General features: G+C 41.3%; 9 protein-coding genes across 16 annotated transcripts; 5 read left to right on the forward strand and 4 right to left on the reverse strand.

The window, feature by feature from the left end:
* Positions 1 to 1,061: 1,061 nt before the first annotated feature.
* Positions 1,062 to 38,231, forward strand: LOC117965690 (SUN domain-containing protein 2-like). 5 transcript variants are annotated; one of them, XM_059016146.1, is made up of 19 exons: positions 1,062 to 1,542; positions 2,336 to 2,429; positions 14,969 to 15,160; positions 15,599 to 15,717; positions 17,430 to 17,705; positions 18,544 to 18,609; positions 18,852 to 18,945; positions 20,567 to 20,628; positions 21,134 to 21,270; positions 21,765 to 22,004; positions 22,605 to 22,682; positions 23,012 to 23,055; positions 23,507 to 23,669; positions 24,610 to 24,843; positions 25,381 to 25,465; positions 27,623 to 27,738; positions 28,860 to 29,027; positions 29,436 to 29,528; positions 34,282 to 38,231. In XM_059016146.1, the coding sequence occupies exons 3-19, from the start codon at positions 15,036 to 15,038 to the stop codon at positions 34,393 to 34,395; spliced, it is 2,214 nt and encodes a 737-aa protein (XP_058872129.1). In that variant the 5' UTR covers positions 1,062 to 1,542; positions 2,336 to 2,429; positions 14,969 to 15,035; the 3' UTR covers positions 34,396 to 38,231. The 5 variants fall into 5 exon arrangements, with proteins under 5 accessions (XP_058872129.1, XP_058872128.1, XP_058872127.1 ...); XM_059016145.1 differs by lacking the exon at positions 2,336 to 2,429; XM_059016144.1 differs by lacking the exons at positions 1,062 to 1,542; positions 2,336 to 2,429 and adding an exon at positions 2,638 to 3,068.
* Positions 38,232 to 45,917: 7,686 nt separating this feature from the next.
* Positions 45,918 to 53,570, forward strand: LOC117433175 (tripartite motif-containing protein 16-like). Its single transcript, XM_059016102.1, has 5 exons — positions 45,918 to 45,955; positions 46,212 to 46,327; positions 46,643 to 46,783; positions 50,809 to 50,874; positions 51,304 to 53,570. The coding sequence occupies exons 1-5, from the start codon at positions 45,918 to 45,920 to the stop codon at positions 51,831 to 51,833; spliced, it is 891 nt and encodes a 296-aa protein (XP_058872085.1). The 3' UTR covers positions 51,834 to 53,570.
* Positions 53,571 to 56,380: 2,810 nt separating this feature from the next.
* LOC117433129 (uncharacterized) lies at positions 56,381 to 92,057 on the forward strand. Its single transcript, XM_059016103.1, has 14 exons — positions 56,381 to 57,020; positions 64,387 to 64,482; positions 64,731 to 64,964; positions 65,118 to 65,277; positions 73,203 to 73,268; positions 73,771 to 74,297; positions 79,562 to 79,786; positions 79,999 to 80,236; positions 82,200 to 83,017; positions 85,927 to 86,022; positions 86,217 to 86,450; positions 86,593 to 86,752; positions 89,103 to 89,168; positions 90,831 to 92,057. Exons 1-14 carry the CDS (start codon positions 56,439 to 56,441, stop codon positions 91,358 to 91,360), a joined length of 4,032 nt encoding a protein of 1,343 aa, XP_058872086.1. The 5' UTR covers positions 56,381 to 56,438; the 3' UTR covers positions 91,361 to 92,057.
* Positions 92,058 to 93,531: 1,474 nt separating this feature from the next.
* Positions 93,532 to 99,010, reverse strand: LOC117433137 (probable G-protein coupled receptor 146). Of its 2 annotated transcripts, XM_059016182.1 has the most exons (3): positions 98,781 to 99,010; positions 95,041 to 95,106; positions 93,532 to 94,947 (listed from the first exon to the last, which is right to left on the reverse strand). In XM_059016182.1, exon 3 carries the CDS (start codon positions 94,881 to 94,883, stop codon positions 93,957 to 93,959), a length of 927 nt encoding a protein of 308 aa, XP_058872165.1. In that variant the 5' UTR covers positions 94,884 to 94,947; positions 95,041 to 95,106; positions 98,781 to 99,010; the 3' UTR covers positions 93,532 to 93,956. The 2 variants fall into 2 exon arrangements, with proteins under 2 accessions (XP_058872165.1, XP_058872166.1); XM_059016183.1 differs by lacking the exon at positions 95,041 to 95,106.
* An 86-nt stretch (positions 99,011 to 99,096) lies between these two features.
* On the forward strand, positions 99,097 to 101,910 carry LOC117965670 (uncharacterized). The gene is made up of 2 exons (XM_034910647.2): positions 99,097 to 99,599; positions 100,448 to 101,910. The coding sequence occupies exons 1-2, from the start codon at positions 99,511 to 99,513 to the stop codon at positions 101,184 to 101,186; spliced, it is 828 nt and encodes a 275-aa protein (XP_034766538.2). The 5' UTR covers positions 99,097 to 99,510; the 3' UTR covers positions 101,187 to 101,910.
* An 85-nt stretch (positions 101,911 to 101,995) lies between these two features.
* On the reverse strand, positions 101,996 to 126,613 carry LOC117433124 (cytokine receptor common subunit beta-like). Its single transcript, XM_059016179.1, has 14 exons — positions 126,297 to 126,613; positions 117,366 to 117,542; positions 116,399 to 116,531; positions 115,887 to 116,062; positions 114,605 to 114,756; positions 113,844 to 114,006; positions 111,982 to 112,117; positions 111,376 to 111,527; positions 109,088 to 109,230; positions 107,984 to 108,167; positions 107,213 to 107,300; positions 106,592 to 106,661; positions 105,633 to 105,724; positions 101,996 to 103,560 (listed from the first exon to the last, which is right to left on the reverse strand). The coding sequence occupies exons 2-14, from the start codon at positions 117,439 to 117,441 to the stop codon at positions 102,624 to 102,626; spliced, it is 2,502 nt and encodes an 833-aa protein (XP_058872162.1). The 5' UTR covers positions 117,442 to 117,542; positions 126,297 to 126,613; the 3' UTR covers positions 101,996 to 102,623.
* A 3,795-nt stretch (positions 126,614 to 130,408) lies between these two features.
* On the reverse strand, positions 130,409 to 172,693 carry LOC117965688 (neutrophil cytosol factor 4-like). Of its 2 annotated transcripts, XM_059016180.1 has the most exons (10): positions 172,548 to 172,693; positions 170,416 to 170,500; positions 168,627 to 168,780; positions 167,059 to 167,129; positions 163,080 to 163,207; positions 161,152 to 161,200; positions 153,283 to 153,381; positions 135,371 to 135,528; positions 132,876 to 132,941; positions 130,409 to 131,001 (listed from the first exon to the last, which is right to left on the reverse strand). In XM_059016180.1, exons 1-10 carry the CDS (start codon positions 172,577 to 172,579, stop codon positions 130,797 to 130,799), a joined length of 1,047 nt encoding a protein of 348 aa, XP_058872163.1. In that variant the 5' UTR covers positions 172,580 to 172,693; the 3' UTR covers positions 130,409 to 130,796. The 2 variants fall into 2 exon arrangements, with proteins under 2 accessions (XP_058872163.1, XP_058872164.1); XM_059016181.1 differs by lacking the exon at positions 153,283 to 153,381.
* On the forward strand, positions 153,277 to 205,539 carry LOC131696464 (parvalbumin alpha-like). 2 transcript variants are annotated; one of them, XM_059016185.1, is made up of 5 exons: positions 153,277 to 153,388; positions 202,021 to 202,089; positions 203,159 to 203,291; positions 203,791 to 203,900; positions 205,258 to 205,539. In XM_059016185.1, exons 2-5 carry the CDS (start codon positions 202,029 to 202,031, stop codon positions 205,284 to 205,286), a joined length of 333 nt encoding a protein of 110 aa, XP_058872168.1. In that variant the 5' UTR covers positions 153,277 to 153,388; positions 202,021 to 202,028; the 3' UTR covers positions 205,287 to 205,539. The 2 variants fall into 2 exon arrangements, with proteins under 2 accessions (XP_058872168.1, XP_058872167.1); XM_059016184.1 differs by lacking the exon at positions 153,277 to 153,388 and adding an exon at positions 195,827 to 195,957.
* Positions 205,540 to 211,022: 5,483 nt separating this feature from the next.
* On the reverse strand, positions 211,023 to 239,353 carry LOC117432594 (brain-specific angiogenesis inhibitor 1-associated protein 2-like protein 2). The gene is made up of 14 exons (XM_034910659.2): positions 239,225 to 239,353; positions 235,925 to 236,000; positions 233,139 to 233,225; positions 230,121 to 230,182; positions 226,203 to 226,274; positions 224,872 to 224,988; positions 224,619 to 224,765; positions 223,897 to 224,058; positions 222,956 to 223,067; positions 219,842 to 220,055; positions 217,851 to 217,916; positions 216,042 to 216,234; positions 212,104 to 212,144; positions 211,023 to 211,286 (listed from the first exon to the last, which is right to left on the reverse strand). Exons 1-14 carry the CDS (start codon positions 239,273 to 239,275, stop codon positions 211,211 to 211,213), a joined length of 1,476 nt encoding a protein of 491 aa, XP_034766550.2. The 5' UTR covers positions 239,276 to 239,353; the 3' UTR covers positions 211,023 to 211,210.
* Positions 239,354 to 254,480: the final 15,127 nt, after the last annotated feature.

Consider the following 254,480-nt stretch of genomic DNA (forward strand, 5'->3'; position numbering starts at 1 on the left):
ACCACTTCCTCCCAATGATGAGCAGTACACATGTGTTGATCCGGATGAACAACACGACAGTGGTGGCGTATGTAAACCACCAGGGTGGCCTACAGTTCCCGGGGTTGCATCGCATGGCCTTCAGGCTATTGACATGGACTCAGAGGAACTTGCTGTCCCTATGGGCGACACACTTTCCCTGAGCGGTGAGCTGGGCAGCGGACCTCCTCTCCAGGAGCAGTCTGCATCCGTCAGAGTGGTGACTCCACCCTCGGATAGTGGAGTGCATTTGGGAACTGTTCGGGAAGGCGCAGGTCGATCTCTTTGCCTCGGCAGAGATGACACATCTCCCCCCATGGTACTCCCTCCTCCGCTTAGGCGGTCCACACGGGGTAGACGCCCTAGCGCACGAATGGCCCAAAGTGTTTTTGTACGCTTTCTCGCCTATACCGCTGCTCACGGCCTTTCTCGAAAAGGTACGGTTAGAGGAATCATCAGTTCTCCTAGTGGCCCCCAAGTGGCCCAGGAGAATCAGGTTTTCGACCCTGTGCCAGCTGTTACACGGCCAGCCCTGGGAGTTTACAAACAAGAGGAGGCCATTCGGCCCATCTTGCTCGTTTGGTTGTTAGTAGCTTATTGATCCCAAAATCTCACCAAGCAGCTTCTTGAAGGATCCCAGGGTGTCGGCGTCAACAACATTACTGGGGAGTTGTTTTCAGACTCCCACAATTAGCTTAATTAGTCCAAGTTCTTACCTTTCAAATAAGCCGTTGCAATTTGTATGCTAAGAAAAGGGGACGCTATATAAAAAGTTTGCGCACTGCTGCTCTATGTAACACGTTTAAACAAACAAATTAAAATGAGACTATGAAAAAGGTGAAGGAATGGGAGTTTGTCAACAAAAATAAAGATGTAATGGTTTGTAAAATTGATGTTTAAAAATAAACGGGCTATTCAGAATAACATCAATATGCTGTATAAGTGAGTACTGTATTGCCAATAGGGCGCAATTCACATCTCGTACCACCAGGCGTCGCTGTAGGTTGGAAAGGAAGTATAACTGCAGTGTAGGAAAATGAAAAGAAAATGACAGTTGTGCCTTGAAAAATCACAAGTTTACTGCGCTGTGTTTACTTTTCTTTCTACACAGCTAAAGAACTGCTTTGGTCCGGAACGTCGTGAAATAAATGCTTGTTTAATCATTTTGTGTCATTTAGTGAACATTAGCCAGTAATTCAGATAGCAAAGACCAAAATACACCATTTATGGTCGTTTATAACCACTTACGCAATTGTAAATATGTGTTCATGACACAAATACTGGCACGTTTACATAAAAATTGTGCAACGCAGCAGTGGTAGTCAAGACAAAGGAGTTGGATTCACGTTAGAGAAAAGCAATAGTAACAAGCTAACAACAAAGGAAACGGCTACAGAACAGAATCAAAGAAACATGAAATACCAAAATCCACAATCAGAACAATAATCAAGAAGCACCACAGAACAAATTCAACTGAAACGCTTGAAAGAAGTGGACGACCCAAGAAAATTACGGGTACAGCAGGTAGGAGAGTCGTCCGAGCAGCTGTGTGTGTGTGTGTGTGTGTGTGTGTGTGTGTGTGTGTTTAGTCAAATACACCAAAAACAGTGTTTGGTTTCCAAGATATAGGCCTTTATATAAGCTTTATATATATGCTCTTTGAGCTAATATATTATTATTATTATTATTATTATTATTATTATTATTATTATTATTATTATTATTATTCTATTAAGAACCAGTCTGTGTGTGGCAGTACAAAAGGGCAGACCGATGAGTTATGGAATTAATTTTAAAATGTGATATATAACATTTATCTGAGCTGGCTCAGTCATAATTGGATTGTTAAGTGCTCGTGTGTGTACAGTATTTATATTTCATAAGTCAAGTCCCCGCTATTAGCAGCCACTACATTTATAATCATGTCATTTATAAGCATTCGATACGTTTAAACCACAACAGGATCTATATAATCAGAACGCGTCAATATGGCGGTTTCATCTGGTTTGTATTTAGTTTTAATGGTATAATACGTTTCTAAGTATTTGTTGGCCCCCTCTGATCAAATTGAGAGTATATTTCCTACCACCGCAAAGAGTGCGCGAGTATACACTCTCAACATCTAGAAACATACATTATCGTTATTGTTATAAGCATTTATAATAATACTAATAATAAAGCGACACTGACTATCTTTCTGTCTCCAAGGAGGTGGAATAGCCTGATGTCATCCGTTTCATCACAATCGGATTTGCAGTAGTTTGACTGGCTGTATCACAGACCTTCATTTGAACCATATCTGTCTCTCTGTCTGCAGAAGAAATTCAATTTATTTATTCCGGGACCTTTTAAAATGTAGAAAACATTTGACGGTTATGATGATATCCACCCCGTTCATTCACCTGGGAGATGTGAGTATACTAATGATAAGATGGAAATATAGTAATAGATACGGCTAATTTCACTTATTGCACATGCATATGGCCTTTATGTTTTGTTAATTTTTATACAGATGAACCCCATTTGTAATTTGAAATACAGCACTATGCTATGACGTCACCAGTATTATGACAGACGCGGTGACGCCCCAGTTGAAAGGGCTTGTTGTGGTTTTGCTCTGACAGCAATGTGCTCCGGTTTACTTGACTGCAATACCACCTAGTGCCCACGCGAGGGAGACTGGACGCGGACTGGCTCCATACAGAGCCAGGCATGCTTCGGGTTAGATTCATTTCGGAGACGGAGAGAGAATAGGAGAGACTTGCAGCGCTGTTGCAGCACCGTCGACCCGGATATCGTACAGAACGTGTTACTGCACAGGGAGAGCCCCGCAATACAAGGAACGCCAAAGCAGCGGGCAAAGGTATTGCAATTGAGCCGGTCTGATTGTTACACAGAGACAGATTTATATAAAGCGAGGCTCGCACACCGGCTCAAGCAAAGCTTTATACTTCAAAGCATCACTTTATTTATCAAGAGAAGAAATATATCTTCGGAGACACGCAAGGAGGGAGAGCCGTACAGGAAGAAGAGAAGAGAGAGCATTCACGGTAAAACTACCGGCGCGGCCAAGTTATTCTGTAGTTGCAATTGTTATGAAATATGTAAAACTAGTTGCAAAATATGTTTAGGCACGTGCTCTAGTACTGTCTGTAGCTAAAGAGCCAGTAAACATAGCTTCTGGGTATAATATAGTCATCATATTGACGGGTTGTGCCGGGACTTGTCATTCGGGACCCTCTCTAAAACGAACGAAAAAAGCATTAATATTTGTTTGGTATGGTAGTACAGTATTGCATTGTGTGTGTGTGTGTGTGTGTGTGTGTGTGTGTGTGTGTGTGTGTGAGTGAGAGATAAATATATATATATATATATATATATATATATATGTCAATGCTTGCTTTTTTCAGTGACTACTCCCATTTGCACTTCTGTTAAAAGTAAATACTGTACCCGGGAGTATTGTGAACAGAGTTGGAAAAGACTAGGATCTTTTGTCTGGTGGTGGGCGTGGCAGAAAGAAAGAAATGTATTTCTTCTTTTTTATGCCATCATCTTTTGTGCAATTGTGTTTTGTAACAGGGCGTGTTGAAATAAATGCGGTATTTTGGAAGCTGATGTGAGCGTATTGAGCATTGCAGTTCATTCGGTGATTCGTATGCTTGCGATATACTTCAGCAGAAGCCGCGCTTTATTAAATGTGCGTGTGTTTTATGTAATGCTGTCGGTAGCATTGCGTGCCACTGCTGTAGCTGGCACACCCGCTTGGCACATCTTTGGGTTCAGGAAGTTGCCATCCCCTCTCTCTCTCTCTCTCGCTCTGCCTCTAGTTTTTCTTGCAGACTGTGGTCGGTATAGAGTTGCGGTTTTGCAAGACCGTTATTTTGTAGCAATACTTCTTGAGGGCTGGGGCCTTTTCGACAAAGTGTGGCTGCACCAGTGGCAGAATGCATTGTACTAGAAACTGCACATTCCTGCAACTGCATTTTTGCCTGTCGGCTTTGTACTGCTGCTTGTGTCAAGAAGACCCTCTGTAGTGACTCCACAGAGCACACACCTGGCACTGGAGCCCCACAGAGCACACACCTGGCACTGGAGCCCCACTGCTGCAGGTAGCATCTGGAAGTCGCTTTAGTTTATATTAAGCTGCGGGAACAGGAAGTCACTTTATAGCTTGGAACTTATTTAGATTCACTGTCCACGTGGCTGTGCCTTTACCAGGGGAGACCCTCGGGGACCCCTGCACTCCCCTGACTGTGTGACTCCCCTATGCACACCACACGTCCGTGCCTTTACCAGGGGAGACCCTCGGGGACCCCTGCTCTCCCCTGACTGTATGACTCCTCCTGCACACCACACGACCGTGCCTTTACCAGGGGAGACCCTTGGGGACCCCTGCTCTCCCCTGACTGTATGACTCCTCCTCCTGCACACCACGCGGCCGTGCCAGCAGCTTGGAAATAGGATCACACCAGTTTCCACCACACTTGGTTTTGGGTTGAAAATGTTTCTGACAGATAACTGTCCAGAATATTTCCGGATGGTAAAATGAATAGAAGGCGTTTTCATTCTGTTTGTGTTCATGCTAAGTGAGCAGTCACACTTTCATTTTCGTTAGTACTGCTAATACAAGTGCAGGAACCTGGTTTGGACATTCCTTGCACATTGCATATTAATTAATTATGAATTAGTCATTTAGCAGAAGCTTTTATCCAAAGTGACTTCCAGAGACTAGGGGGTGGACATCAACAACTCCTGCTGCAGAGTCACTTCCAATAGGACGTTTTTGTTTTACCCCTCATCTGAAGGACGGAGCACAAGGAGGGTAACACACAGTGAGTCATGGCTGAGTCAGAATTTGAACTGGAGACCTCTTGGTATCCTTAGAGCTCCAGGTTTTAATGTTCAGTCAGTACTGGAGGACTGGGCTGGCTCTAAGGAGATAATATCTGGAACGTAATATCTGGATAAGACTGTCTGAATAGATCGTCTGCTCCTCAGAACCAGGCATTTTAATTACCAGGACCATTAAAAGACAATTCAGTGCAGTGCTACCCTTATACAAGTTTGCCATAGTAAAAGCATAGCAAAGTGTAATGAAGCGCAGTGAAAGCATGATAAAACATTTATTTATTTATTGCATTTATATAGCGCTTTTTATACAAAAATCTCACAAAGCACTGTACAGTACATAGCAGAAAAAAGAACCAACCACAATACATTTGTATAGCATGACACACATACAACTGCCACAATCAGACCATTTAAATAACAGATTTAAACAACAGTATACACATAATAATAATAGAAAACCAGCAATTATAAAGTTACATTAAAACCCACTAAGATAAGAAAGCCATTTTATAAAAGTGCGTTTTTAGCCCTGACTTGAAAACTGTAACGCTCCCAGCTTCCCTGACAAACGAAGGCAGAGCATTCCATAATTTAGAAACTCTACAAAAAAAAGCCCTACCTCCCTAGGAATAACCAGCAACCTTGCATCCTGTGATCTCCTGTGCGGTTTGGAAGATACGGGGTCAGTAACTCCTGCAAATAACTGGGTGCTAATCCATTCAGGGCCTTGTAAGTTAGCAGCAAAATCTAAAATCAATTCTATACTGCACAAGGAGCCAATGTAAAGAGACCAAAACAGGGGTAATATGTTCACTTTTCCTGGTTTTAGTCAGGATTCTAACGGCAGTATTGTGAACAAGCTGCAAGCGAGACACCACACGTTTTGGGATACCAGCAAAAAAGTGCAATACAATAATCAATTCTAGATGAAACAAAGGCATGCATTAGTCTCTCGGCATCAGATACGGAAGTAATTGGTCTAAGTGTGGCTATATTTCTCAAATGGTAAAAAGATACTTTAGTAACTTCCCTAATATGAGTCTCAAATGATCGATCAGGATCAAAGATGTAAGCGACGTAATGAATAGCAAAGCATATTAAGAAACCTGGCAAACCAGGGTGCACTCTGGGAAACCCACAGTATAACCGCGGGGAAAGCAAACGTGGTAAACTTTTATAAGAGCAGTCCTGAATTATCAGTTTTCTTGAAAAGCAGATTTACACGGCGGACTCGTCTCAAGACACATTGAATTGAGTGAGGTGGTGTTTGCAGTAAAATCCTTGCTCCCTGCTTCCTTGTCTTTTCACATCGCTGCACACTGTTGTTTTGGCAATAATAATTTGTTTATAAATACCAGTAGGGGCTTTCCGTGTCAAATCAACCAAAATCGAGGAAAATCCCTGCCTCAAGATTTCGATTTTGCTTATATTTTAGTGCAAGATGCGTCAGGTATGAAACCACGGCAGTGTCTCATTTTGGAGTGATTTTGAGGATCTAAATATTATATGTAGAATGTCATTAGCCCGATGAATGCTTCTGTACAGATAGTCAGGTAGTCAAGTGAATTATTTCACCACAAGTCCTTCAGGCGCTCATCTGTAACCCATGAATGCTTGATTCAGAACTTTGCTAGAATCCATTTTTAAAGATGGCAACAAAGAAGAAGTAAGAGTTGAACAGTACCTCTGTAGCCCCGTGACAAACTATTTACATATAAACATTTTATGGTTTTAGTTTTATGGATTTATTTATTTATTTATACACATTTTATGGTTTCAGCCCTTCAAAGATGGGGCCATATTCAGTACTTTAACCCTGAAGCCTTTTTGTGGGGTCATTAAATCAGACAGTAAAGTAGGCAGACAGTAGCAGAGCTGCATACAGAAACTTTAGAAGGAACATGCACTTAAAAATCACTCAGGAATTTGACAATTGGACAATTTTTCAATTTTAAGGCCTCCAGCTGCACAGAAATACTGGTGGTACTTCATTTCCATGAATTCTACAGACCTCCCTGGCTATCTGTACAGAAGCATTCATAGGGCGACAGACTGTCTATATTATTTATAGATCCTCAAAATCACTCCAAAATCTTCATATGAGCTTAAATATCTGGCCTGGTTTCATACCTGACCTGTATCTTCCACTACACAAAATATAAATCAAAATGTTGAGGTAGGAAGCTCTGGTTGAGTTGACACAGAATGACCCAGTAGTCATTCCATAACAATCTTATGTTTAAACAGAAAGGAAGTAAGTTAATAAAGGAATACAGTAACTCATCTTATATTTTCGCACCTGTTTCATTTCCTTTTGTCTGTTTTGCTTGATTCTATATTGTCTGTTCTGCTTTAATATTTAAGACTCATCAGGGCTGAGTGGAGCGGGGAAGCATATTATTGTTGCACCTGCTTCACTGCACAATGCCTGAGCACTGTGCAACGTTAATATGCTTCCCCACCTCACTTCCTCATTGTAAAACATTTTCCTATGGGCAACAACTCTCAGTAGAGCTCCCTTCCTTTATCAGATTGAAGTGCTTGCTGAGGGTTCAATTTGAATCCCAGTGTGTTGGCTGTTGAATAAGTTGTTGGTTCCCAGCACTGGCAGCAACCGGGCCAGAGTGCAGTGTCTTCTGGAAGAAGAAGTCTGTGTCAATCTTATTAAAAAAAAAAAAAAAACAGGAAAGGGACGTCGCCCCCTGCCTTGACTGAAGGCTTCTGGGAAATTAAACAGCTTTTCATAGTGCCGTCTGTGTGGGACTTGTGAGTCTCTCTCTCTCTGTCTCTCTCTCTCTCTCTCTCTCTCTCTCTCTCTCTCTCTCTCCCCCTCCCCACCTCTCTTCTCATTTCTTTCTCTTCCTTCCCTCTATCTTCCCCTCTCTTATCTTTCTCTTCCCCTCCCTCTCTACCCCCGTTATCTCTCTCTGTTAGTCTATATAACCCTGATCATCTTCACATGTCACGGTGCCTGATTCCAATTCTAATCCAAAAGAGCGTTTGAAAAGGATCAGATAAACTCCAGTGATGCGCAGCCAGACTGAGACACTGCATGTCTCTGCAAAGACCTGCCCAACAAACCACAATGCAAACCAGCTTCCTCTTCGACAGGCATGTAGCACGAAAACACAAATAAAAAGTGTGACACAAATTGCTGGTGCAGACAGGAAATGGCTCTTAACCCTTGAGAGACTCATATACAAGCACAGTGAAACAGCATCTTCCCTAATCCGGTCAAAAAACATCTGCAATAATAATAACAGTTTGCTGGTTTGCTTATAATGCTTTCTGTTTATCTTTGACTGCAATTGAGATATTAAATATACTTGAGTATAAAGATGATTTGTAATCTTGTCATTGCATTAAATGGGATTTTAGTGTTTTATGTGTGATGTAATTGTCTGCATGCATCAGATTGTTGTAACAACATTTATTTGATTTTTGTGGTGCATGTTAATTGGCCGAGCGCTGCCTGGGTGGGGGAGGGGTTAGGTCGGCCAGGGTGTCCTCGGCTCACCGCGCACCAGCGACCCCTGTGGACTGGCCGGGCGCCTGCCGGCCTGCCTGTAAATTGCCCAGAGATGCGTGATCCTCTGGCGGCTGCATGGCGAGCCTGCAGGGTGAAAAGAAACGGACGGCTGACGGAGCACGTTTCGGAGGGCCCATGTGTCCGTCTTCGTCTCTCCTGAGTCAGCGCGGGGGTGGCAGTGGTGGGCCAGGTTGAAATAAAAATTAATTGGGCACTTCCAAATTTATAAAAAAAAAAAAGAAAAAGACAAACAGCTCTGATGGTAAACTGGGCGTGAACCGGTGACGCCGCGCACCGCAGGCCTTAACCGCTGTGCAAAAGAGCCTCTGCATTTACAGTTATAGAGGTTTTACCCTTTGCCACACCGACATCACACAATACTGCCTGTTACACCAGGGATGGGAATAAGACTCCTATTGCACAGCAGTTTCACCTGTTCCAGGTTTTGCTACAAGCTTGATTAGCCCCAGTGTGCATAGGCAACAAACTCAAGAGTGTCTTATTAAACTCTTAGTAAAACCAGTAATGGATCAAACTGCTATGCAATAGGAGCATTTTCCCATCCCTGTACCCTTTAGCACTAGAAACTTTCTTTTTCACTAACTCCTACCCATCAATTAGGCCTACAAAATAACCAAATTAATTTAATTTCCATAAAATACTAAGATAAATAAGCTGATTCCAAGGTATTGGGTTTGATATTCATCTAATTGGTTCCATCATCGCTGTGTTGGGGTATTTGCAGTGACGTCACTTATTAGATAAATATTGTACCTAATAGTCTGGAATCCTATAGCTAGTGCCATAGGCTCTCACCTTCCTTCTAGTAGAAGTTATAATGTAAGCTATTGCTATGAATTACTCCAACCCTTTGCTGTTAAAAGTAGGCCACTACCCACACAGATTAGCTTTCGTACGCACAGGGTCGAAACGGCATCAACAGTTTAATTGCATATGAAAGACTGAGCACAGAGGGTGTTATTTAGGAGAGTAGTGTAATTACTGCTCTTCGCTAATCCGATCCGTGCCCCTCGCTGTTAAACACACCGCCGGAGAGCAGGTCAGGATTCAAGTGCTTCAGAAGGGACTCTTCAGAGAGGTGTTTGAAGCGCTCGGGATGAAGAGGGAGGAAAGCCGTCAATTGGTGTTGATTCTCCAGCTCTCCAGAGCTGTTTTTTTTTAAACCCTATAGATTTTTTTAATGTTTCAGAAGCAGTGAGGGGAATGTTTTTGCAGTGGTGGGTGCGTTTCGGATGTGAGAAAGCAGAAGCAGGGCTGTAGTAACACTAAGAATAGAAGATGAGTTCTCACCTCCCTCTCAACCAGAAAGATCACAAGTCGCTGTCATGCGTTCACACAACCACACACACACACACACACACACACATGCTAGATCCTGAGGGTCAATTGCAACAAACTGAAAGCAGCATATTAACTGGGGATGATCCCATGGTTAGTATGGAGGTCTGTACTAAACTAGAACACAACTTAAATACCAATTACAATGAACTTGGCAGCTCAAGATAGTCCCCAGCTGCGTATTAAAAATGTTTTCAGTTGCAACGAACCCAAAGTAACTGCTGCTGCCTTCTTGAGGATACTAAAGCACAGGACTAAGTTAGTCTAACAATTTCTATGAACCAAAGATTTATAGTACCGTACTAACTGGAACAAATGTGAAAAATCCCCAAATGTATTGACAGCTTTTATGTAACTGAACTATTCATAACCAAAAATCTGTATAGTTTACCTATATTTTACATATGAAACACATATTTACATACTGTGTGTGTTCATTATGTATAATTATTGTATTACTTGTATTGTAACACTTGAAATGTATTTGCTTACGATTGTAAGTCGCCCTGGATAAGGGCGTCTGCTAAGAAATAAAAAATAATAATAATAATAATAATAATAATAATAATAATAATAATAATAATAATAATAATATACGGGCAGCAGTGTGGAGTAGTGGTTAGGGCTCTGGACTCTTGACTGGAGGGTTGTGGGTTCAATCCCCAGTGGGGGACACTGCTGCTGTACCCTTGAGCAAGGTACTTTACCTAGATTGCTCCAGTAAAAACCCAACTGTATAAATGGGTAATTGTATGTAAAAAAAAAATAATGTAATTGTATGTAAAAATAATGTGATATCTTGTAACAATTGTAAGTCGCCCTGGATAAGGGCGTCTGCTAAGAAATAAATAAATAATAATAATAATATAGGTCAGCAGTTCTTGTGGTATTGCTATGGACTACTGGATTACATATTGAATATTTTGGATTACAAACATCTGTATCACAGTTTACTGGTTCCAAAAACTGTACCACTGACTAATGGAAAGTTTAAGAAAAAAAATGAATTCCTCCCCATTCATTGATAACATTTTAGGCTATGTATTGTAGCAAGGCGGGGGGCGGGGGTTGGGGGTTGGGGGCTGGGGGGGGTGAGTGGTTTAAAATCGTCCCTGCCAAACACACGTGCAAATGTGTGTGTGATTTAATTTAATTTAATTGTTTTGTTGTTTTGGCAGTTGGCCTCATTATTGTAAATTAGAGCCAGCTGCCTATACCTGTTTCTCTGGGGCATATAGGCCCCAGAGGTAGCTCATTCAGGGCTGTGCTGTGTGAAGAAGCACAATTGATAGTGTGCGCAATCGTATTCAAAGGTACTGTGTGAAGCCTTTTGTTTTTGGTGTTTTGTGAAACTGTGTGCTGTGTTTTGTCAGCCGATAAACAGCTTACCTGTCCTGTTATTCAGGGAGGTTCCTGACATGTGTAGGTAGTGCTCCAAGAGAGCTTGTTTTGTTTTCGTTTTGTTTATTTTTGGTATTATTAGAAGTGCACGTCAGCACTAAACTTCAAGTCTGTGTCGGGTCTGTCATTTAAAGGGGCAAACGAACCGGACTGAATGCAGCTCTGCTACAAGGTCTTCTTGATAAAGTTCTCCCCTTGTAAATATTTTGGTTTTGTGTACATGTAGTACATTTTTAAATTGGGGCCAATATGACATTCAATGTTTAGAATAGACACAACACCTAAGTGTGTCGGTGCCTGGGATGGGATCTCATTCTGAAAAAAAACCATGTGCATGATGAACTTAGGGGCCCCCATCATTATACCAAGCAGCATTACACATCCGGCTACTGCTGCTCATAAGCAGTCATTTGAAAAGTAAATTTGCTACATGGGGGTTGGGAGTTGTGTCAGTTTTCAACATCACCGGAGCCAACGCTTTTTGTCACTTTTAAGCAGTTGTAATTTTGTAAGATAATACAATTCTTTGTATTTGTGCGCTTTCTGCTTTTGTTTTAATACGTTTAACTTCTCCTCGAAGAAACATTTATCTCTTACTTCCTGTCCCAGTAATAACTTTTTAAATAGTGTTCTTTCTCTGACAGATCTAACATTTTCTTCTCAAAATGAGGAAGAGCTTGCTGGTGTACAGCTCAACCCATTCATGGTAGCTGCACACTGTCCCTGCTCTCCCTGCATCTCCTGTCTCTGCACCGCCTCTCTCCCACATTAAACAATGAGGACTAATAAAAGTTTTGTTTATCCTCCAACACAGCTTCGTTAACGAAAAATAACACTCTTAAAATAGAATTAGCTTGCTGGATCAAATCCCTCAGATTTTGAGCCCCCTCTTCAGGTCCTGTTTGGTAGCACACCAACAAAGCTTCATCCTCAGTACAGTACTAAACCTGGGGATCAGCTAGTCCCCAAATTTGTTCTGCAACTTTTTTTCATTGCAATTGGTACTAAGTTAGTACGCAGCTGGGGATGATCCTGAGATAGTACCGTACTAGCTTGTACGCAGCTCCGTACCAACTGCAGGTTCGTTGCAATTGACCCAGAGGGTTCCCAAAGCATTCACTCCAGTCTTGAATCAACATTTTTATTTTTGTGGTTAATTTAGACCAGGGGTGGAAAATCATGGTCGTGGAGGGCTACTCCACTCCTGGTCTTTGTTACAGCCCTATTCTAAGTTGTTTAGCTGAACCAAGTAAACCTCCATCCAGACCCTGAAGTAGTTCATTATCTAATTTTTCCTGTTAAACCTGGAGTGGAGTGGCCTCCAGGTCCGTGATTGGTTGGACACCCCTGGCTTAGAGGATTGATACTACAGTCATTTTGTAAAGTCAGTAGATATTTTCTTCCTTTAAAACAAATAGGAGTTAATTAGAGACTGGAGAAAATGTTTTGAAAATACACCCTACTCTTTAGTTGCATGATGGAAATAAGCAGTTTGATCCATTCCTGGTTGCACTATGAGTTTAATAATAAGACACACCTGAGCTTCTTACCTGTACACACTGTGGCTAAACAAGCTTGTAGTAAAACCTGGAATTATTGAAACAAACGTTCCTAAATATTGAAATGCTTACCTGAAAAACAGTAATTTGTAGAATATTTTGTTCCACCTTTTAAAGACATTCTACTTGCACTGTTAGTGAGTTATTAAACAGGGCAGCAGTGTGGAGTAGTGGTTAGGGCTTTGGACTCTGGACCGGAGGGTTGTGGGTTCAATCCCCAGTGGGGGACACTGCTGTTGTACCCTTGAGCAAGGTACTTTACCTAGATTGCTCCAGTAAAAACCCAACTGTATATATGGGTAATTGTATGTAAAATAATGTGATATCTGTATAATGTGAAATAATGAATAATGTGATATCTTGTAACAATTGTAAGTCGCCCTGGATAAGGGCGTCTGCTAAGAAATAAATAATAATAATAATAATAAATAAATGTAAAAGTAACAACAGACACATGAAATCTCCCCTTCTAGTACCAGACAGAGAGACCTTTAGCAGAAATATTTCCGATCTTCAGTGCAGCTGCTGTCTTTTTGTGTTGAAGACATGTTAAAGACATCGTGCAGCTCTATGCAGTGTGTGTTCAATCATTTACCGGAAGGAGGCAAACCAAACCAGCTGCCAGGTTCCTAAATTCAGTGTAGCAGGTAGTGCGTCGATAAGACAAACGTTTGCTGTATTTATTTTTAAGTGATACAAATATGTATATTTACACTATTCTTTTAGAAATAGGAATTTTCACAGGGAACTACATATTACACAGCAATGGATAAGTTCCAGGGAAATCTGTGATTAACTGTGAAAAAAAAAATACAGCCTTAGCTATTGTATACCAATAAACCCCATTGGTCCAGCAGTAGTGTTTCTGGTACAAGGTTGCAGTGCACTGATTGGATTCAGTGTAGACACAGATACAATACAGGTTATTGTGCTGGCTGGGACAATGCACTGAGTGTTTTACTTCATTGTTTGAAAGAGTTATTGTGTGAAGCAGTTGAGGCGTGGGGCTTTGGTCGTGACAGGACGTTACGAAGGTTAGGATTAATTGGAGTAGGATTTGTCTGAACTCATTTCCTAATCAGCTGTTCCACGGGACAGTCTGACTCCTTTTTAATTCTGCTATTGCCTGATCCCCACACAAAGTAAAGGCGGACATACTATATCACACTTTAGTTTTACGGACACCTAATTTTCCCATTGTTTAGCACGGGATATGTCCTCTTTATTAAATTAAAAAAAAAAACTAAAACAGTTTGTTCGAGAAGTCCTGCCATTACTTTGAGAAAAACTATGTATTATAAAATAGATACATAGATAGGAAACTTGGTACAATTGTACACACAGTGACTGAAGGGGATATGTCTGTCTGTGTATTCATAAAACTCATACATTCATTTAGAGAAGTCCAGTTGAAGTAGAACATCCTAAACACTGTGGCTGACGTTAGCCCAAGTCACTACCTTTTGTGCAGAGAGTAGAACAAGCAGGCACTAATGAAGCTGAGTAAAAGTTCAGAACAGAAAGTAGCAAGAACTTATTTACACAGAGTTATAAACACACAGAGTAGCCTGCTGAGTGAAGTATCTAACACACAAAGCAAGTCCGATTCTGTCCCCTTAGGCGAGGCATATGGTGTGCTCAGAAAGGAAGGAGAGTTCTTATTGAACTTGACGGGCCATATTTTCAAAGGGTTTACTCCAGTCCTTAATGAACTCCTGTTCATTTTAAAAAACCAGAAGCAAGCAGCTAAGTAATAGAATCTGAGTTGTCTTCAGCACTCCCTAAGAGTTTGTTTCTCATTTTGTAAAGTTTCCATAATGTTTTCATTTAAGGATGGTGGAGACGCTTTGAAATCTTGTCTGTCTGCCTTATATTTTCCCATGTGCATTCAGGGGAAGTCATAGTGATTCACTTCATGTTACTGATCCAATTCCAATGCCACTGACATACTTGTAACAAAATACATTTTTTGTGCCCTGTTCTCATGCATACTCAATAAAGGAGTTCCGTTTTTCAGATCGACAAAAACAATTCAGGACTGAAAGGAGTAACCTTATTGTAATTTTACAAAACCAGGTGATACATTTCCAGTCCTCTTCAGCACTCTTTTGTATGTCATTAGTTTTGGGGATCCAGTGACGTGGTGCGTGGCTCAGGGAAGTCCAGTGCATAGTAGAAGGGGTAGATAGAAGAGATCTAGAAGTGCCTCTCGAGGTGCTACCGAGAGTCTGTTTGTTTGTATTTGCAGGTTCCAGTGTGATAGAGGCATACAGACCTCCTGAGGAGAGTGTGTGTTAGAGGGGGAGAGCGCGAGGATGTCCCGGCGTAGCCAGCGCCTGGTCAAGGGGAGGTACTACCAGGGCGAGGATGATTCCATCAGCAACAGCTCCACCGGATCAGCTTCAGGGAACCCTGTGTCCTACAGAGAGAGCCCAGTCAGGTACCGCAGCGACCAGCTGTGCTGTACACAGAGCAACAACATGACATAACTCTGTCCTACCCTCTAGAACTACAGCAGTTACCCAACATGCCTTTAAAAAGATCTGATCCTGTGGCATTGCCTGCTGTGTGCTGTGCTGTACATAGAGCAACAACACGACATAACACTGTACTACCCTCTAGAACTACAGCAGCTACCCTACCCAACATGCCTTTAAAAAGATCTGATCAGGTGGCACTGCCTGCTGTGTGCTGTACTGTACACAGGGCAATGCTGGCGGGACCACACTGTATAACTAATATAAAACCCTGTATAGAACTACAGCAGCGTGGTGTCTATATAAGGTTGACAGAGCCTTGCTGTGCTGTCCTGTGACAGTAACTGTCTCTTATTAAAAGCACCTGATGTTTTGTCACTTTCCTGTCTCTTTCTGCACAGGATATTTAAGAAGAAGAGCACCACTAAACGTCAGACACCCCAGTACTCCGCCTACACCTCCAACGAATCACTGGCCAGCTACACCAGTGATGCCCTGGAGGAGCCCATCAAAAACTGGGGTGGGTGTGTCTATAATCCAAGCAGTTTTGTTGGTTTCTCCTAGTCGGCTGTTCAGAGCATTCCCAGTTTACCACTGCACTTTTGCGCTGTAACATTGCAGTTTTCACATGCTTTTACTTTGCATTGACCATAGTATACCCTGGTTTGCCATGTTTTTTAAATATGCTTTACCATAGCTCTCTGGGCTTTACAGTGCTTACCTATGCTTAACCATGCTTTCACACTTTGCTATTATTTTACTATAGGGAACTTTGATAAAGGTTTAAATGTTTGAATCCCTGAATACTGCACATGATGTGGACTTGTAGTAATAGTCTTTACCCAAAACATTAAGATGTTTTACATTAAAACAAGCTGTAATATACAAGGCTCTCCTTGTATATTACCTTAGAGTTACAAGTCCGTGCTGTTTGTGTGTCACCTTATAACAAGTGCAGGTGGAATGACATTATAGGTAAATGGGAGCCACGATTGGTTTACTTAATTAATTTGTCATTTAGCAGACGCTTTTATCCAGCGCGACTTAGAGACTCGGGTGAATTATGCATCACAACTGCTGCTGCAGAGTCACTTACAGTAAACCTCGGTTTTTACGCCTCGCCCGAAGGACGGAGCACAAGGAGGTTAAGTGACTTGCTCAGGGTCACACACAGCGAGTCAGTGGCTGAGCCGGGATTTGAACCTCTTGGTATCAAGCCCCTTTCTTTAACCCCTGGGCTCACAAGCCTCCTTTATAGTATAAAGAGGCATCTTATAAAGTGTGAGCACTGCAGCAGAACAGTCAGTTTGAACTGCTTCTTGGCAGCGTTAATAAGAGACTCCCAGCGCAACTTGTACAGTAAGCAACATATTTTCAATTTTCAAGTTTTGTCAGTGTTTGGAAAACTACAAAGCGGTGTGTAATTCAATACGGTAATGTAACATTATTCAGCAGGTTTCATTCGACTTCATGAAGCAAGATGAGTTCATTCTATAGGGGATGCAAAACTACTGCGATTTGTTTTTGCTTCTAAACCCCCATCGCTGGTTTTATTTAACACTGAGCAGCTGTTTCACATGCACACGCAGTGCTCTGCTCTTCTCCAGCTTGTTTCACATGCACACTCTGCTCCTCACCAGCTTGTTTCACATGCACACTCTGCTCTTCTCCAGCTTGTTTCACATGCACACTCTGCTCCTCACCAGCTTGTTTCACATGCACACTCTGCTCTTCTCCAGCTTGTTTCACATGCACACTCTGCTCCTCACCAGCTTGTTTCACATGCACACTCTGCTCTTCTCCAGCTTGTTTCACATGCACACTCTGCTCCTCTCCAGCTTGTTTCACATGCACACTCTGCTCCTCACCAGCTTGTTTCACATGCACACTCTGCTCCTCTCCAGCTTGTTTCACGTGCACACTCTGCTCCTCATCAGCTTGTTTCACATGCACACTCTGCTCTTCTCCAGCTTGTTTCACATGCACACTCTGCTCCTCACCAGCTTGTTTCACATGCACACTCTGCTCTTCTCTAGCTTGTTTCACATGCACACTCTGCTCTTCTCCAGCTTGTTTCACATGCACACTCTGCTCCTCACCAGCTTGTTTCACATGCACACTCTGCTCTTCTCCAGCTTGTTTCACATGCACACTCTGCTCTTCTCCAGCTTGTTTCACATGCACACGTAGTGCTCTGCTCCTGATCAGCTTGTGTCTCTCCCTCCCTGATAGTTAGCAACGTGAGCATGCGGAACGGCAGTCCAGGTTCCAGGGGGAGCAGCAAAGACAAACTGCTCTCCTCTTCAGGGTCCACGAGTCCAGCCTCGGACCTGCTGCCTCCCTCCAGCCTCCTCTACAACAGCAACGCCTACAGTGACAGAGTGCCAGCGAGCAGGAAAGCACTGAGCGACACCAGCAGCAACCGCAGCTCCACCTACGAGAGCCACGCACCCCACATCGACCCCTTCGGAAACTCCTCAGGGTACTCGTCAGAGGAAGACTACATCGGTGAGGAAGGGGGGGGAACGCCCTGACGTCAGATTAAACGTTATAAAGTGATACAGCCATCTAAACTGTCTTTAGAATATGTGCTAGACACTGATATAAATGTGATACAGCCATCTGAAATGTCGTTATAATATATAGCACTAGACCCTGATATTGATGTGATACAGCCATCTGAAATGTCTTTATAATATGTAGCACTAGACCCTGATATTGAAGAGATACTGCACTCTGAAATGTCTTTATAATATATAGCAGACCCTGATATTGATGCAATGCAGCCATCTGAAATGTCTTTATAATGTATAGCACTAGACCCTGATATTGATGTGATACAGCCATCTGAAATGTCTTTATAATATATAGCACTAGACCCTGATATTGATGTGATACAGCCATCTGAAATGTCTTTATAATATATAGCACTAGACCCTGATATTGAAGAGATACAGCACTCTGAAATGTCTTTATAATATATAGCAGACCCTGATATTGAAGAGATACAGCACTCTGAAATGTCTTTATAATATACAGCAGACACTGATATTGATGCAATGCAGCCATCTGAAATTTCTTTGTATCAGATGATTTGTATCAGATGGGAATTGTCACATTAAAATTAGCTACACTGTTTAATTATTTTTATATAGCTATACATTATAAAAACTATATCGTAAGGTGCCATGTAAGATACAAGCAGAGTAGTCACTCGGACCTCTTGAGTAGGTATCCGCTTGTATCGTACGGCACCCTGTATTGTATTGTATTGTATTGTATTGTATTGTATTGTGTTATCAGATAGTGTTGTTGCCCTGAGATTTTATCTGTGTGTGTTTTTTAGGTCGACAGCAGTCTGATGCAGGTACAGCCCAGGGATTTGCTTTGAGGGATGTCCTACTCTTACCAGGTACCTGATTTAATAATGTGCTTATAGGATGAGACGGTGAGCTATATCAAGCAAGGTCAAACTAACTCTACAGTACGTAGAGCGACAGCCCCATCTAGTGGTAGTATGTGGAAATTACAATACATATTGAGGATTCATGTGACCAGGGTTGAATCACCAGCAGATATTACTGTATTTTGAATGTTTGATTAAATTAAGTCATGAACTTTGACCCTTGTCTCTCTCTCTCTCTTCCCCACCAGGCAAGGCGATGGGCATGCTGTTCTGGTGGCTGGGGACGGCCTGGTACTGTCTGACCAGTGGGGCCTCGCTGCTAGACGTGTTTGTACTGACCAGGTCAGGATGAAAACCTTTTTCTTTCTTTCTTTCTTTCTTTCTTTCTTTCTTTCTTTTTCTGTTTTTTTATATTTACCTTTTTTCACTTTCTTTGCTGGCTGAGTTTGAAATATTTCATATCCACCTCCTGCTGCAAGTACATAAACCTTTATAATAGTCCACATGCAGATCTTGTTGTTGTTGACATACGTATAATCATGTAAAGTAGATACTGCCATTTCTGGGAACTATCAATCAGATGTTTCTCATGAGCACTAGGGGGTGCTGTTCTCACTGTGTAGTAGATGTTTGTCATGAGCACTAGGGAGTGCTGTTCTCACTGTGTAGTAGATGTTTCTCATGAGCACTAGGGGTGCTGTTCTTACTGTGTGTAGTAAATGTTTCTCATGAGCACTAGGGGGTGCTGTTCTCACTGTGTTTAGTAGATGTTTGTCATGAGCACTAGGGGTGCTGTTCTCACTGTGTGTAGTAGATGTTTGTAATGAGCACTAGGGGTGCTGTTCTCACTGTGTGTAGTAGATGTTTGTCATGAGCACTAGGGGGTGCTGTTCTCACTGTGTTTAGTAGATGTTTGTCATGAGCACTAGGGGGTGCTGTTCTCACTATGTGTAGTAGATGTTTGTCATGAGCACTAGGGGTGCTGTTCTCACTGTGTGTAGTAAATGTTTCTCATGAGCACTAGGGGGTGCTGTTCTTACTGTGTGTAGTAGATGTTTGTCATGAGCACTAGGGGGTGCTGTTCTCACTGTGTGTAGTAGATGTTTCTCATGAGCACTAGGGGGTGCTGTTCTCACTGTGTGTAGTAGATGTTTGTCATGAGCACTAGGGGGTGCTGTTCTCACTGTGTGTAGTAGATGTTTGTAATGAGCACTAGGGGTGCTGTTCTCACTGTGTGTAGTAGATGTTTGTCATGAGCACTAGGGGTGCTGTTCTCACTGTGTGTAGTAGATGTTTGTCATGAGCACTAGGGGTGCTGTTCTCACTGTGTTTAGTAGATGTTTGTAATGAGCACTATGTGGTGCTGTTCTCACTGTGTGTAGTAGATGTTTGTCATGAGCACTATGTGGTGCTGTTCTCACTGTGTTTAGTAGATGTTTGTCATGAGCACTAGGTGGTGCTGTTCTCATTGTGTGTAGTAAATGTTTCTCATGAGCACTAGGGGGTGCTGTTCTCACTGTGTTTAGTAGATGTTTGTAATGAGCACTATGTGGTGCTGTTCTCACTGTGTGTAGTAGATGTTTGTCATGAGCACTATGTGGTGCTGTTCTCACTGTGTTTAGTAGATGTTTGTAATGAGCACTAGGGGTGCTGTTCTCACTGTGTGTAGTAGATGTTTGTAATGAGCACTATGTGGTGCTGTTCTCACTGTGTGTAGTAGATGTTTGTCATGAGCACTAGGGGTGCTGTTCTCACTGTGTAGTAAATGTTTGTCATGAGCACTAGGGGTGCTGTTCTCACTGTGTAGTAAATGTTTGTCATGAGCACTAGGGGGTGCTGTTCTCACTGTGTGTAGTAGATGTTTGTCATGAGCGCTAGGGGGTGCTGTTTTCACTGTGTTTAGTAGATGTTTGTCATGAGCACTAGGTGGCGCTGTTCTCACTGTGTGTGTGTGTGTTCACAGGCAGAGTCACTTCCTGAAGAAGGCTGTGGTGTTTCTCTTGGCTCTGCTCCTGCTTGGCGTTGGTAAGTTAAGCCCCCTGACAGTGATACCCAGCGCTGAGTAAGATCATTATAAAGGAGCCCCATGGTATTGACCCCGTCTATTGATTTCAGGTAGCACGAGTGTTCTAGTTTTAACACTGGGGTGAAAACATCAGGGTTCTTATGTGTATTCAATGAACGATAGTGTTAAAGTATTTCATTAAAAGCAACAGTTAATTCAGACAGCCAAATGAATGAATACAATAAAGCTAAGAACCTAAATATATTCAACAAATATATAATAGTCCTTCAAAGGGGGGCAGTGATAATATTGTTAGTGCTAATAAGAGGTAGGAGAATGGATTTTAAAGTAGTGGTTAGCATTGTAATATTGCTAGTGCTAATATGAGGTAAGAGAATGGATTTTAAGGTAGTGGTTAGCATTGTAATATTGTTTGTGCTAATATGAGGTAGGAGAATAGAAAGTCAGTCCTTACAGAGTGCTTTAAGCTGGCTCTTCTCTTCCTGTGCTGTCTCTGTGCTCTAGGGCTCTGGTACTTGTACCCTCTGGTCTGGAACCAGTCTGACACAGTGGTACCAGACCCGGTTTGGAAGATAGTTGACGAGTCCAAAGCGGCGCTGTCTCAGGATAGCAAAGCACCGGCATCAAAGCAGGTAAAACAGGTACCACTTCCAACAGTGACATTGCACTGGGACACTTCTCATCCCATTACTGATGAGGTGACCTTTCACCTCTACCGGCCTCATAACAGCTGTGTGAAGAAGGCATTATATGCGTATTGTATTTTTTTAAAAGCATTTCTCTCAAAGCAATAAATGAACAAAAAATGACCTTCTGGTACACACAATCTTTACAAATATCACAGTGTGCGTTTTTCTGGAGATTGAACTGGTCATTTCTAAGCCCCCTGTCTTTGTGTGTCTCTGTGCCTGTGACCCTTGTATCCCCCTGTCTCTGTGTGTGTGTGTCTGTATCTCTCTGTGTCTGTATCCGTGTCTCTGTGATAGAGACGCTAGCTGATTGCATTTTGACAGCACGTGTCTCTCTGTCTCTCTGTCTCTGTGTCTCTGTGTGTCTGTGTTTATCTGTGTGTGTCTCTGTGAAGTCACTAGCAGATTGCATTTTCACTGTGTGTCTCTGTGTCTTTCTGATCCAGGACTCGGCACTATTGACCCGGCTGGCTGCGGTGGAGAGGCAGCTGCTCACCCTGAGTTCTCTCCGAGAGTCAGCGCTGGAGAAGGTGGAGAGCATGGAGAGGGAGCTGGAGAGAGAGAAGGAGGAGCATGGCAAGCAGAGGGAGAGAGCCCTGACCAGCGAGGGCGTGACTAAACTCATCCACACCGCCATCGGAGAGAGACAGGGCAGAGTCCAAGAGGAGGAGAGGGAGAGGGTCAAGGTAAGAGAGAGGAGGAGGAGGAGGAGGAGGATGGAGAGAGTCAAGGTGAGAGAGAGAAGGAGAGAGAGGTGGTCAAGGTGACAGAGAGGAGGAGGAGGGAGAGGGTCAAGGTGAGAGAGAGGAGGAGGAGGAGGAGAGAGAGAGTCGAGGAGAGGGAGAGTTAAGATGAGAGAGGACGAGGAGGAGAGGGAGAAAGTCAAGGTGAGAGAGAGGAGGAGAGGGTCAATGTGAGAGCGAGGATGAGGAGAGGGAGAGAGGTGGGAGGGGGTGAAGGTGAGAGGGAGAGGAGGAGATCAAGGTGTGAGAGGGGGACAGGGACATGAACAGGGAGAAAGGACAGAGGGGGTGAAAGTGAGAGGGGTGAGAGGGAGAGACAGAGACAGAGGAGAGGGTGAAGATGAGAAGAGAATGAGAAGGAAGGGGCTAAAGGTGAGAAAGGAAAGGGGGAAAAGAGGGGAGATAGCAGGATAGAAGTAAGAGGGCCATAAGTGAAGGGGGAGTGGGAGAGAGCGAGAAGGAGAGAGCAGGGGAAAGCTTCAGAAAAGACAGGAGGAGAGGCAGGGAGTGCAATGTAACAAAACCCTCTGTTTGTTTCCACAGGAGGAGATTAAGCTTTTACTGCAGGACAGGGAGGAGAAGTGGAGGGAAGAGCTGGAGCAGCTCCATCACAAATCAGAGGTATTCAGAAACAGGAGCGCAGCACTGGGGAAACCCATCGCCTTGAGGGGTGGAGAAGTGACAGGAAGCAGGTCACAATGTCCTGAAAACACATTTCCTTTTCTCCACTAGATCTTTTTGTATACTGCTATTAAAGAAGGACCGGCAAGTTTAACATCACAGGGCAATTCTCTGCTGATAGTTAGAGGGACTATAGACTGCTTTTGGATATGTGACTCTAAGGGTTTTAGAAACAATACTATGCTGTAATTTCCAATAGAACAGGACACAGCAGCTCTTTAAAGCTCAGCCCAGGTTGCTGAAATTCTTTTTAATCTTTTTCTCCTCAGAGAGTTCAAACCGAGCTGTCTCAGATGAAATCTGGATTCCAAGGGTATGTATGTATGTATGTATGTATGTATGTATGTATGTATGTATGTATGTATATGTACATCTGTGGGTGTGTATATATGTATGTTTGTGAATATGCATAAGTGTATGTATGTAGGTATGTGTGTACACACGGGTGTATGTATATGAATGATATAGGATGTGTAGGTATAACAGATTTCCTGGAAGGCAAGGCAAACAAAACAAGAACTAGTATCATGTTTTAAACAAAGACACGTGTGCTGTAACATGTGTTTCTTTCAAAACTGCACATTTGAGACTTGCATACTGGGTGGAGGTGCAGGGCAGGTAAGATTCATGGAATTATTGTGTTCGCTTCAATCACTCAATTACTGCCGTGGTTTCTGAGATTGTAGCAAGACAGTTTGATTGCTGAAAGTACTTGGCTGCTGTACAAACTCTTTGATAACCCGCTCCCTGCTCCCCTTGCCCAGCCGCCTGTCTGAAGATCACACCAGGCTGCTCTCTGAGCTGTCCCGTCTGGAGCAGCAGCTCCACGCTCTGCGCAGCGAAGTGACCGGACTGACCAGCGCCCAGAGCACCATGCAGAGGGAGCTGGAGACACTGCCCGCCACGCTGCACACCATGAAGACTCAGGTACTGAACTGAACTGGGCAGGGTTCCATCAGCACCATGAAAGCTGGAGGCTTGTTGGTCAAGTGGTTAGAGAAAGGGGTCTTGTTACCAGGAGGTTCCTGCTTCAATCCCAGCTCAGCGACTGACTCACTGCATGTGACCCTGAGCAAGTCCTTGTGCTCCGTCCTTCGGATGAGACGTAAAACAAACAAGGTCCTATTGTAAGTGGCAATTGTGATGCATAGTTCATCCCCTAGTCTCTGTGTAAGTCACTTTGGGTAAAAGAGTCTACTAAATGACTAATTTAATAAAATAATTTTAAAAAGCAGGCTCGTCTCGATCCCAGCATCAAACTGGGGCTCCAGCCTCTTCCATCTGCAGTCCACAGTCCAATCTGCACCCAGACACGTTACACACAACGTCACCTGGATGCGCCACGTCTCCATCAGCACCATGAAACCAGGCTGTAAAACTCAGTCTCATCGCCTTCCAATATCAAGCAGGTTCCATCTCCAACCCAGTCTGGAACCAGATATTCTACAAAAAGTAAAAGGTTCACTTGTGTGCATCTCATCTTTGTATAATTGCTCTTTATAAATCACCATCCTCTAATATTTCCTTGACAATACGATCTTCTCACAGCCCTCATGCTCTGCCTGTTTTTTTCTTCTGTAGTCTGATGTTAAAAGCCTGACTTGGCTTGCATGTTTCACATTGGACGCTTATTAGGTAACTTCCACCATCAGCGTGGAGAGGTCGAATTCTGCCAGCCCGCAATCCTAACTGGGGCTGACAGACTGACAGACAGACAGACAGGATTTGAAATGGATTTGATCTGCTGCTGATGGAAAATGAGTCTGGTTTCAAACCACTTTCAAGTCAGTCCCAGTTAGAAATGGAAACACTGACATTTTCATGATCCAACTCTCTCTCTCTCTCTCTCTCTCTCTCTCTCTCTCAGGTGCAGTCGGAGGTTGGGCAGTGGCTGAAGCAGTACCTCTCCGAGACAGAGGGGGGCGCTGCTGCGTCGCTGGTGGAGCGGGAGGAGCTGCAGGGGGCGCTGCAGGAGCTGGAGAGCAGGATCCTGGAGAGACTGTCTGAGGAGAGAGCGCGCAGAGAGTCGGACACCATCGGAATGGCGCACTCCATCGGAGACACCTTGCACCTGGCTGGTGTGGGCGGAGTCACAGAGCAGGTGAGACTGACTGACACACCCAAACCAGGGAGAGTCACCAGGGACCTCATAATCACTTCATACTCTCACCTCATACTGTAAACTACTACAAAGACACGCTGGTTAATCTAACCTTTAATACAAGGTCTCGTTGTCGATCAGCCCATTCATTTTGAAAATACAGAAGCCAACGTTTGTTAATACAGTACACATAAGAGGGAGGGGAGCATTAAACAAATCCTGAGCAGAAATCATCTTGTTCAGGAGAAAAGGTATACAGCCCATCCAAATCCTAAAGCTCTCTAGTGCACTCTGCTGGAAGAAGGAAGTATTGCTTTTACACTTCAAGCTGCACCGCATGATAGCTGAGGTATACTGTGCTGTACCTCGAGGTACCACAAATTTGCCGTGGCACAGGGGAAGTTTTCCACGGAACACACGGTTTATCTATGGTAAAAGAACCCATAACTCTCTGCTGTGAATACAGTCGATTAGAACACAAAGGAGCTTGTTAGCTGTTTGTAACGCCTGTCCTGGTCTCTTTGTGTGTGTCTGCAGGCTGTGCACAGGATAGTGCAGCGCGCTATTAATCTGTACAGAGCTGATGGGATCGGACTGGTAGACTATGCCTTGGAGTCAGCAGGTAAGAGCTGCCCATCATAATACTGAGACAGCTCTGTTACAGAGAGCTGAAAGAGTAAGTAGAGGGGTCCTTAACAGTGTAGCATCACACGTCCCCACGTGTTGCTACAACTGTTTAAATAGCTTCCCTGTAATTTTTCTTTTCATTGTTAACATCCTAACTTTTTATACTTAGAACTTTAAAGTCTGCTTCAAAGCTCTTTTCAAAATGTCTGCTGTAGTGCACTGATAGTGTAAGGATTGATGCCCACATTGTCAAACAGGTAACACAGCAAAACGATCCATGATGTGGTACGGAAAAGAAAATCCAGAGCACTTTTTTGTTGTTTTTCCTGCAGTGATTTAGTGCAGGGGTTCTCAAACCTTTGGAAACCTGTGTGACGACCCCCCCCCCACCCCAACCCCCACACCTCAGTGCGATATTATTCCTGCCGTCAAGGGCACCGGAATAAAATAAAATAAAAATATTTTTAGCTAATATAAAGTGCACCTTTATTTCAACCCATCATCTCAACTGTAAAATAAATAACCAGATTACAAAATGAAACCGTGGCATAATACTAGAAACACAGAGGCGGAAGCGTTTAAATCAACAGCAAGCCTATCATTCGTGTCACTTGTGTGTTTCTGCTTCAGGATGGTCGTTCTGTGTGAATTAACATTTAATTTTGTCATCAGAAATGGAGCGAAGCATCGAAAACTTGCATATAGTATCGGTACCGTCTACTTGTAACTCCTCTGATTTGCAAATAACGCCTGTTTCTTTAAGTTCCCCTTTCAAAGTCTCTTCTTTAGGGGTACATTTAAGAAACATGTGTTACTGTCTGAAAAATGTGCGTTTTACCTTCCGCAGACAACAGGATGCAGTTCTGAGAGCTGGAAGTACTTGCAAACAAATGGAGTTCACCAATGATTGTGGCAATAATCATAGCATTGTCCAAGGATTGTGGCAAATTGAGAAACAGTGTGAAACATGAAAAAAACCCTTAACATTTGTACCGGCGCTAGCACTTTATACACAACTATATACACGTACAAACAAGCATCTGGACACTCAGTAAACACGGCGAGAGGTCTGGCTTCATATCCTTTACGGTTAAGGATTAAGTGTATATGCTCTGTCAATATTTTTTGTGATCACGCGACCCCCCTAAAATAGCCTTGCGACCCCCCCCCCCCCTTTTGGGTCGCGACCCCCAGTTTGAAAACGCTGACTTAGAGGACAGATCTCAAACCCCAGTGCACTAGAGCGGCCATTTTGAAACACCTTAAAGTCATAAATGTAAAAAATTGTCAGGGTGTTAACAATGAAAAGAAAAATGACAGGTACATTATTTAAATATGCAGCAACATGTGAGGACGAATAAAGCTATATTTTTTAGGAACCCTGCTGCTTACTCTAACTGTGGAGAAAACAATGTTAATGCAACTGTTTCTGAAGTTTCACAGTCACAAACTCCCCATTGATACAGATTGCTGGATTTCCTCCAAATAACAGGGATGAAAATACCACTCTTACTGCATAGCAGTTTCACCAACACAAGGGTTTAATACAAGCATGATTAGCAGCACTGTGTAGGTAACAAGCTTACTCTTAAAACCAGGAATGGAGCTGCTATGGGAGTTATTATGGGAGTTATTTCCATCCCATGTTAGCACTGCACTGGATTACATTGACAGTTTGATCGACATGTCAAAGTGGTTTAAATGATATTGTTACTAGAGCTGATGAGAGGAAAGAAAATTAGGAGGCCATTCAGCCCATCTTGCTAGTTTGGTTGTTAGTAGCTTATTGATCCCAGAATCTCATCAAGCAGCTACTTGAAGGATCCCAGGGTGTCGGCTTCAACAACATTACAGATCTTTGGAAAAATAACACTCCTTCAAACTTGCCACCACAAGCTTGAACATACCTGATGTACAGTGGTAGAAATAGCACTGTACTGTCCTCTCCTTGCATTGTTAAAAACCAAAGGTAGAAGTATAAGAATCTAAGACACGTAGACGGATGTTTGAAGAACACTGATGAAGGCAGTAGAGCCCAAATGCTTGTCTGCATGACTCAGTTTCTTCTAGTTTTCCTTCCTGTTCTGACTGAGTGTGTTGAGGTTCTGGATGCCTGTTAATCCCCTCCTATGTTGTTTTGTGTGGGGTGCAGGTGCCAGTGTGATCAGCACGCGCTGCTCAGAAACCTATGAGACGAAGACCGCTCTGCTCAGTCTGTTTGGCATCCCTCTGTGGTATCACTCCCAGTCTCCGCGCGTGGTTATACAGGTAAGAAACAGGAGAGAGCAAAAACACACACAGACCTCTGCAGTACACTCAAATAACAGAAGATTAACAACACAGCTCGCACTGCCACTAACGACACAGCTCGCACTGCCATTAGCGACACAGCTCGCACTGCCATTAGCGACACAGCTCGCACTGCCATTAACGACACAGCTCGCACTGCCACTAGCGACACAGCTCGAACTGCCACTAGCGACACAGCTCGCACTGCCACTAGCGACACAGCTCGCACTGCCACTAACGACACAGCTCGCACTGCCACTAGCGACACAGCTCGCACTGCCACTAGCGACACAGCTCGCACTGCCACTAACGACACAGCTCGCACTGCCACTAGCGACACAGCTCGCACTGCCACTAACGACACAGCTCGCACTGCCACTAACGACACAGCTCGCACTGCCACTAGCGACACAGCTCGCACTGCCATTAACGACACAGCTCGCACTGCCACTAGCGACACAGCTCGCACTGCCATTAACGACACAGCTCGCACTGCCATTAGCGACACAGCTCGCACTGCCATTAGCGACACAGCTCGCACTGCCACTAGCGACACAGCTCGCACTGCCACTAGCGACACAGCTCGCACTGCCACTAGCGACACAGCTCGCACTGCCATTAGCGACACAGCTCGCACTGCCATTAGCGACACAGCTCGCACTGCCATTAACGACACAGCTCGCACTGCCATTAACGACACGATGATAGTGATGAAAAAAATAACTGATCATTTTGTATTTACAGGAATGATGGGGTTGTACGTTACTAGAGCTTCAATGTAGTTTTCTGCAGGGATGGAAATAAGACTCCAGTTTGATCCATTCCTGGTTTTACTAGGAGTTTAATAAGACTGACCACCTGAGCTTGTTACCTATACCATGGGGCTAATCCGGCTCTTACTAAAACCTGGAATGGATCATCCAGCTATGCACTAGGAGACTTGCTGTATTTTACCTCTGTATTGCTACTATGCATTTCAACTAAACTCGCTGACATGCTTTTATGGATTGTGGTTCTCATAAAAACAACATCATTTGGGAATGAAAAAGGGTGACTCAATCTCCCGATCCCCCAATCGCTCTCTCTTTCTCTCCCCTCAGCCAGATGTGCTCCCCGGTAACTGTTGGGCGTTTCGGGGGTCTCATGGTTTCGTGGTGATTGAACTGGCCTCTCGCATTCGCCCCACTGCTGTGACTCTAGAACACATCCCCAAATCCATCTCTCCCATGGGCAAGATCGACAGCGCACCCCGGGACTTTGCAGTCTACGTACGTACTCACCTGATCCCCACAGAACAGACCCCACCTCAAGTGTCATGGTTATGGTATATGGGGTTAAGCCTGAGGAAAGCAGTGTGGCTCTAGTGGAGCTGAGGACTGGGAGGGAGGGAAGCATTGTGGCTGTAGTGGTTAGAGCTGAGGAGGGACTGGGAGGAAGGGAAGCAGTGTGACTCTAGTGGTTAGAGCTAAGGGGGGAGGGAGGGAGGGAAGCAGTGTGGCTCTAGTGGAGCTGAGGAGGGACTGGGAGGGAGGGAGGGAAGCAGTGTGGCTCTAGTGGAGCTGAGGAGGGACTGGGAGGGAGGGAGGGAAGCAGTGTGGCTCTAGTGGAGCTGAGGGGGGACTGGGAGGGAAGGAAACAGTGTTAGTAAATGTGTAATGAATGTGTGTTCTTCTAAGGGTTTGGACATTGACTCTCAAGAAGAGGGCACTCTTTTGGGACGTTTTACTTACGATCAGGATGGAGACCCTCTTCAGACCTACCAGCTAAAGGTGAGGACTGGGTCTGTACAGAGAACACAATACACAGTAATTCCTGTTTTGTCTATATGTTACTCAACTTACTACATTTAACTAAGGCTGAGCCAATGCATCGATTTATCGATGCATCGTATCGTTTAACAACTATCGAGTCAAGCCTGCGCATCGTTTTTGTGTAAAGGGTTTAAGCAAATTTGGAATCAGCCATTATTTTTTGCATTAAGTGCAGAGCTTCTCTGCTCCCCTCAGGTCTGACTCACTGAATCTGAATGCGATTGAGCTCACCTTCTCCCCCCTGCCCCGCCCCTGTGAGTGTTTACTGATGGGATTGGATCTGAGCAGGAGTTAAGAGCGTTGTGCTATAATTACAAATACTGTCTCGAACGAGCTGCAATGCCTTCCGATGTTTGACAATTGTTTTCTGAAGTAAGATGGCAAGACAGAAAAGTATAGAAAGTAATGTTTGGGATACTCCGGTAACACAACTCATTTGCATGACCATTTAATGAGATGCAGAGGTCACGCGAGCCTTTAAAAATGTGCATTTGTAAAAAGCAAACCATCTCAAAATCTGCGTTTTCAACCATAGCATCTGCGTTTTTACATGGTGCATCAGCAAAGTTAGATTATTGTCCAGTGCAACTATTTCAGATTAACGAAGTTAACATCCTCCGTTCACAACGTAAAATCAGTGTTGTAGAACATGTACCAATGTCTCTGCGAGGAGCTGTCAAGATCAGAACTATTTAAAAGTTCTTTAAATTTTTCAATTAGCACCCATGTCAAGAAATTACTTGTGCTCTTTCCAAATCAAAGTCTTAATACCGGTAATTCTCAGGAGCTTCCATTGAGATGATCCTCACGTAAACGAGAGCGTTTGCTGGTCTGCACTCTTTTCTGACAGCTAAAACCCCGTTCTGGTGGTTCACAAGATACAGGTATCTTAATGCGTTTGCTGCAAATTTTGCGAAAGCAGGAAAGATGTTGGAATAGTTCTCAATAAAAACCCTGCAGACCTCAACCATGGTCTTAAAACCATGATTTCTGAGCATGTGTTTTACTTGTCCAAATTCATGGCTGAGAGTCAACAGGCAAGATGCTCTGATACAGATTAGTGAGTCGCTACCAGGGACGTACGCAGTACTATATGAGATACTGAGACCTCCGTGTTTTTTTTGTTTGTTTGTTTAAAGAGGATGCAGAGAGTAGTGGAACCGTTTTAGAAACGCACTGCTGTTATTTGCGTTTTATTAAAATGTCTTGCTTATTTTTTCTTTTGATTGATTTAAACTACTTTTTTTTTGGATGTTGCTTTGACACCCAACTTGTACAAATCAACACGAAAAGGTAAAAAAAAAAAATATATATATATATATATATATATATATATATATATTTATATATACACACATATATATATACAGAGCTCCCTCGCTATAACGCGGGTCTCGGGGGACACACAATATGAGTGTTATAACCGGGGGAGGGGGTGGGGGGTGCTGCGGGACACACAACAACACACATCTGACTAAAATACAAACTGAAATAACTCTCCCTCTATAATGCACATATAGTGAAGCAACAATGTAACTTTCCGTGAATTAACCATGCATAAAGCACCGCATAATCAATGCTATATTTAAAAAAAAAAAAAATAACATTCCCACTCGTGGATCATTTTAATTTAGCAGTTTTTAAACTATAAATAGCCTGGCTAAACGGCGGTCAGGAGTTCCGTTCGAAGCGACAGACGAGCAAACCTAATGCGAGAAGGAGAGGGGAAGAGGGAATGGGCTCGCCCCAGGTTCGTCTCCCAGAGAAAGCCGCAGCTCCTCTCGCAGCAAAAAAGTAAATACGTTAGGAAAGATAACCATGTTCACAGTTTGAACAACACCGGTACTGTACTTACTGTTGAAATATTGCATGAATCACTAGTATAGGGAATTGGAGGACCTGCTGTAGGAGCGTTATATCCGAGGCGCTCTATAACTGAGAGCCTTATAGCGAGGGAGCTATATATATATACTGTATGTATGTATGTGTGTATATATATATATATATATATATATGTATACATATATATGTCATAGAATAAAGCAAAGAAGCTGTGAAAAGAGATGAATTATTGTTTATTCTACAAAGATATTCTAAAATGGCCTGGACACATTTGTTGGTACCCCTTAGAAAAGATAATAAATAATTGGATTATAGTGATATTTCAAACTAATTAGTTTCTTTAATTAGTATCACACATGTCTCCAATCTTGTAATCAGTCATTCAGCCTATTTAAATGGAGAAAAGTAGTCACTGTGCTGTTTGGTATCATTGTGTGCACCACACTGAACATGGACCAGAGAAAGCAAAGGAGAGAGTTGTCTGAGGAGATCAGAAAGAAAATAATAGACAAGCATGGTAAAGGTAAAGGCTACAAGACCATCTCCAAGCAGCTTGATGTTCCTGTGACAACAGTTGTAAATATTATTAAGAAGTTTAAGGTCCATTGAACTGTAGCCAACCTCACTGGGCGCGGCCGCAAGAGGAAAATCGACCCCAGAGTGAACAGAAGGATAGTGCGAATGGTAGAAAAATAACCAAGGATAACTGCCAAAGAGATACAAGCTGAACTCCAAGGTGAAGGTACGTCAGTTTCTGATCGCACCATCCGTTGCTTTTTGAGCGAAAGTGGGCTCCATGGAAGAAGACCCAGGAGGACTCCACTTTTGACAGAAAAACATAAAAAAACCAGACTGGAATTTGCTAAAATGCATATTGACAAGCCACAATCCTTCTGGGAGAATGTCCTTTGGACAGATGAGTCAAAACTGGAGCTTTTTGGCAAGTCACATCAGCTCTATGTTCACAGACGAAAAAATGAAGCTTTCAAAGAAAAGAACACCATACCTACAGTGAAACATGGAGGAGGCTCGGTTATGTTTTGGGGCTGCTTTGCTGCGCCTGGCACAGGGTGCCTTGAATCTGTGCAGGGCACAATGAAATCTCAAGACTATCAAGGCATTCTGGAGCGAAACGTACTGCCCAGTGTCAGAAAGCTCTGTCTCAGTCGCAGGTCATGGGTCCTCCAACAGGATAATGACCCAAAACACACAGCTAAAAGCACCCACCCAAGAATGGATAAGAACAAAACATTGGACTATTCTGAAGTGGCCTTCTATGAGTCCTGATCTGAATCCTATCGAACATCTATGGAAAGAGCTGAAACTTGCAGTCTGGAGAAGGCACCCATCAAACCTGAGACAGCTGGAGCAGTTTGCTCAGGAAGAGTGGGCCAAACTACCTGTTAACAGATGCAGAAGTCTCATTGAGAGCTACAGAAAACGTTTGATTGCAGTGATTGCCTCTAAAGGTTGTGCAACAAAATATTAGGTTAGCGGTCCCATCATTTTTGTCCATGCCATTTTCATTTGTTTTCTTATTTACAATATTATGTTGAATAAAAAATCAAAAGAAAATTCTATTAAATATGGAATAAACAATGGTGAATGCCAATTACTTTTGTCAGTTTCAAGTTATTTCAGAGAAAATTGTGCATTCTTCGCTTTTTGTGAAGGGGTACCAACAAATTTGAGCACGTCTGTGTATATATATATATATATATATATATATATATATATAATTACTACTGTATATGCATAAAATGATGTAATTAACTTAATATGCGTAATAGTTTTTAAAGTGTTACTTGCAATGTTTCACAGTAAACCACAGCTCCTTACAGTATTACTGCGTTTTCTTTTTTTTTTTTTAACTCTTTCATAACGTCGGTGAATCAATGCATTGGCTTTTTTTGGAGAACTATATATTGATAGTGAAAAATTAGGCATCGCCCCAGCCTTACATTTAACAGATAGCCCTGCTCATTGTGCAACGTCTCTCAATGCAGCAGCGCTGAAACACTTTGAAGTGGTTGATTTAATGTGTTTTGACCAAATAAGACACTGCTGAAGTGAGACTGGGGCATACAAACTCAGAAATTCCTGTAACCTAACATAGTACCAGACATCATGTTTTATAATGAAAATGCATGTTTGTTGTAACATGTTAGTTACAATTTGTTATACTGCGCATTTGCCATGCTTTTTACTATGCTTTACCAAACATCTCTGTGCTGTACAATGCTTCCATATGCTTTACCATACCTGTCTGTGCTTTACAATGCTTCCCTATGCTTTACCAGACCTCTCTGTGCTTCACAATGCTTCCCTATGCTTTACCATACCTCTCTGTGCTTTACAATGCGTCCCTGTGCTTTACCACACCTTTCTGTGCTTTACAATGCTTCCTTATGCTTTACCACACCTCTCTGTGCTTTACAATGCTTCCTTATGCTTTACCAGACCTCTCTGTGCTTTACAATGCTTCCCTGTGCTTTACCATACCTCTCTGTGCTTTACAATGCTTCCCTATGCTTTACCACACCTCTCTGTGCTTTACAATGCTTCCCTATGCTTTACCATACCTCTCTGTGCTTTACAATGCTTCCCTATGCTTTACCAGACCTCTCTGTGCTTTACAATGCTGCCCTATGCTTTACCACACCTCTCTGTGCTTTACAATGCTTCCCTGTGCTTTACCATACCTCTCTGTGCTTTACAATGCTTCCCTGTGCTTTACCAGACCTTTCTGTGCTTTAGAATGCTTTAGCCTTTGCTTTAGCTGTCACTGTGCTTTGTTACACCTTGCCGTGGGACACTGCTCTAAGGCTGTCTGCACAGATTATTGACGACTGTCTCTCTCCCCTTGCAGGCTAATCAGATGGGTTCATTCGGACTGGTAGAGTTTCGAGTGCTGAGTAATTGGGGACACCCTGAATACACCTGCGTTTATCGGTTCAGGGTGCACGGGGAGCCAGTGAAGTAGCCCCCCAACCCGCAGACAACTGTTACAACACCAGACAGCGGGAATGAACAAACAAAACAAAAAACAAAAAAAAACACATGCATATTTCTAGGCTTTGCAAATGCTGCCAGACCAAAAGCAACAAAAAGAGAGAGACTTCTGAGAAATAAAATGAAACAACATCCCGTACTTGCACTTTTTTTTTTTTTTTTTTTGCAACTAAACAGCGATTGTGAAATGCTTTTCTTTTTTTTAATAATAATACTATTTTCAGATACTTTGAACTGGCTTGAGGATGTTCAAAGCAGCTACTATAGAAAGCCTCAGAATTAATTCTACATGCATTCCTTTTAATGAATAACAGTTGTTTGAAGGTCTGCTCTAGGGGAGTCAGAATCTGCAGGCTGCTTCGTATAGTTGAGGGAACAGGTTTTCATTTAAAGTCAGATTTTTCCGATGCATTTTGGCTTTTCTGCTCATTAATGTGTCATACTGCGTGCGCCACCTACTGTACCCTAAGGGTATTGCACTATACCGGCCTTCCGCCACCTCGTAGGACTTGGGAGGCTTTGCGCTGCCCCCTCTGGTCGCTCATGACACTCAGGATCAGGAATGGGTTGAATGCCATGGCTGCCCCAGTAGCTGTTATTTCAACACACATCTCTTGTGTCAAGCTCTAGTATTTCAGCGATATATATCCTGGCTATGGGGTGTTATTCATGTTAGTACGACTACCTTATAGTGTTTGAATGAGTTGGAGCTCAATCCCATGGATCTTACCTGCCCTTTGCCTCCATTCTCTATGTGGGTGTGCATGGGCGCTTTTCAAAGGGACACACATTACAGCAAAACATCTATCAATGCAATGATCTGCAAGCCTTTCAGGTAATCCTTTCCACTCGAATTCCCCTGGGATCAAAGCACAGCACTGGCTGGAAAGCATGTCTGTCATTGGAAGAAGCAGCTGATTGGTTAATAACAGCAAAAAAGGCATCGAAGGGGCGGGGACAGTTTCACTTTCCACTGGTGAGCTGAGAATTGTATGTAAATATCATTTAAATTAAATCTTGCTGAAGTCCACAATGATTTTTGGAATTATTGTATTAGCTAGACCATGTGATTGGTCCAACAAATCTATTTAATTGTCAAACTAGCATGCTGCACTGAAGACTAATATGTGTGTATATATGTTTAAAAAGTTACATGCATCTTTGTATTGTTAATGTTTTGCAAACATGCAGGGAATGTAGGACTAGATTTCCCTGCCTTTGTATTCTGAATGAATCTGCAGTATTTACTATAATGAATGTTTGGGTAGATAGGTCAAAAGCACAGCTCTATGAAGTGAACAGTATTAATGTGTCTGCCTTCCTTTCTTGTTTGAGGGAGAATACAAATAGTTTGGGTGTAGGGCTAGAGCTCATAAGGACATCTTTGTCCCCCATTGCTCCCCTTATAAATGTTTACCAGGGTATTTGTGCAGTTTTCCCATGCTTTACCCATGGCTATACTATGGCTGGTATGTCATTTCTATTAATAAGCTTTACCAGACCTCTCTGTACTTTACAATGCTTCCCTATGCTTTACCAGACCTCTCTGTGCTTTGCAATGCTTCCCTATGCTTTATCATACTTATCTGTGCTTTGCAATGCTTCCCTATGCTTTACCATACTTCTCTGTGCTTTGCAATGCTTCCCTATGCTTTACCATACTTCTCTGTGCTTTGCAATGCATCCCTGTGCTTTAGATTTCACTGTACTGTATTACACTTTGCTGTGCTTGTACTGTGGGACACTTTTATAAGGCTCTCTCTCTCATGCTCGCAAGGGATCTTCTCTGTCCTTCTAATTAGGTAGCAGGCTACAGAAACTGCAGCTATTTCTGCTGTGTATCTCTCACCCTTTCATCTAAAAAACCTCCTTTTTACATCCAGCTCCCTGAGAGGGTGACTGGTCCATGTTTGGTACTGGGAGAACGTTTAATTTCCTCCACTGTAACACTGCTTAGAGTCCGTCTCTCTGGGCTTGCTGTTTCGTTTGTGTCTGTCTGGTTTGCACTCCCTGATTCTCTGGTTTTTATTTGGTTACGATCTGCCAGTGTTTTATATTTCTTGCTCCCATTTTGCCATTTCTTACCCTCGAGCAAAGAACTAGGTAGAAAAAAGGCTGGTTTTGAGTATTTTTTTTTTCCATGGTAAATGTGTTATTTGTTAAAACAGTTATTTTATTGTATTACATGTTCCCATGTGTTGCTACAACTGTTTACGGAAGGTGTGTGTATTGTCTTAATAATTAGAACTACATTTCCCATCATCCTGCTGCTCACTGGTAAATCCATCTGAGTTACATATGTGAGCAGGAGAGTGATGGGAAATGTAGTTCTAAGTGGTCCATGTGGGTACATATGAAGCCATCTTGAGGCAGGTAATGCAATTTAAACGTTTAAAAAAGTGGTCAAAATGTAAAAAAATTAAAACAATACACACACCTTCCGTAAACAGTTGTAGCAACACATGGGAACATGTAACACAATAAAATAAAAAGGCCCTTATGTGCCCTTTAAGATCAGATTATTTGTCACAAACTGCCGGAGCAGGATTGTGATAGAGACGGCTTGTTTTGAGTCTCTTGTTTTCCATGGTAAATGTGTTATTTATTAACACAGTTCAGATCAGATTATTGACAGTGTCACAAGCTGTCGGAGCTGGATTGTGATAGAGACGGCTTGTTTTGAGTCTCTTGTTTTCCATGGTAAATGTGTTATTTATTAACACAGTTCAGATCAGATTATTGACAGTGTCACAAGCTGCCGGAGCTGGATTGTGATAGAGATGGCTTGTTTTGAGTCTCTTGTTTTCCATGGTAAATGTGTTATTTATTAACACAGTTGAGATCAGATTATTGACAGTGTCACAAGCTGCCGGAGCTGGATTGTGATAGAGATGGCTTGTTTTGAGTCTCTTGTTTTCCATGGTAAATGTGTTATTTATTAACACAGTTGAGATCAGATTATTGACAGTGTCACAAGCTGCCGGAGCAGGATTGTGATAGAGGCGGCTTGTTTTGAGTCTCTTGTTTTCCATGGTAAATGTGTTATTTATTAACACAGTTCAGATCAGATTATTGACAGTGTCACAAGCTGCCGGAGCAGGATTGTGATAGAGACGGCTTGTTTTGAGTCTCTTGTTTTCCATGGTAAATGTGTTATTTACTAACAGTTAAGATCAGATTATTGACAGTGTCACAAGCTGTCGGAGCTGGATTGTGATAGAGATGGCTTGTTTTGAGTCTCTTGTTTTCCATGGTAAATGTGTTATTTATTAACACAGTTCAGATCAGATTATTGACAGTGTCACAAGCTGTCGGAGCTGGATTGTGATAGAGACGGCTTGCTTTGAGTCTCTTGTTTTCTCTTGGGCTTCACCTGAGTCAAAGAGAGTGGAAATAAAGAAGTGTGGAAAACAAAACGAGCAACAGCAAAACAAGAAGGGACTTGAGAGAATGATGTTCTGCTGATGAGAGGGAAGACACTGTTTAAAAGCCTTGACACCTGTGCAATATTTCTGTAAAAAATAATAAACATTAGTACACTTGCTAAGGTTTGAAAATTAGGCTCCTTTGTTGTATAACATTGTATTCCTTTTTTTTTTTTATTTGCACTGCTGTACATTACTGGTTAATGTTGTTTCAGACATATAATTATTATTTTATTGTTTTGCTTTTTGTAACTGTTTGTTTTCTAATTAATGTTCATTGAGAAACCTGACCTCAGAGCTGCTGCCCTTTTCACTGTTTCTATCAAAAGTCTGCTTTGCAAATAAGCCATCAGAGCTTCATTAAAAAAAGATTCAACATTAACCCTGTGTCTGAGTGTCTGTTCTGTATACAATAGTTTAATCACTCATAAAATCAGCACTATAATAAATAAATACAGTATGTCAGTAGCGTACATACCCTCTCTGATAATACTGAGCTTGTGCTAAACAATGTCAGCTTCTCTGAATATATGGAGGGAGCACCCTTTATCTTCGGGGTGAGGGAGGGAGGGAGCAGTTCAGTCTCCATCCTCCTGCTCAAAGTTATGCTGGACCTGGAGATGTGCCGTGTGATTTCTGCACTGGGAGAAAGTTCAAAGCTGTGAAATCCTGTTTGACGTGCCTGGCCTCTTACTGTGAAACACACGTCAAGCCACACTATGAGGGGGCTGCTTTCAAGAGGCACAAGCTGATCGATGCAATTGGAAATCTGGAGCAGAAGCTTTGTGCTGAACACCAAAGGGTTCTGGAGGTCTTAAGTAGAGCTGTGCGTTATGCACCGTCAAGGAACTCCGGAGCCATGATACAGTGTCAGTTGAGACAGAAAGGACTGAAACAGGTAAGGGTGTGAACCATTTCTTTGATATTTAACAAGTTTACAATGTTTTACAGTTTCACACTGGATTAATTAATTTATTGGTTTTATTTTAACCCAAGTATAATACAATGCAATACAACTAAACCATTACATGAAAAACAGTCTAATACAAAATGTGGTTACGGTGCACTTAACTCACACTCAATAATAGAATATTCTGCCAAATTGTCATTAAGCTTTAATGGGTCATTTTAAGAAAAATAAATTGAGAAAAATGCAGAGATTATGAATTTATTTATGAAATATAGGTACAAATATTATTGCGTATTACCGCATATTACCTTTCAGATCAGGTGGTGTACGTCGGCTGTAGCCGCTAGAGGTTGTAAAACGAGATGTTGAAATAATAGTAGCAGTTAGTTTAATAGTGACAGAGTTAGGTTTAAGGGTAGATTTAGGGGGTACGTTTAGCGGTATAAGTCGCATATGATGTGGCACGGACGCAGCGTAAAGGAATGTCCACTAGAAAGCGTTCTGAGGGCATCAGATGATTCTAAGGCATTTGCCAAGCACTCCCACCTTTCACTTCCACAGCTCGGCAACTCTACAAAATCATCCCACCCTGACCCCAACCCTAACCTTAAGCAACCCCAGCCCTAAAACCTAACCCTAACCCAATACCTAACCATTAAAAATCATCTGATGCCCTCAGGACTCTTTCTAGTGGATATTCCTTTGTGCTGCGACGCGGACTGAAGTTGCGCATGGACAAATAAATGGTGTTAGTCATTGACATGATGTTTAGTTCAATTAGTTCTGTTGAAGGGGGGAAAAGAAGCTTTTAAAAATATGATTTGCTAAAGATATCCTGTTTAAGGATAGTTGTTTTGTTTTTGTTAAAGTTGGTTTTTGTTTTGGTAGTTAAAAAAATAAGCGAGAGCCATTTGTATGTATTATAATGGCATATCCTAAGTGTTTTAGAATTTCTTTATTTTTATTCTTCGCATTTTGTTTCTTTATATGATATAATAAAGGTCAAGGATGAGAAATTTGGTAGAATTGTGTATTTGAGTGTGTGAGTTAAGTTTACCCTATCCCCAAATTTAATAACATTGAAATAAAAAGAGAGAAAAATTAGGTTTTTATTGTAAAATTAGAAAAAAAACGCTAGTCTGTAAAAATTAAAAACAATTAAAAAAAACAGTCATGCATATGAACGAAGCTGAGCGAATTGTCCCCGGAGGTATAGTTAGTATCCCGCTGCAGTCGGGCCATATTTGTCCATATTGTCCATATTTGTTTATGAATCAGTCACCTAAAAAAGCTTTGGTTTTAAATAGTTTCAAAAACAAAAAGCAAAACAACGACACTCAAGTATTTCTATTTAAATACATGAATGTGTTTGTGATGTCATTTCCTGTTAATGATGTAATGATCTACTGTTGCTTTCTATTTAAACCTTCAGGCATCGTGGTATTCAGTCTATTCATCCATGGATTTTCCTTTATTCTTCTGTATTGTACATTATCTAATTTTATTAAACTCCAAACTTTTGTAGGTAATTCGTGTTCTGTTAATTTTTTTGTGACGTGTTGAACTATTGGCTCATTTGTATTTATTATGTTTGAAATGTGATTCTGTATTATTTTATATAATGCTGTATTTGTCGTACAAAAAATGAATGTGCTTTACAAAATAATCTAATGGATTTGCTAGTTCATAAAAAATTATTTTACGCTACCAGTATTGGTCAGAGTTAAATAACCAAATGCACATGCTCTAATGATCCGCAAATTATGTCCTTTTCAACGAATCTCAATTATCTTTCCTAAGAGATATGTCCATACAATGTGATACACTTGGCATTATCCCAGGGAAGGCATTTTTTTAATATAGAAAAGCGAGTCTTAATGACGTACTACTATATAAGGCTGCGGCTGGCTTGTTTTTATTATTGGATACTGGATAATGGATATGTCACGGAGTTAATCAAAACCCTTGAGCCTAGCATGGTGTGGAGAATAGATCAAATACTGGTGTTCAAGTAGGCTCCTTGTCTAATCTGTTGTTGCAAATGCTCACTGACTGTGAAAACAGCACAGAGGAGTGGGAAGTGGCAGACATGGAGGCAAGTCCATATTATATTAGAGACATTAAAAAGTCCCATGGTGTGCCCAGATTAGTGTGTTGATGTGAGCAGACTGAGATGAACAAGTACAGGACTTTCCATAACTGTCCTGCAGGGGATTCCACAAGATTTGTTTTGAGAGTGATAAATTCCAGGAATAAACAAGCTTCTCCAAGACACCCAGATTGTCGTTGTGACAAGTGCCAGCTAATACTAGGTCCATTTAAAAAGAGAGCTTGCACAGTTTGTTCCCCTGGAAGATGTGTTTATACTGAGGTTAGTTCAGGAGATCCAGTGTCTAATTTCAAAGGAAAGGAAATAATAAGAGCAACCTGCCTCAAGTGTAAACAGCCAGTAGACTGGGGAGCCATGGGAAGCATGGTATGCCTGCAGTGTAGGGAGCTGACTGAGGGAGGTGCAGTGCATTACAGATACCAACCAGAGAAAGATCACCTTGATGCAAGATACTGGATGCCTGGGACCAACCTTGCTGTTTGAGGGAGAAGAGGAGAACAGAAAAATATGAGGTCTCTCGAAAGGAGACTGTTATCCTAAATACACCTCATAATGTTTAGTGGATTCAGTGGATTAATTTCACTTGAGCTCAGTGCATGAAAATTAACCACTAGGAGGACTGTTCCCCTACTGACTTTTACCTTCATAAGACTCGGCTGTGAGATACCTTCGGGCAATACGTTCATCATAGAGGAATAACACCTTCAATGACACACTATAGACAACTTTGGTGATGTCGTTATAATAGAAATACGTAATTTGCATTTTTCCAAACGTGTGTATTTTTTTTCAAGGAGACATTTGAAAATGATCAATGGGGAAAGACGCTCTTTATTAATAAAACAGCCTTACTTAAAAATGGTATTGCCTAAAGAAAACCCTAGATTAATTATTGATCAATCCTGTGTAAAACATGCTTATTCCAAACTTTTGTTGCTTTTTCAAACATATATGATTCTATAATATATATGTGGGGAAAAATGTATACTAGAAAAGACAGGAGCAATTTCTGTCTCCTCAGGCTTTCCCCAGACCCAGCTCGTATGCAGAATGGCAACATTTCGAGTAAAGAAAAGGGCTTGTAACCAGGAGGCCTCCGGTTCAAATCCTACCTCAGCCACTGACTCATTGTGTGACCCTGAGCAAGTCACTTCACCTCCTTGTGCTCCGTCTTTCGGGTGAGATGTAGTTGTAAGTGACTCTGCAGCTGATATAGTTCACACACCCTAGTCTCTGTAAGTCGCCTTGGATAAAGGCGTCTGCTAAATAAACAAATAAACTTTCGAGTTTTTTTCTCGCACGGCCCTATAGCAGGGCTCTTCTGTAGTACGAATCAAGAAGGGAAGACAGGACGCTGATGTATTTTAATGCTTGCAGTTCTGAGCGCTTCCACGGGCGGCGCTTAGGCGCTTTCATTCAGATCCTGTTTGTGACACAAGCTATGACAGAGATATTCTTTCTGCGTGAACTGAAGTCCTATTTCCACTTTGAAGAATATACTCTTTTGGGGGGGGGGGGGGGGTGTCTAGAAAACTAATATTTTATAGCTAATCATATTTAAAAGGTACAGTATCACCAGAAAAAAATAAAAATAAACTGTTAAGAAATAATAAGAAAGGAAGAAACGTTTTCAAAAGCAAAAGAAGATAGATAGCGATGGATACTGGAGCCTCAGCGTGTAAGTATTTATTATTATTATTATTATTATTATTATTATTATTATTATTATTATTATTATATTTTCTGTGTAGGGTTACTGCTGTAACTACATTGTGTTTGTTTGTCTAAATATAGGAAATGGGTAGGACATGGATGGTTTACTTTTGATTTCTGAACAGCCATTTAGGCAAAGGTGTTTATATTATTTCTATTTTATCGTTTTATTGAAACTGAGTAATTCATAGATTTGTCTCGCCCTTTGTTTTCAAATTGCAAGTTTAATTTATTTCAAGGGATCTGAGCATCGCGTTGTTATTACCAGCTAAAACAGGTTCTGAAAGGAATTTTCAACAGTCAGTGCAGTTCTATTTAAATTGCTAACCATTTCTTTTTTCTCTCTCTTACAGGTTTGAAAAAGCAGTTCCCCACCTCTTCGCGTAAGTACATCATTTTTTTTCCGTTAAATGTTTCTCTTTTGTTTATACCAGGGATGTACATTAGTTAAAATCACAATTTACAGCCCTGATAGGTATGCGGTCGTTTTAAAACAAGTGTCACATTTTAATGTCCACGTAGCCTCAAGCAAGCCTGTATTGTTTATTGGATGGGACTTGCAGCATCACATCCACATATCTGAAGCTTGTCCTTTCATATTCAATTCCACACACTTTTAATCTGTTTTGAGATACAGAACCATCTTCACATTCCAATATTTTGGAAACTCCTTAAGCCAGATCTTAACAGTACACTGTCTGTGTTCAGATTGGTGGCGAGACAAACTTAGTGCTTTTCTGATGGTGCTAGTCTCAATATGGGCTTTTGAAAAGAGAGATTGGACAGCATATTATATCATTGCATTGCTTTCCCCATAGGCTTCAATTAGCAATGTTAAGTATGCAAAGATCTGCTTCAATGATTGAGAAAGTATATGACCTTCTGCAGTTGGTGTGAAAAACATACCATTTCTGTCCAAAAAGTAAGAGTTGAAACTATAAAGACACATTTATAGTGCGTTGTCTGGATTTTTTAAATCAAATGATGGGAATCTTGCAATTGGACAGGGACAATATACTGCTGTGCATCATCTCATGGAGCACCTTACTTCCACTTCCAAAAACACAGCTAAAGGAAGAGCAAAGCATGTTGTACAGGAAATGGAGACACTTGTAGGGTTTTGTCATTTTTTAAATGATCTCTTCTCAGAGGTGTCAAAGCTTAGCCTTACACTCCAAAATAATAGGCACATTCTTCCCCAAGCTGTTGCAGCAATTGAGAATTGTCTTGACAAGAGTATGAGGGAAAAGCCATTAAAAACTAGAGACATTTTTGCAGCAAGTGGATTCCCAACCAGAGCCAGATCCACAGCAGCAGGGACAGAGACCCCAGCAATAGATTAACCAGCATTACATTTCAGAATATTAAACGTAAGGGCATCCAGACCCATGGCATTTTTAACAATGACCTAAAGACACATACAGAAAAAAACTGTTGAAATCAGTTGAGGGGTTTTGAGTACAGGTTTGTCAAATTGATTGAGCTTTCCACTGAGGAGAGGGTTTCAGGGGACCCCAAATTATTCAGTGTTTTTCAGTTTTCTGCCATGATGCTGGCCTGATGATCTTATGGACTTTGGTGGTGAACAGTTAGAAGTCTTGCTGAATTGGTATAGTGACCTTTTAGCAAGGAATGGATGCAATGTTTATGCAGTTCACCCAGAATGGAGAATGCTTAAAACACTAGTCAAAGATCAGTTTATGGATAAATCCTACATTGGTTTATGGGAGGTCATGCTAACAAAAGAACCATTTTGCAGATTTTAAAAATCTTCTACATTTAGTAGAAATCATGATTGTGCTGCCAGTATCAGCTGCCCAATGTAAACGTGGATTTTCTGCACAAAACATTTATTAAAGAATTAAATACAAGCTACGCAACTCACTTGGGTCCTTGAAAAGTGTGATCCAGAGCCTTGTGTTAAGTGCTGGCTTTCATTAGGTAAAAGGAAATGAAGACCACATTGTACACCCTGGCCAAGTGATGTAGACATTATTACTGTTGGCGACACTGACTCAGATTGTGAATAATGAGAATGATTTGTTAGTTGCATAGAGTTCACAAGCTTAAGTTAAAGCCAAATTCCAGTTAGTTCAGAGGGCTGAGTTAAGGAATACATTGCCAAAAGGTAGAACTGCAGGACATTTGAAGTTCACTTTTAAAGACCCAAAGATGTAAAATGACAGCATCAGGAAGCAGAAGAGTTACAGCAGCAGCATTCAGGACAGGTGCAGTGTCAGAACAGCAGATCACATGGAGGACAGGTGCAGCGTCATAACAGCAGATCACATGGAGGACAGGGGCAGCATCAGAACAGCAGATCACATGGAGGACAGGGGCCGTGTCAGAACAGCAGATCACATGGAGGACAGGGGCCGTGTTAAAACAGCAGGTCACATGGAGGACAGGTGCAGCATCAGAACAACAGGTCACATGGAGGACAGGGGCCGTGTTAAAACAGCAGATCACATGGAGGGGGTAGAGAGCATCGAGGTTGGGAATACAAGACGAGCAGCAAAACTGAAAGAACTGAAGGGGACAGATAGCCGATGCAGGGAGACCAGCAAGTAGAAGTTACAGTAGTCTTATCTGGAAAATACAAGAGCTTGGTCCAGGAGTTGAGTGGAATTAGTGAGAAAAGGATGGATTTGGTAGATATTGCTAAGAAGTATGTGACAGGGAGGAGATGTGATGAGAGAAGGAGGGATCAAGAATAACACCTAGGTTTTTAGCATAAGGGGATGGAGAGAGTGATCGAGTCATGATGATTGTGACAGGAGAGCATCAGACAGGAGACTGGAGTCAGGAAGCTGCAGTGAAAGCTCTGTTGTGCACGTTTATTTACAAAAACACTAACAAAACAGGAGCAAAATAAAGAGTTAAACAAAACACCAAAACCAATATTCACCTGTAACATTCACTAAAGGTTCCCCTGACAATCCTTCTCCCCAAGCTGCTCCACCAAACAAAGGATTTCTCCCACCATTATATACATGTGGCCATTCCAAAATTAGCACGTAATGATCTAATTAGGGAATGGCCATATTCCAGTTGTGGGTCCTGGCAGGTATTGAATTAACCCCATTGTGCAATGCACACATGGCCGCAATCGGCCAGCTCCCCCCCTGAATAATACACCCTCCCCACACCCCCCCTTTAAACTCCAGCCATTTCCCAACAAGATCCACTGTCCGTATTTGTTTTTGGGGCTTCTTGTGGGTGGTTTGGAGGGCAGGCCGGTCCAGATTCTGGCGTCTCCTCCAGGAGACCAAGGACCGGTGAGAGACCCAAGCACAGCCCCAGGTAGAGGTGCAAGCCCCAGAGACTGTGTAGAGATGTCTGGGCCACCAGGGGGAGCGGAGCAGGAGACCAGGCAACCGACTGTATTTTGCGGTGCAGCAACCTGGGACCTATGCTGAAGTCCAGATAAGAAGGCCAGGTGTCTGGGAGCCTGGGTCACCGGAACAAACCCACAAGCGCCAGAGTGCTGCACAGGGGTGGAGGAGGTCTCCTCGCTTCCTCCTTCTGCTGTGGTGGTCCTGGGCCTTCTACTAGGGGCATCTGTTTAACTCCCTTGGTCACTCCATTTCTACCCCCTAAGCCCAATGGGTCACTTTTTCCCCTCTCAGGGCTAGCAGCACCACTGGACGCAATGCAGGGTACTCGGGCAGGGGCAGTGCAGGCCGCAACATGGGGCACTCTGGCAGGACCAGCGCTGGCAACTGCGACGCTGGACCCTCCATACGTGCGGCTGGCTTTTGCCATGCTCCACTCAGCAGCAGGTGTAACGGCTGCTGGGGATCGGTCGGCGGTTGCCCTTTTGAGTCTGGAACTGGCAGCAGCTCCTCCCCTCTCGCACTGGAGACGTCAGAGGCTCCCCTTCCAGCTCTTGGGATGACAGCAGCCCCTCTCTCTTTGGCTCTGGGATGGTGGCAATTCCTGACCCTTCCGGCTCTGGAGAAGTTTGGACAGATCTGGGTTAAGGGATGAGGAAGCTTCTGACTGCAAGTAATACCACCTTGATGACAGTGCCTGATTTCTGTGTCTTGCTGTCTGACAGGTAGGAGGATGCAGTCCACAGAGTGGGATTCGTACACTGAGGACCTCACAGCCGCTCCCAGCAACGCGACAACAGGTTCCTCCAGGAAGAAAAGGAAACTCGAAGAAGCCGAGGCCATGGACACATCATCAGACCAGCAAGGTGAGAGAGCTCTCAAACACAGTGTTGTAGTGCTCCATGCAGTTTAGAAAATAATATACAATGCTCCCTCTTTATCTTGCTAACTGACTAACAGTAAAATATACCCTTCCCGTGAATTAACCAAATTAATGAAGTATCCAATTCTGAACTATCAAAGGAGTACTGTATATACATATTTTAAAAGATTAACTAAAAGCCAATGTTGAAAATTGTAACAGCAATTTACAACATTAGATGGCGGCGCCCATAAATGGCTGATTGAGAATTTGAAACACTGGGTATTCTGAAGGAGGTGGTTCAATGAAATTGTGGAGTTGTGGGGTACATTTATTTTATTATTTCCTGAGCTATAAGATCATTTAGTTTTTTGTCACTGGGGTTTTCTGAGGATGCAATGTTCTGTTTCTAACTGTTACAGTGCTCAAAACTTAGCTAGCAATTGCTGTGGGTGTCCTTATCAATAGCCGCAATGCCCCTCAAAATGTAAATCTATTCACGGCATAACAAATGACCTACTTAACATGAAATTGTTCCAATTCTTTGGAAATTGATACATGAAATATCAACTGGATGTACCTATTGAAAAAATTTCTCATCAGTTAATATAACGTTTTAACTACATTAATAAAATACGCTTACAGTACGCTGCTAAAGAATAATAATCGCAGTTAGCTGAATAATGTATAAAGAGCTATTTAAAAAAACATGTCTGTATATGCTGGTTACTGTTAGGGGAGATTCACATCCCAGTGCTTTGGTATCTCTGGGTTTGAAACGGCACTCCGTAAGTTTAACATTGTGAAGGAAATATAATGAGTTCTGGCTGTAAATCTCCCTCTCAATCTGTGAGGGTACTAAGAAGCTAAAGGGAAAGGCTTTGGACAGGTTGTCCTGACAGTTCATTCCCTGGGTCGGGAAGTCAGTCAGCCTGGACAAAGGCAAGACTCTAGTGCAGGAACGTATTGACCTGGAAGGTAAACAAGGTAGCAGCTGCAGGCAATAGTCAGCTGCAATCGGTTACCAAGGGGTCATGCATAATCACATAAAAGGGGCCGGAGAATTGTAAATCTTTTCCTCTGCTTGGTTTTTATTGAGAGACTGGAAGGACCGTGAGAGACACCGAGACTTATGTGTTAAAAGAAATATTCGTGTTTTGTTTGTAATTTGTTAGTAACTGTCTGTGTTTTTGAACCACCAGACGGCTAACATGAATCCGGAGCTGTCGCCTTGGGCCAGCACCAAACCGGATCACTATTGCACTAAAACTGTCACAAACTATAATAAATTGTTATCACCCACCACAAGCACTACTGCACGCACCAGGACAGGTGATCGTGGCAAGTATTATTGTGGGGCAGTGTGGCAGGATGGCTGATGTGGTGATGTGTGTGACATCAGGTTCCAGGAAAGCAGTACACTAAAGGCAGAATGCGGGGCAAAACACTGTGTGGCTGCGCAGTTTTTTATTAAACAAAATAAAGACTTTTCAAAACACAAAATAAAAGGGCACAAGGGCCAAACAAAACAAAGCTACAATACAGGAAATAAACACAACGAATACCTTAACAAAACAAAGGTAGCAGTCATTTTCTCACAATGCTGTCTATCTCCTTCAGACTCTCAAAACTCTGTCTCTGTTCCTTCTCCTAACTCCAAACAACCTAATGAGCCTGGAGCTGGGCTTATATAGCAGATGGTTAGGAGTTAATTGCACAATTAACAATCAATAAACTCCTGACCACCTGCACCTGAACAATCATCCCTGGATGGGAATTAACCCCATCCTAGCCAAACACTAATACTAAACTGCGTTTTAACTAACACACAGACAGTTCTCAAACAGCAGAATATACAGAATACAAACGATAACAATAAATCATAATACAAACATATAGAGCGAGCGGGCACCCTGTCGCAGGCAGATAACGTGTCTTTATTGTTTAGGGCTGCAATCCCTGTTTACTGTACTCCAGGTTTTACATATTGCTGTGTATTACCGGACATTATTATTTGGTCACCAGACCTGGATTATAAATAAAACAACTATTTTTCATACCGGATTACAAATCTCTGTCTGTTTATTCCTGCACTGCATTACCTCTGCACCTGTACATAATCAGCAACCACTTTGCCACAAACATTTATTATTATTATTAGTAGTAGTCGCAGTAGTAATAGTAGTAGAACCCTGTGGGGCAGAGCAAAACTTTGCTGATAAAAATGTATTATGATTTAAAAGTAATGGTTTACTGTTATTAATGTTCAATGAGGCAGTGTGGTCCAGTGGTTAAAGAAAGGGCTTGTAACCAGGAGGTCCCCGGTTCAAATCCCACCTCAGCCACTGACTCATTGTGTGACCCTGAGCAAGTCATTTAACCTCCTTGTGCTCCGTCTTTCGGGTGAGACGTAATTGTAAGTGACTCTGCAGCTGATGCATCGTTCACACACCCTAGTTGATCTCCAAATTGATTCATTTATTGCTAATTTGGAGATGGCCATGTGTATAAAAACTTTTAGCTCTGGCTGAATGAGGTGGGTGTTCAAAGAGGAGAAAGGAGAGAGCAGAGTAGAATTTCTACTCATTCTGGAAGGACCAGCACGATACTTGTTTTGGTATTTTTGTGTTCGTAATTTGTTTTTACGTTTATTTTACTCTGGGAGCAGTGTTTTTGGTATATCCTTTGTGTTTATTTTGCTCTGGGAGCAGTGTTTTTGGGATGTCCTTTGTGTTTATTTTGCTCTGGGAGCGGTGTTTTTGGTATGTCCTTTGTGTTTATTTTACTCTGGGAGCGGTGTTTTTGGTATATCCTGTGTTTATTTTACTCTGGGAGCTGTGTTTTTGGTATATCCTTTGTGTTTATTTTACTCTGGGAGCGGTGTTTTTGGTATATCCTTTGTGTTTATTTTGCTCTGGGAGCGGTGTTTTTGGTATATCCTTTGTGTTTATTTTGTTCTGGGAGCGGTGTTTTTGGTATATCCTTTGTGTTTATTTTGCTCTGGGAGCAGTGATCTGATTCAAGCATTCAAAATCCTAAAAGGTATTGACAATGTCGACCCAGGGGACTTTTTCGACCTGAAAAAAGAAATAAGAACCAGGAGTCACAAATGGAGATTAGACAAAGGGGCATTCAGAACACAAAATAGGAGGCACTTTTTTACACAGAGAATTGTGAGAGTCTGGAACCAACTCCCCAGCAATGTTGAAATGGACACCCTGAGATCCTTCAAGAGCTGCTTGATGAGATTCTGGGATCAATAAGCTACAAACAACCTAAAGAGCAAGATGGGCCGAATGGCCTCCTCTTGTTTGTAAACTTTCTTATGTTCTTATTATTCGTGTGTGTGTGTGTAAAACTATAATAACGTCCTGCTTCAACTGAGTTATGGAGTTTTACGATTATTTCAGTTTCCTCAGGCCCTGTGACTGACTGACATACAGTATAATCTGACCAATGAAAACGCAGAAAGGGTGGAAACGGTTGTATTATTGGCTGATCATCCCAAAACACCAAAAATAACATCTGATAACTGAAAAAGCATGAAGCAAGGACAAGGGAGCAGAGAAGAGGGAGCATAAAGCAGGGAACATGGAGCAGGGTGCATAGAGGAGGGAGCTGGGAGGAGGAAGCATAAAGGAGGGAACAAGGACTGATGAAGCGGGGAGGATGGAGTAATTTGAGAATGGCGCAGACAATGAATGTTGTAGGTTTGATGCATGAAGGTGTCCTAATATGGACACCGTACTGTTGGGCAAAGATATATATATATATATATATATATATAATGGAGAGGAACAAACACAAGACTCCAGTGCAGTGGCAGACGTGTTCACATTGACTTTGGCTGCTGCACCGATACAGAAGGAATACATATTCATTGCAATCATGAACATCTTGAAGTACGGATTTTTACATCCTGAAATGCCATGAATAAGCCTTTTTTCTTTTCAGATTGTGGTTTGGAGTCTTGTGTTTGTGTATTAATTCAAATGTTTCAATTCTGTTTTTCTCTTTTTTTACACCCAGTGAATGAAGTTGCAGTTTACAGTCTGCAGGCTCCAGAGCCAAGGAACAGAGCTGAGTTTTTAAAATGTAAGTCTGTTTTCACTCAGACTTTTGGTTGAAAGATGTTGAGAGGAGCTAACACTATTCAGAGATATCCATATATTTAGGGAGAGAAAGGTCTGAGTGGGGAAAATGGCAACAAATGCCCCACCCAGTCATTCTGCATGTATTCATCTGTTCCAATACTTGTTGGAGAGAAGTGTGTCATATTTTACAATGAATAGCATCATTACTTTGTGCATTGATTACCAGCTGCAAAATGAATACACACAAACTCTCCCCCAAAATAATACAAATAATCATATTACTCCCTTCTGTACCTTTGTACCTCAATGCCGCTTCTGTTTTCAAGTTGTAGACTTATGTCAGAAACAGCTATTATAAAAATAACCTGCTGTAATATTTATTATCTATTGTTGCTGATTCTCCTCTAACAGTCCTCTTCTCTTCACTCAGATTCCTGTCAGCTCATACTTGACCCCAACACAGCATATAGAAAGCTCTGTCTGTCTGAAGGGAACAGAAAGGTGGCATGGAGGGGAGAGACTCAGCCATATCCTGATCACGCAGAGAGATTTGACTACTGGAAACAAGTGCTTTGCAGAGAGGGTTTGTCTGGGACTCACTGTTACTGGGAGATTGAATGGCGTGGGGGAGGGGTTTCTATAGGTGTCACATATAAAGGAATAGGCAGGAAAGGATGGGATGGTTCTTGTGTCCTTGGATTCAATGACAAGTCATGGAGTTTGTTCTGCTCTGGTTCCAGTTACTCTGCCCAGCACAATAACAATGAAATTGAAATAACTGCCCCCAACTCCCCCAGAATAGGAGTATATGTGGACTTTAATGCTGGCACTCTGTCATTTTATGGAGTCTCTGACACAATGACCCTTCTGCACAGATTCCAAACCACATTCACTGAGCCTCTCTATCCTGGGTTTGGGCTTGGTTATGATTCCGTTGTAGCAATCTGCCAGCTGAACTAGACTGTTTTGTGTTTTAAGAAAACCTTTGTATTGAACTCCCTGGTCTGTTCTCTCCACTCCTTGGGTGACGGGACTGCTCAGTCTGACACAACTTTCTATGTAAGTTAGGGGGTGGTAGCAGTGAACTGAGCTAAACAAAAATAATTGGACTCTATTAAATTGGGGAGAAAACAAAAAAAACTAATTGGTGACTACTAAATTAAAAAAATAACTGACAGGATAGCGTTTTTATAATTGTAAACACACAAATGTACAGGTGTTTCAGCATAAAATGTTCAGTATATCCTGAGTATGTATTGAATACAAACACATAAGTAGCACCAAGTGGCAGACTGAGTTGGCATCTCTGCACAGTGCTAGAATTCCCACAGCATGTACATAAGTATCTCTTAAGGTGATTGTAGCTAACTAAATAATTCTACAATGTGTACCTATATTGCACTTCCATTGGCTACATAGCTCTCAAATTTGCAGTTTTGAAAAACATGGTATTTGGTACTACTTTAGGTTAAAGAAATTCTCAGTTTCTATGCCTTATTCTCCGGGTGCATGTTTACTATAGCAGGTGTTTCTTTCAACACTGCACATTTGAGACCTATATAATGAATGGAATTACACAGCAGATGAGATTCATGGAATTATTTTGACAGCTACATCCGTGTTCAGCGGGACAGTTTGGGACAGTTCAAGCTTTTCAACTCACAATGCATTCTGGTCCGTTTTACCTGTCTCAGGTACCATTCTTTCCTTTAAGAGAAGCAGGACTACGCTTACCAGAATGCATTGGGTTGTGAGTTGACTGTTAATTGTCCCCCTGAACACTAAGCCATATGGCCACTTTACCTATTAAATAGCAGTTCAAAATACTTGCCATGTCAAAGGCATGTCAGTGTAGTTTCTAGCAGATTCCTGTATACAGTAGAATCCTATTAGCTGAATAGCGTTTGAACTTGTTGCTGAAATTTATGGTAACACTATGGTAACACTATGAAGGTGTCATTTTAAATAGTTTATTAACATGTTATAGATGCTTAAATATGCACTGTACTGTTTTTATAATGCATTATAGAACAAGTAATACATGGCAGTAACAGCATTTACTAATGTGTTATAAATACTTAAAGATAAGATGATATAAGAAATATACAGTAAATGAAAATATAAAACATATATTAGCTGTAAACAAATCGGTACAAATCACATTAAACACAAAAATATTTGCAGTTCATTGTATGGGTCATTTGTTTTGTATTTTAAATTAATTTTACTAAAAATGTTTGAAGGTTTTCATTATCTGTACAAATAAATGCACACAAGATGCTTTTTAAATTGTGCTGGAGGAATACAGGACCATTCCTCAATGATTACCAGCCTCTAATTCCTTCAGGATGTGTTGTATTGGGGATGGGAATCTGCAGTCAAGTCATAATGGCCCAGATATTTGTTTTCCTGACTGCAGCTTGTGCAAAACACTGCTGCCAGGGTTTTAACAAGAAGGAGAAGACATGATCACATTACACCGGTATTGACAGCCCTACGTTGGCTCCCTGTAAAGTTTAGGGTTGATTTTTAAGGTCATGCTTATTACTTACAAAGCATTAAACGGTTTGGCTCCTTCATATTTAAATGATATTTTAATCCCATATATACCTAGACGAGCACTTTTCAACCTTTTTGATTCCGCGGACTGGCTTTTAAATTAGTCAGCTCTTTGCTTCCCGGCCCCTATTAAGTTTTTTTTTTTTTTTAAAAAAAAACACTTAAGATAGCTTTGAAATACATTTTTATTTCCTAATCAAAAATAAAATAAAATAAAGAAATGTGAAGCTTAACTCACCCTTAAATTTGGAAGAATTAGTTGGAAGGACTGGATGGCTTTTCCACAAAATTCTTGTATTTAATGCTCAGGTGGCGCAACAACAGGAAGGTTTCATGGCTTCATTACTTAAAACTTCTCCACACACAACACACTGTGGCAGCGGCACGTCTCCATTGTCATCAACTGTAAACCTGAACTTCAAGTAATCGTCATCTTGTGAAAGATGCCTTCTTTTGTTTTTTTCGAGATTCTTGTCCATCATCCTCTTCTGAATCACTATAGTCACGTTTCGCTGAAACTGGATCCTTGGTTACCGCTTTGAGGAACTTGTCCATCAAACACTTAGACATATTTTAATTTAAAATTAAATTCAACAGTAAAAATAATAATCATTTAGTAATCTGAAAGCAAAAAAAGAAACGCAATAAAATGTGTTTTATTTTTTTTTATAATCAAGACAGGTATTTCCACAGCTCACCGTTTTTGCTTTGCATGATAAAATGGGTAGTTCAGCTTCTTGCACAGCGTCTATTGGCATCTCACTGCGTCTGCGCCCACAAGGTGTCATGCAAGCGTGTGAGGGTGCCGGGGAGGGAGGAGGATGTGCTGATTGTGCTCCTTTGCTAAGCGGCTGCCACAGTGTGTTTTGTGTGGGCAAAGTATTTGAAACCGTCAAAATTTTTGCGTACATTGTTAGGTACAAATAGGCCGGTTGTGTCTGGATAAGACTAATACAAATATGCTGATAACATGTGTTTTATGTTTTACATAAATATATATTTTTTCAATTTAACCTTCCAAAAATAACTCATTATTCTTCCAACGTAATTATTTTTGGCTCTGCGGTCCGGTACTGGTTGAAAAGCGCTGACCGAGATGACCTCTGCGATCCCAGGACGCAGGATTGCTTACTGCCCCTAAGATATCAAAAACGAACACAGGCGCTAGAGCATTTGGCTTTAGGGCCCCCGAATCATGCAATTGGCTGCTGTTTCCGTAAGGGAGGCACAAAGTGTTGCAGTTTTTAAAGCATGACTGAAGACACACTTTTATAATCTGTCGTTCACATCTTAATATTAAGTAATGTTTGTACCCTGTATTGTATTGCATTTTAATTGATTTTTGTATTAAATGTTTTAATGTTTGCTATTGCTTGTAAATTATCTATAATTAAGAACATAAGAACATAAGAACATAAAGTTTACAAACGAGAGGAGGCCATTCAGCCCATCTTGCTCGTTTGGTTGTTAGTAATTTATTGATCCCAGAATCTCATCATGCAGCTTCTTGAAGGATCCCAGGGTGTCAGCTTCAACAACATTACTGGGGAGTTGGTTCCAGACCCTCACAATTCTCTGTATAAAAAAGTGCCTCCTATTTTCTGTTCTGAATGCCCCTTTATCTAATCTCCATTTATGACCCTTGGTCCTTTTTTCTTTTTTCAAGTCAAAAGTCCCCCGGGTTGACATTGTCTATACCTTTTAGGATTTTGAATGTTTGAATCAGATCGCCGCGTAGTCTTCTTTGTTCAAGACTGAATAGATTCAATTATTTTAGCCTGTCTGCATACGACATGCCTTTTAAACCTGGGATAATACTGGTTGCTCTTCTTTGCACTCTTTCTAGAGCAGCAATATCCTTTTTGTAACGAGGTGACCAGAACTGAACACAATATTCTAGGTGAGGTCTTACTAATGCATTGTAGAGTTTTAACATTACTTCCCTTGATTTAAATTCAACACTTCTCACAATATATCCGAGCATCTTGTTAGCCTTTTTTATAGCTTCCCCACATTGTCTAGATGAAGACATTTCTGAGTCAACATAAACTCCTAGGTCTTTTTCATAGTTCCCTTCTTCAATTTCACTATCTCCCATATGATATTTATAATGCACATTTTTATTGCCCGCATGCAATACTTTACACTTTTCTCTATTAAATTTCATTTGCCATGTGTCTGCCCAATTCTGAATGCTGTCTAGATCATTTTGAATGACCTTTGCTGCTTCAACAGTGTTTGTCACTCGTCCTATTTTTGTGTCGTCTGCAAATTTAACGAGTTTGCTTACTATACCAGAATCTAAATCATTAATGTAGATTAGTTTAGGTTTGAAGCTGCCAAAGTAACGCACTGACTTCTGCTTGTACTACATCCCTCCCCACAACTCCTCCACTGTCCCAGCAAGCACTGCAGCACATTACATCATTCTATTAAAGCTACAGCAGCTCAGTTTATAAATCAGTAATACAACTATAACACAAACTCTTACATTACATTTTGAATTTAGCTTTTCGATTGTATGTCATTTACACTGTTTACTGCAAATGTTTAATAAGCTTATATTTACTTGCATGTAATGTGGTAATTCATTATATCTATCTATCTATCTATCTATCTATCTATCTATCTATCAAGATAGCTCCACATTTCCCTCATCAGCTTTTATAACTCAAAGCTATAGAGTAGCTATATGATACTAATATTTTGGGGTATTTAGAAACAGTTTCATATAATATGCTGTCCTGAATCAATCTTTCATCTTAAATGAGGGGTGTGATGGAAAAAAGAGAGAGATATGTGTGAAAGGGTTACTGTGACAATCCCATTCGCAACTCTCTCCTCCTCCCCCCCCCCCCCTGTTTCAGCAGCAGTTTCTGCTCAGCCTGCTTGTCTAAACCTGGCCTCAGTCCAAAACCCCACCTCTTAGAACTATACACAACTCCAAGAATTCAGAAGCACTGTTAGGTTTTGTTTGTTGTGAAATCAGCTCTCACTGCAGCAAGAATGGCTTCAAACTTGTGGTCGGAGGATCATTTTAGTTGTCCGGTGTGTCTGGAGATATTGAAGGGCCCAGTCACTATTCCATGTGGTCACAGTTACTGTATGGGGTGTATTAAGAACTGCTGGGATCAGACTGATCATACAGGTGTCTACAGCTGCCCCCAGTGCAGAAAGACCTTTACCCCAAGGCCTGTTCTGGGCAGAAACATCATTCTGGCTGAAGTTGTGGAAAAATTAAAGAAGACAGGGCTTAATCCTCCTCCTACTCAAAGTTATGCAGGACCTGGAGATGTGCCGTGTGATTTCTGCACTGGGAGAAAGTTCAAAGCTGTGAAATCCTGTTTCACGTGCCTGGCCTCTTACTGTGAAACCCACGTCAAGCCACACAGTGAGGTTACTCCATTAAAGAGGCACAAACTGGTCACTGCAATTGGAAATCTGGAGCAGAAGCTTTGTGCCGAACACCAGCGATTATGTGAGGTCTTTTGTAGAACTGATCAGACGTGTATTTGCTGGTTGTGTGCAGACAAGGAACACAAGAGCCACGATACAGTCTTAACTGAGATAGAAAGGACTCGGAAACAGGTAAGGGTTTATACAATTTCTTTGTAGCTATCCTAGAAGCTAAGCTTAAGAAAGATTTCTGTTGTTTATCTAAAGAGTTCAAACCAGACACACCCTTTTCTGTTCAGTTTCAAAGATTATGATTATGAGTTTGTTTCTATTATTTCTAATGATTTGGGATGTTTAGGAAGTAAGCTTTACAGTCACACCTCATTATAACAACATCTACATCTGGTATTCAATTACATTCTTTGGCGGGCCAGGTAAGGCAATATCCAAACCTTGCGGGGCCACAGGGCACCATGATGTGTGTAATGGTGGTGGGGGGGGGGGGGGTTGTTTAAATGGTCATGCAAATTTGACTATCCAGTCACACTTAACATACAGGAACAGAACGCTGCAACACTACTCTTGCACCAATCAACTGATACATCTCACAAATAACCACTTAAATGATCGCCATATAATAATAAAAATACAAAGCAAATATATTTTCCTGACAATATTCAAACGACATCTTGGAAACAAATAATTATACAAATCCCACTGTTATTATTATTATTATTATTATTATTATTATTATTTATTTCTTAGCAGACACCCTTATCCAGGGCGACATACAATCGTAAGCAAATACATTTCAAGTATCACAGTACAAGTAATAATACAATTAAGAGCAAGATAAATACAATGACTTTGGTTCAAGCAAGTACAGCAGATAACAGTGTCAGTGATAGTTACATCAGGATATGATTAAATACAAAATACTACAGATTAAACACTTGGCAGATTACAGTACTCTGAAGTACAGGATTAAATGCAGTAAAATAGGGGGCAGATAAGAGCAAGTAAAGCGCATTTAAGGAAGGGTGATAAGTGTCCCAGGGGAAAAACAGAGGAGTTCTACAGGTGCTGTCTGAAGAGGTGAGTCTTGAGGAGGTGTCGGAAGGTGGTCAGGGACTGGGCAGTCCTGACATCTGTAGGAAGGTCATTCCACCACTGCGGAGCGTGGGTGGAGAAGGAGCGGGCTCTGGAGGCAGGGGAGCGTAGAGGAGGTAGAACCAGTCTTCTAGTAATGTACTGTAATGCTATTACAACAGCATGCTATTCATTTTCATTTTATTACAACTAGACATTTCGACACTCGCTCGCACTGTCTTTGTTTTCAGAAAATTACGGCGCAGCAAGCATTCAGGTTAATTAATCAAAGCACATCAATTATTGATCGCTTTATTTATGTTGCATAAGCACCTTATTAAGCACCTGATTAAAAGTGCAGCACTGTGTCTAAATATGTGTCAACATGTTTGAACTCCAATGTGTGTGTAAATGGAAATGAAAAGTTTCTAAATTAAATACATGGCATGACAGTAAACAGATGGAAAATAAACTTAAGTGCATATCCAACGTGCCATCTTTGCAGGCATGCTGTAGGCACATTTCTTTCTGTTGTAAAAGCCAAAATTAAGCCAAAATAAAATACCTTTGACAGCCTTGGTTTCTTCAGCTAATTTCCAGTGCTTGAAAACTTACTGGTGGCCGCATTGCTAATCTTTCCTAAAAATACTAAGTTTATCATATGAAAAATAAGGACAAAATATAGACAGCATAAGTTTTTCATTTATTTCTATTTTAAAAACATTCAGCAACTCTCAACTTCCCAGGCCCTTCTAATTTTCCTTCAGGGGGCTCAGGTTACCTGCCAAGTAGCAGAGGTCCAGAAAATATTAAAGTACAAAATCAAGGCGTCAGGGCAAGAGTGCAAGAGTGTCAATCACATCTCTACCGAGATGCGCTGACTCTGATGCACTGCCAGTAATGTTAATCTAGTCAGCCCATTTTCTCCCACAGTTGAGCATGTTCTTAATTCGCCGGAGAGTGCTGAAGGATCTCTTTGCCGTAGCAGATGATACGCAGCGTAGCAATAATTCTCATTAGCCGGGCGATATTCGGATAGATTGGTGCACTGCAATGCCACAGTGTTTCAATTGCATTCTGTGGCATTTCTTGTGCTGGAACATTTGCCCATTTGAAGCACCGCCTGTTTACTTCAGCAGCAACCACAGCGGGCTGTGCCACATCTGACTGATACAATGACATAAAATGATTGTCTCAGGAGAAGTGCCAAAGTCACTGTGCCTTAAAAACAAACACACATAACACATGTATAGTGCAGGGGTGCAAGTCCTGATTAGCACATGGCAAACAAGTGGAGATGCACTCGTTCAGCAGCCATAGATACTAAAATATACATTATTTGTATTTTTAACCAATGAATGTTCAGGTTTTAGAGCAAGAGCAGATACACAATACATACAAACAGGACAAATTCCAGTGTTACGAAGAGCGAGTCCACCTCGCCTTGTTTTTAAAATGATTGTCGCCATCTTTCACACCATAGTAATATTAAATAATATTTTGTGTTCCTAAATACTGTGAAAAAATTATTTAACAAAGCCCATTTGCAAATTTGTAACAATACCGTTTAAAATAGCTTCTGTTTAGTGTACTGTAAAAAAAAAACACACAGTATTTTTATGGTAAATGTACCTTAATATTACATTTGTATTTTAAATTAGGGTAAAAGTTATTCAATATTAGTGTAAAATACTTAAATTATGTACCTTTTAATAATATGGAAATATACACTAGAATTAATCTATAAATACAGTTTTATTAAGTCAATATTAAGGTAAATGTATTTTTTGTGTACATGTAAATGCGACTGTACAATCATGAATTTGTAGTTGAGCAGTGGTGACTCGGATTCTGGAAGAGGGGAGGTGAAGGGTGGCAGCCAAATGGACTTGGGGGACGGAGGTTTTAACCCTAACCCTAACCCAGCACACACACACAGGGAGACTGACACACACACACACACACACACACACACACACACACACACACACACACACACACACACACACACACACACACACACACACACACACACACACACACACACAAAATATCATGAAAGAAACAGGTGAAAATTATTCAGGGAAAAAAAAACACTGGCCTGGGTGTTTACTTGACTAAAAATATGGCTGCTCTGTTACTTACTGTAATGTGTACAACACAATCTAATAGTAATGCAATAAAGTAAACTTTTAAAAGTTTCACCTTACAGATAACAGATAACCAGAACTTCTCTAAGTGTACTGCAATCTCAAGTAGAACATTATCCATCCATGCCTTTCTTTGAAACCAGGGGTCTCCAGTCCTGGTCCTGGAGGGCCAGTGTCCCTCCTGGTTTTTGTTCTAACCGTACACTAAATTACTTAATTAGACCAATTAAGTGCTTATTAGAATCTTAATGTGTCCAATTAATACATTTAGTGTACAGTTAGAACAGAAACAAGGACCGGCCCTCCAGGACCAGGATTGGAGACCCCCGTTTTTAACACAATCATTCCACATTTAAGAATGGACAAGCCATAGCTCTTTAAGCTAAATATATTTCTATTAACACTTGTTTCAAATATTATAAAGTGAATTAGCCATTAGCATTTATTAATAAAGCCTTTAAGGTTTGTCCTTTTTTTTTTTTTTTTAAATTAAACCTTTCAAAACTTAAGCCCCTTTCACACTAGCCTGCTCTACCCAGGCCGGAACCTGGTCTGGATATATTTTAACATTGTAGCATATTAACTATCTCTACTTACTTTACTATAAAATACCTGTCTATTCCTTTCATGCCACTAGTTGAAAGCGAGCTACACCTGTGCTTTCCCAGAGATGTTCCAGTTTTGTGGCTGTCGTTCACAAAAACATGTTCATTATTTTCATTCGCAATGATTCCAGAAGAATTCCATACTTCTGATTTACCTCTCTAACTATTATCCACTACATGATATAAACCCTGCGCTGTCTTTTGTTTTCACCTCGTTCACAAACATTTTTAATATCACCAAGCAGACGTGATAAAAGGATCTTGCGACTTATCAAAACAAGCGAGAACACAGCTTAGTCAGCTGACTCCTCCCTAATTGCCTATTTTTTAGTGCAGGACATACCGGTACAGTTACCTTCTAATAGGTTATTTGGGAAAGGGTTACAGACGAGTACGCTAAAATGAAAACATTTTTGGTGATTCAAATTCAGACCCGAAATTTACATTTTTTTGACCCGAACCGAAAACCGCGAAAAAGTTTGCATTCCGACCCAAACCCGACCTGCTTTTGTGGGTCACCCACAGGCATCCGCAGGTGCCCGACCCGATGCAGCATTCTACCACAGGTACTGCTCACTATGTGCAATGTGCAATGTGCAGGTAGCTGCTGGTAATTCATTTTCTATTATTTTGTCTGTTTGATGTGCTAGCGTAGTGTTCTATGTATTCTACTTGATCTAAAAGCAGACCCTATCCAGCTTGTTTCTATTCCCCAAGGTAGTTTCAGCTGTAGGGACCCGAGCGACCCCCTCCTCTAAACCAGCTTGTAAGTCACTCTTGAGTCAAATAGAATAGTATGTTTTTTTGGGGTTTTTTTTTTGTTTTGTTTTTTAGAAAAGGTGCTTTTGTGTACATTTTACAGGTTAAGCAGAGGTGATATTTTCAATTGACACTAAGGTTGCAAAGTTTTTCCATTATTTTAATATGTGTATTATTGAAACCTTATGGGACATATCACCTTTATGGGAGACACTAAAATTGAAGAAGGAATCTAGGAGGAGTGGCAAACACTGTTGCAGCAGCAAAGGCATTGGCGACTCGTGGCTTGAAAAACTGGTGGGACACAGGCCCCCCCCAGGTTCGGTTTCTGTTGATGTCTCTGGCATTGGTGGTTTAGCTTTTTTGTTGGAGAAAAACTCCAAACGTAGCTGTCTTTTTGCCATTTTAACAAGGCTCAAATTCACTCTGTTTTTAGCACATATTTTCGCTGACTGAAAAAGTGAAAGTCTCACACGAGAACAAATATAACGGTGAAGGGTCTTAGACACTCTTTGGTTATGTTATTAAGTTTTGAAAGTTTGAAATAAACTCTGCACTTACGTATTTTTAAATAATAAACCCTGGCAACAGTGGCGTAGCCAGGATTTTTTTTCGAGAGAGGGTGGAAATGGTAATTTTTTAAAGGTGAGTAGTCACAGTGATGCAATTGGCAACCTGATTTCTTATTAGTGCATTGACATTTTATTTTCGAAAAATAAGGAACAATCTTTTTTTATTTTTAACAGAAGATCCAATAACCAAATACACTGTTGTGCAAAAAAAAGATTAAGTTTAGAACACTTAAAAACAAAAAAGGAAATACAAAGCAAAGGACTTGAACTTTTAATATAATATATACTTTAATTCGTACTTATGGTTGTTCATTTTTGTTAACTGACATTTGGTGTTCAAAGCAAAGCAAACCATTTTATTCAATTTCACAAATCCTGACTGTGGCAGGCTGGCTGAGCGGTGACGTCACGGCAGAAGCAGGGGCGGGAAAAACACTGACACCAAGCACTGCAGTTCAAAAGAAAGAATCGGCTGGCCGCCGTTTATTTAAATACAAAAATAAATCAAATATTTTAACAAAAAGAAACTGTGCTCACAGAGCAAAATAAATAGTTAAACAAATCACGAACACAAAATAAATGAAACAACACAGGTCAGGCTGAGCAGATTGCCTTCACTGTTCCTATGTCTATTTTTATTCAGTTTCGCTCTCTCTCTCCTCCTCGCTCTCTACGCTCCTCTCGTACACCCACCACGAGCTGGAGAGCTGCAGGCTTTTTATACCGTGGCCGAGGGGTTTAACTAGCTAGCAATTATTCTATTACCCCTCGGCCACAATCTGCACATGTTTTTCAATTACTGTGGATGGGGTTTCCCATTCATGCTTCTAACCAAAATAAACATTCGGCTACGCCGTCATATTTATAAAACAAAACATACGGCGCTTCGCCGACAAATCTAAATAATAAATACATAAACAAACACAAAATACAAAATAACATGGGCAGAGGGGGAAACCCTGTTCTAAAATAAACACACACATTTACACAGCAGGGCGCTCTACCGCCCTGCTACACTGACTAATTTAATTACCGTTTGACTGACGCAGGTCTGCCGGTGGTACCTAATCTTCTGGAGGTTCGGGGGGAAGGGGGGGAGGGACTTGTGCACACAGTTGTATTAACTACATTGTATAACTACAGCGCCTTTAAAAAAAAATGTACGAACGGCTGATCCAAAAAAAAACTTGGGCTGATTGACAGCAAATGCAACCACTCATTTTTTATGGTATCACACTGCACTGACATTCGCTAGCCTATCAGACTTTATTAAGCTGATGGATGCGTTGTAGCCTAAACAAATAATCAGAATGAAAACGAATAGGTAACCGAACTCAGGAACTGAAACAATTTTGCCGTTTCTCTCTCACCAGCGTCCAGAACTGTTTTCCTTCTGATTTATTTCGTTAGTTATTCAATTAATAATAGGTTGTACATTTACCATTCCATCTCTAAGACCTGGATGGACTTGGTTACCGTCCCTTGATGAAGCTGGTTGCACAATCCGTGAAAAATGATAATCTTATTAGTAGGCTGGCCGCTGGAGAGGTCAGCTGGCAGTAAGATATGTCATTAGGCAAATGCATTCTACATAAATACATAGGCTACTCATTGCATAGTAGATGTCCTCTACCCCATCTATGTGTGTAGTAGTTAGGCTACATAGCATATACAGTCATAGCCTATATGTTACATGCATCTGTGTATGGTGCAGCTTGCTTATGTATTCTCATTGGTTGACAGCAATGCGCTAAATAAAAAGTTTGCTCCGTAAGCGAAAAGAAAAATCAGCGCCTCCCGTGCCGCGTCCGCCCCGCATACACTATAATGGGAAGTGAAAAATATAACAATAATGCAATTTCTTTATTTCTTACATATGTTTCAGTGTGGATTACATTTATTAGAGAAAAGTGCACGCAGGCAATAAAGATGTCCATTATAAATACCATATGGGAGACACTGAAATTGAAGAAGGAATCTATGAAAAAGATCTAGGAGTTTATGTTGACTCAGAAATGTCTTCATCTAGACAATTTGGGGAAGCTCTAAAAAAGGCCAACAAGATGCTCCGATATATTGTGAGAAGTGTTGAATTTAAATCAAGGGAAGTAATGTTAAAACTTTACAATGCATTAGTAAGACCTCACCTAGAATATTGTGTTCAGTTGTGGTCACCTCGTTACAAAAAGGATATTGCTGCTACTAACAACCAAACGAGCAAGACGGGCAGAATGGCCTCCTCTCATTTGTAACCTTTCTTATGTTCTTATGTTCTTGCTGGGAGAAGTGTGAATAACACAGCCTGCTCTGAAATGTTGGGTGGGATAGGATGTCACTCAATGCCCCATCAGAAATGTCACCTTGTCACTGTGTTTCTACACAGAAGCAGCTAAGAGAGACACAGACAGAAATACAACAGATAATCCAGGAGAGACTGAAAGAAGTGGAGGAGCTGAAACAGGCTGTTCAGTCACTGAAAGTGGGTATTGACAAGAGGGTTCTATTATTATTATTATTATTATTATTATTATTATTATTATTATTATTATTATTATTATTTGTAGAATAAATGGAACTAGCTTAATTTACAGATATCCCCAAATATATAACACTGTTTCAGATCATACTGAAGACGCAAACTACTTTTCTATATTTGTCTTTAGTGTAATCCAACATCCATAAGAGAAGATTTCTAAACTGATAAATGAACTATGTTCTTTCATTCAGAGATCTGCATGCATAGAAATAAAGGAAAGTGAGAAGATCTTTACTGAGCTGATCCGATCCATTGAGAAGATCCACACTGAGGTTATTGAGCTGATTGGAGCTAACGAGAAGGCTGCAGTGAATCAGGCTGAAGGACTCATGAAGAAACTGGAGCAGGAGATTGCTGAGCTAAGGAGGAGAAATGCTGAGCTGAGACAGCTTTCAGAGACAGAGGATCACATCCATTTTCTACAGGTAACATCACTGCTTGTTAGAAAATCTCAAGTCCATAATGGGACGGTTTCAGACAGACCTCTCCAATTGAATGAATCCTTGCTTTTCCCCAGGAATGTTTTGGACCCCATTCTGTTTCACTGAAAACTCCTTTTCTCCACTTTCCTGTTGTAGAATTTCCAGCTTTTCTGTGCCCCTCCTGAAGCTGGAGACTTACCCAGCGTTACTGTCAATACAGACATCTCTTTTGGGGCTGTGAGAAAAGCTGTATCACATCTTAAAGACCATATTGAGGACTTCTGCAAGGGGGAATTATTCAAAATAACCAAAACAGGTTGGTGTGAAATAGATTCCTTTGGTAGAGATTTCTCAAATAGACCATGGCTTGAGGAGGGACAGGACTTGCAAGAAATTAATAAAGACCTCTTGCAGATTGTTGGATATACGAATATTGTAAATGATTTATTTGAAATGATTTCCCCATATGTCCAGGTATACATTACATGTGTAACAACACAATAGCATTCAAACAGAGACATGGATTCAAACATTAAACAACACATTAATTCCATGTAGAATGCTAACTTATAGTCCTGCACTTTCTTATCAAAGATTTATAGGAATTGGAGGTCATGGTCATGTTTGTATTCCAAATCCTCTACAGCAGTGGTTCCCAACCTGTGGTCCATGGACAACTTGTGGTCCGTGAGTAAACGCCAGGTGGTCCGCAACAACTGCCAAAATTAGGTAAAGCAGTGACACACGGCTGGCTCAGTGATTACGTCAGACCCAGGAAAGGAAACACACACAGGACGGTGAAATGATGAAGGCACTTGCTTGCGCCGGTTTCTTGCAAATAAAAAGGTTGTACAAAACAGAAAACACAGACTGAAGAAACAAAACGGCGCTGTGGCAGAGCAGGGCTCTGCCTTTGGAAATACTGGCAGGGATGGAGTTAAATTCTCCTCCCTGCCCAGGTTGATTGCGTCAGGTGGGAGCAATCAAACAATTAATTATTCAATTATCATCCAGCCACCTGGCATAAAAGGAGGCCTCAGCCTCCCATTTGGGGGAGAGTTCTAGAAGGAAAGGAAGCAACTGTGTTTTTCTGCGTGTGCTGGTTTTTTTTCGTTTTTGCAAACCAGTGAAGGCAATGCCCAGCCTGGAAGCCGTATCTTTGTAAGTTTTGTTTTGTGCTTATTGTCTATTATTTCTGTTTAAAACCTTTTTGTTTGGCCCTCGTGCAGGTTTATTTTGTATTTTTGAGTATTAAAAGCTTTATTTTTTTGAACTTTCACACTGTCTCTGAGTCTCAACCTCTGTCATCCTGTCACAGTGGTTGTCAGAGTGGGATAACGCCACCTGGAGGCTCAGGGCAGTATTTTTTTTGTGTTTTTTGAGTTTTGTGAGTTTAAAAAAAAAAAAAAAAAAAAGGGCAGAAGAAGCAGGCAGTGGCTGCAGCGTCAGCAGCATCAAAAGCTGCTGCCACCCCAGCTGGAGGACGTAGCCAGCCTTTTCCCCTGGTGCTCCTGGTGTGGGAAGGAGGATCACCACTGGAGATCCTGTCCAAAGGTGCCACCAGTGGACTGGTGTGGGCGCTGCGAGGTCTACGGCCACAACTGGGCAGGATGCTCCTACGCCCTGGCCCAGGAGGAGGCAGATGACGACTGGGAGTTGTTTTTAAAAAGGCTCGCGGCAGAGTTGTGACCCGGCTGTGGAGCATATGGGCACACAGTGGCCATCTGCCCCACCCAAACAGAGGGGAGGAGAAGGAGGCAGAGAGGAAGGAAGACATGGGAGGAAGAGGAGTGGTGCACCCAGTGCATGCAGTATGGGCATGAGGAGCACCACTGCCCGGAGGTGTTACAGGACACAGACCTGGCGTGGGAGGAGCCCGAACGTCCTGCGCCTGAGTGGGAGGATCCCGAACGTCCTGCACCTGAGTGGGAGGAGCCCGAACGTCCTGCGCCTGAGTGGGAGGAGCCCGAATGTCCAGAGCCCAAGAGGGGGAAGTCGGTGCATCCAGAGCCCAAGAGGAGGGAGTAGGTGCGTCCAGAGCCCAAGAGGGGGGAGTCGGTGCGTCCAGAGCCCAAGAGGGGGAAGGCCGAATGTCCACAGTCCAGGTATTCACCACCAGAGGGAGAGTTCCTGCTGGTTCCGCCTCCACCGCCGTGGGAGGACTGTGTGTCGCTCCCACCTCCACCAGCAGAGGGAGAGTGCCTGCTGGTTTTGCCTCCATCGCCGCCACCAGCAGAGGGAGCATGCCTGCTGGTTCCCCTGCTGCTGCCATCCCGAGAGCCAGAGGGGGTGGAGCTGCCGTCCCGAGAGCCAGAAGAGGTGGAGCTGCCGTTCCGAGAGCCGGAAGAGGTGGAGCTGTCGTCCCAAAAGCAAGAAGAAGTGGAGCTGCCGTCCCGAAAGACAGAGGAGGTGGAGCTGCCGTCCCGAGAGCCAGAGGGGGTGGAGCTGCCATCACGAGAGCCAGAGGGGGTGGAGCTGCCGTCTCGAGAGTCTCAACCTCTGTATTCCTGTCACAGGCGCGTTGGCCAAAGTAAATAGACAAACAAAGTGGACGAACAGACAAACAAGTACCGCGCTGGTGCTTCCAGTGCGCAATAGCAATTGTTATTTCTTTCTGAATACCTCGTCTCCACACCCGTTCTCCACTCACGAACACACAACCCAGAGTGAATGAAATGTGCATCTGTATATACTGTTGTGCCGGGATTCAATTACTAATTAATTATTCACTTGAATCCCAGCACGTGAATTAATTATTGTGACAGGCTATCTGCAGTGATGACGTCAGACCAGAAAAGAATCACACACAGAGGCAGTAGTGAGTAGTGAAACTGAGCTGCAATGGCTGCGCTCAGCACGTTTATTAAACAAAATAAAACGTTTAAACAGAAAACAGGACACGGCACTTGAGGCCAAAATAAATAGACAAACAAAACGGATTAACACTTAAACAAATGGTGGATGAACAGACAAACAAACACGGTGAGTCAAACAAACTTATATTTACTTTTTCCTTAGTTTTACTTTTTAGTTTCTCCTTCCCCACACTCGTTCTCCACTCACCGAACACACAACCCAGAGTGAGTGAAACGTGCACCTATAAGAACATAAGAACATAAGAAAGTTTACAAACGAGAGGAAGCCATTCAGCCCATCTTGCTCGTTTGGTTGTTAGTAGCTTATTGATCCCAGAATCTCATCATGCAGCTTCTTGAAGGATCCCAGGGTGTCAGCTTCAACAACATTACTGGGGAGTTGGTTCCAGACCCTCACAATTCTCTGTGTAAAAAAGTGCTTCCTATTTTCTGTTCTGAATGCCCCTTTATCTAATCTCCATTTGTGACCCCTGGTCCTTGTTTCTTTTTTCAAGTCAAAGAAGTCCCCTGGGTTGACATTGTCTATACCTTTTAGGATTTTGAATGTTTGAATCAGATCGCCGCGTAGTCTTCTTTGTTCAAGACTGAATAGATTCAATTCTTTTAGCCTGTCTGCATACGACATGCCTTTTAAACCCGGGATAATTCTAGTTGCTCTTCTTTGCACTCTTTTTAGAGCAGCAATATCCTTTTTGTAACGAGGTGACCAGAACTGAACACAATATTCTAGGTGAGGTCTTACTAATGCATTGTAAAGTTTTAACGTTACTTCCCTTGATTTAAATTCAACACTCCTCACAATATATCTGAGCATCTTGTTGGCCTTTTTATAGCTTCCCCACATTGACTAGAGGAAGACATTTCTGAGTCAACATAAACTCTTAGGTCTTTTTCATAGTTCCCTTCTTCAATTTCAGTATCTCCCATATGATATTTATAATGCACATTTTTATTGCCCGCATGCAATACTTTACACTTTTCTCTATTAAATTTCATTTGCCATGTGTCTGTCCAGTTCTGAATGCTGTCTAGATAATTTTGAATGACCTTTGCTGCTGCAACAGTGTTTGCCACTCCTCCTATTTTTGTTTCGTCTGCAAATTTAACGAGTTTGCTTACTATACCAGAATCTAAATCATTAATGTAGATTAGGAATAGCAGAAGACCTAATACTGATCCCTGTGGTACACCACTGGTTACCTCACTCCATTTCGAGGTTTCTCCTCTAATCAGTACTTTCTGTTTTCTACCTGTTAACCACTCCCTAATCCATGTGCATGCATTTCCTTGAATCCCTACTGCGTTCAGTTTGAGAATTAATCTTTTATGCGGGACTTTGTCAAAAGCTTTCTGGAAATCTAAATAAACCATGTTGTATGCGTTGCAATTATCTATTTTCAATGTTGCATCCTCAAAAAAGTCAAGTAGGTTAGTTAGACACGATCTCCCTGTCCTAAAACCATGCTGGCTGTCTCCCAGGATATTGTTACCATATAGGTAATTTTCCATTTTGGATCTTATTATAGTTTCCATAAGTTTACATATAATAGAATTCAGGCTTATTGGTCTGTAGTTACCTGGTTCGGTTTTGTCTCCCTTTTTGTATTACGTTTGCAATTTTCCAGTCTGTCGGTACAACCCCTGTGTCAAGAGACTGTTGCATGATCTTGGTTAGCGGCTTGTAAATAACTTCTTTCATTTCTTTGAGTACTATTGGGAGGATCTCATCCGGCCCAGGGGATTTGTTTATTTTAAGAGCTCCTAGTCCCTTTAACACTTCTGCCTCTGTTATGCTAAAGTTATTTAAAACTGGATAGGAACAGGTCGACATGTCGGGCATGTTGTCCGTGTCCTCCTTTGTAAAAACTTGTGAAAAGTAATCATTTAATATAATTGCTATTTTTTTTTCTTCATCTATGATTTTGCCCTTTGTGTCTCTTAGACATTTAACCTCCTCTTTGAATGTTCTCTTGCTAGTATAATATTGGAAATTTTGGAATTGGTTTTAGCCCCCTTAGCAATATTGATTTCTATCTCTCTCTTGGCCTTTCTAACTTCCTTTTTGACTTGTGTTTGCAGTTCCAAGAATTCTTTCTGTGTACTTTGTTTTTGGTCCCTTTTAAACGCTCTGTAAAGTGCCTTTTTTCGCTGAATATTTTTTTTAATTGATCTATTAAACCATTTTGTCCATTTTGTTTTAGATTTACATTTGTCTACTTTTGGGATGTAATTGTTTCGTGCCTCTAGTAATATATATACTGTTGTGCCGGGATTCAATTTCTAATTAATTTTTCACTTGAATCCCAGCACGTGAATTAATTATGTGCAACCTCGTGCTCACATATTAAAATTTTTAAATGCATGTGAAGTGAAGTGCAATCCCCGTGCCTAAATACAATTATACATTTTAAATACTCGTGCTGCACACGCCCATTTATATCCCGTGCAGCCATCTCTATACACCAACATTAACACAGCACACGCAACATACAACACAGAAATGCACACAGGGGCAGTTCTTGCATGTCTTCTAGGGTGGTCGTGAACAGCCGTGATTGGTTAAAACCTCATCATAGGAGGAAAAATAAATTTAACTATTGCCCTAACATCCTTACACCACCGGTCAATAGTCTCTGTCTGTCACGTGATTGGTTCACATCACTGTCAGTCCCGTCCCTTTTCAAAGGAATGCCTGTCTCCCCTACACTCTTCACAAGAGAAAATGGCTGAACACAGATTCTGTGAATTAACAGAAAATAAATTGCAAAACATACTACAAAAGAAAGATGCTCCAAACACTAAAATGGTGATTAAAACATCACTGTCACTGTTTTCTGACTTTCTGAAATTCAGACAAATTCAACTCGACGAAAACAAATATGACGGGCGGGGTATAAACTGGATTATGCAGCAGTCAGCAAACCAGGCGGAGACGGAGGAAAACCTTGCTAACTATATGGTATGAACTTCAAAAACATTGTGTATGTTATTTATGTATTTACTTCTGCTGTATCAGCTATATTTAATCAAAATATATAAAGTTGTATTTATTATCCAACCTTGCCTCACTTATTTTCTTGACTGATATATATTAAATATGTACTTCAGACTCAACCTTAGTGGAAAATTAAATGCCCCTCAGGAAGACACCTCCAGTGGCTTTGGGCATTATAGCCCCCTGTCAGTAACAATAGTCTTCTCATGGGTCAATAATTTTGTATTATGGCCCTCCTCTCCAGTCCTTTGTAGTTTAATAACTTTGGCAGGGTTTGTCAGAATTGCCCACAGATTTGCATGTTTCCATTGACTTGCAATACTGTGAAAGTGTGGGGGGTTTCATGAAGCCACCTTGTGCAGTTTCCGAGATCTGGATACCTGTTTTTTAGTAAAAGTTCCCACATTTTTCCCTACACTAACATGGGTTTTTTGCATTTTGTTGCTCTCATGTACAGGCTACAAGGCACTGAATTTCTGCACCAATCCAAGTAAGGTACTGTGCCTTTCGAAGGTTTAGTGAAATTGTCTGTTTGTATTTCTCTGCGTAAACAAGAACAAGATCCATGATTTTTTTGGGTTTGATTTTTATTTATTTTTTTAATTGAGTGTTTTAATGGGAACATCCCTACGTGTGTGCCTGCAGCACAGAACTTAAGGCAAGGGAGTCAAGCGAGGAAGATGACATGGTCAGTTTTACTTTTCTTCGGTTCTGTTAAAATTGAAACCTCTCTTTTTCCTGACTTTTACAAATTGTCATAAAATATATTTTAAAAAATGTAACTTATTGCCATTATATTTTAGTGTTTGGGGCAAATATCAAAATATTTTTGACACGTTTTATGATTTGAAGTCAAAAATCGTATTCGCCAGAAATCAGACATATTAAAAGGCTTAATGTGAAATTAAAAACATAAATCATTGCTAAATGTGCTTAAATTTAATTCAAACCTTTAGAAACTTTGAAAATAGCAAGCCTAGTTACTCTCCAATGCTATTCTAAAAGATTATTATTATTATTATTATTATTATTATTATTATTATTATTAATAGTAGTAGTAGGCGTAGTAGTCGTATTAGTATTATTAGTATTATTATTAACATACACTGTATAATAATCATGTTACGCCTCTGTGGCAAAGTGGTAATTAGCAGAGCAGGTGAAGTGCAGGTGCAGTAATCCAACAAGAAAAGACAGACAACAAAGTACGGGTGAAAAGGTTTCTGTTTTATTTGTAATCCAAATGGTCTGATGACCCAACAGTAAATAATAGGAGGACTGGCAATACACAGCGATGTGTATTGCACAGGGAATAATTATGGGTTGCAGTCCCGTAAACAATAAAAACAATAGTCCAGTACAAACACACACAAGATACAAACACCGTCACCAGTCTAAAGTGCGTGCTGTAGTGCTCGCTGTGAAGTACAATTTATCTGTGATATAATGTGCAGGGTAGTCTGGGTTTAGTGCTGGCCGTGGGCGACAACTCCAGATCGTGTTAGCCGTCTAGTCTTAATAAACAAACAAACAGTATGCTTAGACAGACAGACAAAACAAACAAAACACTCACGGTCATAATCACAGTATCAGTCCTTTCGGTTCTTAGCATAACCATCACAAGGAACAGATCACCTCACTGCGTCCCATTTATATACCGTCAACCATGACCCCTTGGTTAACAAGCGCACCCACTTCTCCAATCTGCGGATGCCACACCATTAAACTTCTGGGTCAATGATTTAGTGTACCATAGCTCAGTCTCCTTTCTAGATGGCCGACTTCCACCTAACCCTGGGAATGAACTGTCGGGCCATCCAGTCCCTTTACTCAGCGTCCTCGCAGGTCGGGAAGGAGATCTAACACTCAAGAATCATTCGATCTCTGTCACAGCCTCCCATTTAATGCTTTTCATAGTGCTAAAAATGGTGTGTGGAGAATATTTTTGTATTAGTATGTGCGCTTTACTAAGCTTTTAGGTGTATTTGCAGTATACACCTAAAAGCAGGGAGGAAGGAGTGATTTGAGTGATTTGAAGCAGGGAGGAGGGAGTGATTTGAGGATTGAGCAAACAATGACTGTTGTATGTGTAATGCACAAGGATGTCCTAATATAGACACCATACTGTTGGGCAAAGATATCTGATGGAGAGGAACGAACACAAGACTTCAGTGCAGTGGCAGACGTGTTCACATTGACTTTGGCTGCTGCATCGATATGGAATGAATACATATTCATTATAATCGTGAACATTTTCAAGTACTGATTTTTACACAGTGGAATGCCATGAAAAATATATTTTTCTTTTCAGATTGCTGTTTGGAGTCTTGTGTGTGTTGTGTATTAATTTCTCTCTTTTTTTGTACCAAGTGAATGAAATTACAGTTTACAGTCTGCAGGCTCCACAGCCAAGGAACAGAGCTGGGTTTCTAAAATGTAAGTCTGTTTTCACTGAAACATTTGATTGAAAGATGTGTCACTCCATTTTGAAAAGAGCTAACACTATTCAGAGATACACATATATTTAGGGAGAAAAAGGTCTGAGTGGGGAAAATGGCAACAAATGCCCCACTCCCAGTCATTCTGCATGTATTCATCTGTCCCACTACTTGTTGAAGGGGAGTGTATAATATTTTACAATGAATAGCATCATTACTTTGTGCATTGATTGTCAGCTGCAAAATGAATACACACAAACTCTCCCAAAATAATAGAAATAATCATATTACTCACTTTTGTACCTTTGAACCTCAATGCCTCTTCTGTTTTTATGTTGTAGCCATATGTCATAAACAGCCATTATAAAAATAACCTGCTGTAATATTTATTTATCTGTCTCTCTTTTTGTTGGTTCTGCATTCAAACCTAGTGGAGATTTTCTCAGTGATTTGACTTTCCTAACCATCTCTACTCTAACCGTCCTCTTCTCTTCAATCAGATTCCTGTCAGCTCACACTGGACTCCAACACAGCATATAGAGAGCTCTGTCTGTCTGAAGGGAACAGAAAGGTCACACGTAAGAGAGAGACCCAGCCATATCCTGAGCACCCAGAGAGATTTGGCAGACTGGCCCAAGTGCTTTGTAGAGAGTGTTTGTATGGGACTCGCTGTTACTGGGAGATTGAGTGGAGTGGGGAAGGGGCTGATATAGGAGTCACATATAAAGGAATCAGCAGGAAAGGAGGGGATCGTTGCTGTGCCCTTGGATGCAATGACAAATCCTGGAGTTTGTTCTGCTCTAGTTCCAGTTACTATGCACAGCACAATAATAAGAGAACTGCAATAACTGCCCCCCGCTCCCCCAAAATAGGAGTGTATCTGGACTTTAATGCCGGCACTCTGTCATTTTATGGAGTGTCTGACACAATGACCCTCCTGCACAGATTCCAAACCACATTCATTGCACCTCTCTATCCTGGGTTTTGGCTTCATTACTGTGATTCCCCTGTAACAATCTGCCAGCTGAACTAGACTTTTTTGTGTTTTAAGAAAACCTTTGTCATTGGACTCCCTGTCTGTCTTCTCTGAAGGGAATGTTCAATCTGACACAGCTTTGTTATGAAAGTTAGGGGTTAAAATGGCACCACCTGCAGAGTGAAATGAGGCAAATTATTTGTTTTTACACTTGGGGCTGAGGCAGCCTCATTTTTACTGTTTAATCTCTGTCAGGTTAGTGTTTCTGTAATTGTAAACACACACAACTTGACAGCTGTTTCAGCATAAAATGTTCAGTATGTCCTGAGTATTTATTGATTACAAACACATAAATAGCACAAAGAGGCAGACTTAGTTGGCATCTCTGCACAGTGATAGAATCCCCATAGTAAGTAGAACCGCCATGGTAGTCATTTTGATGGTTTTCACTTTTAAAATTTAAATTACTCTGTGTGTATTAAAGATCCGCGGTAGTCTGTTCCTGGCTTTTCCTAAATACATGTATTAAATAGACTGACGGCGTTTGAAAGTCAGAATCGCAAAAATAAAAAAGTTATGAGCACTTCTACCTAGAACTGCCAAAAGTAGTCATTTTGACGGCTTGTTACAATACATGCGTTTATTAATAATATAACCTGCAACACGCTATTTTTTTATATGTATACAAGCCAGTTTGTTATCTGTACCTCCGCTGAGTTTACAGCAGTATGCATTTGAATAGACTATTGCTCTTGACATCTAGATATGTGTTATCCAAATATCTATTGTAATCCTATCAATTACTTGCAGAACTGTCGTCTGGCTGTCTACGTGAGCATATATAGTCTGCTGTATTATAATGTTACTAATACAAGAAATCTTGATATTTTTGCGTTTTGATTTGGGAGCAACTACAGATATATTTGCCTTGGCATCAGAAATTTGGAACGACTTCATTGAAAACAACATTGCCTGTTTCAAGCTAAACATAAAACACTACATGGACAAGCAGCTGTTTCCGACAAGAGCACTGTGTCGCTGGCCAAAGAAACCTGTCAAATTTGGGATCAAGTTCTGGCAGCGGACCCTACCCCTACCTGTGCAAAGATGAAAGTCGCCCCGCTGGTCAGAGACAATGTGTTGTCAAGTTGAAGAAAAATAAACAGCCTGGTTGCAACAGTAAACAAAGAAGAAGAGCGTTTCCACCATCTGCGCAAACGTAGTACTCAGTGAAAGCAATCACCAGTGTCGAGTTGCTGTATTTGACAATGTACTGGACATGACTGCCATCAATTCCTTAGTTTTGTACAATGAATGCACCGGGGAAAACATCAGTAGGAGAGATCTCTTATGATGCTAGCCACTGCGATTTGGCAGAAAGTTTTTGATCAGAAAACTGCAAAGCGGCAGGTAAACGCAGCTCAACCTGGATATAGTGCGCAGCCATCAAGTGACACACACAACAGACAACAATGCCAGGTAACTAAATGCAGTAAAAATAAAACTTCTGATATCTGTGCCCAGTGTGAAAGAGCAGTATGTGGTAAATGCACACGACAAGTTGATAAGCGTTACATCTGTGCGAATATGGGGCCTACTTTGAAGTATGTTTCCCTGAATGCGCATTCCTGTTACACAATGGGAACTCAGTTATTTTCTTTTTTATGTTATTTTTTATAAATAATTATTTATATTTTACAATTGTGTATGTAGGCCTACATATAACCAGTTTACAGCTGGTTACACAATATTTTGTTTTGAAATGTTTATTTTATTATAGTTTTTCATTTTTTTGAAGTCGTGCTTTACAGTAGGGTAATGTGAAAAAAAAGCCTTTTATGTTATTTTTGTAAATAATGACTTCGTTTTCACAATTTTGTATGTATATATAGCAGTTTACATCTGTTTACACAATATCTTCTTTTGAAAATTTTGAGTTGTATCTGATAGTTTGTGTTTCATTTTCATATCGAAGCTGTTTAAAATGTACCCGGCAAAATGACTACTGCTGGCGGTTCTAGGTAGTAGCATAAACCTGGCGGTTCTAGTGTTTGTAGCTAACTAAATAATTCCACAATGTGTACCTATATTGCACTTCCATGGGCTACATAGGTCTCAAATGTGCAGTTTTGAAAAACATGACATCTGGTGCTACTTTAGGCTAAAGAAAGTTGTCAGTTTCTATGCCTTATTCTCAGGGTGCTATATGTTTACTATAGCAGTTTTTTCTTTCAACACTGCACATTTGACACCTATATAATGAATGGAAGTGCACAGCAAGTGAGATTCATGGGATTATTTTGTCAGTTCCAATCCCTATCAATGTAAGGTCGTGTAAATAGCAGTTCACAATACTAGCCATGTCAAAGGCATGTCAGTATAGTTTCTAGCAGATTTCTGTATACAGTAGAATCCTATTAGCTGAATAGCGTTTGAATTTGTTGCTGAAGTTTATGGTACCACTTTATATGAAGATGTCATTTTTAATTTTTTTATTAACGTTATATATGCTTAAAAGATGAGTTATAATGTTTTTATAATACATTATAGAACAAGTAATACAGGGTAGTAACAACTTTTACTAATGTGTTATAAATACTTAATAAATGATATAACACTAGGTCCTCATATAAGTACCAGCAGAAATGGTTTCGTATGCACCAAAATGATGGGTCATCATCCAAGTCACTGTCTATAGATCAAACAATTCTGTCAGAGGCCACAACAATAGTTTATGAATCTTTAAGTAGTTTGGATTGCTGGTTATTATAATTTTTAACAAATTATTTTGCCACCCTTGGGATTCAAAAGCAAAAACCCAAACACTTTGTTACTTTTAGTGGTCTAGTGTTTTGATGGCACAACAGTATTAATAAAAGGATATAACTGAGGGTGAAAAATATATTGAGTAAAATGGCTAAGGAAATGTACTTTTTAAACTATCATTGGTTGTTTCAAGTGGCCATTAAAAGAACATTCTTGATCTTATTAACTGGAGTGGTTTCATATGTCACTCTCCATTTTTTAATAAAAACTTGAAGCAGGCCAATGATAGCGCTAGCAGGGAGGGACTGTAGTTAAATTGGAACCGTCCCAGAGATCGATGACAAAGAGACGGGAAAAATGCCTTGCAAGCATGAGCACCCTCGCTGCCTTTATGAAAAAGCTTTTCTGTTAAAAATGTACTGACGGTACACCTTTGTGTCTTAATGAACATTATGGAAGTCTGCATTTCTCTTTATTGGTACCGGCGTACCAGTTATTTGAACCTCTGATTTAATAATGTTTCTACGATACATTTAGGAACAAGTAATACATGGTAGTAACAGCATTTACAAATGTGTTAGAAATGTTTCATAGGTTATAAGAAATATGCACTAAATGAAATATATATTAGCTGTAAACAAATCAGAACAAATCACATTAAACACAATTGATTTACACTTCATTTTATGGGTCATTTATTTGTTATTTTAAATTAATCTGCTTACTGAAAAAGTTGTTTTATTATTTGTACAAAACACTTGCCATAGCACTGTCAATGTGGTATAGGGCATCCATGGGCAGCCAGCGTGGCACTGATTCGACACGGCAGGTAGCGATTCTGCAAGGTGCTTTTTAAATTGTGCTGGAACGATACGGGACCATTCCTCAATGATTACCAGCCTCTAATTCCTTCAGGTTGTGTTGTATTGGGGGTGGAAATCTGCAGTCAAGTCAGAATGACCCATACATAGAGAGAGACACATCACTTTAGAGATTGTTCCTTTTGAAAAATCCTAAGCAACTGGTGCCTTCTTGAAAACAGAAGCACCTGCCAGAATCTCATCAAGCAGCTTCTTGAAGGATCCCAGGGTGTCAGCTTCAACAACATTACAACAACAACAAGCTTCAACAAGCTTCAACAACAGCATTCTTATTATGTGAGGGTAATGTCCAGCCAGTGATTTCAAGTACAAAAACAGTCCGTATTTATAGCAAACACAAAATAATAAACCCGCCCCTCTACCAGCGATAGTATCGGGGAGGGGTATACGGCGGGTTTCAGTCCCAAACAGAAAACAACATGGTGTATGAAATTGTGTTCTTCACCCAGGGAATTGTGGTGTGGTGTGATGATGTGCAGTGAGGATAGTGCAGCTCCCATCTCCTAATCCTCTGCAACAAAAACACAAACAAAACACAGCTCTGTGGCATGTTAGTCACATCAGTATAAGGGGCCAAACTCAAGTAGCTGTGCCCCCTTTGTATTACCAAACGGTCACAGTTTATCCAATCGCTGCCTGCCCCGCAGCTGACCACAATGGAGTTATTTAGCAAACTCGCCTCTACGCACTTTCTCCAAAATGGCCGAACTTCCAGTTACCGTCACCTTCGAGTTGCCCCACCTACGGGAAAGCATGCCACCAACCTTACACAGCGCCCTTTCTGGTCGGGAGGGAGATTTGCAGCTCAAATTCCTTCTCTCTCTGTTACATATCTCACCCCTCAAATAATGCCGAAGGAACACTCGACTAACCCTAAATCCCCAATTGTCCCCACTCCCTTGAAAAAAATTAGCATTTTGGTGCTCCTTACCCACATGATTCTTTACTTGGTAGTGGAAGGGTTGCTGCGCCAGATACCACCGAGTTATCTGGGCGTTCGTGTTCCTCATCATATGTAACCACGTTAAAGGGGCATGGCCCATGACAAGAGAAATGGAATGTACCAATAAGTAACAGCGAAGCGCGTGTGTAGCCCATTTAATGGCCAAACACTCTTTCTCAATGACAGAGTAATTTATTTCCCTGGGAGCCATTTTCTTGCTCATATAAATAATAGGGTGTTCTAATAGGGTGTCTCCAACAGCTTCTCAGGACAGGACCGCCCCCAGACTAATATGGGAGGCAACAGTTTGGCGAATAAACTCTTTACTGAAATCTGGTGAAATGATAGCTGGGGCCTGTCCACTAATTAATTTTGGAGCAGTCTTGGTTAGATCCACCAGGGGAATACTCTGGGACAAAGCAGTGATAAAAGCCCGCTAACGCCAGTAGTGATCTCACCTGAGACTTGGTTTTCAGGATCATGTTTGCCAAATGCACACTTGCCCAGATTGGCCATCAGCCTCGCCTCCCTTAGAGACTGTAGGACAGCCGAAAGCCTAACAATATGCTCTCTCCAGGTCAAGCTAAAAATCACTACATCATATCAATACACGCAGTGGCATACTTCTGATGGGGTGCAAGGACCTGGTCCATCAGTCTCTGAAAGGCAGCCAGGGCTCCATGCAGTCCAAACGGCATTTGCCAGTATCCCTCGTCCTTCTGAAGCTAGGCCAGATCCTCCCCACCGGACCTCCGTCAACACTGGTGGAAGTCATGCTCACTCGCTCCCCAGCATGGTTGCCCACCTCCTTCAGGACCAGGTTCTCGCAGACCCAGCACTACCTTTCCTGCTCGGCACCGACACCAGTGATGTCGGACTTGGGTCAGTGCATGTCAGAGTTGGATGCACTGTCACATTCCTCGGTCCAGTTAAACCGCTTCCCCTTCTTGGTGATGGAGTGCAGTGGGTGGGCGATGTCAGCGAACCCCTGTACGAACCGCTGATAGTAGGAGGCCAGCCTGAGTAAGCCCCTCACTTGGAGGACTGACATCAGTATTAGCCACCCCTGCACTGCCTCCAGCGTGGCAACCTCTTAGGCCCCCACCACGTGACCGAGGAAATGGGTCTCCTGGCCCATTAGGTGGTACTTTCCCTGGTGCAGCTTCAGGCCAATGGCCCGGATCTTGTCCAGCACCTTCCTGAGGTTGGCAATGGCCTACTCGTAGGTCGCTGTATGGATGAGCAAGTCGTCCAGGTAGACCACGCAGGCCAAGCGGGCCATAAGACGCTCAAAAGTGGCGGGGGCATTGCACAGCCCGAATGGCATCACGTGAACTGCCAGAGGCCGTGCCCTGTGGTGAAAGTTGTCTTCGGCCAGGCCTCGGGGGCTAGCTCAACCTGTCAGTAGCCACTGTGCAGGTCAAGGGAGCTGAACCAGCGGGAGCCCGTGATTTTGTTTGCGGCCTCATCAATGTGGGGAAGCGGGTAGGCATCCTTCTTCGTGACCACATTCTCTGGTAGTCGACACAAAACCGAAGGCTGCCATTCTTCTTTGGCGAGAGCACTATGGGAGCTGCCCTGGGGCTGTCAGATGGCTCTATCACTCCATCGGTTGCCATCTCCCAGATAATGCCCTCCACGGCCTCCCTTTTGGCAGCGGAAGCCGGCGAGCATGTTCGCGGCTAGGCGGCACATCCCTTGTGGTGATGTGGTGCTGGACCAAACTAGTCAGCGTGCAGTCTTCAGGACAAAACATACTCCTCCAGGAATCCCTTCAGTTGGTGGTGCTACTTACCTTCGAGCCCCTACATGCAGTGCGAAGGGGGCTGTTGGACTGGCTGGCAAGCAGCCCGGCAATTGGGTTGATGAGCAGACAGTGAGCTGGTGAGCTGGGTGGCAGTCGAGCAGGTGGGCGAGCTGGCGAGCCGGTTTGGCTGTCGAGCAGGCATGCGAGCTGGTTTGCTGTTAAGCACGTGGCGAGCTGGTGAGCCAGGTTGTCTGTGGAGAAGGCAGGTAAGCTGGGGAGCCGGTTGGCTGATGAACAGGCGTATGAGCTGGTGGTTGTCGAGGCGATGCCCCTGGCTTGGCAAGCTTCTCCCCCTCCAGGTTGCAGCAGTAGCGGGTTGACCCCCCACTTCTATCCTCAGCTGTTGCTATGCTAGATCTAGCGTGGCCCCCATGGCCGCATGCACTCCTCCCCAATGTCTGCGAGCCAAACTTCAAGCTCCTTGAGGTCCTGCATGGGCATGAGTTGGCTGGAGACTATCCTGAGGCAGTCCTCGGTCGGCACCCACGAGGATTCGCTGGCTTCCGTATAGCATGGAAATAGTACAGGCAGAATGAGTGTGGAGTAGTAGGGCAGCAGTGTGGAGTAGTAGGGCAGCAGTGTGGAGTAGTGGTTAGGGCTCTGGACTCTTGACCAGAGGGTTGTGGGTTCAATCCCCAGTGGGGGACACTGCTGTTGTACCCTTGAGCAAGGTACTTTACCTACATTGCTCCAGTAAAAACCCAACTGTATAAATGGGTAATTGTATGTAAAAATAATGTGATATCTGTATAATGTGAAATAATGTATAATGTGATATCTTGTAACAATTGTAAGTCGCCCTGGATAAGGGCGTCTGCTAAGAAATAAATAATAATAATAATAATAATAATAATGAGTGTGATGGTGGTGCCGGTGTCAACCAGGGCTCTGTATTGTACCCCACCGACCATGCAGGGCACGTGCATGTGGCTACCCTGGCTGAGCAGTCCCACCATCGCAGTGTCTTGGTTCGTTGCGGGAGTAAGCTGTATATCGCAGGCCGGACCCCGCACCCCTAGGCTAACCTGGCCCTGTACCCCGCAGTTCCAGCACACGGGGACGTCGAACAGGGTCCCTGGCTTCAGGTCTGTTGGCCAGCCCTGGCAAACAGCCACACTGTCCACTGCTGTAGCTTCCCTGGTGTTATTGCCCCAATAAACACATCCCTCCCTTTCTTGTCCTTAGCTTTGTTGGACAGCTCTGGGTATTCCTTGTCTATTAACATGGTTACATCATTGCCCAGTTCCTCCAAGGACTCAGCTGATTGCCTCCATCTCTCCTTCAGCCTCATGATGTGTGTGAAGCTGGACGCGGTCTGTCCAAATTGTTGTTCCACCGCTGCTAGTGCGGTGTAGCTGAAGCATAGTGGGGAAATCCCCCCCCAACACACAAATTCAATTCAAGCCCTGTATATTTTATATGTTATTCCTGCAATATCAAATTCCCCATTTCCCATGTCCGCTTTTATAACTCAAAGCTATGCAGGAGTGAAAGCCTGTCACAGTCAATATGATACTAATATTTTGGGAGATTTAGAAACAGTTTCATAGAATAAGCTGTGGGGTGTGATGGGAAAAAGAGGGATAGGTGTGGAAGGGTTACTGTGACAGTCCCACTCACAACTGTCTCCTCTCCTCCCCTCCCCTCTCACACTGATTCAGCAGTTTCTGCTCAGCCTGCTTTTCTAAACCTGGCCTCAGTCCAAAACCCCGCCTCTTCAGCTAAACACAATTCCAGGAAGTCAGAAACACAGTTAAGTTCCGTTACTCTCTGTCTCACTGCAGCAAAAATGTCAGAAGGAAATATTCTGCTAGCCAAGGAACAGCTTAGCTGTCCAGTGTGCCAGGAGATATTGAAGGACCCGGTCGCTATTCCATGTGGACACAGTTACTGTATGGGGTGTATTAAGAACTGCTGGGATCAGACTGATCATACAGGTGTCTACAGCTGCCCCCAGTGCAGAAAGGCCTTTACCCCAAGGCCTGATCTGTGCAGAAACACCATGCTGGCTGAAGTTGTAGAGAAATTAAAGAAGACATGGCTCAGTCTTCTTGCTCAAAGTTATGCTGGACCTGGAGATGTGCCGTGTGATTTCTGCACTGGGAGAAAGTTCAAAGCTGTGAAATCCTGTTTGACGTGCCTGGCCTCTTACTGTGAAACACACGTCAAGCCACACTATGAGGTTGCTGCATTCAAGACGCACCAGCTGATCAATGCAATTGGAAATCTGGAGCAGAAGCTTTGTGCTGAACACCATCGAGTTTTGGAGGTCTTCTGTAGAATCGATCAGACATGTATTTGCTGGTTGTGTGCAGACGGCGAGCACAAGAGCCATGATACAGTCTCAGCTGAGACAGAAAGGACTAGGAAACAGGTAAGGGTTTGAACCATTTCTTTGTAGCTAGCCTAGAAGATAAGGATTGACCAGGATATTTAATGTGTCTGTTTAAAATGTTAGATAGTTTCATATTAGATCAATTAGATTAGATTGATTGTACTACTGTATTGACACCTATGCTAGTATCTCTGCCTAAACTATTATATATTAGAGTTATACTTATTTGTAGTTTGTGGTGTATTGGATTTTTTTCATTTGGTTCAATTACTTTTCAATTTGACTATTTTGAATATATTGTATTGTCATATATGGTAGATAACATATCATAGTTGAACTGGGTACCTCATTTCAACAAATAAACCAAAACAAAAACATTTGGCCCAAATAAATATTAAATATAATATACATTAAAGGGAAAGCATCATCAGTTGTCTAGTCGTCTGTCATAAGCATATGTAATGTAATACCTGCTTGATCAGCAACAATTCTCAGTTAGTAGTAAGAGCCAGTGCCATCTAGTGGATAGGTGCTGTAAAGCAAGTTTTCTGTTGAATTGCTGTCAGCTGTGCCCTAGATGGCGCTGGCTTTTGCCACTATGCAGGCTTGTTGTCTGATCTAGCCTGTCTGCAGATGTCTATGACTGGCAACAAGACTGAAGATCAGCTTCTGAACTCAGGTTAAGGCCTCATAACACAGACTCATTAGAATAAGAATTGAGTATTGCAATAAGACTGCTCCGAATCACTGAAAACATCATAAGGAGGTAAAGAGACAGTGAAAAACAATAATGTAGTTTGCTACATTCTATTATTATTGATTTTTAGCAGGCACTAGGGCATGTGTTTACATAATGTGTGTATCGTTAATCGGTCACACATTATTTTAAGGGACACTTATTAACTATTAACAATGTGCTAATAAACATGTTAATAAACATTTTTTTCTGTTTTTTGTTAATTAATATGCCTATTGATTATTACTAGCTAATAGACATGTTAATAAAAACATTATTTATTTTTCTGTTAATTGTTAGTTAGTATATAGTAGGCTATTTATTAATGTTGTATTAATGATATCTGCTAACAGTAAATACCCTACATAACTACTATGTTAATAGTCAACTCTTTACTGTATTATTAAGTCATGCACATAAGAACATAAGAACATGGGATGGTCGAGTCAGAGGGGGGGAAGGAGAGGAAAATCTGAGCATCATAAGCATAGAAATGGTATGAGAAACCATAGAATGCGATGAGGGGCCCAGGAAGCAGATGTAGAGAGAGAACAGGAGAGGACCCAAGACTCTTGGGGGACTCCTGTTTAGAGAGGGTGAGGTGTGGAGGTTGCTCCATGCCAGGTTATCTGGTAAGTGCGGTTGGAGAGGTAGGAGGAGAACCAGGCCAGAGCAGTGCCAGAGATTCCCAGGTCAGCGAGAAAGGATAGTATAATAGAGTGATCCACAGTGTCAAAGGCAGCAGAGAGGTTGAGGAGAATTAGGAAAGAGGAGAGAGAGGCAGCTCGGGCAGTGTTTGGTGAGTTAGTGACAGACAAGAGGGAGGTTTCAGTGGAGTGAGCAGAGCGGAAGCTATATTGGAGAGGGTCGAGCAGAGGTTGCGGCGAGAGGTGACAGTGGGGGTAGGAGGAGCAGGGAGAGATGGGAGCGACAGAGAAAAAGAGATTAAATAGTGATCAGAGAGGTCCAGGGGGGTGACAGAGAGGGTGGAGGGGTGACAGGCCCTGGAGAAGGTGAGGTCCAGTTGATGGCCAGTTTGTGGGTAGGAGGGGATGGAGAGAGAGAGAAGTTGAAGGACTGAAGGAGAGGGAGGAATCCGGCAGAGTGGCTGGGGTTGGAGAGATGGATATTGAAATCACCTAATAGGACAGTTGGGGTAGAAAGAGAGGGAAGGGAGGATAGTAGATAGTCGAGTTTACCGAGAAAGTGAATGAGAGGTCCAGGGGGACGGTACAGTACAATTAGCAGGAGTTGACAGGCAGAGGCTAGTTGGACAGCTATACTATGTACTAACTAACAATTAATAGAAAAACAAACAATAATGTTTTTTATTAACATGCTTATTAGCTAGTTGTTAATAGTTAATAGGCATATTAACTAACAATTAACAGAAAAATAAATAATGTGTATTAGCATGTTTATTAGCTCGTTGTTAATAGTTAATAGGTGTCCCTTAAAATAAAGCGTGGCCCGTTAACCCTTTGCGGTCCTATGTCGGATCTGGTCCGGCATAGCAATTTTCCCTTTCCGGTCCAACATCATCAAAAAGACACAAAAAACAGGTCTCTAGTCGTTTTTTCTCCGGAAAAAGCTGAGAAAACCATTCAATAGCCAAGTGAGACCGATAGGAGCAGAGAGAAGCCGAATAAAATAAAATAAATAAAAGGGCGTATCTCATGAATACTGATAGACCCAACACCACATAGATAACATGGACATAAACAAACAAGATAGTTGCTTCCGCATCCAGCGCTCAAAGAACATCACAGACATTTGCAGAGCTTTTTTTAGATGTTATAGTAATAAAATAATGACTTGGATCGCATTATTGAGGAGATTGGTGATAAAACGAGTGATCAAGAGATGATTTATCGGTATGTACCATTATTAAGAGGCATTTGAATAATATAGCGAACAAGGGGTGGGGTGGGGCGGGGCTGGAGATGCAGTACTGAGTGTCCTGTTGATATGCAGTGCCTTTTAAACCTGTTATACTGTGAAAAAAAATACTTTTAAACAGTGCTTCTAAAAATTGGACCTGACACGCCTGGCACGCGCTGAAAGAATGTACCGCTAAGGGTTAATCTAATTCCATATTAAGGGGAGAGGTGTGAATAAAACAGCCTGCTCTGAAATATCCTGTTTTGAGTGTGATAGTATATCACTCAATGCCCCATCAGAAATGTCACTGCGTCACTGTGTTTCTACACAGAAGCAGCTGGGAGAGACACAGAGAGAAATAGAACAGAGCATCCAGGAGAGACTGAAAGAAGTCGAGGAGTTGAAACAGGCTGTGGAGTCACTGAAAGTGGGTATAACACAGTTTTAGATTAGACTGAAGACACAAACTACAGTAACTTTATATTATGTTATTCTTTAGTGTAATCCAACATCTATAAGAAAATATTTCTAAACTGATAAATCTACAGAAGTTTAAAGAACAGCAATACTTTATTTATTTAAGTTGCAAATATGTCTCCCCTACTGTGTTCTTTCACTCAGAGATCTGCATGCATAGAAATAAAGGAAAGTGAGAAGATCTTTACTGAGCTGATCCGATCCATTGAGATGATCCACACTGAGGTTATTGAGCTGATTGGAGCTAACGAGAAGGCTGCAGTGAATCAGGCTGAAGGACTCATGAAGGAACTGGAGCAGGGGATTGATGAGCTAAGGAGGAGAAACGCTGAGCTGAAACAGCTTTCAGAGACAGAGGATCACATCAATTTTCTACAGGTAGCATCACTGCTTGTTAGAAAATCTCAAGTAGATATCTGGGACGGTTTCAGAGAAACCTCACCAATTGAATGAATCCTTGGTTTTCCCCAGGAATGTTTTGTACCCCATTCTGTTTCATTGAAAAACTCTTCTGTTGTAGAATTTCCAGTCCCTCTGTGCCCATCCTGAAGCTGAAGACTTACCCAGCGTTATTGTCAATACAGACATCTCTTTTGGGGCTGTAAGGAAAGCTGTATCTGAACTTAAAGACCATATTGAGGACTTCTGCAAGGGGGGATTAGTCAACATAACCACAACAGGTTGGTGTGAAATAGATTCCTTTGATAGAGATTTCTTAAATAGATCATGGCTTGTAGAGGGACAGGACCTGTAAGACATTAATAAAGACTTCTTGCAGATTGCTGGCTATATGAATATTGCAGATATTTTATTTCAAATGATTTCCCCAAATTGAAACACCCCATCTCATTTACAGTGACATCGCAAGTGATGATAGCAGGAAGGAAGAGAGTTTCTAAAGGCATTACATGAGAAAACAACACAATAGCATTCAAACAGAGACAGAGGGATTCAAACATTAAACAACACATTCATGCCATATAGAATGCTAACTTCTAGTCCTACACTTTCTAATCAACGATGTAGAGGAATTGGAGGTCATGGTCATGTTAGATTCTCCTGATTAGAGGAGAAACCTCAAAATGGAGTGAGGTAACCAGTGGTGTACCACAGGGATCAGTATTAGGTCCTCTGCTATTCCTAATCTACATTAATGATCTAGATTTTGGTATAGCAAGCAAACGTGTTAAATTTGCAGACAACACAAAAATAGGAGGAGTGGCAAACACTGTTGCTGCAGCAAAGGTCATTCAAAATGATCTAGACAGCATTCAGAACTGGGCAGACACATGGCAAATGGCATTTAATAGAGTAAAGTGTAAAGTACTGCATGCAGGCAACAAAAATGTTCATTATAAATATCATATGGGAGATACTGAAATTGAAGAAGGAATCTATGAAAAAGACCTAGGAGTTTATGTTGACTCAGAAATGTCTTCATCTAGACAATGTGGGGAAGCTATAAAATAGCCAACAAGATGCTCGGATACATTGTGAGAAGTGTTGAATTTAAATCAAGGGAAGTAATGTTAAAACTCTACAATGCATTAGTAAGACCTCACCTATAATATTGTGTTCAGTTCTGGTCACCTCGTTACAAAAAAGGATATTGCTGCTCTAGACAGAGTGCAAAGATGAGCAACCAGAATTATCCCAGGTTTAAAAGGCATGTCGTATGCAGACAGGCTAAAAGAATTGAATCTATTCAGTCTTGAACAAAGAAGACTACGCGGTGATCTGATTTAAGCATTCAAAATCCTAAAAGGTATATACAATATCGACCCATTGGACTTTTTTGACCTAAAAAAGAAACAAGGACCAGTGGTCACAAATGGTGATTAGATAAAGGGGAACCAACTCCCCAATAATGTTGTTGAAGCTGACACCCTGAGATCCTTTAAGAAGCTGCTTGATGAGATTCTGGGATCAATAAGCTACTAACAACCAAATGAGCAAGATGGGCTGAATGGCCTCCTCTCGTTTGTAAACTTCCTTATGTTCTTATGTTCTTATGTTTGTATTCCAAATCCTCTACAGTAAAGTCATTGGTTTAAAACAGTTTTCTATGCTCCCGAGTGGCGCATCCGGTAAAGGCGCTCCATGTGGAGTGCAGGATGCGCTCTATAGCCTGGACGTCGCCGGTTCGAGTCTAGGCTATTCCACAGCCGACCGTGGACGGGAGCTCCCAGGGGGCGGTGCACAATTGGCCAAGAGTCGCCCGGGTGGTGGGGAGGGTTTAGGTCGGCCAAGGTGGCAACGGCTCACTGCGCACCAGCGACCCCTGTAGTCTGGCCGGTAGCCTGCGGGCTTGCCTGTAAGCTGCCTGAGAGCTGCATTGTCCTCCGACACTGTAGCTCTTCGGTGGCTGCATGGTGAGTCCGCAGTGTGAAAAAAAACCGGTCGGCTGACGGCACACGTTTCGGAGGACAGCGTGTGTTCGTCTTCACCCTACCGAGTCAGCGCAGGCATGGTAGCAGTGAGATGAGCTTCAAAATAATAATTGTCCATTCCAAATTGGGAGAAAATAATACAAATAATTGGCAACGATTAAATTTATATATCTATATCTATATCTATATATATCTATATTTATATATATATATATATATATAGATAGATAGATAGATAGATAGATAGATAGATAGATAGATAGATAGATAGATAGATAAACAGTTTTCTGTATTTTATTTAGTGAATGAAACAGCAGTTTATATCCTGGGGGCTAGGAGCAGTGACAGACGTTCAGAAGTTTAGGCTTTTCTTCCAGTAAAACATTTTATCTACAGAGACATTCTCTCTTTTTTGACCTAATGCCTCAACAAAAGAGTGTCTGGAGATGTAGTATAAATTAGACTGAAAAATTTCTGTTGACAAAACATAGCTGGGTATTAAACTGAGATGCACTTTGACTTTATAATTATGACCAAAAAACTACATAAAATAACTAATTATGAAGATTCAGTATTGCAGTCATTGGTAGTTATTAATCCACATGTTTCAATTCTATTTTTCTCTCTTTTTTCTACCCAGTGAATGAAGTTACAATTTACAGTATGCAGGCTCCAGGACCAAGGAACAGAGCTGAGTTTTTAAAATGTAAGTCTGTTTTCACTTAAACATTTGATTGACATATGTGTCACTACATTGTTATTATTTATTAGTAATTGTGAAGCCATTAATCTACACTCCTCTCCAACAAGTATTGGTTCAGATGAATACATGCAGAATGACTGGGGGAGGGGCATTTGTTGCCTGTTTTTCCACTCAAACCTTTCTCTCCCTAAATATCTTGGTATCCCTGAATAGATAATCATCCCATCTTTTAATACATGTACAATGCATGTGAAACCAGTTGTGGGGTAAAATGAACAGCTATCCCTCCCAGTCATCCTGTGCTGGTAGTAAATGTATATTGCAGTATCACTGCACTTGTGGGATGGATTGCTCATTAAAATAATAATAATAATAATAATAATAATAATAATAAACCTTTATTTATATTGCGCAATTCATGTACAATACAATTCAAAGCACTTTACATACAGAAGAAAAAAATACAAAAATACAATAATAAACAGTAAGAAAAGAGTACAGTTATTAAAAACAGAAGTAACAATAAAACATAAAAATGTTATGGAAAAGCTATATTAAAAAGGTATGTTTTTAATTGAGATTTGAAGATTGCAATTGAAGGTGAATCTCTGATAAAAGGGGGTAAGGAGTTCCAGAGTGTGGGGGCATTAAAACAGAAAGCAGCCTCTCCCATCCTTTTACCATTCACCCCCATACATAAAGGGCCAGCATTTGCAGATCTCAGAGTGCGTTCAGGCTGATAAGGAATATATATATATATATATATATATATATATATATATGTGTGTGTGTGTGTATATATATATGTATATGTGTGTGTACACACACACACATATATATATATATATATATATATATATATATTGTAACGGCCCGGCACTCACTCGGGTTCGTTGCCCCTTTAAAATTACGACCCAGCACACAGGAAATGGAGTTTTTAAGCGCTGACGCGCTAATTTTTAATAAACACACAAAATAAAACAAACACAAAATAAACACCTAACTCCCACTGGAGCGCTAACTAAACAGGTTTTTCCCTCACTACCTTGCAGGACGGCTAAGCCGTTTACCTGCTAGCAAAAACCAAACGAACTTAACACAGCACTTACTCAGGACTGCTCGGAAACAGAGCACGTCTTCTGTCTCCTTCTACTCAGCAGCCCCGTACAGCCAAGCTGCACGTCCTAAATACCCCGCGCCTGGCATTAATTTACAATAGTACCCAGGTGCGGGTGATAATTAAACAATAAACAAATTAACAAAATAATAAAACAATTAAACAAAATGTGCATTCCGCACATGATTCTCGCGCAGGGAGGTTTTAACCCCCTCCCTGCTGTTTCTCAAAACCCGCTACTTTACAATATATATATATATATATATGTATATATATGTATGTTAAAAATAAATGGCACACGCTGCACCTTTTGCCTGCAGTACCTACCTGTGTGTTTTTCTTCCCACATTCTGGCCTGACGTCACCACTACGTCCATCCTGTCACACTCCCTTATGTACCTTAATGCCTCTTATAAAGAAGCTGCTGCAATATGTATTTATCTGTCTCTCTCTGTGTTGGTTCTGTACCATTCAAAACTAGTGGAGATTTTCTCAGTGATTTGAATTTTCTAACCCTCTCCTCTACCCATCCTCTTCTCTTCAATCAGATTCCTGTCAGCTCACACTGGACCCCAACACAGCGAATAGAACGCTCTGTCTGTCTGAAGGGAACAGAAAGGTCACACGCAGGAGAGAGACCCGGCCATATCCTAACCACCCAGAGAGATTTGACAGCCGGGCCCATGTGCTTTGCAGAGAGGGTTTGTCTGGAACTCGCTGTTACTGGGAGATTGAGTGGAGTGGGGTGGCTTTAATAGGTGTTACATATAAAGGAATCAGCAGGAAAGGAGAGGATGCTTCCTGTGGTCTTGGATTCAATGACAAGTCCTGGAGTTTGTACTGCACTGATTTCAGTTACTCTGCCCTACACAATTACAATGGTATTGAAATATCTGCCCCCTACTCCCCCAGAATAGGAGTGTATCTGGACTTCAATGCTGGCACTCTGTCATTTTATGGCGTCTCTGACACAATGACCCTCCTTTACAGATTCCAAACCACATTCACTGAGCCGCTCTATCCTGGGCTCGGGCTTTATTGTTCTGATTCCCCTGTAACAATCTGCCAGCTGAACTAGACTGTTTTTTGTTTTAAGAAAACATCTGTATAGAACTCCCTGTCTGTCCTCTCCACTCCTCAGGTGAAAGGAATGTTCAATCTCACATAACTTTGTATGAACGTTAGGGGGTAAAATGGCACCACCTGCAGAGCGAAACAAGGTGAATTATTTGTTTTTACACTTGGGGCTGAAGCAGCCTAATTTGTACTGTTTAATTTATGTCAGGTTAGTGTTTTTGCAATTGTAAACACTCACAACTGAACAGGTGTTTCAGCATTAAAAAGTTCAATATGTCGTTTTTATTGATTGCAAATACTTAAATAGCACAAGTGTCTGGTTGTGTCTAGGTTCTGTTCACCACTAGATGTCACTGTTTCCTTTGTTTTCTTCGGAGGTGAATAAACTTGAACTGTTATTATATCATGTTTTAAATATATATATTGATAACTTGACTGTACTACAAATGTGTTATTCTTCAATTCTGTTTTCTAGTTATGTTTTGTTACATGAAATACAAATAATAAAATTAATAAATAACTAAAATCATTCAGGAGAGTTTTGTACACTATGTTTGGTCCTGTGACAGTATTATCCAAAAGGTTTAATAAATAATACTGTACTTTCTCTTTATTAGCTTGTTTTTCTCTACTTCTCTGTCTCAGATGAAATCTGGATTCCAAGGATGTGTGTGTGAGAGTGCATATATGTGTGTTTGTGTGTTTGCATGTACAGCTATGGCCAAAAGTTTTGCATTACCTACAAAGAAACTGCAAAATGATATCTCAAAAGTCTACCGGAAGTCATAATAATAGTACAATTTCATATTAGATTTGGAAATGTCACATTTTTCAATTTTGGTCAGTTTTATGTTAAGTATTTGGAACAACTACAAAGCGGTATGTAATTCAATATGTTAGTGTAACATTATTCAGCAGGTTTCATTTGACTTTATGAAGCAAATTAGTTAATTCTATCAGGTAATGCAAAACTTTGGCCATAGCATGGCAGGGACAATTTATGGAACTGTTTTGTTAGCTATAATTACTTAGGGAGTCTAGAAATCTATATGTGGAGAATGGCAGTAGGAGTAGGACACAGTTAAAGGAGTGCTAACCATCTTATCAGCACTCCCAGAATTATCACTGCTTCCCTTTTTCTTATGTTGAAGATCTCGTGGTTCTTTGTTTTTGATATAATCAGATTTTTCAAGTACAACGCTGTCAAAAAAAAAACATCTTTACTTTTATTTTTTTTTGGTATCTAATCAATTCCTGTGCGGTACATCACATGACCTGACTGCAGCTAAACCATTAGAAGAAACTGAGGTACAGTACAGGAAGAAACGTCTATAGTGGTTTATTAGAAATATCTGCCAAACTGAAGTATGAAACACAAGCAAAGAAGCAACAGATCTTCAAACAAAGACAAGGGACACCAGTCGCACTTTTACTGGGATCATGAATCTTACCAGCTGTGCACTTCCATTCTTTAGATAGGCCTCGCATGTGCAGTTTTGAGACAACCGCATGTTATAGTGGCCTCTTTTTAATGTGTGTATCTGGTACTACACTAAGTTAAATAAATCTCTGTTTAACCAGCTGATTCATCTGTTGACTAACATGCTTTCAACCAGTAACATGCTTTGGCCTCTAAGACACTGCTGAGGAGTTTCTTTCAAAACTGCACTTTTCAGACCTGTACAGAGAAATGACTTGCAGATGAGGGAAGATTAATGAAATTATTGTGTTAGCAACAACCACTTTAAGAAGATAAAACATGGCTTTTAACACTAGAACCGCCACGGTTATACTTATACCTAAAACCTCCTCCGGCAGTCATTATGACGGTTACATTTTAAACAACAGGGGCAAACAAAAGGGCAGCAGTGTGGAGTAGTTGTTAGGGCTCTGGACTCTGGACCGGAGGGTTGTGGGTTCAATCCCCAGTGGGGGACACTGCTGTTGTACCCTTGAGCAAGGTACTTTACCTAGATTGCTCCAGTAAAAACCCAACTGTATAAATGGGTAATTGTATGTAAAATAATGTGATAGCTGTATAATGTGAAATAATGTATAATGTGATATCTTGTAACAATTGTAAGTCGCCCTGGATAAGGGCGTCTGCTAAGAAATAAATAATAATAATAATAACATCAGTATTTAAATGAAAGATACACTATTGGATACAACTCAAAAGTTTTATTCAAGCACATCATATCAAACATCTGCACAGCCAGAACACTGTATTTATATGAGCAATTAAACATATAAGGATTTATTTTCTAACTTACCACATATAAAGCACTACTTCAAAAAATGAAATAAACATTTCAAAAGAAACTAGTGTGTAAACAGGTAGGTGTACATACAACGTTGGATTCAGTGCAGCACTGAATCCAAGTTGAGCTGCAGCAGCCTGTTGCTTTACAGTTTTCTGATCGAGATGTTTCTGCCGAAGCACTCTGGAAAGCTTCAAGATGAAATCTCATTATTTTAACTCACCTAGATATTTTGTCTGTCTGTCTGTCTATAAGACCACTCTTGAAAGGTCCAACAAGCAGCTGATTTTGTTATTGTTGTTGCCCCTATTGCTAGCCAACCTGTACCCCTCTATATCAGTTCCCCAAAACCCGTTTGAAGTAGCACCCCGCCTCTGACAGTACCCTCCTGCACCTCACCCGAAAACTCTTCCTGAGAGTGAGGTAGAGGAGAGTGATGGCCCAGCTGTAAGAGTAAGACAGGATTTCAGAGGCCTTCTTAATGTGAGTCAAAGTCCCAGGGTCCATGGCCCACTCCCAGGGGCCTAGCGATTGGACCAGATCCAGGAAGAGAGAACCATGATTGGGGAGCCAGAGGAGAAAGGTCAGGGGCACTGTGACCAAGAGAAGGCACCAGAGGGAGGGCTGGGGGTTTAGGAAAGGCTGGGGATCCTTTCTCAAATGATATATGAGGACTAGAGAATAGAGAACTGCAGCCCCAGGTATCAGGAAGCCTACAAAAAACAAGATGGCATCGCCCAATTCACGGGGGTGCAGCTTGGCGCATTTTTGGGTGCTGTCAGCTACCTTGGCGCAGGCGTAGGAGAGAAGAGAAGATAGGCTGGCCAGAGCTGAGCCCCCCCAGATGAATTCACAAACACAACGCGTCTTGTAAGCGCTGGAAAGATGAGTGTAGGAAAATGTGAGCTCAATAAAGTAGTCCAGGCCTAGTAACGTGGAGGAATAAATGAACGCCAGAGATGACACATTGAAAAGGACAAAGAAGCCAAGGCAGGGCTCACCCTGCAGCGCCCAATCACAACTCAGCAGTCGTCCAATGGCTACGGAGTTTAACACCAAACTAGCAAGCGCCATGTTGGAAAAGTAGATGTCAGGCATTTTCATGGACGCCTGTTGCCGGAAGTTGACGGCAAGGACCAGCAGGTTAAAGGTCAACCCCAAGGGGATGAAGATGAGGGCGTACACCGTGGAGGTCACAGAAAGGGCAAGTGTCAAAGGGAAGCTAGCGTTGGTGGGTGGTTGGTTTTCCAGACAGGCCCACATAACAGGAAGTGTTCATGGGGTCTTGATTCAAACTGGGCCACTCTTCAGCAAGGCAGCATAGGAGCTGAGAGAAAGAGAGACACATTAGGTTTAAAATACAATTCCCTCCTCATTGGTGGGCATTTTCTTGAAATAATAATCTATACTTTTTGATTACCTGAATGTCAATGACTCTTTTGAGGGTCATTACAAGAGACAAGCTGAGTGGTTCTGGCTATGCAAACTGTGTGAAATGACAAGAGAGACACCATTAACACAACGTAGTAACTTATAATAAATCACAGAAATATGGATTATTTTTTATTCATAATAGTTTTTAAGCAAAAATTACTTTTTTAAATCCAGGATCGAACATAACAGTCCCACTGGTGTATGGGTGCTGTGTTTGTTGGTATAATGTTACGTAAGTCATGGAAAAGACACAGGTTTTTATGAGATGATTTTACAGAACTATGCAATCACCCTGGAGTACCGAGTATTTTTGCTGAAGAGGGAGAAGGAGTTCTGAAGTCAATTCACCCAGACATTAAAACAAGTCACCTCGGGGGAACAGAAAAGCTGCAGTGCCTCGTTCACAGAAACAGGAAGAAACAGTGCGTCAGGATTTCATAATGTGTTTGTGACTCGGAGCTAGAAAACAAGGACGCCAAACTAAACCAGCTTCCTCTGCTGTGAGTTCTGGGTCTGTGTGAGGAAGGGTGCTTACATTATATGTTTCAAAGAGCAAAGTTCTGAAATGAAAACAAAATCTTATTATACTGAAATGAGTAAGCTTAATAAATATTGACTTGTGGCAATGTCTGGAAGGCTTATGTACACCAGTATGTAGAGGAGAGTATTGTCTGGCGTTGGATTTGAGTACTATATTTGAGCAATATATTTCTCGAAAATCCCACCTCTAATATAAATACAGTCACCATTTAAAATAAAGTACATCCTCGCTATAACAAACCTGTTGGGGTCCAAGCCTTTTGTTCGTTATATAGAGGGGTTCATTATAGAGAAAGGACAATCAAAATGAACTATAAACTGTTGGAGTAAGTTAGTAAGATTATATTGTGAATACAGGTAGAGTTACATGTACTTAAGAACATAAGGGCAGCAGTGTGGAGTAGTGGTTAGGGCTCTGGACTCTTGACCAGAGGGTCGTGGGTTCAATCCCAGGTGAGGGACACTGCTAATGTACCCTTGAGCAAGGTACTTTACCTAGATTGCTCCAGTAAAAAACCTGTGTGAATGGATAATTGTATGTAAAAATAATGTGTAAAAAAATAAAGTAATTGTATGTATAAAAGATGTGATATCTTGTAACAATTGTAAGTTGTAAGATTCTAAGAAATAAATAATAATAATAACATAAACAAGTAGATGATTCCTTTAAATGTGCTTCTTCCAGGAGTAAGGTAACTGATCATTCCTTCATTTCTGTTGATAACTAGGTGCTACGGCTATATATATATATACATTTTTGTAACGTTAATTTTTAGCAGTTTTCCTCATTATGAAAATAGTCATATTTATACTATAAATCACCTCCAGGTTTATAATAGGTCCTATTTATTACACTTTAAGGACTGTTTATAAAAATGATCTTAGGTTCAATAGTGCTTTTAAAAAATCAAAATAATGAATATTCAATTAATAAAAACCCTCTCAAAAACAATGCCATGAACTTAGTTTAATAAATCAAAATGGGATTTAGAAAAACAGTCCTTAAAATAGTTCCTTAAACCGTTCATAAAGTTTTATGAACAGGGCTCTCCATCTTCAAATTACTTTTTTATCCACTTAAAGGTTTATTTAAAATAAATTGAATCTAATAGAAATTGTATACACAGTCCTTAAAAGCAGTCCTAAAACAGTAAACTTGAAATGCAGAAATATTAAGCTTAGCCCCAACTTTGTATGTTGAGCTACAGATCACTTATTTAGCCTGGTGGCAGAAAGGTCATTATTTTTCTATATCTGTTGTAACACTTGCATTACAATGGTGTTGCTTATTTTCTGATGAGTTGTACAGTATATCAGCTCTCAAGGCAATATTATATAAATGTGTGTTGACAGCCAATCAATAGACGAGACTGCTATTTGAGCTCGGAAGGACAACTCAATATAGCTGACTGATACCCAGATGTAGGCCTGGGGGCACATATGGAAAGTGACTTTGATGTTACGTTAGATAAACTCTCCAGTTCACAGTGGGTGCAGAGGGGTGAGTTCCCAGAGGAGCAGTCTGCCCTCAGCTCTGTCTCGCTCTGTCTAGAAACCCCTCTCTCTCTCACCAACCCTTTGTCCTCCCAGAGGAGCGTACACACCTCCCTCAGCTCTGTCTCGCTGTCTAGAAACCCCTCTCTCTCTCTCTCTAACCCCTTGTCCTCCCAGAGGAGCGTACACACCTCCCTCAGCTCTGTCTCGCTCTGTCTAGAAACCCCTCTCTCTCTCTCTAACCCCTTGTCCTCCCAGAGGAGCGTACACACCTCCCTCAGTTCTGTCTCGCTCTGTCTAGAAACCCCTCTCTCTCTCTCTCTAACCCCTTGTCCTCCTCTCGCTTCTCTCTCACTTTCTTGTGTTGTTCATTCCTGAGCCTGTTAGCCTTTACTGCACCCTTTCCATCAGGGTTCCATTGTTGTGCTGACCACAACCAAACCAGTGTTGTTAAAAAGCATTCTGTTACAGTTGCAAGTTACCTGAACCACATTGTAACCTGTTACACTAACTTAATTACTTTAAAAAAATGTAAGCAGTTACTTCTCAGGCACAGTTTACATTTTACAGAAAAAAAAAAATTCCAGTTTGGGGGAAATTCCAGGCTGCAGCTCGAAATATTCTTTGAGTATCCAGCTATCAAACCCACTCGTTCCCTCCTCTGACATTTCTAACAAGATGAAAAGGGTGTTCGTGTGACATGTAAGGTTTGCCTTGCACTGTTGAAGTTTCCACAATATGCATTTCCCATAGTCATTTTATAATTCTTAACAAAAGTAACTGCGTTATTTTTCACATAAAACGTAATCCATTAACACATTTCATTACTTGTCTGAAAAAGGAACCATTACAGTTAAAGGTTACTGGAAAATGTAATCAGATTAGTTGCAAGTTACTGAACGATGTAATCAGATTACATCAACGCATTACATGTAATATGCTATTCCCCAACAGTGGCCGCAACGAAAGTATTTTAGGTAGGGTCCATCACAGTCTTAGCATAACTTTACTTTTAGCTCTCTAACCATTTTTTTTAATCAAGTTTCCTTTGGTCTTGCTGTCCATGCACAGTAACTGCAGACTAGATGTGCTGGCGATTGATTTGAATTCTTCTACTAGAATGGAAGAGTTGCTGCTGAACCCAGGTCAAAGCTCCTCAACACAGACAATCCCTAGGACATGTGTATTACCTCATAGCAGCTTTTAAAAACCAAAGAGCAAAAACTATGAGAGCTGTGCAATTATTACATGCTAGCAGCACAAAAGTAATTACAACAAGAACCATTCAGAAAGATTGCAAATACCAGACAATGTTTGGGGATATACATTTAAATGAAAATGTACAGTAATTATCATAGGCTTTTAAAAAGTGACAAGTTAAAAAAACTCCCCTCATAAAAGCTTCCCATAGTAAAAGCATATTAAAGTGTGATAAAGCATAGTGATAGCATGGTAAAGCATAGGGAAGCATTGTAAAGCACAGAGAGGTCTGGTAAAGCATAGGGAAGCATTGTAAAGCACAGAGAGGTGTGGTAAAGCATAGGGAAGCATTGTAAAGCACAGAGAGGCATGGTAAAGCATATTTAAAAAAACACAGTGTAAAAAAGCACATTGAAAGCATGGTTAAGCATAGGTAAGCATTGCAAAGAATAGAGAATTATGGTCAAGTGTCCATTTGCAGTGCTCACTTACCTGTGATTTACTGCAGCAGACAGTCAAATAATCCTCTTCTTACTGGATACTGGACCTAAAACTGCCTTGCCACACAGGCTCACTGGCTGGATTTACCACTATCTTCTGCACAGTACTGGCCTATCATAAAGTATTACAGTACTTCTCTCTCCCTCTGTCTTATAGTGTCACGTGCTTGCTGCCAGACACACGACGTGGTTGACGTGTTTGCTGATCCCTCCCCCACGCACCCACCCCCATCCTCTCTCTCTCTCTCTCTCTCTCTCTCTCTCTCTCTCTCTCTCTCTCTCCTTCCTCGGTTACTTCCCTCCTGCAGGGAGAAAGGGAAACGGGTTTGTGCTCAAGGACCTTCGCTTCACTTTTTCAATGTCATTCGGGCACCCTGCAGCTAAGCTAGCATCTCATGTTATAAAATGGCACATTCTCTGCCTCAGTGTCGTCGTTTTTTTATACATCTATGTCTATATCTATATCTATGTCTATGTCTATGTCTGTATCTATTCTGTACATGTGTCCATATCTGTGTCTATGTCTAGATCTGTGTCTATGTTTATATCTAGATCTACCATACCTCTCTGGGCTTTACAATATGTACTTATGCTTTACCATGCTTCCACTATGCTTTTATACATTGTCCTGCTTTTACTATGGGAGTCTGAGAAAGAAGGGGCCATAAACTGTAATACTTATGTGGCTCTTATTGTTTTAGATACACAAACAGAAAGGCATAATGGCCCAAAACAGTGGAATGGAAATTGACATGGAAACAGATGACCTGAAACAAAAGCCTGGGCATACAGAACAGCTGGAGGAGAGCAGGTACATCACTTAATCTTTCTGAAAAGTTGGCATGTCAACATCACAGGTGCCTCACCTTATGATAAGATGGGACTTCATTCTTTCTTGTTTGATGTAGAAATAAAAAAGTGATTTGTTTTGTTTAAGAATAAAAAAACTGAATTGTATTTTAAATGATGTATTTATTTCATTATTTTTCTATTCACTAAGATCGTCTCAAAAGCCTCTCCTCTCGTTTAATTGGTAGTCGCTTATTCAGAATATTTTGACTTCTCCCAAGGCATCCCGATAAAGAGTAGCTGTCTGTAGTTAGGATACTGTGGTCCCATTCTACCAGCTTCACCCCATTGTAGCTGCCCTATACTTGTGCTACCATTGCCCCTCAGTGTAATACAGAGCCATTGCAGTGCCGCTGTCTGTCTGTCTGCCATTGAAGATCATTGAGGGTATAGTCAGCACACTGTGGTCCCATTCTACCAGCTTCACCCCATTGTAGCTGCCCTATACATGTGCTACAATTGTCCCTCAGTGTAATACAGAACCTCTGCCATTATAGTCCCACTGTCTGTCTGTCTGTCTGCGTTGCCATTCAAGATCATTTGGGAGGGGTACAGTTATCATACTGTGACTGCATTCTACCAATAGCAGCCTCACCCCATTATAGCTGCTCTTGAGCTCAATGGAGGGTTTGTTGCTTTCGGCTGGTGAAAGAGGCAATTTGCTTGTCAGCAGAAACAGAGGCAGCCCGCTGTCTTTCATTTGAATTAGGGAATTTCAAACTGGGTAGAAAAACAAGAACTTAAAAAAAAAACATTTAACAAAAAGTATTTACATCTCCTTTGCATTTTGTTTCATTCGCTGATGAACAGGAGCGCCGATGTCTTCACAAAGCTGTTCTCTGAGCGAGAGGGAAAGCTACAGGGCTATCTCCAGGAACTGGAAAGCATTGCAGACAGTATGGTTGATACACACAAGAGCACTACCTTGACCAAGACCATTGGCAGATCTGCTGGTGCTCTGAGTAAGACTCTTGCCATGTCCGGGCTCGCCCTCTCTCCTTACACTGGGGGTGCCTCCACAGCACTTACAGCAGCCGCGGCAGTGGTCAGGAAAGCAGGTGGTCCCAGGGGGCCTATAGTTAGCATCGCAGAAACAACCCGCCGCGCCTTGGACGAGAAGAAAGTGAGAAAAATCTTCCAGAAGTATGCAGAAGAGCTAGCCTATGTTAAAGCATGTTTGGAGGCCAGAGAAACTGAGCAGAAAGGTTTGTCAGACCAGACAGGTGCGCTGGAAGACATGAAATCAAAACCTACCAGTTTCATTAGTGGCAACAACGTTATTAAGGTATTGAACAATCCAGCTCTGAAAAAAACAGCAAAGAGTTTACTAACTGGCCAAATGGGAAAGTCAGGCATGAATGTAGAAAGCTTAGCCACTGGAGCGCGGGCTGTCTTTGATATCTCCTCTCTCTATAACGGAAGCAGACAGGAGGTTGCTAAGAAGATACGGGAGAGAGTGAGTGAGCTGAGGAGTGAGCTGGATTCATACAGAGAGCTGCATGATACATTGGGCAAGGGTCAACGGAATAGGCAAACACACACACATTGATACTAAATAGATGCTTCATATCATTATTATTTACCTAATATGGGTGACTCACCTGGTAAAGGCACAACTATGTGATGTGTAGGGTGAGTCATACATACCCTACTGGGCATACCCACGTTGAGCTGCCTTTGTCCTCCAACATCTGCTGTCCAGCTCCTGGATGTAAAGACTGGCTTGGGGATCGGAGGACGCCCACTGACCTTCAGTTCACCTGAGCTGATGAGGGGAACTGCTGCAGTAAGGGAGTGTAATTGGCTAACACAGTAAATCAATTGGCAGTGCTTCACCTGTAGGCTTTAACACAAATATATTTCCCCTACCTCCAAGTTTTTTGTTTTTTTTTTAAACGGATTTGTTTATCAAACTTTATTATAAGAACATTATTAGAACAATAATTATAATGGGCTCTGAAAGGATTTTTAAGGAATGTTTTGTTTGGGACTGTTTTGTGAAATCCTCTTTTGAATAATTAAATCAAATTTGCAGTTCATGTAACGAAGAAGAAGAGAATGCTTATAAACTTTCTAACAAACCAATCCTTAAAATAACAGTCCTTAAAATAACAGATCTTAAAACATTCCTTCAAACAGCCCCTAACATAGTGTAGGTCCCAATATCCTCATATTTACACACATAACTGAAAAAGGGGCAGAGTGAGACTGTGAATAACATTCAACAACATCTCATTATGACAATGAGATGGCATTGGACACAGCAGGACATGTTACCAGGAGGCTGTTCAGAGGAGACAATGGAAACCCACAGTTTCAACTGAAATAGAAATGAGAAAAAAATAGAACTACACTTGCTTGTATTTTTAAATGTTTATTAAAACTGTAAAGTATAAATATTCAATGTGATATTAACTGTTAAAAAAAGTTTCACAAAAAAATGTAATAAAATACTGTAAGTACATTATTCTTCATACAGTGAAATGTGCCCACACACAAGGAAAACAGTCTTTGGACAGAAATTATTGCAGGCTAAAGTGTTTTGTGCTTTTGCATAAAATAAAACTCAGTATTGAGTAGAAAAAAATAAAACTAGTAACATTGTTAAAGTCTAATCAAAACATGTTTTAAATTTTTTGTTTTAGTATTTCTGCAAGTTATGAGGAGGCAAGCAGGTCACCTGATCAGTCAAGCAGACACATTTTGGCTAGTGCCTTCACCAGTGTAACCATGTGTTAGATTCTCAAAGCGAATTACTCCAAATCGTCATTAGAACAGTAACATTACAATTTAAAACCATTTCAAAAAACAACTTAAGCCTATTTATAAAGTCCCTACACAATTTGGGGTTTGGTATCTTTATTCTGTAAATTGTTCCTTTCTAAACAAAAATTAAAGCTTTTGAGCTTGGAGTAGAAAGATGTAACATGTGTATATGACGTGGGGTGGGGTGATCCCGCGCTATGAGAGTAGGAAGAGAAAGCACTCAACACCGAACGGTTTTGTCCAGCACAACATAGGGATTAGTCACAGGCTTGCTTTGCTTGGGGTGTCCTTTCTCAGGACTGGTGCAGGAGGCAGGATTGGGAGCGTAGATCCCAGAAGGAGGAGATGAACCCCAGTCTCGTCCCTGGGGGTCTGGGATGAAACAATAGTCCCCAACCTGCTTCATAAGAAGAGGCATGGTGGGGAGGTCTGGTTGCGAGAGGCAATCCTTTTCCCCTGCATACCCGCCTGGTTGGATTGAATGACTCTGGATGATGCTGTTTGGAAGTGAGATTGAAGGCTGGTTAGCCTCACAGCTCCCCATCACCTCAGGAACCCTCTCACCCACATCCAGCCCTGAAAGATCTACAGCCTTCCCTGGCAAGTCCAAATCAGGAAGGGGTCCGAGAATATACCCATCCTGGAAAGCCAAATCCCCAATGCACTGAACTTCCGGCTTAAGAGAAAATCCGTTCGGAGGTCCTTGAAACAAATCCATGTCAGGGATGTAGCCAGAAGAATCGGCCTTCCCCTTTTCTGGGTTCAACTCTTCCGATTCTGCTCTCCTTGTTCCTGTCAGTAAAGAAGCGTCAATGTACCCGTTTATCTTGTGAGGAATGCCAGAAAGGCTTCCTGCAATGAGGGACAGGCTCTGGTGAGGTGACTGAGGTTGGGTGGAGACGTATCCCAAGTTAGTTCCTCTGTTTACTTCAGAATCCCGTCTGGATGCTAGGATCACGTCTGGGAGAGAACTGGAGCGTGGACACATGATGTAGGGCCCACTGAAATGAAAAGGCGAGCTCTCTTTTGCGAGAGTATGAGAGTGTTGGTCGTTGAGTGGCCAGTAGGCCAGTGCCTTAACCAGGCCCTTCACTGTAAAGTCCCTCCCTGCAAACTGTTGGTACAGCCCGTCTTCAGTCATCATCTTTTCCTCAGTCCTGTGGGAGACAGACCAGTGCCGGATTATACATCACATATCAGAACTCAACCAATCAGAGTATCTGCCAAACTCCCAGTGCCTCTTATCCCGTGTTCAGATGTCATCCCATACATAAAACACCACAAAATCAAAACAAAACAAAAAAAAAACCACATATACTCGGTACCGTTTGTAAAATGGATCATCCTATTACTGCACTCTTTCTTTAAATTTCAATGAACTTCTCTTAAGATTATATTACCAAAATCTCTCCAAACTTTTAAAAATACACGTTTCTCTGGCAGCACATTTCTTTTTACATGACACCACCACCACACAGCACCTGTAGGCTACATGGGACAAAAGTTATGTTTTACAAAAATACAGATTTTTTTTAATTTTAAAGATATTCCCGAGTACAATCTTCATTGTGTGATGTATTATAAGCAAGTCTGTCGTGTCTCCTACTGAGATGTCTCTTAAGAGATGTCATTTCACACAGTTTGAACAGCCAGAAACTGCAGTGACATGACGCCTACACACAATAGAGACACCCTACACATGATGCATTAACTTATATCACAGATCTCTGCTCACTGCCTCAAACTGGAATCAGGTGCCGTAACAGGCGTCAATTTTAGTGGCTTAGAAACGTTTCAATAGGGTTCCGGGACTTGTGACCTGTGGTTGTATGTGACTTTCTACCGCATTTCAGGTTTTTTTTTTGTGAAAATGTAGCTATTGGAGTAATGCAGACAGAAATCGAGAATTATACACCATCACAACCTTATCAACCAATCAGATCACTCCGCTGCCACAGGATATGTCACCATACACAGATTTGGATTTCTGTAGCGTGTGAAATTAAACTAGTTTATGCTGGGAAAAAACATTCCATTGTACAAAATAGGTAACTACTTCAGTACACTGATAAAGACACTAGCCAAAACATGTTTGTTTGTCAATTTTAACCTTTATTTTTAAAGTCATGAATTGATCAGTTTTCACCCATACAAAACCCACAGTAGTTTATGTATAAGATATTTCATCCACAGCACTCAAAATACTAAAATAACTTTATCAATTCAACTATAGCCAAAGTGTTGACTATTTGATTGTTTTAAGTTTTTTTACTATATGTTTATGATACTATTTCCTTTCTATTGCTTCCGGTTTTTCTGTTTTAATCGTTTTTACAGTTATTTTGCCATTTTGTGTATGGTAGAAAAATATATATAAGTAAAACCAGATATGGATACTGGAATGCAGGAAAGCTGTCTGAATGAGTTTGATAAACACTGTGCTGTTACGTTTAAAAAGTGATTGATCACCCTCTAGTGGAGGAACCACAGAATTGCATATTTGTGGCTTTGTTTTCAGTATATATTTTATTATTTCACTTCAATGTCTGTGGGTTAGCATAAAACAGGTACATACAATCAGATTCTACTTTATCATACTGTTAATGAAGACACCGACCTCATTACATTTTAATATACAGAGCTGGGGTGAAGTTGCTTGGGGATATAGCCACTCAAGGTAGATATATCCACTCAAGGATATATACAGCATTGTGGTCATGACGCAATAAATAAAACAAAAGCCCACAACACATAACATCACTGCATGATACAATGCAAAACAAGCTAGTGTCTGTGTGATATGCACACATGGGATTCATCAGCGCCCCCTATTGCCACAATGTGTTCCCTGCAGCTTGATCTGTGTCAGCACTCTACATTGGCTAGATAAGCCACAGAATGTATGTTTTTATTTTTATTATTATTATTTAGATTTGTGAACATTGGAATTAGGTGTGGTGTTCTATGTACGGGATGACATCTGTACACAGCACATGATGTGCTGGAGTTTTGGCAAATAATTCACTGTGATTGGTTGATTTCTGATCTCACAATACTGTATGTAAACATGAGTCATCTAATAAATAGCACATTTGTTTCATACTGGTGTATTTCTTGAAACAGAACAGTACATACAAAGTGATTCTAAACAATGCAAACGCTTAGTTAACTGTGGTATTTCAAACCCTAACCAAGTTGCTCCATCAGTGTATATCATGCATGTCCGTACCATGAGGCTAGCGGACACTCCAAGATCTGCACCTTGCTGATACAGGGGTTCTCCATACTGTCCTGAGAGAACAGGGGACGACCATGTGCTGCCTGTGGAGAGACAGAGAGGAACACATAGAAACAGAGCATTTTCATATCAGATACACACTTTAAAATAGCGTCGTTTTAAAAGCTTTCCTTTCCTTTACAGGCTGTGTGGTCCAGTGGTTGAGGAAAAGGGCTTGTAACCAGGAGGTCCCCGGTTCAAATCCCACCTCAGCCACTGACTCATTGTGTGACCCTGAGCAAGTCACTTAACCTCCTTGTGCTCCGTCTTTTGGGTGAGACGGAATTGTAAGTGACTCTGCAGCTGATGCATAGTTCACACACTAGTCTCTGTAAGTCGCCTTGGATAAAGGCGTCTGCTAAATAAACACATAATAAATGCAAGGTGGTCTCTCATTCCTATGGCTAAAACACTGTGGCAATGAAAAGGTTAATTTCTACTGGACACCAACTGTAATTGAACTTGAGATAATCCTGGAATACAGCTCTGCACCAAGTAGAAATATGTCAAGGTCTCCTTATTAATAGAATCATAGAATAAAGCAGTGTACCAAATAGAAATAATCTATGTCAAAGAATGTGTTCTGAATCATTGATATGGCCAGAGTTTAAACAATGTGGCATTCAAAGGGCTTGTTTTTACTGGACACCACCGGTAATAGAAGCTCTTAACCAAATACTAAGAAACAAAGGTGTACTGTCTACATACAGAAGAAACTGAAAACCTCACATGAGCTCAAGATGGCAGCCATATAAGATCCTATGTCAAAGCATGTGGTCTGAATTATTGGTATGACAAGAGGTTAAACAATGTGGCAGTGAAAGGTCCAGTAATAGAACTTCAGTTATCAAATGTAATAATACAGTGCATCTTTCCACTGGAAATTGAGAGACAATCAGAGGAAGGCTTACCCCCTGTCTGTCTGCCAGGACTTTGCTGTTTAGAGGGCTGGGAATCGTGTCGTCCCATTTATTCTTCAACCTGAAACACAATGAGACACCATCGCTCAGGATATTGAAGAGTGTTACCAGAGGCTTTCAAATCTATGCCTTACCTCTGATTAGCAACATCATTGCACCCTTTAACAAACGTATTACCCAAAGTGTAACCATTAACCTGTCCCCCTGCAACACTCTCCCCACAAGTTTTTCCCCCCCACGTTTATTCTATAATTAACTGATGTATTTCTCACAGTGTTGCAGGGGGACAGGTTTGTGCTTATACTTTGGTGTACCAGCTGTACTTAGAGAGAAGATATGTTTCAGAGCTCTATTGAGGTCACAGGGGTGCTGTTAACTGCTAAGCTTAAGTGAACAGTATGTGACGACTGAAGCAGACAGTGATCTACAACATGAATCTAAAGAAGATGAATACAGTGCATAGTTAAAACAGCTGTGGCATTTCAAGCCTGTACCAAATTGCTTGTTCACAAAGACTGATTATCAGGAGCACCACAAACAGCTGATATATTCTGCTGCAGCTAGTAGCAGGAGGGTGTCTGTCTGAATTACAGCACTCTTTATTTTACTGACCGTTTGCCTATCTTGCATCCATACACCAACAAAACAGGAACAGCAATGGAACACAGCAGCACGATCAGATAGGCTGGAACCATGGAATCTGCAGTGCAAGAACAGGGTAGAGTTTTATACAGTGGCCGGTGGGAAGGGAATACCAGCAGATATTTTTCCTGATTGGTTCCAGATCCCAGTAAACAGTATGCTATCCCTGAGATCTTGGATAAATCCCAATCCGGGTCAACATAACTCTGGCGAGGCTGGGCTAAATCCCGCTATTCCCTGGCTAGAACTCCAAAAACAAAACTCAGTAGAGAGGGAATGGGAATGGGAACAGAAAGGAGAACAGAAAAGGGAAAGCAGGGTCAGAAACGTCCAGGTACCAGGAGTTTGAACAATCAGTACCCCTGCTAAATCCGCTCTGAATGGTTCACACTTGAATCAGTCTGACTGTTAGGTCTGTTATTCATGCAGCTATAAGGGAAGGAACAATGTGTTTAGCAGGGATGGCTGAAACTCCTGGTCACTGAAGGATTTAAATAATATTACTGATTGATGGTAGTTCTGAAACCCTGGGTGCAGCAGCAGGGCTAGTGTGAGTTTCTAACCCTGCTCAAACTCATGGCTCCTGATCATTTCAATATTAATAATACTAGACTTCATTGAGGGGAGCTCTGAACCCCAGGACTAGGTGCAGCAGCAGGGCTAGTGTGAGTTTCTGTCAGTGTAAATGTAAACAGGAATGCAGATGAGAAGGTCATCAGTCAGAAAGGGGATGCCTCTGACCTGCCTGTGTCTCCCAGCTGACCTCCTGGCTCCAGTCGCTCCACGGCCCCTTGTAGCACTGCGGACAGTTTTTGGGGATGGTGGTCATCCTCACCTCCGCGGTGTATCTGGTGGAGGGGCGGAGCTTGACCGCTGAGAGGGACAGACTGGACGCCCCCTGCAAGGCCTCTACAACCAGCGCTGTCTGGAACACAGTATAACCATTAGACTGGATTCCAGTATGATTCCCCCAACCCTGATCGAACCACTCAAGAATTTACCAAATCCTTCTGTCTGATCTATTTACTGTGCTTAAAAACAAAATGATTCTGGAGTTCAAGTGAGACTTTGATGTCTCTCAAGTACTTTTATAAAAAGACGTTGTGTCAGGGCTGAAGCATTACCATACCTCTCTGTGCTTTGCAATGCTTCCCTATGCTTTACCGTACCTCTCTGTGCTTTACAATGCTTCCCTATGCTTTACCATACCTCTCTGTGCTTTGCAATGCTTCCCTATGCTTTACCATACCTCTCTGTGCTTTACAATGCTTCCCCATGCTTTACCATACCTCTCTGTGCTTTGCAATGCTTCCCTATGCTTTACCGTACCTCTCTGTGCTTTACAATGCTTCCATATGCTTTACCATACCTCTCTGTGCTTTACAATGCTTCCCTATGCTTTACCATACCTCTCTGTGCTTTGCAATGCTTCCCTATGGTTTACCATACCTCTCTGTGCTTTACAATGCTTCCCTATGCTTTACCATACCTCTCTGTGCTTTACAATGCTTCCCTGTGCTTTAGTTAACACTGTGCTACACTTTGCTGTGCTTTTACTATGGTACCATTTTCTCTATTCCAGTATATATGATCCAAATTGATAGCCTTTGTACCCTTTCATTCATAACCTCCCGCAGAATTCCAAGGTCGGACTACAAGAAATCAGACCAAGCGCACAAACATCCTGCTTTCCGCAAACTGAGAGCTTGTTTTAAAACCATTCAAATGTGTGACGCACAGCAACTTGCTTCCTTGAAGTTAAGGCACAGATTTACATTTGCATGCAAGTTACGCCCACTTTAAACCCTAACACACAACAGCTGGACCCCGAGGCCAGTTCATTACCTCCCAGGGATCCTCGGCTGGCTTATAGCGGATTTCAGTTTTCGTCTGGATGGACGGATAACGCAGAGCCACAGCTTTCCAGCTCAGAACATGATCTTTATTCACCAGCTCAACAGAGACGTTGGTCGGAGGCCAGACCTTAACTGAAAGAGGGAGAGAGACAATACTAGCCATACTCCTTTACACATTGGTACATGCATTAGAATTAGGGCTGTAACAATGCATTGTGTATTGATGAATCAAGACACTTTCCTTGCACAAAATATCATATCCTAATATAGGTCTGTATCACGTGTATCATGATACAAGACCAAAAGCACAGCTTAGCTCATTGTAGTTCACCAGGTGGATGAATTATTATTATTATTATTATTATTATTTATTTCTTAGCAGACATCCATATCCATTATACAGATATCACATTATTTTTACATACAATTACCCATTTATACAATTGTTTTTTTTTACTGGAGCAATCTAGGTAAAGTACCTTCCTCAAGGATACAGCAGAAGTGTCCCCCACCAGGGACTGAACCCACGACCCTCCGGTCAAGAGTCCAGAGCCCTAACCACTACTCCACACTGCTGCCCTAATAAGTGTGTTTCCTGAATACATACTCTTCTTAAGAGTAAGTAGCGGGTTTCTGAAAAAAATAGCATCATACATCCCCACGTGTTGCTACAACTGTTTAAATAACGTATCTGTAATTTTACTGTTCATTGTTAACATCCTGACAACTTTTTACACTTATAACTTTTAAGCTCTTTTCAAAATGGCTGCTCTAGTGCACTGGGGTTTGAGATCTGACCTCTAAATACCCCAAAAAAACATAATAACAAGTGCTCTGGCTTTTCTGTTCCGTACCACATCATGGATCGTTATTATTGTCTTACCTGACAATGTGGGCAATAATCCTTACGCTACCAGTGCACTAGAGTGGACATTTTGAAGTTATAAGTGTAAAAAGTTGTCAGGATGTTAAAATAAAAATGACTGGTGCATTATTTAAACGTGGGGACGTGTAACGTCATAGTTTTTGGAACCCCACTACTTACTCTTTAAAGTGGAATGAATAACTGTGTTTCCTGAATACATACTTTCCGTAACTCATATCAGTTTTGTCTCTTAACAACCTTGTTAAGCATAATGAAAGCAGCCCATCAGGACCATCACATGTATCGTGATACACATCGGATCGGGCCCTCATATCGTGATGCATATCGTATCGTGACATGAGTGTGTTGTTACACCCCTAACTAGGGTAGCTAATGACCTTTTCAATTAGTTTGTCAGCTACGTATGACCAGAAGTGCAGCATTGTAGTATGGCACTGCGCTGTTTAGGCAATATGTACTGTATCTCTGACGACATATTGGTTATGGATGAGTTATGAATGAACCATCACGGTAACTGCAATGAATATACAGCGAGGCGTGGTGATGCAGGGAGGAGCATGGAGGTGTTAATTACATGATACCCAGCCCTGATTTCTTTTTAATGCCAAACAAAGAGAACTACCATACAAACAATCTGTGAGAACTTGCTGTACTTAGTAATGGTTTATTTGCTTGATAAAGATGGTTGTATGTCAATGCCTTGTTGAAAATGATCCTGATAATCCTGATTAACTTAAACTATGTGTTAACTCCCACTAATTGCAACTTTCTCCCTAGTTCCTAGTTCTTCCTCTCCTTCACACTCTTTTTCCAATGTTTTCTTGGTTCACTTGATTGCTTTTGTTTTCCTTCTCTCCCACAACGGGGGGGTGGATTAAAGTCGTGTATCTGCTATTTCACTGAGACGCGACGGGCAGTTTAAGTATACCAAACCGATGAGGACCATTGAGTACAGTGCAATACTGTGGTCCAGTGGTTAAAGAAAAGGGCTTGTAACCAGGAGGTCCCCGGTTCAAATCCCACCAGCCACTGACTCATTGTGTGACCCTGAGCAAGTCACTTAACCTCCTTGTGCTCTGTCTTTCGGGTGAGACGTAGTTGTAAGTGACTCTGCAGCTGATGCATAGTTCACACACCCTAGTCTCTGTAAGTCGCCTTGGATAAAGGCGTCTGCTAAATAAACAAATAATAATAACAAATAATACTGCCTTCTACTGATGCCCTGTTTATAACAGGTTAAGTACAGTCAACTGGAGAACACGTTTTACATAATCCATCAATCTGTAAAGTGGTGATAAAGACTGTGACCCCACTGATTCCCAGTGAGTAATGTATTAGTGCTGATCTGTCCTGTGCATTCAGACGCCTGATTAGAAGTGCTGGAAGCTCACTGTTATGGCTGGCTATGATCTCCTTGTGCTCTTCTGCTGGTTTCACGCTGATCTGGACCTCAGAGAAATTCGTCGTGGGGAATTTGCACTGAAAGAAGACAACTGGCTCTTCTGGATCGGATCTCACCACTTCTGGACTGCACACCTTCTCTCTGTAAAACACAGTAAATAATGGTGCTCAGAGCCTAGACTTGGAGGGAAGCAGTGTGGCTCTAGAGGTTAGAGATGAGGAGGGGCTGGGAGGGAAACAGTGTGGCTAGTCTACTGGTTAATGACTGGGAGAGAGGGAAGCAGTATGGCTAGTCTAGTGGTTAATGACTGGGAGGGAGGGGAACAGTGTGGCTAGTCTAGTGGTTAATGACTGGGAGAGAGGGAAACAGTGTGGCTAATCTAGGGTTAATGACTGGGAGAGAGGGAAGCAGTGTGGTTAGTCTAGTGGTTAATGACTGGGAGGGAGGGAAACAGTGTGGCTAGTCTAGTGGTTAATGACTGGGAGAGAGGGAAGCAGTATGGCTAGTCTAGTGGTTAATGACTGGGAGTGAATGAAGCAGTGTGGCTAGTCTAGGGGTTAATAACAGGTCTATTCAGATGCTGTTCAATACTCACTCTCCCGAGGGGCCATCGCGGTAGGTAAGGTTGGATTTCAGAGATTCTGCCAGCTCTCTCCTGACCTCCCAGGTGCAGATGACCTCTTGCAGTCCATCGTAATCACACTGTAGGTTTTGAGGGTCTGCATTCTCCGCTGGACAATAAAACAGACAGATTGTTTAGCCTTTTAACCGGTTCATGCCCCATGTTAAATGAAACCCAACCCTACAGTCACTGAAGGTTTGCAAGATTCTGCACAGTATTTAAATGTTTAGACATGTACAGCAGGACTATATGACACACACTGCAATGCATATACAGTACACTAGACTGTGTCTTTTAAAGATGAATCAAAGCAATACAGAGTACTAGGGTGATGCTATTCCTGTGTACAATCTTCATTCACGTGATTTAAAATAAGGTCATATGTGGTGTGTAGAGTGTCTCTTATTGTATAAAACATCATTCTGCACAATTCTCTTATACAATAAGAGACACCCTACACACCATGGACTAACTTATAGTAACAATAAAAGAAACATATACAAATCTATGCCAAACATTATTTCTTGAATCAGACATCAAGAAAGCCTTTTTAAAAATTTTAAAAATTGTATTTGAGTAACTGCAAATACTGAGAACAACTGCAAACATTTCAAAAAAGATGGGACTAACAAAACTAAAGTAAGGTTGAAGCTACTTTAAAATTATTACTGGTTCTCCTTTTTATGTGTTTAAATGCATTCTGAAAGATTTCAAATGCAACTCAACAGACTGCTTCACCCTGGTACCTTTGCTTTAGGTCACCTGGTCTGACAGAAAGCATTGTCTGAAATATCAGCACATTCTGCAAGTTGAAAATACAAAGAACCCCAATATCTTCAACCGAAGAAAACAGGAACCAGCGATCATATTGCGTCAGCTAATAATAGGTGAGAAAACTGATTTTTAAACTTTGGTAAGAAACTACTTTGAGACATCATTGGTAAGACTTGCTTCAAAATGAAATACATGACGTGATTATTTATATTGATATGTGTGCTTCACACATGCAGTGTTAATAGAACACTGTTAAACTGCAATTCTTACCTTGGCCCACCAGGGGGTATAATGTGCATTTACATGTATTAATAAACAGTATTTTTTAAACTTACAAGACAAACTAAAAGGGTTTGCCTTGTGTTTTATTCTATCAAAAGGAAGAAAAAAACAGCAGAGGTGGAACCAGAGTAAGGGCAGCTATGTAAAAGGTCAGATAAATGAATTTACATATCATTACACGCAGCTGAAACACTTACTATATTCACACAATTATTGTTTTGAGATTCAGCTTTTAATACAGAGCTTCCCTAAATCCCTTGTTTGAAGGATAGGGTGTTCATGCTTGTGACAGAGGGGCCGTCTGCCGTGTGGGTGCGTGCAATCACTGCTGAGTGACAGGCAGGAGAGCGAGACAGAGGTTGAAGTTGATACGCCCCCCGCAGGCAAACAGGATTGATTTACTTATCAACAGACTGAACAGCTGACGTGACACTACCAGCAATGGTTGCACACAGACTACATACAACACAGTGTACAAAAACTTTGGTAAGATCTACAATCTCTGAACTAATCTTCTCTGTTCAGTAATAAACAAAAGTTGCTGAAGAGCCTGATCATGGCAGATAAACGTTTAGGGGGGATATGTGACGCGCGGATACGCGATGGATTACTGGATTAGGTGCGTTTATTGTTGGGTTTTTTTAATAGTGTTAATTTAAAAAATGTGTTTACCTTAGAGAACCTGGTAAAGCACAAATTCTAGATGTTTTTTTTTAAATAAAGAATATATATTTTTTTTCATTTCTGCTGAAGATGTTTATTCTGTGTTTCAGACTCACCTCTTGCAGTCTTCCAATCCACGAGGGGGCTCCACTCACTCCACTTTCCATTATCTTGAAGCCTGGCTCTCACTCGTGCCTCATACTCACTCTCCGCTATGAGAAGTGACGTTCCAAACACAAACCGGGTCACGTCTTCTGAAATCAGAACCAGCTCTGAGCTCTGCAGACAAAAACAACAACGTATATAAGGCTGTTCTCCTCTCTTCCATTCTTATTTTATTTTAAAGTGTCCAATTATTTTTCTCTCCAATTTAGACTGACCAATCCCGCTCCTTCACTGCAACACTCCCCAAACAGCTTGGAACTGAAGCCAATCGCCTCTTTCCACACTCTACAGCGAATGTGATCTACCAGCCTCTGGAGGACAAAGGCCAGCCTTGCAGGTGTCAGCTTGAGCTGCTTGGCCCGTAGGGGGCGCTATGAAACAATCCCTGACGGTTTGCCCTCATAACTCCTGGTAGCACCAGAGCCAGTTGAAGCTCCCTATGGAATTCCCAGCAAAGACCAGAAACTTTGGCACCAGAGCCAGTTGAAGCTCCCTATGGAATTCCCAGCAAAGACCAGAAACTTTGGACAGACAGGACCCCACTACACAGCATGCAGCTGTGCCTTTACCAGGGGAGACCTCTGGAACCCTCATAAGGCTGCAATTTAGGATACAGTCTGGGTTTTCTCAGACTATTAAGCAGGCCACTCCTCCACCTCCACTCTTCAAGCCCCAACCCCTCATGGTGCCAGTCTGTGCGTTGCCACGGTACCTGCCAATCCTGGAAGGCCCTCTTGTAGCTGATCTGGTATTGGAGTCGCCCATGGAGACGGTTGCCGGGCGGGTAATCTGTCTGCCAGCTCAAGGTGATGTCACCTTCCTCGCTCAGGTTAGCATGCAGGTCACGCGGAGGTCGTGGTCTGACTAAAAAATAACACATAATAGAATATTTGTGAAGAGAAGAGTTTCCGTTTTAATTGAACTGATACAAAAAGTATCTCAAAGCACTGTACAATACAAAGCAAATACAAATCACAATAAAATACATTTAGATAAGGACTATGAGCACAGCATTTAAAGAATGAACACAAGCATATTTAGACTGAACTAATGCCTTACTCTGTACAGTTACTACTATGTAAATACCAAGGCTAAGGGCTGTTCGGCATGCAAATTTTTGACGGTTAAAATGTGTATGAAACATTCTAGCATTTAAACTATAAACTATTAACAACCCTGTTTATAAGTGAATACGTCGGGTGCCTCTTATTGTATAAGAGATGTAATGGCACGCAGTGTGGGCGAGAGAGCTGGGAAGCTGTGCAAACTGGATCTGTCTGCTCAAACTGTGTGAAGTGACGTCTTATACAATGAGAGACACCCTACGCATGACGTATTAACTTATTATAAATAAGAACATAAGAACATTTACAAACGAATGACACAAATCAAGACTGTACTCAGGAATAGCTTCAAAATAAAAAAATATTTTATTTTTATAAAACATAACTTTTATCACCCCCCTTCCCTAGTTGTGTAATGGTGCAGTCCAGAATGGACCTGCCACTGTCCCTGAATGATGTGTGCAGGCATACAGGCGCTGTGTCGTGGTGAGACTATTATTCAGAACAAAAGTGCAGCAGGAGAAATGTGGGTTTTTAAAATTTTGGTAATATTTTCTTTGGAGAAACTAGTATCAAGCTATTCAAACATTTTACAAAAGGATGGCATCTGTACACAGAATACGATGGAATTTTGGCAACTACTGCACTGTGATTGGCTGATTTCTGACGTGATTTATAATGTGCATTTTAGAATGACTGCATTTCTAAAACCTTCTCAGAGTCTCTGAGTCTTTTTAGAAGCAGCCGTCGTGGTTGGAAAAGAACGTTAGTTAATAAGTCTGGGAAATAAAGACAAGAAAACAGCAACAGAGAATCATATGAAATTCATGTAACTGGATATTAAATCACTATGGATCTAGCAGCAGACTGTATTCCTGAAGTGAATGCATGTTGAGTCAGAGTGTCAGGTATATAAGCATGTTGTCTCACCATTCTCAGACAGATTTACGCTCTTCCTCAGCATTGGAATTGGCACTGCCGGTTCGAAAATGTACCGCTCTTTGATTCCAACTCCAAAATAGGTGCTGTTCTCCAAGCATCTCCAGCCAATCACAGACGCAGAGACGTTTTCAAGTGGGCTGATTTGCTTGCATTCGAAATCAATCCTGCAAGAGAAAAGATGGGATGGGTTAGTCGGAAAAGAAAATGATGAGATACAGCCAAGATATAGTGCAGAACCATTGCATAGCTAATGTGGTGCCTCTGTCTGTCTGTCTGTCTGTCATTGAAGATCATTTAAGGAATAGTTAGCACACTGTGGTCCCATTCTACCAGCCTATGGTAGAAATAAAGTATATGGACCATTGCTATGAATATAGACTAGGGCACTAGGTGCAAACTATAATCTGTCATGTGACGGTGTTTTACGGAATCACAAGACGGTTTAATAAATGTATGTGTGTGTGCGTGTGTATAAGAAGCCTCTCCAATATGCACAGTACCGTGTGTCAATGAAGGTGATGCGGTAGAGCTTCATGGGTCGCAGTCTGTGTGCCTCCACACTCTCTCTCCAGGTACAGACAGTGTAGGACGTGTAGTCATTGTAGCACTGCAGACTGTGTGACAAGAGCCCGTCTGTGGAGACCAAAGAACCATTTAAACCCAGATCCATTAGCACTAGCAACATTGTCACTGCCCACGAAACACAAAGGATATCTTGAAGAGCATTTATCTATGTATGTTTGCTATCATTAGACTTTTTCTTGTCGCTATCAATTATTCAACAGTGTTTGCTTTTTGAGAAGTCTTGGAGGCTGGACCATCTTTATATTAGGAAGCGCCATCTAGTGCATGGCGAGTGTACTGCCTGAAAAATTAAAGAAATCCAAAGTGGCACATCACTAGATGGCGCTGGCTCTTATTTCTAAAAAGGCATTTTAGCTCAGCTAGCCCATGTTACGTATCTATGGAAACTACGAAAAAGCATTTCTGAAGTCAAGCAAAAGCAACCTTAACACAGACTTACAAAAGATAAATAAAAACCAGTAAGAGTAATTGCAATTATAACCGCTCAGCAGGACTGCAAACAGGGGAAATGCAATGTGAAGGTACTTACTGTTTTTTATAATAACTGTTTTGTTTATAGGAATTATCGTAGGTTGAACAGTTCTTTGAGAACTGAGAATAAATGTATAACCCTGTGTATGACAGCTGAAAAAGGTTTTGTGAACTGAAAACCAGAAACAGTCCTTAACAAAACAACAGTCTTTAAATCTGTCATGAAAAACAGAAGTTGTGAAAATGGTCCAATACAATGTCATGCTGATTATATTTAGAGTATTTGTGGGATAAATTCTACTGGTAGATGCCTGCTGTCTTATAACCTTCTGTGCTGTAGTGAGTGTAACAGGGTGGAACCAGAGCTCTTTATAAAACTAGTCAAGTGGAAAGGTGTGAGATTCACCCTACCCTTATCTGGTGAGTTGGCCCCACAGATCACACATAATGTTATCAGGGTGGCAGTGACGCTCTTAATCACAGTCATTTCCCCTCAAACCCAGAAAAGGAGAAGTGGTGCTAAGGCAAGATGAATAGATTCTCTCACTGTCGTCTCTCAAGCTCTCTGTATCGGGCTTCACTCAGTACCTATAAGAGAGAGGGGGAAATGTAATCAGCCATCACCTCCAACTCTCCACAATTCTGATCTAAAGCAAAAAGAAAGTGCTTGCATCAATGTTATTGAGGTGGCACTAGAAGAAACTGAGTCAAGCAGACAAGCACTTCAGCTGGTGCACATCAGTGCCATTTAGAAGAAAATAAGTCAAGTGGACTAAAGTTTTGGCTAGAGCCCTCAGTTTGAGATTGATATCTGAATCTTCTCATATGATGCCTTAGAGGTAGTTTTTCCATAGTAGCATTGCACTCTGCACACAAGCAGAATTATAAAAAGCTGAATTTGATCAAACAATAACACATTATATGATATTATAAGTGCCAAAATGATTTGTATTATTAAGAAAATGTTGCTTATCTTATTTCATAAAACAATGAAGAAAGTTTTCCTCAAACAATAATAAAGCTAAAACGAAGGTCTTACCCGTCGATGATTCAGAGATGACTAAGTGTTACTATGGTTTCATTTTTTGTCATCATGTTTACTTTCTTTAAATCAGCACCACAGTATTTTTCTATAAGAGTAATTACTTTCAAAACACTTTCTGCCTGTTTTAGTCACAGCATTTCACCCCTACCCAAGACCATTTCAAATTGTGCTTAGCATATGGTTTTTCTCTTCTGCTAAAAACTATTTCTAGAGCACTGCGTCCAACTGCTTCCCAATTGTTGTTTTTTTCACCAGCATATAAAAATAGATGGCTGTTGTACTGTGAGTGCAGACAACTCTCAGGATCTCATTGGGCCATCGCTTATTCTCAAATAGATAAACTCAGAAACAAATAGGATGGGTAGATAGGTGTGTATACTCTGCTTATATATACATAAACGTATCATAAACACATACAAACAGCGTAGATCATAGACACATTAAAGCATATTAAAACCCTTAAGAGTATATGTAAAGTGTGCAAATATATTTGTAAAGATAAACGTTTCGAATAGAAAAAATAAATACAGTCATAAGAAACTAGCAACCTTGTTTATGGTATATTTTGCCAAAAATGTAACAACAAAAAAAATACATAGGAGACACAGGTATAGCTTTATATAAAATAATACAGACTCACCTACCAACCATGAGAAATAAAAAATGGAAACCAATAGTTCAACACTTTACAAAAAATAAACACAACATGAATGACCTACAATGTGTAATTAAGAAAAACAATTAGATAATATACAATACAGAAGAATAAAGAAAAATAAATGGATGAATAGACTGGATACCACGATGCCTGAAGGTTTAAATAGAAAGGAATAGCAGATTGATACATCATTAACGATGTAGTGAATAACATCAGAAGCACATTAATAGATTTAAATGGAAATAAATGAGTGTAGGCATCAAAAGCCGAGAAGTACCACCTGTGTTTATTTTCAAACACACTTTATATACATATAGTTGTCGTCAAAAGTTTACATACCCTCTATTTGCAACAATGTTATTTACCAATGTATTAAGTGGTATAAATATAGTTTGAAACACTATACTTGCATGGCAATTATACCTCTTGTGAGTGTGTTGAACACTCATTCATCTTACCATGTGGTAGTTAAAAATCTGGTGAATTAACTGAGTTAAGGCAAAGGGTACCAATATTTAAGGCATGTGAATTAACTGAGTTAACTGAGTTATGGTGAATTAACTGAGTTAAGACAAAGGGTACCCTTTGCCTTCGCCAGATTTTTAACTACCACTTGGTAAGATGAATAGAGAGAGAGAGCGAGAGCGAGAGCGAGAGAGAGCGAGAGAGAGAGAGAGAGAGACAGAGAGAGAGAGAGAGCAAGAGAGAGAGAGAGAGAGAGAGAGAGAGAGAGAGAGAGAGAGAGAGAGAGAGAGAGAGAGAGAGACTGTGCTTATTAATGTCAGTTTAACATGGTGTTTGTGTTTTTTTTATAAACTTACATTTTTTTCAGTCCTGTCAACGCCTTCACTTTGGCTCCTAGTTGCCCTATAGGAAGTTGTTGAGGGGATCAGACTCTGTCATTAACATTTAAAGGGGTGTTTCAGCAATAGAGCAACCAAGGAGCAACTTGAAGAAATTGAGGGACTGAAAAATTTAAAGAATGGAAGTGTCTAATAAAAGCCAAAAACACCATGCTAAACAGACAACAATATGCAGAGCCTTGCCACTCAAAAAAAGAAGAAAAAACAAATGTATATCTACCAATCCTATTTTTATTTTTACAACAGTCATCTATTTTCATATGCTGGTGAAAAAAACTACCAAAGAATCAGGAAGCAGTTGGACGCAATTCTCAGAAATGTTTATTAGCAGGAAAGGAAAATCCTCCCCTAAGCACAATTTGAAATGCTGCTGGGGTTGGAGAAACGCTGTGACTAAAGAAACCACTGAGGCTTCAAACCCACTTCATCATTGTTTAGTGTTTTATCAGCACCAGTAGCATTATCACCGATCCCCCTTAAATGACTGCTAATCAAGACCTTCAATCCATTCTTTCCTCTTATTAGCACATGCAACATTATCACCGATCCCCTTTAAACATAAGAACATAAGAACATAAGAAACTTTACAAATGAGAGGAGGCCATTCAGCCCATCTTGCTCGTTTGGTTGTTATTAGATGATTGAATCTCATCAGGCAGCTTCTTTAAGGATCCCAGGGTGTCAGCTTCAACAACATTACAGACTGCTAACCAAGGCTTTAGAATCCACACTAGCAACATATCGCTGGTCCTCCTCTAAATTACTCTCCTTATTATATTTAATCCCTATGTCATTACTGCTTAATTCTCAACGTATCCCATTGTACCCATTAATGTTTATTATTACAGAATCATTACATAACTCACACTGTAGTTAATGTGTAACGACTTAGTAATTACTATGTAATAACATGCACTTAGCATTTACACTCCCCTTCTATAGATTTCTATATACATAGGCCAATACATGGTTCAGAATATATTATCCCATATTAATAGATGTCTCGAGTTGGTTTTCTGTCATAAGAGCTGGCGGTATGTTTAAAAATATAACACTGCAATACAGACAGCACAGGACACAGCACAGGCAACGTGATGCGCTTCTTATAAACACTGCAGGGTGTTCTGGGACACTTTAACAGTCCAAAGCCAGACTAGCGATGATAATAATTTGGACCCGTATGTCATCTTATATATTCCATGTTTCCTAAACTAGACAAATCCTATACCTTGTTTCTCCATCTAAATGCAGATAGAGGTTTTTCTCAGCAAGTGTTTCTGATGTAAAAGACCTTCTGAATCTCACCTCAAAGTTTGTAACATCCAGATCGTCTGCCATGGCTAAGAATACAGAACTGACTGTTGCACTATACATGTCAAAATGTACTGTGTGACATAAAGAAATGTTTTCATGAAAAAAAGAAAGACAGTATCTAAATCTGTAACTTCGGCTATGGAACGACCCAAATGCTAAGCTAGGGGTTCCCAAACTCGGGCTCAGGGACCCTTGGGGGCCGCGGGATGGTTTCAAGGGGCCGCAGCACATACACACATTCTCTCCCACATGACCCTGACGAAGCAGGGCTCCCCAGACCGGGGATCAGTTCATTTACACGAGCGCTGCTGTGAGGTGCTTGGGGTTATTTCAAATGTAACATTGACATCAGCTAGTGCCTGCGCTGACAGTATGTACCATTAGACAACAGGAGGGAGTGATTGCAAGGAGATCACAATAGGCAATTATATTAATGCACTTTATAATTATAACTTCATTTTTTAAATTAAATTAAATTAAATTAAATTAAATAAATGCAGGATTTCTGCTAATGTTTCAGTTGAAGTTATTGATATATTTGCTTCTTCCCAAGCAGTTTATGTTGCATTTGCAGTCAGACAGTGTACAGCTGAGCACAGTAATTATGCAGCAGTTTCTCAAACGTCCCAGAAATGACGCTGAACACAATGAAAGCAGCAGCACTTCTAATGGTACAAACTAATAGCCTCCCTCACTAAAGAGATCCCAATCTAAATGAACAGCCTCTCTCACTAAAGAGATCCCAATCTAAATGAACAGCCTCTCTCACTAAAGAGATCCCAATCTAAATGAACAGCCTCTCTCACTAAAGAGATCCCAATCTAAATGAACAGCCTCTCTCACTAAAGAGATCCCAATCTAAATTATTATTATTATTATTATTTATTTCTTAGCAGACGCCCTTATCCAGGGCAACTTACAATTGTTACAAGATATCACAATATTTTTACATACAATTACCCATTTATACAGTTGGGTTTTTACTGGAGCAATCTAGGTAAAGTACCTTGCTCAAGGGTACAGCAGCAGTGTCCTCCACTGGGGATTGAACCCACAACCCTTCGCTCAAGAGTCCAGAGCCCTAACCACTACTCCACAATGAACAGCCTCTCTCACTAAAGAGATCCCAATCTAAATGAGCAGGGTTAGGGTTAGGGTTAACGGCATAAGTCACATTGGACCCTGTTAGCAGCAACTACACATATAATTCCACTGTGAGTGTAGATCTCACACTGAGATTGTCAATGACAAAGCATTCGAAATGTTTAACCACAAATAGAATCTACATAAAAAGATTAAACACTCTTTGTATGACAGACCCCCTGACACAGCAACAGGTGCAAGAGAAATACACTCTCAAGTTGATTAGAAGTAGCCACTGGACACTAAGAAACATATGCTGTAGATCACACACAAGTAATCAACCAACCACTGTTAAGCATGTGTCTATAGATGCCAGCCTGTGCATAGTTCTACACTGTAATATTGTTAACAGACGTACCTGAGTATAACTTCGCCTCTGTGCTTAATTAGAAGTGAATATGTTGTTTATAATTGTAACAGAAATCATTGTGCACAATTTGAGCAGTCCGCTTCTCTTCGCAGTCCCCTCACACAAACTGCGAAATGAGATGTCATCTCTTGTAACAATAAGATCGCACACATTTCAACAGCCCTTATCAGCGCATCACAGCTGTGTGTGTTATCTGTGTTATTATTTGTTTATTTAGCAGACGCCTTTATCCAAGGCGACTTACAGAGACTAGGGTGTGTGAACTATGCATCAGCTGCAGAGTCACTTACAATTACATCTCACCCGAAAGACGGAGCACAAGGAGGTTAAGTGACTTGCTAAGGATCACACAGTGAGTCAGTGGTTGAGGAGGGATTTGAACCAGGGACCTCCTGGTTACAAGCCCTTTTCTTTAACCACTGGACCACACTGCCTGCCTGACTTCATCTTTTTCACTGCTGCAATGTAAACTGTGACAGGGAGAAAACCCCTGTCATGTAGATAGCGTTTATTTCTGCAGTGCATTTGATGTTAATAACGTATTTATTTTGTACCAGTACTTGTTTTCATTCACTTCTATATTCTACATTCTAAATGTGCAAAATTATTATTCCACCAGCTACATCAATAGCAGTATTTTCTGTGTTATTTAAATGCGTTTACTTTATGACTGTGTAATATTTTGGGTTAAACCCAGGAACTTGTTCGTTTTTAGCCTTGAAATAACTATTTGTTTCCCATGTGAGAATGTGGATAGAATGGAGAAAATCGTGAGCCCTGATTGGTTGTCCAGTTAATTATTCAGTTTAGTTTAACTTATGGAGGTGTATAGAAGACTGCACCTGGCCTGTGTGGGGCTTAGGAAGGAGAGCCAGTGGATTGCTGCCAAAAGTGTGACTGCATAGTGTTATTATTTGTTAAATAAAAGTGCTTAGTAGCAACACTACTTCAGCAGCTGCCTGATTGCCTGTGTCTAACCCTCACAAAGCTTTCTTTAGCTTTTCGTGTGCAGAAACCAGCCACGGTAGTTTAAGCATGTATTTTTGAGGTTTTTGTTTAACCTTCTTGTTTTATAGATTGTAAATAAATGTGTGCTTGCAGTTGGTGTGTAGTCTGCTGTGCTGTGAAGGGCAGCGCAGGAATCTCCCCTCTCATTACCATGAGTCTCCACTGCTGCTACCACTGCTTACAGTCCAGTCGTGATGTTTAAACAACACAGATAGGACCAACCTTGGCATTTTTTATGCCCCTTATAAAAGTTCCCCAAGGCAAAAGCCCAGCGAAGTGCAATGAAGCACAGAGAGGTAAGGTAAAGTGTATTAAAAAACAAACCATGCTAAACTAACCCTTATAAAAGTTCCCTGCAGTAAAAGCACGACAAAGTGTAATAAGTCACAGTGAAAGTATGGATTATGAAGCTTAGTATGCAGAAGGGTCATCACTGGAACAATATACCTGGGAACCATCTGCACTTGAAGAAAGCAAGGACATTCAACACAGTGTAGAGAACAGAGAATTCAGTGCTGTACAGGGTTCTGAGAGCCAGTTCAATACAGTCTAATATAGAGATCTCAGCACTGTACGGGAGACCGGGGTTGGTTGTCACACTTTTTAATCTTTATTATTTTCCTCAGTCTGGTGACATTCTGTGAGGTTCTGTTCCTTGTTATATTGAAGAATAACTCTTCACGTACAAATTGATTTTTTTTTTTTATTACAGCATAACTTTATTCCAAATATGATCTATAGACAGTTGAAAATGCACCTGTCATCTGTGACAACCTGCCCCATACTGGGGTTGGGCGTCTCAAAGTATGTTCTTGGTTTTACAGTAGACACTAATGCAACATTTTTAGTTTTTTTTTAAATAACATAAAGTTTCTACTGTGTACAATGAAAGAAAAAGTTGTATTTTTACTTTTTATGTGAACATACAAAATATAGACCTATATATATTTGAAATGTTGACCCATGCTACAAAATAATACCACAGCTTCCACAGAACTGGAGGACAAACAGTAAATAACTTAAATAAGCATTATATGGTGACATATCCCACATGTTGGTGTAAAAAAAGTAGAAAGAAAAAATATAAGACTTCTTCCTATAGGATTTACATGTGACAACCAACCCCAAAAACTATGTGACAACCTGCCCCAACCTGACTTTACGTGACAATTTAATTCTCTCAGTACTACTGGGAGAACCTACTGGTTTTGTTTTTACACCAAAAGATAGCCAGTATCTGGTTCTATTAACATGGCCATCAGTTCAAACAAACTCCAATACTACTAAGAGTTATAACATAAATAACAAGGTATACATTTTTTACTTTGGGTATGAAAAAAAAATGAAATATGTGCTAACCTTTATATTAGATGGAATTTACCCCAAATTACAAGATGGTTGAGTTCCAGACAATAGAACACACATTTCAGTGTTCGTATCACCTGCCATCTAGTTTCATAGTTATGAGCACTGTGATAACCAACCCATGTGACAACCAACCCCGGCCTCCTCTACTGTGGATCTGAGATCCAGTTAATTCAATAAGTCTAGTATAGAGAACTCAGTGCTGTACTGGGGATCTGAGAGCCAGCTAATTCAATACAGTCTAGTGTAGAGAACTCAGTGCTGTACTGGGGATCTGAGAGCCAGCTAATTCAATACAGTCTAGTATAGAGAACGCTGTACTGTGGATCTGAGAGCCAGCTAATTCAATACAGTCTAGTACAGAGAACTCAGTGCTGTACTGTGGATCCGAGAGCCAGCTAATTCAATACAGTCTAGTCTACAGAACGCTGTACTGTGGATCTGAGAGCTAGTTAATTCAATACAGTCTAATACAGAGAACGCTGTACTGTGGATCTGAGAGCCAGCTAATTCAATACAGTCTAGTATAGAGAACGCTGTACTGTGGATCTGAGAGCCAGCTAATTCAATACAGTCTAGTACAGAGAACTCAGTGCTGTACTGTGGATCCGAGAGCCAGCTAATTCAATACAGTCTAGTCTACAGAACGCTGTACTGTGGATCTGAGAGCTAGTTAATTCAATACAGTCTAATACAGAGAACGCTGTACTGTGGATCTGAGAGCCAGCTAATTCAATACAGTCTAGTATAGAGAACGCTGTACTGTGGATCTGAGAGCCAGCTAATTCAATACAGTCTAGTACAAAGAACTCAGTGCTGTACTGTGGATCCGAGAGCCAGCTAATTCAATACAGTCTAGTCTACAGAACGCTGTACTGTGGATCCGAGAGCCAGTTAATTCAATACAGTCTAGTATAGAGAACGCTGTACTGTGGATCTGAGAGCCAGCTAATTCAATACAGTCTAGTATAGAGAACTCAGTGCTGTGGATCTGAGAGCCAGCTAATTCAATACAGTCTAGTATAGAGAACTCTGTCCTGGGGATCTGAGAGCCAGCTAATTCAATACAGTCTAATATAGAGAACTCAGTGCTGTGGATCTGAGAGCCAGCTAATTCCATACAGTCTAGTACAGAGAACTCGGCACTGTACTGTGGATCCGAGAGCCAGCTAATTCAATACAGTCTAGTATAGAGAACTCTGTCCTGGGGAACTGAGAGACAGCTAATTCAATACAGTCTAGTATAGAGAACTCTGTCCTGGGGAACTGAGAGACAGCTAATTCAATACAGTCTAGTACAGAGAACTCGGTACTAAATATGTAATATCAATCTATTAAAGAAAACCCGTAACTGGTGGATCTTTCTTAACTTGTATCCCCTAAATTAAAAAATAAATAAATAAATAAATAAAACATACAGTATAATGTATTTCAGACAGTAGAATTCTATTGATGGCTACATATATACTGTACAATGGTATATACTGTCACGATACTTACAGTAACGTGCTTAACATATTTTTTTCTATCAATCTAACTTAATTATTTTTGGAGATACAAAGTAAAGTTTTCTTACCCTGTGTTGAAATGAGACTGCGTGTTAAGAAAGCAGAAGTGTGCTCGCTGATCTGTAGTGCAGACCAGTCACGTATCGCCGGGTACATTTCAGATACACGCTTCCTCTTGTACGTCGACAGTTCCAGTTAGGGGGCTTTTGAAGGAGTGGTTTCTAAGAAATCAGTTGCTCCCTTACTCACGCCTCTGGAAGACAGTAGGAAACGCACGTTAACTGAGGTTTACTGTACAGTGAGTGCAGCGTTAGGTTTCTGAGAGGGAGAGTCGATATAATGAAGCTTTCTTTTTTGCAACTTCCCGAATTAATCAAACGCAAACAGAAAAAAACAGCTTTTGGTATAGATTAATAAACCCAGAACGACTAGGGCGGGGTATTTGTGTACATGTCTATAGGCTACCGTATGTCCTATTATCCCACCCCTTCACTAATTATTGGTTTACTTTAGATAATCGTCCCGTACTGCCTGAAGTGCGTACAAATGCCTACTAGCTTACGTGTTCTGCAGTTACTGTAATTGTACGTCTTACAACATCTGGAAAGGACAAACAAGCTATCTGTGTGGTTATTAAGTGAACAAAATGTAGAAAGTAAATATACTGTCTAATAAAAAAAGCAACGCCAATACTTCTGACCGCTTTAAACAACACTTCAGAACATCGTGGTTTCCCTCTTTTGTATTCTGCATTTATTTTATTTTTTTCTTACTGTGCTTTACCACAGTTTACTTGCCTTTACCTGGGATACTGCTGTAAACTTTTTGAAGGGACTTGTTCATTATTGTGAAAAGTGTTGAATTTAAATAAAGGGAAGTAATGTTAAAACTTTACAATGCATTAGTAAGACCTCATCTAGACTATTGTGTTCAGTTCTGGTCACCTCGTTACAAAAAGGATATTGCTGCTCTAGAAAGAGTGCAAAGAAGAGCGACCAGAATTATCCCTGGTTTAAAAGGCATGTCGTATGCAGACAGGCTAAAATAATTTAATCTATTCAGTCTTGAACAAAGAAGACTACGCAGTGATCTGATTCAAGGTATTGACAATGTCGATCCAGGGGACTTTTTCGACCTGAAAAAAGAAACAAGGACCAGGGGTCGCAAATGGAGATTAGATAAAGGGGCATTCAGAACAGAAAATAGGAGGCACTTTTTTACACAGAGAATTGTCAGAGTCTGGAACCAACTCCCCAGTAATGTTGTTGAAGCTGACACCCTGGGATCCTTCAAAAAGCTGCTTGATGAGATGCTGGGATCAATAAGCTACTAACAACCAAACGAGCAAGATGGGCTGAATGGCCTCCTCTCGTTTGTGAACTTTCTTATATGCTTATGTTTTTATGAAAGAGAGTTTGTTTTCTTTGATGTAAATTACTACACGTTGCTGTGCTTTTACCAGGGGGATACCAAAGCAGTGCACTTTGAGAAGGGGTTGGTTCATTATCTTTTCTGTGCTTTCCATACTTCCTTTCATTGTCATTTACACTGTGCTGTGTTTTTACCATGCGATTATTAATTATTACCTTGCAAAGCACCAGGGTGGAAAGGTACACAGTGCCTCCAGGCTTCTATAGTTTGCATAAAAAACAGGTGTGATGTCAGCTGGCGTTTGTACAACTGCCTACATCTGTTGCACAATATGCAAATTAGTCATTCAAGCAGCCACTTCCTATAAGTCTTTTCACTGGAAATAGCAGTGCATTCAATGGTTTGTAAGCAGTATACAGAGGGAGCAAAAAAAACTATCTGAACTGTATTTTGAACTCTGATCTCTTGGCTGAGTCCTATACTCTTAATGGATTTAATTTACATTTACAAAATGATTGCGGTCTTAAAAAGGCAAATAGACAACTGAAGCTAACAAACATAGGTCTCAACTGTGCAGTTTTGATAGATACACGTTTTGTCAAACATGTATTCGAAGTCTGTAACTGCCAACTGTTCGTGTTTAATCCACGTGATGCAATCTCACTTTAATATTTATTTAAAACCCTGCTGAATAGTAGCATTTTTTTTACAATTTCAATTATTCCAGTTTCTTTGTGCAATGGTCTTTCTTTTCTGTTTTTTTATTTTATTTTATTTTTTTATTCACGCCAGTAGTGTCTTCTGGGTCAAAGCATGTTACTGGCTAAAAGCCTATCAGTCAACACGGGAATCAGCCCATTGGTTACTGGAAAGAAGCCAGTGAAGGGGTGACACAGGAAGTACAAGCCAGTCTAAAATAATGACTTACATTTCTTTAACCTATTTCAGTTGGGGCAGCAGTGTGGAGTAGTGGTTAGGGCTCTGGACTCTTGACCAGAGGGTTGTGGGTTCAATCCCAGATGGGGGACATTGTTGCTGTATCCCTGAGCAAGGTACTTTACCTAGATTGCTTCAGTAAAAACCCAACTGTATAAATGGGTAATTGTATGTAAAAATAATGTATAAAAAAATAATGTAATTGTATGTAAAAAAAATGTGATATCTTGTAACAATTGTAAGTTGCCCTGTATAAGGGTGTCTGCTAAGAAATAAATAATAATTATTATTATTATTTTTCCTAAAACATGTGTTTCTTTCAAAACTCCACATTTGAGACCTATAGTACATAATGTATGGATGTGCTTGGTGGAGAAAATTTAACTATTTTGTTAGCTACAATTACTTTGACAGGTGCAGGAGTCTCTCCCCTATCTGTCAGTAAGTATACGTTTCAGCAATCAAAACATACTTCTTGAATCTAATTACTAGTGTGCATGTCCAGTGATACTTTTGATAGTATATTGAAGTGCAGTCAAACCTGTTTCATATCACACTTGAAAGGGACTCAACCTACGTTGTGACAATAAGCAGAGTTAAGATTATCAGAACTTCATCAATAACCTAACAAACCAACCGACCGCGTACACACTGAAACCAGCTGAAGTTCTCTTCTGAGTCCTCGTACTTTCCTGTAAGCACTTTTAGCAGTACAAGTTACTTGACAGCTGTGATAGGCTCTCAAAATATAATTCCTGTGTTTAAGAATCTTTGAGGTGCAAAAACAATTTGTAAGCAAGAGTCTCTCCGTTCTCGGATATAGCAATTATTGCAGCCTTTGTGGCTATGTTTAAATCTTTTAGACTTTTTCATTTTAACAAGCAATGCTCAAAGAAACACTGAACACACACTCCTGCCCTCAACAAGTCAAGCTGGGTGGTCATGTGACCACAAGTACAGTGTATACAGAATGTGTCAAAATACAGTTTAGCTGATGCAGGTATTTTGAAGTGCTACTAAGTGGGGTGGAAGTCAATTGTATGACTGTTACATTTCCCTAATATTAAGCAGAGTGTGATATTAACCAACATGATATTATCAGGAGCTTGCTTCCTCTGACTCACATTATAATCATGTATGGTCAGGACAGTTCAATGTGATGATAATAAGCGGGTTTGACTGTACTAACAAACGCAGCGAACAGGGTCATGCGCACACACAAAACCCTGCAGAAATCTACAACAGAGCAAACAATCAGATTCTGACATCTGCTCTGACTGCCAGTGATTATATTCCACAGCAATCAGATTCGGAAGCCTTACACAGAAATTCTCAAAGTCTGGGGCTTGCACAATTCCGTGGTAATCCTTTAGCAAAAAAAAAAAAAAAGTAAGACAAATGTTAATAATTTACATTTTATTACCAGACAAGTTAGTAAAAAAAACAAACAAACAAAAAAAAACACATCAGATTTGTATTGTTTGGAAAATGTAAAATTTGCATGCAGATTTTTCCAGTATTAAAATACATTATTACTTCTCACTGTTCATTCAATACATATTTTTAATGTAAATATTATAATAGTTCCATTTTATTTTTGTGGTACTAGTTATTTATTTAATTTAACTGACAGTAAAATTCATAACAAATCATCTATTGAGATGCAGTATTACCCTTATAAAAGTTTACCACAGTATTTTTGCAGTAATTTTAGTTTTTCCATGCTTTTCCCATGGTTAAACTGTGCATTTACTGTACTGCACTTTGCCATGTTTTTTTTTTTTAACATGCTTTACCATACCTCGCTGGTCTTTACAATGCTCACCTATGCTTTCACTGTGCTTTATTACACTTTGCTATGCTTTGACTAGGGAAAACTTTTATAAGGGTTAGTTTAGCATGGCTTGTTTTTAACATGCTTTACCATACCTCTGTGCTTTACCATGCTTTCACTGTGCTTGATACACTTTGCTATGCTTTTACTAGGGGAATCACATACGTGTTAGTGAGAATTCTTAATTTTTGCACTTATCAGCAGCTTTTTGCAGTAAATGAAAAAAAATATTCCACAACTTAAATAATCAGTCAAGCAGATGCATGTTTTGGGCTAGGGTGCTTCTTCAATACACTAAAGAAGGCACTGGACAAAACATTAGTTTTCTGGTTAAAAACAAAATGATGAATTACATTTAATCTCAATGTAGAGTCATAGAAAAGTCCTATATTGTGTCTGGTTTCCAAAACTTGCTGTGATAAATGCTTCACGGCTCTGTGTTGTAAACGGAAAGGTCATCGATTCGGGTCACGTGGAGTTCCCATGGAAACTGGTTGGCCGGCCTGTCTGCTGCACTTTGACTTTTGCACTCCGACACCATGAGTTCTACATCCTGGTCGTCCAGAATTCGAATCATGTCCCCTTCCGGGTCCCGATAGTTCAAAGCAAGGTCTTCATTGTGAAACAGCTCCCTACAGGGTAAACATGCTGGTGAGTGGTGAGGGACATTATAGATAACACAATAATACCCTACATCTTACCTGTTGTGCAAACATGATGTCTGGTACTACACTAGGTAAAGAAATCTCTGTTTGCAAGTCATGCTTTCAGAGATTCTTTAATTTCCTTGGTCACCTGGAGGGTATGCCCATACCTTCAACAGTTTCCCTTATAAAAAGTTTCGCAAAGTGTAATAAAGCACAGTGAAAGCTAAAGCATAGGGAAGCATTGTAAAGCACAGAGAGGTCTGGTAAAGCATAGGGAAGCATTGTAAAGCACAGAGAATTATGGTAAGGCATGTGGAAGAATTGTAAAGCACAGAGAGGTCTGGTAAAGCATAGGGAAGCATTGTAAAGCACAGAGAGGGCTGGTAAAGCATAGGGAAGCATTGTAAAGCACAGAGAGGTGTGGTAAAGCATGTTAATAAACATGGCAAGCGACTGACATGCTTTCAGCGAGGGACATGACCCTGCCGAGGTGACATGACCCTTGTGCAAGTTTAACAGATTTACTGAGAATAACACATGGGAACAGGAAACGTTCTTTAGCCTAGTGTAGTGCCAGATGTTTCAAAATTAAAATACATATTTGCTTTAACTTCAAAACTGCACTTTGAGACCTCTGTAGCTAACGAAAGTGCAAAACAGATTTATGATATTATATTGAGCCTATTTCTGCTGGAGATAGACTGCTCCCCAGCTTAATAAGATCCCTGTACAGACTGGCTGGACAATTGTCCAATCAGCTAATTAAAGATGATCCCCTTGAATAAAAGGCTGCAATTCTAACCCACTCAACCCGGGCTGAAAACCCTGCTGGCCCTGATACTGCGTTTCCATGTTCATTTGGCTGCCAATCCGAGCTGCCCCTGATTTCTTTTCGGACCCTGACATGATTTTGCGCTTCTTTTCCACCGAGATGCTGTTTTTTAAATTACATTTTAAACGGGTCGGGATTTGGATAAACTGTAAAGGGAAAATGTCCACAACAGTGCTGATGTTTTTCGGCCTTCACATCATACTGTATACATGCATTGCACTGCTGGGTGTCAAAAAGGAAGCTTGTATTTCCAGTAATAGCTGCAAGAATCGACCACACTCCTGTTGCATTTCTATTGAATTCTGACAGAAATATAAGCAGCTTGTTATGTTTTGTTTTTTGTGGGGGGAGGTGACAACCTCTAGATCTTTTTAAAGACTTCCTGAGAAGCGCAGTGAGCTCTGTAAAACTCTTCCTGAGCCCTTCAGTCACAGAACTGAGTCTGCAGCCGACCCTGCAGATAAACATGATCAATTGCAATGAACTATGAGCAGCGTCACAGGGGCTGATCCTGTGGTCAGAACAGAAGACAGTACTAATGGCAGACTGCAGGGTAGTTTCAATTCCAATGAATCAAGCTCTTCCAGATAGACTGCAGGTTAGGTTTTAAGATGTTCTCAATTGCAGTAAACACAGTGTATCAGTCATCTGCCCCCTAGAGGATTGTAAAACAAGGTAGTCCAGTGATTTTTTTAGACTGAAGAGGTGTACTAACTTGTTACTGATATGAACAGAACCCGCTGATGAATATTTTCAACGTGATGAACAAATCAATTATTTTTCAAATGAATAAAGCATTGAGTTAACATAGAACTGTACTGTAGCCTCACTGCATATCATCTTTTAAAATGTGTCAATTGAAAACCTACTGTAAAATGTGCCTATTTATTTTCACATGAAGTGTATTATTATAGTTCCACACTGATATAGAATGAAGAAAGGGGGAAGAAAACTCGGCCTTGCAGATGTGCCGTGGATAACTGTTGTGAGACATTTTACAGTGAAAGCTGTGTGTGTGTGTTGGTACCTCATTCGAGTCAGCAGGTCGTTGTAGGAGGGCTGGATCGACAGCTCTTCTTCCACACAGATATCTCTGCAAAGCAAAGCAGCACACCATTCAAATACACGCACTTCTGAGGGATTCTGTCATACGCGGGGGTTACACTGAGATTTAGGCTTTCCAAGTTACCCAAAATAAAAAAGGTATTGAAGCATAAAACTAAGAACAAAATAAGTAACATTCTATACTAGCAGACATTCCCAAATAATATTCAATGGCAGACAGACAGACAGCGGCACTGCAATGGTTCGGGGCAATGGTAGCACAAGTATAGGGCAGCTACAATGGGGTGAGGCTGGTAGAATGGGACCACAGTGTGCTACCTATACCCTCAATGATCTTCAATGGCAGACAGACAGACAGCGGCACTGCAATGGTTCTGTATTACACTGAGGGGGGCAATGGTAGCACAAGTATAGGGCAGCTACAATGGGGTGAGGCTGGTAGAATGGGATCACAGTGTGCTAACTCTGCCCTAAATGATCTTCAATGGCAGACAGACAGGCAGCGGCACTGCAGTGGCTCTGTATTACACTGAGGGGCAATGGTAGCACAAGTATAGGGCAGCTACAATGGGGTGAGGCTGGTAGAATGGGACCACATTGTGCTAACTATACCCTAAATGATCTTCAATGGCAGATAGGCACAGTGGCACTAGGATGGTAAGTTAATGGTAGCACAAGTATAGGGCAGCTACAATGGATTTAATTCATTATTGAGCGCTCTCCTATATAATATATAGCTAGCACATGCATTTATATCGAATCTTTAAAAAAAAAAAAAAAGACTGAAGTAAATGTAACATGGCGCAGGCTGGGCATGAACCGGAAACCGTGCAGACCATGTCTTAACCACAATGCCAAAGAGGGCTGCATTCATGGTTTTAGAGCCTCTAACCTCATCTCATCTCATCTCAGGGGACAGAATTCGTAACGGCAGTGTATCACACAACACTGCCCATTACAGAAATGCTTTGAAACTATGGCCCTATGCATAATAACATGCACCTTCTCAACTGTATCTCAAGGTGTGTGTGAAGCGCCTACACATTTGTTTGCTTTTTGCTTTTGAATACCAAGATTGCTCTCAATGCATCAACTACTATTGATTATTGCCTGTCCAAATTGAGGAATGAATTGCTCATTGCTCCTCTAGTCCCTGTAAGGGCAGATCAGCAGCAGTGTTATAGTCAGGGAGTGCAAAGGGATTTCAGTGAAAGAGATTTCATTCATGCAGTCCTGTCACAGTGCTTCCAGAATAAATTAGCACCAGCCCATTCATTTCATTAATAGAGCTGCTAAAATGTGCTGATGGCACAGTTTTCTCGCTCAATGAAATGTCTGGCTGCTAGATTATGCTGATTGATGTCCGTCAGGGGTGAGTTTTACTCTCATTACATTAGGTGCAGAAGAAGAAATTCTCCTGAATGGACATTAATACACCTGCTACTCGCACAACGAAGACTACTGACCACTTCTACTAGGTGAGCTGATGGCTATGAGAGAGCCGTCTGGAGCATCCTGCTTGTGACACAACCTGCCAAGCAAACAAGTGGCTTTGATCACAAACTGGTTCAAGAGACCTCCCACACGCGTCATTATACATCACGACTTCTAAATGAAACATTATCTGAAAACCTAGGGAAGATTAGATCTGTTTTATTATCATTTTAAACAAAATATTCTTATGAGTTTAAACACTAAAGTTAGTGACTGCTACCAGTTTGCTTGCAAGCAGTCTGAACATAAATGAGATTTGCTGTGGCAGATTTGTTCTTGAGGCTTTTTCATTGGTATTGTTTTGTGTTTAAGGTGTTTGGTACTTCCCTATCTAAGTGCTCTGGTAAAAAGGACTGGCATTGGCTACAGTTCACGCTCTCAGGATTCTGTTAATCTGGCTGTTCCGAAGATGTGGAACTGTTTCCATCATAGTGTGAAGATGGAATTTCATCATCTTTCTCTTTCTGGTTTTAAAGATCCTATTTGTGAATTAATTAGAACTTCCTGCCAATGCTTCTCCTTCAGTCCTCATTCTTATTTATTCTTGTGCTGTTTGTACTTTGCAATTGTCTTTTTATTGTTTTCCAGGATCCCCTTGTAAACGAGGCACCTGGTTAGATAAAAATAAATAAAAAGATTGTTGATCTAGAATGTTTTTGAATATAAATTATGCATGATATTGCGAAGAGGTGATATTGTTTTCAATGGAACGTGATTTACAAATGTAGTATTATTATTATTATTATTATTAGTAGTAGTAGTAGTAGTAGTAGTAGTCGTAGTCGTAGTAATATGACGGGGAGTAGTAGCAGTAGTAGTAGTAGCAGCAGCAGTAGTAGGAGTAGTTGTAGTTCTGTCACCCAAACTGCACGCTATGGAATCGCTTATACAATAAGAGACACACGACAGATTAACTTAGAAAATGAAACTTTACAAAACTCGTAAAACAAATGACTGTCTCACCTGCTCTGTGGGGTCCCTGCGTCATAGTAGTAGCAGCGCAGGCAGTTCAGCTGTTTCCCTCCCTCACTCTCCTCTGAGTCTGAGTCCTTCTCCGGCAGCTGCTTGATCACCTTCACAAAGGTCTGGGGGAAAATCCCGACGGCATCCCTCACAGTGCCCTGGGGGGGAAGGAGAAGCACACACAATACAGTAAAGTCTCCTTGAAACGAACTTGGGACCAATTTCCTGATACTACAAAATTTCTACATGACTATGAACAGCAAACTGTGGATGCAAGTCGTCAGCATTTCCGATTTGCTCAAAACCTGATATTGAGGACGTCTTTAGTGGTTTAAAATTGTCCTTGATTAGAATGGGACATGCAGATTGCAAATGCAGTTCATTTTCAAACGCTCACTCCCAACTGTATTTTCAAAAAAATGCACAATACTTTAAAATGTATAATACTTTCTTTGTTCTGTAATTGAAAACGATAGGTTGCGGATGCAACCCCGGTTCCCTGAAAGAGAAAATAACCATCAAGGTATGGGATATTGCCGTCAGGCAGTAGCGATTGGCTGAGCTTTTATAGCAAAGCTGCCGATAGGCCTCTGCGCGAGCTGCCACGTAAGCCCGCCCCCTTGGGAGCTTACTATACGCAGCGCGCAGAGACTCTCTTCCTCTTTTGCTCTTCAGGCCGTGAAGGCTTCTGAAGCGACCACGCGGCTTGATGGTCATTTTCTCTTTCAGGGAACCGGGGTTGCATCCGCAACCTATCGTTCCCTTTCAAGTCGAAAATAACCATCAAGGTATGGGAACAGTGTACCCAAGCCGTCGCGAGGGAGGATTCTCGGCAGTAGGACAGACTTACGTCATAACGCAACTGCGTAGGCAGTACATCTAGGCATATGCGGAGCTGCGCCTCAGCGTCTATGCTCGTAATGACACCTGTCTTAAAGGTGGAACAGTCAACACCATGCTATCAACCACTCTATACGTCCGCATCCTGAGGCGTCATAGAGTGCAAAACAGATGCTCCAAAAAGTGGAGCAGAGGAATCCAGTACATTTAACCTGTAAAACCTCATGAAAGTATGCGGCGTAGCCCAACTGGCTGCCGCGCAAATATCAGACACCGGCACCCCTCGAAAGAGGGCCCAGGATGTCGCCATACCCCTGGTAGAATGCGCCTTCAACTGCCCTGGTGGTGGAAGGCCTGCAGATTCATACGCTAATCTAATAGCATCCACTATCCAGTGGGAAAGGCGCTGTTTAGACAGCGGCTGACCCAAAGATCTAGAACCATGGCATATGAACAACTGTTCTGTCTGCCTCACAGTCCTTGTACGGTCAATATAACACCTCAATGCCCTCACGGGGCAGAGCATGTGTAACCGCTCTTCCTCTGGGGAAGAAAAAGGAGGCGGATGGAACGCCATCAACTCGACTGACTGGTTCATGTGGAACGGGGATATAACCTTTGGTAAAAAGGCCGGATTAGGGCGCATGGAGACCTTAGAACCGTCTCCTGCAAAACGAGTACAAGAAGGATGCACTGAAAGTGCATGTAACTCGCTCACGCGTTTTGCTGATACCACAGCCAGCAAAAATGCAGTCTTAATAGATATGAGCTTCATATCCACACTGTGGAGAGGCTCAAACGGTGCCTTGGTAAGGGCTTCTAGCACCACATCAAGGCTCCACGACGGTAAACTGGTCGTTCTTGGAGGCCGCAAGCGTCTTGCGCCTTTCAGAAACTGAGATGCCAAAAAATGGCAACCAGGTGATAAACTGTCAATGCGTACATGACAAGCCGAAATGGCGGCTAAATACACTTTAAGTGTAGAAGGAGATTTCCCTTCATCCAGCAGTTTCTGCAGAAACTGCAATATTACTGCCATAGGACAGGAGACTGGGTCATGGCTCTCAGCCAGACACCAACTCTGAAACAACTGCCACTTATACGTATACTGCGACCTAGTAGAGGGCGCTCTCGCACTCTGGATGGTCGATATAACTGCAGTCGAAAGCCCTAAGGCTGACAGGCGCTCCCGCTCAGGGGCCAAGCCCACAACTGCATGAGTTTGGGGTTCGGATGCCAAAGCTCTCCTTGAGCTTGGGACAACAAGTCCGCTCGCAGAGGGAGCTCCCTCGGGCGACCGTGCAGTAATTGCACTAGACTCGGGAACCATATTCTCCGAGGCCACCGAGGAGCGATCAGAATCACTGTCGCTCGCTCTACCCTGACCTTCTCCAAGAAGGCGGGGAGCATCGGAATCGGTGGAAAGGCATACAGGAGCCCTGGCGGCCATTCGTGAGCCAGTGCATCCACCCCCAGGGGGCTGTCGAGGTCCTTCACCGAGAACCATAGGGGACAGTGCGTGGTCTCTCGCGAAGCGAAGAGATCGACCTGCGCTGTGCCGAACCATTCCCAGATGCGCTCCACCACTTGAGGGTGGAGACGCCATTCGCCCGCAAGAGGACCTCCTCTGGACAGGAGATCCGCTGCGTAATTGACTCTGCCCGGCAGATGAACTGCACGCAGAGAGGCTAAACGCGGTTGAGCCCAGAGCAACAGCCGCGTTACCATCTGGTGAAGACTGGGGGACCGCAATCCGCCCTGGCGATTGATATACGCCACTACTGTGGTGTTGTCTGACCGCACTAACACGTGCTTGTCTAGAAGCACTGGCAAGAAGTGCCGGAGGGCGAGGTCCACCGCTCTGAGCTCCAGAGCGTTGATGTGGGCTGACCTCCAGGGTCCTGACCACACTCCACGGGTCCCTGTCCCGTTCCAGACTGCTCCCCAACCGTGGTTGGAAGCGTCGGTCGTGATGACCTGCCTTCTGAAAATGGGACCCAAGCGTACGCCTTGGCGGAGGTTTGACGGAACTCTCCACCAGCGTAGTGCTTCCCAGCAGGCTTGGGATACCCTTAGCCTGCGGTGTTTGTCTCTCCGCGGATGCAACGCGAAGGCATTGAACCAGGCCTGCAGAGGTCTCTGGTGTAGTAAGCCCAAAGGAAGGGCTTGTGAGGCGGCAGCCATCAACCCCAGCATGCGCTGACACAGCTCCATGCTGTTGAGAAGCGAGTTGGGGACCGTCAGTCAACTGCTGGTGAAGCTGGCCCAGCTCAACGCGCGGGCTCAGGGCAGGAGCATCGCGTCTCTGGTGGTGGCCAGAAGGCAGCTCTGGCTCTCGCAGGCGAGAGTGCAGGAACCTGATAAGGCCCCGTTGTTGGATGCCCCAATTACACCGGGACACACATTTGGTCCAGCGGTGGAGGAGATGCTGCAACGCTCCGCCAAGGCGCGGGAGGCGTCACAGCAAATGGCGAAAATGTGGCCAAAACCGTCGTTCCAGCCGAAGCGGCCTCAGGAACATCAGTGGCGCAGGGCGCCACCGCAGCACCAGCCACGGCCAGGGGGTACTAAGACCTCTCCCTCAAGCACAGCAGCGCGCGGTCAACCTCCTTTTTCAAGACCGCAGCGCGGAGGGTGGCGCCCTAAAGGTGGTGCCAAGCCACGCCCTCGGGGCTCTGGCCAGGCCCCTCGCGAACGAGCCCAGCCCAAACAGCCCTGAGAACACCAGGCAGCTGTTAACCCTCCCCTACACTGTCTCCCAGCTCCAGTTCTGGCAACAATGCACCAACGACATCTGGGTGCACAAAACTATATCCACCGGGTACACCCTTCAGTTCCAGTTAAAACCTCCCCCCTTTCGGGGAGTGGTCGTAACTGCAGTGAAGGACTCGGTTCAGTCCTCAGCTCTGAATGTGGAAATACAAGCATTGCTCAGCAAGCGTGCCATTCAACAAGTAGACCCTGCTCTGATCGACCAGGGGTTCTATTCCAAATACTTCCTGGTGCCCAAGAAGGACGGCGGGCTCCGTCCTATTTTAGATCTGCGAGTACTGAACAAATACCTGCGGGTGTTATCGTTCAGGATGCTTACGCACAGGCACATCATCCAGTCAGTCCGACACGGCGACTGGTTCACCACCGTGGACCTGACAGATGCGTACTTTCACGTTCCCATCTGCCCGGGTCACAGGAAGTATCTGCGTTTCGCATTCCAGAGCAGGGTATACGAGTTTTGTGTCCTTCCATTCGGCCTGTCACTAGCTCCTCGAACCTTTTGCGCCCTAATCCGAACCTTTTGCGCCCTAATCCGGCCTTTTTACCAAAGGTTATATCCCCGTTCCACATGAACCAGTCAGTCGAGTTGATGGCGTTCCATCCTCCTATTGAGGCAACTCTTTGTGTCGACAGGGTCGCTTCCATGGACACTGAGTCCAGATGTAGACCCAAGAATTCGGTCTGTTGGCTCGGCACTAGGCGGCTCTTTTCTGAATTGACCTTTAGACCTAGCCGCCGAAGATGGTCTGTAACCATCACTGTGTGCTGTGCCACCTGCTCCTTCGACTGCACGCAGACGAGCCAGTCGTCCAGATAATTCAGCAGTCGGACACCTTGAGCCCGCAAGGGAGCTAGAATGGCATCCATACATTTCGAAAAGGTTCGAGGAGCTAGTGACAGGCCGAATGGAAGGACACAAAACTCGTATACCCTGCTCTGGAATGCGAAACGCAGATACTTCCTGTGACCCGGGCAGATGGGAACGTGAAAGTACGCATCTGTCAGGTCCACGGTGGTGAACCAGTCGCCGTGTCGGACTGACTGGATGATGTGCCTGTGCGTAAGCATCCTGAACGATAACACCCGCAGGTATTTGTTCAGTACTCGCAGATCTAAAATAGGACGGAGCCCGCCGTCCTTCTTGGGCACCAGGAAGTATTTGGAATAGAACCCCTGGTCGATCAGAGCAGGGTCTACTTGTTGAATGGCACGCTTGCTGAGCAATGCTTGTATTTCCACATTCAGAGCTGAGGACTGAACCGAGTCCTTCACTGCAGTTACGACCACTCCCCGAAAGGGGGGAGGTTTTAACTGGAACTGAAGGGTGTACCCGGTGGATATAGTTTTGTGCACCCAGATGTCGTTGGTGCATTGTTGCCAGAACTGGAGCTGGGAGACAGTGTAGGGGAGGGTTAACAGCTGCCTGGTGTTCTCAGGGCTGTTTGGGCTGGGCTCGTTCGCGAGGGGCCTGGCCAGAGCCCCGAGGGCGTGGCTTGGCACCACCTTTAGGGCGCCACCCTCCGCGCTGCGGTCTTGAAAAAGGAGGTTGACCGCGCGCTGCTGTGCTTGAGGGAGAGGTCTTAGTACCCCCTGGCCGTGGCTGGTGCTGCGGTGGCGCCCTGCGCCACTGATGTTCCTGAGGCCGCTTCGGCTGGAACGACGGTTTTGGCCACATTTTCGCCATTTGCTGTGACGCCTCCCGCGCCTTGGCGGAGCGTTGCAGCATCTCCTCCACCGCTGGACCAAATGTGTGTCCCGGTGTAATTGGGGCATCCAACAACGGGGCCTTATCAGGTTCCTGCACTCTCGCCTGCGAGAGCCAGAGCTGCCTTCTGGCCACCACCAGAGACGCGATGCTCCTGCCCTGAGCCCGCGCGTTGAGCTGGGCCAGCTTCACCAGCAGTTGACTGACGGTCCCCAACTCGCTTCTGAGGGCCGCCGAAGGGCACTCAGGCAGGTCTTTGATTAATGCTGCTTGGTAGACCGTCAGCAAGCTGGCCACATTAGAGAGCTTGACCGCCTCTGTGGCCGCAGCGTACCCCTTCTTGAGGTGTACCTCAGTGGTCCTGCACTGCTTATTGGGGCATGCAGGATCTTTCGTCAGCCCCGATAATGTTGGCGTCTTCACCAACGCGGCGAACGCAGCGTCCACAGGTGGGAAGGACGCCAACCCAGCCTCACTTGCCCCTTGCATGTTAAAGGCCGAGGCCTTGCGAGAAGTCGCCGGGGCAGAGGCCGGAGCCCCCCAGGTGGACTGTACCTCCTTAATAAAGTCTGGGAATGCCGGAAGCATCCTGGACTGACTGGACTGGGCTGAAGGCGACTCAAACAAGGAGCGCCGAGGTGGTTCCGCCATCGGCCACTCGACGCCCAAGTGGCGGGTTGCTCTGTCCACCACAGACCACGTAGGGTCATTGGTGTCCAGCACGTGGAGCTCGTCCTCAGAGTGCTGGGAGGCTACCTCAGCCTCTGTACTGTCCCCCTCTAGGATGTCAGATGCGTCTCTAGACAGCGCATCGATATCCCACTCCCCTTGAGACTGCACTGGAGGAGCGACGACCGGTGCAGGTTGTGGAGGGGCCACTGGCTGACTAGCAATGGGCCCAGTCGGTTGTCCTGGGACTGGAGGCACCACATTTGCTAAGGACATGAGGATGGACTGCTGCCCCATCATAACCTCCATGAATTGAGACATTTTGGAGGTTAGCTCTGCCACCCCCGACCTGTCTCTGTATCGCCTGTCCCGACGAGGGGAACGAGAGCGTGCTCTCCGTCGAGGCGATCTGGAGTGCGACCTAGACTCCCGACGGGGGCGTACCCTACGAGGGGAGGGGCTGCGCTCCCGAGCGCGTCTGGTGGGGGACCTCTGACCAGCCGTTAGCTGGGAGGACGGGCTCCTGGAGAGCTGCAGCCGCCCTGGCGGCGTCGCCGTAGATGACGGCGGGGCAGAAATGGTGTGGGACGATCCAGTGGAAGGAGAGCGCCCACCCACTGCTTTCTTCGCCCTTTGGCGGAGGGTGCGTGTCTGGAAACCAGCACAAAGATGGCAAAAAGCCCTATCCGCCAACGCGGATGCGGCGTGCTCTGGCCCCAGACACGCCACACAGTCTCATGGGGATCGCTCGCTGGCAATTTTGCCTGGCAGGTGACGCAACGGTGGAACCCGGACATGGTTGCCGAAGCGTGGACGTGCACTGATGAAGCGTCGAGCGTTGAGGTGCGTGCACCGAGCGTCAAGGCGTCGAAGCGCCGAGCGTCGAGGTGCGTGCACCGAGCGAGCGCCGAAGTGCGTGCACCGAGCGTCGAGGTGCGTGCACCGAGCGTCAAGGCGTCGAAGCGCCGAGCGTCGAGGTGCGTGCACCGAGCGTCGAGCGTCGAAGCGCCGAGCGTCGAGGTGCGTGCACCGAGCGTCGAGCGTCGAGGTGCGTGCACCGAGCATCGAGCGTCGAGCGTCGAGGTGCGTGCACCGAGCGTCGACGCGTCGAAGCGCCGAGCGTCGAGGTGCGTGCACCGAGCGTCAAGGCGTCGATGTGCCGAGCGTCGAGCGCCGAAGCGTCGAGGTGCGTGCACCGAGCGTCGAGCGCCGAAGCGTCGAGCGTCGAGGTGCGTGCACCGAGCGTCGAGGCGTCGACGCGCCGAGCGTCGAGCGCCGAAGCGTCGCGCGTCGAGGTGCGTGCACCGAGCGTCGAGCGCCGAAGCGTCGAGGTGCGTGCACCGAGCGTCGATGCGCCGAAGTCCCCAAGCGCTGATGCGCTGCACAAAGCGCCGAAGCACTGCACCAAGTGGCAAAGTGCCGACACCAAGCGCCTAAGCGCAGCACGCCGGAGCGTGAGTACCGAGCGTAGAACTCTAGCACAGACGCCTAAGCGTCAGCTGACCCGCAGAGCGGAGACGCTATGTGCTGGTACAGTGTCTGATGCTGTGCACTACTTACCTGCTGGTGCTGGGGATTGAGGCTTAGTGGTCGTCTTCCTCTGTGTAGTGAATGGGATTTTTTTGTTTTGTTTTTTGCTGCAGCAGTACTGCTGGTGGTGATTAAGTGACTGGGACACAGTATATGTGGGCACAGTACAACTACCACGCGTTTTTTTTTTTTTTTTTTTTTTTTTTCACCGCAGGCAGTACGTGGGAGACAGCAGAGCAGGCTCCACACACACGTGGTCTAGCCAAGGCAAGACCGGGGCTGCAGACACGCGCGCGGCCAAGGCCAGCGCAACGTGCGTCACAAATATATAACAATACACACAGAAAAATATATATTTTAATACAACCCAAAACACAACACAATAATCAAAATTAATTAATAAAGGAAAGACGGGAGACCACGAGACAACGCGATGCAAGCAAAGCGTGAAGGAAATATATAAAATATATAACAATATACACAATATATGAAATCCTTAAATAATAATAACGACTCCGAAGAGTGTAACTGAAATAAACTCCGAGAAGGGGCAAAAACCAGCTTCTCAAGCTTTAAGCTTATTGAGTACAGTCAGCTACGGGCTCTAATACCTACCGCTACCAATGCTGAAGACAAAAGAGGAAGTGAGTCTCTGCGCGCTGCGTATAGTAAGCTCCCAAGGGGGCGGGCTTACGTGGCAGCTCGCGCAGAGGCCTATCGGCAGCTTTGCTATAAAAGCTCAGCCAATCGCTACTGCCTGACGGCAATATCCCATACCTTGATGGTTATTTTCGACTTGAAAGGGAACTTATTTCAGTGTTGCTGTAACTTCAATAAAAACTGACAGTATGCATTTAGACTCCTGATAATACACATTTGTTTGCCGGTCCCTTGAAATTCATATTAATGAGAAATGACTTTATTATCAAATATAAGCAATCATAAAAAACAAAGATTGGAACCCTTTTACCTCCACCAATCAGAGACTGCAGGAGGTGAGGTGGAGGTGGTAGGGGTGGTGAAGGAGGTTGAGGTGGAGGAGGAGGTGGTGGAGGAGCAGGAAGTGGAGGAGGTGAAGGTGTCTCTTAGTCCCTGTTAAAACTCTAGCAGCAGTATTTTGTGCAGACGAGAAATAATATGACTACGAGTACCAGTGAATAGGGCATTACAGTAATCATGCATCTGATCGGGAAAGAATACTTTAAAAAAATGATTTCCATTACACGAGAGTAGATGTTAAAACTTCATGCTGATTTGAACTCGGCTCTCGCCAAGATAAGCACCAACTAAGACGTAGCTTTACAGTAAACTAATGTGCTCCATATGTGTCTCCATCCATTTATGTTTCCTTCCATATGATGATGTAGATATCCTTCTGTCTGGTGTTAATGGCTGAAGTGTAATGCTGGCTCCAGGGATCAGCTTATTTTGCCTCCCTGGCACATCAGCACACACAACGGCTGCGATGCTGGCTCCGGGGATCAACCACAGTGTGGCCTCCCCAGTGCATCAGCATGACAACCGTCTGGATTGAGCTAAGTAGGGTACATCTCTGGGGTTTTCAAGTGGGCACCTTCCATCCTCAGTGTTTCGTCGACTAGCCCACGACACCTCAAGAGGGCTCGACGGTGATTCTGGCGTCCCAGCATCACCCCCCTCCGTCCCCCACTCAACTCAGCCCAGCTTACTTACCTGTACATCAGCGTTTCTTTCTTTCTATTGTGCTTGAGATCCCCAGCCAGAATCTTTCCGTCTCACCCACAGCCAGTTGCTGCTCCTCTCTGCTGCTTCAGATAAGTTCTTCACTGTGCGACGCAACTCTTGGCCACTGAATCCGACGTCTCTGAGAAACAACCCACTTCCACTGGGTAAACCCGGACTCTCCATCCTCGCTGTTCCGCTTCAGTGGCTAGTTGAGCATACCGCAGTTTCTTCCTCTCATACGCCTCATCTACAGCATCCTCCCATGGCACTGTTAACTCTACCAGGTGAACAAGGCGTGCTGATCCAGACCACAAGACAATATCTGGTCGAAGGTTAGTGGTGGCAATCTCAGGTGGAAAAATAAGCCGTTGACCAAGATCTACCAGCATTTTCCAGTCTCTAGCAGCTTCCAGTTGTCCTGGGCGAGGATTGGATTTAACACCTTTTTTTAGTGGTTGCTGTCCTGGGTGGAGGAATGTTGTCTTTTGTGTGTAATGTTTTGATGGAACAGGTGGCAACTTATTGGTCATGTTACACTTGTCTTCCAATGCTAAGGCCAAACATCGCAGCACCTGGTCATGGTGCCAAGTAAACCGTCCTTGGCTAAGAGCCACCTTACATCCTGTCAAAATGTGCCTTAATGTTGCAGGTGATGAACACAATTTGGTGATATTTCTTAGATGAAATTAAGAGATTTTGGTAACATTTATAATGTGTGTTCAAAAGAAAGCTCTGGGTCAAAGATCACTCCGAAGTTTCTCATTTCCACTCTAAATTCAGGAGAGAAACCGTTTCTGAGATCCCAGAATCATCACCTCTGTTTTATCTGAGTTTAACGTTAAAAAGTTTTTAAACATCCAAATGTATGATGTCAGCAAGACAGGCATTTAAAATAATTGGCGCAGAGGTGTCACCCTGTTTGAGAGCTAGATATAACTGGGTATCGTCAGCGTAACAATGAAAATGAACTCCATGTCTACAAATAATATTGTCCAAAGATAGCATATAAAAAAAACACATTGGGCCAAAAATCGAGCCCTGTGGACTCCACATGAAACCTCTAACAAAAAAGAAGTCTCCTCCTCAATTTTAACAAATTGAAGCCTGTTTGAGAGATAGGATCGAATCCAAGACAAGGCACTACCTAACAATCCCACCATATTTTTTTAAGCGATCAATTAAAACAGATTGATCAATAGTGTCGAACACAGCACTTAAATCTAGTAATATAAGAACTGATGGTGAGCCCATGTCAGGGGATAACAACACATTGTTTACCACTCGAATAAGTGCTGTCTCAGAGCTATGAGAAGGTCTGAACCCAGACTGAAATTTCTCAGATATGCTATGAACTCCCAGAAATCTGTTGAGTTGCTCAGCCACTACTCTTTCTAAGACTTTAGACAGAAATGGGAGACTGGAAATAGGCCTGTAGTTGTTAACAACACTGGGATCTAAGGTGGGCTTCTTGAGCAGAGGTTTTAGTACAGCAGTCTTGAATGAGTTAGAACAGTACCTGATAAAAGAGAACTGTTAACACTATTAAAACCTGCAGTGTTTATTTTGGGGAATTGTGGCAGGATGGCTCACAGTGGTGAGGTGTAGTGACGTCACGGACCAGGAAGTACAGAAACCAAAACAATGGATGGGCGGGTGAAGCTGAACACATCGGCAGTCAGCGTATTTAATAAATCAAATAAACAAAACAAATGATTTTAACAAAACAACAAAACAAAAGGGCACGAGGGCCAAACGAATCAGACAGACATAAGAACATAAGAATATAAGAAAGTTTACAAACGAGAGGAGGCCATTGCTCGTTTGGTTGTTAGTAGCTTATTGATCCCAGAATCTCATCAAGCAGCTTCTTGAAGGATCCCAGGGTGTCAGCTTCAACAACATTACTGGGGAGTTGGTTCCAGACCCTCACAATTCTCTGTGTAAAAAAGTGCCTCCTATTTTCTGTTCTGAATGCCCCTTTATCTAATCTCCATTTGTGACCCCTGGTCCTTTTTTCCTTTTTCTTTTTCCTTTTTCTTTTTTCAAACAAGTAAGTGTCATGCTGGCTAATCCAGCACATTTTAGCAATTGTTAATTTTTGTCTTCTCTCTATCTCCCCGTACCTCCTCTCTGCACCCCAACAACCAACCCCGCACCACGGACAGCTGCCGGTTCTTATACTCTGGCCGAGGGGTTAACTAGCTGTTAATTATCTTATTACCCCTCGGCCACAGTCTGCACGCGTTTGGTAAGGGTGCATGACTGTCAGCTAGTTAAATAATCAGTAGCTGATCAGTCATGCATCCTCACGGGGTTTTAAATTATAAATATAAAAATAATAACAAAAGCCGCTGCGCTTTTATCCGCACCGCAAACAAAAATACAAATAATAATACATAGGGGCGGGACACTCCGCCACAGGAATACTTCTTTAAAAAGTGAAGTGGGAATAGGGTCCAGTAACCAGATCTCACAAAGCCAGGAAAAATGCTCTAAAGTTTGTAAAGTGTGTCTGGGTGCTGTATAATTATTAGTTTATTTAGCAGACGCCTTTATCCAAGGCGACTTACAGAGACTAGGGTGTGTGAACTATGCATCAGCTGCAGAGTCACTTACAATTACGTCTCACCCGAAAGACGGAGCACAAGGAGGTTAAGTGACTTGCTCAGGGTCACACAATGAGGCTGAGGTGGGATTTGAACTGGGGACCTCCTGGTTATAAGCCCTTTTCTTTAACCGCTGGACCACACAGCTTCTAAATTTGGTACGCAGTTAGGTATCTGATTTCTAATGTCAGTGACTTTCTTGTTAAAGTGATTCATAAAGTGATCGCAGCATTGATGAGCACTTGATAGAACAGACTATGGCCAAATGTTTTCCATCACATAGAATTTTAGGATTTTGACATACAGAATGATATCGCAAAAGTCTACCGGAAGCCATTATAGCAGTGCAGTATTTCATGTTAAATTTCAAAATGTCAATTTCTTCAATTTTTGAAAGCTTTTTGCGAAGTATGTGGAAAACTACATAGCGCTATGTAATTCAATATGTTAACGCAACATTATTCAGCAAGTTTATTGTGACTTTTGAAGCAACATTTATAAATTCTATAGGGTGATGTAAAACTAAATAAATATTGACTGGAGTGGAGGCTCATAATGGGAAAATGTAGCCCCGGATGAAAGAACTAGAGTATAGTTACTGACAGGGGGCTATAATGCCTGAAGGCCCCCTGGTGGTGACTATAGCTCTTCCCTCGAGGGGGCCTTTAGTTTCCACTATGAGCTGAGGTCTGCAGTCCATATTTGTTCCATGAATTAGTCAAGAAAATAAGTGAGGCAAGGATGTGTGCTAAATATAGCTTTAAATTCTGTTTAATATATGAGGCTTCCTCACTGTGGCAAAGAATTCTCGGAGGAGTTTCTGAGCATTGTATTTGTTTACATCGGCAAGTTGGAAGCGGGTTTGTCCACCATTTAGTTTTGTTGTTGAGGAGAATGAACATGTTCATTATTATTATTATTATTATTATTATTATTATTATTATTATTATTATTATTATTATTATTATTTATTTCTTAGTAGACGCCCTTATCTAGGGTGACTTACAATTAAGGGAGTTTGTAAAAATCTATTGCCTTGTCATGGCTACATAGTTGGATCTATGTGTGGTCATGTGAAGAGGTTTTAACCAATCCAAAATACGACCCCACGAGAGTTAATTGCCATTTTTAAAATGGTGAAATCTTTTCTTGTTCGACTTGGGGTTGTCTTGCGAATGCTCCCATCGCGATGCAGAAATTTCACTCTACCTGAAGCCGATCTAAAGAAGAAGATCCACTTTTGTACTTTTGAAATGTAATAAATAAATGAATCGGATGGTTTGATCATTTTATTTAAAATCACAGGTCTGCAATGTATTCATTAGGCTACTACATTCACTTTCTTAAAAAATAATTCCAACTCCTCTCGCTTTTAGAAAACTATATAAACATGGTCTATATGTAGAAAAACTTGTACAGTTTTTTTTTGGTAGTTTTTTTATAGTTGTACATAAGATTTATAATTGAGTGTTTAAAGTTGTGGATGAACTTACAATAAATACAATAGGTTACAGTACGTTCCTTAAAATAGTTCTCTCATACAGGATCATCTTCAGTTTTGTACAATATTAATAAACAAATATATAAATAAATAAATCGGATGGTTTGATAACTGTATTTAAAAGCATAGGCCTGCAAAGTATTTCTAAAGAAGCCTAGTTTGACACATTTGGGGCTACCCCAAGAATAGTTCAAACTCGTCTCACTTTTAGATGAAGGGATGAAAACTCAGATAATTCAAAGTAATCTCACTTTGATATGAAGGGCATCAGATCTTCTGGTATCGAATCTTCATTTTCAGATCGGTTTGGGGTAAAGCGTGGAGTAGTGGTTAGGGCTCTGGACTCTTGACCGGAGGGTCGTGGGTTCAATCCCCAGTGGGGGACACTGCTGCTGTACCCTTGAGCAAGGTACTTTACCTAGATTGCTCCAGTAAAAACCCAACTGTATAAATGGGTAATTGTATGTAAAAAAATAATAATGTGATATCTTGTGTAACAATTGTAAGTCGCCCTGGATAAGGGCGTCTGCTAAGAAATAAATAATAATAATAAAGTGAATTTTCTGCATCGTGATGAGGTCATTCGCAAGACAACCCCAAGTCGAACAGAAAAAAATAAAAATGTATTTATTTTTAATATACTGTAACATATTTACTGTTTTTAAACTTGTGTAAGAAAAAAAGGTGTATCATTTTTTTTTTCTTCGATTGTTTATGAATTATGGTGTATTTTAATAAAAAATGAAGTATTAAAAACCATTATCAGACAACAATGCCCTCCGATCAGGGCTCTGTTTTTAGTGTTTCTCCAGCGCAGTGGTTTTGTGGTTTCGTACGTGGTTCAGTGGTGATGCTGAATTCAGTATAGTCACTGTTGTGTAAGGCAGAGAAGCACTGACACATTCACTTGGAAGATTCCATCAAAGACCACAGAGGCTCTTTTGACAGTAAACAAGCTGCAAGCCATTTCCTTTCTGTGTTAAAAGGCAGTTTCACAACAGGACCTAATTCTAGTAAAATGAGTTTCACATGAAATATGAAATATAAAAATGTCTTTTTTTGGTCAGAGGTTCTGTGTCAGAAGTCTTCAACAGCACCAAAAAATTATTCAGATACCTACTGTAAACAGCAGTATCGATTTTGTTTTAAATTTACAGTTTTCTTTTTATTTTATTTAATTGTTTATTTATTTATTTATTTATTTATTTTTTTGTGGTGACTCACTTTAATCCCGTACTGTTGGCCCATACTGTAAGTTACTAAATAAAGTGTGAAGGCTTATTGTTATATTATTATCTCATCAAGAAGCTGCTTGATGAGATTCTGGGATCAATAAGATACTAACAACTAAACGAGCAAGATGGGCCGAATGGCCTCCTCTCGTTTGTAAACTTCCTTATGTTCTCGTGTTCTTAAGCACCATCGCCATCTAGTCCAGTATTCCAAGCAGCACAAAATGAAACTTAATCCATAGTGGCAGATAAGAACATAAGAACATAAGAACATAAGAAAGTTTACAAACGAGAGGAGGCCATTCAGCCCATCTTGCTCGTTTGGTTGTTAGTAGCTTATTGATCCCAGAATCTCATCAAGCAGCTTCTTGAAGGATCCCAGGGTGTCGGCTTCAACAACATTACTGCAGAGTTGGTTCCAGACCCTCACAATTCTCTGTGTAAAAAAGTGCCTCCTATTTTCTGTTTTGAATGCCCCTTTATCTAATCTCCATTTGTGACCCCAGGTCCTTGTTTCTTTTTTCAGGTCAAAAAAGTCCCCTGGGTCGACATTGTCTATACCTTTTAGGATTTTGAATGTTTGAATCAGATCGCCGCATAGTCTTCTTTGTTCAAGACTGAATAGATTCAATTCTTTTAGCCTGTCTGCATACGACATGCCTTTTAAACCCGGGATAATTCTGGTTGCTCTTCTTTGCACTGTGCAGCTGCATTTTCTAGAGCAGCAATATCTTTTTTGTAACGAGGTGACCAAAACTGAACACAATATTCTAGGTGAGGTCTTACTAATGCATTGTAAAGTTTACTTACTTCCCTTGATTTAAATTCAACACTTCTCACAATATATCCAAGCATCTTGTTGGCCTTTTTTATAGCTTCCCCACAGATGTCTAGATGAAGACATTTCTGAGTCAACATAAACTCCTAGGTCTTTTTCTTAGTTCCCATCTTCAATTTCAGTATCTCCCATATGATATTTATAATGCACATTTTTATTGCCTGCGTGCAATACTTTACACTTTTCTCTATTAAATTTCATTTGCCATGTGTCTGCCCAGTTCTGAATGCTGTCTAGATCATTTTGAATGACCTTTGCTGCTGCAACAGTGTTTGCCACTCCTCCTATTTTTGTGTCGTCTGCAAATCTAACAAGTTTGCTTACTATACCAGAATCTAAATCATTAATGTAGATTAGGAATCACTAGGTGGTGCTGGCTCTTAGTTTTTCAAAGACACTTTGGCTGATCTGGCCTATGTTACGTGTATTAATAGGCAACTAGAACTAAAGAGCCACTCCTAAACTCCTTAACAAAGACTTAATAAAAAAAATAAAAAAGACAAACTAAATGAACTAAGAACTAATCAGAGATTGCTTTAAGTCTAGTGTAGATTCATGTCATTCATGAAAATACACTTTTTTTTTTTAAAACGACACATTCAAGATCTATATAGTGAATGGGTGTGCATGGCTGGACAGTGTACATAATTCACTTGTCAGCTACAATCACTTTAAAGTGGAAATTCTCTGAAAAAGAAAATGTAACGATGCTGTTACAATGTTGTACCACCAGGGGGGTAACAAGTTCTAAAAGCTGCACTCCTCTCCAACAAGTATTGGGACAGAAGACTCATACCACATCAAGAAATGCTGACTTACAGCCTGACAGGTTCAGAACTCGCTGTCTCTTGGCCGTCACGACTGCTGGAAAACAGTTGTTATTGGGGGTGAAAAATGAAGACCACCCAATTTTTCTAGACAATGGATATTGGATGGTCTTGGTTAGCGAATTGTTAATGTTTATTTTAAATACACCTCCATTGCACTGAGTTGCACACTGTTTAACAATATATTTGGCATCCCTCCACTTTTACTGGAGTGCTCACCAGCATCATGGTGCATCGAGATTGGGGGGGGGGGGGGGGGCAGTGGTGATGTTGCTAGTTTTAAGAGACGTATTTATAAGGCAGTATGGTCCAGTGATTAAAGTCCAGGGCTTGAAACAAAAAGGTTACCGGTTCAAATCCCACCTCTGCCGCTGACTCACTCACTGTATGACCTTGAGCAAGTCACTTAACTTCTTTGTGCTCCATCCTGCGGATGAGATGTTAAATCAATGTCCTATTTTAAGTGACTCTGCATATAATGCACAGTTCACAGCCTTCCTCTGTAAAGCGCTTTGTGATGGTGGTCCACTACGAAAGGCACTATATAAAAATAAAGATATTAAAGACATAAAGTGTTAGTTAGAACCTTTAAAGGGGGGGTCAACGATAATGTTACCAGCACTAATAAGAGACAAGAGGATGGATTGTAAAGCCTTGGTTCCTTTTGGAGGGGGGTTGTGCTGATAGCAGTAAGACAGTGCATTTGAGAGGGCTGTTTTTAAGTCTGCTAAACCAGAATGGGCAATGGCACTGAGCCCTGTCATCAGTAAGCAGCTGCCTCTGCTTCGCTCATCTAATTTATGCATCGCTCGGACACGCTGCGGGCGCAGTTGTGTGGCTCTTGTCCAGAATGTTACCTCTGCAAAAAGGTGCTAAAAGGTTACTCTGATCCAATTTCCGTATTTTTTGTTCACACCCGTTGCCTAAAATACTTTGGGGGAAAAAGCTGCATACAGCTGACTCAGCAGAATACATTAATGTACTTGACTTACTTCATGAAAGGCTACTGCTAATAAAAAAAAATAAAAAAAATAATAATGTTTCTATATTTTCATATCTTCATTACCCCCTCTCCTGATCACTGTGGATATGAAGTCATTTTCCACGACTGTTTTTATGGGCCTGATCTACTAGCTACTTGTTTTCTCAAGCAATACAACCCTGAATTTAACTTGAATATAAGAGCCTCCCTTTCACCTCTGCTTCACCAGCACAGGGAGGCTGCTCAGAGAGTATAAGAGCCTCCCTTTCTCTCTCTTTACTCCACCAGCCCAGAGGGAGGCAGTTCAGAGAGTACAAGAGCCTCCCATTCTCTCTCTGTTCCAGCAGCATAGAGCAGAGGGAGGCTGTTCAGAGAGTTTGAGCCTCCCTTTCTTTTTCTCTGCTCCACCAGCACAGAGGGAGGCTGTTTACTCCACCCATTCCCCCCTTCCCTTCTCCTCACTCTTTTCCACCCTTTCCTCCATCACTACCCCGTCCTATCTCTCTCTCCTTTGTTCCTTCCTCCTACTTATTTACTCCCCCCTCCTCTCACATCACTCTTGCCCTCCCCTTCTTTCCTTGACTCCCCCTCCTCTGCTCTTTATTTCCCTCTCCCCATCCTTCTCGCTCTCTCCCTCCCTTTTCCATTGCCCCCTCCTCCTCCTCCTCCTCCTCCTCCTCTCCCTCTCTCCCCTTCAGCTCACCTCCAGCCAGTCTGCATTCACTCTCTGCAGCAGGAAGATCACATCTCCAGCCCGAAAACTCAGCTCCAGCTTCCCCGTCCCGTTGAAATCGAAGAGCGCCTGCAAGGTAAGACACACACACACACACACAGGGAGAGAGTCCGAGGGTGAGGAGCTTCTCATTCATAGAGCCGCTAACTCAGGCTACGTTACTAGCAGGCTGTGCCGGGATACTACAGCAAAAAAGCAGAGAGAGCGAGGGAGAGAGAGAAAGAGAGAGAGAGAAAGACTGCAGCTGAATGCTAATACAGAAAGCTAAACCACTGGGACCAAACACTGTTCAGGATAATAATAAAAACAGCAGTTTTTTTATGCATTCTAACTTCTATTCCAGAAATCATTAATAACTCAGAAATAAATACCTCAGGAGATATCTGTCAGTTTAATATGCAGAGTAACTTTGAAATTAGCAGCTGCAGGTGCATGACGTGAGCCACACAGCTTTCCAGTGTTTTTGCAGTAATATTTAAATCCCCCTGAATTCAGTTTTGTATGCAGCTACAATTGAAATGAATTTCATTAAGATCTGAATTAATTTCTGTAGCGAGGACCAATAGAAAATACACACCTTTCCAAACCTTCAACGCTAACTTTACAGAAAGAGTACCTACACCGTTTCTGTGCCTTTTATTGAAAAATAATAAAACATGGGCACAAGTGTTGATGTTAATATATTCAATTACAGTAGTTTACTGGTCTGCTGTTTTCAGTGGAGCTCTCTTTCCTATACTACTACAGCACTCTGCAGTTTGAGTTCTTTTCCAGAACTGTATTCTGTAGTGGCGACAAATAAACCAACTTGGAGAGCTCTTAACCCCTTCAGGTCCACAAGGAGTCGAGCGCTTGTTGTTCAAACGGTTTCTTCTTAAAACACATTTGAGAGTGACTCCAGTATCACCAGGAGGAAACTAACAATTTGGATGAGCAGCACCAACCTGTCATTAACTTTAAACCATGTTTCGTGCTCCTCATCGCAAAAATAAGAAAGTATGCATTTTTATTTGTGGGAGTCATATGTCCCTTGTACCTTAAAGGTTTAACAAAATCATAGTATGCAACTGATTACAATAATCTTTATTTATATGATTTGTTCTGTACACTACTATAACCCTACAACACACATATATTCAGCGGATCTAAACTGTGGTGGATCACACTGCAATCATTCAAAAATGACTCTTCGATGAACACTAACACCTCACAGTTTACTTACTGTATTTCTCAAGGGACTATTTTCTTTTTGAATGGCAGAGGTATTAAGAACCTGTTTAGATCAATTGAGTAACCACATCAATTCACATCATAAAGAAGTAAATTTACAAAGCATGCAGTGCCCTCATGCTGTGTGAGTCTACATGCAATGGCTAATCTTAAGCATTTATTACCTTACGTGTTATGAGGAGAAGGGAGGTGGAAATCAGTGGCATGACTGAGAAATGTAATTGATCTTCACTAGGGTACGACTAATGCAGTGCTAATGATTAGATGTTATTGAACATTTCAGATCAGCACTTCAATTTTATTACAGCTTGAAACCTTAAACCTTAAAATTAGAGCTCCTTTATGTGCAATAATGAGAAACTACCTGCTGTGGTGGAGCGTTGCATCCCATGTGAAATCAGCCTAGAAACCAAAGTTTATATTAATTCTGTTCCAGTTCCATATTATTCTGTTCCAGTTCCATATATTACCTGCTTCTACTAGCAACGGATATGTTTTACAGTCAGTCACAGAGACACTGCTGACCTAGGAAGCGAAACAGCAAGAGACTTCCTGAAAGCAAGTCAAGCAAACTCAGAACATTCTTTATCAGCCATGATGTTTGAAATTGCAAATTCATCTTATGTGTTTCTATCAAAACTGCACACTGACAGGTGAATAGAAAGTGCCCAACAGGTGCTGTCGAAAATGTGAGACGACCAGTAGCTATCTGTAGCACATCTAGAGGACAATTCGATTCCTAGCAGGGCTGGGGCCCTGCAGGTCAGAAAAAGGGTGTTTTTGTTTTCTTTATTTTCATTCACAAGTTTTTTGTTTGCTTATTTTAGTAAATAGCTTTGTGTAAATAATTATTGCAGACTCAGATGCTCCGTCTGGGACGTCCCACCGGTGAGTTCGGTTGCAGGGAAAAGCAGCTGCTGATTGGCCAGCTGTGGGTCCCTAACCAGCCAGTGGGCGTGTCCCAGTGGAGTGTCTCACGATAAAAGGGTCCAGATTACACACCCGGGGCCGCTAAGAGGTCATGAGTCAAGGACCAAGACAGCTGAAACCCTCCGGTCACCGTGTGTATAACCGGGATCAGAGATCCAGGAGTAAGAAGTCCAAACCGCGACGACCGTGTGTGTAACCGGAGTGGGGGTTTGTAGAATTGTTACAGGAACAGGGATCCGTTTCTGGATTTTAAATCCCACGAGTATAACGCAGTGTGTCAGCAGGACCTCCTTTGTAGAGGAGTTGAGCTTGCTGTATTCACAGCACCTTCTGTTTGCAGTTTGTTTGCACAGAATTTCCTTTTTCCTTTTCATTTTTGTACACTTTTTGTCTGTCCTCCATGCACTCCCATTGCTGGTAGCGTCACTTGTGAGTTTTTTGCTGCCACGTTTCTTTCCTTTAAAATAAATCCTGCTCCCCCTCCACCCACCCGAGCTGTGTTGTCAACATGACCTCCGTGTCTCTCCCCGCCTGTCAGCGGATAACCCCGTCACAGGCTGCCATTGACAAGCTCTAATGCTGGGCAGGGCCACATCTCTCATTGCTCTAGTGGAAACAGATGCGTGTCTTGAAGGTGCTACCACTGCATCGAGGGACACGCTCATTTTAGGGTCACACCCAATCATCTCCCCTGTGGAGAGCACTTGCCTTTAAGAAGTATTTGTCAGCTTGTATTAAATCAATCAAAACACACCTATTGATTAACAAGAAACGCTGCCCTTCCCTCACCTTCACAATTGAGCACCAATCAATGGCAATTAACTTCCACAATGAGTGTTTGAAAAGCCGATTGGGAGCCAATTTTCCTCTCATCTGCCATATCGAGGCCATAAACTCACAATTAATATCTGTTGCAAAGCTAGCAAATGCAACTGATTCATCGCATAAATGTCGAGCACCGCAGTGGAGACTGGGATACGTATTTCTTTGTGGAGCTTAATCAGAGGTTACATATACAGTATATTTCATTTACGAATGCAGTGTCACCTTTGTGATGTAAGTCAGCCTTTGTAATACAGACAAAATACATCGAACATTTACTTTTACTGCAGTTTCATTCTTTCTTGTTCGTGATTTCCCATTCCCATTCTCTTTTTAGAATAGTTTTTAAAACGGGTCTCAAATAAAAAGTGTGAGAATCTCTGTAGTGAGAAAGTGCTGAAGAAATGTAGCTGCTGATTAAGTTCAAGTGTCCCAGAACCCTCTGCAGTGTTTATGAGAATCGCATCACGTTACCTGTGCAGTGTCCCATGCCGTCCGTATCACAGCAGTATTTCTTTCACACTTTTATTCACACATAATAGGTAAATCAACTAGGGAATGACTTTTACTCAACATTTGCCGGGAGAATGAGATTGTTTCTTCCAAACTTTGCAGTGTATCCAGTTCTCGCTCCCTCCTGTAACAAAGAGAAGTTATCTTTCTCCTGGCGAACGATGCCAAGTAAATGTTGAGAAATGTATTCCCCAGTTGACTTATGACTCGTGATGTGGGAATAAAAATTTCAAAGGTGTCAGCGATATGTTTAACATTATAATGCTGTGATACGGAAAACACTGTACACAGCAAAGGTAATGCAATGCGGTTCTTGTAAACCTGACACTCCTAGCTCCTAATTTAGTTCCTTAAGGCAACATTGCAGAAGATAAATAAACTAAATCACTAAATAGACACACACACATGGCACTTGCAGTAACTAAAAATAATATCTGTATTTAAAAATGATTCAGACAGTTCTGAATATCTAACCCAGTGTTCGACACTTTCGTTGAGCTGAATGAACTGATTTGTGTCCGTGTATTAGTATTGGTCAACAGTGCACAGCAGCAGGAAGCCGCACAGTATACAGGAACACCGATGCAGGAGGAAGGAAGGGGGCAGCTTGAGATAACAATGTTTTTACACATTCGAATCCAACTTAAATATACTGGATACAGCCAATATACTTAGAGCCATGTCATTAGAAATCTTAAAAGAACCTGCATATTTTTGGGGGTGGTGGACCATTACGGCTGCATTCAGTATAAGTCATTAAATAAGTGCTGTATAAATGTATATAGTGCTGCTGCCCTGTGTGCAGGAGTACAGCGAGGCTCTACCCAGCACACAGAAGGCAATGACAGCCAAGTACACTACATCAGAACTTTATATAGACGTGTTCAGTTGTTGCTGTATTGCAGGTTTTAGAGTTTTATAGTGTCGTCAAGCGAGCATTGTCTTGTGTAGAGGACAGTACAGCAGGCAATGACAGCGCACTAGATTACTTTATATAGGCACCGTGTTAGGTAGCTGCTGTAGTTCTATAGAGGGTTTTATAGTGTTATATTAGTGTGATCCTGTCAGCATTGCCCTGTGTACAGTACAGTACAGCAAGGCTCTGCCCAGCACACAGCAGGCAAAACCAGCGCACTAGATTACTTTATATAGACATCGTGTTGGGTAGCTGCTGTAGTTCTATAGAGGGTTTTATAGTGTTATATTACTGTGATCCCACCAGCATTGCCCTGTGTACAGTACAGTACAGCAAGGCTCTGCCCAGCACACAGCAGGCAATGCCAGTGCACTAGATCAGAACTTTACATAGACACTTTAGGTAGTTGCTATCGTTCATTTGGGTTTTATAGTTTATGGCCATGCATTGCTGTGTACAGGCCAGAATATTTTTAGTTTAGTGGGTTTTACAATGGCAAAAGATTGCCTCGTTTTTCAAATTAAAATTGGCACAGAGAAAACTAATTTACACACAGACATCTATCAGTTTCGGTTGATGCATTGATGCTAATATTAAATGTGTTTCGTTTAACATACTGTAGCACTGATTCATTTCACCAACTTTACATAATCACCACCATCAGTCACAGCAAACAGGAAAACTGGAGAATGTACTCCAATCTTTTCCACCAATGAATTAAACTGAAACAAAGGGAACTGTACATTGAGACAACCCTACAGAAACCCCTTTGGTGCTGTGCCGCATACTGATACTACTGCAGACGATGCAGTTTGTGCGAGGACGCTATACTGAGGGTCAAACAGACTGCAGCAGGGTGTTCATGCAGCTACTGAACTATAGTCTTCAAAAGAAGCAGACGCCGAAATCCCTAAAGGACTCCCTTCACTTCAAAGCTGCTAAAAGAGAGCTAACCCAGGCTTTAGATTGTCTCTCCGTATTATATTACTGCTCCCACCTTGTATTGTGTTGAGAATCTTTTAGTTCAGCTTTTAATGTTTTATTAAGGACATGCAAACAATTAACTACAACACTGTAGAGCAATGTTAATTCATGGGTTGCTCTGGGTGTAGCTGGACTATTGGTGTGGATGTGAACTGCTTTACATGACAGATTAGGAACCAGGGGGTAGTAGTCATTTTCCATCTATAGAGTTTTCTTTTATGTACCAAAAATACAAGCAAAAATCATCAGAAGAAAAGGGGGAGCAGTGATAATGTTGCAAGTGCTAATAAGAGGTAAGAGAATGGATCTGAACGCCTTGGTTAGCACTCCTTTAACCTGAGAAAGCACCATTGGGATCCCAGTCTAGCGTATCACCCTGGAGTTAGATAACTGGATACATAACCCTACAATAACCCTGCCGTTTTGCATTTATTGATCTGTCCATATGTCATACATACACAGACAGGGTCCTACAGAATGCAGCTGGACACCAATGCAGTTAAATATGTTTCTGTGCTGCAGGAGATCGGTAAGAGATCAGTTTAGCTTTGCAGCTGATTGAGTCACTGATAACAGTATTAGCGTTTTGTTGCAGGACACTGAGCTACATGACTGGGGTGCTAATTCAGCGAGTCAGGCTAGCAAAGCGTACGTCTTTGTCTGTGGGACACTGCAGCTTACCAGGGGCTTCAGTTGCCTGAGGGTATCCTGTGTGTGTGTGTGTGTGTGTGTGAGCCTGTGTGTGTGTGTGAGCCTGTGTGTGTCTACGTGTGTGTGTGTGTGGGTGCGTCTGCGTGTATGGGTGTGTGTGTGTGAGCGTGCGTGTGGATTGTATTTATCTATGTGTCGCAAGGTCATTGTAATCTCACTTCTGCAAGTCATGCTTCATTTAAACACAGCTTTTACAGCATGCGGCAAGCTTTCAAGAACTGAGATCTGAACTGCAGCTCTAGATATAGGGAGAGTCTAACACTGAGATCTGAACTGCAGCTCCAGATACAAGGTGAATCTAACACTGAGATCTGAACTGCAGCTCTAGATACAGGGTGAGTCTAACACTGAGATCTGAACTGCAGCTCTAGATACAGGGTGAATCTAACACTGAGATCTGAACTGCAGCTCTAGATACGGGGTGAGTCTAACACTGAGATCTGAACTGCAGCTCTAGATACAGGGTGAGTCTAACTGAGATCTGAACTGCAGCTCTAGATACGGGGTGAGTCTAACACTGAGATCTGAACTGCAGCTCTAGAGAAGGGGTGAGTCTAACACTGAGATCTGAACTGCAGCTCTAGAGAAGGGGTGAGTCTAACACTGAGATCTGAACTGCAGCTCTAGAGAAGGGGTGAGTCTAACACTGAGATCTGAACTGCAGCTCTAGAGAAGGGGTGAGTCTAACACTGAGATCTGAACTGCAGCTCTAGAGAAGGGGTGAGTCTAACACTGAGATCTGAACTGCAGCTCTAGAGAAGGGGTGAGTCTAACACTGAGATCTGAACTGCAGCTCTAGAGAATGGGTGAGTCTAACACTGAGATCTGAACTGCAGCTCTAGAGAAGGGGTGAGTCTAACACTGAGATCTGAACTGCAGCTCTAGAGAAGGGGTGAGTCTAACACTGAGATCTGAACTGCAGCTCTAGATACGGGGTGAGTCTAACACTGAGATTGAACTGCAGCTCTAGATACAGGGTGAGTAACACTGAGATCTGAACTGCAGCTCTAGATATGGGGTGAGTCTAACACTGAGATTTGAACTGCAGCTCTAGGTATGGGGTGAGTCTAACACTGAGATCTGAACTGCAGCTCTAGATACAGGGTGAGTAACACAGAGATCTGAACTGCAGCTCTAGAGAAGGGGTGAGTCTAACACTGAGATCTGAACTGCAGCTCTAGATACAGGGTGAGTAACACTGAGATCTGAACTGCAGCTCTAGAGAAGGGGTGAGTCTAACACTGAGATCTGAACTGCAGCTCTAGATATGGGGTGAGTCTAACACTGAGATTGAACTGCAGCTCTAGATACAGGGTGAGTAACACTGAGATCTGAACTGCAGCTCTAGATATGGGGTGAGTCTAACACTGAGATTTGAACTGCAGCTCTAGATATGGGGTGAGTCTAACACTGAGATCTGAACTGCAGCTATAGAGAAGGGGTGAATCTAACACTGAGATCTGAACTGCAGCTCTAAAGAAGGTGTGAGTCTAACACTGAGATCTGAACTGCAGCTCTAGATACAGGGTGAGTCTAACACTGAGATCTGAACTGCAGCTCTAGATACGGGGTGAGTCTAACACTGAGATCTGAACTGCAGCTCTAGAGAAGGGGTGAGTCTAACACCGAGATCTGAACTGCAGCTCTAGATACAGAGTGAGTTTAACTCTGAGATTAATTAATTACTGGGATCTTTAATTAAGAGATTACTCAAAATCTGAAAATGAATGTACCTCAGCTCTAGGAGATGAGAGAAGATCTGGTTTCACTTTTGTAGTTTTGCTGTGGAAAGAACGAAAGAAAAATAAAAACATTTAAAAAAGCAGGATTTTAAACTCTCATTTTTATGTTCTAAAGTTGGCACATTAATTAAAGACTGGGGACTGTCCGTGAATAACATTTACATATTAATCACAAAATCATTTTGGAACTTGTCCATGCTAATTGAAACATTTAGCAATTCTGAATGTATAAACGAAGCTTGGCGACAGTGAATTTATTCTGGCTGTGGTTTACTTGGTTTGTTACTTGTTCATGTTGTTTAGTTTCTTTCTGTATTATCTCAGTAATGGGGGTCCGAAGCTGTATTTCTTACTGTTTGAAGTAAAGGCGTCCAGTTTAGGGCTGCCACACATCATTTTGTCATTTAGCAGATGCTTTTATTCAAAGCGACTTACAGAGACTAGTGTGTGAAATATGCATCATCAACAACTGCTGCTGTAGTCACTAACAATAGGACCTGGGTTTTACGTCTCACATGCTGACATGCTGACAAGACTTCTGCTGCCTTATGACCACACACACCAGAGCTGACACCGAAGCAATGTCACATGGAACTATTTTTATGAAACTGTTTTTTATGGGGCTCCCGAGTGGCACATCCAGTAAAGGCGCTCCGTGCAGAGTGCAGGATGTGCCCTATAGCCTGGAGATCGCAGGTTCGAATCCAGGCTATGTCAAGCCGACCGTGACTGGGAGTTCCTAGGGGGCGGCGCACAATTGGCCAAGCGCTGTCCGGGTAGGGAGGGCTTAGGTCGGCAGGGGAATCCACGGCTCACCGCGCATCAGCGACCCCTGTGGCTGATAGGGCGCCTGTGGTTCTGCAGTGGAGCCGCCAAATCTGTGTTGTCCTCCGGCACTATAGGTCTGGTGGCATCGCTGTGGATCTGCAGTGCGAAAAATGACGGCTTGGCAGGAGTACGTTTCGGAGGACGCGTGTTACACCCGCCGTTTCCCAAGTCGGCGGGGGGGTTGCGGGGGGGTTGCGAGCGGTGAGCCGAGGATACAGATAATAATTGGGCATACTAAATTGGGGAGAAAACCGGGGTAAAAAATTGGCGATGACTAAATTTATAAAAAAAAAAAAAGAAAAAAGGAAACTGTATTTTATATATAGCTATTAAACAATGTCCCTTTTCTCTAGTGCTTTTTGCAGTTTTCCCATGTAGATTATACATCAGTTCATTTTTAACATGTATTAATCAAGCACTTAATTACATCTAACTAGAAAAGCATCTATTGGATTTTTATATAGACTTCCTTCAATACAAACTTTGTATAGAAATATGTTCTATTCGTACAAATGATTGAAACAAGCCAGGCATCCTCATCACCTAACGAGGGTCTTCATGGATCACATTTAAAATAAATATTTCAATTGTTATCTCTAAATCACACACCCGGGTATATCCAGTGTCTGAATCAATTTCCTGAAGCTTTCCTTCATCGCTTTGTAACCACAAATGTAAACACGCAATCAACGACAGTCGTAGGAACACGAGAACATCGCTTCACTTCATTTTTAGATTCTCTCGTGTCCTTGTGGAGCACGTGCTTGGCCAGAGAGTGGCGACTGTCACAGACCTGTTTGCTGAAGCAGTGTTGTGGAGGTGGAAGCACTCCACACAAATACGCAATGAAAGCTCTTGTGAGCGCTTTGATTGAAGAATATAAAGAAAAACACACTCTGCGGGTGGGGGGGGCAGTTCACTCACACTGCGGGTGGGGTGGGGGGGCGGTTCACTCACACTTTGCGGGTGGGGGGGTTCACTCACACTCTGCGGGTGGGGTTGGGGGGAGGTTCATTCACACTCTGCGGGTGGAATGGGGGGGCGGTTCACTCATACTATGCGGGTGGGGTGGGGGGGGTCGGTTCACTCACACTTTGCGGGTGGGGGGACGCAAGCGGCGCAGGGCTCGCGGGACCTGCTTGCTGTCGGACTCGTCCTGGTAGAAAAACATCCGGATCAAATCATCCAGCAGGACCCAGGTGGGGAGGCACAGGAGCTTCTGAAACACAGAGACAGAGAGGGGTGAGAGGGGGCTAGGGAGAGGGGTGGGAGAGTGAGAGGGGTAAAAGAGTGAGAGAGGAGTGAGAGAGGAGGATAAAATAATTCAGCAGAGAACAGGTAGGAGGAACAGGAGCTTCTGAAAGAGAGAGAGGGAAAGGGGGAGACAAGTCGGGAAAGCACAGGAGTATCAAACAGAGAGAGGGTAGGGGGAGGGAGTGAGGAAGACAGAGAGAGGGGGAATGGACTTGCAATAACATTTAGAAATACTGAAAGAATCTAAAATTCTAAGTCAAACTTCTGTCATTTAATTTTCTTTTAGTATTTTAAATTCTGCCCTAATGAGTGTTTAAGACTCAATAAAGTTATTGAAGACTTCGCAAACATAGCTTGACTTAGCAGAACATGAGCTTGACAAATAAGAAACCTTTTACAACAAGAATATTTCAACCCATGAATTAACATTTCATTATCATGCAATAATGAAAACCTGAGACGTCTCGCTCCTACAACAACTAGGGAAAGAGAAAAGAGCGGGAGGGGAGAGCGAGGGGGGCGGGTGACTGCGAAATTGCATTAGCGAGAAAACATTTACATTCCATGAGAGATGGTCAACTGAGCAGATTCAATTATCTTATAGAGAGGGGTCTTATACCATAAGTGACAAGGGTCGGTATTAAATCAAAGTCTGCAGCACGGCCAAAGCCATACACTAGCTTATCCTGGTTGACATTTTGATTGAATACAGGGTTAACTGTATAAAATGAACTTATAATAGATGAGAGGAGGGGAGAGAAAGGAAAGCGTGGGAGAGCAGTGGTGAGCCAGTACAGATCACACTGTGAAGAACAGCTTCAAACATGAAAGGACAATGGCAGAGCCAACAAACTGCAGCTTGAGTTGGCAGAAAACACAAACCCGTGTCACAGAATATTTGTTCCCCTTAGAAATTAATATCCATTCCCCCTAGGAACCAATATACAGAAATATTTATACCCCCTTATTTATTTATTTTTTTTAACAAAGTAATATTTATTTGCATACACGTCATATCCGTGCACTTTCAACTAAACCTTAATTTTAAGACCACTTTCCATAACCCTGACCCTGACCCTGACCCTGACTTGTACCATCCGGTCCCCTCTGACCGGTTCAGTCTCACCTACAATAACACATGAGAACAGCCTGCAAACATTGTTCCCATTTACTAGCATTTACATACAAATAAGATCAATAACAAACATTCATGTAAGGGTTAACAAATGTTTGCTGCTGGGGAACAAATATTCAGGGAACCCATATTTGTTTACACTGGAGCCCAGAGAGGCCCAACTCTGTCAAACTGTGCAACAGTGGAGAGATTGAGACACATTTCATCCTCTGAAACCAGAGAGAAATATCCTAGCAGCTGAAAGAGGAGGGGGTTTCTTGATCAAAGGGTGAGAATTGTGTTTGGGAAGAAGAAAGAAACAGAAGAAATCTGAACAGTACACTGCAGCCTCCTCAATATATATATATATATATTGTAGCACAGCAGCCCTGAGCAAACTGACTGCCTCTCTTAAATACCCTGCACCTGGTTCTAATTTAACAATGGCTACCAGGTGCAGGGGATAATTAATACTAAAACAATTAACAAAACCCTTCCCCAATTAACAAAACTACACAACTTACTGCGGGGAGGATTTCAACCCCCTCCCCGCTGTGCTACAATATATATATATATATATATATATATATATATATATATATTTTTTTATATATATATATATATATATATATATATATATATATATATATATATTACATATTTCTGTACCTTTGCTGCATTAACTTTGGCAATGCTTCTAAGACTAGAAAGAGAAAGATAGAATGAAAAATGCAAACCTTATCGAGACTCGTCTATTTTTAAATAGCAGTTAGCTTTCAGAGAACATGTAACTCTACCCTATAAATCTATATTCCTCTATAGAAAAGTGTGGCACAAGTCTATGAGGAACATCTCTGATTCTGTAAAATAATAGCTGGGTATTTATAGAAGCCTGTAGATTCAAACAATAAGATAATTGGATGCAGCAAGAAAAGAGGAGAAGGTCATTTATCTGGCTGCTACTTCACTGCCACGTACAATTGATCTTCAATGGCAATGCAAACAGACAGTGGCACTACGATGGCCATGCTATGGTTTTGTATTACACAATGGTAGCAAAGGTGTAGCGCAATTACAATGGGACCAAGCTGCCATTGGTACAGTGGGACCACAATATGCTAACTACTTTATTATTAATTAGTCATTTCAATCAATCAATCAAGCCTTTAACGAGGGCCGCCACAAAGCACTTCACATGAAGAAAAAACAAACAAACAAAGTAATTACAGTAATTGTAATAATAACAAGAATACCCATGAAATACTTACAAGCACTTAAAATAAATACAACAGTCAAATAATGTTAAATAGTAAAAATAGTTAAATATGCCATATAGAGATGAGAGAATATCATTTTAGACAACTGGATAGACCAGACTTTAAAAATGTGTTTTTAATTGAGATTTTGACTCAATGTGACTTGCAGTACTGGGAAGCTCATTCCATAATTCCGGTGCAATATGGCAGAAGCATGTATAGAAAGTGACCTGGCATCCTCAGATTGGAGTGACCGATTGGGGACGTATGGTGTGAAAAGATCTTTAAGGTAAGGTGGAGCAAGGCCATTTAGATCCTTATAGGTTAATAACAACACCTTAAAATCTATCCTAAATTGGACAGGAGGCAGTGTAGAGAGTGTAGGCATGTATTTGTTTTACATTTTTAATGTATGCATCAAATGTCTAGGGCAAAAATGTCACCTAAGTTTTTATTTTTTTATTTTTGCTCTTAAATCTGTACAAAGACAAAATCAGATGAGTGTATATTCTTGTATTGTTCCTGAGGTCCCAATATCATCAATTCTGTTTTGTCTGAATTTAGCATTACCAGATGCTTTTATCCAAAGCGACTTACAGAGACTAGAGGGTGAACTATGCATCATCAACAACTGCTGCAAAGTCACTTACTCGGTTTTACGTCTCATCCGAAGGATGGAGCACAAGGAGGTTAAGTGACTTGCTCAGGGTCACACACAGTGAGTCTGTGGCTGAGTTGGGACTGAACTGGGAACCTCCTGGTAGCACGCACCTTTCTTTAACCACTGGACCACAAAGACATGTGTACCCTTCCCAAATGATCTGCAATGGCAGACAGACCGAAAGACAGCTGGTATTATTATTATTATTATTATTATTATTATTATTTATTTCTTAGCAGACGCCCTTATCCAGGGCGACTTACAATTGTTACAAGATTTCACATTATACAGATATCACATTATTTTTACATACAATTACCCATTTATACAGCTGGGTTTTTACTGGAGCAATCTTGGTAAAGTACCTTGCTCAAGGGTACAACAGCAGTGTCCCCCACTGGGGCTTGAACCCACAACCCTCCGGTCAAGAGTCCAGAGCCCTAACCACTACTCCACACTGCTGCCCAGAATGGTAGAATGGGACCACACTGTGCTAACTATATCCTAAATGATCTTCAATGGCAGACAGTGTATTACACAATGGTAGCAAAAGTATAGGGTCATTTCAGCACTGACCAGAGCTGAAGAGCTGTTCGTCGGTTTGATTGTTTCCAAATGCCATGAGAAAATACCATTAAAAATCAAATACGTGTTTACCATAATGCATGCCGCTTTCATATAGGAACATGTGAGATCTACGCAGTGCTGTTAATACATTTTAGATAGGATTAAGTGGCATGGTTGTGTTAGCTGTATGTACTGTACGCTCTGTGTAACACACTGACCTTCATGTACGAGTTGAGCTCTGGGATTCTCTTCTCAGCAATCTCCTTCTTATTCCCCATGAAAACCTTCCCTGAAAAAACACACCGCCATCAACTCAACTGCCTTAGAGAACTGCAGCAGCACACCATTGTATTGAAATCTTTACAGAAGCATTTAAATAAAATAAATAAATAATGAAGTAACTTAACAAAAAGACAACCCTACTAAAAGGAAGTAAATAGTTCTTAGTGAAATTATATAGGGGAATACCCACTACCAGGTCTAGATAACTGGTGTGTTGAGTTTACTAGACCTACTTACACATCTGCAATGTTGAAATAGTGAAAGTCTTGGCCAGCACTCCTTTAAAGGGAGGGCCAGTGATAAAAGTAATAAAGCTAATAAGATGTAAGAGAATGGATTTTAAAGATGGTTAGCGCTCCTTTAAAGTTCTTTAAAATTTCAAAAAGGTGGAAAAAGAAAACTAAAAGAGAGCTAGAGAGAGAATTAATGCATTGGTGCCCCCTGCTGGCAAACATGCAATTATTAAAGTTTATCACCCCCATTTAAAAACAGACCGTTACATTTGAAAGCATCTTTGATCACCTATTTCGTTTTCCAACTTCCTTTGCAATTCAAAAACTAGTACAGTGAAGCGCACTTCAGACCACTCAATTCTGGTTGCTTTCAACAAAAAGCACGAATATAAAAGGTAAGAAAAAGGATTCAAAATCCTAGTTAGCGCGCTGTAACATGCATCGCTTTGTGCGTGCATTTGGCGTTTAAATTTCCAAAACTAAACAGAAAACACGTATTAAAAAACGTATTTCCCCAAAAGGCAGGATCCATCCAGACATCTGTTTTGCATTTTCATTGTTCTTCATAAAAGGCAGTACCATGAAGACAGTTTCGCTTTTCAAAATTTTTGAAACAAGCTTGCTCTGTGCTGGTGGAGCAGAGAAAGACAAAGGGAGGCTCTTATACTCTCTGAGCAGCCTCCCTCTGTGCTGGTGAAATCTTCCAAAGGAATTCCCCAAAAGCGATTTAGCCCGCGGTTGCCATGACAACCATTACATTTGTTTTCGAGTTACAATGTTCAACCAACCTGCAATGAAATGCTTGATCTGGACTTGGGAGTATAGTTTACCACGGTAAATTCGCACAGAAACTTTGAAAATGTTCCACGCTTTGTCCGTAGAAACTATGGATTTACCATAGTTTCCATGGTTTGCCATGTTTTTAGTTTGCGTTACCATACCTCCCTGTGTTTAGCTGTGCTTACCTATGCATTAATGTGCTTTTACTGTGCTTTATTACAATTTGCTGTGCTTTTACTGTGGGGAAACTTGTATAAGGGTTCATTCACCATAGTTTGTATTTTTCATATGCTTTACTGTACATCTCTGTGCTTAGCGGTGCTTTCCTGTGACTCCCTGTGCTTTGCCATGCTTTCTCTGTGCTTTATTACACTTTACTATGCTTTTACTACTTTTTTTGTTCTAGCTTATCTAGACAATGCAGAGTGCACAATGTTGGTACAAGCACAGAAAATGCATACAGGGGGCGCTGCTGAAGCCCAAGTGGTTACCTGGAAAAGGGGGGAGCAGACAAGTATAGGGTCCTCTCTGGTTCTCAGAGGAGAATCTCTCCTGCAGTTTCTCATTGAAGGTGAAGAATCTTCTGTAGCGCCGGTATATTAAGTACTTGCTCGCTCCTTTGGTTTTCACCTCAATGACAAACTCCTGCAGAGAGAAGAACCGATGCTGAGAAACTGCTCCAAGCATGTGTGAACTCCACATCAGACCCCTGCAATGAACTGTAAGGGAAACTGCACTCCATCTAATACAGCCAAAAGTTTAGCATCACCCTATAGAATGAACTAATGTTGCTTCATAATGTCGAATGAAACCTGCTGAATTATGTTACGTTAACATATTGAATTACACACCGCTTACTGTTTTCCATATACTTTACGGAAAACTGCCAAATTAAGAAATGTGACATTTCGAAATCAAACATGAAATACTGTACTGCTAGTACGGCTTCTGGCAGTCTTTTGCAATATCATTTTGTAGTTTTTGTTATTACATGATGCTAAATAAAATATCAAAATGATGTTCATATATATATATATATATATATATATATATATATATATATATATAAATAATGTCTCAAGCCTAAAATTTAGGTGATGCTAAACTTTTGTCCATAGCTGTACATTAAAGTAATTGTACCCAACACAATATTTTCAGTCCTCTTACCTGTTTGGTCTTCTCTTAGCTAAATAGGTCTCAACTGTGCAGTTTTGAAAGAAACACATTTTATAGCAAACTTTTTTTTTTTTTCATTTTAAACCATAATATCTGGTAGTACTCTTAGTTTATCTGCCTTAGTCCCAGGTACTCAGGTATCATTTCACCTCAGCAGTGTCTGGTTTGTGCTTTTAACCTCATCTCTGACAGGGGATAGAATCTGTAACAACTGTGCATCACATAACACTGAACATAAGGACACAAGAAAAGTTTGGGAATGAGAAAAGGCCATTCGGCCCATCAAGACTCATCCCTTGTTAGCACACCATTCTGCCCAACTGGGGTGGATCTAATTTAAAAGCACAGAATCTAATCTTTTTAAATGTTGCCAGTGTGTTAGATCTTACTACAGCCATCTGTCATGAATCCGCCCATCACATATCCATCCTAATCGTTTATCCACCATGATCAACTTCTTCAGCAACGTTAGATTATTATTGAACAGAGATTAGTTCAGACTGTAGATCCCACCAAAGTTTTCATCCACTGTGTTGTAGGTACTCCGTGCGCTGCCATTGCTGGTAGTGTCACGTGAGCTGTTCAGTGTGTTGATATGTAAAGAAATCCTGTTCGCCTGCGGGGTGTATCAACTTCAACCTCCGTCTCGATCTCCTGCCTGTCACTCAGCAGCGAATGCACACACCCACACGGCAGACAAGCATTAATACACTGAATCTTTCGAAACAAGAGATTTAGGGGAGCTCCCTAATAAAAGTTGAATCTCAAAACAATAACTGTGTGACTATAGTAATTGTTACAGCTGTGTATAACAGTATTTAAAACAGGATTCATTTATAGACTTTTTACATATCCGCCCTTACTCTGGTCCCACCGCAGTCGGATACGCGACGGATCGCTGTGCTTCACATAGTAGGCTATTCCATGTATTGTAAAAGTGCTTGCTACCTGTTGTAAACTTCCTTTCACTGCCCATTACATAAGCGCCAGCATAGTGCACAGGCTGGCATTGCCAGAAAAGCAAAGGAAAAGTGATCACTTCTAGGGTTCAGGTACACTAGCTGCTGCTGTACAAAGTAGTGACCATTAACGTGCAAGACTCACATAGTATGCAGAGAATCCCGTCCTCTCTTCGATGTCTGCAATGGCAGCAGAGATGGGAATGTCATTGGGCAGCTGATCAAAGTCACTGCAGAGAAACAAGAAACACAATGAGACTCTTTCAGGGCACAGCGCGCCAGAGAGCACACTTTGGTGCCTTACTTTTTACAATATACAGCAGGTAAAAACTCATTAAATATTTACAGATTCACCTGAGCAGAGTTCTCTGCAAATGGAACTAAACTAGACATGGGAGGGTTATAATGGACGTTGTTGAGAGTACACAAAGGAGGGTTGGAGGACATGAACGTCTGTGTTGTGGTAACATCGGCACGAGTAGAAGTGAACAGACCACGGCTGAAATCTGCGGTCCATTTAACACTATGAGTGCTGATATAACCACCACACAGTCCTATAACTATTATATCATGTTTTATTATTAATACACATGTTAAAAATCCAGCTCTATTTGTTTTATAACTGTTACCAACCGTGATTTAGTCCATTGTCAATGTCATTAAAAAGAGGACAGGGTTGATGAAGAGAATGCTCTTTTGGCTTGCTGTTTATTTTTTTGGAAAGCGCCCTGGGATGTTTGCACATGAAAGGCGCTATATAAATGAAATCGGTATTGTATGCTATAGTGTAATGACTTTTCACAGATCCTTCTCTCAGGATTTCAGGTATAAACCGCAGTTGAACCTGTTTAAGCGGTGGCTGCATTGGCCTACAATGACTCCACTCCCTCAGCTCACACTGCCTCGCTACAATGAGTGAAACTGGGGGGGGGGGGGGATGTTTAGAATTGTTTCTCGCAGTTCTTACATAAAGTAAAGTGAGCCAGAGATTTGTTACAGTTGTTCTGAACAAGTCTTACAAAAACAAGGTGTGACTACCTTGTGACTGGAAAGATTTCAAATCTGCTAAACAGCATACAGGGGACTGATTTAAAGATGGCGCTCACATTAAAAAATGATTTAGAAAAATGACCTACAGTGGCTCTCAAAAGTATTCACCCCCCCTTGGAATTTTCCACATTTTATTGTGTCACAACATGGAATCAAAATGGATTTAATTAAGAGTTTTTGCCACTGATCAACAGAAAAAAGTCCATAATGTCAAAGTGAAAAATAAAATCTACAAATTGTTCTAAATTAATTACAAATATAAAACAGAAAATAATTGATTTTCTACATAGGATTTGGGCCTATATAGGATTTGATACACATGGGGAGAACATTAGACTGTGACGACAGACACGTTTATTACTGTCAATATACCACTATGGTAGTTCCATTCAAGGTAAAACAACTGTCATGGGAAATATAGCATGCTTTGCCACCACTTGTAGGCAAAATTTCCATCTAGACCATTTAAGGGTAAAAAGAAAAAATGTTCTGCATTTCCTATAATTGTATTTATTTATTTAGTGTGCCTGCAATCCTGCCATGTTTTGTTTATTCATTGAACTGGCATTTTATGATCTATGACCTCTGCACTGAAACACTTACATGGCGCAGTAATAGCTTTACCGTGTACACTGTGTGTGTGTGTGTGTGTGTGTGTGTGTTACTGCTAGGGTTGCCATCCGTTCTGGTTTTGCCTGGATTGTTCTCTTTTTGAGGCGGCTGTCCTGGGAAATCTGTAAGACTTCCCGGGACATTAAATGTTAAAGTATAGGATTTATTTATTTATTTATTTATTTATTTATTTATGTACGAAATGACTCTGGTGTCCCGTTTTTCTTGTAAGTCAGAGGTGGGAACCCTAGTTACTACACTTGTAGCACTTCATACCACAGTAAACTGTAACACGGTGACGATGGTTTGTTGCCATGATTTCTTTCAATTATTATTATTATTATTATTATTATTATTATTATTATTATTATTATTATTATTATTATGATTATGTTCGGTGTGTCTGCTCCAGTTTCAGTGTGTGTACTTAACAATAAAAACCTTGAAAGTGAATGTGCTGGATTTCTTTTAGAGTTCGTTGAGTTCTTTACAAAAACTGAGCCTTAAATGTAAAAGTACTATAAATACATTCATACATAAATAAATAAATACATAAATAAATAGACTGTAATGAGTATACGCGGTAGACCACCCGCTCCACTCACTCACACTCACCTTTCATCTCGAAGTTGTCGAGGAAGAGACATCTTTCTGACAGCAAAACAAGAGAGCAAACTACAGCACTTAAGCAATTAAGACAACACTGGTGCTGAAATGCACAAAGCAGTGCGTCTGTGCGACTCTGCTTCAAAAACAAATCGGGAAGTGAAAGTTGCACAAAGCAGGGAGGGCACTGCGGTTGTGAAAAACATCTGCTTGAAAAAAGCCGTTCGTTGTGGTCGCTGTCTTGCTTGGGTGTATTTTGTGCAACAATTTAACACATTTAAAAAAAAAAAGGAAACACAAAATCAAATTTGAAGTTGCATGCTTTAATTTCGTTTGCAATTATCAGCCTTGCAAAATACGGGTTTAAACGGTCTTTAGAGCGATAATGTCAAACGATAACATTGACAGAACATTACGCAAACACTTCCCCTTTTTATTTTAAATTGTAACCGTGGTTAAGCAAATTGGGAACAAGAGCTAATGTAATGTCAATGCTCTCCATTTTACTCGCAATCATGACTGCAACACAAACGATACTGGAGTCGTGGAAAGAGAGACTGCTACCATTGGCAGACAGTACGGACGCAATATTTGTTTTCATCTATTAATTTGTTAATGCTATTAAATCTTGAAAGATGGTGCTGAAATGCACAAAGCAGTGCGTCTGTGCGACTCTGCTTCAAAAACAAATCGGGAAGTGAAAGTTGCACAAAGCAGGGATACGACTTCTTCATATCAGAGTATGCGAGGAAAACACACATGCCAGATTGCTGTAACAAAACTGTGCTTAAAAACAACCGGGTTGCAATGCTGGCAGAGGCATTTCACCAGAACTATTGTACTGTGATTGTAATTAGAAACTTGAGTGGGAGCAAACTCATTGGCTAGCTTGACTCAAGCACTGACTCACCCAGTCATTTTGTGAGGGTGGGTAGTGTGGGGGCTGTTTATAGGCACAGTAACAGGGAGTTCAAATATGGTTCCGAATCTGCAGGCTGTTAAACTATTTCGCCTCATGCTTTTTTTTTTTTTTTTTTTTTTTTGTAACCTCTGGGGGCGCACTGTGATCGGCCTCATTTAAAACAGCCTGTTACATGAGTCAGAATGGCATGCCTTTAAAAGCTGTTACAATGTTGACAGAGTATCAGTAACTCTCTTAGTCATTTATTGACATAAATCTGCCGACCTCCGAATCTGATTTCACCTTTGTACTTTTACCACATTCTGTCGAATTGTCTGCCAAGATGTATTTTTATTACCTTGCTATAGTGTTTGTTCAGGAACATCAGCATATCTGCCACCTCTGTAAATACAAATTGAAAGCTCTCAGTTTAGGTAAACCAATTACCATGACCTACTGCACGCCCATTCTTCCATGTATAACTGTTAGAGCGGTACACACAGAAATGGGGAGGCAGGAAAAAGGCAGAGGGCTTGGGGTCGTTTAGTAAAGTGTTTAAGGAACCACCTCGTTTGGTTTTTAAAAGACCACCTAACTTAAAAGATCTTTAGTCAAGTCAGATTCACCTCCTATTGCACACAGAACATTCCTCAACGAAATCCCTGATGGTAACTATACATGTGGTCAATGTGCACAGTGCCATTTTACTTACAAATGTATCTTCTTTAGCCATTCGGTTACTGGTAGGTACATCAACAGTTAATGTCATCTATATGCTTAAATGTCCATGTGGTTTAGTGTATGTCGGGAAAACAAAGAGATGTTTAAAGACCAGAATTAGTGAACATAGGAGTAGCATTAGGACAAAGGATATGAAAAATCCAGTAGCTGTACATTTCCTAAAAGAAAACCATTATATATCCTCTCTAAAGTATATTGGTATTGAAAGAGCACATTTCCCTCGTAGAGGAGGAAATGTCGACACAGAATAATAATTAACAATCACCCTGTACTTAACAATTTTTGGATTGTGTGTAAACTGCTTGATTTTTTTTTTTTTTTACTTCGTAACAATTGTTGCTATATAAGTATAATTGTGTAGAGTTATTTTTTTAAACATATATGCTTGTTATAATGTCTTCACACAATGTGTTTGATGTATGTGGAGATGATTTGCTAATTTAGATACTTAATGTGATGTTTTACGTAATTGGCTACGATGTAATTGGCTTTTTTTGAGGAATTTGTTAATTGATGCTATTATCTTTTACTCATATAGTTATTGACTATAAGTATTTAACCAATTGTATATATTCTGTGGTGTTTGTTATGTTCTTTGTCCTGATGAAGATCTCTTGCAGACCGAAACGTTGGTCTTGGATATAATAAAATACAAATACTTTGGGGCATAATATATAAGTGTGCAGGTACTATGTTTGTTTAACTCTGGTCCCATTAAACCCCCAGCAACAGTAGAATCATATTATTGTATTCTGACTCACAAAACTATTATTATTATTATTATTTATTTATTTATTTGGCAGATGCCTTTATGCAAGGTGACTTGTAGATGTTACTGGGCAGTGCTGTACAGGGTTACAATGCAAGATTACTGTTTAAATACAGTATACTACTAAAATGCAATATGAACTAGGATGCAACACTTTAGGATTACAACACCTTATATCTACAATGACATATTCGTAGTGCAATAGTGCAAGGATAGTGCATCAGCTGAGGATCCAGTAACATGCTTAGGTCAGGCAAGTCCAGTCATAGCAGTAGGAGGGGTAGATGATCAAGACATCTACAGTGCAGTCTTAACAGGTTTTACCCCAATTCAGCTGTTAAATGCATTTTCCCCACTAGCCAACAGAGAAAAGAAACCAGTAGCCCATCATAGTTTATTCTAATAAACGTAACTGTTACACATTGCCAGCATATGTTTAAAATGTACTGTATACAACATGAATAGAGCATTTAGAGTTGAAGACCACATCAACAACATACTTTGCATACAATATTTTTAAAGCAAAGTTGTTAAGGCAGGAGAAAGAGACAAACATGCATTGTCTTGCATTTTAGACCATTTTTTGTTTTTGTTTTATTTAACATTATTATATTATAATGCTACACAACTATATATATATATATATATATATATATATATATATATATATATATATATATATATATATATCATTTTTTTTGTTCACTTTGAAATGGAGAAGGCACTGCCTCCCTTGCTTCCTTTAAGGAGCCTCCACTCGTACACAGTAAGTATATACCAAGACTCTTGTGCTTTTACAAAAGAATGTCCTTACCAAGTTTTATCACACATGCATAAGAGTTTTTCCAGATATCTGTAATAATGTAAGAGTGACATATGGATGGATAGATGGACAAACCAAGACCTCATGTATCCAGAGTGATATTCTCAATAATTTACAGTGAGTGAGTCAGACACTGAGCGAGTCATGCAGTGAGTGAGTGAGTCAGACAGAGAGTGAGTCAGACAGTGAGTGAGTCATACAGTGAGTGAGTCAGACAGTGAGTGAGTCATGCAGTGTGAGTGATTCAGACAGTGAGTGAGTCAGACAGTGAGTGAGTCATGCATTGAGTGAGTCATGCATTGAGTGAGTCATGCAGTGTGAGTCAGACAGTGAGTGAGTCAGACAGTAAGCGAGTCATACAGTCAGGTGAGTCATACAGTGAGTGAGTCAGACAGTGAGTGAGTCATGCAGTGTGAGTGATTCAGACAGTGAGTGAGTCAGACAGTGAGTGAGTCATACACTGAGTGAGTCATGCATTGAGTGAGTCATGCAGTGAGTGAGTCAGACAGTGAGTGAGTCAGACAGTAAGTGAGTCATACAGTCAGGTGAGTCATGCATTGAGTGAGTCATGCAGTGAGTGAGTCAGACAGTGAGTGAGTCAGACAGTAAGTGAGTCATACAGTCAGGTGAGTCATGCATTGAGTGAGTCAGACAGTGAGTGAGTCAGACAGTAAGTGAGTCATACATCAGGTGAGTCATGCATTGAGTGAGTCAGACAGTGAGTGCGTCATACAGTCAGGTGAATCATGCAATGAGTGAGTCAGACAGTGAGTGCGTCATACAGTCAGGTGAATCATGCAATGAGTGAGTCAGACAGTGAGTGTCATGCAGTGAGTGAGTCATACAGTCAGGTGAGTCAAGTAGTGAGTGAGTCAGACAGTGAGTGAGTCATGCAGTGAGTGAGTCATGCAGTGAGTGAGTCATACAGTCAGGTGAGTCAGACAGTGAGGGAGTCATGCAGTGAGTGAGTCAGACAGTGAGTGAGTCATGCATTGAATGAGTCAGTGAGTGAGTCATACAGTCAGGTGAGTCATGCATTGAGTGAGTCATGCAGTGAGTGTCAGACAGTGAGTGAGTCAGACAGTGAGTGAGTCATACAGTCAGGTGAGTCATGCATTGAGTGAGTCATACAGTCAGGTGAGTCATGCATTGAGTGAGTCATGCATTGAGTGAGTGAGTGAGTGAGTGAGTCAGACAGTGAGTGAGTCATACAGTCAGATGAGTCATGCATTGAGTGAGTCATGCAGTGAGTGAGTCATACAGTTGGGGGTCATGCAGTCAGGTGAGATACAGTCAGGTGTCATGCAGTTGGATGTCATGCAGTCGAGTGAGTCATGTTTACAAGGGTATACATGCATAGTTTAACCATGGGGAAAGCATGGGGGACAACTGCAACAATACGTGGTTAACTTGTATAAGGGTACTGGCCTGTACAAGGCAATGAAGCTACAGTCGTCTTGTATTGCTAAGACTGTACAGAAGGGAGGACTGGTTCTAGCTACACTGTGGTGGCGATGTTCATACATACAGTACATGCCTATAAGAGATCAGGTTACTCTTCCTCGCTGTTTGTAGGATTGAGTCATTATGCACCTGTTACTCATTTTAACAGCACATCTGCTGGCTTAAGCTCCGAGCATGTGTGGTATGCGAGTCCTCTAAGCCACACGCACTGGCTCACAGGCTCCCACTTTCACTGTTCCCTGAACTGCTGAGAAGGGGAAATTCAATCACAGCTCCCTCCCCAGAGTGCAGAGCAGAGCAATTCTACCTGCTATCCCAATAGCTGACACTAAGAGGGGCTAGTGAGCTGCATCACTTCCAGAGAGTAGCGAGTTCTGCATTCCGTTTCCAAGTCGACCGCCTCACTCCTTTTCAGAATGAAACCTGCCTCTTTATTGCTCTTGGCATTACTTGTGGTCATCAAAGCTTTCATTTATTAGTCAAGAGGTGGCACTGGGTACCTTTTCACTGCTGTTCTGTAATTTCTATACAGTGCTGTGAGTAAAGACTGTTTTCCACTGGCCCTTTGATTTTCAAACACACTATGTTAACAGTATGATATTTATAAAAGACATGTTACAAGAAGAAGACCAGCACTCACTCACATATTTTAAAAAAAGATGACTTTATTTCTTCATTTTAAATTCTCTAGCCGCAACACGTTTGTGCTTGCGGGTCTGCCGTTTAAGAAAAAAAAAAAGAAATTCAAATGAAGGAATAAATAAAGTCATCTTTTTTGTGAAGTGAGTGCTGGTCTTCTTCTTGTAACATCTACTATTCCTCTTTGACTAGAGCACCCAAGTGAAAGTTGTGAACTGAGACTACAAGCGTTCTTTGGAGTTAAGCAAGCCCATTGATCATGTATTGAGCATATTTATAAAAGACATGAAATGTGGAGCCGGTGTTTTTCCTGCAAAGGCAGGAGGAACACCATGTTGTGTTCCTTCCCCCTGTATTCGTGCTAAGTGTTACAATAGCCCTGTGAGAGCCAGGTGGGCTGGTGTTTGATTAGAGCGGTTCAGGGTGCTTCAGTGCATCACTATAGATGAGTACGCACTTGGAGACACTGGAAACAACCAGTCGATTAGTTTTTCAGACAGAATAAAAAAAGCACTCTGGAATCTACTAGCAGCAGCTACATTTATAATTCCACTGAGAGTGTAGATCGGCTCACATGTGGAAGTGAACCGACAACTCCAAGCGAGCGTCTTAACCACAATGCAACAGAGCCAGGTAAATAATGCTAACCTTGTCAAACTCCTGGGGAGCTGCTCCTTCTCCCATTACACCAGCGCTCCTCAGCTGCAGTAAATAAGTAGTAGGAAATGAAGGCAGAACTATAAGAACTACTGTATAAATGTATCTGTTTCTACTCACATTCTCATTTTGAGAACTTGCTCTTAATCAATTAATCAATCAATCAAGCAATACTATATAGCGTCTTTCATGCAGAAAAAGTGTATCAAAGCGTTGTACCGGACAAAACAGAAGAAAATATAAATACAATTCATGTGGATAGAAATGAAAGCAAAACAGAGTTTAGAATTCAGTTTTAAAAAAAAGCTAATATAAAAACTATAAGAGACTAAGAAAGCCGAGTAGGCCGATGCTTTCAACAGTGTAATGTATCTGGTTCTACTTGAGTGGAGCTTGCAATTCCTCAGGCAGTTCACTGCTAACTGTAAACACTCAATCATAGACTCTGACGTATGACTAGAAGGGCCCAAAGTTCAAAGACAGATCTTCTAAGATGAGTCTCTTACATTATAGAAGTTTACAACATGGATTGTTGCAGTTTCCCCACATGCATTTACCATAGTTTACCTGGTCTGCCATCTTTTTAACTATGCTTTACCATACATTGCTGTTCTTTACAATGCTTACTTATGCTTTACATTGTTTTTGCAATGCTTTATTATACTATGCTTTTATGGGAAACTTTCAGTGGGGTAAAACATACAGAACAGTACAAATCTAGCAGGGAACTGCTTTACTTACTGGAAGAAGCCGTTCATGTACTGCTTTAGGTTACATCTTGTTCATTTAGTATTGTTAGACTGGTGTGACTCCTTTTAATGGGCATTTGCCTTCGATGAGCTGCAAAACACAGCCCTGCATCAAACCCATAGCACTGATGAATGCATTAGCGGGAACATTTGTTTTAGCTCAAGCGTGTTATCACACTGCTAGTAATCTGTTGCAGTACAGCACAGTACTATAGTGCCATAGACAGACAGCGATACAGTCCAACACAGACAGCGAGAAGCAGAGTGGTAATAGAATCTGTAATGTGCAAGATTTGTTCAGTATGTTGCCATTTCTGATAATTTTATGGATCTGCTAATGAAGCAGATCCATGCTTGGGTAGATAGTGCCGGTCCATGCTTGGGTAGATAGTGCCGGTCCATGCTTGGGTACATAGTGCAGGTCCATTCTTGGGTTAATGGAGCTGTTATAATTAGGAGCAGGTAGATGGAGGAGGGCTAGATAGGGGGTTTGTAGATATAATACTGTAGGCCCAGGCTATGTTAAAGACCTTTACACAGGCAACAGGAGTGTTAAGTGTAGGATATGCAGATTGTGCTGAACTTGTATAATTTTCAGCCTGCGGCGTGTCGTCTCAAGACTCACTGTAGCTAATTTTAACCACAAGCCTCTGAGATGGAGAAATTTGAGCCTGGGTGCCCCTGCCAAGAAAACACCCCCACACACACACACACACACACACACTCACACTCACACGCACACACACACACACACACACACACACACACACACACACACACACACACACACACACACACACACCCACGCACACGCACGAACATGCACACACACGCACACTTACACACAGAGAGACATGCATACAGATGGATTCACACAAAAATCAGACCCGCATAGAGACACACCTACAGACAGATACCCAGAGACTGAAAGAATAATTCATTATTACGTAATAATTAAATTAAATAATTGATGATGAAGGATGATTACTAGGAATTACATGAAAGTGTCTGGAGAGGAATTGTTTTTAATTATTTGTTGTAACATTAAATAGGAAATCTTATAAATGACTTATTTTCAAATAAAAATCCATACAGTAGCATTATATCATAGTTGGTATTGCTTTGCATGACAAATAATATACCTTTTTCCTGCTCTTTTGCACTTGTTCAAAATAAGACAGAAAGGCAGACAGACAGACAGACAGACAGATGCTCGCAGGAAGGACACCTTAGACCTCTCGTCTCACAGCTCACTTGACCTTCTCCCTTGCACGCGTGGAGCAATGAGTCTGGTTACATCGTCAGCAAATCAAGAACTGAAAGGGCCTTACCTCCCCCAGCAGACTACAACATCTGATCTAGGGGGATCGGAGAAAGATACAGTCTCTGTGCTACCAGCTTACCTTCACTGGAAGGAAAAGCTGTTCATTTAGGCTTTGAGGGAGTTCAGTCTCCATGCCTCAGGCCTGCCCTGGACGAGGGAGCACCCTTTCTCTTAGGGAGTGAGGGAGTGAGCAGTTCAGTTTCTTTGCCTCAAGCCTGCCCTGGACTGGAGTGAACACCCTTTCTCTTTGGGGGTGAAGGAGGGAGGGAGGGAGCAGGTCAATCTCTATGCCTCATTCCAGCACTGGACAGGAGGTTGCATCCTTTTTCTTAGGGGGGTGAGGGAGGAAGCAGTTCAGTCTCCATGCCTCAAGCCTCCCCTGGATTAAAGGGTGCCCCCTTTCTCTTTGAGGGTGTGGGTGGGAAGCAGGGAGGGAGCTGTTCAGTCTCTATACCTCATATCAACACTGGACTGGAGGGAGCACCATTTGTCTTTGGGGGGAGGGTGTCTATTGTCATCTATATACTATCAGGCAGATAATCGCTAAGATAATAGTCCCACTGCCTAGATGGCAATAACTTTCCAACATGTGACAAGTGGAAAAATTTATAGGGAGGCGAAAGCTCGCCTAGAATAACTGTGTAAATCACTTTAATTGACACTGGCTCTGAGAATCTACAAAGTGGGGGTCCTGGACAGGTGGTTAAGACAGGGAAACACAGAGAATCACATGAGGAGAGTGGGGGGAGGGGGAGGGGAGGGAATCCCACACTATCACGAGCAGGGAAAGCAACTGGATGCAGAAGAAAACTTTTTCAGTAGCGTGATTATTGTAAGAATAATGTAATCAACAGGGTGACGGACAAGTGGTTCAAAACTAGGCAGCTGGTTCTCTAGAGATATGCAGACTCTAAAGAGTGCCGTGCCTACCTACACGTTCAGCCATCACAATAGCCCCTGGCAGGGAGATGCATCCCCTGGGAGGGCACATCAGTGTCTTCCTGGGGGAAGGATCGATTTGCCTGCCCTGGACTGGAAGGAGCACACTTTCTCTTAGTTCGGTGAGGGAGGGAGCAGTTCAGTCTCCATGCCTCAAGCCTACCCTGGACTGGAGTGAACACCCTTTCTCTTTGGGGTGAAGGAGGGAGGGAGGGAGCAGTTCAGTCTCCATGCCTCAAGCCTCCCCTGGATTAAAGGGTGCCCCCTTTCTCTTTGGGAGTGTGGGTGGGAGGGAGCTGTTCAGTCTCTATACCTCATATCAACACTGGACTGGAACACTTTCTCTTATGGGGGTCAAACAGGGAGCACTTCGGTCTCTTAGTTGAGTGAAGGAGGGAGAGCAGTTCAGTCTCCATGCCTCAAGCCTGCCCTGGACTGGAAGGAGCACTCTTTTTCTTAGAAGGTGAGGAGTAGTTCAGTCTCCACGCTATGGAGAGGGCAGTTGGTTTAAAGTTTCAGCCCTGCCCAGGACCTGTCAGTCTAACTGGACTCTATTTGCTGTACACAACACCGACTCCCCTGTTGTAAAGGCACACCTGTAGGGAGCAGTTTGACAACTAATTAGACTGGGTGCAAACATGCTGTCAGCTCACATGCACAACGTACAGCACAGCTGGAGGAACAAGGACCTCTGGTGTACTTCCTATCGCAGTTCACCATATGTGCACGAATACTGTTACCTATAGACATGAATCCCTTGGCCATTAGCCAAAGCTGGTTACCCAAACCCTGCTGCCCCGGCCCCCCCTGTTATTAATACCCTGTGTTGTGACGGGTCTCTGGAAATGTGGGGAATGTCTAGAATGCTGGTTGAGGAGATCCCAAGTGTCAAATGGTAGCACCCAACAAATCAATCATGGAGCTAATTAGCTGAATAATAAGACCTGTCCGCAACTGGAGACCAGGGTTCATACACTGGGCTCTGGTATGTTTAGGAAGGGAAAAAAAAAACATGCACATACCTTCCAAAACACCCCTTGGTACTGTGTTTTTGCATCGTATTATTTGTGCAGTTTTACCATGAGATATCACACACCCCCATGCAAGCGTCTTAACCACTATTCATATTAGCTGGGCTTGGCTGCATTTGTGGTTATAGAGCTTTTAATCTCATCTTACCTCATTAATGTAGCACACAACACTGCCCATTACAAATACTGTTGAGTAATGTTTTCTTCATACATAATGATGGCTCCATTTTTTTAATTTTTTTTTTACAGGGATCTACTGATATAATATTTAATCAGAAATTTGCTGTGGATGTGAACAACTGTCTGAATGACTTTTAAAAGCTGGTGAAATTAAAGTAATTGTGGCAAACATAATATTTCTTTAAATATTTTGCTAGAGAGGCCTCAAATGTGCAGTTTTGAAAGAAGCACATGTTTTTATCAAACATGAATTCTGAGTGAGTACAGACTGCACCTGATACACTGCACAATAAAATACATGTGAGTACAGACTGCACCTGATACACTGTAGTGTTAGAAAGTGGTACATGTGGTATGCGTACCAAAAATCGACCCATGTAATGTCAGAAAGTGGTACGGTGTCACATTGAAAGTGGCACGCTGTCAGATTTTGGTACCGGTGTAATCAATCGCTATCTGATGGGTGTTTTCCTGTTGTCAAACAGAGGTACATTTATCATTAATTATACATTCTTTTTTTACAAACTTAAACTGGAAACAGACAATCAATTTCCCTAAAAAGAAAAACAATTCATGACAAACAAAACAAGAAAATGAGAAGTTTAAATTTTAAAAATACGTAAAAGACAGAACATACATAACATACCAGATTTGATGGGGCGCTTCCCTGCTTTCTCAGCGGAAGTTGTTTAGGCACGAGCAAGCACGTACCTGAAAATAACACAACACCGGCTACCGGCCGTGACGAAACCAGAAAGGGTCAGGCTGTGTCAGGGGCCACTTTCTTTTGTCATTTCCATATTCAATATTATTATTTTTTTTATTTTTATTATTTATTTCTTAGCAGACGCCCTTATCCAGGGCGACTTACAATTGTTACAAGATATCACATTGTACATTATTTCACATTATACAGATATCACATTATTTTACATACAATTACCCATTTATACAGTTGGGTGTTTACTGGAGCAATCTAGGTAAAGTGTTTACTGGAGCAATCTAGGTAAAGTACCTTGCTCAAGGGTACAACAGCAGTGTCCCCTACTGGGGATTGAACCCACAACCCTCCGGTCAAGAGTCCAGAGCCCTGACCACTACTCCACACTGCTGCCCAATATTATGTTTGTCTATTTTATTTTTGTATTCAGTGTTATGATTGTGATGTTACTCTGCCTTCCAAGACCTAACAAAAATACTTATGAACTACTATGTATGAGCCAAGAATGTCTGAATCACTTGGCAGTTGGCACAACTGTCAAATTGTTTCTACTAAATTGGTTTGTGTTTTTCATGCAAGTTAGATCCACTTTTCCAATTGTGTCTATATGCTTGGTCCGGGCTAAGGTTGCCCTAATTGTTTTGTCACAGGCTCTTTATTCGAGCGGCCAGTGGGTCACAAGTAAAGGGGACAACAACAAGCTTTTAGTAGAGTTACAAAAGTCATTTATTGTGCAAATCGTGAAGGATAACGATACAGTACAAGTAGGTAGAGTGCCAAGTGGTTTCAGAGGGGTACCCAACACACACATTGAAACTCCAGCAAAGATAAACTTTGTTTAACATGATAGTGGTATTTAAGTGTGTAATATGAATAGTGAAATACATCGGAGTCCAGCTGCATGTAATCCCCAGATCAAATTTGATATAGCGCTATCTGAACTGCAGTATAAGCAATAATAATAATAATAATAATAATAATAATAATAATAATAATAATAATAATAATAATAATAATAATAATAATAATAATAATAATAAGCACAGTTTACAATAACACTAATACAGCCATACTTGATGGCAAGTTTATTTGTATTGTCCCTTAAGTAACAAGTGCTTAGAGGATGGTTGTGACACTAGAAGGAGCGTCCGAGTGACAGTCCCCTGTGACATGTTTGTTATAATTTGTGTGAAAAATGCATGCCAAGTTAGTAGGAATAACTGGGGAAACCTTGGCCCCCACCGCTTTGACAGTTGTGCCTTTGCTTGGTGCTGGCCAAGGTTGCCCCAGTTGTTTATTCAAACTTGGCTTATGTTTTTGATATCTCCACTTAAAATTACTTGTCTCTTTTGATACATTGAAAATGGGTTTTTGTTTCAGATATCACTTCTTTTTTTCACATAATAGATAGGTATAGTGTGTGTATATCGTATATCGGCAAGAGCATTCAAATGCAAATTTCACAGCATTCAAAGTTTGAATAATTTATCATTTTTTAATAGGTTTCAAACGCATGTCAGTAGTAAAGAAGCATCCACTTTTCCAAGACTTTATTGCTAGTTACTGATTTTGACTTTGGTTCAAAAGTATAAAAGCATCGCAATGAACATTGTATTTATTTGTACTTGGCTACAAACTTATATATGCATATCAATCGTAAAGTGAATGACATGAACATGGCAATGCTAGAAATCATGTGTTTTTTGCTAACTAAAGCATTAGATCTGTTGGTAAAAGGCCATGTACAGTACATGTCTTTGCATTTCTTGTCCATGGTTTGAGTTCAATAAGAGTATTTCCATGCACCCACTTTGTAGTGCCAAGCACTGAGAGGACACACACGTAGTGTCCTGAAGGGAATTCCCCTCCTTTGTGTATGATAATGGAAGATAGTTTGTAATTGCGTTTGTCCACATTAATTGTACTCTTGTGCACACCAGTAAAGTTGACATCTTGTCACTTTGTAATATTCCTGTTTGCTTCCTTCCAAAGCATAAGCTGGACTGCAAGCATTCTTCCTGCTGACTGAAGGACTTCACGTTTCATTAGTGTGAATTGTTGGCAGTGGCAACATCTGCCCACTTCTGCTCCATATGAATTAGTTGTTCCAAACACATGGAATGTCTACCATCAGGTTTATGCAAAGAGTAAACTTGCCCCACCTCTTGATTTGATGTGCAGTACTCACATTCTGTACCTAGTATGTCGTGTCTTATGGTGACTGAAAGCACATCAGATATTTGTGGGCAAGTTTGACACAATTTTGGTGAGAAACTCAACAACATCTTGCTGGTCAGCTCTACTCAAGAGTTATCCTAAGGAGTGACAAATGTCCACAGTACTGAGAGGTATAGTGGATGACAACTGATCATAGTTGGTAACAAAAGTCTTGAGGGCTTGTTGCCCACTCTGTTTTAAAAGTTGGCAGTGAAGAAGATATTGTAAAGTGGTGTTTGAAAAGCAGGAGGTGAGATTGGTGTTGCTCAAATCTCTGATTGGATGTGTTCCCTCATAACGTGGTAGCTTTTGCTGTTTTGACATACGAAATACAAACAATCTTTCACTATGGATCCCTTATACGTGTTGATCAGGGCAGTAAAGACCTCTCAGCCTGCTGTACTCTGCAACTGCTGCTTGAAGTGCACAGTGTCCATGCCAATAGATGAATGTCCTCCTAGCGGTTTGTATCTGGTTACAGGTGTCTACTGTAGACATGAGACAGGTTAAACTTCCATCTTTGTCATCTAAGTCTTTCATGTGTTGGATAATTTATTTCTTGCAGCTGTAAATATCTCCTCCCTTTATTGGTATCAGTCGTTTAGTCAAGATCAGTTTTGTTAGTGGCTCCGAGTCTGGCGCACCAGGTGACACACGCAATAGAAAACAATGCCAGGTAAAATGCAATAAAAATAAAACTTCTGATATCTGTGCCCAGTGTGAAAGAGCACACGACAAGTTGATAAGCGTTACATCTGTGTGGACTGTGCTAATATGGGGGCTACTTTGAAGTATGTTTCCCTGAACAATACACATAAGAACATAAGAAAGTTTACAAACGAGAGGAGGCCATTCAGCCCATCTTGCTCGTTTGGTTGTTATTATTATTATTATTATTATTATTTATTTCTTAGCTGACGCCCTTATCCAGGGCGACTTACAATTGTTACAAGATATCACATTATTTTTACATACAATTACCCATTTATACAGTTGGGTGTTTACTGGAGCAATCTAGGTAAAGTACCTTGCTCAAGGGTACAGCAGCAGTGTTCCCACCGGGATTTGAACCCACAACCCTCCGGTCAAGAGTCCAGAGCCCTATCCACTACTCCAACTTATTGATCCCAGAATCTCATCAAGCAGCTTCTTGAAGGATCCCAGGGTGTCAGCTTCAACAACATTATTGGGGAGTTGGTTCCAGACCCTCACAATTCTCTGTGTAACAATGTGCCTCCTATTTTCTGTTCTGTTTTATGTTCCTATTTTCTGGGAACTGAGTTATTTTCTTTTTATGTTATTTTTTTTTTATAAATAATTACTTTGTTTTTACAGTTTTGTATGTACATATAGTAGTTTACACAATATTTTCTTTTCAAATGTTTATTTTATTATAGTTTTTCATTCTTTGAAGTCATGCGTTATATGTGATCATTTTGAAAATAAAGCCTTTTATGTTTATTTTTCCATTTAAATACAGTGTTTCTGCTATGCAAATGTTACAGATATGATGTTCATGAATATATCTTTTGAGTTGTATCTGAAAGTTTCTCTTTCATTTTCATATCGAAGCTGTTAAAATGTAGCCGTTAAAATGACTGCTGTTGGCAGTTCTAGGTAGTAACATAAACCCGACAGTTCTAGAGTTAAGTAGGACTATTCTTTTTTGAGGTATCCAAACAGAAATTTGTAGCAAGGGACTTAGTCATTCTTGGGCTTTTCTGTCACCACATCATGCCATGCAATGAAGTCATAGAGGTTCATGTCTTCCAGAGCCTCTGGACGTTTTGGATAGTACAAGTCAATCCAGGAAGGAAATTAGAGTCAATTAATTCTGGGTTTTGCTCTGTAACTTATCAATTTCTTCCTTTGATTTCACCCGACGGCTACGAATCATCGATATATCAACCCACTTGATAGTAATGTATGGATCCGTGCCATACAGAGCGATGCCTAGAAGATTGTCTGCTGCCTAAAGCACCACATTCTCTGTTGGACAGAGTGCAACATTCTACAGTCTGCTGGCCAGAGACTTGTTTGAATTGTTGTCATTCATGATGCCAAAGGCATAAATCTTCTCAGATTTTAATAGGTATTTTGTGATGTAGCGGTTAAGGGCTGTAGAGTGTTCACCAATAAACTGAATGTCCATATTTCCTTCCCAAGCTAGTAAAATGACTGGATTGTAGTCGTTAATTCTGGCTTGTGTAATATTCCGTGGTAGATCATAGAGTCTGCTGTGAGATCTGAGTGCTCTCCGGCCAGCGATTGCATCAGCCACATCTCAGATTTCCATAATTGATTGTTCTTGTCTGGGAAATCCAAAGCGATAAACTGACACCACTCTGTTCTTGGTTTTCTTTTACCTAAGCCAGTACTTGTTGCATTTATGTTGCTGCCATTTCAAGACACGGTCTCAGACTATAGGTGCTATCAGGTCACTTGGAATGGTGCAGGTGACATTTCGGTGATGAACTGTGCGATCTGTGGCTTCAGCAAAACTCCAATAACAGGTGCACCTTCCACCCAAAGAAGCATGTGGAAATGCTGCATGCCACGGCCCTGGTACTCTCTGCACCAGAAATAATGTGTAACTTTCCTCAGAGGGCCATTTGCAGATGTGATGAAACTTGTTATCTATGAACCTGGATGCACTAACAGATGCACTTATCGGTAAGTTTTTGAACTGCGGCCCATTGACCTCTTTGATGTATTTTCCCAGGTCAGTCCAGGTCCATTCTGCGGGGCTCAATGTGAGAAACCATAGTCATAGCATCTACATCACTTCTTGGTTTACGCCAATACTGTGGAATGTTCCTTAAATGGGAGAAAATGGTTGTAAGATCAGACTCAAAGGCATCATCATAGGAAATTGATTTAACATCTCATCTGCAGGATGGAGCACAAGGAGGTTAAGTGATCTGCTCAGGGTAACACAGTGAATCAGTCAGTGGCAAAGGTGAGAGTTAAACCGGTGACCTTCTGGTTACAAGCCCTGGACTTTAACCACTGGACCACACTGTCTATATACATATACAAAAAATCTAATTGTATTCCAACAGTGTAGAGTAAAGCAATGAAAATGACAGTAAAATACATATATACCACCAGGGCAGCAGTGTGGAGTAGTGGTTAGGGCTCTGGACTCTTGACCGGAGGGTCGTGGATTCAATCCCAGGTGGGGACACTGCTGTTGTACCCTTGAGCAAGGTACTTTACCTAAATTGCTCCAGTAAAAACCCAACTGTATAAATGAGTAATTGCAGTTATTTTGCAAATATTAGAATTACAATAAATGTCAATGAATGTAATATGAAATATCACATATGTTAATTAACACTAGAAGTGCCAAGCCAGTCAATTTGACCATTTTGGGTTTTAAATTGTATATTACTGAATGTAATGCACATGCCCGTTTATGACTTTTCCTAAATAAATGTATTAGATATACTGACGGCATATTTGCAAGAAATTGATCATTATGAGCACATTTACCTAGAAGTGCCAAAACCGGTCATTTTAACCGGTTATTTCAATACATATTTATTTATCAAATATAGCCTATAATCCTGCCTGTCCTTTTCAATACAATCAGTCCCATGATCAAGTGGCATCTACCTGTCTACATTCTTTTAGTGCTTGAAAAACACACCTCTCTGAGTCATAGGTGTATAGCCCTGTGTATAGCATTGCAGGATCATTCTTACAACTATACTGAGATTGAGTGGGCATACTGAGAGTGATACACTGAAAATAAAAATGGCTCAGAGGCGGAGAATGACCAGAGAGCATGTTCTAGAAATGCTACACGCTGTGGATGAAGATGACTCTGATGCAGGGGTTATCAGTGACACTGGGAATGACAGCAACCATTCGTGGGTTCTAGAATTGAGCCATTCTGAAAGCAACATTGAGGACAGTGCTACAGAATTGCCAGCTGCCCTACCTGTAACAGGACCAACCAGGCGCTGAGGCAGAGGTCGTGGTCTTGGAAGAGGCTCCAGAACAGGTGAATCACCTGCCATGCCAGCTGGGCAAGTTCAGTCTGCTGCAGCCCCTGCTACCATTCCATTTGCAGCACCTCCATCACCAAGGACAACATCTCCTGCTGCATTGACACTAAGCAGTGGATTTCAAGAGATCGGAAAAGACGGGGGGGAGGGGGGGGGGCACTTCTGAAAACATAGTGACTGAAACACCAGGTCCAGCATCGCACTCCAGATGCAGCATTGACACTGTACTGAATGCTTTTATAATGCTGATCAACATGCAAATGCTACTGCACATAGTACAATGCACAGTAACGCAGGCACACCGCATACAAAATAATGATTTGTGGACATTATCTGTGGAGGAGTTGCAAGCATGTATTGCAGTGTTGTATGTTCGTGGTGCATACCGGGGCAAAAGTGTTCACCTGGAGAGCTTGTGGTCCAAGCAGTGGGGAGTTCCTTTTTTTACTCAGACAATGGCACGCAATTGGTTCAGAGAAATAATGCAATATATTCGTTTTGACGTGAGAGCAACAACAGTCACACGCCTTCTACTGATAAATTTGCCCTGGCATCGGACATTTGGAACAGTTTCATTACAAACCGTATTGCCTGTTACAAGCCAGGCCAAAACATTACGGTAGATGAGCAGCTGTTAACTACAAAACCACGCTGTCCATTCACTCAGCATATGGCTAACAAACCTGCCAAGTTTGGCATCAAGTTCTGGCTGGCAGCGTACGTTGTTTCAAAATATCTCGTCAATGGTTTCCCCTACTTGGGCAGGGATGATACTCACCCTGTTGGCCAGAGACTGGGAGACAGTGTGGTGCTGAGGCTGACAGAGCTGTACCTCGACAAAGGGAGGAACGTGACCACTGACAATTTTTTTACATCACTACATTTGGCCAGAGAATTGAAGAAAAAAAAACACCCTGGTAGGAACTGTAAATAAGGTGAGACGGGAACTACCCCCTCCAGCTCCAGGCTTGCGAGGACCCTTGCACTCGACTACACTGTTCAGGTACAGCGACTGTGCGACAGTGTTTACAAGTGCAAGAAGAACAAAACAGGGATTATTCTCAGCTCTATGCACAAAACAGTGCGATCGGAACCGATGGCAAAAAAAAAGCCTGAGACAGTGGAATACTACAATGCCACAAAGTTCGGTGTGGATGTGCTGGACTAGATGGCATGACAGTATTCAGTAGTCAGACAGGGTCCGACATTGCACCGGATAGGAATAATTGCAATGTCGGACCAGGTCCGACATAGGACCGCAAAGGGTTAAGTAAAGTTTAGCAGCTTTGGTTTGTTTCAATAGAATGTTACAGAATGTGTATCAAAGTGTTCATGTCTGACCATGTATAATATGACATTATAATGCAGCAAAGTAAACACTTATAATTATTTGTACTTACTGTATGAGTGGACCAGTTGATTCAGAGGGCCAGTCCTCATCGAGTTTGTGCGGAATTTAGAAATTTAGGAAGCCCTCATCATAAGAACACAAGAACATAAGACATTTTACAAACAAGAGGAGGCCGTTCGGCCCATCTTGCTCGTTTGGTTGTTAGTAGCTTATTGATCCCAGAATCTCATCAAGCAGCTTCTTGAAGGATCCCAGGGTTTCAGCTTCAACAACATTACTGGGGAGTTGGTTCCAGACCCTCACAATTCTCTGTGTAAAAAAGTGCCTCCTATGTTCTATTCTGAATGCCCCTTTACCTAATCTCCATTTAACCCCTGGTCCTTGTTTCTTTTTTCAGGTCAAAAAAGTCCCTTGGGTCGACATTGTCAATACCTTTTAGAATTTTGAATGCTTGAATCAGATCGCCGTGTAGTCTTCTTTGTTCAAGACTGAATAGATTTAATTCTTTTAGCCTGTCTGCATACGACATGCCTTTTAAACCCAGAATAATTCTGGTCGCTCTTCTTTGCACTCTTTCTAGAGCAGCAATATCCTTTTTGTAGCGAGGTGACCAGAACTGAACACAATATTCTAGATTACCCACAACGCCCTCCCCGCAATCAATCCGTTGCCATGGTTTCTCCAATAGAGGGCCGTCCCGCAGCTGATTGCAATGGAGTCTTTCCGGGTACATGAAACTACGCGCTCCCCCTAATATGGTCACCTTCCGGTTTCCGCCTACCGGCCAGGCAGTCCATCTAGGAGGCAGCGTACCACCGTCCTTACACAGTGTCCTTTCTGATCGGGAGGGAGATTTACAACATCGACTCTTTCTCTCTTTATCACTGGCGGATCTGAGCAATACACATAGCCCCGGCACCACAGAGATAACACAGACATAAACAAACAAGATAGCTGCTTCTGCATCCAGCACTCAAAGAATATCACAAACATTTGCAGAGCTTTTGAGATGTTATAGTAATACAATAATGACTTAGATCACATTATTGAGGAGTCTGGAGATAAAACGAGTGATCAGGAGCTGATTTATCGGTATGCACGACTATGAAGAGGTATGTGAAAAATACAGCGAACAATTGATGGGGCAGGGCTGGAGATGCAGTACTGAGTGTCCTGTTGATATGCAGTGCATTTTAAACCTGTTTTAAACCTGTGAAAAAATACTTTTAAACAGCGCATCTAAAATAAACTGCGCGTGTGAAAATAAATTGGACCTGACGCGCTGAATAAATGGGCCGCAAAAGGTTAAAGGGGTATCTGAGTGGCTCACCTGGTAAAAGCACAGCAGTGTGGTGTGCAGGGTTAGTCATACAGTCAGGGAAGCACAGGTTCACATCCTGGATGTGCGAAGTCACCAGTCTTCACTGGGGATTCCATAGGGATTGTCGCATTCTGGTGCTCCTGTGGGTTAGGGAGGCAAAACCTCATCACGCTACAGCAGACCCTGCCAGCCAGGTCCCCAGTGAGCTCAGAGCGGACATCCGCTCTCGAGTTCTTGAATGTAAAAGAGGAAGCTGGCTTGGTCGTGGGATCAGAGGACACCCACTGAGCCTTCAGTTCTCCTGCGGTGAGGGGATAAAATAATTGGACATTCCAATAGACATTCCAAATTGGGGAGAACATCTGGGGTAAAATAAATGAGCACACTATATATATATATATATATATATAAAGAACAGAGAACCTTGGAATGAATTACAAGCATATACTGTAGAGCTACTTTGAATCCTGTTTCAGTAGTCTATAGATCAAATGTTATTGTTTCCCATGCAGCCCGAGGAACCTCAGAGACCCCCTGGCAGGTTTTTGAAGCAAGCCCCGATTCTGCATCCCCTTTCAAGGCCTCTTTTCTCCCCTGCCTCCCAGGTCGTGCCTGTCCGGCTACAGGCTCCTTTTAAGGAGCTGTCAGCCCCTCTAGGTTCCTTTAATCCTGAAACTAAATTTATCAGGAGCTTGATAGCAGCCAAGGAGGAGGCTAAATTAAACTCAGCCCCTGGTATCAGGTGTAGGCTCAGGGGCAGCTCCCAGGCCACTGAAACAGGAGCCGGGGTGCCTGCGAACCTGAGAAAGCATCCTTGCTGGGCTGGTAGGATGCTCTAAACAAGTGTTACACAACAGAGGTGCAAGGAGGCAGAGGCACCACAATGGCAGCAAATCACTAAGGAGAGCCCCCCTAGCTATATGGAACAAGGGGCCAAGGGGAGTTGAAACTATATTATAGGATAATTGAAAGTTTGTGGAGGAACTACAATGAGGAGCATACATTATATGTGAAAACTGTATAGTTAAATTGTCATTGTTTGGGATCATCTTAACAAACCACCACCAAATCATCCCTTTCTCCTCCCTACCTTACATAAAAAATATAAAAGTTTGGTTTCCTAGATTACTCAACAAATATGAAAACTTTCAGAAAGGCAAAAAAAAAAACATCCTGGTTATTTCCAGGTGAAGAATTTAGGAATGTGAATGTGAGAGGAGATGCACTAAATATTACATTACATTATTTGTTTATTTAGCAGACGCCTTTATCCAAGGCGACTTACAGAGACTAGGGTGTGTGAACTCTGCATCAGCTGCAGAGTCACTTACAACTACGTCTCACTCGAAAGACGGAGCACAAGGAGGTTAAGTGACTTGCTCAGGGTCACACAATGAGTCAGTGGCTGAGGTGGGATTTGAACCTGGGATCTCCTGGTTACAAGCCATTTTCTTTAACCACTGGACCACACAGCCTAAATAAATAATACATTAGTAAGAACAACTTCCATGAGATTATATTAACATAGTATGTTTTCTTGCTATTTTGTTTGCAATTTGGTATCTTTTTCTTCTCTAATATACTTAATCAAAGTTTATTTTTTTAAAGTTTTCTAAGAGCAATGACTTAGTGGGTCTCTAGCAATAGGATCCAACAGCAGCCCTTCCAAATCATGTGCAATGTCAATGCAGGCGCTGGTCTACCAAGGCAAAGGGACTGTGCTAAATTAACTGTTGCCTGCTCTCACCAAAACACTAGATGACACTGAAAAGATTATAGATGGTGCCAAAAAAATCACAGTACTTAAGAAAGATAAATGAAGCAGCAGGGTGAGGCCTGGTCAGTTCATCACGGATTGTGATCTGGTCTGATCTCAGATAGATAAACGGCAGCAGCAGGGTCAGGTCTGGTCAGTTCATCTCGGATTGTGATCTGGTCTGATCTCAGACAGATAAACAGCAGCAGCAGGGTCAGGTCTGGTCAGTTCATCTCGGATTGTGATCTGGTCTGATCTCAGATAGATAAACAGCAGCAGCAGGGTCAGGTCTGGTCAGTTCATCTCAGATTGTGATCTGGTCTGATCTCAGATAGATAAACAGCAGCAGCAGGGTCAGGTCTGGTCAGTTCATCTCAGATTGTGATCTGGTCTGATCTCAGATAGATAAACAGCAGCAGCAGGGTCAGGTCTGTTCAGTTCATCTCGGATTGTGATCTAGTCTGATCTCAGATAGATAAACAGCAGCAGCAGGGTCAGGTCTGTTCAGTTCATCTCGGATTGTGATCTGGTCTGATCTCAGATAGATAAACAGCAGCAGCAGGGTCAGGTCTGGTTAGTTCATCTCGGATTGTGAGCTCAGATAGATATGGATCAAGCTCTGCAGGCTTCAGCCTTCACCTTGAGCAGTGGCTCACAGTGAAGGACTCGAGCAGTTTGCAACTCGGTAGCTCAGTCATCAATCGTGCATCACAGAGCAGGGCAGGAGCTGCAATGAACAGCAGCCAGGAATGCAACTAAACAACTGTAGGTGTTTTAGGAAAACTCCCAGTCAAAGATCAGATCTGCACGCCTCTGAAAGAACCGTTCTGACGTCCTAGTGTTAATGGAGGAGATTTGTTCCGTTTATATAATAACCGGGGAGTCATATTTTCAATGGGCTGGTCCAGTTGATATTTCCAATAATAACCGTACGGTTAGTATGAGAAACACATACTACCCCATGCATTATTCTCTATTCAATGACCTTGACACTAGTTGTCCAACAATGCAGCAGATCAGTTCCACATTCGTCGAAGAGGCCCTGTAATAGGACTTGACAGTCAGCCAGTTTCTTCATGTGCCAGACAACACTAGATCCAACTCTACTTCTGCACTTCCAAAAACACAAAGGATCAGTCGGTACATTTACATGACAAGGGACTCCAGTGGGTTTTGTCATCAGGCGGGTGCAGATCTACGTATAAACAGTCACCAGATTTCAGAGCTAAAGTCACCTCATCTCTGAGGTGCAGTTGAGCTGGGAATTAAGATTCTGGACCAAAGAAAGTCGCCTACTTCCATGGCTGCAGTTCCGATCTCAGAGTCGGGAAATTTCCCCATATCTGGGGATGCAGTTCCGATCTCAGAAAGAAGAAACACACTTCTTGATATGGCTGCAGTTCCAATCTCAGAACTCATAGGACTATAGTTCAAAGCTTGGAAAGTACAATAAATGAGGTCAGGTCAACGTCTAACAGACAGAACCTTATCCTTGAAGTCCAGCATGGCCGGGGTTAACAGCTAGGGAGTGGGGTGATAACAGGGGGTTCTGGTAAGTAAGTACATTTATTTTCAGGGATCTTTGAGTTTTGTGCCAGGGATGGGGAGTATTAATAGTAGCGTTTGATTTGTTAAGGAAAGGAGAATGTGATACTGCTCCTAGCTACTAGTATTTTGACACCAACCTCAAGGCTTCATTTTTCCTAAAATAGCGGATGGGGGCTGGTTATAAAAGAGAAGCCTGCTGTCTGCTGGGTACCATTGCCTCCTTTCAGCCACCACTAATAAGCAGCCCTCTTCCAACGCGCAGACCTCACAGAAAGGTAAGTGTGTGTCAGGGTCCCGGAAGAATGCAAAACGCAAAGGAAACAGGGAGGGAAAAAATTATTGGGAAAGCCACACCTTCCAGAACATGGAACTTTTTTTTTTTACTGTACTAGAGGAACTGAAAAAAGGAAGCTTGGAAAACAAATTTGTCAATTGGAAGAGGGGGTCTGAGAAAAGGGGATTATTAAAAAAAAGAGCAGAGAAATCTTGGAATATGGATAAAATAAAATGGAAAAAATAAATAAATCTGGAAAATGGGACCAGAGAGAAATACTGATTTAAATAATTAGATTAAAATGTACATCTTGCATCAAAATTAAATATACATAATATACAGCTGGATTAAATTTAATTTACACTTAACATCAAAAGCTTCACATTTTTATTATACCTTTACATCAGAAAAAAAGTAATGACAAAAATAATACATTATCAATATGCATATCAATGAGCCATAAAAGAATAAAAGAAAAAAATATTAAAATATTGAAGAATGGGATATTAGGTCAAAGGAAAATGTAATTGTTGATAAAACAGTGAAAAGGGTCAAAGTGATCTTGCGTGTGTTTCTTCTTGTAGGTATTTAATGTTCTAGCACTACAGCTATGGCCAAAAGTTTTGCATCATGAACTAATTTTGCTTTATAAAGTCGAATGAAACCTGCTGAATAGAAAGTTACATTAACATATTTAATTATATACCGCTTTGTAGTTTTCCATGTACTTAGCGAAAAAATGACAAAAATTGAAATGTCACATTTTGAAATCTAACATGAAATACTGTACTACTATTATGGCTTCCAGCACTATTTTGCAATATTATTTTGTAGTTTCTTTGATTACATGATGTTAAATAAAAGATCAAAATTATGTTCATATCATATCAATCCTCAAATTCTAGCTAATGCAAAACTTTTGGGCATAGCTGTAGATCTGTTGGCATACAAACCAATAATGCACATAATATGACTTGTTATAAAGTTCTGTTTAGGAATTGTTGCTCTGCTAAAAAGATCTGCAGTTTTTACAAGAAGCATATTACTTTACCTCTGCTGTGTCCCGTGTGGTCCGTAGCTTATTGTGACAACATAGCTTTTGACAAAATCCAGAGTATTAGAAATACTTTTTCACATAACTCTGCTGAGCAATAAAAAGAACTTGAACCCCAGCATGCTGACCAGGAGGGTCTGTGTTGAAAAGGGTGTCCAGGTTCTGCAGTAACGCTCTGATTGAAATTAGAGGCGTATGAGTGGGAACAGAAAATAAGCAGCTTTGCTGCAGGAGGGAGCGTGATCTGGATACGCCGTGGCGCTTAGCAGGCAAGGGCTCTCTCTTCTGACATATCTAATTTCACACAAATACAAATAGGTGTAACGTTAGTCTGGCATAAATCTGTACGCATCAGGGTTTGCAGAACGCGGTACAAAAACATGTCTATTCATGTTTTATCACATAAGTCATTTCACTGTCCACCTCTCTCACTCTCACTTGTTTTGACTTTTTAGATTCAGATCTCTGTTAGTGGAGATTTACTTATCGGAGATTGCCAAGCTGTGAAACCAGACCCTAACTACTCACTGATATCACTTAATCTGTATAGTATATATCATGAAAAAAGTCCAAAAGAGCAACATAGCTCAAAATGGTTCTTGTTGGCATGGATACATACTCTCCCTATTGAAGCTGACACCCTGGGATCCTTCAAGAAGTTGCTTGATGAGATTCTGGGATCAATAATCTACTAACAACCAAACGAGCAAGATGGGCCGAACGGCCTCCTCTCGTTTGTAAACTTTCTTATGTTCTTTATGTTCTTATGTAATGTTTGGCTTGAAAATTAAATGATCATTTGATCTTATTATGCATCACACAAGTAGCCAATCAGGACAATCATATGGTACCGCGACCTGCACATCGTGGGGCTGGTGCACCATTACACCCGTAACTGCAGTGGAAGTTGGCAGAAGGCAGCCAGGCGCCGTTTGATATTAGAACGAGATGAGATCGTGGCATTCATCGCTTCTTACTAGTTTTGCAACAAGTTAATTCTATAATACAATAGGGTAGCATTTAGCACTGAACCAGAGTTCTGTGAAGTTTCTCTCCCTCTCTCGCTCTCTTTCTTAGCACAATCACATAGTTATAAGGGCAGTGGAAAGGTGTCTGTAAACAGGTTTAGGGATGACGGGTGGAATACCTTGGGGTAGCATTTTAGAAATGCCTGCAGAGTAATTTACCTGAGAATACTGTTGGAAACAGAATCAATGAAGCTTCATGCTGTCTGAGACACGTTGCATAAATCATATCAGAAACCTGTTTGTGACATCAGCGTTGTTTTATTTGTTTTTTGCACTTATGTTACTATCTGTTACATTGTTACTATGTTAAAAAACCAAAGACAGACAGAACTGTAGAAATTAGCTTGAGTTTGAATTGCTTGCGAGATTGTCGTTGGAGTGCACATGGTTCGTATAGGATTGTGCATTGTGGAACTGGGCTCTATTTAAATGATCGAAACTGTGTCAGATCCAAGTACATTTACTCCGTTGTAATCCAGGTGGTGCGTCCCACAGTGATTTATTGCCCCTCTATTAGCATTCATAAAGGTGCATTGTGAGTTCAGCGTGGCGGTGTTATGATCTGCAGGTGAGTTGTCAATCACATATATCACATGTTCTATGAGAAAGGATTGGCTCTGTGCTCTTCAAGGCTTAAGGGTACTTATTTGAAACAGGCCAAAATGAAGCATTAATGATGAGTGGCCATGATGTACCGGAGGACGAGGGCACCTAACAAAAGACAAGGTTGATTATCTGTGACGCCGTTATAAATCGAATGCCCATGAAGCTGGGTTTTCAATCTGTTTTTAGGACTGGATCGCATTGGCGGCTTGACATTTCTATGGTAGCTTGAAGCGAGTTTCATGATTGTAAAGTTATCTTTTAGTGGGCATGCAACGATGGGGCAATGACCGCTCCACTGCACCAAACCTGACTGGCAGCATGTGAGGGTTACCATGTTTAAATGAATCTTTACAATGAGTGTCACTGTGAATGTGTAAGTGTCAAACATGTGACAGGCACCAGAACGTAACTTCAGGACCCCATCTCCCACTTGAGGATGTGTTTCAGCATTACTGTCTGCGTCAAGCTAGCAAGAGGCAATAATCATTCTAGATTTCAAAAACAATGTGGTTTATCTGCCTTTTTAAGATATAACTATACAAGAGCAATATAAAGTTAAAGTAATAGTAAAGTAATAGTCTATTTAGCACGTTTTAAATCGGGTTTAAAGGAAATTGGATAACATTTAAATTAGGTAAGTGTGCCGGGGTGCCCCTCCTCTGTGCGTATTTTGTGTTTTATGTTTTATGTGGTGTGTATGTATTGGTGTACAGGGTATAGCACAGGAGATTTAAAGATTGTATTTGTTGTGGGCACTGGGATTGCACAAATTAGTTCACATGAAGTGAATGATTCATTAGCAACTGAGTCTCGGCACAGCTGTATATATATAGAGGCATTAAGTTATGCTGGTTCGCTACCAAGGAAAGATCTTGTAAGTGACTCTGCAGTTGATGCGTAGTTCACACACCCTAGTCTCTGTAAATCGCCTTGGATAAAGACGTCTGCTAAATAAACAAATAATAATAATAATAATAATAATAATAATAATAATAATAATAATAATTATCAAAGGAGACGATTGGTGGCTATCTGTAGCTTTTTATTCAAAAGGGGTTATAATTTTGTATCCCTACAGTACAGCCTATACTTAGTTCATGATATTATAGTTACAACACCTTGCAAGATGGCCAGATCAGAACGACCTTTAGGGAAAATACCACTGCAGTACTTATATCAATATCCTAATTATATCTATATCTCTGCAAGCATATCTGGTTATAGGGTGTAATCAGGGCCGCAAGGGGAATATTACCGCCCCCCCCACTCCACAACCTCAGCTGTGAGTTCCAGACGTTCTGCAATGGTATTTCAGGACAGGTTGGGTTACCCTCAGAGATGAGGGCAGGCATGTTGCATTAGCACTAATGGGTTTAGCTGCTTGCAGTGGCGATGGAGGCTTCTCCAGCAAGTCCTTTTTAATAAAGCTACTCACCCCATTGAAATGTCTTCCGTCACACATGTTTTATTTTTGGGTTGTGCACACAGAGCCATCGTCTATCCTCTAGTTACACATTCCGAGTTCTAATGCAGTATGAGAACTCCATTACATTATACAATCAATCAGAGGGCAGTAATCACCAGTGAATGCACATACTGTACAGGGCTCTATTCATTTAATCTAATCTAAATACACTGAAGAGCCTCTCACACTCTGTTAAAGTTGTCGGTTTTCACCAAATCCCCTTATTTAAACAACAACTGTATATAGATCTGACACCTCTATGATTAGACCCCATTGTAATGGATCTTATAGTGGCTGATCAGTTAATAATACTGACACCAGCATGAGCCCCGTACTTCCCTCTCCACTGCTCTTTAGTTGAATGGTAAGGCGTTTGTCTTTGAACCGCAGTGTATGCGGTTTGCCTCCATCCTTTGCCTTTCCGTTCAGTTCAATGGGCTGCAATGTCAGTTCATTAAAGTAGACCACATAGGGTTCTCATAATTGTGTACTGCAAATAAACATGTTTCCGATTATACCCACAGCTTTTGACCAGCTTCATCAATGTGTCATTTTAAAATCAATGCAGACTTCAGAGCGAAACACTTGTCCTTTCATCGTAGAAAGAGGAATAGTTCACAAGATAACTAAAGATTGAACTTTGGTGCATTGTTCCCTTGGAAACAGGCATGTTTTGTCGAGTGCTGAAGCTGTCTGTCATTGAGAGACTGTATTACATGACGGTTTGCTGTCACATTATCTTGTACGAGCCGGTTTAGTACGACTGGCAGTGTCTTTTTGTTATTGACCGAATGCGTCGATGGTTCTGTTACATCCCACCGAAAAGATCACATTCATAAAGCAATTTTTAGGTTTTCGGTTGTCTGGAAGTCTGAATAAATATCTGTATAAAACAATATGGAATTGTTTTGAACAATGTTAAATAGCATAGCTTTTTATTGCTTCTATTTTACATTGTACTGGCCATTATATTTTTAAAACTCTGCATCTGCAATACTCCCAGGTAATCCGCCACTTAGGAACACTAAAAGAAACTTAAATTCAGCATTTCAACAAAAAATACATTGTTTAAGAAATCAAGAAAGACATGTCGAATCATTTGTCATTGAATTGAAGTTTCTTTTAGTATTCTTAAATTCAGCACCACCACTTTGCAAAGCAATGAGCTCCTTACATTCATGTTGTTGAAGCTGACACCCTGGGATCCTTCAAGAAGCTGCTTGATGAGATTCTGGGATCAATAAGCTACAAACAACCAAACGAGCAAGATGGGCTGAATGGCCTCCTCTCGTTTGTAAACTTTCTTATGTTCTTATGTTCTTAACACGGAATGTAATTCCTTGCATACGATGACACTCTATACCTCATGCAGAGCTCCTAACACTTTGAAGAGTCTTGGAATTTCAGGCATAAAATTGTTCCAAAAGAACATTGCTGCGTTGGCAATTGAATGCCTGCCATGATTTTTATTTTTGGCCACAGAAAGAGGGCAGCATGTTAAAGCAGCAAGGCACTTACACATCAGAAGTATTTTCACGACTCCGATGTAGCCCATTGATCTTGCAGCTACCAGACTGGTTTCCTCTCCCCGTTCACTTTCTTCCTTCCTTCCTGTGTTACAGACAATGGGACCACTACAATAGTCCCCTATGTGTAGCCTGGAACACTAGTGTGATGTCCCATTAACTGTAACACAGGAAGTGACTGGAGAAATGTGTGGAGTCAAAGGCAAAATAAAAAACTCTGGAGTACAGCAACACAGTACAGGGTCTGTGACAGTGTTGTTATACAGATGAAAGGGGAAATGTTTTAAGAAAGTTTAAGAAATATACACAGAAAATGAAGCACTGATTCTCCTCTCTCTTCTCTCCCCACTCCCTTTGCTTCTCTTGTCTCTCTTTCTCGGAACAGCTGCAAAGATGTCGATAAATGACTTGCTGAAAGCTGATGATATCACCAAGGCCCTGGCTGCCTTCAAGGGTAAGAAACCCATTTGCTATAAATGACAGCAGCAGCCTTCTGTAGGTGGGGCACAAAACCTGACAATTCCTCCAGCTGAGGATACATTATGCCATGACCTTCCTCTCATAGCTGCATACTGAGAGAATCCTGGAAATGCAAATGCATGAGGGTACCAGGATACAGAACTACAGGTACCCGAATGCATTGGCACACAAGTTAAAAACAATCCTGCACTGTCCATTCTCCCTCTTGCTCCACTCTCACCTCACACTATTATGGTCACCCTACTCAAATCCCACCAGCCATCTTTCATCAGACCAACTGCATTTGAATACTTATTTTCTCTGTATCAGAATCCACCTGGCATACTCCTTTTAAATACAAATAAATCACATGCCCTCTGGTGGCCCGCCTTCCTTATGCTATTTCAACTGACCGGGCGTGGCAAGCATAGCCAAGGCATCATGTGATTTCTTCAGAATCGGGAAGTTCTCAAAAGGTAAGCAACATTCTGACTGACCATTAAGAAACAATAGAGACAGCTACAACAGTTCACTACAAGGCACACCACACTACCGCTGCTTTAAACCCACTGACTGGCTTCAAAACGGTGGAGAAAGTAAAGCTCTCCCAGGGTGCCATGTATGAAAATGAATGTGGCGACCCACCTTGTCAAGGGATCCACTAGACCGCAATACGCTGAGTGAGAGTGGTGTGCAACTATTAATCATCTTTGGAGATGCAGAGGTAGCTGGACACTTTGCAGAAAACCGCCTTTAGAAAGCTTTGGTTGTAAGCAGTTCACGACAAACATTAAACCTGCAGTGCTCAGTGCTACAGTACAGGGTACTCCAAATCAACCTTCAACACTGGATAAGCACACCTGTTTCCACCTGAACAGTGATCCAGGAGCTACATGCTGGGGGCCATTCTCCAATGTTTGAATCCGTCGGTGTGTTACATACAGTAGTGAAACACTGTTACTGTGATACTATTGATATACTTATTAGTCTGATTATTGTCCCATTAGTTGCAGGTGCTGATCCACATCTCTCTCTCTCTCTCTCTCTCTCTCTCTCTCTCTCAGCCGCTGAATCGTTCGACCACAAGAAATTTTTCCAGATGATCGGTCTGAAGAGCAAGTCTTCTGAAGATGTCAAGAAGGTGTTCAAGATCCTGGACCAGGATGCGAGTGGCTTCATTGAGGAGGATGAGCTTAAGTGAGTGACGTAGGACTTGGTATCCCTTTCCAAAGGAGTTTCAGTTTGGAGTGCAGATAGACTTATGGTTATGTAGAGCAGTTGGGATTAGGCTGCTAATTATACCCTTTCCAAAGGAACTTCAAGGGCAATGCAGGCAAAACAGTGGTTTAGTGGCAATGGTTCTCTAGCAAGAGGCCATAGTAGCAGACAGTGGTACAACAGTGGCAACCCAATGGTTCTGTACCAAGGGGCTATGGGATCTATAAAGCTGTATCAATGGGAAAAGCCTACACTGGTAGAATGGTACCATAGTATGCTAACTATACCTTAGCAAATGATCCTAGCAAATTATCTCCAATGGCAATGCAGACAGACAGCTAGTTTTATCACAAGTTCAATGCAATGGTTATGCATTATACAAAGAGGCAAGTATAGGGTATCTACAGTGGTACAAGGCTGCCATTGTTAGAATGGTACTGCAGAATACTAACTTTGTCTTAACAATCTCTCTATGTAGACACGTGCTCAAGGGCTTCGACAAGGCGGGCAGAGACCTGTCTGACAAGGAAACCAAAACTTTCCTAAAAGCGGCAGACAAGGACGGCGACGGCATGATTGGGATAGATGGTAGGTGTTCACTTCCTGCCCTCCCCTCCACACACCTCCCTGTCTCAAAGTTCTGCCCAGATTCTATAGGATTGAAGAGCAGACGCACATAAGAACAGAAGCACATAAGAACACAAGCAAATTTACGAACGTCATTTGGACCATCAATGTCTTTCTGGTTCCTAGTAGTTGATTGATCTAAAAATCTCAAAACATTGTCAATGTAGCCGGTAGATAATACTACACTGTTCACATAGAAAGAGCTAACCCTGTAGATAAAAGATCATGTTTTCTACTGTTTTCGCTGTGTGTGCTGAAAACTTAAAAAATATAGAAAGAAACCAATGGCAATTATATACAAATGATTAAGAAACAATTCAATTGAAGGCAGGAATTTGTATTTGTATACCTTTAACTCCTCTAAGACAAATCCCCATTGTTTCTTTATTTGTAATAATAATACAATATGCAGTCAATATAAAGCAAAAAAAGTAGAGACCCCAAACCAAATGCTCCATTCCCTTTGATGTGATTACCACATAGAAAATGCAGATGTCTGTCGTATGTACACATTCTTCTCAGCTGTGTAAAATATCCAAATCTGAAATTACAAAACAAAAGAACATGTATGATTTCTAATAAGAAATCAAGCGTCAGTTTAGGAACGGGTGAAGAGGTCCACCTGTACCCTGATAAGCAATGTCAATGTCCATCCAATCAACTGCTTAGCCAGCTGCTGTAAGCATAACTGGTGAAGGCACTAATCTTGGTAGGCTAATGTAGCCTTAGATAAGGCAGTTCCAGATAAGTGTTATCAGGGTTCGTGAAATCAGCGTTGGTTGTTTGAGTTTAAGATATGAAGATTTTCTCTTATAGCTCAGGTTAATATTTGAGCAATTCACATAAAGTAATTTATCTTGGGATCTCGACATAACACATTTCAATTTTTCTCCCCACTGCCCTTAATGACCCACCATAGCATAGAGTGCATTATACAGACGAGCAAGCCTTCCCACCTAATAAACATCTCCAATAACACATAAGAACATAAGAACATAAGGAAGTTTACAAACGAGAGGAGGCCATTCAGCCCATCTTGCTCGTTTGGTTGTTAGTAGCTTATTGATCCCAGAATCTCATCAAGCAGCTTCTTGAAGGATCCCAGGGTGTCAGCTTCAAAAACATTACAGGGGAGTTGGTTCCAGACCCTCACAATTCTCTGTGTAAAAAAGTGCCTCCTATTTTCTGTTCTGAATGCCCCTTTATCTAATCTCCATTTGTGACCCCTGGTCCTTGTTTTTTTTTCTTGTTTCATTTTCTGAATCGCCAAAAAACACGTGTCTTTGTCTCATAGTTCCTCCCTTTTCCTCTGTTTCAGAATTTGCTATCCTGGTGGCTGAATTATAAGAAGACCCTGCCCATATTTAAGGTTCACTCCCTACCATCAGCACCCCGAAGTCCAGCCCCATTCTGTGGGCTAGTGTTCCTATTTATTTTCTTTTTTATATCGGATTCTCAATCTGTGGGAAAATGAACGAACCCCCAGATCCCCTCACCCAGCACTACCCGCCCCCTCTGCACTATGCAGCCCGCTGATTATTTTGTGAAATGCGCTGGAAGATGCTGTGAACAAAAATAAAAGTGACTCCAACCCACTCTTCCTTTGTGTGAGTGTCTTGTTCTTTCCATAGCCACCAGATTATCCTTTTCAGAGCCCGCACTCAGAGAGCAGAGAGCTTCAAATGGCATTTGAATAGCGTTTGAATCGTTTTTTTGCTCACCATTGAGTTTTATTGATTCCTTGGCATGGGACAGTCATTTAAACCATCTTTTAAAAAAAAACAACAGCATCTTATTATTATTATTATTTATTTATTAGCAGACACCCTTATCCATGGCGACTTACAATTGTTACAAGATATCACATTATTTTCACATACAATTACATTATTTTTTTACACATTATTTTTACATACAATTACCCATTTATACAGTTGGGTTTTTTTACTGGAGCAATCTAGGTAAAGTACCTTGCTCAAGGGTACAGCAACAGTGTCCCCCACCTGGGATTGAACCCACAACCCTCCGGTCAAGAGTCCAGAGCCCTACTCATTACTCCACACTTATGGAAGTGCCCATTAGCTTGTATACTTATTGAGCAGATATGATACATACAGAATAAGCCATAGCTGCCTCAATGTACTCATAACTCCCCTCATCATGATGCTTAAAAATCGAAACAGAAATGTGAGGAGATATACTGGTAAAGTAATTGAACTGTTCACATCATGGTGGTGCTTAAAAATGTAAACTGAGATGTGGACCTCGATGAAAAACTTGTACTGCACAAACATGAAATATGAAAATTGCAAATAACACCAAAAATATCAACCGTCATAGTAACTTGCTGGACAGCAATCTGCAGGCAGTCACGATGCTGACCCTGTAACGGTGTGTTCCCTAGTCTAGAGGAACCCCAATGACAGCATCCACCACACTCTGCCATTGCTGTTTCTTGTTAGCACTTCTCTGTGCTCAACCTCGACCACTATCGTTGGGAGGAAGCACTCTGAATACCACCATCATTCAAATATTCAGAATAGGAACAACCCTTTAAATTGACTTGCTTTTGAAATACACTAAAAAGCCTCTCACACACTGTTAAAGATGTATGTTTTAAATAAGCCTCCTTATTTTAATGTTTTAAACTACAGCGGTATCTAAGAACATAAGAACATAAGAAAGTTTACAAACGAGAGGAGGCCATTCAGCCCATCTTGCTCGTTTGGTTATTAGTAGATTATTGATCCCAGAATCTCATCAAGCAGCTTCTTGAAGGATCCCAGGGTGTCAGCTTCAACAACATTACTGGGGAGGTGGTTCCAGACCCTCACAATTCTCTGTGTAAAAAAGTGCCTCCTATTTTCTGTTCTGAATGCCCCTTTATCTAATCTCCATTTGTGACCCCTGGTATTTGTTTCTTTTTTCAGGTCAAAAAAGTCCCCTGGGTCGACATTGTCTATACCTTTTAAGATTTTGAATGTTTGAATCAGATCGCCGCGTAGTCTTCTTTGTTCAAGACTGAATAGATTCAATTCTTTTAGCCTGTCTGCATGCGACATGCCTTTTAAACCCGGGATAATTCTGGTTGCTCTTCTTTGCACTCTTTCTAGAGCAGCAATATCCTTTTTGTAATGAGGTGACCAGAACTGAACACAATATTCTAGATATTATATAGATCTGTCACCACTGTGATTAGATCCCAATGTAGTGGATCTATTCCTGGCAGCTGATGAGTTAACAATACTGGCATCAGCATAAGACCTGTACTGACCTCTTGACTACAGCTGGCTCTTTAACTGAATGGTAAGACGTTTGCCTTTGAACTGTATGGTTTGTGGTTTGTGGTTCACGTCCAGCCCTTGCCTTTCCATTCAATGGCTGTTCAATTCAATACAGTTTGTTAAGAGATCGGTGGCTGTGCTTATACCCGGGTCATAATAATCTGTAGAAAAGCCCAGTCTGTTGGATTATGATTTGAAATCAGCAATAAGAATCGACAGTGTACTGCTTGTTTTTTTATGAACTTTGTATTCTTAATAAACCCATTACCATGTATTGGAAGAGAAACTTTATTAAATACAATACAATTCATTAAATGCAAACTTTTACTCTACTCTGAATTGTACAGTGTTTTGTAATTTAGCTATTCCGGAGTTGTTGCTTTTTACTGGTTTTTCTTTTATGTAAAAATGCACACCAAGAAAAACTATTGAGAGTTTAACCAATCACCTCCCTGAGATTCACGTCCCTGAGAACTGAACAATTAGTTACAACAATCATCTTTTCACATGTACATTCTTCTGCTGTAACACACATATCAATTTATATTCCTGCATGAGCTTATATTTCTGGTAATAATAGTCTAGGTTTGATACCTCTGCACAAGACTTCAAAATGCTTCTGCATTTAGGTTCTAGATAGAGTTCCTCTATTACAGGGGTTCCCAAATGGGGGGCCGGGGACCCTGGGGGGCTGCGGGATGTTTCAGGGGGCAGGAGCACATACAAAAAAACTCTCTCCCACATGACAAAGCAGTGCTCCTCAGACCGGGGATCAGTTCATTTACACGGGCGCTGCTGTGAGGTGCTTGGGGTTATTTCAAATGTAACATTGGCATCAGCTTGTGTACCATTATACAACAAAAGGGATTGATTGTATAATGAGCACAGTAATTCTGGAGCGGTTTCTCAACTCTGAGAAATGATACTGAAGACAATGAAAGCAGCAGCACTTCTAATGGTAGAAACGAACAGCCTCTCTCACTAAAGAGATCCCAATCTAAATGAACAGCCTCTCTCACTAAAGAGATCCCAATCTAAATGAACAGCCTCTCTCACTAAAGAGATCCCAATCTAAATGAACAGCCTCTCTCACTAAAGGGATCCCAATCTAAATGAGCAGCCTCTCTCACTAAAGAGATCTCAATCTAAATGAGCAGCCTCTCTCACTAAAGGGATCCCAATCTAAATGAACAGCCTCTCTCACTAAAGAGATCCCAATCTAAATGAACAGCCTCTCAATCAGATTGCCTAATGTCATGGCCAAACAAGACATTTTGGGAACTCCTGCTCTAGACTGTTTATTTATATATTTATTTTAACAGGCTACATCACTCATTTTCAGACCAATTTGCTTATTGACGCACAGGAAATATTGCTTCAAATTAAAAATTCAATCACAGTCACGAGAAACATGAGAAGAACAACCCAACTCATCCAGCATCATCACAGTTAAACATGAGATCAGGAACAGAATGAGTTTTTGCACACCAAGTGTCATTGCACAGTGTATTAGTCTCCTTCACTGCACCACATTTCAATGTAGTCTACAGCACACCGTGGATTATCTGAAAGTATATGAACTGGTCCCAATGAAACATATATTTTAAATTGTGTGAGGTTTTAATCCGGGTCTGTAGGATACAAGAGGTTCATACCTGCTGGTTTTGTGCTTCTAAAGCATGCATAGCTCAGCTCTTGCATTATAGGAGCCGGGCTGTAGTTTTTTCACAGTAAAAAAAATAATGCTTATTTTACTGCACATCACAGTCTAAAAATAGATATTTCACGATTAAACATAATATTTATTAATGTAGAAAAAAATGATAATTTTTTAATTAGGCTTGCTACTATTCAACATTTATTTTAGAAAGAACTTATCTTTTTGTTTCAATCTTTATTTTTCAATTCAAGCAGAGAATGGGTGAAATCGACGTTTATGCTTTAAAAAAACTGAATTGTTATGCTATTGAGAAACGCTTCATTTAGCAAAACCCCTTTATCAAATTCAGCATGCAACAAAACCATGGTTACCAACCATGGTTACTAATTGAAATAATGTTTGGTCACAGTGGTGCTATACCCTGTAAAGATAACGATCGTACACAAATTAAAAAAAATTGTCTCAAATAAACCATAGAAAATGCAGCATATGAAAGTGTATTACACAGACTTTTATAGCACACATTTACTAGTAAAATTAATATTCACAGAACAAAACATTAGACAGTTGAGCAGAACTAACTTGCACTTATTAGTCGAGTCTGAGCTCCACCCCTCTCCTGCTTCTTCAGCACAGCTCCAGGGTTGTACCGAACCCTCAAGGTGCGGTTAAGGGGAGCCTGGGTTGTTTTTCCACTGCAGAGCCAAGCTGCGCTACTGAGGTGACACGCAGCGAAAGACAGTTGTTATTAATTAACTCAGTTTGCCAAAGAATGCGCAAACAAATCGTGTTAAAAAATTATTAGACCAACAGTACAGCTGTGTCTTGCATTGCATGTATTTTGTAAATATATTGAGGAATGTCTTTATAATCCACTAATTTTACTGATTAAATCGACTTACTAAAGTTCAATTAGTTCTGTTCAAGGGAAAAAAGCTGGAGTTTCACGGTTTGGTTCTCGCTCAGCTCGACAAATAGCCAGCGGAGAACCGTCCGTACCCGTACCGTACCGAGCCCTCACGGGTCAGATGTGCCAGTGGAGAAGGGGTAAGAGTCACTGGAAGGCAAGGCAGTCAGGGTATTGTGCACAATACTCACTCATTAAGTGTTTTCGTCTTGCGCCTCCTTTTCAGATCTAGTACCTGTCACTGTATACTTATTGCAAAAGCTTACCTACACCTTAACCCGCTAATTTCAAAGTAGGCACTTTGAATGACAGGCGCTGCAGCTGGCAAATGAAAGTGCACAGTAAGTGCAGGTCTTGATGATTGACAGTCATTTCACAAATGAGCTCTTTCTAGCGCTGCTTCAGTCAACGAGATCTGTCAGGACAGGATGAAATGACTGACGGTGAAACTACACTAGCCTATTAAGGGACCACTGAGATGATTGACAGCGACCCCTAGCCATTCAGAGCGGAATGGAGACGGGACAGACAGCAAATATAAAAACTACACAAACTACAGATGATTTCTAAATCATTATTTTTGGTAACAAAATATGAAATAGCAAGGCTTTACCTACGTTTATCCCATGTAAATTGATTTCAGTCTATCTAACTAATATTTTGGGGGAATTAGACATTTAACAAGCTTTACCAATTAAAATCGATAATTAGCAAGCCTAGTTATAATACAACAAATGTTCCTAAATATTCAAATACTTGCCTGTAAATGCTAAATTTACAAATATTTCGTCTTCTATGTCCACCTTTTAAAGACATTCTGTTTTCACCATAATTGTGAAATCTTTGATAACCGTGAATAAAATACAGCCTTGAATATGAATAATAGCACAAGTTTTCTGTGTTTGAGTTTGATGTTTTAGATTTTCCAGCCCCTTCACTTCTCTGTAGTTTACCTGGGCACAGTATCTGCCTGTTATCACACACTATATTATTTGGTGGTGGGTCAAATAACACAAATACACACACTCCAAAAAGTGAGTAGTTTATTACGCCATTTTGTACACATAACTCTGGTCTTAGTGAACAGGCAGGGAACAGTCATTTTTCTGATGGTAATGATTTTTGACCTGTGACCATATGTGATTGGAATGTCAGCAGCCAATCAAGATGTAGGAATTTCCCCAAGCCAGTTTACCCCCCCCCCCCCCCCCCCCCCCCCCTTCCCCCTCCACACCTTTTTATGACCTTCTTAGTTGGCAGGGGTTTCACTTTCTCCAGTTCATCTGATCAATACACTGGATGCTGTGCCATGATGGAATGGCATGCTTAGTTTGTAATCAACCTGAACATGGAGCTCTTCTCTGTGGCGCTGCCTGTGGGACAGGGGTCTCTGTGTGGTTCCTCATTGCGTCTCTCCAGGTTATTTTGTCCGAGGTGATGATCGGTCATTGGTTGTTGTGGGTTTCAGTTTTACTGTAGCAAATGGATTCGTGCCACTACAAAAGAAAAAATGCACTCATCTTAAGACTTTAACATATGATACGATATGATATTATATTATATATCAGGTTCTGCTATATATTACATTATGCAACAACCGGACACTGCTCCCCCATTGTTTTCAATGGAGGCCAACCGTTCTGTTTTTAGTCAGTAACGGAATGGCAAATAAAGAATGGCTGAGAATATGACACTAACGGCCTGTTCTGAAACTGCTTACTGATGAAACATTTTAAACCAGTGCTCAAAATCTGCTCTCAAAAACGTAGCTCTTTCAGTGGATTACAATGACCTGCGGTCTCCCGTCTCAGGCTTTATTGACTAGAGCGTTCCATTATTACCTCATAACACACCACAGCCATGCCATTACCCCTTAAATGCATAGCAGCGATACAGATATCTGGAATGTCTTTATTGCAGATATCCAATAGCTTATATTAGATGCCTACACTCTGTGGGGTGGATATCAGTTTGTATCATGCAGCAAATACATATACTAAATATATATAGACATAGGAGGTGGTATAATGCCCAAATATGTTTATAAATATAAATCATAAATTACAATCAAATAAATTGCACTGACGGGTTCTGTGACATCATAAACTGTTTTATTTATTTATTTATTTTATTTTTTTCAGGACCTTATGCTAGTCAAGGCTCGAACACAGAGAACGTTGTGTTGCACAATAATAGGTACTACCCATGTACAAATATAATATAATGTAATATAAGGGTGCTATCCTATCCACCCTCACTGTCAGACTCTCGGCTCTAAAACACCATCTCTTTGCTTTGTGTTCCGTTTCTTACCGTGGAAATAACTCCGGCCGGCTCCCAAGGTCAGATGATCTCTGCAACAAGAAATACTCTGTAGTAATGATGTGGGGTTACATCTGAACAGCATCTCAGTACAGTCTGAAACAGGGCTGGGCATGTTCTCACCCATCATAAATAACACAACACAACACATGCCTGGGGGGAATTACCACTGCTTTGCTTTTATGATAAACTGAAATGAACTTCACAGCAATCTTTATCTGTTGAGTGGCTCACTTGTGAGGGTAATCTCAGATCATCAATCTTTATCTGTTGTGTGGCTCACTTGCAAGGGTAATCTCAGATCATCAATCTTTATCTGTTGTATGGCTCGCTTGTGAGGGTAATCTCAGATCATCAATCTTTATCTGTTGTGTGGCTCACTTGCGAGGGTAATCTCAGATCATCAATCTTTATCTGTTGTGTGGCTCGCTTGTGAAGGTAATCTCAGATCATCAATCACTTTGAAAAATATAGCAGTCCGCCAATCAGAGGGCAAGGTTTACTTCAGCTATTTTCAAATTAAAAAATAATTTTAATGAACTTCAAAAGAAAAAATAAAAACTGCCTGAAAACCCAGCAATATTATTCTTTAAACCTCTTCCCCCACACACCTCTGTACTTCTTCCCCTGGTTTGAAACACAAAACTTTTGCAAGTATGCATGCACTGCATATTCTTAAATAACAAGCTAGATGAACATGTCATGATGTACATATCCATTTGCCCCATAATGTCATTCCACCAGCACCTTCATTCTTGGTATAAGGTGGAACACAAATGGTCTCTTACCTTCAGCTCCAGACTATACCGTTATAAAGGGGGAGCAAAAAACAAGTATGGTACACTGTGACACTGTCTGGACATTATCCTAAATAATAGAGCCTGGACAATCCAAGAGCTATGATTGGCTCACAAGGCTTTCAACACGTGCAATGGTTTCAGTACATCCACACAGAATCGTCGCACTAATAGGAGGACATTGTCATATAGTATTCAAACACACTCAAAGGTCTCTGGTGGCAGGGAGAAAGACAGACAGACACAGACAGAACATTTCTTCTCAGGTTGTTGAAGGAATAAACAATGTAATCATCACACAACTCGACTACGGAAATAAACCACGCTTAGGGGTTCTATTTTAAGGGTTTTACAAGATGTGGCTCCCCCAAATAGAATTTTTAAAATTTGGATTCAACCCCAAAATTCCCGTCATGATTTTGCTTGATACTGTTTCAGCTGATTTTTGGGGGAAATTAAGTCAGATTAAAAATGACTTTTTATGTGACAAGGGGGTTCCTAGGGGGCGGCACACAATTGGCCGAGTGCTGCCCGGGTAGGGAGGGCTTAGGTTGGCAGGGGAATCCACAGTTCAACGCGCACCAGTGACCCCTGTGGCCAGATAGGGCGCCTGCGGCTCTGCAGTGGAGTCACCAGATCTGTGTTGTCCTCCGGCAGTATACAGTGTTGTGAAAAAGTATTTGCCGCCTGTCTGATTTACTGCATTTTTGCATATTTTTGACACTGAATGTCATCAGATCTTCAACCAAAATCTAATATTAGATAAAAGGGACCCTGAGTGAACAAATAACACAAACATTTTATACATATTTCATTTATTTATTAAAGAAAGTTATGCAACACCCAATGCCCCCGTGTGAAAAAGTAATCGCCCCCTTAGACTCAACTTTTTTCGAGCTGTCTTTAGGAATTTCTTTTGTTCGTGGCATGATGTGCCACCTGTGTGCTGACAACTTCACTCTGATGGTAAGGGCCAAAGTTAGTCAGATTTATTTTGGGCAGGGCTGGCCCAAATCAGTCCTGGTTGTTCACCAAAGTACGCAAACAGCTGACCCTAATTATCCCTTTAATTGGGTTGAGTTAACTAGGGGGGGGGCAATAACTTTTTCACACCTGAAGATTGCATGTTTTTGGTTACCTTGCACACCAAACAAATGAAAGAAGCACCAAACTTTGGTGTCATTTTTTCTCTCAGACTCCCTCTATATACTACTACAACCCACAAAAAAATCTGACCAAATACAATGTGAAAAATGTGCAAAAATGCAGAAAATCAGACAGGGGGCAAATACTTTTTCACGGCACTGTAGGTCTGGTGGCCTCGCTGTGGATCCGCAGTGAGAAAAAAATGACAGATTGGCAGGAGAACATTTCGGAGGACGCGTGTTCCAGCCTCCGTTTCCAGAGTCGGCAGGGGGTTTGAACCGGGATTCAAATAATAATAATAGTTGGGCATTACAAAATTGGGGAGATAAAAACGGGGTAAAAAAATTGGCAATGACTACATTTAAAAAAAAAAAAATATTTGACTGGTGTTTCTCTAAAATACCAAATCATGTTAATGTGAACTTGCAGACAGTGATGGGGGAGTTACTTTTAAAAAGTAATTTGTTGCAGTTACTTGAACAAAATTGTAACTAGTTACAGTTACAAATAGTTACTTCTCAGATACAGTTTACATTTCCCAGATATTTTTTTTTCCTGTTTGGTCAGGCTGCAGCTCGAAATATTCTTTGATCATCCAGCTATCAGGGTATCATTGGGATTGTAGTGGACAGTCAGGGGTATCACTGGGATTGTAGTGGACAGACAGGGGTATCATGGGGATTGTAGTGGACAGTCAGGGGTATCATTGGGATTGTAGTGGACAGACAGGGGTATCATTGGGATTGTAGTGGACAGTCAGGGGTATCATGGGGATTGTAGTGGACAGTCAGGGGTATCATTGGGATTGTAGTGGACAGACAGGGGTATCATTGGGATTGTAGTGGACAGACAGGGGTATCATTGGGATTGTAGTGGACAGTCAGGGGTATCATTGGGATTGTAGTGGACAGTCAGGGGTATCATTGGGATTGTAGTGGACAGTCAGGGGTATCATTGGGATTGTAGTGGACAGTCAGGGGTATCATTGGGATTGTAGTGGACAGTCAGGGGTATCATTGGGATTGTAGTGGACAGACAGGGGTATCATTGGGATTGTAGTGGACAGTCAGGGGTATCATTGGGATTGTAGTGGACAGTCAGGGGTATCATTGGGATTGTAGTGGACAGACAGGGGTATCATTGGGATTGTAGTGGACAGTCAGGGGTATCATTGGGATTGTAGTGGACAGTCAGGGGTATCATTGGGATTGTAGTGGACAGTCAGGGGTATCATTGGGATTGTAGTGGACAGTCAGGGGTATCATTGGGATTGTAGTGGACAGTCAGGGGTATCATTGGGATTGTAGTGGACAGTCAGGGGTATCATGGGGATTGTAGTGGACAGTCAGGGGTATCATTGGGATTGTAGTGGACAGTCAGGGGTATCATTGGGATTGTAGTGGACAGTCAGGGGTATCATGTGTGGGTTGTTGCAAAATGACAAGAACTTTGATCCGGCATAGCAGCTATGTTGCCATCTCTGAAAAATCTCTAATTACATTTCAGCTTTAAATCCTTTTAAAAATTGAGAGGTAGAAATGAGTCGAATAAAACCCTCAGATTTGAACCCCCATGTACACTGCAAACAAAGCCAATAATTCAACAAACACCACCACAGCCTGTCTCTCACCCTGCTCCTAACACATAGAGCTTCCTCCGTGCAGCCACCAAAATGATGGCTGAGGCGTCATCGAGAAGAGGATGGAGGCAAACACCCCCTGCTGGGGGGAGGAACACAAGACATTGTCGTTCATACAGAAGCCAAGCAAACTAGTGCTATCAAAAATGTACCGTAGGGAATCAAATGGTATACTTCAAACCCCTTGGAGATCATATCAATGGCTGCAGCGTGCTGTCAAATGCAATTGCATTTAGTATGTTGTATCACACTTATTATGAAGAATATTATCTGCTTTCACTTAAAGCAAATAGGAGTAAGCACTCCCTATTATACCCTCTCCCTATCCCACACTGCGGTCTGTTCACCTTGTCATCTGCATCACTCTGCAGTCTGCTTCTAGAAGAGGGCATGGCAGAGCGCTGATCAACCAATTTCATCGAAGGATTGCTGGGAAGGGGAGGGGCAGGAGGCGGGGCCCCATTGCGTGAATCCTGGAGTCGAGGAGCGGCTTCGTTTAGGAGATCTCCGGTGCTCTGGCTGCTTCTGAGAGTCCACGATCTTGAATTAATTAAGTAAAGTAATTAAGCAAGGTGAATAAAGTAAGTAAGAAAAGTAAGCACATAGGTAAAGTAAGTAAATTAATTAACTATGTAAGTAAAGCAAGTTATTATTATTATTATTATTATTATTATTATTATTATTATTATTATTATTATTATTATTATTATTGATTTCTTAGTAGACGCCCTTATCCAGGGCGACTTACAATTGTTACAAGATATCATATTTATGTAAAGTAATGTAAAGTAAGTAAGTAAGTAGGTAAGTGTGACAGAGAGCGAAGGTATCTGAGCTGTAAATCTCCCTCCCAACCAGAAAAGGTGCTGTGTAAGGTTGGTTGTAGGTTTTCCCCTCGACTGGCAGACTTGACGGTAGATTGAAAACGGAAGTCTGCCATCTTGGGGAAGATGCATAGCTGCAAGTACTCTAAACAACTCCATGGCGATCAGCTATGGGTCAGGCAACGATTGGTTAAACCATGGCAACGGGCTGATTGCAGGGAGGAGTTTGGTGGTACAATGGGGATGCAGTTACAGGAGTACAGCCCCTTACAGTGATGATATAAACGCGCCAGAGTGCTGTGTTTGTTATTGATTTTTTGTATTACAGAGGAGGAGTGAGAGACCCAGAAGCTGCAGCCACGGAGCCAGCACAAAAACCCTGAGCACTCACCTAGTCTGCACAAGCACAGCACAGGCACGAACACCTCTTTCCCCGGGAACTACAGAGCACAATTTCGTGCACGGAGGATTGTGATTTTGGAGTGTCATTTTTTGTTTGGAACTGAAAACCCGCCATATTGGCTTCCCCTATACCATTGCTGGTATCGGGGCGACTGTTTATTATTTTATTTGTATTAATAAATACGGATGTTTTACACTGGGAGTTTTCTTTGGCCATTCACTTTATTCGAGACACCACTCACGTCCTGTCACAGTAAGTAAGTATAGTAAAAGTAAATATAGTAAAGTAAGTAAGTAAGCCTGGAAGTAAAGTAAGTAAAGTAAATAAGTAAGAAAGCATGAAATGAGACCTAGGAAAGAAATGTGGAAATAAAGAATGCAAGTTCTGTTAAATGTTTTAATTTGTAATCTGTGGGAGTATGTTTTATAAACTCATAACATAGTAAAGTTTAATTACTAAACATTCCGTAGGATGTAGTTTAATGTAATTGTACATATTTTCTTTGAATATCTCTTTTCTAATGCTCTCCTGTAATTTTACAACAGGATTATGGTAAACTAGAAGCAAGCTGGCCAAATGCAGCCCATTCAAAAGTGTCCCATCATAAAAGCACCTCAAAGTGTAATAAAGCATAGTGAAAGCATGGCAAAGCACTGTGAAGAATAGCGAGGGATGGTAAAGCATATTAATAAACATGGCAAAACAGGGTAAACTATGGTAAATGCATGGGATGAGCATGGTAAAACAGCAAAAACACCCTGCAGTAAAGTGTTCTAAGTTTAAAAGCTAATGAATGTACTCCTGGTGCTTGTATTAGGCAGCAGTCAGTGTCTAGCTGGTGGGTGTTTATATGCTTTGGGGGAACAACTTGTTGTAACAATACCTGTTGGCTGGAACACATAATAAATTGGAAGGTTTCCGTGACTCACCTGCTCTGTGCTGTCTCTTGCTCTGGCCCTATGGGTTCTACATAGGCAGCAGGGAACCAGCCTTGCCTGCAGAAACAGGGAGAGAGAAATCTAACATGTAAGAAAACCCACTTACATTCTGTGCCTTGTCACCTCCCTTCATGATGCACCAAAATGACAAGAAACCTTGACTTGCTACAATGAAAAGACAAGAAACCTTGACTTGCTACAATGAAATGACAAGAAACCTTGACTTGCTACAATGAAAAGACAAGAAACCTTGACTTGCTACAATGAAATGACAAGAAACATTGACTTGCTACAATGAAATGACAAGAAACCTTGACTTGCTATGATGAAATGACAAGAAACCTTGACTTGCTATGATGAAATGACAAGAAACCTTGACTTGCTACGATGAAATGACAAGAAACCTTGACTTGCTACGATGAAATGACAAGAAACCTTGACTTGCTACAATGAAATGACAAGAAACCTTGACTTGCTACAATGAAAAGACAAGAAACCTTGACTTGCTACAATGAAATGACAAGAAACCTTGACTTGCTATGATGAAATGACAAGAAACCTTGACTTGCTATGATGAAATGACAAGAAACCTTGACTTGCTACAATGAAAAGACAAGAAACCTTGACTTGCTACAATGAAAAGACAAGAAACCTTGACTTGCTACAATGAAAAGACAAGAAACCTTGACTTGCTACAATGAAATGACAAGAAACCTTGACTTGCTACAATGAAATGACAAGAAACCTTGACTTGCTATGATGAAATGACAAGAAACCTTGACTTGCTATGATGAAATGACAAGAAACCTTGACTTGCTACAATGAAAAGACAAGAAACCTTGACTTGCTACAATGAAATGACAAGAAACCTTGACTTGCTACGATGAAATGACAAGAAACCTTGACTTGCTACGATGAAATGACAAGAAACCTTGACTTGCTACAATGAAATGACAAGAAACCTTGACTTGCTACAATGAAATGACAAGAAACCTTGACTTCCTATAATAAAATGACAAGAAACCTTGACTTGCTATGATGAAATGTTCCAGCAGAGTGTAAACTAGTCTAATGCTGAGGCCAGCGTGAGGAACGTGTCTATTATATCTACAGTGCTGATTCCCAAAAAGTGTTTTTAATGAAAGCATTTTGTGCAACAGCATTGCTACTTGGTCTTAAAGCTCAAATAGATAAAGGGGGTTGGTTGACCACTCATGTCTTTTAATTATTCTTCTGGAGGAAAGCTGCTCTTATACGTAGAAATATTAGATCTAAAGTAATTGCACCTAACAAAATCATAAATATGTTTTGCACTTCCATTAGCTAAATACGTCTCCAGTGTGCAGTTTTAAAAAAAACACATGTTATAACACACATGTATTCTCATATTAACATGATACCTGATGCTACTTCAGGCTAAAGGAAGCTCTCAGTTTCTATGCCTTGTTCTCGGGTTATCTGTTTGCACTTGTACTCCCTGGGTCATTTCACCCCAGCAGTGTCTTCTGGGTCAAAGCATGTTACTGGCTGAGAGCATCACAGTGAAGGGGTGGGGAAATGACAGCTATTACTGTAACCCATTGTGGTACCAGATAACAGGTTTTAAATTGAAAATACATGCTTGCTAAAACTGCAAATCTGAGACCTGTACAGTGAATGGATGTGCCAGGCAGGGATAGTATATGAACGGTTTTGTTTCTTTAAATGTTATTGTTGTTGTCTAAGTGAAGTGCTTTCCATAGCAACCCTGGAAGTGATTTTTAACAAATGTCTCCTGTGAGGCTGACACGCCCTGTTCGCACTGGATTAACCCCCCACCAAGGGGCCCTGTGCAAGAAAAGCAATTTCACAGGGAGGGTTGCCTGTGATTCAGAGCACAGTGTTAGCCACATTCCGTCTTCAGGTTGCATCTTGTTAGTTTTGGATCTGCTATGGGTATTTCTGTCTTGTAATAAGCATTTTGCAGTCTTGCTCAGGCTCACCCTGCGCTACCCTCCTCTCTGCCGTACAGCCAGCCGTTCCGAGGCACGGGCACCAGCACGGTGATCAGGGCTCCGCTGTGGAAGTTCAGCAGGGTAGGATTCGAGCCAGCAGAGTGGGAGGCTACGGCCTGAAAGCGCTGACCACCATTCACACCCAGAGCCTCCCCCAGAGAGCTGGAGCGAGAGCGGGAACCGGAGTGGTGAGGAGAGGGCCCTGCGAGCAAGCACAGGAAAACAAATAAGCACAGTCAGCCACTGCAGCTCAATCACCCAACAATTCAACTACAGCAGAACAAGCACACTCAGCCACTGCAGCTCAATCACCTAACAATTCAACTACAGCAGAACAAGCACACTCAGCCACTGCAGCTCAATCACATAACAATTCAACTACAGCAGAACAAGCACACTCAGCCAACAATTCAACTACAGCAGAACAAGCACACTCAGCCACTGCAGCTCAAACACCTAACAATTCAACTACAGCAGAAGCACACTCAGCCAACAATTCAACTACAGCAGAACAAGCACACTCAGCCACTGCAGAACAAGCACAGTCAGCCACTGCAGCTCAATCACCTAACAATTCAACTACAGCAGAACAAGCACACTCAGCCACTGCAGAACAAGCACACTCAGCCACTGCAGCCCAATCACCTAACAATTCAACTACAGCAGAACAAGCACACTCAGCCACTGCAACTCAATCACCCAACAATTCAACTACAGCAGAACAAGCACACTCAGCCAACAATTCAACTACAGCAGAACAAGCACACTCAGCCACTGCAGAACAAGCACACTCAGCCACTGCAGCCCAATCATCTAACAATTCAACTACAGCAGAACCTGTCATACCAGATCCTGTACAATCCGATCCGCTCTATTAATCCGATGGACCTGTGGCATGTGTCATTTACACAGGCTGCTACCAACTGAACGGCACTGATGGAAACTGATCAATGCACATTTTATTATGGGTCTAAAACAGTAAACTCAGCTCTCAGCAGGACAGAATGGATTCAGTTTCACTATTTACATGTGGTCACTTCACGTAACTGACCAGTTTAACCATGTTAAATAAAAGAAAACAAGAAAGCAAGGGATTCATATAATAATTACTGAACGGTTAAAAAACTGAAACAAGATTGTGTCACCACCCTCCCAAGCCAGTTTGTGTTTGCGATCGCTTTCTTGTTGTTGTTTGTGTCTCTGGTTAACACACAAGGTGAAAAAAACCTGTCGGATTACTGAGACTGAGAAAGCATGGGAAAATAATGCACTGGTTCTGTTTGTATAGTCAGGGCCAAAGCCAACAATGAAAAATCACAGAGGTACCTGCCTATGCAGAGCCTGTGTGGTTTTGTACAGTGCAAATACGTTTTCTTTGCAACATTAAAAGTCAATATAAAAGAAATGTAGCAATGCCAGAATATTTGTTGTAGACACTATACTTAGTTTTAAATCCTAATTTATTAAACTTGGATTTTAACAGTGATGTCATTATCCAAACACAGAGCAATACATTTTATTCCAATGCCTTCATTCTGCACGTTATTAGCTGGAGTAGAAAGAAGTCTCAGTTCATTCGTCTCGTCCACATAAAACATGTTCATATTTAAAGGCAGGTACAGTCATCAGAAAAAAAAAACTCTAGATATATTTTAAATAGTGATATTAAACTGAAATACAGACAGTAGCCTACTAAACACATCACTCACTCGACATGAGTAAATAGACAGTGAAGAGTTTGAAGAGCACGCACAGAGGCTATAGATATCAGCGGGACTTGGAAATGGATGCATGCACACAACGAGGGATGAAATGCGTTTTGCTCTGTGGCAAAGCAACATGCAAAGGGGCCTAAATAAATAGTTATTAGTATGATTTTAACTGAGGCCCGTGCCTCGGATGCCTCATGGCTGGCCACGGCCTTGATAGTAATATGTGCAGTACCGTGCCTTGGTGTTTTAAGCACGCTGCTGTACCTGGCATTGTTCATTTAGAATGCCCTGGCGTTAATAAAGCAACTATAGTCTGGTATAACTCCCCTCTGAGAGACCATATTTTTACATATCCAATGGACCCCTGGAACCAGTGAAACCGGATATGACAGGTTCTACTGGACGGTAGATGAACAGGGTAAATTGGTTATCTGTTCATCTGTCCCTTGTCTTTTTATGGTGTTGGCAATCATCAGGGTTCTGTTGCTCTAAGATTGAATTATTATCAAGTCGCATCTGGCTGGGCCTGGCTTTGAGCTTGCATTAAGCTTTGAGAAATGATAGCAGGTCAATACTGGATCAAGAGACCCCTGCACCTGTCAGTGTAACAGCAGTGATTATAAATAGGGAAAGGAGAACAAATACACCGAGAGACAATTTCAAAAAGAAAAAAGAGAACATTACAAATATTACCACGATATTGTACATCCCCATGTATTCTTTATAGTATCAAAATGCATTTACCACCTGCTTAATGTCATATTGCATACCCTCCAACATTTGACAGATGAAAACAGGTATATACTATATTATTATGATGATGATGATGATGACAAGGTTAGAGCAAATTTAAGGTACTTTTGGTTTTGAAACTATAAAAAAATACAGCTGCAGACAGGAATGCAGTATTATATTTTTCAGAATGGATCTGTGTTTATTTTATGGAGGGGGTTTAGTTGAACGATGTCATAGCTTTATTCACCTTGATTGTGATTTTAGCACATTTTTGGTAGGATTATATGTTTAAAATTCTAGTGAAATTTCATAGAAATTACTACTGATAATCATGTTACCATTGTTTTATAGAAATAGATAGTAACATTTAGAAAACAAAGCATGGAAACTCAAATCAATAGGGCAATATTTTAAAACGAGTAAAACGTTTGCTGTAAAAAAAAATTGAAATCCCATGAAATTAGAAACAAGAATCAGACCAAAACAGCCATGCTCCTGCCTGCAATTAATCTCTTGCAGGTTTCATCATGCCAATGTAGCTTTTTCTTTGTGCGGGATAATTTAGATCACTGACAATCACTTGTGTAGGATTTACTTGTCAGAGTGGTATTTTTGGTTTTGCATGGGTCTGTTGAGGTAACTTCCTCTGCTGTACCTCTAGAGGGCGGTCTCGAGCTGTGAGTGCTCTCTCTCCCCTGGTGCTGTCTCTCCAGCTCTCTCTCTCCAGAATGGGGGATGGGACGGAAGCCGTCTGTGGAACTCCGGGACTGAGAGACAAACAGCTGATTCAGCATGGAGCCCAATCACCAGACACATGGCATATACATGAAACTAGAGAGCAGCTGGATAGGGGCTGGAAGAGCAGTCCTCTAAACACATGTGCTCTCGTTCTTGTTCCTGACAATCACTTTCATTTTTCTTCAGTTTAAAGTTTAAGCCCTCCTTATAGTAAATGTTTCCCATAGTAAAAGCACAGCAAAGTATAATAAAGCACGGTGAACGCATGGTAAAGCACGGAGAGATATAGTAAAGCATATGGAAGAATTGTAAAGCACAGAGAGGTATGATAAAGCATAGAAAAGCATTGTAAAGCACAAAGAGGTATGATAAAGCATAGAAAAGCATTGTAAAGCACAGAGAGGTATGATCAAGCATAGGGACGCATTGTAAAGCACAGAGAGGTCTGGTAAAGCATATTCAAAATAAACATGACAAACCAGGGTGAAACTATGGTTAATGCGTAGTATAACCATGGGAAAAGAATGGTAAAAGTGAAAAAAATACTGTGGTAAACTTTTATAAGGGACCCCTGTGGCCTCAATAGAGCTCTGAAAGCTAAAAGCTAAGCTGGTACAGAGTGTAAGTATGAACCTTTTCCCCAGCAATACTGTACATCAGCATGAAATTCCACATACTGTAGACCAAATATATGTGTTGCAGGGGGAAAGGTTAAATGGTTACCTCCGGGTTTAAAAAACAGTCACCAGGATGTGATAACGGAAACAGAAAATGATTTACAAAAGGGGATCTCAACAAGAATAGGAACAGTGTTGTATGTCAGGCTGGTCCCACGCTTCTGTTTGGATGGATTCTCACCGTGTTGTCCTGGAAGGCAGGGGTGGGGGTGTGTCTCCCCGAGGGGGTGCGGGGTCTGCTCTGAGCTGGGCTGCGGGCTCCCGCTTTCACTTTCGAACCAGATCGGCTCTCGTTCACCCTCTCTCTCCACACCTCCGCCTGCTGCTGCAGCGCTCCCGCAGTCTGAAACACAAGAGTGCTGCATTAACACTAGAGGAACCCAGGTCTAGTTGACAAGCGTTTGGGCTCTAGTGCCTTCATCAGTGTTATTGAAACTAGAAGAAACAGAGTCAATCAGACAAGCGTTTGGGCTCCAGTGTTATTGAAACTGAAATGAGTCAAGCAGACAAGACATTCAGGGTCAGGGATAGTTTCCTTGTTCAGGACAGTGTGTCTGGGTCAGTGTTAGTTTCCTTGCTCAGGACAGTGTCCGGGTCAGTGTTAGTTTCCTTGCTCAGGACAGTGTGTCTGGGTCAGGGTTAGTTACCTTGCTCAGGACAGTGTCCGGGTCAGTGTTAGTTTCCTTGCTCAGGACAGTGTGTCTGGGTCAGGGTTAGTTTCCTTGCTCAGGACAGTGTGTCTGGGTCAGGGTTAGTTACCTTGCTCAGGACAGTGTGTCTGGGTCAGGGTTAGTTTCCTTGCTCAGGACAGTGTATCTGGGTCAGGGTTAGTTTCCTTGCTCAGGACAGTGTATCTGGGTCAGGGATAGTTACCTTGCTCAGGACAGTGTCTGGGTTAGTTACCTTGCTCAGCAGGTACAGCAGAGACTGGCTCAGCCCGCAGTGTTTCTCTGCCAGGAATCGGTAGCGTCTCTGCTCCTCCCTCTCAGCCTCCTGCACGCTGTCTCTCAGGAAGCCCTGGACCTCCCCCTGCAGATTCTCTGTCTGCTCCTGAACATGGAGGGAGGGAGAGAGCCACCTGTTTTTCCATGGCTATACTATGCATTTACCATAGTTTGAATTCTTCCTCCTCTCCCCCTCTCCTGCCCCTTATTACCTGCAGGTCTCTCTGGTTCCTGCCCCTGTGTTTCTCTGATGCCCACAGCTGGGTCTGCTGCTTCTCCAGCCATGCCATTCGATTCCTGAACTCTAGCTCATAGCGCCTCCTGCTGCCCTGCAGAGATACAGACACCCTTCACCTCTGAACCTGAACAAACCAGGAACACAGCACACAGAGAAGATGTTGTCCAATTGGGATGAAGCTCGATAAGGACATTCTTTAGCACATGTTATTATGAGCGTCAGAAAGTAGGGGTATTGGCCGGTCAGTATGCCACACATCAAGCAATCTTCATTTTTATACAGCAGCGCCTTTCCCGATAAATCACCCCAAAGCGCTTTACATAGACAAAAACATTGACAAATATTAAAGAAGTAACAATAAGCAATAAAAATGAATACAATAAAAAATATAAAACAATAACACAATACATATCATTTTAAGATATATAAAGTAGATTATAAAAATGTGTTTTTAATCTAGTTTTAAAAACAACAACAGTTTCTTCTTCCCTTATAGATCTCGGCAGGTCATTCCATAGGGGCTTTATAGCTGAATGCCTTCCACCTGTGTTCTCATTCTGAATTTTGGAAATAGTAAGTAACCATCCTGTGATCAGTGAGTGCCTAGGAACATATGGGGTTAAAAGATCATTTCAATAAAATGGAGCGATGCCATTTAAAGATTTATAAGATAAAAGCAGCACCTTAAAATCGATCTTAAACCAACAGTAAGTCAATGCAAAGATGCTAGCACAGGGGTAACGTGTTCTTGTAACGTGTTACCTGGTAGAATGAGGTCATAGTGATTTACTTATAGCCTGTTTATAACCATATGGCGTCCTCACTGTGATGTTATTGTGCCAGCTCTAATCCATACATTAGCATATATAACAATGGCAAAACCGAGGGAGCAATCCCATTGGCTAACGAGTGTTCCAGTCTGTGCAGATATGTCTCCACACCAGCACAGCTTGGAACTTTCAGAACCACTCTGATTCACGGGACAACCCATTCACTTTGGCAGGGGTGAGTAGTGTAGGTGGTGCTGTTTTATAAGCACAATAACACACTCCACACCCCTGGGGTGTTTAATGGCACCCTTAGGTGTGCGTATATCAGACAATAATTGAACACCCTGTTGAGTGTTATTGCTTTCCAGTTACCTTATACACTGTGTAGGTGACTGAGATTTAATATCACTCTTTCTAAAAGTCAAGAAGCAGAACAGACAAAACTCTCCACTAACCCTGCTTTTTATTTAAGATCAGATTAATATTGTACTGTTCTCTGGATGTCAAATACAAAATTAGAGAAGCCGATACTCACAGCAATATAATCCTTGTCCAGTTTGACATTATTGTCCATTTCCTGCAGCACTTCAGCGTGAAACCAGCGAAACTGAAAAGAAATGAATATATACATATATATGTGTGTGTGTGTTGTCAATGAATCACAGTTAACTTCTGCGATTAACACATACATTTTTTGTGAGATTCATTTTTTTAGCGCACGTTAATCGCACTCCTGTCTTGTCCCTCTTAGCATACCGTAATTCATTTCCTGCGGCACCTTTTTAGTGCATGCCTGGATTGAATGAGTGCTGTCGGTCGAAACCCGAAACCCGTCAGTTTCAACAGAGTACTCTTATAGAAATTCAGGATCGTTGCAAACCCAAGAATCAAGCCGAGTACGATACTATATGTATAACGAGTGCTGTTGGATAGCTACCGACTGCAGACCCGTTAACACTGTAGCTTTGCTTTATTTCAATAACTACATTTATTTTAAATGATACTATTTACAATTATGGAAGATATAACCATTACTGAGTGAATGTTTATTTATTTATTTATTTGTTTATTTATTTTTTTAGGCAGTTTCAAGTTATTAATAAAAGATCATTTAAAATGATGATGATGATGATAATGATGATGATGATAATGATGATGATGATGATGATTATGATGATGATTATTGTTATTATTATTATTATTATTATTTAAACAGCAATGAAAAACATCACTTTATGAGTAAAGGAAACTGTAAAGGATAATTGTAAATGCAGTTAGGGGAGTAATAAACTGACTCCATTGTGATTTAGCAGTTGGTTCAAACAATTTAACAACAAGTGCTGGATTGTAAATAAATATAAAACTATAAAGATAATCCACAAATAGGAAAACTTGGCTTTTATGATGGGTTGTTTTTTGAATAATAATAATAATAATAATAATAATAATAATAATAATAATAATAATAATAATAATAATAATAATAATAATAACTGTATCAATTAAATATGTGATTAAAACCAAGATTAACTATGATACATTTTTTAAATTTCAAGATTAATCGCAATTCATTTTTTTATTGCTTGGCAGCCCTAATGTGTATATATATATATATATATATATATATATATATATATATATATATATATATATATATATATATATACACAGTGCCTTGCAAAAGTATTCAGACCCCTGACCAATTCTCTCATATTACTGAATTACAAATGGTACATTGAAATTTCGTTCTGTTTGATATTTTATTTTAAAACACTGAAACTCAAAATCAATTATTGTAAGGTGACATTGGTTTTATGTTGGGAAATAAAAAACTGAAATATCTTGCTTGCATAAGTATTGCATAAAGCTCCCAGTTTACACCAATGAAAGAAATTGCCCTGACGAGGACACAATTACCTTACCATTGACCTCCACCTGTGAACCATTAAAGTTGCTGTCACGTTTTCTGGATAAAAACCCCACTGTTAAAGGATCATTGGTCAGGCTGTGAATCTGAAGGAAAATGAAGACCAAAGAGCATTCTACAGAAGTTAGAGATAAAGTAATACAACTGCATATATTAGGGAAAGGGTACAAAATAATATCCAAGTGTTTGGATATTCCAGTGAGCACAGTTGAATCAATAATCAGGAAGTGGAAGCTGCATCACACCACCCAGGCACTGCCAAGAAAAGGCCGTCCCTCAAAACTCAATGCTCAAACAAGGAGGAGACTTGTGAGAGAAGCCACAGAGATGCCAACAATCACTTTGAAGGCGCTACAGAGTTCAGTGGCTGGGAGTGGAGTAATGGTGCACCAGTCAACCATATCAAGAGCTCTGCATAACACTGGCCTGTATGGGAGGGTGGCAAGAAAGAAGCCGTTACTCAAAAAGTACCATCTAAAGCACGTCTGGAGTTTGCCAGAAAGCATGAGAGTGACCCAGCTGCGATGTGGGAAAAGGTTTTGTGGTCAGATGAGACCAAGATAGAGCTTTTTGGCCAAAACTCAAAGTGCTATGTGTGGTGCAAACCTAACACTGCCCATGCCTCAAGACACACCATCCCTACAGTGAAGTATGGTGGTGGCAGCATCATGCTGTGGGGATGCTTCTCATCAGCAGGGACTGGGCATCTTGTTAAAATTGAAGGAAGAATGGATGGAGCAAAATACAGGGAAATACTTCAAGAGAACCTGCTTCAGTCCGCTAAAAAACTGAAGCTTGGGAGGAAATTCACCTTCCAGCAGGACAATGATCCCAAGCACAAGGCCAAAGCAACATTGGAGTGGCTCAAGAACAAAAAGGTGAATGTCCTACAGTGGCCCAGTCAAAGTCCTGATCTCAATCCCATTGAGAATCTGTGGCACTATTTGAAAATTGCGGTCCACAAGCGTCGTCCAACCAACCTGAACAACCTGGAGAAAATCTGCCAAGGAGAATGGGCAAAAATCACTCCGACACTGTGTGCAAAGCTGGTACATACTTATCCCAAAAGACTTAAAGCTGTTATTGCAGCGAAAGGTGGCTCTACCAAATATTAATGTGTGGGGGTTGAATACTTATGCAAGCAAGATATTTCAGGTTTTTATTTTTCTTAAAAATATTTCCCAACATAAAACCAATGTCACCTTACAATAATTGATTTTGAGTTTTAGTGTTTTAACATAAAATATCAAACAGAACAAAATTTCAATGTACCATTTGTAATTCAGTAATATGAGACAATTGGTCAGGGGTCTGAATACTTTTGCAAGGCACTGTATATATATATATATGTATATATATATATATATATATATTGTAAGGCAGCGGGTTATGTGAGACAGCAGGGAGGGGGTTAAAACCTCCCTGTGAGAGAAACATGTGCGAAATGCACCTTTTTTTAATGGTTCTTTTGTTTAGTTTAATTGTTTTATTATTTAATTATCCCCTGGGCAGTAATTGAGAATTGGGACCAGGTGCAGGGTATTTAAGAGGAGCAGTCAGTCTGCTCAAGGCTGCTGAGTAGAAGCAGGCAGAAGAGGTGCTCTGTCTCCGAGTAGCCAGAGTGAAGTAAGTGCTGTGTTAGTGTGTGTTGTGTGGTGCCAGGTAAACGGCTTAGCCGTCCTGCAAGTTAGTCAGGGAAAATACCTGTTTAGTAAGCGCTCCAACCAGAGTTAGGTTTTGTTTTGACTTTGTGTTTATTTTGTTTGGTGTTTAATTAAAAGTAGCGCAACTGCGCTGAAAACTCAATTTCTCTGTGCTGGGTCGTAATTTAAAGGGGCACGAACCCGTGTGAGGTGCAATCATTTCACAATATATATATATCTATATATATCTATATATATATATATAGATATATATGCAGCAGTATAGTACTATAAGACTGTACGAGGGGTTCTGTTATGATCATTGGGTCCCCAGAGTAAACAGGGGACTGATTGGGGTTGAAAAGCCACAAGTACTCCACTCCTTATGGTTCATCATTCATGGACACTTTGGGGTACTTGCTCTTATGTGGTGGCTTGCTCATCAACCCTTTTAGTCCTGAATTATATTTGTCGAGCTGAAGAATATTATTTCTTCTCCATTGAGTGCTAATGGCTGCGGTTTCTTTTTAAATCGTATTCACTTTTGTGTGCTTTACGAAACATAGAATATATAAAATACAATAAGGGTCAGAAAACATTATATTTACAATAATACAGGTCTTGCGTTGGTTTTGGGCCACTTGTGCATTACTGCCCAAAACTAACTTTATTGTATGATAATAATATTTTCATATGTAATTTTATCTTTTCTATTCCTATTTTTTAAAAGGAGAAAAAACAAAAGACACTGACAGTGCTTAAGAGGACTTGACAGGAGTTTGACCTCTTTCAAAAAATAGGAATTAATTAAAGACGGAAGTAAGTGCTGTGAAAATATGGCTCTTTGTCTTTTAGTTATTTTAGCAAAAACAGCAGAACTTACAACTCCCCCCAGGTCAGAGGTCAGTAGTCTCTGGCTGTCTGAGATCTGAATCAAAACGTCCCCTGAAATTAAAAAGGAGAGCACATTAAAAACACACACCATGCACTCAGTTGTGTTGATGTCTTTCTCGATGAAACAATTGTTACAAAGTAATACCAACGAGAGAGAGAGAGGGAGAGAGAGAGTAGAGATTTAGTAGTCAAATGCTTCAGACCACACATAGCCTAGTGCCACAGTTCCGTTCTCTAGCATATATGTCACAGTCAGGTTCACTAGCCTCTCATTCCTGCCTTTCACCTTCCTATGGGGGGCCTGGATTCCAATCTGGGGGGCTAGGTGGTGCAGACAGACAGACAGTGGGCTAATTCACTCGCCTGCCACTCTGCAAGGACTTTTCATCAGGCTGCTGTTGCTGAAGTAACCCCTCAAAACTGAAATGAGCGTCCTGGCTTGTTTTCTGAAGATTGCAGCCAGGCCTGTTTATTGTGACTAGAATGCTATGAACTGCTTTTATTAGCGCTCAGCTACAACAAAGGGCTGTTGTTCCCAGGCTGATCTCAGCAGTGGATTCATCTGGTTTCAAAGTCACAGGAAATGCTGACGAAAGCTGTTTCTGCAGATAATAAAGCTAAACCAGAACCTAAAGAAGACGGTTTGGTTTTTAACAGTAATTATACGACATGGAATTCAGAGGCTATTTTTTTTTCCTGTTCCTCGGATTTACTCAAAAACTACAGAAACCTGTTTTGAACTCAAACTTCAATAAAACCCATAGCCGATCGGTTCAGTCCTATTGTGTGACGTTTTGAAAACGAGGATGAGCCAGTTATACAGTGACTCTGATTCATTACAGCAATACCCTGCGTTATCTGATCTCTTATTTTATACAACATGCCCTTTAATCGATTGTGGTTTCTGAATCTGGACATTTTCAGGTTATACCTCTTAAACACGTACATAAACTGTGATAACATGATTTTGACAAAGGGTTAGGATAAATTTACAAGTATTGAGAGTTCTAGCCTTGAATAACTTTTTCATACGAAACTCTTTAATTATACCTGACTTGACAAAGCTTTGGGATCAATCAGCTGCTAGGAATCGGATACGCACTGATAAGCTCAACAGCCTCTTCTTTGTAACTTTATGCTATGTCCTTATCTTTATGAGAAACGTCATTAGGAAAGAAAAATAAGTTGAAAGTAAAGGTCAACGTTACAGGAATGCTTATACCATCTATAGTTTTCTGATGTTTAGTTTCTTATGTGTTTCAGTGCCCTATTATGTATGTTTTGTATGATTCTATATTGATGTTTCTACTTAGATATTTATTTACTGTGTTAACTAGAGCTGCACAAACCAAACCAAACGAAGATCGCTGCTATTATTAGACTCTGTGGAGAACAGCGATCCACACGAATCCAAGCAGCTGTTTCTTCAATGTTTCACTCGAAATGGTCATTTAAAATGAGCCCAGTCACACCAGTGATCCTCACCTGTGGAGAGTATAGTAATAATTGAATAATCGGTTTGTGCAGCTCTAGGGTTAACATTTCTACACATAATCAGTTGCTGCCCCAGAGTGGCAGAGATTACAGCCTGCCTGTGTCAGAAATTCAGGTTTTAAGACTTGAAAAAGGGGGTTGAAAAAGAACATTTTGCAGGAACACAGTAAGTCTGGTAACTAGTGATGTGAACAGAAACAACAATGAAGAGGAAGAGTAACTGAGAACGCATTTAAGAGCACACAACAATATTAATCAGGTTACAAAAGGATTATTTTTTTCCATGATTAATGGATTTAAAAAGAACATCAGACATGCTCATGTTTTTTCCAATAGTTCACTTTTGCACAGAGCAATACATGTTATCTGTGATTAAACATTAGCTAGGGGCTTGTGCTATAAATAAACACTGTAAAAGATGATTGGCTACTTAAATAACTGCGTTATGGCCTGATAAATTCAAAGACTATGAGGTGCACACATACAGCTGGCTGCTTCACTAGCCTCTCTGTCTGTCTGTGTATGTGTCTGTCTGTCTGGTACTCTTGATAGAAGCACAACTCTAAAACTACATACAGAAGTCAGTCTGGCAGACCAACAAACAGTTGGTATATTCTCTACATTATGTGAAAAAGAAGTCCCTTAGCTAATGTTGGGATAATTGGACAAATGTTTCTCTAGATATAACCAAAGCTGTGCATTGTGATATACAGGCATCCACTATATCCCAATGGCAGGGATACAAACCCATGGGGCTGATAAAGACACACAGGTACGGCCTACATCCCCATCCAGGGATGACATGCATGTTATAACACATACACTGTTAGAAAATGATTCAGTATCATCAGCCAATCAGCTTCCAGCTCTAGGGAGCTTCTATGAGACAGTAGATGCCCGCTGGAACATCACAGCATCACCTGTGAATCAAACTTAAAATCAATCCGCAACAAGTGCCGGCTTTATCATTTTGACTTGGCGTATTGAAAGCTCAGTTCACATCTATTGGACAGCAAATACTAAATAAAGACACAATTGGACCAATCAATACTTTGCACTGATGAAAGCATCCAGTCCTGTACCTGCAAATGCCGAGGCAACCAATCACAGGAGCTCAGACACAGCATCTCTCAATGACAGCACACAAGACACGGACAGCTCAGGAATATTGCACCATTCAGATATCTGGACCTGTACAGATAAGCTATAAGCAGTTCTGACAGGTAAAAATTTATTTATTTAATAAAATTACTTTTTTTCTCTCTCAATTGTGTGTGTGATCCTAGGTGTTAAAGTTTTGGGGTTTTTTTTAAAGAAAATAACGATTAAAATAATTTTCTAATTGCGATAGTGCCCTCTCAATGAAGGCTCTACTGTGTGGTTGACCTTGACTTTCCTTAGTGTCCTCACCTTCGACCCAAGACGCGGTCAACGGCCACACGGTAGAGCTTTCAATCGACGGGCACTGTCGCTTAATTAATGGATGCTTGAATGTGTGTAACTGCTTCCTTACCCAGTTCTCTGGAGGCCATGGTCTGCAGTGCCTGCTCCCCGATCATCCCCAGGGCTCCAAAATAAGCATCACTGGCCATCGCCAGAGCTGGAAACACAAAGCCGTTTAAATCACCATGAAGAAGCCAACAGGAGCTGCTTATAAATGGGTCACACTTTAAAATAATGTGATGTTAAAGTGTTCCCATTATTTTAAAGTCTTACCATTCAATGTGTTGGGATATGCATGAGCAATTTCTCTGAAAATATTTGATGTTTCCTTTTATTGTTCTGTCTGAGTTGGAGACAAGAAAGGTGAAGGAATAACTCCATATTACTGATTCAATAATATCAGGAGTGGACACAGTTGGCACTTCCAGTACTGGTGTTTGTTCCAGCCCTGTTCTTAATGGTTAATTGAACCGATGAAACCTCCACCCAAGCCCTGAAGTTGCTCATTATCTCATTTCACCTGTTAAACTTGCAGTGGAATGGCCCTCCAGGACCAGGATTTTTTGGACACCCCTGAATTATTCTGTTCAGCATTTAGAACATAAGAACATAAGAACATAAGAACTTAAGAAAGTTTACAAACGAGAGGAGGCCATTCAGCTCAACTTGCTCATTTGGTTGTTAGTAGCTTATTGATCCCAGAATCTCATCAAGCAGCTTCTTGAAGGATCCCAGGGTGTCAGCTTCAACAACATTACTGGGGAGTTGGTTCCAGACCCTCACAATTCTGTGTAAAAAAGTGCCTCCTTTTTTCTGTTCTGAATGCCCCTTTATCTAATCTCCATTTTGTGACCCCTGGTCCTTGTTTCTTTTTTCAGGTCAAAAAAGTCCCCTGGGTCGACATTGTCTATATGTTTTAGTATTTTGAATACTTGAATCAGATCACCGCATAGTCTTCTTTGCTCAAGACTGAACAGATTCAATTCTTTTAGCCTGTCTGCCCCTCCCCCGTGTCTCAGAACAGCGGCGAATTTGAATCAGCTTCTCTGAGTTTCAGCTTGTTATCAGAAAAAGACATGCAGCTGTTGTTAGACTTTAAGCTGCAGTGTTTTCTGATTAAAACAATTAAAGATGTAATTTCTCCTTACTGTTTCTATGCTCTGTACTTTTCCATGACTGTACATCTCCCACGCTGTTGCTTCCACACGCCTGTATAGTTTTACTCATAGTATGTTACTTAAAATGTACGAGCAAATGTGTTCCAAACTACACTGAAATAAACATTTCCTTAAAGTATGTCATAAATTTGTTGCGGTGAGGTCAGGTCACAGGGAAGCTTTGTGTATCTTGAAGAGTTTGGTGAACCCGTCAAGCTACAAGGCTAGACCCGCCCCTGTTAATCATTAATTGATTGATTGTGTTCACTGTTAAATAAAACCAAAATCCTACAAGTTATATTCAACTTGAAGAAGGAGAAGTAGATTTTTAAGAAGGATAAGTAGATTTTTCTAGCATTTTGTCCCTTGAACAACATGTTTTTTTTAGAAATTGGCCACCCCTGAACTCCTTTTGAAAATCGGACCCAATGTGTTATTCAGTCAATCAATCAATCTTTATTTATTATAGCACCCTTAAAATCAATCCTGACCTGAAGTGGAAGCCAGTGTAGGGATGCTAAGATAGAGGTGATATGGTCATATTTTTTTTGTCTTCATTGTTCAAGACTGAATAGATTCAATTATTTTAGCCTGTCTGCATACGACATGCCTTTTAAACCCAGGATCGCTCTGTACTTTCATCAGGAACGCTAAAAGAAACACCTTGAGAATGATGTCACTTCAATTTTCACATTCCTGTTTACATTCCTGCTTGCAATCAGCCTGAGTGAATCTGGGTTCTGTTGAGTTATCACTTATTATAATGTTCCTCTAATTCAGCACTATACACAGCGTTCAAATTGCTATTAGCTGTCTGGAGAATCCTAAGTGCCAGGCACTGAACACAGCCTTCCCTGTCCATTCAAATCATGGGACAACCTTTCAGAGCTTTTTATTTATTTATTTATTTATTGAGTTTATACAACGCTTTTTATACAAAAGTATTGCAAAGCACTGTACAGTACACAGCAGGAAAACAAAATTGAAAGTCTGTCATGTGATTTGAATGCAATGTTCAGGGCACTAGAGCTCAAGCTAATTCAAATCCTGATAAAGGCAGATTGATAAATAATAATGACTAATGTGGGAGAATGACACGAGGTAAGAATTTAAAGCCGTGGTCAGCGCAGGGTTCATTTGAGCCAGATTGCACCAGATCCCAGATCAACTGCTTTGTTGTTGCAAACAAGAACTCTATGTATAGCATATACAACACAAATAATGCTTTCCTGTTCCATGAACTGCATGTAGGGGTTAGGGTTGGGGGTTAGGGTTAGGGGTTAGGGGTTAGAGTGTAGGGGTTAGGGTTAAGACCTTAGGGGTTAGGGTTTAGGGGGTTAGGGTTAAGAGTTGTATTTTTTTATGATGTAAGATCTATAAGTAAGAAAATTACTATTTTTATTACAACTACAAAAAATTCATTCTTAACAATTCTCACTCCTGTTCATCAGATCAGTCCACTGGTATTGTTCCAACCTGAAGATTATGTTAAAACAGCTGTGCAGCTACCAACACCAACACTAAGGCAGCAAACCCACAAGCAGATGAGAGCTTGAAGCAATAAGGAAGCTAGTGTAAATCAAGGGCAGTACATTACTCTATAAACAGAAATGCTATCTCCTCCTTAATGATAAGATCCGGTACCTGTTTAATTAACCCCTGCTTTAGCACACCTTTTAAAAAATCTTTAATGATTTACCTTGAAAAGCTTGAATGTAGTTATTCCCCAGTGTGACAAGCTTCTGTAAACTGGGGTTGAGCTGCTCCATTATATTCTGTTAAACATCAAAGCAAAACAGCTGGTTAAATATTACAGACAACATCATAAAAACGGCATTCGGTCATTTGAGATACGGATACTTCATTACAGCTAATGAAACAGGTTGCATTGCGTTACGTAATGGGATTAAGCTGAGTCACCCCCATCGGCTGTTTGCAAGCCAGTTCGAAGAAAAGGAGCAACACTTTGTCCCTTTGACCTTAAAGGGTTATACATGCCCCACAAATAAAAATGATGCTAACTTTCTTGTTTTTGCAATGTGGTGCAGGAAAAAAGGGTTTAAAATGTACTGACAGGCTGGATCTGTTCATCAAAATGATCAGTTTCCTTGTGATATCTGAGTCACTCTGAAATGTGTTTTAAGAAGAAACCGTTTGAACTACCACTCAATTCCTTGTGCACCTTAACGGGTTAAAGACATCGAAAGAAAAACCTCGTAATAACGTGCCAATTACCACAGCGTCCTGCTCTTACTACAGTGCAGTCCGCTTACAAGAATCACACACGTCCCGGTGTTCTTATAAGCGGATGATTCTTAAAAGCGGACCGATATGAATCAAATTTAGTATGAGAATGATACAAGCTTGTTCCCTGGCTGCAGTGTAATGGGTTGACCACTAGATGTCATGAGTTCCCGCATGTATGCACGCCCACGAAAAATCCACAGCTGCTTTCCTTAACGAATTATGGCTAATAGTCAATTGGTTAACTGCTTATTAAAGTAAATGACACCTCGATAGAAATGTCTTAGCCGATAGCTTTGTGATGGAGGTGTAGAGGAAGGAAGTAGAAGTAACAAAAAGAACCCAAAACTCGAGTAAGAGATCTAGTGTTTGTTCCACATGAAGTACTGTAGTTAGCGCTCCAGCTAAGAGCTAGATTTATTTTGTTTGTTTTATGAGCGGTTGTTTCACCACCGCAGTGTAAGAAAAATAAAACCAACACTGGTTTAAAACTGTAAATCAAGACTCCAGCCTGATAATTTGCACTGTCCTCGGCCACTCTGTCACATTACAACTAGCAAAAGCGTGCCAGCAGCAGTTTAAATCCAATATAGAGATGTCAATGGTGCTCAGTCAATGGTGCTAGTTTAACTGCTGTGTGGTGTTACGTGTAATGGCCTTTGAATTAAAATGACATTACAGTACAGTATTACTGTGAGGTCTACCACTGCATTTAAGCATCTGTGGCTTACTTATTTTGTGTTGCGATGCAAATCTCACAGTTTTTCATTAAGCAGAGATGCAAAGCTCTGCAATCCCCCCACCCCTCCTCACTGCGCTGCAATCCCACTCCCTCTACATGCATATCACACAATAACACTACTGTACTCAGTATGTATTCAATGAATGTGTATTCACTTTATTGAAACACATTTTCACTAACAGAGAACACAAAAAAAACATACCTGCACAATGCAGTGGCGCAGTCACGTTTGATTACAAACAATGCAGTGTTTCCTGCATCATTGCACTATCCACACTGCGAACATGCCTAATCATGCGAGGTGTGATAAAATTCAAATTCAAAAACAGCTTTTATTGGCTGTACACATCATTGCACTTGATCAAGTATCATATTACATGTAGTCAGTTTGCCCCAAAATGATTCTTACAAGCAGATTATTTTACATTGGTTAGTATAGGAATGATTTGGTCCCAGTGTTTTTGATCACTATATGAAGTTGATTCTTATATCAGTGATTCTTATAAATGGACTGCACTGTATGTAATTACACAGAAATGACTTGATTTGACTACATGGTAACACCATGGCTCAGGACATGGCCATACAATTACACATGCTAGATACAATTGTATCATGCAAGAGCTGCAGCTACTGGTAACAGCATGTTAGCATTTGGTTAACTATGCACAGTGATCGATCGATGTAGCCCACATAATCTATGAAATGACAAGGGGCCACATTTTCAAAGAGTTTACTCCAGTCTTTAATTAACTCCTATTTTTTAATCAGGTAAAACACCTGTTAATTTTACAAAACTAGAACCAAACAACTAAGTGATATACTTCAAGTTCTCTCAAGCACTCTTGATGTGTTTTGCATCTCATTTTGTAACATTAGCATAGGAGTTCATTAATATAAGAATGGAAAAAACTCTTTGACAATATAGCCAGGGTCTGTATGATGACTTTTATCCAGATCTGTTTAAGTATGTCAGAATATCAGAATAGAGGAACATAGGAATATAGAATTACACCATTAGGGAATGCTCTAGCGATCTGTCATAAAATCCAGTCCTGTACACAATCTCAATTAGCGTTAAAGCAAGAGATTTTTACTGTAAACATGAGATTTCCAGTAGTGTCACGGTGTAGCCCTCAAATGGGCACCTTCCTTTAAAGGAAGTTGGAAAGGAAACGCTAATTAAAGGAAGGGGCTGTTTGGAATGTACTTTAATGATCTAAAGGGAGGAGGCTGTGTGGTCCAGTGGTTAAAGAAAAGGGCTTGTAACCAGGAGGTCCCTGGTTCAAATCCCACCTCAGCCACTGACTCACTGTGTGACCCTGAGCAAGTCACTTCACCTCCTTGTGCTCCGTCTTTTGGGTGAGACGTAATTGTAAGTGACTCTGCAGTTGATGCATGGTTCACACACCCTAGTCTCTGTAAGTCGCCTTGGATAAAGGCATCTGCTAAATAAACTAATAATAATAATAATAAATGTCATGACTCTTTCACTGTATATTCATCTAACTGGGATTCCCCCAGGAGAGAAATATTGACCACCTTATTAACATTACAACCTACAAGCTCAATGTAGTGAATTGAGGTTTCTACATATTATACTAGTTTTAATAATCTGCCATGTTTACACCCAGACACTGCTGGAGAGCCCTCTGCTGTATTGGTCAGCCACTGCTGAAAAAGTTTAAAAATACTTCAGCAGGGCAGAATCACTTACAGGTGCCATTCCGTAATACTTTTACTAGCAATAAACTCTTAAAAACTCTTAAAAAGAGTATTATGAAACATGAGAAAATACAACGCAACCAAACTAATGGCTGGTTTCAGTTCTATTCTATTAGGGCTGGTTTCACAGACACCATGAAGCCCTAGTTTTGGAATACATGATGCAGGTAAGGCAGTAAGATTAGTGCTAATCAATAGAACTGAACCCAGCCACTAGTTTGGTTGCGTTGCATTTTATCGTGTTTCGTAATCCTCCAGAATTAACTGGTCTGTTTGTTCCGTACTTACCCCATAAACCTTTAAGGTGGAGCGGTGCAGTCTGTCCCCAGTCAGTGCCATTGTGGATCCAGTCGCAAGTTTAAGGAATAGCAATGGCTTGGTTGCTGTGCGTTACTGCATTCCTTTTGCTTGCAAGCCTCTCCTCTTATAAATTGACAGACTTCCTTGTTGCTCTGCTAGTTCCAGATAAAGTGGTATAAATAATTCAGCAGGGCCATAAACCTGATCTGTACGCTGAGAACAAACACCTGGCTTTCAGCCCAAGGCTACCCCACTCCCATAAACATTGAATACACTGCTGATCAATTCAACAGAGCTCAGAAACACTGAACACACTGCTGATCAATTCAACAGGGCTCAGAAACACTGAACACACTGCTGATCAATTCAACAGAGCTCAGAAACACTGAACACACTGCTGATCAATTCAACAGAGCCCAGAAACACTGAACACACTGCTGATCAATTCAACAAGGCTCAGAAACACTGCTGATCAATTCAACAGGGCTCAGAAACACTGAACACACTGCTGATCAATTCAACAGGGCTCAGAAACACTGAACACACTGCTGATCAATTCAACAGGGACCGGAAACACTGAACACACTGCTGATCAATTCAACAGAGCTCAGAAACACTGAACACACTGCTGATCAATTCAACAGGGACCGAAAACACTGAACACACTGCTGATCAATTCAACAGAGCTCAGAAACACTGAACACACTGCTGATCAATTCAACAGAGCTCAGAAACATTGAACACACTGCTGATCAATTCAACAGGGACCGAAAACACTGAACACACTGCTGATCAATTCAACAGGGCTCAGAAACACTGAACACACTGCTGATCAATTCAACAGAGCTCAGAAACACTGAACACACTGCTGATCAATTCAACAGAGCTCAGAAACACTGAACACACTGCTGATCAATTCAACAGAGCTCAGAAACATTGAATACACTGCTGATCAATTCAACAGAGCTCAGAAACACTGAACACACTGCTGATCAATTCAACAGAGCTCAGAAACATTGAATACACTGCTGATCAATTCAACAGGGCTCAGAAACACTGAACACACTGCTGATCAATTCAACAGAGCTCAGAAACACTGAACACACTGCTGATCAATTCAACAGGGCTCAGAAACACTGAACACACTGCTGATCAATTCAACAGGTCTCAGAAACACTGAACACACTGCTGATCAATTCAACAGGGCTCAGAAACACTGAACACACTGCTGATCAATTCAACAGGGCTCAGAAACACTGAACACACTGCTGATCAATTCAACAGAGCTCAGAAACACTGAACACACTGCTGATCAATTCAACAGAGCCCAGAAACACTGAACACACTGCTGATCAATTCAACAGGTCTCAGAAACACTGAACACACTGCTGATCAATTCAACAAGGCTCAGAAACACTGAACACACTGCTGATCAATTCAACAGGGCTCAGAAACACTGAACACACTGCTGATCAATTCAACAGAGCTCAGAAACACTGAACACACTGCTGATCAATTCAACAGGGACCGGAAACACTGAACACACTGCTGATCAATTCAACAGGGCTCAGAAACACTGAACACACTGCTGATCAATTCAACAGGGACCGAAAACACTGAACACACTGCTGATCAATTCAACAGAGCTCAGAAACACTGAACACACTGCTGATCAATTCAACAGAGCTCAGAAACATTGAACACACTGCTGATCAATTCAACAGGGACCGAAAACACTGAACACACTGCTGATCAATTCAACAGGGCTCAGAAACACTGAACACACTGCTGATCAATTCAACAGGGCTCAGAAACACTGAACACACTGCTGATCAATTCAACAGAGCTCAGAAACACTGAACACACTGCTGATCAATTCAACAGAGCTCAGAAACATTGAATACACTGCTGATCAATTCAACAGAGCTCAGAAACACTGAACACACTGCTGATCAATTCAACAGAGCTCAGAAACATTGAATACACTGCTGATCAATTCAACAGGGCTCAGAAACACTGAACACACTGCTGATCAATTCAACAGAGCTCAGAAACACTGAACACACTGCTGATCAATTCAACAGGGCTCAGAAACACTGAACACACTGCTGATCAATTCAACAGGTCTCAGAAACACTGAACACACTGCTGATCAATTCAACAGGGCTCAGAAACACTGAACACACTGCTGATCAATTCAACAGGGCTCAGAAACACTGAACACACTGCTGATCAATAAAGCAGAGCTCAGAAACACTGAACACACTGCTGATCAATTCAACAGAGCTCAGAAACATTGAACACACTGCTGATCAATTCAACAGGGACCGGAAACACTGAACACACTGCTGATCAATTCAACAGGGCTCAGAAACACTGAACACACTGCTGATCAATTCAACAGGGCTCAGAAACACTGAACACACTGCTGATCAATTCAACAGGGCTCAGAAACACTGAACACACTGCTGATCAATTCAACAGGGACCAGAAACATTGAATACACTGCTGATCAATTCAACAGAGCTCAGAAACACTGAACACACTGCTGATCAATTCAACAGAGCTCAGAAACACTGAACACACTGCTGATCAATTCAACAGGGCTCAGAAACACTGAACACACTGCTGATCAATTCAACAGGGCTCAGAAACACTGAACACACTGCTGATCAATTCAACAGGGCTCAGAAACACTGAACACACTGCTGATCAATTCAACAGAGCTCAGAAACACTGAACACACTGCTGATCAATTCAACAGAGCTCAGAAACATTGAATACACTGCTGATCAATTCAACAGAGCTCAGAAACACTGAACACACTGCTGATCAATTCAACAGAGCTCAGAAACATTGAATACACTGCTGATCAATTCAACAGGGCTCAGAAACACTGAACACACTGCTGATCAATTCAACAGAGCTCAGAAACACTGAACACACTGCTGATCAATTCAACAGGGCTCAGAAACACTGAACACACTGCTGATCAATTCAACAGGGCTCAGAAACACTGAACACACTGCTGATCAATTCAACAGGGCTCAGAAACACTGAACACACTGTTGATCAATTCAACAGGGCTCAGAAACACTGAACACACTGCTGATCAATAAAGCAGAGCTCAGAAACACTGAACACACTGCTGATCAATTCAACAGAGCTCAGAAACATTGAACACACTGCTGATCAATTCAATAGGGACCTGAAACACTGAACACACTGCTGATCAATTCAACAGAGCTCAGAAACACTGAACACACTGCTGATCAATTCAACAGGGCTCAGAAACACTGAACACACTGCTGATCAATTCAACAGGGCTCAGAAACACTGAACACACTGCTGATCAATTCAACAGGGACCAGAAACATTGAATACACTGCTGATCAATTCAACAGAGCTCAGAAACACTGAACACACTGCTGATCAATTCAACAGGGCTCAGAAACACTGAACACACTGCTGATCAATTCAACAGGGACCAGAAACACTGAACACACTGCTGATCAATTCAACAGGGACCGAAAACACTGAACACACTGCTGATCAATTCAACAGAGCTCAGAAACGCTGAACACACTGCTGATCAATTCAACAGAGCTCAGAAACACTGAACACACTGCTGATCAATTCAACAGGGCTCAGAAACACTGAACACGCTGCTGATCAATTCAACAGGGACCGAAAACACTGAACACACTGCTGATCAATTCAACAGGGCTCAGAAACACTGAACACACTGCTGATCAATTCAACAGGGCTCAGAAACACTGAACACACTGCTGATCAATTCAACAGGGCTCAGAAACACTGAACACACTGCTGATCAATTCAACAGGGCTCAGAAACACTGAACACACTGCTGATCAATTCAACAGGGACCGAAAACACTGAACACACTGCTGATCAATTCAACAGAGCTCAGAAACACTGAACACACTGCTGATCAATTCAACAGGGCTCAGAAACACTGAACACACTGCTGATCAATTCAACAGGGCTCAGAAACACTGAACACACTGCTGATCAATTCAACAGGGCTCAGAAACACTGAACACACTGCTGATCAATTCAACAGGGCTCAGAAACACTGAACACACTGCTGATCAATTCAACAGAGCTCAGAAACACTGAACACACTGCTGATCAATTCAACAGGGACCGAAAACACTGAACACACTGCTGATCAATTCAACAGAGCTCAGAAACACTGAACACACTGCTGATCAATTCAACAAGGCTCAGAAACACTGAACACACTGCTGATCAATTCAACAGGGCTCAGAAACACTGAACACACTGCTGATCAATTCAACAGGGACCGAAAACACTGAACACACTGCTGATCAATTCAACAGGGCTCAGAAATGTCTTCATCTAGACAATGTGGGGAAGCTATAAAAAAGGCCAACAAGATGCTCGGATATATTGTGAGAAGTGTTGAATTTAAATCAAGGGAAGTAATGTTAAAACTCTACAATGCACTAGTAAGACCTCACCTAGAATATTGTGTTCAGTTCTGGTCACCTCGTTACAAAAAGGATATTGCTGCTCTAGAAAGAGTGCAAAGAAGAGCAACCAGAATTATCCCGGGTTTAAAAGGCATGGCGTACACAGACAGGCTAAAAGAATTGAATCTATTCAGTCTTGAACAAAGAAGACTACGCAGTGATCTGATTCAAACATTCAAAATCCTAAAAGGTATAGACAATGTCAACCCAGGGGACTTCTTTGACCTGAAAAAAGAAACAAGGACCAGGGGTCACAAATGGAGATTAGATAAAGGGGCATTCAGAACAGAAAATAGGAGGCACTTTTTTACACAGAGAATTGTGAGGGTCTGGAACCACCTCCCCAGTAATGTTGTTGAAGCTGACACCCTGGGATCCTTCAAGAAGCTGCTTAATGAGATTCTGGGATCAATAAGCTACTAACAACCAAACGAGCAAGATGGGCTGAATGGCCTCCTCTCGTTTGTAAACTTTCTTATGTTCTTATGTTCTTATGATTACTGTAATTATTTACTGTCCACCCAAATCCAACCTACCTTTTATGACAGAATTTGCTGATTTCCTCGCTATGCTCTCTGCTAAATATGAGTTATTATACTTGGAGATTTTAATCTACATATTAATAGTGACTCTGGTCCAAAGTCAGTTGAATTTGTAAGGCTCCTAGATTCCCTAGATTTTGTTCAGCATGTTAAAGGACCTTCTCACTATCATGGCCATATTTTAGACCTAGTCATCACTTGTGGCTTAGCCGTTCATCTCCGATCATCTTGCTAACCTTTTTGAGACCAATCTACCTCTATCCACCCAAACTGCTCTGCTGCGTACTGTTAAAAAACAGGTAATACATTCTTCAACTGTACCAGAGCTAAGAGCTGTCTCATATGCTAAGATTAATACTGCCTACTGCTACAAACGCATAGTGAACTGATGAGGTAGTAGACACTTATAATAACCTTCTGTCAAGGGTCTTTGACAAAGTAGCTCCAGTTAAAACTAGAAAAATCTCCTTAAAGCATACCTCACTTGGGCAAATCCAGATTTTTGCCAAATTTAAAGAGAAGGTCATAAACTGGAAGGCAGGTGGAAAAATAACACATTGCATGCTCACTATGAAATAACACATTGCATGCTCACTATGAAATAACACATTGCATGCTCACTATGAAATAACACATTGCATGCTCACTATGAAATAACACATTTTATGCTCACCATGAAATAACACATTGCATGTTCATTATGAAATAACACATTGCATGCTCACTATGAAATAACACATTGCATGCTCACTATGAAATAACACATTGCATGCTCACTATGAAATAACACATTGCATGCTCGCTATGAAATAACACATTGCATGCTCACTATGAAATAACACATTGCATGTTCATTATGAAATAACACATTGCATATTCATTATGAAATAACACATTGCATGTTCATTATGAAATAACACATTGCATGTTCATTATGAAATAACACATTGCATGCTCGCTATGAAATAACACATTGCATGTTCATTATGAAATAACACATTGCATGCTCACTACGAAATAATACATTGCATGCTCACTATGAAATAACACATTGGATGTCCACTATGAAATAACACATTGCATGCTCACCATGAAATAACACATTGCATGCTCACTATGAAATAACACATTGCATGCTCGCTATGAAATAACACATTGCATGCTCACTATGAAATAACACATTGCATGCTCGCTATGAAATAACACATTGCATGCTCACTATGAAATAACACATTGCATGCTCATCATGAAATAACACATTGCATGCTCACTATGATATAACACATTGCATGCTCACTATGAAATAACACATTGCATGCTCGCTATGAAATAACACATTGCATGCTCACTATGAAATAACACATTGCATGCTCACTATGAAATAACACATTGCATGCTCGCTATGAAATAACACATTGCATGCTCGCTATGAAATAACACATTGCATGCTCGCTATGAAATAACACATTGCATGCTCACTATGAAATAACACATTGCATGCTCACTATGAAATGACACATTGCATGCTCACTATGAAATAACACATTGCATGCTCACTATGAAATAACACATTGCATGCTCACCATGAAATAACACATTGCATGCTCACTATGAAATAACACATTGCATGCTCACTATGAAATAACACATTGCATGTTCATTATGAAATAACACATTGCATGCTCACTATGAAATAACACATTGCATGCTCGCTATGAAATAACACATTGCATGCTCACTATGAAATAACACATTGCATGCTCGCTATGAAATAACACATTGCATGCTCACTATGAAATAACACATTGCATGCTCACTATGAAATAACACATTGCATGTTCATTATGAAATAACACATTGCATGCTCACTATGAAATAACACATTGCATGCTCGCTATGAAATAACACATTGCATGCTCGCTATGAAATAACACATTGCATGCTCACTATGAAATAACACATTGCATGCTCACTATGAAATAACACATTGCATGTTCACTATGAAATAACACATTGCATGCTCGCTATGAAATAACACATTGCATGCTCACTATGAAATAACACATTGCATGCTCGCTATGAAATAACACATTGCATGCTCACTATGAAATAACACATTGCATGCTCGCTATGAAATAACACATTGCATGCTCACTATGAAATAACACATTGCATGCTCACCATGAAATAACACATTGCATGCTCACTATGATATAACACATTGCATGCTCGCTATGAAATAACACATTGCATGCTCGCTATGAAATAACACATTGCATGCTCGCTATGAAATAACACATTGCATGCTCACTACGAAATAACACATTGCATGCTCGCTATGAAATAACACATTGCATGCTCACTATGAAATAACACATTGCATGCTCACCATGAAATAACACATTGCATGCTCACTATGATATAACACATTGCATGCTCGCTATGAAATAACACATTGCATGCTCGCTATGAAATAACACATTGCATGCTCACTACGAAATAACACATTGCATGCTCGCTATGAAATAACACATTGCATGCTCACTATGAAATAACACATTGCATGCTCGCTATGAAATAACACATTGCATGCTCACTATGAAATAACACATTGCATGCTCACTATGAAATAACACATTGCATGCTCACTATGAAATAACACATTGCATGCTCACTATGAAATAACACATTGCATGCTCACCATGAAATAACACATTGCATGCTCACTATGAAATAACACATTGCATGCTCACTATGAAATAACACATTGCATGTTCATTATGAAATAACACATTGCATGCTCACTATGAAATAACACATTGCATGCTCGCTATGAAATAACACATTGCATGCTCACTATGAAATAACACATTGCATGCTCGCTATGAAATAACACATTGCATGCTCACTATGAAATAACACATTGCATGCTCACTATGAAATAACACATTGCATGTTCATTATGAAATAACACATTGCATGCTCACTATGAAATAACACATTGCATGCTCGCTATGAAATAACACATTGCATGCTCGCTATGAAATAACACATTGCATGCTCACTATGAAATAACACATTGCATGCTCACTATGAAATAACACATTGCATGCTCGCTATGAAATAACACATTGCATGCTCGCTATGAAATAACACATTGCATGCTCGCTATGAAATAACACATTGCATGTTCATTATGAAATAACACATTGCATGTTCATTATGAAATAACACATTGCATGCTCGCTATGAAATAACACATTGCATGTTCATTATGAAATAACACATTGCATGCTCACTACGAAATAACACATTGCATGCTCACTATGAAATAACACATTGGATGTCCACTATGAAATAACACATTGCATGCTCACCATGAAATAACACATTGCATGCTCACTATGAAATAACACATTGCATGCTCGCTATGAAATAACACATTGCATGCTCACTATGAAATAACACATTGCATGCTCACTATGAAATAACACATTGCATGCTCACTATGAAATAACACATTGCATGCTCACCATGAAATAACACATTGCATGCTCACTATGATATAACACATTGCATGCTCACTAACACATTGCATGCTCACTATGAAATAACACATTGCATGTTCATTATGAAATAACACATTGCATGCTCACTATGAAATAACACATTGCATGCTCGCTATGAAATAACACATTGCATGCTCACTATGAAATAACACATTGCATGCTCACTATGAAATAACACATTGCATGCTCGCTATGAAATAACACATTGCATGCTCGCTATGAAATAACACATTGCATGCTCGCTATGAAATAACACATTGCATGCTCACTATGAAATAACACATTGCATGCTCACTATGAAATAACACATTGCATGCTCACTATGAAATAACACATTGCATGCTCACTATGAAATAACACATTGCATGCTCACCATGAAATAACACATTGCATGCTCACTATGAAATAACACATTGCATGCTCACTATGAAATAACACATTGCATGTTCATTATGAAATAACACATTGCATGCTCACTATGAAATAACACATTGCATGCTCGCTATGAAATAACACATTGCATGCTCACTATGAAATAACACATTGCATGCTCGCTATGAAATAACACATTGCATGCTCACTATGAAATAACACATTGCATGCTCACTATGAAATAACACATTGCATGTTCATTATGAAATAACACATTGCATGCTCACTATGAAATAACACATTGCATGCTCGCTATGAAATAACACATTGCATGCTCGCTATGAAATAACACATTGCATGCTCACTATGAAATAACACATTGCATGCTCACTATGAAATAACACATTGCATGCTCACTATGAAATAACACATTGCATGCTCGCTATGAAATAACACATTGCATGCTCGCTATGAAATAACACATTGCATGCTCGCTATGAAATAACACATTGCATGCTCACTATGAAATAACACATTGCATGCTCACCATGAAATAACACATTGCATGCTCACTATGAAATAACACATTGCATGCTCACTATGAAATAACACATTGCATGTTCATTATGAAATAACACATTGCATGCTCACTATGAAATAACACATTGCATGCTCGCTATGAAATAACACATTGCATGCTCACTATGAAATAACACATTGCATGCTCGCTATGAAATAACACATTGCATGCTCACTATGAAATAACACATTGCATGCTCACTATGAAATAACACATTGCATGTTCATTATGAAATAACACATTGCATGCTCACTATGAAATAACACATTGCATGCTCGCTATGAAATAACACATTGCATGCTCGCTATGAAATAACACATTGCATGCTCACTATGAAATAACACATTGCATGCTCACTATGAAATAACACATTGCATGCTCACTATGAAATAACACATTGCATGCTCGCTATGAAATAACACATTGCATGCTCGCTATGAAATAACACATTGCATGTTCGCTATGAAATAACACATTGCATGCTCACTATGAAATAACACATTGCATGTTCGCTATGAAATAACACATTGCATGCTCACTATGAAATAACACATTGCATGCTCACTATGAAATAACACATTGCATGCTCACTATGAAATAACACATTGCATGCTCACTATGAAATAACACATTGCATGCTCACTATGAAATAACACATTGCATGCTCACTATGAAATAACACATTGCATGCTCACTATGAAATAACACATTGCATGTTCACTATGAAATTCACTATGAAATAATACATTGCATGCTCGCTATGAAATAACACATTGCATGCTCACTATGAAATAACACATTGCATGCTCGCTATGAAATAACACACTGCATGCTCGCTATGAAATAACACATTGCATGTTCACTATGAAATAACACATTGCATGCTCGCTATGAAATAACACATTGCATGCTCGCTATGAAATAACACATTGCATGCTCGCTATGAAATAACACATTGCATGCTCACTATGAAATAACACATTGCATGTCCACTATGAAATCTGGAAGCAACATCCATTAAAGTACAGCATGGCAGGGCAGCCAGATGTTCTTACTTTTCCTCCGTTATTGAAACAAAAAAAAATAACTCCAGGGTACTTTTGTCTATTATTGATAATCTGATAAATCGGTCCTCTGATGCTCCTCTTCATTTAGAATCCTCAACTTTTAAATGTGAGGAATTTCTTAATTACTTTCAAAATAAAATTATTAATATTAGGAATCAAATTTCCACCGATGGCTCTCCTTTGAATATGCAGTGTAATCAGATTCGTTTTGCTATGGAATCTTTCTCTCAGATTACAGTACAAGATCTCAATCAATTGGTAATGCAAATTCATTCTTCCACTTGATTGTTGGATCCAATTCCAACCAAAATTCTAAAAGCAGTGTTCGATTATTTGGGTGAAATTATCTTGGATATAGTAAACAGTTCACTGACATCAGGAGTAGTTCCCTCTGCCTTCAAAATGGCCGTGGTTAAACCTCTGCTTAAGAAACCAAACCTAGACCTCACTGCTTTAAACAACTATAGACCTATTTCAACTCTGCCATTTCTAGTTGAGGTGCTAGAATAAGTAGCAGCAAACCAGCTCATTTCTTGAGGGTGACAAAGTGCTTGAAACGTTTCAGTGGGGTTTCCATTCTGCACACAGTACAGAGACTGCGCTCATCACAGTGTGAAGGATCTGCTGTTAAATGGAGACTCTAGATGTGTATCTATTCCTGTTCTTTTAGATTGAAGTGCTGCATTTGATACAGTGTTCCATACCGCTTTAATTGATCGTCTCAGAAGCTGGGTTGAATTATCAGGTATTGTCTTAAAATAGTTCAGGGCATATCTCACTAACAGGCAGCAATTTGTTTCATTAGGAGACTCTGTGTCTGGATTTTCATGGGTTGTCTGTGGCATTCCCCAAGGCTCTATACTGAGACCCATTCTTTTCTCTTTGTACATGTTACTGCTGGGTGAGATACGCCATAAACATGGTGTTAACTTTCACTGCTTGTCGATGACACACAGCTCTACATCTCTGTAAAACCTGATGATAGGTTGGCTGTATCAACTTTAGCTGAATGCTTTACTGATGTGAAGAGGTCCAACATTTTTTTACTGTTAAACTCTGATAAGTCAGAGTTTCTGTTATTAGCTTTTCAGCAGCAACTAGAAGCAACAGAATCTCTAAAAAAAAATATATATATATATATATATATATATATATATATATATATATATATATATAGATCTGAGCAATTTGACCACAAACATAAAAACAGAAGTGAAAAATCTAGGGATCTTATTTGGCTCTGATTTATCTTTTGAGTCGCATATTTGCAATGTCACCAAAGTGTCCTTTTACCATGTGTGGAAGCTAAAATTAGGTCATTTCTCTTTGTCTGATGCTGAGAAACGAATTCATGCTTTTGTGTCTTCCCAGCTTCATTATTGCAATGCTCTATTCGCTGGGCTTCTGGGTCACGCCATAAATCGCCTGCGGCTTATACCGAATGCAGCTGCTGGGCTTCTAAAAAGAGGCAAAAAAAGAGACCATATAACACCAGTGCTGGCTTCACTGCACTGGCTTCCAGTGAAGTTTAGAGTGGACTTAAAATGTTACTTCTGACTTATAAACAGGGCTTCTGTTTTTCGGGTTTTATTAATTGTATTTTTCGGTGCTTATTTGGAGCTGTTTTTCGAGTTTTATGTAAATCTTTTTTTTCGGGGCTTTTGTTTTTGATATACTGTATGAAATGTGTGTTTTTGGTTACTTTGCAAAATGCTTGAGCGTTTTTTTTTTGGTTTTTTTTCTGTCAAATATATATAGTAGTAACTTGACAGTACTTGCACCCTTAAGTTGTACCTTCTTTCCTTTGCTGTCTTCCACAACTAAATCCCTCTGGTCACGGGTACATTCTTCAGGGTTTTTTGTGTGTAGGCATTTTTGTACATTTCGCCACAATTCTGTTTTAAATCCTCTGTATCTTAATTGTAATACAGCTTTAAATCCTGCTAACAAGCCTCCATCCTGATTGTAATCTCATTTTAAATCTCGCAAGAGGAGTCTCCAATAGAAATGTAGGAATGTGCTGTCACTCAGTAGTTGGGGTGGGTTTAAAGTATTCAGAACTAATCAATGATAGGTGCAAATCAGGAAGGCGGGACATTGCCCAGCAGTACTGGGAAATGTATTTCTTATTATTTTTGTAGTAGGTTTTATTTTCTATTGGGAAAAGGGTAAAGTTAACGTGAATTGATTAACCATTTCCACAGTTTTTCCGGTGTTTTCCAGTGTTTATTGGCTATCCACCGATTTCATTTTTTTTGTTTTTTTGTATCGTGGGTGTTTTATTGGGTTTTATCAGTTAAAACCGAAAATCAAAAGCCCCACTTATAAAGCACTTAAAGGTACGGCACCAGATTATATAACGCAGTTTCTAGTCACATATATAGCTAGTGATTTAAGATCATCTGATACAGGCCTCCCACAAGTGTGCACAAGAAGGGAGAGGGAGCTTTTAGCCCCTGTGCTCCCAGATTGTGGAACACACTGCCACCTCATAAAGAAGAGCTACATCAGCGGAGACAAAACTGAAAACTTACTTTTTTAGATTAGCTTTTTTAAACTGAAATTTTGAAATGTGTTTCTCTTTAAATCGCTATACACATGAAATGTATTTTGATTTTCTTGTTTTGTAATGTAGTGCTTTGATATAGTTTTTGTATGAAAGGCGCTATATAAACATTTATATATTGATTTATTAACGTGTGAAGACATAAGAGAAGCTTCCCTCACCTTTACAATTGATGGCAATTCACTTCCGCACGTGTTTTAAAAGCCAATTTGAAGTGAATTTTCCTCTCATCCGGGGCGTTGACATTGTTACTGCTGTACTGCAGATGTAAAGTGCGTGAAAACATGATGCAAAACTAGCAACTTCAACCGATTAGTCATGTAAACCTTACCTTTCCTTAAACCTAACACAAGCTACCACAGTGGAAACTGGAATTTGTAGTTCTTTGTCAAGTTTAATCAGAGATTACACCTTGCACAGGACTACAATCCCACAACTCTCTGCAGAAATTACGCATTTCTAAGAAAGTTAAATAAAAATGATTTCATAAAATGAAAAATGATTTCATAAAATGAAAAATGATTTTATAAAAGAAAGGTAAGACAAATAATCACTTGGCAAATCGAAATGGATTGTAGTTAGTTTGATCACAGCAGGTTCTATATTAAATAATTAAATGTCAGATTGGTATTGATTGATAACACTATGTAACACAATTTTTGTTCCTGGGTAGTAAATGTTATTTCCTAATTGCTTATGCCTCAAAAGTATAGAAAATGGCTATTATTCCCCACAAACTTTGCTTTTGTGACCAGGACAGTGATATTTTGAAATTTACCTATTTCCAGTGAGAAAACAGGCGAATTTGTGTCTTTTCGTTCACAAAGTCAGAAAAAAACAACATATGAATCGAAATTAACATGTATTTATACTAAAGTAATACAAAAAAGACTACAAAAGATTTAGAAGTGAGTAGTTTTTCGAGATTTACGATTATACTGTAAATCACTTTCACGAATCAGCCCCCAAATGTAGTCTCCCATCATGTTCTCGTTATACTGTCCTTGGTAGCGGCGTTCAATGTCCAGTATATCCTGGTGGAAGCGCTCGCCTTGCTCCTCCGAGTATGCTCCCATGTTCTCCTTGAATTTATCAAGATGAGCATCAAGGATATGGACTTTGAGGGACATCCTACAGCCCATTGTGCCGTAGTTCTTCACCAGAGTCTCAACCAGGTCCACATATTTTTCGGCCTTGTGATTGCCCAGGAAGCCCCGAACTACTGCGACAAAGCCGCTTTCTCCTTACTAGTGAGCTTCTTGGGGAATTCATTGCACTCCAGGATTTTCTTTATCTGTGGTCCGACGAAGACACCGGCTTTGACCTTTGCCTCAGACAGCTTAGGGAAGAAGTCTCGAAGGTACTTGAAGGCTGCCGACTCCTTATCTAGAGCTCTGACAAATTGTTTCATAAGGCCCAATTTGATGTACAGTGGTGGCATCAGCACCTTCCGGGGGTCCACCAGTGGCTCCCACTTGACGTTGTTCCTCCCCACAGAGAACTCGGTCCGCTGTGGCCAGTCCCGTCTGTGGTAGTGCGCCTTGGTGTCCCTGCTGTCCCAAAGGCAAAGATAGTAGGGAAACTTGGTAAAACTGCCTTGGAGACCCATCAGGAATGCCACCATTGCAGCCTCTTGATGCCATCTCAGAAAAATGCAGATATTATTATTTTTATTATTTGTTTATTTAGCAGACGCCTTTATCCAAGGCGACTTACAGAGACTCGGGTGTGTGAACTATGCATCAGCTGCAGAGTCACTTACAATTACGTCTCACCCGAAAGACGGAGCACAAGGAGGTTAAGTGACTTGCTCAGGGTCACACAATGAGTCAGTGGCTGAGCCGGGATTTGAACCGGGGACCTTCTGGTTACAAGCCGTTTTCTTTAACCACTGGACCACACGTGAATATGTATCCACTTAGGCAGCTGGAACTAAACTGAACTGGTGGGCTTAAGGCCCCTGTATTTATACTACTATTTATATTACTGGAAAGTTCTAGAAAGTTCTAGAAGTTACTCCAAGTTTACTCA

This window comes from Acipenser ruthenus, chromosome 52 (genome assembly GCF_902713425.1).
Source record: "Acipenser ruthenus chromosome 52, fAciRut3.2 maternal haplotype, whole genome shotgun sequence".
NCBI classification, from domain to species: domain Eukaryota; kingdom Metazoa; phylum Chordata; class Actinopteri; order Acipenseriformes; family Acipenseridae; genus Acipenser; species Acipenser ruthenus.

What these genes read in the sequence shown, in the direction of transcription:
- LOC117965690 (XM_059016146.1), top strand. Translation starts at nt 15,036, where the DNA reads ATGTCCCGGCGTAGCCAGCGCCTGGTCAAGGGGAGGTACTACCAGGGC. An exon ending in TACAGAGAGAGCCCAGTCAG is followed by an intron (nt 15,161 to 15,598) that starts GTACCGCAGCGA and finishes CTTTCTGCACAG; the next exon opens with GATATTTAAGAAGAAGAGCA. An exon ending in AGCTCCATCACAAATCAGAG is followed by an intron (nt 22,683 to 23,011) that starts GTATTCAGAAAC and finishes TTTTCTCCTCAG; the next exon opens with AGAGTTCAAACCGAGCTGTC.
- LOC117433175 (XM_059016102.1), top strand. Translation starts at nt 45,918, where the DNA reads ATGTCTGGGCCACCAGGGGGAGCGGAGCAGGAGACCAG. An exon ending in GGAGCGGAGCAGGAGACCAG is followed by an intron (nt 45,956 to 46,211) that starts GCAACCGACTGT and finishes TTCCCCTCTCAG; the next exon opens with GGCTAGCAGCACCACTGGAC. An exon ending in CGACGCTGGACCCTCCATAC is followed by an intron (nt 46,328 to 46,642) that starts GTGCGGCTGGCT and finishes GCTGTCTGACAG; the next exon opens with GTAGGAGGATGCAGTCCACA.
- LOC117433129 (XM_059016103.1), top strand. Translation starts at nt 56,439, where the DNA reads ATGGCTTCAAACTTGTGGTCGGAGGATCATTTTAGTTGTCCGGTGTGT. An exon ending in TAGAAAGGACTCGGAAACAG is followed by an intron (nt 57,021 to 64,386) that starts GTAAGGGTTTAT and finishes GTTTCTACACAG; the next exon opens with AAGCAGCTAAGAGAGACACA. An exon ending in CAGAAAGGACTAGGAAACAG is followed by an intron (nt 83,018 to 85,926) that starts GTAAGGGTTTGA and finishes GTTTCTACACAG; the next exon opens with AAGCAGCTGGGAGAGACACA.
- LOC117433137 (XM_059016183.1), bottom strand. Translation starts at nt 94,883, where the DNA reads ATGTGGGCCTGTCTGGAAAACCAACCACCCACCAACGCTAGCTTCCCT.
- LOC117965670 (XM_034910647.2), top strand. Translation starts at nt 99,511, where the DNA reads ATGGCCCAAAACAGTGGAATGGAAATTGACATGGAAACAGATGACCTG. An exon ending in GAACAGCTGGAGGAGAGCAG is followed by an intron (nt 99,600 to 100,447) that starts GTACATCACTTA and finishes GCTGATGAACAG; the next exon opens with GAGCGCCGATGTCTTCACAA.
- LOC117433124 (XM_059016179.1), bottom strand. Translation starts at nt 117,441, where the DNA reads ATGACTGTGATTAAGAGCGTCACTGCCACCCTGATAACATTATGTGTG. An exon ending in CGCGATGGCCCCTCGGGAGA is followed by an intron (nt 111,528 to 111,981) that starts GTGAGTATTGAA and finishes TGTGTTTTACAG; the next exon opens with AGAGAAGGTGTGCAGTCCAG. An exon ending in GATCATAGCCAGCCATAACA is followed by an intron (nt 109,231 to 111,375) that starts GTGAGCTTCCAG and finishes TCCCTCTTTCAG; the next exon opens with TTAAGGTCTGGCCTCCGACC.
- LOC117965688 (XM_059016180.1), bottom strand. Translation starts at nt 172,579, where the DNA reads ATGTCTCTTCCTCGACAACTTCGAGATGAAAG. An exon ending in AGCTCAACTCGTACATGAAG is followed by an intron (nt 163,208 to 167,058) that starts GTCAGTGTGTTA and finishes TCTGTGTTTCAG; the next exon opens with AAGCTCCTGTGCCTCCCCAC. An exon ending in TGAATGCAGACTGGCTGGAG is followed by an intron (nt 135,529 to 153,282) that starts GTGAGCTGAAGG and finishes CTTCCCCCCCAG; the next exon opens with GGCACTGTGAGGGATGCCGT.
- LOC131696464 (XM_059016185.1), top strand. Translation starts at nt 202,029, where the DNA reads ATGTCGATAAATGACTTGCTGAAAGCTGATGATATCACCAAGGCCCTG. An exon ending in GGCCCTGGCTGCCTTCAAGG is followed by an intron (nt 202,090 to 203,158) that starts GTAAGAAACCCA and finishes TCTCTCTCTCAG; the next exon opens with CCGCTGAATCGTTCGACCAC. An exon ending in ATTGAGGAGGATGAGCTTAA is followed by an intron (nt 203,292 to 203,790) that starts GTGAGTGACGTA and finishes CTCTCTATGTAG; the next exon opens with ACACGTGCTCAAGGGCTTCG.
- LOC117432594 (XM_034910659.2), bottom strand. Translation starts at nt 239,275, where the DNA reads ATGGCACTGACTGGGGACAGACTGCACCGCTCCACCTTAAAGGTTTAT. An exon ending in TGCTGTACCTGCTGAGCAAG is followed by an intron (nt 224,059 to 224,618) that starts GTAACTAACCCA and finishes CTTGTGTTTCAG; the next exon opens with ACTGCGGGAGCGCTGCAGCA. An exon ending in AGAGTGATGCAGATGACAAG is followed by an intron (nt 212,145 to 216,041) that starts GTGAACAGACCG and finishes TTCTTGTTGCAG; the next exon opens with AGATCATCTGACCTTGGGAG.